The sequence below is a fragment of the Neovison vison genome, chromosome 7 (genome assembly GCF_020171115.1).
Source record: "Neovison vison isolate M4711 chromosome 7, ASM_NN_V1, whole genome shotgun sequence".
Lineage (NCBI taxonomy): Eukaryota > Metazoa > Chordata > Mammalia > Carnivora > Mustelidae > Neogale > Neogale vison.
The window spans coordinates 150,559,682-150,846,444 of NC_058097.1; the positions used below are offsets into that span (position 1 = coordinate 150,559,682).

The window sequence follows — 286,763 nt, forward strand, 5'->3', positions numbered from 1 at the left end:
GTGTTGTGGGGTGGGGGGAGGGGGGCCACCTGCCTTACCTATTCTGAGTTGCCTTTAGAGAGATGCGTTTTTCTAGGATTCTGTGCAACTGTTGTATATGGTCCCGTGGGCTGACCGCTTTGTACATGAGAATAAATCTATTTCTTTCTACCAACCCTGTCCCATGGGGCTATTTCCAGATACTGTGCACGGGGATGGGGGAGACAGAATTGGGGCCAGCTAAAGCTCTTTAGAACTCCGCAGCTACTGGAGCCCCCACCATTCGTGCATAGCTCCTCTTCTAGGAGAGTCACAGACCTGTTTGGGCACCCCCTGGACCAGTCCTCTACCAGACCATGGGGCTTAGAGGCAGACGGTGGATAAGGAGGCCTGGGCATGGAGCAGTGAGGGACATGCTGGCTGGCAGAGACTGTGAGCTGGGAAGAAAGAATTGGGCTGAAGCTGGCTGCCTGGGAAGAAAGAACTAGGCTGAAGCAGGCCGCCTAGAGCTTGTCCTAAACCCTCTGTCTGCTGACCTCCTGGTCACGAGTGCCCACCCAGCCAGAGCCTAGACCTCTGAAATCCCTCCGGGCCTTCCCCAGCTGGGTACCCCTAAGTCCTGCTGAGAAAGTGCCCCTGAGTCTGACTCTACACCAGATACAGCCCCCAAGTTGTGTCTGTGGATTTGCTTCCCTGCTTTTTTGGCCGTGAGCATGTTTCCGTCTGCAGGGAGAGAGGCAGAGCCCACACTGGAACAGCAGCAGGCTCAGATGGGTAAAATGTCTACACCCTGCCCTCTCTTGCCTATACCCCCTCTCCTCCCCATTTCCTCTCCTGTTTATCTCGTCCAGATCAGTAAAGCTTGATACGTTCAGTGCTCAACGCTGGGATTTCCTTTCCTAGGACGGGGAGGAAAGGAGGGCTGGGAGAAGATGGTTAGGGCCATCCTGTGACCACTGGCGGTGCTCCGGGTGCCAGCCTTTGGGACCACAGAGCCTATTTCTCATGGTTTGGTACCTGCTCTTCTGGGCTGGATGGTTTGCAGGGCACCTCGCTTTCCCTTAGGAGCTTGGGTCCAGTCCCCTTCCCTGCCCAGCCCCCGCTTTGGGCTCTCCCAGTCTGTCCCTGTCTTCTCTCAGCACAGGACCCAGGCTGACCAGTGGTCCCCCAGGTAGGGGCAGGTCAGTGCCCAGCAGGCCCCTTGCTCATAGGGGCTGGCTGTTCTAACAATGTGCAGCTGACCCCAGCATCAGTGTGTGTTGGCACAGGTGCTTCTCTGCCTGTGATTCCCCTCCCCTTCCCCCAACCCTGAATGTGTGTCCCTCTTCTACCAAGCACAGCCTGTGTGCACACTGCAGGGATCCCGCTCCCCGTCCCTGCATCTGTCGTCTGTCCCCAGCTCAACCCTCCCTTGAGGACATCTAATCCCATTTGAGGCCCATGCTGTGACAGATCCTTCCTCGCCACCCAGTTGAGCGAACAGCTCACAAATATTTCTTCATGCCTTTGCTGAGGCCCAGAGCTAACTCTCTTTGTCACTACTCTGGAAGGTCTAACAGCCTGGCCAGGAAGATATGGTCACAGGACATGACAATCGTATGGGACTCTTGACCATGGGGCCCCGGGCAGGGTCACAGCCCTGAGGAAAGGCAGGGAGGTCTGGAAGATGAGCAGGTATTGTTTTCCTGTGGGCACAAAGGGACAGGCGCTTTGGTAGAAGGACTGCTCATATAAAGGCACACAAGGAATGAAGAGACAGAGGGAAGATCAGGAAGGGCCTTGAATACTAGGCTGGGAAGTTCGGTTTTACCTCAGGGGCAGTGGGGAAGCCAGGGAAAGTTTGCAGTAGAGGAGTGACTTGGACCTGCATTTTATTTTTTTTAAAGATTTTATTTATTTATTTGACAGAGATCACAAGTAGGCAGAGAGACAGAGAGGCAGAGATGGGTAAAATGTCTACACCCTGCCCTCTCTTGCCTATACCCCCTCTCCTCCCCATTTCCTCTCCTGTTTATCTCGTCCAGATCAGTAAAGGCAGAGGAAGGGAAGCAGGCTCCCGGCCAAGCAGAGAACCAGATGCGCGTCTCGATCCCAGGACCCCGGGATCATGACCTGAGCTGAAGGCAGAGACTTTAACCCACTGAGCCACCCAGGTGCCCCTGGACCTGCATTTTAGGAAGATCCTGCTGGAAAGCAGAAAAAGTTGATGAGGCAGGGATCTCTATAGAGCTGATTCTCGGTGCTCCGGGCTGGCCATGGGAGGGAGGAAGGAATTTAAGACCTGTAGGATTGGCAGAACCTGGTGACCAGTTGGGTGGAGGTGAGGGCCAAGGGAAGCCTGGGAGGTGGCCTGGAAGGTGGGTCCACGCGGCCCTATGAACCACTCCGGGTGGCGGCTCCGGGTCTCTCACCCGCAACGACCACCGGTTGTGGCGCCCTCCGCAGGAGGTGAGCTGTAGGGAAGATGGGCGGGGCAGCTATTTGGGGCAGCTGGGGGAGGGGCGTCAGGAGAAACGGGAAGCCGGCTGGGATGAGGAGTCTCTGCGGGGCTCTCACCAGGCTGCTCTCACCGGATCGGAGAACACTAGGCTGGGCCCGGTGGCTTCTTGTAGCTGCTCAGCCCTCCCAACTTAATGGTTTCATTTTACATAAAACCTTACTTTGATTCTGGGGAGTAGATACCATTATCTCATTCTGCAGCCAAGCAGCTTGAGGTTCAGGGAGGTTAACTAATCTGCCAAGCTTGAGATGTGAGCCATGCCTGCCTGACTTCCCCTCCGATGGCTCTTTCTCTGGGATAGGGAAGGGAGATTCAGTAGGTCAGAGTCAGTAGGTTAGAGTCGTTGTCTCTGCAGGACTGTGGTGGAAGGTAGGGGTGGTGAGCAAGTGGGGTTGGAACCCAAGAGAAGGATCTGGGATCAGTTTTGCTTCTGTGTTGCAGAGACCGAGAAGAGGTGAAGGTGTGGGTGGTCTGTAGTGCAGCTCCTGACCACTAGATGGCACTCAACCCTTGCCTCGCCTCCTCAGGTCGAAGACAGGTGGCGGTGGGGAGGGGGGAGCGGCCAACCTCACTCCCATCCACTCACATACTCTCCTCTCGTACTCACACAGAGAGATGCATGTTCTCTTTCTCTCTTTCTCTCTCAGACAGACACACAGACCCACACGCTCATTCTACTGGCACACTCTTGAGCTGACTTTACACAGTCTACACAGCGTACACTGTGCAGACTCCATAGGGAAAATGGGAAATGTTTCTTGAGGGCCTATAGCCCCTTTAGCTTCTCTTTGAACAGGACTGAGGTCCACCTGTCTTACCCGAGTGAGACCTTGTGTCTGGGTGGACTTCTACGGAAGGATCCCTGGGGAGACAGGACCAGCCTTGAGATCCAGCATGGGTGGAACCCCTCCTCTGGGCATAAAATAACTAGGAAACAGCACTGTGGGGCCTGGTCCTGTGCTGATGAAGCTGGAGAGTCAGGACGGGAGCTAGCTGGAACGTGCAGGATCCTCGGGAGGAGGCTGGGCTCAGGGGTCTTGATGTTTGGATGGGAGGATTGGGACAGGAGGATTGGGACTGCAGATACACCAGGACAGCAGGCTGGGTGGTGGGGAGGTATATGGTCTGTGTGCAGGGCCTTAGCCTTTTCTCACTGCTCAGTCCCCCAGGGCTGCCTCCTTGAGATGAGTCGGGGGTGCTGGAGGTGGGGAGTGCAAGCCAACCACAGATGCTACGAGGTGGCTGGACAGGGTAGGGGCAGGGGAATGGCAGGGAGATGCTATTTTCTTAGCCTCAGCTGCAGTGTCATGGAAGGGAGCAGGGAGGTGAAGGGGTTAGAGGCCTGCTCTGAGCAGGAGCTGGGCTCCACAGCTGCAGAGATGGTGTGTGAGAAGAGAAGAGAAAGTGGATTGACAGGGGAATGAGAGGAGCGGGGAGGAGGAGGCCACATGGCTTGTTTGGGGAGGATTTAGAATGTCAGGAGAGGCCTCTATCTGACTGAAATTTGCACTGCTGGGTTCTCTCTCCTGAAACACAAAGCAAGAATTATCTCCAGACACCCAGTCCCTCCAGGACTTTCTTTTCTCTCCTGGTAAGGATGAGCCTCGGATTCTTCCTTGGGGTCTCAGTTTCCTGTCCACAAACTGGGATGATGAGGCCCCTCTGGAGGCCGTCAGGAGACAGGAGGGTGTGCTGGGAAGGAAGCCACTCTACTTCTAAGGAGTTGTGTGTGAATGCAATCTGCACACAGACGCCATGGCCACATTGTTCTCTGAGGGCTAACTAGCATGGGTCTGTACAGGAAGCAGAGCACACATGCCGTTTGAAGACTGGCGGGTCAGGTCTGAGAATGGGAAGTGTTGCCTTTCCTGCCAAGATGGCGGCCATTCTCCATTCCTCAGTCATCCCTGCAGAAACCACAGAACTGGGCAAGGAACATGGAATTCTGGGAACTAACAATTCTGGATGAGTTGGGGAAAGATTAAAGTGAGAAGCTGGGTTGGAGGAAAGCACTTGCCTCTCCTCATGTTGCCTTGGAAAGCCCACCACTGCCCATCCTCTCACGTCTGCACAAAGTCCTGGTGCTTCTTTACCCCCTTTGGGCAGTGGCTGAAGGAATAGAACAACTTCTTAATTGGGAGACTCTTCCAAAGATGGGTGGGAATTACTGTCCCCTTTAGTGACAAGGGAAACTGAGGCCCAGAAGCTCAGCTGGCAGCAACCTCCCTCACAGCAAAAATTGCTTATAGAGCATCCCCCAGGGTCAGATGAGGAAATCGAGCCTCAGAAGGACAGGGACCTCCAAGATCATACAAAATACAGAGGCAGAGCAGAGCTGAGTACCGGCTGCCATTCCCTGGCCAGAGGTTCTTGCCCCTGTTCCAGGGAGGGCAGTCTTTGCTTCCCTGAGTCACTAACGTCAAACCTTATGTCAGCCTTGTCCCTCTGCAGCCCCAGCCCTGGTGTGCGGGTTTGTTCCTCCCACATCCCAGTGCTCCTGCATCTGCCTAGTGCTGGGGTCATGGAAGGGGGAGGCTGGTTAGAGCAGTAGGTGCCCTTTTCTCTCCATATTTGCCTCTGAACATTCATCTGGCTCTCAGCTCAGACTCTCCAGGCCGTGTGTGCCGGTCAGGTGCATGTGCTTGCTTTCCTCCCACAGACCAGGAGCCTCTCGAGGGCAGGAAAAGATCTGCCTTGGCTCAGGCTTTCCATGTCCCTACTCCAGAGTTGAGTATGCTGTAGGGGCTCAAAAGAGCTCTCAAAAGAGGCAAGTAAGGGCTCCAGAGCACATGCGCTGATCATGACTCAGCTGAACCCTTCAGAAAGACCCTCTGAAAATCTCCAGAATTCTCTCTCTGTGCAGCTCTTTCATCTGTGGTACTCTGCCCTGTAAACGCTAGCCAACTGGATCTCTTCAGACTCCCAAGTCCATCCTTTCAACTCAGGGAAATTTCCAGGCTTCCCTGAGGATCCCCTTCCCTACTGCACTGTGACCTGGAGACTCTCTCAAGGCTATAATTTAGGCAATTGTAGAGGTTACCACAATTTTCCTTTCTCTTATGATCCCATTCCTTGTCTGGTACCTGGCCCTTTGAAAACCTTTATTTCAGGGACGCCTGGGTGGCGCAGTTGGTTAAACGACTGCCTCCGGCTCAGGGCTTGATCCTGGAGTCCCGGGATCGATTCCCACATCAGGCTCCCAGCTCCATGGGGAGTCTGCTTCTCCCTCTGACCTTCTCCTCGCTCATGCTCTCTCTCACTGTCTCTCTCTCTCAAATAAATAAAATAAAATCTTAAAAGAAAAAAAAAGAAAACCTTTATTTCATATATTTTGTCCATGATGTTGTTATTTCAAGGAGGCGGGTAAATCTAGCCTTTATTACTCTGCCTTGGATGGGAGTGTGAGTCTGTTTTACTAACTTTGATTGAAGAATAGTACTCCAAGTATGAATGTTGACAGCCTTTTGGATATTAATATGTTGGCTGTTAGGAGCAATGTTCCCAAGGGTGTTCTTGTGTATGTGTATATTTTGAATACTCTGTTGTATGAATATCTATTTCTCTATTCTACTGTGGACCTGTATCTTCAGGCTTCCATCCAGAGCCATTCCTTCCTACCTAAAAACACCCTTTTAGTGTTTCCTTTCATGCAGGTCTGCTGCTGCTGAATCCTTCTGGGTTGGACTAGTTTGCAAATATCTGTTTCTCCTTCATTCTTTTTTTTTTTTTTAAGATTTTATTTATTTATTTGACAGATAGAGATCACAAGGAGGCAGAGAGGCAGGCAGAGAGAGTTGAGGGAGGCAGGCTGCCTGCTGAGCAGAGAGCCTGATGCGATGCGGGGCTCGGGGCTCGCTCCCAGGACCCTGAGATCATGACCTGAGCCAAAGGCAGAGGCTTCAACCCACTGAGCCACCCAGGCGTGTTGTTGCCACTGTTGAAGTATAGGCTGGGAAGTCTTTCCTCCAAGAACTTTGGAGATCACATTCGATTCTCTTTTGAGTGTCATTGGTTCTGATGAGAAGTCAGCCAGCAGTCTTGTTCTTATTCCTTTGAAAGTCCCCTAATGGATCTCTTTCTCTGGCTGCTAAGATTTTCTCTTTGTTTTTGGTTTTCAGCAGTTTTATCACAATGTGCTTATGTGTGGTTTTCTCTGTATTTCTCCTGTTTGAGATTCATAAGGCATCTTGAATCCATGGTGATTTTCCCTCCCCTCAATCCAGTCTTCATCAGCTATGGATAAGTACATTTCCGATAATTCCCAAAGCATGCTAAGAAAGTATTCTACAAAATTTTGCTGAAATCCTGTGATAACAAGAGAAAAATAGTAATGCTGATATGGGAGAAATTATTTTATATTTATATTGACCACTAGATTCTTATCCTTGGGGCTCACACTCACAACCCCCCGCAGGGGAGGAGAGGGTCACCAGTGGCAGTCTCCGTCTTAGCTCTTGATCTATAACCAAGGATCTGTCCCTGACCAGATATCTCTACCTAGAAAAAAGGCTTTCTACCCTCTGCCTCGTGGCTGGTGAGAAGGAAAAGCTACTTTGTCTCTGTCTCTCTGGCTTAAGTTTGCTTCTCATCAACACTTACATTGTAATTAATCCATAACACTTCAGTATTTCATGGTTTAGAACTGCTCCTTATCAGAATAGGATTTTGGAATTCCCTATGTGACAGTAAGTAGATCCCTGAGTGTTGAGTTCAAGCTCAGTGAAATAAAGGGTAGTCAGCGGGCAGCCAGGGCTCACCCTCCCTGGTGGATTTCTCCCTCTTGGCTTTGACCATTAGGCTTCGAGCACACCTGTACGACAAGTTAGGGAGGCATCAGTGCATCACACTGTACCACTATCTCTGCCAGCTCATTTGCTGTTTCAGTGGTGAATTTCAGTGGTGAATCAAAGTGGAAGTAATCTTTTTACCTGGTCTGAGTCACTGTCCTCACCAATCTTTGCACCCAGGCAAAACCCATGACCCCGCCCAGCTCACTTGTTCATGTATCTTTCCTGAATCCCAGATACAAGCATCCAATTGCCTGATCCCTTCTAGATTGCCTTCCTGTGGTATAGAGGCTGGAAAACCTTTCCCGTATTCCACACCAGCTTGGGTTTCATGTAGGACCTGGGTTCTACCAGGAAGGTGTCCAGAGGTCTCTGAGCAACATAGCATTGGCGTGTTGGGCTGTCAGGAGGTGAGACATGGGAAGCCAGACAAGGGAAAGACCACGTCGTCTTTCCGACCCCCACAGAGGCCTCCACTCCACCACCCAGTTCCCCATGTGGTGGCCAGAGGGCACTGACCATATTGTTCTTCCACCATATTGTTCTTCACCGCCTCCGGTGGTGGCTACCTGGAATACAACCCACCCTCTGAACTTGGTCTTGACCATGTACATTTCCCCCAAATGCCCCAGATGCTGTTTGGCCTGCAGCTGCCTAAAGACCTATACCTGGGCCTGCTCTTCCTCTCCTTTGGGTCTTCCTCGCTTTCACCCTGGCTTCCCACCTGCAGGGAGCCTGCTGCCACCCATCTGTCACTGGCATCACAGCCCCCGACGTCTCTGTCCCTTGACCAGTACCGTGTGTGCTCCCACCTCTTCTAGTCAGTTGGCTCACAGGATGAGGGCTAGAGCTGCCCTGAGGATTATTATATTCTCAGCTTGGTCCTCTCCCATGGTATGCAGTAGGCACCTAATGTATGAGAAGGAAAAAGGAGGAGGAGGAGGGGAAGGAGAAGGAGAAGAAGAAGAAGAAGAAAAGAGGAAGAAGGAGATCTCCGTGCCAAGACATGGAGGTGGAAGTTCATACTGGACATTGATGACTGCCTGTGGGTAGATTCCCCTGAAAAGCGTTGTGATGAGACACCCACGGAGGGCTTTCTAAATGGCAACTCTTCACATAGGTGCCAAGTGACTGGTGGCTGCGTGGTGATGTTTCCCCTTGAAAACCAGTTGGGCATTTTGGCTGGCCCTGACCTTTAGCTGTGTAGCACTGAACTTGATTCTCTTCTCCCTCTACTTAACCCTATGTAGGTTATGCTGTGTACAGCTTGGATAGAGTCCTCTCAAAAGCCCAGATCCTATTGGTTGTAATTGCCTGTCTCCCCCAATAAAACATGAGCTCCTTGAAGGGAGAGACCCGGTCTGGCTTATTTCTAGATCCTTAGTATCTAGCACAGAGCCTACAACAGAGCAGCACTCAGCAAAAATGCACCGACTGCTTAAATGAAATGTGAGTCATTGTAAATCCAATCCGAGTGGCTGCACCCATTGTGGGATCTGGGGCTGGCCTGCATATCTTGAGGAGTATCTTGGTCATGATCATGGATGTGCAAGAGTTAGCTCATTCAACTGAGGAAAATAGTTTGCTCAGAAAAACCATGCTTGCGTGACGAGCAGTCAGGCGTCCCTTCGGAGGAAATCATGTTCACAGTGGAGTCATGCTTGCATGACCAGCGCTGAATATCATTCGAAACCAACTGGCTTCCAGAACACCAACTGGCTTGCCGGCTCCAGGATGCAAAGTGATATTCACCATTAGTGGGGCATGTAAAAGGACAGAGAATAGTCATTGCATTTATACTATACCCTCATCAAATAAATTCTAAAATGTCACCAATGGAAAATTCCTCCCTAAGGAAATATCCCCCCCAATTCCCCTAAGCATCTATTTTCATCTCTTAATACAGTCTGTGACTCCTTATTCCTGGGTCCTCCTAGGGACCAAACACAGGGCCCCAGTTTTGTGTTCTTATTCTCTTAGCAGTTTTTTCATGACACTCTTCTAAGTTGCTAGATGGGTTTCTGTGGCCCCTGTCGGCAGCTGGTGAGTATCCCACTGAGGGAATGGGTTGGGCAAGGTGGTTAAGGGCATGGCATCTGCCACGTGGCAGACCAGATCAGATCTTGTCCTGTCGTTCCTTGTTGTGTGACTTTGTGTAAGTACTTAGCCTTTCCTGAGTCTCAGTGTCCTCCCCTGTACAGTGGGGATAATAATAAGCCTTCTCAAGGCTGTGGCAAGGATTAAATGAGAAGAGACATGAAAGCCTTTGTCCTTTGTCAAAGCTGCCAGTGGTGTGAATTACAGGAAATACAGGGACCGAGGAGGTAACTTCATCTTTGGCAAAGGCTGAGGGGTGGGAAGAGAGCTCCTGGGAAGAGGGCTTTGGCCTTAGAGACAGAAAGGGCAGGTTCAAAAGAGTTTGGAAGAGGTCACCATGGCATCATTCTGGGTTAGTGTATTGAATGTGTCCCTCCCCAAAAGGTATGTTCAAGTCCTAATCCCTGATTCCTGTGAATGTGACCTTCTCTGGAAATAGGGTCTTTGCAGATGTGATTCAGTTGAGGTCATTATAAGAAGGAGATGTGGACACGGAGACACACAGAAAGGTCATTTGATGATGGAGGCAGGGATGGGGTGATGCCAGCATAAGTCAAGTGACACCAAGGAGTGCCACCACCACTGGAATCTGTGAGGAAGTCGAGGCAAGGTCCCCCTCTAGGTCCTTCAGAGACAGCATGGCCCGGCAGCACTCATTTAGGACTTCTAGGCTCCAGAACTATGAGACAACACATTTCTGTCATTTGAAGCCACTCATTTTGCAGAGATTTATCATCTCAGCCCAAGGAGATCACCACAGGGGGTGTGGCCGGGCAATGGTGCCTCAGGGCACAGGGCACAGGTGGATTGGAGGGAAGGGGACACAGCTGACACCGGAAGACTTTGGTGTCTTGAGTCCGCTTGGTAGGACAGTCCAATCACTGAAGATGATCTGGGAGGCACACACAAACGTCTGGCTTCCTTGCCCTGACATGAAACAATTCCTCAATGCAGTCGTTGATTGATGCTCCATATTTCCTTCTCCCACCAGATGGAGACTAGGGTCTTAGACCCAATCCATGTTCAACTATTCCCCTTTCCTGTCCTGCTTTCCTCACTCCCTTGTTTCTGACAAGCACGCCCATCTCTGTCAACCACATAGTCACCATCCCTCAGAGTGGTTCCTGACAAACTTGCCCAGCCCAGCCTTGTGCTAGCTGCTGGGGGTGGCGGGGTGGGGGGCGGGGGCATAGCAGAAGCACTAAGGCAGGGCCCTGCCCGGAGCTCAGGGTTACCTAGTGCAACATTAATTGATTCATCAACTAGTTCATAGAGAAACACACGTTTACTGAAAACATACTATGTGCTGTCTCCAACTGGTCATCGGAAAGGCAACAGAACCAGACGCCGGGCATGCCGGGATGGCGCTGTCTGTTAAAGGACCGACTCTTCAGACTCTGAGATTGAGACCGGTGTGGGGCTCCGCGCTCAGGGTGGAGTCCGCTTGAGGTTCTCCTGCTCCCTCTGCCGCTTCCTGCGCTTGTGCTGGCTTGCTCTCTAAACAAACAAACAAACAAACAAATCTTAAAAAAAAAAAAAAAAAACCCAGACACCAAACTCAGGCTAATGGAGCGATAGACATTATTTAATAGACTTGTAGGCAGGGGTGCCTGACTGGCTTAGTCCATAGAGCAAGCAACTCCCGATCTCCCGGTTGTGAGTTCAGGACCCGTATGGGGATTTACTTTAAAAAAAAAAAAAAAGGTGGGGGGGAGGCGCCTGGGTGGCTCAGCAGGTTAAAGCCTCTGCCTTTGGCTCAGGTCATGATCCCCCGGTACTGGGATGGAGCCCCACATCGGGCTCCCTGCTTGGTGGGAATCCTGCTTCTCCCTCTCCCACTCCCCTTGCTTGTACTCCCTCTCTTGCTGTGTCTCCTTCTGTCAAATAATAAAATCTTAAAAAAAAAAAAAAAAAAAAGGCAGACTCACAAGCAAATGTAAAATGGCAGTTGTGCCAACGGGGCCATTAAGAAAAAGGAGATGCTTTAAGAGTCTCTGACAGGTGGATTTGACCTGGTCATGGTGGTCAGAGGGTCTTAGCAGAAGGAGAGGAACCCAGGAGAGGAACTCACCCTGAGGTGAGTAAGAGCAGAGGAAACAGCAAAGGAGCAGAGGGAACGAAGATCCTAAGGCAGGAGGCAGCACAAGGAGGGTCTTAAGGAAGGTCAACGGAGGGGGGTGGCTGGGAGACTATGAACTATGAGAGGGAGCTTGGAAGATAAGGCAAGAGAGTTGGGCTGTGTTAGGAGTTGAGCTTTATTCAAAAAAGAATGAATATCAAGGATTTGCAGTAGGTGGGTGACCGGGTCAGAAACCGAGAAACTCTGGCGGCAGCAGAGGCTTGGGAAGCAGCTGCGTGCCTGCGCAGGTAGAGAGCTCCCGCAGCAGCTCAAGTGAGCATGTGACAGTAACATGGGCCCAGGTCACAGAGGATGGAGAGAGGTGCACGGATTGGAGAGACAGCCTGACCGATGGGTTGGAGGTGATGTCTGGAAGGGAGAAAGGAGGTTCGTGATGACTCTTAGTCTCTTGGTTTGTGCAACTAGATAGATGTTGTGCCATTTGCTGGGAGAAGGCACCCTGGAAGAGGACCAGATTTGGAGGAGAAAACCCTCAATTCAGGAAAAGTTCTTTGTAAACCCTATGGTTGCAGGAATATCAGCTGTTACCACCCACTCATTAAAAAAAATATTGAATAAATGCTTGCTATATGCTGAGCCCTGTGCCAAGTGCTGGAGATGGAAGGGAAGGAAATTAGCATTCGATGCACAACTCTGCAAGTCAGCAGGCTAGCGAGATGAAGGTAGGCATCAGGGTGTGACAGACTTGGTTTTGAAACCTGGCTCTACAGCTTCCTAGCTGTGTGAACTTGGGCAAATAACTTAACCTCTGGGTGCCTCAAGAACATCTGTAGAATGGGATTTACATTCCTGTCCCCTAGAATGTTCTGTGGCTCTAGGGACAACACAACCCAGTGCCTTTAGCACAGTGCTTTGCGCAGAGTAAGTGCTTAATATAACGATGCTGTTGTTCGTTCTTTCTGTGTGGCCTGGTCCTACGTCATTTTATCTAATCTCTACCCCAGCCTCCTGAGGACAGAATGATCATTGTATCTCATTTTACAGATAAGGCAGCTGTGCAGATTGCCTACCCAATGGCATTTCCCCTCTTCCTCACTGTGAGAAAGCAGGATTGGTTTGGGTGTTCATTATTCCATATTCAGGAAAGCTGGCCCCCTCTCTTGTCTCAGGGCATAAATCCTGATTAGTCTAAACTAATCATGGTAATTCCATTCCCCTACCCAAAGATTGATTTACCAGTCATGTGGTCCATTCCTACCCGGTTAGGAACTTCAAAGTTACCCAGAAACGTCCCTGTTTTAGTTCTGGTAGTGCTGAGTGCCTGGAAATCTGTCATTTCCAGGCAGACTAGGATGGCTGGTCACCCCAATGGCCAGTGAGACCTGAGGAGACAACTTCTGTGGGGATGGGGGGCATCTGGAAAACTTTTTCTTTGCTAAGAATAAATGGTAAAGATCCACATATGGGAGGACATGCCCTTCTTTGCTGGAAGGCTTTGTTTCTCTCTACTGTGTTTGGAGATGCTGGTGCCATTCTAACACAAGAGGAGATAAGCAGCAAGCTGAAGATGGTGGGGTAGAAAAGTGGAAAGCACTTGGGTCCTTGAGGACCATGACTGGCCTGTAAGCACTTAGCTCAGGGTCCTTGCTAGGACAGAAACAAACTACAATACCCACTAATATCTATCCCCTACAGCCCAAAGCATACTGAGGAAAAATGGCACCCGGCTGGAAAGGGGCAGAGCTGGGTCTAAAACCATCTCCATCGTGGTGTTGATATCTTAATACTAAACTCTAGAACAGAGAGAAGTGTAAGTTCTGCAAACCACTACATTTGCCTAGGATAGCGTTTCTCCAAGTATATTTCGTCCATGGAGTGTTCTCTGCACAAGGATTCCATCATCAAATGGGTTTGGGGGACATGACGTGCCGTACGCTTCCTGCCACGTATTCATTTTGGGAAGTCCTGCAGGAAGGAAATCTGTTTATCTTGGATTCACTCGGTGTTTTCTCAAAATTATTTCAGTGTGGAGTTTTTCATTTCTTTTTGTTTTTGTGAAGCCCCATTGATGTCCCCCAGGTGTTCCACAGAACACAGTTTGGGAAATGGTGAGGTAACAGACGCAGAGACTGTCGGGAGGGGTGCCTAGGTGGCTCAGTGGGTTAAAACCTTTGCCTTCAGCTCAGGTCATGATCTCAGCGTCTTAGGATGGAGCCCCGCATGGGGGGTGGGGGTGGTCTCTGCTCAGCAGGGAGCCTGCTTCCCCACCTGTCTCTCTGCCTGCTTCTCTGCCTACTTGTGTTCTCTATCAAATAAATAAATAAAATCTTAAAAAAAAAAAAAAAAGAGGCTATCTGGAGAATGGGACCACAGTGAGGGGCTCTGGGTAGGAGCCTCGCTTTGCTTGCGGTTGGATATAATTACAATAGTGCCCCCTTCCCCTCTTCAGAGTATCCTAGTTTGAGATGATCAGCTGTGTCATCACTCGTCTCTGGGCAAGGAGGAGGGCTTCCTGGGAGAGGGGGAAGTGAGGGGCTCTTCAGGATCAGGGATTGGGGTCTCCCCCACCTCCCAGCAGAGAGGTGTGGCCAGAGCGAGCCAGCTGGGGCTGGGGCCAGGGCACCAAGCGGCAGGAAGACTGAGGGGTATGGAGTTCAGCTGTGACGCACTGTACGTGTGACTCGGGAAGGGAGGTGTGGGTGGCAGGACGGGGCCATGAGCCTGGGTGGGCAGAGAGGAAAGACAGGCTCACAGGTTGCAGCGACACAGGGATGGCCTGGGCCCAGAGGCCACACACAGCACCCACAGAAGGTGTGCTCTGGGCTAGTTTTCTCCGTACTTCAGCAAGCAGGGCTGTCTAATGAGTGGCTTGGGCAATGGAAACCGGATGCTGGATGTAGCACCCATCCGGGCAGGCGGAGGCCTAAAGGAAGGTAAGAAGCAGCCCAGGCCTGAGTTTTTACTCCTGTCCCTCCAGTCCCAAGCTGTTCTTTTGTTTGCTGTCTGTGTCCCTCATTGGACCTGAAGCTCTATGAGGTCAGGCTCCATGTGTGTTCTGCCCCACCGTTGTGTCCACAGTGCCTGGAGCATTTCCCCATCCATAGCAAAGGCTCAATAAATACATGTTGAATAAATGCATGAGAGGGAGAGAAACATCTTTCTAAACCAGAAGGGCATTAAGACTTAATGAGCCTCTACAGTGCGCTGGGGACTTGCCAGCAGGCATCTCCTTTAGCTTACCTCGGAGGCAGAGATCATGGATGGGCTAATGACGAGCCAGCAGATCCCATTCCTTGGCTGAGGCCCCGTTCAAGCCCCTCCACCTGCAGGAAGTCTTCCCTGTCTGAGCCACTTCCCCTTCACCAGGCTTCCCCTCCTCTGAGCTTGATAAATTCCTTAAATGCAGCTCTTAACTGCATGCTGTCCAGTGTGGCATTTCATCAGACGTCCTCCCACTTGACTGTGAACCCTTCAAGAACAGAGGCTACATCTCTGTTTGTACAGTCTCCTCCACAGCACCCAGAGCTGAAAAGAACAAAAAACAAAAAGCAACTGCATGTGTTTGTTAATTGGTAGGTTTACTTTTAAAACCAGTTCCAGCATGACCTTGACCCCAGGCACTCTTCTGGCCATTAGTGCTGCCGCTCTGTGTAGTCTGTCTCAGTTAGGAGTGCTTTCCACTCCGTGACAGAACACCTAACAAGCAGCGTCTTAAACAATCAGGTCACTTAATTATCTCACACAGGAGAGGGCTGGAGGCAGACTGGAGGCAGGCTGGGGCAGTGCTCCCAAGATGCCAGCAGACTCAGACTTTTTGCTCGGCCCCCTTGAGCGTGCTGGCTTGTCGCCTCACAGAACAGGGTGAAGTTTGAGGCTTCACATCTAAATTCCAGGCAGGAAGATGGGAGAAAGGGAGGAGGCTAGCCCAAGTGTCCTTTTGCTCAGAAAAGCAGAAGCTTTCCCAGAGGCCTCTAGCAGACTTCTGCTTCATTTTATTGGCCACACTCAATAAAAGAGCCTGAGAAAACAGCTAGGTTTTTCAGATTCTGTAGTTAAGGGGACAAAGGAAAAGTGATTTGCAAGTGGGTGTTGCATGAGCCCACCAACAGTTATTGCTGTAGGCGCTAGAGAAGGAAGAGAGAATAAAGGTAATCAGCCTTGTCATTCACTCCAGCGGGCCATTCTGAAATCTCCCCAGCCCAAGCAGGACCCTGTTTAGATTTATTTGTTCCTGGGGAGACACTCTACGTTCTTGGGTATACATAAACACGGATGCCTACAGACATAAAAGGCATGGTCCATGCCTTCCAGAGCCACACAGTCAGGTGGAGAGGACGTGCTGGGCTGGCAGAGATAGAGCCATCATCTCCATAAGGTGTGCTATGGCTTGTGCATAGAAAGATACAAGAAAAGGAGAATCTAACTCTGCTTGGGGGCAGTCAGGGAAGGCTGCCCAGAGGAAGTGACACATGGGGTTTCAATGGCAGCTAAGGCTATGAAGAAGGGGCCGGGGTGGGTGGTGTTCCAGATACCGGAAAGTGCAGGGCCAGGGGACAGTGGTGGGAAGAGAACGCAATGTAAATGACGAGTATCCCAAAGTTCTGTTTTGCTGGTGTGTGGGATGCCTGATGGAGAGAGATGAGGCTGGCAGGGCCAGATCATGAAAAAGGCATGATGTCTGCTGCTAGAGGCTCAGGTCTCCAGCATGGGTGCTTCGGTAGAGGGTGGTGCCATTTTCTGAGACAGGAATCACTGAACTCAGTTTGGTAATGTTGACTTTGGGGGCTTCAAGCTGTTCCTATGACCCATGAATTTCTTTCTTTTTTCTTTTTTTTTTTAAGATTTTATTTATTTATTTGACAGACAGATCTGACAGAGGCAGGCAGAGGTGGGGGTGGGGGGTGGGGAAGCAGGCTCCCCACTGAGCAGAGAGCCTGATGCAGGGCTTGATCCCAGGACCCTGGGATCATGACCTGAGCCAAAGGCAGAAGTTTTAACCCATTGAGCCACCCAGGGGCCCCACCCCATGAATTTCTAAGACAGCCTCATCCACTTCAGTTACCGTTTATGACTCTTAAATTTATAGGCGCTGTTCGAATCTCTGTTCTATATTTCCTGCCTGGGTATCCAATGGCGCTTTGGCTACATGATAACCATGCCCAAAATTTAGTAGCTTAACACTAGAACATTAAGCCCCTGAATCTGTAGGTTGGCAGTTTGTTTGGGCTCAGATATTGTCCCCCTTAAAGACTAAAAAGATATAGGGTGGTGGTTCCCATTGTATCCGCCCCATTTAATCTACCTGTATTAGTGTCTGCAAAAACCATTTGGCTTATGTTGGATCATGTGATAACCACAAGTGATAACCTCAAATGCAGCTCTTATGCTGGATGTAGTATCTTTATTGGGCTAGATGAGCACGATCTCTGGCCCTTGCTGTTAATTCTGTCAGGGTATTCTTTCCAATCCCCATTAGCAAAGAGAACCAAAAGTTGTTCACAAATAAATGAGCAATAGTACTCATTTATAGTCTTGCCCCCAAGACTATAACTTTCCTTCTCTGTCAAACAAGGTCTGCCACAAAGACCTTGGTTACCTTGACTTTCTGCAGACCATTACTCTGGTCCACCATATTGGTGAGGTCATGCTCATTGGACCTGGTAAACAGGAATATGGGGTTACTCTGAATGTCCAAATAAGACATATGTGCCAGGGTGTGTGAGAAAAAACCTGCAAGATTCATTAGTCTGCTACATAGGTGAAGGATTTAGGGAGTCTGAGACATCCCTTTTGAGGCAAAGAACAAATTATTACATCTTATGTGCCTTATTGCCAAGTGAGATATACATGTTTGATGGATCCTTTGGAATCTAAAGGCAGTAGACGCCATGTTGAGGATAGTACCCCAATCCATTTATCGGATGGTTGGAAATCTAACAATTTCAAGTGAGGCCCTGAGGAAGAGAGGGCTGTGCATTAGGACAAAGTCACAGTACAAATAGCTCTGCCCCTCGGCTATAGCATTGGAGTTGTCCATGGAAATAGGATGCAGGTTGGGTATCTGGTGAGCCCCACAGGAGACGCACATGGCGCGGAACCTCTTGCTGGCCATGCCTTCTGCATCAGAAAACTGTATATATGTGAGAAGCAGCTCCTCATGGACTACAGGCCCCTGGTAGAGGCTGAACATGGTGCGCTCAGAAGTGCACTACGTAATTAGCAGACAGCAGCTATCATGAGCTAGTATTCCATCCAGTCATAGAGCAAGGAGACAGGCATAGTAGCAATCCACTGACTGATGGAAAGGGTACATTCAGGCCTGAGGAGGTCTCTAAGACACAAATGAGTCATTGAGCAGGTGGCTCAGAGCCCCATATCAGAAGTCTGTTGCAGTGCTGTCTCTCCTGCACTCAAGCCCATGGCCCCATGGGGGCTTCTCTGTGACCAGACCACGGAGAAAGGAAACATCCAGGCGTGGTCCACATATGGGGGAGGCCCGCCTGTAAGTTGACGTGAGCCAAAAATGGACTGTTGCCACACTGTAGCCCCAAGCAGTGGTGGCCCTAGAAGGTAGTATAGAAGGCAAACTCTCCTAGTGGGCAGAGCTCCAAGCAGTGCTTTCAGCCATAAGTGTTATGGGGGTAAGATTTGGCAAAGATGAAGACACATACTTCTGAGCAGTGGTAAATCACTGGCTGGCTGGTCAGGAGCCAGGAAGAAGCATCATCAGAAGACACGGGAGAAGAACGTGGACGACCTACGGGGTGGGGGAGGCAGGGATGTGAAGATGTTTGTGTCTCAAATCTATGTTCACTAGAAAGCACCCACCTCTGAGGAAGCACGCAACAGCCCAGTGGACAGGATGATTCCTCTGGCCCATGGCAGCCAGCCACTAACCTTAGCCAGCCCAGGCTGGGGCTGGGACCCATAAATGGGGGAGTCACAGGGACAGGGATGGGGGCTGTGCAGAGGCCCAGCAGGAGGCCCTCACACCCACCAATGCCTATCTAGCTGCGCCTCTTGATTATCTGATTATCTAACTTGCCACCAATATTCTCCAGCACTGCTCCATCCCTAGCCCTCAAGCAAGCGGGTTATGCCATGCTCCTTCTACCTGGAAGGGGAGTTAATTCTTTCTTATAGGAACTTAAACTAGCTCTGGGGTGTGGGTGTGCCTTCCTGGCCTAAAGGGCCTCTGCCACAAATTCAGAGTTACAGTGTCCCTGATTTCCCAACAAAGCACTCTGCCTTGCCCTGCCTTAGCCTAATGGCCATATTTTATGATGAAGACGGGACAAGGGGCACAGTTCCACACTACTCACTGGTCCCCTGACACCCTGAGTCACCTGGAAGGCTGAGTGAGGCCGCTAGCCTAGGGATGCCCCCTCGAAGTATTGCAGGGGCTGTCCCGGAAGGTATGCAACCTGTATTGAACTGAGGGCTGGTATGCGGTACTCCGGTACTCCGTCCCGATTAGCGGGAATACAGAGGTCCGGGAGCTAAAGGGTGAAAGGAGGAGTGGCCCCTCCTACCACCATTTCCAGTGACCTACTTGCAGACGTTGGGCTTTGTGTTCTTACAACTTTAGGCTACACGGGAAAGAAGTCCCGGTTTCCAGGGAGGGGCTCTTCCACCAAGGGACACCGGAAAGTTCCCTTGAATCTGAAGCTACAACCGCCTCCTGGTCACTTTCAGATTCCGTGCCCGTGGTTCAGAAGGCCAAAAGGATTTGCCATGGTGGCAGGGTATAATCACCTCTGATTTTCATAAAGAGGCAGCGTTGCAGACACTAAGTGGGACAGAAAGGAGCATGTCTGGAGCTCAGGGCATTCCCTAGGGTGCCTCTTGTTGCTTCTGTGCCCAGCAGTAGCACTGCGTGGGTGACTGAAACATCCATGGTCTGATAAAGCCAAGGCCACCAAGGGCTCAGAGCCCTCAGGGACAAAGGTCTAGGTCGTCCCCTTGGCCAGCAGCTAGACCAGCTGAAGGGCTAGTGGAGGTCGAGCAAAATTTAGGATGGGCAGTGGCAGGGGGAAATGACAAGCATCAGTTAGATATGCAAATTCAAACTACACTGAGAGATCATTTCTCACCCAGCAGATGAATATAAATCCCACAGTTGGACAACAGTTTCTCTTGGGAGGCTTCGAGAGAAAGGCGCACTCACACATTCCTGGGTAGGGTGCAAAATGGTATGACCTCTGTACGGGGAACATGGCAACATCTAGCAAAATGACATATGCGTTTACCCATTTCTAGGAAACTATCCCAAATATACACTGGCAAAAACCTGAATTGACGTTGGCACAAGACTGCTCACTGTAGCAGTATTTGTATTAGCAAAAGACCCAAAGGAAGATTATCAAGAGAGCTGCACTTCTTCTTTGTGGCAGCTGTTGGGAAGGAGTTGGAACCCAGACAAAACACTGGGTGATTTACTTGTTCCTAACTGATGTGTACTGAGGGCCTGCTATGTGCTTGGTAGCTTACATATATTACTCTGTTTAAACTCTTCAGCACCCCTGCATACTTTCTGGAAACAAATTTGTATCTGTGACCTTTAACTCAGAAATTCTAAGAATACACCATGCAAACATAACCAAAAATGGCAACCATTCTTTACGCACAAGGATGCTTCCTGCAGTATTATTTTTCAGAATTATTTGTTTTATCAAATTTATGTAGGCATGCGATTCAAAAAAAAAAAAAAAGAGGGCAAGCAATACACAAGAGCTTATAATGGTATCAACCATCTCCAGCTCTGCACCTTTCCATCCCAGTCTGGTCTCTAGAGGCGACCCCTTTGAAGCATTTCTGGTTTTCTATCTTTGAGGTGTAGCTTCTGTATCTTTAAATAATGTGTTTGTGTGACTCTGCATTTGCTAAGTTTAGATATTGTGTATTGGCTTCCTGCTACAGATTAAAGGAAGATCTTTTCGAGATCAAACACTACATTTTAATTCTCTTCAGGACCCCAGGACCTGGCCATGGGACTAGCAGGATGAGAGTATTAAGTAAATATTTGTTTAAAAAAAAAAAAAAAAAAGGAATAACCTGGGTGGTCAAGGAAGGGAAGGCGTTGGAAGCAGAGAGAAAATCACTGGCAAAATGGCTGAGGCCTCTCCTTCCTGACTAACAGGACCCTGATCTAATTCAGGGTGGCTGTGTACCCAGCTCAAATTGCTTACCTCCCACACTCTCTCGTAGCAAGTAGAGACCATGTGACCCATCCCAGCCAAAGGCATGTAAGTAAAAATTACTTATATAAGTAACTTCTGGGAGCTTCTGGGAAAGGTTTCTAAAGGAACCCTGAGGCAGTTGGCATATCCTTGGGTCCTTTTCACTCTTCCTCATTCTTCTTTCTTGCAACAAGGATGTGATTTCTGGAGGCTTAGCAGTCCTCCTGCCACCACACTCTAAAGATGGAAGACCAAAGCAATAGAAGGAGCTCAATTTTTTGAAGACATCGTTTAATTTTACAGCTTGGACTGACTATCTCTAGACGTTATGTTTCCCGAGACAAATAGTGCTTTTATTTGTTTAGGATCACATAATTAGTTTTTCTGTGGCTAGCCGCTTCATGTGTTCTTAACAGAGGGACATGGAAAAAGAACAGCTAAAATCGGATGGTTGTTCATAGTACAAGGAGATTCTGAGAATTTTCTATAATAAAGAATTTAAAAGAACTATGAAAATTATACACACACACACACACACACACATATATATATATAGCTCATCCTTGCAAATACGATTTCCAAAAAATTTTGCAAGACATCTGGGCTTCAGAGATTGTTGCTATGTCTTGTGACAGTGTGTCTTAACCTCTAAAGTCTGTAATTTTGATTGTTTGTTGATGAAAAAAGCAACTTTTGTTTTTTCTGAGTTGTTGGCTAGGTATTTTAGCATATGATAACCTTATTCACACTCAGGTCTGGACATTTATTTATTTTTAAGATTTTATTTATTTATTTGAGACAACCAGAGAGAAAACACAAGCAGCGGGGAGCAGCAGGCAGAGGGAGAGGGAGAAGCAGACCCCTGCCAAGCAGGGAGCTGGATTCAGGGCTCTATCCTGGGTCCTGGGATCATAACCTGAGCAGAAGGCAGGCGCTTAACCGACTGAGCCACCCAGGTGCCCCAAGTCTGGACATTTAAATAAGGACTGAAGTTTAGAATTCCCACTGTAAGTTCCTGCTTTTCTTTTCCCAGACCACCTTCTAAAATAATCATGCAGAGGTAAGCCCACAAAAAGTGACCTCTGCCTCAGCCACCTTAAAGGCAATAGGTGCTTGCTACTCTGCTCTCTCCCCCTGCCTCTTGACCTGGGACAGAGGATGGTCCCTTGTAGGGTGTATTGAAACTGCACCTTGGAGCAAAATGACCGTGTGGGTTTCATTTCCCCAAAGTGGGAGCTTGATGGGAGCCCCGTGCTCCTGACCTTGTGGGTGCCTTGTGGCAGAGTCTGCATATTCTTTTTTTTTTTTTTTTAAAGATTTTATTTATTTATTTGACAGAGAGCTCACAAGTAGGCAGAGAGGCAGAGAGAGAGGAGGAAGCAGGCTCCCTGCTGAGCAGAGAGCCCGGTGCGGGGCTTGATCCCAGGACCCTGGGACCACGACCTGAGCTGAAGGCAGAGGCTTTAACCCACTGAGCCACCCAGGCGCCCCACAGAGTCTGCATATTCTTAATTCAATACACCAACCCTAGCTTCTCAATACAGTTGTCTTGATAACGTTTTAGACCGTTGATGACACTTGAATTCCCTCAGCTTTTTGGGGAGGTACAAATTCCTGTGAATTTTCTCTCTCTCTCTCTCTCTCTCTCTTTTTTTTTTTTTTTTGCTAAGACAGGATCCTTGGCATGGCACCATCCTCAATATACATGAGGGAAAATAAAACCACTCTGTACTTACTTATTTTAAAGATTTTATTTATTTGAGAGAGTGCGCATGCTCACACAGGTGCACAGGACAGGGGATGGGGGAGGGAGGGAGGAGTGGAGGCTGGCTGAGCACAGAGCCCAACATAGGACTGGATCCCACGACCCTCAGACAATGAGCTGAGCCAAAACCAAGAGTTGGTCGAGTTGGTCGCCCAACTGACTGAGCCACCCAGGTGCCCCCAGAATTACTTTTTTTTTTTTAAAGATTTTAATTTACTTATTTGACAGACAGAGATCACAAGTAGGTAGAGAGAGAGGAGGAAGGAAGACTCCCTGTCGAGCAGAGAGTTCGATGCGGGGCTCGATCCCAGGACCCTGGGATCATGACCTGAGCCGAAGGCAGAGGCTTTAACCCACTGAGCCACCCAGACACCTGACAGAATTACTTATTTAAACAAGAATTTGAGAGTTTTTTTTTTTAAATATTAAAATTGATAAACTGATACGAAGCTAAGAACAGAGACTTGCAACTCCGGGTGGAGCTCAAACAAGAGCCAACCAAAGGGAAGTTTTTTCACTTTCATGGAATGGTCACTTCCTGTCCCACCTCACACCCTGTCAGTCCAGTTTTGACCCCCGCCATTGCTGCCCCAACCGGATCTGTGGAGGCATGACCCCACACCTCAGCTGATGGCCGTCAGCTGCATCGTGTTTCTCTCACTTTCTGCCCACGGCTTCTCTGAAGCCACAGTGAGAAATGCCTGTGGGAGCTCACAAGTATTCATTCAGCATGTGAGCCCTGGACGCAGGACAAGTGAACACCCCAAGGGGCATGCTTGTCTACTAGGGGATGAGAACCCATGGATAAATGCTCCCTAATTCTGAGATGTACCCGTTCAATCCTATGACAGCCAACGAATGCCTTGTACTGGATTTCCAGTACAGTACAGTATAGCTCAGCCTTGTACTGGATTTCCCTCCTTCCCTGGAGCTAGCTCTCCAGTTCCTGTAATGACCAACTTGTTTCCCCAATTTTAGCTCTGAAAGTCTCACAGCTTGCGGTCGGACCGCCTCCGTCCCCAACAAACAGAGATGACAACAAACAGTCAGCCTACTGGTTCCTCATACCTGCACCGTGGCTGTAGCCCTTCCAGGTAAGTCTTTGTCCCAGGCTGTTTACAGAGGGAAGCCAGGCAATAAAAATCCATTTGGGTCTTGTTGGGGGTACCTGCCTGTCTCTGAGATCTGTTTCTAACAAGGATATCAAGTTGCGACAGGCTAAGAACATCTATAGAGCACTGGGAAGTGAAAAACTGCGGTTTCTGTTTCCTGTTGTTGTGGATTATTGTCTTGTGCCTTTTGCCAGATGTTCATGGGTATGAATCCAGACAATATAGGTAAAGTCTTATTTACGAGCCTGCCTGCAGTCAGAGCAGATGGAAGAGCTCTTGTGCTTCTGTCTCCTGGAATGAATGTTTCTAGTTTCTGGGTTAGAATTTTATCTGATTCGAAGCTGGAGTGTTTTCTTTCTGTTCAAATTATGGCCTAGCTAAGTGAATTTTCCCTAGAGGCTCAGAGCTGCAAAACTCTGGTCCACAGAGGGTTGTTTTCCCCCAGAAACAGGGAGCTACCGCCGCCTAGAGGATAAATATGTGTATGAGGGTTCAGGGAAACTCAGGGCCGTTGTTTTAATCAATGTATGCATGGTTTCTTCTCCTTGGGGCGGGTGTGTGTGTGTGTGTGTGTGTGTGTGGAATGTTACTGCTTAATCTTTAGATTACCTAATAATTTTTTAAAAGATTCATTCATTCATTCACTCACTCATTCATTCATTCATTCGGAAGGGAGGGGCAGCGAGAGAGGATCTCTAGTAGACACCTCGCTGAAAGTGCAGCCCCAGGCAGGGCTCAGTCCCACCATCCAGAGGTCAGGACCCCAGATCACCATCCCAGCTGAATAGTCTGGCGCTCAACTGGCTGAGCCACCCAGGTGTCCCTAGATTGCCTAATAATTTGAAAATTTCTTCGGTTGTTTGAGATTTTCTACCCCATGTTAAAGCCCAGCTGAATTGCGTTTGAATTGGTATGGAGTTAATAAAGATCAGGAGTGGGGGATCCAAGGGACTGGAAGCCCAATAGATATTTCAGTGTGCTGATTTCTGGAAGATTGGTCTGAATACACGACGGGTGACATGAAATGAGTTTGATATCAAAAAGACTTTTGAATTAATTAGTCCTGCTCTGTAGAAAATATTTTGCAGAAAATACTTCCGTAATGTCTCTCAACCTCAGTGAATTTCTTATTTGTGTTGGTTGCAAGAGATCAGTGAGCACTTATATAAATCCCAGATAAAGGGATTTAGAGTCTCCCAGGGGGAAAAATTAAGAAATCAAGCCATACTTCCAATACTTTAAATGTGCTAGCCTTTTGTGAAAAGCCCCCCAGGCTGGGAGAAAAATAAAAGAAAACCTTCCAAATCGCAGAACACCGTGTTTACAAGAAGACTTGAGCTGTAAATTGCACTCTGTAATTTATGTTAATACATTTAAATAGATTAAAGAAATTATCTTCGAAAGGATGAATCTTTTAACAGTTTTTTCACTTAGAAAAAAATGACTTCCAGTGGAAAAAAAATGAAACTACTCAATTGAGTATTAAAACCTTTGGGTAAAAGGTAAATTTTACATTCTTAGAAGGATGAAACAAAATATGTGTAAATAACCTACAAGATAAACAAATACAGATTTAAACACTATTGTTGTTTTCAAATCTAAGCCCTTTCTTCAAAACGTTTTGGATGTGAAACGGGAAAATCTAACTTTGGCTTAATAGCTTCATGGTCCCTGCTGAGTTACAAAATAAATATGCAGATCAGGCCCAATGATATGCAAATTCACACCAGGCCAAAAATTAGCACTCGCGAAGATTTTAAGAAACCCTTCAGTACTAAGACTCCCAATCAAGGTTCAGAGAATTTCGTTACTCTATAAAATAAATATAAGGAAGCCCTTGATCTTCTCTGCCAAGTGGCCTGCGTGCAAGCACGGCCCAGGTGCTTCCTTCCAAGGTCTGTGAATTACGGGACTTCCTTTCACTGTTCTTGCACAGGGCACTACCACCCAGCTTATATTTTCCCCGAAAACAAACTCAGGTTAGTCTTCATTTGAAGTCTCCAGTTGGGAAACCCCTCAAGCTCCCCCTTTTCTCCCCAGAGTTCCCTTTTTCTTTCTTTTTTTTTTTTTAATTTTTTTTATAAGTTTTTTTTTTGTTTTTAAAGATTTTGTGTATTTATTGACAGAGAAATCACAAGTAGATGGAGAGGCAGGCAGAGAGAGAGAGGGGGAAGCAGGCTCCCTGCTGAGCAGAGAGCCCGATGCGGGACTCGATCCCAGGATCCTGAGATCATGACCTGAGCTGAAGGCAGCGGCTTAACCCACTGAGCCACCCAGGCACCCGAGTTCCCTTTTTCTAAAATAATTTGTCCCTTATTCAATTGTCTGGAGACTCTTACCAGTCAATGACAATGGGTATAGCCATCACTAACACTGCTCTTCAGCGTCTTAATTTTGGGCCCTTCAAGGGTGTTTTTCCTCTTACTTTATGTTGATGACCCACGTCTTTCCCAAGTCAAGGGAAACAAGCTACTGGCCTGCCTGAGAGTTCCTGATCCACCCCAAAAGACTTGTGACGCTTTGGGCTCTGGGAAACGCCTGGGTTAACGTGCACACCACACCCCCTGGTGGCCGATTCAGTGCTAGTAAGCATCAATCCCTGTAGCCCTCTGGGTGACAGCTGGAGCCCTCCCTCCTCTGATTCAAACACCTGAGCATTTTCTAACCTGTGCACAAAGGGGCCCTGTGGGTGGGAAGTCTTCCACCTTCTCCTGCATACGGACACCTTAGCCAGTGTATCTCCTGAATGTTTCTCATTGTATGACTTTCTAAGGAAATATCTGAAACAACTCAATTTGAATTCTAAGAGGAAAATGTTGCTTTCTGCTGAGTCAGTATCTGGTGTTTGAATTAGTCCAGCTTTCCATGCAGCAGAGGCCAGGCGTATGTCTTCCAAGGACAGAAGGACCTTCCTGCCCAGCTCAGTGGTGTGGACCAACTACTGATTCAGTTCCCACAACTCTTAACCTCACCCTTGGGGAGTGTCTTCCGATTGTTGGTTTTGTTTGACCAAGAATTTCGCCAGAATCCTAAATCACCGACTCTAGATCTGTGCGGGTCCCTGAGAATCCTTGTGTTAAGGAGGAAGAACGTGTTCTGGATATGAATGTGCATTTTGTAAAATCCTTCTCAGTTTCAGAATTAATCTTAAACAAGTGTAACAGAAACCCTCAAGGCCAGAGCAGGGCTGGGTGGAGCAGATGAGGCTTTTGAAATCAGCTGCTATTGTGATTTGGAATTGGGGGAGGAAAGAGAAAAGAAGAAAGCAATGGCCATCTAATCTTGCCTGTGTACATTCTTTATCAGATGGAGTTCTGTCTTATTCGTCTCCGAGGTTTATTGCAACAATGTGCCTTTATCAAGGAGGAGTTTTATAGGCAAAGCTCTCAGATAAACAGGTATAAAATGGAAAAAATAAATAAATGCAAGGAAATTAAATGCTAATGTATGTGCCTTTAATACTCTCAGTCAAGGTAAACCCTTTGATAAAATAAATGATGTTGTGAATTTTAGCTAAAAGATGATGTAGGTCTTCTTGATTTTACCACTGTAGGAAATGAAAATGCAAATGTAGTAGTCCTGTAAGACTTTTAACTTAATTTTTTAATTCCCCCCCCAAAAGCCGAATTAAGTGGAAAGTTCAAATTTCCTGATTATTATTACTTACACTGATATTTAAGAGTATGTAAGTGTAAACACAAGTATTCAGTGAAATTTAATTCTTTTCAATAACTAGTATTTTAGGGACAGCTGGCTGGCTCAGTTGGAGGAGTGTACAACTCTTGATCTTTTGAGGTGTAGGTATTACTTAAATAGATAAAACTTAAAAAAAATAAAGAATCGGTATTTTATAAATTGTTTCTTGTCCTACTGGAACTTACATAATATTTACCCAATATGACAAAAATTATGTGAATCTACAGTTTTCACTTAAGTGTATGTTTTGTTACCATATTTCTCTTACAAATCCTTATAATCTGCAAGATTGATTAATGTTAACTTAGCATATTTTCTAAAACCTATAAATGATTTTGAATCACAGGTGATAAAAGATTAAGCTAGATTGGGACGCCTGGGTGGCTCAGTTGGTTAAGCAGCTGCCTTCGGCTCAGGTCATGATCCCAGCGTCGGGCTCCTTGCTTGGCAGGGAGCCCGCTTCTCCCTCTGCCTCTGCCTGCCATTCCGTCTGCCTGTGCCCGCTCTCTCTCCCTCTCTCTCTCTCTGATAAATAAATAAAATCTTAAAAAAAAAATATTAAGCTAGATTAATACGTTACCATTGTTCATCTGGAGATTTGTAAAGAAGTTAAAATCCAGAGACAGAGAAAATAAAGCACATGGTTTATATAATCCCCAGGTGGATTTATAACCTGTGGATTATTTTCTATGTATAAATACATTTGGTCTTTAAAATATTCAAATAAAGAAGACAAATTAATCAATGTATTATAAACATTGCTTTGTAATATGATTGATAATATTCATTATGATTAAAAACTAGATATTGTCACTTATGCATATTGTTTAATATGATTATATGTTCTTATCTGTTTAACCTGAGAGATGGATTTACATTTGTAGGGGATCAGGGTATACCACCCCAAAACATACCACTTTCGCATAGGAATTATTCTGAACTGAAGGCATTTGAGTTCCTGGAATCCCTTATCTGCCTAAAAGCAGAGCCTCCCAGAAGAACTCAATTGTCATAAATCCCGTCTTGGGAACAACTCTCTGTATAATCTCAGAGACTAGAAATTGGCACTGCGCCCAAACAGACATTGTCATGAGACTATCGTGTCTCTCATCTATTCTCCAAAGTCTCGTTTATCTTTCCAAAAAGTCATTTGTTTTCCCATAAGTGTCCTTTTCTCTTTTTCCTCTTCATACACTAAGTTAGGTACATAAGCCCCAAATTCTAACCACCTGTTTGAGTTACTCATGGTTAAGTAACACACTGTGTGTATGTGTTGTGTGTGTGTGTGTGTTACGTGCATAAGTAGTATACTCTGTTTTTTTCTCTCATGAATCCGTCTGCTTTTGGTTTAATTCACATGCCTCACACACTGACCGTAATAGGGTAGAAGAAAAAGATTTTTTGGCCTTGCCTACACATTCAGGAGACTTATTTAGGAAGTGATCCTAGAACAGAAGGGCAGGACCTAGAGGGTAGAAAGGAAAGGCGCAAAGCCAATATAAGGATGCATAATGGAGTGGGCAACTGGACCTTCACCCTGCTGGGGCCTTCTGAGGAGCTTTATGACATGAGTCTCAGAATCATGTAGCTAGGGGGACGAAGGGAGACATTTTTATCATCTGGTTTAGGTCCTCCACTGGTTGAGAGTTGCCCCACGGAATTCCGACCAGCCCACACTGCTGAGCTGCATAGGTATGAACGCAAAGTAGGTTCTCCCAGGCATTTTGTGTGTCTGCATCAGAGAAGCCAGAAAGCAGCAAGGGAGAGGCAGTGCGTCCCTGAGGAGGGGTGTGACAGCAGGAGTCAGCGAGGAACCAAGGAACCAGTGGCTGCCAATGGGGCCGGGAGCTGTAAGCGAGGCTGGGAGAGTGTGAAGTGGTGCAGGAAAGGCGTTCCCTGTAATAGAGATGCATACGTATCAAGGCATATTAAAGTTAATGGTTATAAAACCCTCCATGAAGAGTGACTGATTGCTGAGAGAAAAGATGGTCTTGGATTATGCAGTCAGCTCTCAACACAAGGTAGAAAAATTTCTTCTTTCTTTTCTGCTCTTGTAACCTCCCTGCACCTGTACTCTCACTTCTCAGGAGTCTGTTGGCATTTGTACCAGTTCTCACCATGCTTTCAAGGACTTCGTGACTGTTGGCAACTGTGGAAAAAACCCAACAGGCCCTCACTCATACAGGAACCTTGCTTTGGTTACCTTCTCCAGCGATCAAAAAATCCTGTTCCTCTGGTGGCCAAAAGTAGACTGTAGCCATTCCTGTTCTCAGGCAGTTTTGCTCTCATTTGTAATCGACTGACATCTTCAGCTTCTCCTTCAGATGTTGCCTTGCTCTAAGGCCCCACGGTCGTAACCTGTGGAGACTGACTACGGCGTCCTTCTGCCCAGACCATCTGCAGTGCTCCCTGAACCGCTGACTGGCAGCACCAAGTGTTTTCTCTTTCACTTTGTACACATCACCCAAGGTGTAGCACCCACAAACAAAGGGGATTCCAGGAACACTTAGCATGTTTGGGATGTACCCGTTTTCTGAATCTGTCAATAGTATTGGAAGAACTAAGTGTGTTTTAAGACTGCAGTGTGGGAAAATCTGTCAAGACAAGAATGACTCAACCTCGTATATATAAAAATATATGTATTTAAAAATACATTTTATTCCAGTTGCTTTCATTCAAGTGCAGTGTTGACCCCACGAATAGATTTTAGTAAATTTATGCACTTTTAAAGCAAGCCCAAATACAAGAATTGATATTATTTCTGTTGGTGAAAGAGTTCTTTCTTTCTTTCTTTTTTTTTTTGAGGAGGGCAGGGGCACAGGGAGAGGAAGATAATTTTCTTTAAATTTATCTATTTATCTGAGAGAGTGAGAAAGAGAACATACAAACAGGGAGAAGGACAGAGGGAGAGAGAGAAGCAGACTCCCCACTGAACAGGAAGCCCGATTCGGGGCTTGATCCCAGGACCCAGGGATCAAGGCCTGAGCCAAACCCCAACCCACTGAGCCACCCAGGCACCCTGGGGAGAGAGAATCTTAAGCAGGCTCCACACCCAGTGCAGAGTCCAACATGGGGTTGAACCCATCTCACCACCCTGAGATCATGACCTGAGCTGAAATCAAAAGTCGATGCTTAATCCACTGAGCCACCCAGGTGCCCCTCTAAAGGTTTATTTTTAAGCTTGGATTACCCTTGCCTATAAATAGATGCAAAGACTATTGATTCATGAATGCCTTTATGGCTCACGGTATCTGGAGTCAGGGAAAGTGATGAAACTTCAAAACGGGATTCTAAAATAGATAAAACTGGTCAGGGTTTAAGCAGAAACTGGACTCTAGTGGCCACATGGCCTTTCCATAGCTCTTATGAGCATGTACTGCAAGGTGAAAACCAGGACTCTTCGCACACAATCCATCATCGGTGGGAGACCTGTACAATTTCTGGTTATTCTCCCAAGGCCAGAGCATTTGTGGGCCAGACGATGTTGGGTCGATTATTTTAAAGCACTAATGATGTGTATCTAAGTAGCCTATTCCAAGTGCAACATACCAGCTGACCTCTGTGCAGTAATGGCAAAGCTGCTGACTGAGATCATATAAGGTTTCTCAAAGGAAGATGTCACTGGATCTTCTTTGGAGATGACCTTACCAAGCCATGATAAGTACCCAGATGGCTGACAGGCGCTGAGGCTTTCAGTCTTATTAGATCCTGTGTTCACTGTAAGTAAATGGACCCCACCCATTTAACGCTTTCTTGCTATGACCTCTGTTTTTCTCTTAAACACAGGGACTAATGCCTTGTCACTCAGGATCCAGGGAGGGTATGACTGCTTCCTGGAAATTCCTTGCCTGAAAAGAAAAATAGTTTAGAAGGAAACCGACATGCCCAGAGGGAACTCCAAAGCCCTCACCCTCCTTGTCAATTACAGACCCAACAGGTGGATTCTTTACTTAACTTCCAGCAAGAGCAGGAAAGTGTTCCTCCTCCCCCACTAGGATGCAGCCAATGAGAGACAGTCACAACTCAGCCAATGAAGAGTCACCAGACTTCAGACTCCTAGTTTTCACCAATGGAATTTTGGTTTATAATAGTCAGAGTATACCCAAAATGACCTTTGAGGTCAAAATGCTGAAGGAAAGGGCCTACAGGTCCAGCTTAACAGGAAATAGTTTATTAAAGGGACTTATCATGGACAGGAAGTGTGTCTTGCCCGGTGGTGAGATGTGTAGATCTGTGCAGCCCTATTTCCGGTAATACTCGCTTTTACAGCTTTAGAGATTGGAAAGTATGTGCTAGTAGACCACCCAGGAGGAAATGTTTGAGAATAGTTGTGCCATAGGCATATCTCCAGAGCAGATCAAGGACCTTAAGCCCTAAAAGTGAGCTTAAGGGTGTGGCTGAATTAAACAAGCAAACAAAAAGAAACATGCGTGAGTGTGTGTGTGTGGGGGGGTGCTTTACTTAGGGCTTGGGTCACAGTGTGGTCACCGAGGCGGAGTTGTCCATGATGGCATTAGCCTGGTTCACACAGTGTTCCTCTCCTTTGTTCTGCAGACTTTCCTATGGTTTTGCTTGTCCCTGCTTGCAGTTCTCTGCTAGTCCTGAATAAACCCATTTTTGCTTGCCACATAACTGGCATCTTTATTTATTTATTTTTAAAGATTTTTATTTATTTATTTGACAGACAGAAATCACAAGTAGGCAGAGAAGCAGGTAGAGAGAGAGAGAGAGGAGGAAGCAGGCTCCCTGCTGAGCAAAGAGCCTGATGTGAGGCTCGATCCCAGGACCCTGAGATCATGACCTGAGCCGAAGACAGAGGCTTAACCCACTGAGCCACCCGGGTGCCCTATCATCTTTATTTTTAAGGTTAACACAGAGCAGCAGGCTCCTTTTCTACTCCAACCCTGACCTAATTTGGATGTCTATGTGGAAAACGATAAAATCTGACTCCTTCCGCCTTACTCCAGAATCAATTTCAAGTGGGTTGCTGATCTGTATGTGACAAAATAACAAGCCTCCTAGAAGATAAAGGAGGGAAGGAAAAATTCTTCTCTTTCAGGGTCTTCCAGCTGGACTAAGAATTAAACTTACCTGAGACATTAACAGGACAAAGAAAAACCAGTATTCATTTTATTTACAATTGAGACCTAAAGAAATGAGGCAGGCAGTTTTTATACTTTTTTAGATGAAGACACAATAAATTTGTGAGGAATTGACAGGATAAAGAAAACAGATGTTTGGAAGCATGAATTAATAAGGAGTTCTCAGTGGAATTTAGACTGAAGTTGTCGATTAGAAAAAGTCATTTGGTTTGCTTCTACAGCTGTCTGGGCTTTCAAGTTCCTTCCTCTGGTGATAAGGATGTCTTTTTATTTTGTACAGAGAAGGTACATTTCCTATGGGAGATTAGTTCCCGCTTTCAGGGACACAGAGGAGGGTCGGAGTGTCTTTGTATCAGCTCTTTCTTAAGTAACTTTTATTTAAAATAATCTCTATGCAGGGGACCTGGGTGGCTCGGTCGGTTATGCATCTGACTCTTGAATTCAGCTCAGGTCATGATCTCAGGGTGGTGAGATCAAGCCCCACGTCTGGCTCCAAGGTCAGTGCAATCTGCTTGAGCTTCTCTCTCTCTCTCTCCCCCTTTGGCCCTCCCCTTGTGCTCTCTCTCTAAAATAAATAAATCTTAAATAATAATAATAATCACTGTACCAAATTGGTACATTTTGGGACAGCCTGGCCTTGGTCCCTACAATAACATTGGAAAAATTCTTGATCTTGGGGTAGAGAAAATTTTCTTAAACTAGACACGATAAACACCAATCATAAAAGACTGAATAAATTGAACTACATTAAAATGATTTCTTTTTTATCTTTTTTTCCTAAAGATTTTATTTGAGAGAGAGCATGTGCACACAAGTAGTGGGGAGGGACCGAGGAAGAGGGAGAAGCAAACTCCCCACTGAGCAGGGAGGATGTGGGGCTCCATCCCAGGACCCTGGGATCATGAGCCAAAGGCAGACAATTAACCAACTGACCCTCCCAAGCACCCCTCTTTTTTCTATTCTAAAAAATACCATTAAGAGCGTGGAAAAGTAAGCCACAGCATGGGTAATATTTGCAACACATTATAGTCAACAAAGGGCTTGCTTCAAGAATATATACAAAGTTAATTAACATAGCCCCTTCTAACTGTTAACTACCACCGCCCCCCCTTGTCTGATATGTTCTCTTTACTCATTGACAGCCATTTACATAACCTCAGTGCCTCCATTATAAAAGTGGAAAATGGCAGAATTTCCCTCAAGGGTTATCCTGAGGGCCAAAGTGAGGAAGCACAGACAGTACTTAGAACAGTGCATACCTGACTCTCAGTAAGCACACAGTACCTTGTAGCTTATTGTTATTACTACAATTTACGTGTGTGTGTGTGTGTGTGTGTGTGTCTTATTTAAGAAATATTTCCCCAATTAGTATTTTCTTCTCTGGGCACCTTATAAGGCCCCCTTTGAAGTTAGATGTGGTGTGTGGCTTCACTGGCTGTGTGAACCCGACCGGAAGGACTGAGCGGTAGGGTCACAGCCAGCCACTTAGTGTGCTCCCTTTTCCTGCCATGGTCATGGTCACGGTCACCTGAGAGCATGTTCTGTGATGGGGCCTTAGCATCCTGCTTCCCTGAGTGACGAGGAGCAGTGCCCCGTTGTGGCCTGAATTAGGTATGAGCAAGAAATAAACTCTTGGCCTGTTTTATTTTTTTGGTAAGAAAGAACTTCCTGCTGTGGGTTTAAAGAAATATATTCTCCCATATTTTTTGTAATAGTCTTAGAGGTTTATGTTTCACATTTAGGCGGCTAAGTGTGATTTGAGATTTGAGATTGTTTTTGTGTATGGTGCTATGCAGGAATCAAATTCAGTTTTTGTTTTCTGTTTTTTGTTTTCAAAGCCAGTTGTCCCAGCACCATTCGCTGAGTCATCCTTTTCCCTGACTTGTGGCCTCCCCTCCCATATTTAGAGTGCCCATGCTTTCGTGGGGCTTCTTCTTGACTCTGTTCTCTCCCATGATCTTTTTGTCTATTTTTCTACCATTTTACTGTATGGTTTTACTTACTTCTTTGTCGTATGTCTTGCTAGTGGGTAGACAGAGGGCAGTGTAAAGTCTTCCAGCATGGAAAGTGGGGAATGAAGAATGAATGAAGAGTTAGCCAAACCCGCCCTTGATAAGGAGGCACCAGACTCTGGGCCTCGGCATCCTGGCTGTCTGCACATCAGAACGTGCAAGTCCATTTTCACGGCAATAATCAGAGTGAGAAGCAAGCACTAGATTTGGGAGCTATTATTAAAGTTAATGGACAGGGCTGGGTAACTGCTTGGATTTCTGGTGGGATAGTGTAGGGACCGCTCTAATATTTTGGCTCAATCAATCAGGGCTTCAGGGATATCTGTGGGAAGTACAAGTCATGAACCTTCTGAACTTCTAAATTGCAGGCATCAAATCTGATGCCTGCAGAGAATTTCTTGAGCAAATAATACAACCTATAGAAATCACTGGCTGCAGAAAAGCAAGGTGTGATTATAAATGGTTTATTTCTTTAGATGATAACATTCATCACAATTAAATTGCATTTTTAAGACTGTTACTGCTGACAGTACCTAAAAATACTGCTTTGTAGTCACAGTGAAGTGTCAAGAGACTAGGGACTTATCTCAGGTGGTAAATGTGAAAACAATTTTGCAGTCAGTTTTGCAGTTAGAACCGGGAGATGCGTTAGATGACTTGGGGGATGTGAGCATTAATACAGGCCACAGAAATAATCCTGTGTTACCACCCTTCCCTTTCCTGATGCTGGCCCACTGGCCAGTCAGCTCCCTACCCCTTTACCTCCCTCCCACACACTTCTTTACAAACCCCAAGCCTGAGCCAGGTGCCGGGCAGGGGAGGGTTCTCTAGCTCAGCAGGGAGAAGCGGCAGGATAAGGAGGCTAGACGTTAGCAAGATGGGGCTTTCTTTCATTCCTGCAGATGGGAGGAGGAGAAGGAAAGGTTTCTCTGTGGTGTTTCTCAAGATAGGGGCCCCTCAAACTTTTTAGCTTTCACCCTAGGGTCAAAAAACCAAGAAAGTAGGCACTCAGGTCTCCCCATCCTTGCTGACAGGACTCCTCTTGCCTTTCAGGGATTCCTGAAGCCTCAGGAATGCCAGACTGTGAGAACAGTTCCTTTCGTTCTCTGAATTTAAGGTCACCTATGTTGTTGACTGGGCTCTCAGGTCTAATGGGACCCTCCCTCCCATCGTCACTTCCCAGGCTCCTATGCTCCAAGCTAAGGGTCTTTGATAAGAAAGGCCTTTCCTACCTGGGGCTTAAAGGTCCTTGGCCACGGTGGGCATTCCTTCATGCTTGTCTTCCTCCCCCCCAGGAATATGTTTCTAGGTCTGGACCTCATGGACGTTCATCTTTCACAGCAATATATATATTCCTTTTCCAGTAACCCATGTTAACTGGAGTTCTGACTCTTGGTGGGATCTTGCTTCCTCTCCTGGGGTTCTCAGCCTGCCTGAATCAGAATGGAAACCCACCACTGGACCCAAGATGGCAGGCTGCAGCTTCCCTCTGCTGGACTGTTTACCTGCCTGTCCGGTTTTCATTAGGCTTGATCCAAATTCAAAATCCCTCTGTGTAAAAGCTCAGAGTTTCCTGGTAATCACTCTCTGTGATCCCATCTCAACCCCAAACATTTCTCTTGTTTCTAGCACCCTTTTGGAGCATGATTTGGTTGAAACTTGCTGGATACTCAGTCCCTCTTCGGCACAGATCCACTGCTGGCTGGACCCTGTCACCTTATTAACCTTACTTCAGCAACACACGCTAGAGCCTTGAGTCAAACCAGACCTCAACAGATGGAACAGGGAGGCAAGGGCTCTGTCATTAAAGAGATCACCAGACTATAAACAAATGATTATCAATGAGATGGCGGGTGTACGGCAAAGATGCATTCAAAATTCTCCAGGGAGGAAAAGATGGTATTTATTGAGCAATGTCTATATGCTTTAGGCAGCAAATTATGGACTTTGCTCCTTTGATTCTCACAGAAATACTCCTGACCTATTTATTATTTGTATCCTCATTTTACAAATGAGGCATTTGAGACAGACATTACTCAGGTAAGTCACCCCAAATCACAGAACTGGTAGTGGTTGACCACTGAGGTCATCTGACCCCAAACCTGGGGCTGAAGCATGGTATGAAGTTTAATTTTGCTTGAAAGTATTGAGGAAGCCTTAACATTAGAGATGATACTTGAGGGAGGAGGTCTTGGAAGATAATTACTGTATTGAACGAATAGTGTCTTAGAGTGGGTGAAATAGGACATGAAGTCAGAGACTTCAGGCCAGAAGGAACAATGGGTAGAAATGCACAGAAACCTGAGAGCCAGGATACCTTGGGAAGAGTCGGGTAGAGGGGAGGCTGCCTCTGGTGGCACTTCTCTTACAGAGCTGGAGAGGGAAACCCTTCTCTCTGCTCTGCATTGCTATTTCCAGCCATTATGAACTGGCCGTCACTGAGGTTTGTGTCCTCTGGTTTAACCACCTCTAACCTTCGATACTCCAGGTATCATCCTGTGCGCGTGGTCTGCTAGGCAGCCCACTCACGGGAAACCTTTCAGATTTTTTATCTCGTCAGCTCTAACACCATTCATCTACTCTTCAGTCTAGTCAGCGACTTCTAGGAAATGCCCTCCAACCTGCTCAGGATCTGTACACTCTCCACACTGGAAATCTCAGGGTCCACCATCTTTTTTTCTGACCCCTCAGTCCACCAGCTTTCACTCTCTTCCTGCTACAACAGAGAACAACAGTCCCCTGACCTTCCTTGTTACCACAGCCACCCTCTCAGTCCAGGCACCTGGATGTTGGCCAAGATTCCTGCCGCCACTGCACCAGTCTGCCTGGAACCACACCTCCTGGTACCCCCGACTCTTTCCATGGCCACACATTCTGGTATTTTCCATGACTTGTGTTCCCTGGTGCTCAGCAGATCTCTGAACTTTCTGCACAGGTGGGGGGCTAGGAGCTTGGCTAGACCAGAAACTGTCTGAGATGCTTTCTATTCCAGGATATCAACCCTGTCTTTTTAGGAACCTCATAGTCTTCAGCAGCTGGTTGGAGGCCCTGTGGTTCTCTGTCCTGGTGGTTTCTGGCAGCAGAGCACTGCCCTTTTCTCTTTTGTGATGGCCTCACAGCTCCCACCTAGAACACCATCCCAGACTCACCTGAGCTACCAGAGAAGCAGCTGAAATTGTTATTTATTTACTAAGTTATTTTTATTTTTATTTATTTTTTAAAAGATTTTATTTATTTATTTATCAAGCAGACAGAGAGGCAGGCAGAGGGGGAAGGGGAAGCAGGCCCCCCATTGAGCAGAGAGCCCAATGAGGGGCTCCATCCCAGGATCCTGAGCCGAAGGCAGAGGCTTGACCCACTGGGCCACCCAGGTGCCCCTTTATTTTTATTTTTAAAGATTTTTATTTTTAAATAATCTCTGTACCCAACGTGGGGCTTGAACTACCAGCCCTGGGATCAAGAGTCACACTCTCTTCTTACTGAGCCAGGCAGGTGCCCCTGAAATTATTGTCTTTTTAGAAAAATTGCCCAAAGTTAAGATTTAATATTATTCCTATTTTTCTTCTTTTAATGTTGACAATTTTAGAATACCTCATAATCTGGAACCAGCACTTTACCTTCACATGGATTAAAAAAATATATTCTTTCTAGAAATTCCTAAGAAGATTCTGATGTCAAAGAAGAAGTCCTCTCCACTAAAATAAGGTGGATGAGTAGCTATTGGTTGAGAAAAAGATGTAAGCTAAATTGCCCAAAGTGCAGGTTTCCTCTTCCACTGTAATTAAACTTGAAACTTAGTGGTAACATTTTCCCCTAGATTGAAAAGCTGAAGAGCTCCTGTCAAATAATAATGAATGCAATGCTTTGAACTGAAAGTTCTGTGAATTTTGATGGAATTTTACAGCTGCTAAATTCTGTTGCAATGTGCCCAGTGTAGGTCACTAGGGCTGCTCTGGGGAGAATGCTGTGTTGCTTATTCTGGTTTTGGGTGTTTTTTTTTTTTTCGTTTTTGGTTTTTTTTTTTGTCTTTCATTTTCGCCTCTGCCCTTTTACTTTTGGTTTTATTTTATTTTATTATTTTTTTAAGATTTTATTTTTAAGTAATCTCTATACCCTACATGGGGCTTGGACTCCCAACCCTGAGATCAAGAGTCACATGCTTTACCAACTGAGCCAGCCAGAGGCCCCTTACTTTTGGTTTTAAAATTTTCATTCGCTTCTAGTTCTTGTAACAGCTGGAGGGACTTTTGTCCATTTCTTTAGTATAGCCTACATACCAGTCATCAACCATCTTGTCAACCGTGTCCATACAGAGCCCATACCATGGACTTCTTGCTTAAGCATGAAATTTCATGCATTTTTACCACAGAGCTCATGGATGCAACATGTGTATCAAATCCATATTAACTTCTCTATGGAGAATTAAATTGCATGGCTTTTATTTAGCTTTATCGTTAAAAACTTCTTCCCGGGGCACTTGGCTGGCTCAGTCCGTTTAGCATCCGCCTTTGGCTCAGGTCATGATCCCAAGCTCCTGGGATCCAACTGCACATGGGGCTTCTCCCTCTCCCTCTGCTGCTCCCCTACTTGTGTTCTCTCATACTCTCTCTGTCAAATAAATAAATAAAATATTTATTTAAATGAATAAAATAAAAACTTCTCCCTATTTAAGATCTACAATCTCCTATAGACCCTAGTCTATGCCTCCACTCTGGGGGCCATCTTGTCCCATAAAATAAGAAGGGAAAGTAGTTGTCTGGAGGATGTGGGCCCAGGACTGGAAAACATTACCTGTACTATTCAGCACCAAGCTGGGATCAAAAGGTGAACTGTTGCTAACACTCATATTACCTACAAGTTGAACAAGGACTACAAAGAAGTGTAAGACTGCGAGAATGAAGAGTCAGCATTAAACGCACTTTTGTGCGAATGAGTCAACTTCCAGCCCAGGATGCAGAACTCTAGGCTTGAATTTACACCTGAGTCCTGGACACTTTCAGTCTTAAGGAAGTTCCATGGAAGATTTCTCAAGGGCATGATCATTTGCTTAGTGCAATTGGCCTCATGATTTAGTGCATCTAAAGAAAATCCTTTACCTTTTATTTTCTGCTTGAAAGATGATAGAAGCCACAGACCTCTAGCAAGGCAAGTCAAGGAACTGCTTCATTCTGATGTTTTCCATTTTTCCTTGCGTGGAACTTGTATTTAATAACACAATCTTACTACTATCTTTGAATCTGTGGTCAGATTCTCCACCGTGACTGGACACATCTGGGATGAATCTGGAGCCCCACAGAGCCTGGGAATGGTGGAGGAGCCTTGTCAGACCAGGACTGAGTATTCATAGTAGGCCTCTTTGTGGTCTTTGAGTTGTCCCTGCTCTCTCTTTCTGAACTGCTTTTGTGTCAGAAGACTATGTCATTTCAGTCAGTGATCATAAACCGGGCTTTTCCACCTCTGCTATCTTTCCTATGTGACTTCAAAAGATTGAGTTTTCTGTTTTTATCTGTAGGCTAGATTGGCCTTTCCTAGGCTTTCCCCAGATCAAAGTTTAAGAGGGAATTCCCACCTCTGTGCATTTCATGTTAGACCACATGTCCCTGATGGTTGATTTAAAATAAAATAATTGGGATGGGGGGTGCCTGGGTGGTGCAGTCAGTTAAGCATCCAACTCTTGGTTTAGCCTCAGGTCATGATCTTGGGTCATGAGATCAAGCCCCATGTTGGGGTTCTGCACTCAGCATGGAGTCTGCTTCAAATTCTCCCTACCTCTCCCTGTGCCCCTCCCACTCATGCTTGCTTGCTCTCAAATAAATCTTTAAAAAAAAATAATTGGTATATCAGAGATAACTCAGAATTTCTCCATGGTACTTCCTTAGACTATGATGTCCTGAAACATCCAGTAACTCACTCACCCCTTAACAATTAGGAATAGCTATCCCAGACAATAGAAAGCCCACGTCTGCCTGTTGGCTCAGTGTCATGAGGAGACCAAAATGTCAGTTGAGCCGACTCAGCTTCTAATTGTGTGAGACCGTGACTGTATTCCTTGTTGGAAGTATCGTCTTGCTTAGGAATTAAGACTTATAAACCTGCCAACACCAAGATTGTGAGAACAAGAAGCAGATATTCTTTAACTGGATTATTAAATATACTCATGAGAGGAATCATTCCTACCTCCACCCTCTTTCTTCCTATACATGTGTGTCCCAGTTGTGGAGGAAACAACATCAAATATCGATTGCTGGTTTCAAACATGTGCCGCTCCTGGAGGATAGCTCCCCAACTTGAAAGGGTGCTCTCTTCCTATTGCCACCATAACTGAGCCTTTGGGAAGTTCATTCCAATTCTTCTTTAAGGCCATTTGTTTCTGGGTCATAACGTGTATCCAATACCAATAAATTGCATGGTATGAGCCCACTACCACATACCTTTCACTATAAAAATAGTTTCTTGGTCAGAAATGATGTTGTATGGGGATGTCATGGTGGTATTTCATAAGATATTCTTTGTAGGTCTTTGATGATTCTGGTGAAAGCATTGGGAGCATGGAAAGAAAATCTGGAAATATATTTGCTCCCATGAGGACACTTTTTAGTCCTCAGTGAAGGAAAGGTTTCTATGAAATAAATGTAATGTCAGTTGGCTGGTTGGTCTCTCCAGGGAATGGTGCTATATTGGGCACCATTGTTGGCTTCTGCTATTAACACTCACCAGTGGTGGTAGCCAAAGTAACTCTGATGGGGGGAATTTATGTTGTTCCTTCACCACTATGCCACTTTGTACCTGATCCCTTGGGCAGTCAGTGAGACAGATGGGGTAAGAGACAAACTGATATCTGCATGACCAGTCATCTTGTCCACATGACTATTACTGAGTGACTGAACTATAGTGCATGCCTCCTGTTGGGCATTTTTGTGGGACATGATTGCCTTCATACTCTATGCCCATTGCAGGAAGACCATCTACATATCTCCTTTCCAGTTCATCCCTGTCACGAGGCCATAGGGATGGATTGAATAAAAGACAATAAAGGAAAGTTTCAGTAACCGATGGAGGGATTCAGCCAATTACCAATTACCAAGACATACCAATTACCAAGTATGTCTACTTTATTCTAGTTTGTGTGTGTACATGTACATGTATGGCATGTGTACATATGTACATATATGGGATATGTACATATTTGTCATATGTACATGTACATATATATGTGTATACACACACACACACACACACCCTCAATCTAACCAGGGTGGTATTTTTCCTCCCAGTGATCAACATCAACTAAAACAGTATCTACTAGCTCCGGACAGGTTTTTCCCTCCCAGTGCAGTCATTTTAATAATTGGATGTAGGTCTTTCTCAGGGAGGCTTGGGGGAAAGTTTATAATACAGCCACATTGTTGGGTCCTTCCTTAAAGGGACCCAGCTTTCCCCTTAATTAAGGGGCTCAAGGCCTGTGATCTGGCTTGGTTTAATAATTGGATATAAGGCAGTATATTCCCACCTTGACAACTTAAGTCAGGTTTCTATTTTCCAAATACACAGCTAAAACCACGCCTTAGCGGACGGCCCATCTGTTCATTCCTGAGAACCCCTTGATCCGTTAGCGGCCAGCCATCACAGGTCTCCGAAAGACAAAACACTCTAAGGACCTTTCTGTCCCTGCAGCCGATTGTGGCAATTCCCCCAACCTCACCCTGAAGGTAAGAGCCATCATGTTCCCACGGAAATCAGCAACTCCAATTATGAGGTGGTGTCTCCCGCTACTATCTTTGGCATTGTTTTTCAGGGTCCTTCTCTCACCTGTGCATAGCTTATACTGTGGTGAGGGAGCAGCCTCAGGAACTTGCTAGGGTTTCCATTGAGGGTGGCCAAGGAGATTCCACACTTATGTACACTCCAAGATTCCCATCTCCCTGTGCTTTTTAGGCCTTTGACACCTTAACCTCATGGACTCTAGGCCACTAATGCATCCAGGTTTCAATAAATGAAACAAACAAGCTGTTAAAGCCACTTGTGAGTACTCAAATTGAATATTATAGCCTACATCCACATCTGTAATCTGCAACTTTATGCCTATTCAAACTCACATTTCACTTCCTTGGTCTGATGCACTTAGAATCAGTGCACTTCTATACACGCTTTCCAGCTTTTCCAGATTTAAAGCAACCATCCCTACTTATTCTGACCTACATAAGGCTAACCACTTTTAGAATTTTCAAAATAACAGAGGGTAAATTGAGATTTTTTTTTTTTAAAACCCAGCTAAAATCCTGTTGGACAGGACACTTTTGGCTCATGTTGATCCCTCCTTGTAGAAAACCTCCCATTTCTTTCTATCAAATCTTTCATGGTTATATGGAGGTACCTTCTCTTTCCCTTAAATATAGAAATAAGAGTGGTACAGAAGAGTTAACACTTTAAAAACAGCACATAATGAGTCAGAGTAGAAATACAGAAAATAATTCTCACAAGTGTGTACCCAGGGGCGCCTGGGTGGCTCAGTCATTAAGCATCTGCCTTCAGCTCAGGTCATGGTCCCAGTTGCCTGGGATCGAGACCTGCCTCGGGCTCCCTGCTGGGTGGGAAGTGTGCTTCTCTCTCTCCCACTCTCCATGCTTGTGTTCTCTCTCACACTGTCTCTCTCTATCAAATAAATAAATAATCTTTAAACAAACAAAAAAAAGAAGCATGTACCCAGGCCAGCAGAGCTTCACTTTTTTGTGTCTCTGGTTCTTTTTCTTTTTTTTTTAAGATTTTATTCATTTATTTGAGAGAGAGAGAGAGCATGAGTGGAGAATGGTCCGCAGGAGAAGCAGACTCCCTGCCGAGCAGGGAGCCCGACGTGGGACTTGATGCTGGGACTCTAGGATCATGACCTGAGCCAAAGGCAGTCGGTTAGCCAACTAAGCCGCCCACATGCCCCATGTCTCTGGTTCTTAACCAGTTTTGATAACATCGCTTTGATAATCTGGTAAAAACTATGAATCTTCTCTAGAGATAATGTCCATAGACAGAAAATACGCCTTCACTTTTCAGGTATTCAAAAATATCCAGTTATTCATAAACCCATAGCTAAGAACCTATGCCTTTGGGACTGGGCCAATGTATTTAAAATATCTAAAGAAAGTGTTCATCAGAAGGGAATTTATTGGTTAGGCATGAATATAGCAGAAAAGAGAATCACAAAGACAAACCCTATAGTGTCCATTCAAACACTCTCCATGGGAGAGAGGACTCTGAACCAAAATAATCCACCAAATATTCTGGTCCTGAGAGCAAGATGAGAGTATCATCCTAATTTAATCTGATGCCAACCGCTTAAATGATCAAATTCCCTTAATTTTTATTCAATGCACACCAAACAAACTTCTTTTAAAAAAAGATTTTATTTGGGCGCCTGGGTGACTCAGTGGGTTAAAGCCTCTGCCTTTGGCTCAGGTCATGATCTCAGGGTCCTGGGATCGAGTCCCACATGGGGCTCTCTGCTCTGCAGGGAACCTGCTTCCTCCTTTCTCTCTGCCTGCCTCTCTGCCTACTTGCGATCTCTGTCTGTCAAATAAATAAACAAAATCTTTAAAAAAAAAAAAAGATTTTATTTATTTACTTGACAGAGCACAAGCAGGGAGAGGGGCAGGCAGAGGGAGAAGGAGAAGCATATTCCCTGCTGAGCAGGGAACCCGGTGTGGGGACCCTGTAATCATGATCAAAGCCAAAGGCAGACGTTTAACCAACTGAGCCACACAGGCACCCCCCCAAACAAACTTTTGATGATAATTTGACTCCTTGAGTAGATTGCCTTGCAGGGCAAAAATGCTCTAAGCAGAGAATGTGACTCTCTAGTCCCCTCTGCAGAAAGAATTCTGGGGTAAATTAACAAGCTAGTGTTTTTTGTTTTGTTTTGTTTAGCATGGCATTCTCTAGGAGATTGGTTGATAGGAGTCCACACACATAAGATGATACTAGGTTGCTGAACTTGGCTGGCGGGGGGATATACCTCTAAGAAAGATTAATCCAGGTTTCTAAGCCTGCAAGGCAGAGAGGATGTGAGAGATTTGCCAACTTTCTAATTTAAATTTCTCAAATGCATTGTCTTAGGACAGAATCTGCCAGAGTCACTGACTTTATTAATTTTTTTCTGGGCTTAGGTGAGAAGAGTCAGATATGGAATTTTGAGACTGTTCTGCAGAACAAAGGGATTTAGGTTATTTATATACCTTTAGGAGTTACAGACATCAGTTACAATCATGTGGTTTCCCATGACAACCAATTATTATGCAATACTTTGAGACTTGAGTTTTCCTACCATAGGAAATAATGTTAAATTTTTGAAGTCTCATTGTTTTTAAAGAGACTTCAGATAACCTTAAGTCACTTCTTAAAAAGGCTATAAAATATTGAATAGGATGGCTACAAATAAAAATCCTCTCATGGGTAGTCTTATAACCTGTAGTCTTGTGACTAGGCTCAGCCTTCATCTTTCTCTAACAGGCTCTTGAGAATGGCTTCATGGCTCTGAATTTCATTTCTGTCTGATATCATAAGACTTCTCCCTAGAGTTTCTTTTTACACACAACTAATAGATAGGAAGGCTGCAGTCTTTGACTTCAGGCAAGATTTGAATAGCCAGAACTCACTGGAAAATGCAAGATTGATAGAAATCTAGGAATTAACACATCAAATGTGAAAATAATAAATTGTAAGAAAAATACTCCTATTTCTCCCAATACATGAATGGTCTCCTAAATCAAGTGTAAAGTCTCAATTTAAGAGACTTTAATTGGTCTCTTAATTCCTTAAGAGAATTAAGGAATTCTGGTCTTAATTCCAGACTGGTCTCTTAAGTCTCTTAAGCAAAGGGCCTCCCGCCTCACTCATGTACTCACTCTCAGCCCCAAACCAGTCTGTTCGAACCTGCAAGGCAGTCACTACCTCAGCGGAGAGGCCCTCAGAAGCTCACGAGGAGATTTCAGTGCAAGTAGTTTATTTGGGAGGTACAGGCGCCACCTGCAGTACAGTTAGGGAAGGGACACAGGGAAAGGAGGCCGCCAGAAAAGGGGTGTTACTGAGCCAGCTGCCACAGGGCCACAGGAAAATTATGGAAAAGGGTGAAAAGCATACCTCAGGGTTACCTCACTACAGAAATAGGGAATTTGGGGTATTTCACACCAAGTCTCATCAGTCATTGGCTGTTGGATGATCCTGGGAGTGTTAATTCCCCAGTCCTTCCAGAATGAGTCTGGGTGAACAAGACAGCTTTCCAGAGTTCTGGGACAGCCTTCAGGTACAGAAATGCATCCGATGCAGAGAAGGCAGTCTGAGGAGGCTGCAGGCAGGACACTGAGAGTGTCTGCAGTATATCCTCCTGCTTGAAATAAGTCTGGGCCCTGCCAGTTTTTCTCTTAAAAAAAAAAAGCCATCTTTTTTTCTTTCAGAATTGTCTCGAAACCCTTCCTCCCAAGATTTCTCTGAGTAGCCCTAACCCAATCTCAAGATGTCTGCTTAGAGTATGTGCCTTGAATGAATGGAAGAAAGCTCCTTCTCTGTGGACAGAGTGCCTCCTCTGAGCAGACATGGCCCTTGGGGGCCAGAGTTTTGGAACATGGACAACATCTCTGTAAGAAGAAAATGGCGCCCCTTCTGAAGTGGCTTCTAGAAGTAAGTGCGCACAGCTTGGGGGGTGAAGTAGTGACTGTGCTGGCTCACATACTCAACCAGACATCTTTAGGCAGTGCACAAACTGGACAACAGAACAGTGGCAGTCCTGTTTACTTTGATCACTCCTTTCCTCTAGAGCCATCCAGAACTTACATGCACTACAGCTTTCTGATGGAGCTTGATCAGATATTGAGTGTGTGAACTTGGCAGCAACTCCTCAAAAATCTATTTGCATTAACTGGTGTGTTTTGTGACTAAAAGAAAGGAGAATGTAGGTGGTCCAGAACCAACTGGGAGAAGACAGGGGAAAACAGGAAACTGAAATTGATGTATTGTCTATGTTCCAACTGTCCCTAGATACTTCTCCTTGGGGTCCTACAAAATATTCTTCACCTAACTTCCAAGGCAACGGAATGACATCCCCGTCTAAACTCTATATGCCAAATACCCATTTTATTTCTCTTCAAAATGATGTAAGAGAGATGAGGTGAAAAATTGAGAGGGAAATATTCTGCCCACTGTTCCAAGCATGGGGTAAATGAGTAGCAGTCCTGAATGTGGGTTCCCATGTGCTTTTTTCAAGTTAGTATCTATTCACTGACTAGGTACAAGGTGAAAAGTTCAATGAATTCCTTTTCTTTTAAACTTTTTAAAAGAAACTTTAAAATGACAATTTAAAGTTTAAAATGACAATTTGCAACATTATAAAAGTAAGTCAAATTTCACCTAAAATCCCTTCACTCTGTCACAAACTATTTTAATGTCAGTGCTTTCTTTTTAATTTCTCTGGAACGTTCCAATACCTCTTCATACTTGTTTCTGGTTTTTCACTATCCTAAGTAATTTTCTGTAAACATCTTATTTATATGTACAACCAATTGGGAAGTTAGTAATCGTTGGCCATCGTCCCCATTCTGAGACTGGCAAAATTTCCTGGTTTTGAGTTTTTGTAGCCCCTCTTCCCAACCAACTTCATGTCACTTGTATTTTTAGCCCTAATCCAAGCAGGGTGCATCCTGACTTAGGCATGAGGCAGTTAAGCATTCTGGCTCAATTCTCCCTGATACTTCAGTCACTGCCTTGGTACTTTACATGTGCTAAATGCCCGACTAGGCTCAGGAACTGACAAAGACGAGTGAGATAGATTCCTGTTCTCAATTATTTTCTCATCTTGAAGTCTCAAGTGCAGTTTCAGATCCATACCCGTCATGCTGGACTCAGTACAACTTAATCACTAGAGGTGTATCAGAATGTTCCATCAGCGCCTAAGTAGACGTGGGAAGTCCAAGAACCATGACTTTCCTCTATAAATTACCCCTCGCTGAGAGCATTTATTGTAATGTCCTGACTGCAGTTTTCATTTCTAATAAAGATCTGACTAAAGGAGTAAAGAGGTGGTTGACACAGGGAACTTGAATTAGAGGATGAGAGAAAAGTGGGGAAATAGAATATACTTAACCACTGTCCTGAGGATCTATGTCCCACCAATTTGACAAGGGGCCATCTGAGGTTCAGGTAACCAGCAGAGCTGCTTCAGGGTTTGGAGGGAAATTACGGGATATGGTTAAATTTTAGAGTTTTTAAAAGAATACTACTTCCTCCCTTGGAATACTTCTTGCCAAGTATAGAATTTGGGTCTTCAACTCCCACATCCCCTCCCACTATCACCACCCTCCACCCCTGTCCTCAATTCTTCCCTTCCCCTTCCCCTAAATTCTCATTTCCGCAAGAGGACGTCGTTTCCTCCAGACTCCATCTTCTTATTCATAGATCCCAGAGATTCTCCAATTCAGAGCTGCCAGGGACCTGATTCCTTTTGAAGGTTGACCCTTTATAATCCTGAGGAAATACATACTTTCACTTTCAGCATGCATATGACGGTCATTTTTTTGGTCCCCTTGATTACTCGTATCTTGCTTGTTGCTGTCTCTCCTTAACCCCCAGTCCTTCTCCGTGTAAACTGGCTCTGCTAACAAGTAAGCCCGTTTTGGAAACACGTTGTCCATTCCTTTCATTCAGCCATGAAATTTGGGTCCTGTTCCCACCATACTTTCTGCCTTTCTTCTCTGTCTCGACCTAGTAACTGTTAATGTGCTCCTCACCCGAGCTCATGGCCATTCACGTGGTCAACCACATCTTGATATGCACGGCTTCTCTGCCTGCCTTTCTTCCACATGTTCTTCTTTGGGTCAAAGCATACTTTCCAAGGAGGAGTGCCGCTCGAGGAGTTCCTCAAATGTTAGTGATATTTGTGGGATATTTACCTCCTTCGTGGAAGTCTCTTCTCACCTCACGTCAGAGGGTTGAGTCCTTAGTTCGTGGCACTCTGTCCTTACTGGTCTGCTTGAAGCTTCTCTCTTTCATTTACTGATTTATTCTTTTATTCTCATTCCTCCCATTCTTTTCTCAAAATAGGCAATACTCTAATACATGTGATGTGTATCCTCTTATTTATTATGTTTCTTACAAAATGCATTTTGTTAGGTACATTTTTTAATTCACGTAAATAGCCAATTTATGTAAAAGGCTATAGCTTACTATTTTTTTTAAGACTTTGCTTTTAAATAATCTTTACACCCAACATGGGGCTCAAACTCACAACCACAAGATCAAGAGTTGTATGCTCCCCTGACTGAGCCAGCCAGGTGCTGGCTCACTCACGCTTTTTTTTTTTTTTTTTTACGATTTTATTTATTTATTTGACAGACAGAGAGATCGCAAGTAGGCAGAGAGGCAGGCAGAGAGAGAGAGAGGGAAGCAGGCTCCCTGCTAAACAGAGACCCCGATGCAGGGCTCTATCCCAGGACCCCAAGATCATGACCTGAGCCGAAGGCAGAGGCTCAACCCGGCGCCCCTCACTCACTCTTTTTTATCAAGTATTGTGGCTCTGAGATCTAGCTGTGGTGCTGAGATAAAGCTAGTTTGTTGCTTCTAGTTGATGCAGAACACTCCATTGGGTGCTTCCCCCACATTTTACCTATTCGACCCACCAAGTGACAGGTTAGTAGATTGCCTCCAACTCACTACTTAAAGAAAACGCTTGCAATGAACACCCTTGTACATCTCCCCTTTTGATATGTGTGAGAACATCCCTTGGATATAGGCACATCTTAGTTTCACTTAGTACTGCCAGATTGGGATCCAGAAAGACTGCACCAGCCTGTTCTGCCAGTGGCAGAATATCTGAGTCCCTATATTCCTTTATCCCCAACACCGTTTAGCATTAATTAGCTTTCTAATTTTTGCCAATATGAAGGGTAAAAGGTAATAGAATGCAATTTTAATTAAATGAACACAATGGAAATGCTGCAGATGGAGCCTTGGGTTCTCATTGACTCAGACCTCCCTTTGTATCTCACACCTACTCAGTTGTTAAATCCCATCTGTGCATCTCCTGAACCCATTCCCTCTTTTACTTACTTTGCCATGATTTGGGGGGAAATTTTTCCCTTTTGCTATTGCAGTCGCTTCCTTGTTTGTTTCTTCCTTTTTTTTTTTTTTAAGATTTTATTTATTTATTTGACAGAGAGAGATCACAAGTAGGCATAGAGGCAGGCAGAGAGAGAGAGAGAGAGGAGGAAGCAGGCTCCCTGCTGAGCAGAGAGCCCGATGCGGGACTCGACACCAGGACCCTGAGATCATGACCTGAGCCGAAGGCAGCGGCTTAACCCACTGAGCCACCCAGGCGCCCTCCTCGTTTGTTTCTTAGTGTCCAGATGTCACCCTGTCGATAGACATTCTATATCTGCTACCAAGGTAATATTTCAAAAGCACAGCCCTTTGAGGCAAGAACGAGGAGGTTATGAGTGAATGATGGTGAGGATTTTAAACCTAGAACTCTGATTCAGGAGTTAGCAAAGATTTTCTTTCTAGCAGGGACCTCTAAACTTAATGAACATTCAATTAATTAAAGATATTACTCCCCCATAAATCTCCACAGGGGAATTTCTAAGAGGTGATTATCATACCCTCATAGAAAAGAAAACTGGGACTCATTAAAGAATTTGCAATGTTTGGGGCACCTGGGTGGCTCAGAGGATTAAGCTTCTGCCTTCAGCTCAAGCCATGGTCTCAGGGTCCTGATATCGAGTCCCATATCGGACTCTGCTCAGCAGGGAGCCTGCTTACCCCTCTCTTCCTACCTCTCTCCCTACTTGTGTTCTCTGTATGTCAAATAAATAAATAAAATCTTTTAAAAAAAAAGAATTTACAATGTCTTGGTTTGGAATCCACTCTTTTGAGGGGAAGAAGTAAATAAAACCTAGCCATCATTAGCAGATGCCTCCTTCCTTTGACTTTTCTAAACATTGCTTCATCATGTTCATGAGGATTCTTTAGTGACAAGCTCTGAAAACCAATTCCAAATTAATTAAGCCAAAAAAGAATTGGGAGGCAGAAAGGGAGGATTAATTATTATAAAAATACAAACATGTTTCAGAGAACCCAAGAGGGAAGAGTGGGTGGATGGGGGCGGAGGGGGGCAGTTTGCGGGATTTGAAAGCTGTCCGAGTAAATTCTGCAGGAGCGAGGCCTCTCCATTTCTCTCCAGAATCAGCCTTCTCCCGTCCTCCAACCTCAGCCCACCGTCACTGCCCCACAGATGCCGAATCTAAATGCTATAGATGCCACATCCTGCAGAGACCTAGTTAATTCTCTTTTGGCTTCAGGTTCATCTCACTTTGCCAAACACCTTGGATTTCTGTCACCCGAGAGGCCTGATAATACAGAAATGAAGTGTTGCTAGTGACAGACTTGAAATTTTCAACACCGCTGGGTGAAAGCGGGGAGCCTTCATCACTTCACTCAAGAGATGATGGATTGTGAGAAACAGTATCCAGACCCAATACAGGTTGTAGCCAGAGATCCTGGCCTCGGATCTGGAGGCAGAAGCTGCATGTGACTAGTGATTTGGAGGCGGTCTGTGGGTTATGTTCATGGGGCGTTTGGGATTGTCTGTCTGAGAAGACAGGTGTGTATGCTGAGCAGCTATAGGGTTGGCTGGGTGAACATGATCATTTCTGTTTCACCAACATTCCTCACTTGAGAAGACCTTATATTTACAGGCCAGGCCTTGAGGTGGCATACACCACTTCTGCCCCAGTTCTGCGGCTTGAACTCAGGCCTGGGACCACGCCCACCCGGGTGGGAGGCAGGACAGTGGACTCCAGTTGTGTTCCCAGGAAGAAGAGGAAAGAAGCTGGTGAGTTTCTGACCACTCTGTTCCCCCCAAGATCCTCCACTTATGCAAAATGGTTTCAAAGCGCTTTAAGTTCCAAAAAGTCTGCTCTGCTCTTCTCAATACTCCGCGTCTTTTCTGCACTTCTGCGTGGCGGTCTCCCAGCAGAGTGTAAGCAGAGTCTGGACATATGAGGTGCATGAGTTAGTTCTACATGGCAGGGAGTAGTGCTTTGTTGCTGAAGAAAGAGGAAAAGGAAGGTGCCTGGGGGAGAGAAAAAAGAAAAAATAGAGAAAAAAAACTCCACATGGTGTTTATTCCCTAACCGGAGTAAGGAATCTGTCCTTTCAATGTATTAAAGAATTAGACATCTAGCCTCAGAAACTGAGAAGCTTTCCTAAGCGTGAGGTTCAAATACCTACTTTATCTCAGTCTCAAAGTGATGGGGGGAGGAAGAGATGAAGATTTCAGAAGAAATGTCATTCTGCTCACAGTTCAGGGCATCTAGTCTAACCTCAAGGGAGACTCGGGGACCTGTTCGTGTGTCCCCATCAGCCGACTGAAGCTGATGTCTGTAGGCTATTTACCTGTGAGTCAAAAACTGTAAAAATGTGATGGGTAGAGGTAAAGGTGAGGAGTTGAGAATTTATAATTGAACCGTTAACTAGAACTTGATTTTAAAAAGAAAATAATATGAATATGTACATTTCGACCATGACCTTGACCCCTCAACCCAGTATTTTTGTTTCCTTGTGTTTCTTTTTGGTATCTATTCCCTTATGTAAATGCATTCACATTTTTTTTTTTGTAAATTCATCATTTTAAAACCCTACATCATAGCTGCTGTTACAGTCGAAGGAAGGCTAAAGAAACACGACAACTAAACATGATGTATTGTGGATGGGATTTGGGAACAGAAGGAGGACATCAGGCAAAAGCCTAAGGAAAACTAAATAAAGCATGGACTTTGGTTAATGGTAAGGTATCCATATCGATTTGCTAATTGTAACAAATAGACCACACTGCTGTAAGATCGCAATCATATGGGAAACTGGGTGTGGGGTATGTGGGAATTCCTTATACTATCTTCTCGATTCTTCTGAAAATCTAAAACTGTTCTAAAAAATAGAGCCTATTTTTAAAAAGACAACATTATTATTCTATCCAGTAACTGTGTTCTTTTAGTGTCAGACATTCATTCTGTTTCTGGTTTTCCACTGTTAAAAATAATGTTCTCTAAACATCCTGTACCTTTTAAATGAATTCAGAACCAGAATCCGCTTCAGCTGGAACTGAAAAGTAGTTAAACGCTAATGATTGCTCCTTCCCCTTTTCCAAACATTCAACTACAAGTTTCCCTTAATCTTGAGCCTCTTCAGTGCCTGTCTCCCCACAGCTTACTGTAGCTAATGCTGCCTACGTAATGAGTGCCGTTCTGGTCTCTAGAATGGATCATGACCCAGTCAAAAGGTACTTAAACAGTTCTGGCCCAATACTCATTGACCCAGCAAACGTCTATGAAGCACCCACAATGTGACAGGTAATGTAGTAGATAGGTGGCACTCTCTGTGGCAAATATCCACTTTGCGAGGGTAAGAATATTTTATAAGGTTATGTTTGTAGTCATCCAAACTTGAGGGTTTGCATTTTAAAAGATGAAGCCAGTTTTGTCTTATATGTGACAATCTTATCTTCAGATAGTTTTCCTCTTCCTTAACCTAGAGGCAATGTCCAGAATATAAATAACAAGGACATCTTGGCTCAGAATGTATCAGGACTCCAGAGCTATTTTGTATTGGTCCAACATGATACAGTCAGAAGTATGTAACAGTTTATTAAACTTAAGTCCCTATGTGAAATTAAATCATGGAGGTAAATGAGTATTAGGTCATAACTAAATCTTAAGAAAAATAAAGGTAATTAATGACACATTCACCTCTTCTGCTGGGAAATCTTTGGGGGAAAAAAGCCCAGTGAGAGGCAGAGTCAGCTGGACTGTTGAGGAGTGGTGGGAATGGAATGGAAGGGTAGCCATGGAATGGTACAGAGAGGGTCCCATAAGATATCAGACCCCCGTCACGTTCTCGGGCCAGTGTGATTGATGACGCATCCATCCCATCAGGAAGATCCTTTCATCTCAACCATTCCCAATGGTTTTCCCCACAACAGGGAAGATGGAGACCCACAGAGCTGAGCCATGCCCAGAGTAGCCATTACAGCTTGTCCACGGGGAGCTTTCTCTGTCTTGAAGGGGAGCATGTCTGCAGTTTCCTTCCAAGGAGACAGGCAGTACTGAATGTTGGATTCCTTTTGTTGTTGTTGTTGTTTGGTTTTTTGCTTTTAGTGCTCTTACCCAATCATCTATTAACTTCTGATTCAAGAGGGAAAACACAAGTTTGTCTTTTCCCACCTGAAAACCCATTATATGACTGAAGAAAGATATAAAGGCACAGCTAAGGGAAAACAAGAGGCGGGGGATATCAGTGTAACAGAAATGTCAACGTATTTCTAAGAGAAAGGAAGTGGATGGAGCCGTAGTTCCTAGTGATGCAAGGTGCAGGAAACGGCAGCCTGCACTGTGTTAGAGAGGTGGGAGTCAGAGTTGGGTAGAATCAGGCCCCAGGAGAACCAGGAGACCTGGAAACCCAGGAATGGCCACAGAAAGAAAGAAGACTTGGCCATGAAAGCTGGGAAATATAATTGAAGTTCTAGAGATAGAACATTGTACCCTCTCTCACCCTATCCTCACCCAGAAACCCCAGCAGGCAGGCGTCAGTCTCTCAAGCAGCTGTTGAGAACGTGTATTTCCAATTCTGCCCTCTGGCCAGCCGATGAGTAGATCAGCCTGGAGTCAAGCTCTCCAGTAAAGAAGCCCAGCACATATTCAGAGTCCCAGTCAGGTCTTTGTGGCTCTTTCCTAAAAATAAATTAGTATCAGGGTGCCCAGGTGGCTCAATCGGTTAAGTATCTACCTTCAGCTCAGGACATGATCCCCAGGTCCTGGGATTGATTGTCATATCAGGCTCCATGCTTGGTGGGAAGCCTGCTTGTCCCTCTGCTCCTCCCCCTGCTTGTGCTCTCTCTCTGTCAGATAAATAAAAAATATCTTGAAAAAATAAATTAGTATTACCAGATATTTGAAAGCTTACAAGGTGAAAGAAAGTAACCAAAATAAAACAAGCAGCAGCAGCTATGAAACCAGGAAGCAAGAATGAGCTTGGGAATTAAATATATAGTTGATAAGCAAGTCAACGAAGAATTGTAAGATAAAGACAGAAATATGAGAAAAAAGACTTACATTAAAGTAATAGAAAGTCCAAATGGATAAAAGAGGGTGGACAAGCATGAAAGAGCTAAGAGGAGAATTGACCTGAGCCGAAGGACACAAGTCATCAGATGAAAAGGATCCACCAAAGTCCAAGCACATGAGTGAAAAAAAGACTCACATTTTGATAAATCACTGTGAAATTTTAAAACTCCATGAAAAAAGGGAAGATTCTAAAAGATTTCAAAGATGGATGAAAATTAGAGGTGACTTCCAAATTAGACTTGAAAATTAAGCTCACCGGGGCCTGGTCACCTGTAATCCGAGGTACTCAAAGACAACAGAATAGTGTCCTTAAAGTTCTGATGGAAAATATTTTTGGTCTTTTAATTTTATATCCTGACAAGTTTTCTGTCAAGTGTAAGGATAGACTAGGAACATTTTCAGACAAATAAGAAAAAAGGACCTTTCATCTCCCAACATATTCCTAATGAGAAAGTTCCTGAGGATAAACTCAAATAAGACTAGGCAGTAAACCCACAAAGAGGCAGACTTGCAACTCAAGCCAGGAGGGTCATGAAAGGAGCCCAAGGGTGGGAGCCCTGTAGCCGTGACAGGCTGGAGCGGGAGCACGGGGGATCCAGGAAGTTGAAGCTACAGAAAATACGGATTCAAGAGATTTGCTGTGCTTGAAAATCTGGAGACACTCAAGGAGGTGATGAAAACCATGTTTATTTCTAGAAAACTATTTTCTTCCTTCTCTAAAAAAAAAAAATTGCTTCAAAATCTTTCCCTGGTAAAACTATCCTATAATTCTCTCCTCAGGGTCCTTCTTCAGAGGTTCTCAGGAGCTGGCTGTTCTGGCAAAGCTTACTCAGAATTTGGGGTTGGGCAGCCTGAAACTCCCTCCCAGACTTATGTTTATAAGAGTTTATATTTGTGAGGGGAAGGGTGATAGACTTTGGGGCTGAGGAAAGTTGTTGCCTGGAGGAGAGGAAGGAAAACTACAAATCAATAAAGAATTACATGATATTTATCTCCTACCTAGCTCAGGATCCTTCTCCAATCAGCCATTTGGTCCGGGTAGGACTTTGGCTTTAAGTCCAAGAAGGGACCATATAAGCCAGGCTAAACCCAAATAATATTAAGCACTCACTAGTGACAATATTGGTTAAAAGGCAGTACATAGGGGCACCTGGGTGGCTCAGTTGGTTAGGCATCTGCCTTCTGCTCAAGTCGTGATCCCAGAGTCCTGGGATAGAGTCCCACATTGGGCTCCCTACTCAGCAGGCAGTCTGCTTCTCCCTCTGCCCCTCACTCTACTCTCCTGCTTGCTCTCTTTCTAAAATAAATAAGTTCTTTTAAAAAAAGGCAGCACATTCCCTAAGATGTCCAGTCACAGGGAAACTTAGGATGGTAGCTAGAAATGTTGAGACAAAGATTTTCACTTTCTTGCTGGTTGTAAATCTGGACTGATGTAGTCTTCGAAGTTGCTGGCTGCCATATGAAAATCACAGGACAGAGGGAGCCTCTCTGAGGTTGAAACTGACACACAGCGGGAAGCAGAGCCAAAAGATGGAAAGGACTTATGATCTGATGATATTTTATGAGTTCCTGCTTCAGGCCACACCCATAGCCAACCCCATTCTGGGACTTTTAAGTGAGTCCATAAACTCACTTTTTACATAATGAATCTGGGTCAAGTTTCTTTCTGCATAAAACAGAAATATTCTTACCTGATATGGACTTTATACGTTTGCTTATTGATTTTCAACTCTTTGAACAGAATGCTTTATGGCAACAGGAGAGAATATAAATACGTTTTAAAAAGATTTTATGTATTTATTTGTCAGAGAGAGAGAGAGCTCTCGCAGAAGCAGGGGGAGGGGCAGAGGCAGAATGAGAAGTAGGCTCCCCACTGAGCAAGTCCTCAATGCAGGACTTGATCCCAGAACCCTGGATCATGGTCTGTGCCAAAGGCAGATGATTAACGAGCTGAGCCACCCAGGCATTCCAAGAATATACTTTTAAAAATACAAAAATGGAAGTGCAGATGATAGAAACAGATGGAAGGTAGAAGCAAAGGTAAATGAGGAACATAGACATTATTTCTATAAGAGTTGGGGTCAAGAGATATGGTCTATAGGTGATGAAACAAGACATAAAGATATAAGTTAGCATTTGAAGTTACAAATGCCATAAATATAGGAACCAAAAATGATGCTATAAGCACCTTGGGAAGATTGGAAAGGTTTGTAATAGATATGTATTCTAGGATCTATGAGGAAATGGAGATCAGTTCTAAAACTACCAATGACCAAAAACACCAAAGAAAAAGCAAAGTATAAGGGGAAGTAAATAGATTTAAATTGTAAGACTCAGAAGGCATAAACTAGAGAAGTTGAAGTGGAGCCTTGGGAAGCCTTGGGAAGCCTTGGGAAGCCTTGGGAAACCTTGGTTCTGTGTATCCATGCACCTTTGTGAAGTGTGTGTTCCTCTCTGGGTGGGGAAAGTTACTCTAGGAATGGGTATTGGATGATGGGATGCGATGATGCTTATGAGTCTGGTAGTAGGGACATGCACACTTTGGAGCTCAGGAATGCTTGAGCTGAGGGTTGAGACCGTGGGGTGGAGACTCAGAAAAAAGGTGGGACAGAGCCCTAACTAACTCCTGTGGTTGCTTTGACAATTTTGTACATCAATGTTGGTGGGAAGTGGAAAAATTTTCAGCTGGAAAGAAGGGGGGAAGTTGATAATATCTCACTTTAGAGAAAACTAACAACGGGGGCACCTGGATGGCTCAGTTGGTTAAGCATCTGACTCTTGATTTCGGCTCATGTCAAGATCTCAGGGTGGTGAGATCAAGCCTTGCATCCACGCTCAGTGGGAGTCTGCTTGAGATTCTCCCTCTCCCCCTCTCTCTCTCCCCTCTCCCTTCCCAGCTCACTCTGTATTTCTCAAAAAGAAAAAAGAAATTGAGAAAAGTAACAAGAACTTTGGTTAAGGTAACTTGGAGACATGATATACTCAAAAATCCTTAAAAAATAGAGAGGTAAAAAGCCAAAAGGAAAAGGAGACTCTTGCTGTGGCAATAAAGTGGCCTGAGAATACTCCAGCATCAAGAAGCCTTCCTCTGGCTGATGAGGGACACTAGCTAGATTTTGACTCAAATACTTTTCTCCTGGAAGAAAGGCTAAGATTTGGGGAAAGAAACTGTTTCCATCTCTTGAAGTAGGAGGCATTTCAAAGAGCCTGTGGGATCCTGTCATTTATTCAAGAAAACAAGGATGTGTTTAGAGATAACTTGGGCAGACCAGCTTAAAAACAGAGCTGTGAGGGGCGCCTGGCAGGTTCAGTGAGAAGAGCACATGACTACATGAATGAACCCCAAGGAGGGAAACACTGACCCCGGTGAGTCCGAGCTGGTAAGTCTGTTAAAAGAACCGTTGAGTTCCCCAAAATCCTAAATAATGGAAGCTTTCACAAAAGGAACTAAAAGGTGGTAATAATGGGCAAGTCGTTGACAATATTACTGATTTAAGATTTTGTATTGACCATCCCAAACTATTCGAGTCATGCAGTGGTATTTTGGTCAGACTCCAGAATATAAATGATAGGAGTAGGTTTGAGGAGGAGAGAAATCCTGAAAAGACACAAGGTAAACAGGGGAAATAGCTATACACGTGGAGGAGGGTGTTTGTAGGGGGAGGGGCAGATTTTGTAGAAGGTGAGGGAAGTGCTGTGGAAGATGGAAAAGTGTAAGTAAAAGGTAGGGAAATACTGGATGAGACCTTGTTGAGCAGAGAGGAAATCTGTATTAGAAGAAGGGAAGTAGCAAGGTTAAGGGAACTCTAATGCACCGTCTGTAAATTCAGATTATTGCCTACGGGTCACCAAGTCCTTCCGAAGAGTTGGCCGGAAGGAGGAGGGAAGTTTGTACATTGCTGAGCACATGAGAAACAGTTTGGGCTGGCCTTGTCAGGCTAAGCACCCTCAAAATGTACAAAGTCAGTTAAGGTGAGAGAAGGAGTCAGTTACAGGAAAAGAATGGTAGGTTATGAGAGAAATGTCAAGAAATAAAAATAGACTCTTTTTCATAAGAAGATAAAGATTAAAGAATTATGTAAACTAGGGGAAGGAGTGAAAAGGATAGGAAGGTGTTTTAGGAATAGGCAGGCATCCAGCAAACACCAGCAAAGGGAATCAGTCCCTTGTCGGAATGCAAAACAGAAGGACAGAAAACAGACCAGTGGGCCCACAGTCAGCCCTTGTGATCCCTTGCAGCCAGTGCCTAGCTCACTGTGACAGGCAGGGGGCTAGGAGGCCCATTCATCCAGGGAGGGAGGACACTGTGTTCTCCTAGAGGCCTCCCCACCCACAGAAGTCCCAGGGGAGGAACTCTAGCTTTCAGAGCAGGACCCATCCCCCATGCCTGTGGTGCTGCCCATTTCCTGCAGCAGGGGCCAGAGAAGCATACAGTTCACAGGAGCTGCTCCCTTCCTCCTCCCGGCTCCTCTAGCACTCTCTGCCTTGGGCTTATTAGGATGGCTCTCACCAGTCCCCTTTCCCTGGGCATGCAGCCTCCAAATCATCCTCATTCCCCCAGTCCCATCCCTGAGTGGCCTGTACATCACCTTTCCTGACCCCACCTGCCATAACTCATCTCCTGAAAATTCTCACTGTGCCCTTGGAGCTCAAGTTCATTCAGCAGCAGACTATTCTGCATCCTTGCCCTCTTTTATGAATGTTCTCTTCATCTTCTTGTTCTGCAACATAATTTTGGTCTGAAGATCCTGCTTTCTTTGAAATCCCCTCTAAAGGTAGTTGCTTGCAGGCCTCTGGCCCTCATATCCCTGGGCCAGGAGGTGAGTTACATGTTCTCCCTGTTCCTCGTTGCCAATCCCAAATGCCCTTTCTGCCACAATATGAAGAGACTAGACTATCCACAACCCTTCTGTCTGCGGGCATCTCCGCCTTCCTCCCCATGCTTAGAAGATTTTAGCCCCTGGATCATTCTCTCCAACACTCCAACACCATTCTTGAGGATTTCCACATCCACATTGATGATGATTCCAGTGCCCTGGACTCAAGTTCCCTCAATATTCTCTTCTCCGTGAACTTGCCTTCCATTCTGTCTAAGCCATTCTCTTCCATGGTTGTATTCTAGACCTTATCCTTACAAGGACTTCAGTCTCACCACAATTTCAATTTTAGATATTCCATTCTCTGACTACACCTCTTTCCTAACCCAGATATTCTAGAACACAGAGCCAGTTTGAGGCAAAACATGTGTTGATTCTTTTCTTGGAAAGACGCAAGAGCGAGGAAAAAGGAATATCAGGTAGAGAAGTCAAGAGAACACCTACAAGGTGGTGCTATACTGAGGTAGTCCATCTTTACAAGCATGCCAAACAGGATTGCTTACAGGAGCCTTCCAGAGAAGCCATATGGAACCACAGGAACTAAAAACAATCTATCGGGGGAGGAAAAGGAAGCCATTTATCTGTGGGTACCTTCCCTCATGGGCCAAAATCCTCCCCATGGGACAATAATTCCTTGCAATCTGCAGGTTGTGTATTTGACCCCTCTGGGAAGTCAGTGAGGAAGCCAGAGCACCCAAGGGTCCAATCGGGTCAGTGTGGGAGCTGCTGTGACTCCCATGGCAGTGGATGGGACAGATGTCGTGCTGACCCCTGGTCCTGAACCCCAAGGGGAGCCTGAGGCAAGCAGAGCTGGGAGATAGGGTGGGCAGGGCTATGACCAGTGGAATGAAATCAGGCATCCCTGGGGCCAGTATGGTCAGAAAATATGGCAAGTGGCTTAGATCCTGGGGAGAGCACTGGGCAGGTCAGGCTGAGCACCTCTGGTGTGAAATAAGCTGGGTCTTTTACCACCCATCTGTTATGCCACTTAGGTCTGTTCTTACCCGTTTAGATCTGGAGCTTGTTTGAGGAAAAATGATGCTGTCACTTTTTCCCCAAGAGAACAGTGTAAATCCAATTCTTCAAGCTGATGGCCAGTTGCATCTCTTTAAAAAGGGACTATAAGACCAACTTAAATCCCTTTGCTGTAGTTGTGGTCCCGGGGCCATAACTGATACTCCTCCTCCTCCTGCTCTAACAACTATTCTAGGTTTCCCTCACTCTCAGCCAGCACTTTGGCTGGTCTGGATTACTTGCCCTGTAACCTTGCTCTTGCCAGGCAGTTGTGGCAATTACCCATTCAGAGTAATCACTGGGCAGAGAAACAGCCAGACTTGCCCCATTGAATCCCCTGGATTGCAGACATTCTCCTTTATCCATTATGAAATGACAACCCATGCTATTCATGTGAATCAAGGTCGATGACCCCTGCCGCTAATAGAAACGTCTTTCTTTGTCTGTTGGTCTATTGGCATGAGAAGCCCCGAGTGAGCAAACCATGGTCACAGCTTCCAGTTACCTGGTAGAAGCACGTGCGCACACACACACACACACACACACGTGCGTGTGTGCACAGCAATAGGAATTTGTCAGGACCTAAAATAAGGCAAAAGGAAACGTGAATTCTACAAGTGGGTCACTGGAAATAATGGTGTTCAGGGACAATCCTACTTCACCTTGTAGTTGCCCAGACCTATGTAGTCTGCTGTTGAGGAGACAAAATCACCTTCCTTCCTGGCATCATTCTAGTAACACATTCCCCAGGAAATTGCAAGGATTACTGCCCCCAACCAGGCTTGAAAGATACAGAGTAGCTATTCCCACCCCAACCCCATCTAATGTGTCCTCCTTTTGGCAGATGCCAAAGCTAGGTTCTGGAGAGTGACTGTGGATTATTATGAACATAATCATCTAGTGAATCCAATTACAGCTGCAACCCGGACATGGTATCTTTGCTGAAGCAAATCCAGAGAGCTCTTTTCAGCCCCAAAGCAATCTGGCCCCATGTGGCATGACAGCTGTATTATGTCACTATTTTTTCTCATGGCTATGTCCACCTCTGGCTTTCTGGAATAATCTAGCCAGAGGAGGCCTTGATCATCTTGATAACCTACAGATCATCACTCTGGCCCATTACATTGATGATACTATGCTACTAAGAGCTGTTGAGCAGGAAGTAGTAAGCACTCCAAAGACTTTGGTAGAACATGGGCATTCCAGAGGACAGGAGATCAACTCTATGGAATTTCAGGGACCTGACCTATGGATGAAGTTTCTGGGGTGCAGTTGCCTGGGGCATGTTGAGATACAGCTATTAAACGAGAGGCAGGTTGTTTAATCTTTTTTTTTTTTTTAAAGATTTTATTTATTTGACAGAGAGAGATCACAAGTAGGCAGAGAGGCAGGCAGAGAGAGAGGAAGGGAAGCAGGCCCCCTGCTGAGCAGAGCGCCGATGTGGGACTCGATCCCAGGACCCTGAGATCATGACCTGAGCCAAAGGCAGAGGCTTAACCCACTGAGCCACCCAGGCGCCCAGGTTGTTTCATCTGGACTTGACCACCCTCACTAGAGAAGCACAGAGCTTGGTGATAACCTGCTTGGATCTTGGAGGCAACATAGATACTACATTGACGTGTGTTACGCCAATCCATTTACCAAGTAATCCACAAGATCGGCAGCTCTGAGTAGGCCCTGGGGCCAGAATAGGCTCCGCTGCCGGGGGAAGTGGTTCAAGCTGCTCCGCTGCTTGGATCTCGAGACCCGGCAGACCCAGTGGTGTGGGAAATATACCAAAAGGGAGACCTTCTGCCAAAATCCTGATAAGATAATCATGGTGCAGACGCTTAGGGGACTGAAATAAAACTACACCCTTTTCTGCTGGCTGTCCTCCATCTGAAAAGTAAATCTTAACTTGCCCCTGGATCCTGGCATGATGCAAACAGACTCCCGCTTGAGGGGGGAGGCTGTCAGCACTAGATGAATTTGCAACCTCTAAGAACTGTCAGTCACAGTAGTGGCTAAACATCAGAGCTGAGCTAAGTGATGTGACACAGGACGCCGTGGGCTCTGATCCAGTTACTCTTTGCACCACTGAGACCCCCTTGTATTCCACATTAAATCCATTCTGGTAAAGATGGGAGCTGGCTGCATCCTCTGTAAGAGATTTAAAATATAAGTACGACCGGAACTAGCTACAATCCCACTAGCTGCAACCAGATGTAAGGAGCCAAAGGTGTAAGAGGGCAGATGGAGGGAGAATTTGGAACAGAGAAGTGGGAAGGCAGGTAAGAGGGGTCTTGGAGCTCTGGAGAATGAGGCAGTGTAGTATTGTAAAATCTGTCTTCCCAAATGCAGCTTGTTCTTCAGGGCCCCAGGACCTCTTTTACCTAGGTTCCTTCTTCCCTGCCCCCAAATCCCTCTCCATCTGCCCCCTTACACCTCTGGCTCTTTATAGCTAGTTCAAGAGAGAGAAACCACATCATGCCTTCTGACTCAGGGAGGTAATAGAATCCAGTAAAACCACCACAACACTCAGATACAAAGACTACACTGCTGCCGGGGAGAGAGATGGATGGGAAGGTATTCTCACAAAGAGCGATTTCAGTGGAACAGAAGAGTAGGACACAAATGGCATCAGTGTGGTGAGAGAGCTGGATGTAGACGTCTTGGAAAGGTCGACTGAGTAGGACCCCTAGCAGAGGTCACCCCAGCTAGGGCAGTGGCGCTTTTCTAGATGTTCTCACTGCTCTCTGGATCTCCCATCCTGCTCCGTAAGTATCTAATTCCTCCACTAAACTCAGGACAGGATTCACTTCTGCTCTATCCCTTATCCCCTCCTGCCCTCCAGCAGGCAGCTGATGTGCACGGAATGATTCATACGTGAATGAATAATGTTATGCATGTTGGTAGTCTTGGAGATATCCGGTCCCCCTTCAAGGAAGGACTTGCTGCCCAGATGCAGAGAACATAGCGAGGAGGCAGATGTAGCAGTCCCCCCTTTCAGGATCTGCCTAATCAGCCCTTCCCCGTGACTGACTGAGCTGTTCCAGCCACACACGAGATACTGACAGGCAATATTCCAGAGTAACTCCAAGTTGGCCAAGACTTGGGCAGGTCTGGAGAGCAGTTCAGTTTCTTCGTCTGCCTAACCCAGCTCCTTCCTCCCACCTCCCTCACCCCATCTTTACAAATGTGGATCTTGTAAAACAGCAAATAGCAAAATTCAGACTAAGTTTTTAAGATTTTGTTAGCTTTATTCAACAAGTCATGCACCAGGCAGATCCAATCTAGCATGTCGGAAGGAGCCCTGAGAAACTGTACAAAATGGGAGACTTTTAGAGGCAGAAGGGAGCAGGAACGAGGAAGTGACACTAGGCAAGAAAACAGGTTGGTTACTGCGAGGTTACTTTCCATAGGGGATGGCAGGGGTTCATCTGGCAACTTCCTCAGGTGATTTCCAGATTGGCTGGCTTAAGACTCTATTTCTGGGGAAGACAAAAGTGTAATTAAGTTAACTCTCAGTTTGGTGACGTGGGCTTAGCATAAACAACTTTGTTTTGGGTGGGCCTGTTGTCTTGTTTTTCACATCACAGAAACCATCTGGTACCCAAACTCCATCTTCAGCTTCTGCTTCCAAAGAAGCCATTGTGTGACAGAAGATAAAGGAGCTTGTCCACCACTGGAACAAGACAAATAGGAGATTGGGGCAAAGGGCAGCCAAGTAGATGTGTGGTCAGAGTTCACCTTCCTTACTATCAAAAATATGTGCCCTAGAATTTCATCTGTTCCTTTGTCTTTTTTTAAAATTAATTAATTAATTAATTAATTTTTAAAATTTTTTTATTTTTTATAAACATATATTTTTATCCCCAGGGGTACAGGTCTGTGAATCGCCAGGTTTACACATTTCACTGTTCCTTTGTCTTTTTAAGATTCTGTTCTTCTGTCAACTTTCTAGTTAAGTTATGTATCAAATAATGTCAGATAAATGAGAAGGGGTTTGCATTATGCTGGTCAGTCAGAAAGATCAGAGCCCCCTCGAGCTTGAAGAAAGGGTGGTGGTCATTCCACCAGCTCTCAAGGAAGACAGAGAGTGACTCTGATGCCCAGTCCTTCTCATCTATTAACTTTATCAACAAAATCAACAAAAACCAGAGTGGAGAGTTCTTCTGAGACCTGAATGATCACTTTATGATCCCCAAAGCCTTCCTTTCTCCTCTCTAGTAGCCAGGCTGCAGGAACAAGCATTATGGAAGGAAGGAAGGGGAGAAGGAAGGGAGGGATGGAAAAGAGGGAGGGACTGAGCAAGGGAGGGAGGAAGGAAGGGAGGAGCAGAGCATGAGGCCTGGTGCTCAGGAAAGGCTCACAGAGCAAAATCTTGATGGTGGAAAAGAGGAAAAGAAGTGGAGTCATTTAGTTCTGGGTGTAAATTCTTGGTGTAGTACGTACTTGCTGAGAGAGAACCTAGTGAGTTGCTTTAACCTCTCTGGTTATTAAATGAAGCCTTATTTGTTCACCTCTTAGACTCTCCTAGTCTACGCTTCAGTCTCTGTGAATTTCCAGAGTGTTCCCTTTGCAGTGACCCTTTCTCCAAGTGCCCCGCCAGCCAGCTACTATATTCCCCTTTATCTTGTCAACTGTGGCTCTTCCTGCAGAACTTAGCTCAGATGTCTCTGCCTTTAGGAAGCCTTCCCTGGCCTCTCAGCCTGCTGTGGGCTCCCAGGGAAACCTGAGTTGTCTCAGTTGCAGCACTTACCTCTCTGCTGTGATGTCAGTGGACTGCCTGCCGTTTGAGGCTCTGAGCCTTGGACTGGGACTATGGTTTTAGGGTCTGGCACTTCACAGATGTACTATAAATGAGGTTCTATATTACTGAAACTATGTCCACTTTAACGGCTTGGACAAATGCACAGGGTAGGCATCAACAAATACGTGTCGGGAGGAAGGTACAGGAGGGGAGCGGAATGGTAAAAATTCTTCCTGATTTTAATGCTATTTCATGCACTGTCTTAAAGGTCCACAAGATGTCAGTGTTTCCACATGAGAAATAATGCAGCAGTCTGAAACTAAATGTACTCCCACTAGCTGATGCTGGGAGTTAATTTAAAGTGAATATTGATATAGAAATAAGAGCAATTAGTTGATTGGTTGATTTAATTGACTAGGCAGTATACGCACATGGTACAAAATTCAAAAGTGTGTACAATGGAAAGTAAGCCCTCCGTCCCCCTCTATCTCTCCCTTATCCCCCAGCTCCATTTCACCCACCCTAAGGGCAACTGTTTTTATTACCCTTCCATAGATATCTTAAGTATTTAAGTACATAAATGTATATATCAAGTTTTTAAATAACACTAAGGGCTGTATATAACTGTTCAGTGCCTTAATTTTTTTTTCTATTTAACAACACCTCAGAGTGTTCCATATTAAAAGCGACAGGCTTTACTCCATTAAAAAAATAATATTCCATAGTTTAGATTTAACTTAATGTATTTAATCCAGTTCCTATTGAAGGATATTCAGCCTATTTCCAATGAGAAATGTTTGGGGGGTATTTCTCCTGCTTCTTGCTATTGCAAATAGCGCAAAACTTTCCTCATTTTACCCATGACAAGTCTATCTATATTTTAAAATTCCGATGTTTGATATTGTCAGGCAGCTAGCCCTTTGTTGAGGTTGTACCCATTTACATTCCTACCAACAACGTGTCTTTTTCTTTATAAACTTGCCACAGATGTTATATATTTAATATAATTAGGTATACAGGTATACTTAATATATATGCTTAAAATATATTTAAAATGTATGTTTGCCAATCTGATAGGTGAACCGTATCTTATAGTTTTTCTTTTTTTTTTAATTTTAAGTAATCTCTACACCCAATGTGGGGCTCGAACTCATAACCCTGAGATCAAGAGTTGCACACTCCACTCACTGAACCAGCCAGGCACCCCTTATGTTATAGTTTTTACTTTATTTTGTTATTTACTTATTAGAGAGGCTATGAGTGAGAGCGCTGGGGGTGGGGGCGATGTAGAGAGAGACTCCTTAGGCAGTCTCATGCTCTGAGTGTGGAGCTCGATCCCACCACCCAGAGATCATGACCTAAGCCAAAATCAAGAGTCAGACACTTAACTGACTGAACCACGTAGGCACCCCTTATCTTACTGTTTTTGAAAATACTTTGTTGAAGTGAAATTGACATGCAATAAAGTGTACAGGTTTAAAGTATAAATTTGATCAATTTTGACATTTGTGCCCTTGTGAACCATCACCACAACCAATATAATGAACATAACCATCATTCCCAAAGGTTTCTTTGTATCCTTTTGTAATTGCCTCCCCCCATACCTCCTTTCCCACCCATCCCCACACAACCACTGGTTTACTTTGTGTTACTATAAATTAGATTTTATTTTCTGGAATCTTATATAAATGGGATAATACAGCATGCAGTATTTTTTCTTTCTTTCTTTCTAAGATTTTATTTATTTATTTGACAGAGCAAGTACACAAGCAGGGGGAGCTGCAAAGGAAGAGGGAGAAGCTGACTCCCCATTAAGCAGGGAGCCTGACTCAGGACTGATCCCAAGATCCTGGGATCACGACCCGAGCCAAAGGCAGACGCTTAATGACTGAGCTACCCAGGTGGACCCTCATTTAAAAAATCGAATCATGTTCTTATTACTGTATTGAGTTTTGTGAATCCTTTTTATATTCTGATACAAGTCTTTTATTAAATATATAATTTGCAAATATTTTCTCCCCTTTGTGGTTTCTCTGTTCATTCTTTCTCTCTTTTTAAGATTCACTTATTTTAGAGAGAGAGAGTACAAGCAAAGGGAGGGGCAGAGGGAGAGAGAATCCTAAAGCAGATCCCCACTGAACATGGAGACTGAGCCCCTGAGACCATGACCTGAGCTGAAATCCAGAGTCAGCCACATAACCGACTGAGCCACCCAGACACCCTTCTATTCATTTTCTTAACAAAGTGGCTTTTGAGGAGCCAAAGTTCTTAATTTTGACAAAGTCAGATTTTATCTTTTTTTTTTTTTAATGGCTCATGGCTCTGGGATTGTATCTAAGAAATCTTTGCCTCGCTGAATTTCAGAAAGATATTCTTCATGTTTTCTTCTAGAAGTTTTAGAGTTTAGGATTTACATTTAGATCTATAATCCATTTTGAGATTGTTTTTGTTTATGGTGTAAGATACAGATCAATAAAGTTTTCATTTGTACATTTTGGGGTGCCTGGTGACTCAGTGGGTTAAGCCTCTGCCTTCAGCTCAGGTCATGATCCCAGGTCCTGGAATCAAGCCCCGCATCGGGCTCTCTGCTCAGCAGGGAGCCTGCTTCCCCTTCTCTCTCTCTGTCTGCCTCTTTGCCTACTTGTGATCTCTGTCTGTCAAATAAATTAAAAAAAAAAAAAGCTTTCATTTGTACATTTTTAAAAAAGATTTTATTTGTTTTTTTTTTTTTTTAAAGATTTTATTTATTTATTTGAGAGAGAGAGAGAGTGTGAGAGAGAGCATGAGCGAGGAGAAGGTCAGAGAGCAAAGCAGACTCCCCATGGAGCTGGGAGCCTGATGTGGGACTCGATCCCGGGACTCCAGGATCACGCCCTGAGCCAAAGGCAGTCGTCCAACCAACTGAGCCACCCAGGCGTCCCAGATTTTATTTGTTTTTTTGACAGAGATCACAAGTAGGCAGAGAGGCAAGCAGAGAGAGAGGGGGAAGCAGGCTCCCTGCTGAGCAGAAAGCCTGATAGGGGCTCGATCCCAGGACCCTGGGATCATGACCTGAGAGGAAGGCAGAGGCTTAACCCACTGAGCCACCCAGGCACCCCATTGTACATTTCTTATCATGGGCGTAGTTGAGCATATTTTCATATGTTTAAATACAACTTGTATTTTTTTTCTCATAAGCTCTTTGGTCAAGTCCTTTTGATGAGGGAGCAGGAGGCTGGCTGAGGACAAAGCAAAAGCTGGCACCTTGCACCCCCTCTCCACCCACTCCCCTCGGTATTATGTGTCACATTCCTCAGGCACCCCTGACTGCCCTAAAAGAAAAACAAATAGTTAACTTGCAGAGATCACAATCCTGCAAGGCAGGAGTCTCCCTTGGTTTACAAATGTTCTTGAGATTTACAACAAAGAAGTTACCTTATCAATAGCCCAATTTGCAGAGGCACATAACTCAGTTCCTCAAGCCCTAATGTTGCCCTCCCCTCCATTAAAAACTGAAGGAGGCTGAGGTAGAAGGAAAAGTAAATAAAGTTAAATTTCTTCTAAACCCAAATCTCACTAACAAGGACGCTTGATAGCAGGAATGTAACATTCCACCAGGAGACTCCCAATTGTCTTTATGTTAGTGCCTCATTAGAGGGAAAGCGACCTTGGCTTGATAGTAACCAGGCCTTCAATATCCTGACAGTCTTCTTTACCCCAATAGCGCTTCTGAACACCCCTTTGTCCTCACCTACCCAACTCCTATGTATATAACCAGCCACTCCTCACATCCCCCGGGCAGCAGCTCTTTCTGCCCACGGGTCCTGTCCCCGTGCTTTAATAAACCACCATTTTGCACCAAAGATGTCTCAAGAATTCTTTCTTGGTCATCAGCTCTGGACCTCACCCCACCGAACCTCACCTAGGTTCAAGAACTTCATCACTTTGTTTGAGGCTAAGTTTGGGTATGTAGTTCATGGAAGCAGAATGTGGAATCTGGCAGCGCCCTGCACACCTAATCACTCGCACTGTGCAGGCCTCTTTTTCTAATTCATCCTCAGGGAGACCCATTCTTTACTTTGCACAAAGGCGCAGTATAAGCTAGCAAAGGCCTTGCCCTTGTTCATTGGTCTCTTGTGTGGTAGGCCTTTTGCTTATTATATAGGAGTTTTCTATATTACTTAGCCATTTCATCACTGTGGCGCGAATATATATTTTCCCATATTGTCATTTTTTCACTGTGTATATTTTTCACTGTATTTATTTCAGTATCAGAATTATTTTTTTATAGAGTCAAAAAATCTATCTTTTCTATATGATTTCCATGATCTCACTAGTATGTGGAATTTAAGAAAAAAAAGGAACAAAGGGCAAAAAAAAAAGAGAGAGGGAGGCAAACCAAGAACAGACTCTTAACTGTAGAGAACAAAAGATGGTTCCCAGAGGAGAGATGGGTGGGTGGGGGATGGTGAGACAGGTGATGGGTATTAAGGAGGGCACTTGCTGAGAGACTGCTAGTGTTGCGTGAAGTGCTGAATCACTGTATTGTACACCTGAAACTAATATTATATTGTATGTTAACTAACTGGAATTTAAATAAAAGCGTAAAAAGAAGTTTAGAGTAGGGAATCCAATACACTCCTAGAGCAGGGAAAACACTGCTGGCTGCCATTTCTGGAAGACCTAATGTGAGCCAGGGACGGTGGTGGTCTCCATATTACCTCATTTAAAACAAGCAATCCTCTTGAAGGTAAGTAATATTATTTTTGATAATAATGAGGAAATTAACAATGAGAAAGGGTAAGGATAAGGAAGTTTGTCCAAGGTCATACATCTAGTAAATTCAAGAGTCAAAATTGAAATCAAGGTCTGCCTGCACTCCAAAGTTTATATTCATTTCCCCACGATAATAAAGCAGGGGTAATCCTTTTACCAAAGAAATATTTATTTAGCAGCTTTTTTTGTTCTAGACATTGGTCTGAGTGCTAGTAATGTAAGAGAGAAAAAACAAAGTCCCTATTTTGTGGGGCTCATGTTCTATTGGAGTGAGACAATAAACAACTAATTTCCAGTATATCACGTGGTAAGTGCTGTGAAGAAAAATTAGGCAGGATAGGAAGCATGTGGGAAAGAGAATTGCTATTTTAAATAAAATCGTCAGAGAAGGCTCTGATGACATGAAGTTGGAGGAGAGAAGGAAGGGCAGAAGAGATGGGACTGGCATAAAATAGCTTCTTCCTTTGCTTGTGGGCTGGAAAAGAGAGGAAGAAATGGGGGTGCCGGTACTGAGCTCTGAGTTAGAAGACCTGAGCTTTTTTAATTGATGGATTAACAATTTTTTCCACCTCTGAGCTGAAATTCCCTTTCCTGTAGACAGGAATAACATTTCTTGCCCAGCTTCCCCATGCAGCTGTCATGAGATACGATGCGACAACCCACGTGAAACCCCTCCGAAAATAACACAAGTGAGAAACAAGACTGAGAAGTAGCTCTTCAACCGAAAGGAAGTCTATGTAAAAATATAAAGAGAATTGTTATTACAGGTGTACTAGTTCCCCTAAACTTCTTTTTTGAAAAGCTGTCGCAGGCTAAAAAGAGACACAGGCTAAAAGAAATAAGCATACATTTCATAAAAGTTTTCTACTGCAGATCTCTATTTAACTTGCAGTAGTCAGAACCTGTGTCGCATTAAAAAAATTTTTTTAATGATTTTTATTTATTTGAGAGAGAGGGCACGAGAGAGGGGTGGGTCAAAGGGAGAGGCAGACTCCCCGCTGAGCAGGGAGCCCAATTCCAGACTGGATTCTGGGACTCCAGGATCACGACCCCAGCTGAAGGGAGTGGCGTAACCAAACCGAGCCACCCAGGCGTCCGCCTGCGTCGTGTATTTTGACTAAACTTGGCAGAAGGCTCTGGGAATCGAACTTCAATTCTAATCTCCACGTTCTACCCAGGCATTTCCCCTCTTACCACGCCCCCTCAGTCAAACTCCACTTCCCAACATGCACTAGGCTCCTCTAAGTCGGCAGTCATTGTGACGCAAGTTCCACAGCTTTCTGGGAAATGTAGTTTATTTGTTCTCCAGCTACGGAAAAGTCTAAGGCTATGGACTACCACTCCCGTGAAGTAGTGCGGTATTCCCCCGCGTTCGCGGCGTCTTCGAACGCGCCGCGGCAGCCATGTTGGACGCGGCCAGCACGGGGGCCGGCACCAGGGGGTTATCTAAGTAGCTGTCACGATGCTGGGGTCCCTGGTGTTGAGGAGAACAGCGCCGGCGCCGCGGCTCCTCTTCCAGCTGCTTAGGTCCTCTTCTCTCCGGAGTCATGGAAGTGCCTCCAGCCCGAGTGTGACCACCGCGGGCCACGGGCAGCCGCAATGGTTGAGGGCGGCCGTCGGGGGGCGCCCTGAAACATCGCCAGCCTTCCTCCCCCATGAAGGGGCAGCCACCTGGGGGCGCCAGGGAGGACTCACCGAGACCTCGTGCCTCGTAGCCGCAACATCTGGACGCCTTCCTAGCCCAGAAGAAACACTCCCGGGACAGGACAGCTGGAACGGGGTCCCCAGCAGGGCCGGACTGAGCATATGGGCCCTGGCCACGGCGCTTGTCGTTCACTGTTACAGCAAGAACCCGTCTAACAAGGGTGATTATCGGGGCAGTCTGGGTTCGAGGAAGACAGAGGCGGGAGGAGTGACCCGACTCCGTATCTTTGGAGGGCGGGAGTTGCTTATAGATTGAGGTCAGCAGAGCTTCAGGACTGTAGGGACTCAGACATCGTCTGGTTACTGGGGCAGGCTGGTGAACTGGAGGACTCAGTGCCTCTGAGTTGGATAACTTCCTATCATAGGTCAGCTCCCTCGTTTGGGCATTATTTTGTCCATCTGTGCAATGGAAACATTGAGACATTCTAAAATTAGAGTGTGGGCCTTTTATGCACTAATATTCTGCCTGGTCGAATTCCTCTCTTAAGTGGTCTCCCAAGAAACTGCTGTGTGTTCTAAGGGCAACTATTAGATAGTTTAGGAAGAGTTTTCCCGAGAAAGATGGCCCAAGAAAGGAGTACAGACTTGGTTTCAGTGCCACCTTTGCCACTGCTCACCCCTTGCTCCTCTCTGGTTTCAGGTTCCCCCCTTACACAGTAAAGAATGATTTCTCAGTACTCTTACAGTGCTGTTATTTTGAGTCTTGAATTCAGCAGTCTGGGTCTGCCCATCAGCCTCCTAGGGATTTTGTTGTCCCTGGTCTCAGGTGTGAGGTGATCTTACCCAGCCATGCAGTTGGCAGGAGAAGAAAAACAAAGAAGTTGGATCCTTAGAGACCCAAAGCAGCCATGGGGGCTGGTTGACCCAGGTTGGCATCTCACCTGGGAGCAAGGGAGTTGAGCAGGAACTGGGAGAGCAGGCAGCCAGGCTTCTGGCTTATGTGAGTCCAACCTCGCAGGTTCTCAGTAGTTCCTCAGGGGGGAAGGCAGGAAGCATGGTGTTCATAGGTCTCATGCATCCCAAGCTCTGAGACTTGGGAGCAAAAGTGGGGATTATCTTAAACTAAGTTTATCGAGCGGATGTGGCCAGCTGTAAAGGAAGGGTCCTGAACTGGGGTAAGGACGTCTGGGATCTTGTTCTGGTTCTACCTCTAAGTCCCATTGTGACTTTGGATTCTTGCTTCTCATCCTCACTGGCCCTGTTTCCTCATCTACAAAATGAGGATGTTGAAATAGAGACTCTAAGGGCTCTTCTAACTTAGACATGCTATAATTCTATAACTTTGGACATTTTTTGAATACCCTCTGTGAGCCCAGTTTTGGGAGGTGTGGAACTCCCAACAGCACAAAGTCATTTAAGGAGACAGTGCAGACAGTTAGGCATGTGGGTCTGGTGAGTGGTCCGACAATGTTTTGTTGGGTGATTGGAGGGCCAGCAGGGTCAGGAAAGCATTCCTGGAAGATAGGAGACCTCTGGAGGGTGGGAATTTGAACTTGAGTTCTGTAGGATGAGGCAAGAGATGAAAGGGAGAGTGACATTGTGAGCTCCATGAGAGCAAGGAATGCAGCTTATCTTTTTTTTTTCAGGTTGATACAAGTTCCTGTCCCTAATACTTTCACATTGTTTGCCCACCATAGCATCTGGAACTTAGTAGGTACTCCATAAATGTGTCTTGAGTTGGATTGTCTTGCATGCAAAGGCTTCATGGATATGGGAGTCATAGGTGTTTGCAGGGGCTCAAAGGGTAGCCGGCCTCGTTGGAGGACAGGGGATCTTTGGAATGAGGTGAGAGCAGATGGAGTGGGGCCTGGATGTCAGGAGGGTTATTGGAGGGTTTGGAATTTGTCCTGTAGGCAGCGAAGAGCCATGGCAAGTTCATGAGCGGGGAATGTCCCGATGCTAGTATGCTTAGATGTATTGGGGGAGGTGTCCAGGGTCTTGTCTTAGAGGTTCCTGGGGGCTCCAGTGTGGACTTTGTCTACTTTCTAAAGTAATGACGAAAAACCATGTTCACTTACAACCCTTCAGACTTCGCTAGCTATGCTGTACCCTGATTTGGAGTTATAAGCTCAGGCCCTCCATACAGTGTGGTAGAAACTGTACCCTGTAGGAGCCAGGCGGCCCTGATTCTCAAGCTCCTTCTCATTCCCTCTGTGACCTTGCAGAAGCCGCTTCTTTCTTCATAGTGAGGGAGGAGTGGATACAGTGATCTGTGAGGAAGCTTTGTTCCCCTTCCAACCGAGGGCTGCCTGAGCATCCCCTGGATGTGTGCTTAGAGAGCCATGGGGGAAGATAACCAGGAAAGACCTCTGACTCTGGAGTCTAGGCTGGCACGTGGGTTGGAGACACTAATGTTTGAACCACTGATCTGCTTTGCATATGCATGACAAGATGGCTCTCTTATCCCTGCTCTGCTGATAAGGAAGGTGAGGCTTAGGAGGTTAGTTGAGTTGGCCTGGGCATACAGCAAGTCAGTGGTGGAATTGGGGTGGGAGCCCAGGTCTGTCTCCATATTCTGCTCTTTCTACCTTACTGCAATGCCTCCTCTCATGTTTTGCTGGGTGAGTCTCTGGCTGGACTGAGAAATCCCTGAGGCGGGGCTCAGTATGAGTCTCTCCAGTGTTCAGAACCCTGCTTGGCACATAGGGCTCCATGACTGAAAAAAAATCTTGCCTCTGCTAGTTTTCCAGTCATGCAGTTTTTCCTTATGGCCACAAGGTGGTGCCAACAGCCTGCAGGCTGCTCAGGAGAGGCCGGGCTTAGCATTGCTTTTCTTTTTTTCCTTTTTTTTTTTTTTTTTTAAAGATTTTATTTATTTATTTGACAGAGAGAAATCACAAGTAGATGGAGAGGCAGGCAGAGAGAGAGAGCGGGAAGCAGGCTCCCTGCCGAGCAGAGAGCCCAATGCGGGACTCGATCCCAGGACCCTGAGATCATGACCTGAGCCGAAGGCAGCGGCTCAACCCACTGAGCCACCCAGGCGCCCCAGCATTGCTTTTCTGATCTAAGGAATTGCAACCCTCTATTTTGGGTCTCCCTTTGCTGAGCTTGGCACCAAGAAGTTGGGAAATTTTTCAACCATCATTTCACCTCCTTGGCATCCTTGTGAGTTTTGCCAGGACAAGGATTATTGCATCTACTTTATAGTCATGGAAGCTGGAGTTGAGAGGAAAGGAGCTGCCACAGTCCCCGGAGCTGGGGTCAGACAGTTGGGCCTCTTGGCTCTTGGTCAGGGCTCTTAACTGAGGAACCCACACCCTTGCCTGTTCCTCTGTGCTGGGTTGGTGACTTGTGACATGAGATTCAAACCTAGCCTAAGAAATCAGAGTTGGGGAGAAAGTGGGACAAGCTAGGGGGATGATTAATAACAATGACAACCACATGAAACATACTAGTCTGAGCTTTCTAGCTAATGAAGAGCGAAGGGGTTCACATCATATCAGGTTGCATAGGCCATGCATAGCTGCTAGCACTTTACCTGGATCACCTCCACTATAAGAGTTATGGTTTGAGGGCACCAGGGTGGCTCAGTGGGTTGAGGCCTCTGCCTTGGGCTCAGGTCATGATCTCAGGGTCATGGGATTGAGGCCTGCATCAGGCTCTCTGTCCAGTAGGGAGCCTGCTTCCCCCTCCCCCTCTACCTGCCTCTCTGCCTACTTGTGATCTCTCTTTCAAATGGATAAGTAAAATCTTTAAAAAAAAAAAAAAAGTTACGGGTTTGGGCTCTAATGGATGTGGAAGACGGGTTTACAGTGGCTACCGCCTAGGCAGCGGATGATCAGCTTTCTCTTTTTTTTTTTTTTTTTAAAGGTTTTATTTATTTATTTGACAGAGATTACAAGTAGGCAGAGAAGCAGGCAGAGAGAGAGAGGAGGAAGCAGGCTCCCTGCTGAGCAGAGAGCCCGATGCAGGACTCGATCCCAGGACCCTGAGATCATGACCTGAGCCGAAGGCAGCGGCTTAACCCACTGAGCCACCCAGGCGCCCCAGATCAGCTTTCTCTTTATATATCTAGGCATCATTTCCCTTGTTAAAGCCATGTTTTTTCCTTTTCTTTCTTTCTTGAGAAAAACCCAAGCAGATTCTGTGCTCAGCCTGGAGTCTAATGTGGGGCCCGATCTCAGGATCCTGAAATCATGACTCTAGCTGAAACCAAGAGTCTATTAACTGCACCACCCAGGCATCCCAAAGCCCTTGTTTCCAAAGTGCTTCCATTTCCATTGTTTTAATGGGGCCTCCATGCAGCTAGCTCTGAGGGTAGGTCCTGGCCAGGGGTCTGACCAGTGTCCCCTTTCCTTTCAGATGCAGCCCTGATGGAAGCTGCTCGTGCCAACAATGTCCAAGAAGTCAGCAGGTGAGTGTTGATCCCCAGGACTTGCTGTCTCCCACAAGAGGGCCTGAGCTGGGCAAACGCCTTCCTCAGTCCTGCCTAGGAGAATATCCTCACACTCATCTGGGAAGTGAACCCTGTAACTTCCTTATAGTCACAATCACCTGGACTCTCTTGACTTAGGTTTTTTAAAGTAGAGAGTCAGCCCTGTATCTCCTTTGCTGGATCCTTGCTGGATCCTCCCCCGTCTTATTTTTAGCAGGGCATGATTTAGAGTCCCTTCCACATCCTGTGGGTTCTTTTTTTTTTTTTTTTTAAGATTTTATTTATTTATTTGACAGACAGAGATCACAAGTAGGCAGTGAGGCAGGCAGAGAGAGAGGGAAGCAGGCTCCCTGCTGAGCAGAGAGCCAGATGTGGGGCTCCATCCCAGGACCCTGGGATCATGACCTGAGCCGAAGGCAGAGGCTTTAACCCACTGAGCCACCCAGGCGTCCCATCATCCTGTGGGTTCTTTACTGAATCTTCCTATTTGTTCTTATATGTTTGTGGAACTGGCCCCATGTGTTATTGTTTGTTGCTGGATGGGGTACAGGTTGGCACCCGTGGAAAGGTTTGGGGATTTGGTGGGGAGCTGGAAGAAGCCTTTCTGCCAGGTCTTCTGGGGTTAGAAAGGTCTTTCTGAAGGGCTGGGGTGCACATGCTGGGCTCCTGCTTGGGGGCTGAATGCGTTCTTCCAGCCTGCCTGGCTCAGCTGGGCCCCTTAGGACCACTGGCAGATTAGATGTGAGGTTTGTTCTTGGGCAGGGGACAGGACTCAGGTTGGGGCTCAGCCTGGTGCCAGGGCTGGGCAGTCTGTGTCCAGGATAGATGCTCAGACCAGAACCAGCTCAGAGCATCAGTGTAGGGCTGTTTGTTGGTTAGGGGAAGAGGTTTTATTCTTGGTGAAACTAGTGGCCTGCACTGGGCCTCATCTTGGCCTTTCTTGGCCCTTTGTATAAAGTGAGGTGGTCACAGGATGCCCCCTTTCTCTGCTACCATGTCCACATTTTAGACAGGAAGTCCTGTGTTTGGGGTGGCTACCCCGGCATCCAGTGCCACACTCTTGTTGCTCCTCCTCACTCCAGCTGCCTGAACATACAAGAAAGTGTTGAAAGTCATCTGCAACCCCCACTAAGACTTACTGCTTTGATTCCCTTTCATTTTATCTGCAGCATTATTATTGATTCTCAAGGGTGCTTTTGAGTATTAATGTTCAAGGCTTAGTTTTTAATAAACTACTTTTGGAAGTATGGGCTGGGAGTTGTTTCGTAGCCAAATAAATATGATGGAGCAATAGTTTAATAAACATGCAATGATGCATCTTAAAAACCAAGCACAGATGTCAGCTTGTTGTTATAAGAGCCATTCATAACTGCCAGCTGTGCATGGCGTCTTCATTTCCCCAGAAACAGCTGAGCCGCGCTTCCTTCTGCTGCAGTACAAGGGCGTGAGGGGCAAAACTGGCTCTGCCCCCTCCTCTCAGGCCTTTGCTGACCCTCAAATCACCTGTCAGTGATTGGTCAGCCCTCCTGCAGAGGATCGCCAGGCTGCTGCTTTCCTCTGGCAAAGTTTAGACAGTGTATTGCTAAAGCAGCAATGCCGCGAATCACTTTGCCGTCACCCAGGGGAGGCTGAGTTTACCCTAGTCCATTAAGCCCTTGAGTGTTAATTATTTTAGCTCTTTGAAATACACGTTTTTCTGATAGCAGTTAAACACTTGTCAAAAGAATGCAGAAAGTGATTGAATATCTGATCCGTGTGATGCGGAACATTCCTTCTTGCTGTGTGGATAGCATTTGTAAGAGCCTTTCATGCATATCTTGAGTCTCTAGCTGCTTTTCTCCTGCCTCTAGTCGAGGCATCTCTTTTGGCCATGATGACTCAGTCTCCCTTCACCCCTTGTAAGGGAGTCAGAGATGAGCAAGGCACAGAGCCTAACTTTTAGCACACCAATCTTACCCCTACTCTTCTTACCTCCTGTGCCCCCCTAAGTCCCCCCAATTCTGAGTCAAAAAGTTGGGAACAAACGGAGCAAAGGCAGGGAATGGGAGATGCTGGCTGGCTGCTGGGCCCAGGGTCATGCTGGTGCTGGTGAGGTGGTACTTGTGCAGCGTTGCAGGGTATGGGGCAAGAGGGCAAGTGGTTTGAGAGAAGCCATGTGCAAAGCTTGGAATGTCCATGGTAAGGAGTCTCGTATTCTTATCCTATAAGCAGTGGGGAGACATGGAAGGTCTTTGAGCAGGGGAATGACCTAATTAGGATCATTCACAAGGGTAAAGGATAAACAAGTGGGGAGAGGCTGTTTCAATAAGACAAATTCTAGAAGATAAAGGCCTGAATTAGGACATTCCTCCCTTTTCCTCACCCCAAACAGTTTCCTGCTTATGAATGAATGCGTAGTCCTCTGCTGGAGGGCCCTGGAGATAGGGGGTGACCCAGGCTCTGGTCTCAAGGAAGCAGACCTGTAACCTATCAATTACAGTTTTTCCTGCTACCAGAGATAGGTCTAGAGGTGGAGGTGGGGAGAGCCTGACCACCCTTGCTAGAAGAAAGTTCTGTTGAATTCTCCAGCCCATCTTTGTTCAGCTTTTCTATGCCCTAGACTCTGCATGGGCACTTCATGCTGCTCTTAGGTTCTTCCTGTGTATCCTGCCTTTAGATCCTCCCAAGAGACCTTCCTATATAGCAGGATAGAGTCCCATTCTCAATTTTTAAAAACTACTTAAACATAGTTTATGCATGGTTAGGTCATCAAGTGTATAATCAGTATTGTTTATCATATCAGTTTTTGGAATAAAATTTAGATCTGTCCTTTACCGTTCTTTTCCTATTGCCCACTCTGAGGCTTTGAGCTCTGTGTGTCTGCCTTGGTGTCCCCCAATCTTCCTTAGCCCTAGAGCCTTAGGAAGGCTCTGGATAGTGAAGGGCAGCAGCCTGAGGTTCTTCTGATTAAAGGGGAAGGGCTTCATCCTCCTTTTTAAGGACATTCTGGAATCTGAAGTTCCTAGGTCTTGGATATGAGCCCTCTACACAAACCACCCATCTGTACTCTGTGCTCATTACCCTCTGCTTAAATCCTTCCAGACTGAGCTCAAGTGCTATAGCCCTTATGAAGCCTTCTTGGACTCCTCCCATGGTGATCTCCCCTTCCTTTGCCTCATCTCCTTTCTGGTCTGGGAGGGTATGAAAGTCCTCTGAAAAGGGCCAGGCCAGTCTGCGACAGGAGAATGATCCTTGTCTAGGAGAGAAGCTGGAGGTTGGGTGAGAGAACTAGGGCTGACTGTCAGGACTGAGGAGGCACTCAGTCCATGAACAGGAAAAGCAGCAAGGTTCACTGCTCCCCAAATCAGGACTCTTACAGACAACCTTATGAGATGATTAAGCCAGCAGCTCTGGACAGTCACCCTGATGTGGGGGCACTGTTGATCTGTTTTACGTGGTGCTTGCTGACTGTGTGTGGTGTGAGCCTGCCTGGCTAGAGGGGCAGGGAAAGATCTGCCACTGGCCACATTCTGTTCTTGATATTAAGAAGGATGTGAACTAGACTTCACCTTAAACCACTGGATTGTATGCCTCCCCAGGGCAGGGACAGGTCTGTTTCCCCACATTTCATACTCTGTTCCCCAGCATGACAGAACTTGGGGAAAGTTGCTTTTTTACTGACTTTTCAGTAAACTTGAAGCAGGCAGTCCGGAGTCTTATTTCCATACTTCCATTGGCTATATTAGAAGAAAGCTGGATGCCTTCCTCTTCCCTTCTTTCTCTTTTCCTTTCTCCCTGTGTGGCAACCATTTCCCTCCTCCTCCAAGGCACTTAAACCTTGTTAGTATGTTTAGCTCTGACTCCTCAGGAGTGGAAGCCCTGTCCTGGGCCCCTGTCCCACCTGTCAGCATCATGAACAGGTGGCCTGACTCCTGGGCTCAGCCCGTACCCAGGCCTGGCTTCTGGATGCAGGAACCACTCACCCGAAACCTAGGGCATAGGGCAGACTGAAGACACATCTGTCCAGGCTTGGGCTGAGCCATGTGAGGAGCTCTCAGGGCTGGGAAAAGTGAGGCCTCCTATTCTCCCAATGGGTATCACATTTCCTTCAGAACAAACTTGAGTGAAAGATAACACCCCTACCCATTTCCCTTCTCCCAGCAGGGAGTTGGACCTCTCTGCTGAGTGCATAACTCTGTTGTTCATCAGCCTGAACATTGTCTAACGAAGGAGGCCTGTGATATCAGTCTTGAACCTCAGACTGCCTGCCCTTTCCAGAATTATTTGATCATTTGACAAAATTTACTGAGCATATGCCAGGTCCTGTGCTTGGCACAGGGGATACCTGACCAGGCATGATTCTTGCCCTTATTGCAGGAGACTGGGGGAGACTGTGGCAACATAGCGTGATCAGTGCTGTGAGACAGGAGCCCAGAAGATGCCTCTAACCAACCTGTGAGACCAGAGAAAGCATCCTAGAGGAAATGGCTTTAAATATCTGCAGGGCTTCGGGTATAGAAGGGGCAGGTATTCCAGGCGAACGGGGCCACGTGAGTGGTAGCACGGGGGCAAGAGACAGCCTAGGATGTATGGTGGGGAGGGGGAATTATATATTGTTTGGTGTTGCTTGATCACAGTTTGTGAGGTCAGGAGGAACTGGAGAGAGGGAGGGACCTGGCCATGGAGGGCATTGTCCATTTGTCTCTCAGTCATCATCTCTCCAGCCGTCTTTTGTGCCTAGTCCTGAGCTAAATTTGTGTTGGTGGCAACAGCATGAGGAAGGAGAAGCAATTCCTGTCCTGGAGGAGCTCACTAACTCCCTTCCTAGGGGAGGATGGGGCACATGAGTCAAAATTGAGACCCAACAAAACAAGGCACATGTTGCCTAACTACTATGAGCTTAGGTAACATGGAGATAATACCTATAACCCATAGATTTGTAGAGTATTTCTTAATAATAGGGATAGTACATCACTTGACCAAGGTTTGTGAGTTCTTATTAGGAGCTAGGCATTGGGCTGAATGCTGGAAATGGAGTGGTGAAAAGATTAACACAGACCCTGCCCTCTTGGTACTTAACAGTCTAACTGGGAGCCAGTGACTAATTATACAGACAAAATTTTGTACTTAAAAATGAAGTGCAGTTTGTCTTTTCAACAAATGCTGCTGGGAAAACTGGATATCCGCATACAAAAAAATGCAGTTAGAGCCCTACCTCACCCATACACCAAAATTATCTCAAAATGGATCATAGGCCTAAATGTAAGAGCTAAAACTATAAAACTCTTAAAACACGTAAATCTTTGTGACCTCGGGTTAGGGCAAAGCCATCTTAGATATAGCATCAAAAGCACAAGAAGACAGAGAAAAAGGTTGATAAATTGGACTTCATCAAAATTGAAAACTTTGTGTTCAAAGGACACCTTCAGGAAAGTGAAAAAGACTCCCACAGAATAGGAGAACATATTTGCAAATCATATCTCTGATAAGAGATTTGTACCCAGAATATATGAAGAACTCTTTGACTCATCAGTAAAGATAACTGAATTTAAAAATGGACAAAGAAAGGATGCCTGGGTTGCTTAGTCGGTTAAGTGGCTATCTTCAGCTCAGGTCATGATCCTGGGGTCCTGGGATCGAGTCCTGTATCGGGCTTCTCGCTTGGCAGGGAGCCTGCTTCTCCCTCTGCCTGCTCTGCCTGCTCTGCCTGCTCTTCCCCCTGCTTGTGTGCTCTCTCTCTCGCTATTAAATAAATAAGTAAAATCTTTTTAAAAAAATGAACAAAGAACCTGAACAGATATTTCTCTAAAAAAGATACTCAAATGAGCACACATGATACTCAATACCCACACATAAAGATGCTTAACGTCATTAGACATTAGGGAAATACTAATCAAAACCACAATGAGATACCACTTCACACTTATTAGGATAGTTGTAAGCAGAAAGATAATAGCAAGTGTTTGTTGGATGTGGAGGAATTGGAACCCTCCCGTATTGCCGCTGGGTATCTGAAATGGTGGAACTACTTTGGAAAAGGTTGGCATTTCCTCAGTATGTTAAACATAGAGGTACTTTATGACCCAGCAAGTCTTCTCCTAGGTACATAACCCAGAGAAATGAAGTCATGAACATGAATGTTCATAGCATTTTTTTTTTTTTTTTTTAGTGGTTGAATGGATAAATAAAAATACGACATAGCTACAGAGTAGAATATTATGCATCAGTGCAAAACAATGAAGTACTGCTGTATCCTACAACGTCAATGAACCTTGAAAGCATTACGCTAACTGGAAGTCAGACAAAAGATTTTAACATACCGTATGATTCAATTCATATAGTGTCCAGAATGGACAAATCCATAGGGACAGAAAATAAATTAGTTAGTTATTGCTAAGGACTGGAGAGGTTGGTGTTGGGAGGAAATAGGGATTGACTGCTAATGGGTCCAGAATTTCTTTTGGGGATGATGAAACTGTTCTGGGTTAGTAGTTGAGATTGTACAGCTCTGAATATACTAAAAATGATAGAGTTGTACACTTTTAATGGGTGGATTACATGGTATGTTAATTATATCTTCAAACTTGTTTAAAAAGGGAAAGACAAGGCACTTGGGAATCTAACCTTGGATCTAGGAGGAGTGGAGGAGAGGGTATGTATCAGTAAGGGAAAGCATTGGAGTACATGAGATAGAAGTGAGCTCTGAAGGATGAAGACATGCGGAATTACATTTGGTTGGAGGGAGCAGTAGGGTGGAAGGTCCTAAGTCAAGAACAGATGTGAAGACATCAAGAATTGAGAAAAGGCCAATCTGACTGGACTCTAGAGTGCAAGGGCTCAGAGACATAAACTGAAGCTGGAGAGTTAAGCAAGGACCAAACACTGGGTTTTAGGCCATGGTGAGGATTTTTATTTTTACTAAGATCACTGGGCAACCACTAAAGAATTTTAACCCTGTACACTTGTGTGTGTGAGAGAGAAAGAGAGAGAGTGCACACACAAACGAGAGAAAGACCTGGTGACATGATCTAGATCTGTAATTGTAAAAGATCTCCCTAGTTGCTCCATGGAGAATAGATTGGATGGAGAGCCATGGTGGATGCAGGAAGACTGGTTGAAAGCGTCTGAAATAGTCTAGAAGAGATTGATGGCAGCTGATGACTTGGACTAAGATGTCAGCAGAGATGGAGGAAGTAAGCTAGACAGGACTGGGTAGTGGTTAGAGCACTATCAGTGCCTGATATGTCATATGTACTAATAAATGTTGAATGAATGAATAGAATTGGATATCACTGATTAGGGAGAAGAAGGTATTAAGAATGAATTTCAGCTCTGTAGATGCTGTTCACTCAGATGAAAGTGTTACTGAGTTGGTAGGAAAAGATAATGAACTCAGTTTTAAACATGCTAAACTTGATATGCTAGTGAGATACTCAAGTGAAGATTTCAACTAGGCAGTAGAATGTGTGCGTCATTCTGACTCTTCCCGCTGTATATACCATGTTGCCTCTCAACAAAAAAAAATCTCAGTGATCACTTTGGAGATTTTTAAAAAAGATTTATTTATGTATTTATTAGAGAGAGAGAGAGCACCTGCACGCTAGCACAGAAGCAGGGGGAATGGCAGGCAGAGGAAGAGGAAGGAATAGGCTCCCTGCAGAGGGGCAAGACCCTGGGATCATGACCTGAGCCGAAGGCAGATGCTTAACTGACTAAGCCATCCAGGCAATTGTTTTGTTATCTCATTTTGATTCTGGTTTCATGGTTTTAGAAAATCAAGGAATTAATAACAGCTCAGACTTGTTTACTAGATGCCTTTGGAAAAAAGTCTGATTTGGCTTACAGTTCAGGAAAGAGGAAAGAGTTAGATTTTGTTGAGAGTTAAACACATTTGTTCTAGCTTTACATCGATTGCTTGGTTTGGTTCTTGTCCCTGGATGCCCCAGCTTGGGGCTTGAGGCAGTTGCTGTCCCTATGCCAGGACTAAGGTGTCCAGAATGTGCTCAGCTACAGCATAGGTAAATGTTCTGCACATTGATCCAGGGATTTTATCTAATTAACAAAAACCCTGGCTGGTAAATACATTTGGCTGTCTCAGGTCCTCAGAGAGGCTGTCTGTTTATTGATTGTTGTATCATTTGGGCTGGATGGGAAGATATTAATGATGGCATCAGAGCAACCAAACATCCAGCTCCCTCAACCAGTAAATATTTAAGTGTCCTTGTGGTTTACAGTTGATTGAAACAAGTTTTATTGTAGACCAAAGGTCAAGGCCTAACTGGCATCACACTTCTAATTTGATGCTTATGAGAATTCCTTAAGATCATCACACTGGTTTTTGAGTGCTGGGGCGTAACACCCATGGACTTATTGAATGCTGGGATGTCAGAGTGCAGTGGAATATTACAGAAAGAATACAAGATTTTTAGAATGAGCAGAGATTTTTAGAATGAGCTCTGGGTTCCACTTCAGACCGGCTCTGGGACCCATAATAAGTCACAGAACTTCCCTCTTTGAGTCTGTTTCCAAATCATATTAATGTTAGTCTCCAAATCATGTTAATGGGGGCCCCACTAAGAACTTTGAAATACAGTTCCCAGTGTTTAGCTCTGCAGAGAAAACCAAGTCCCTTTGGAAAGGCCCAGGTCACATGCTGAAGCACCAGGTAAGCAGTTCTGCAGAGGTGTGTGACTGGGTCTCTGCTTACTTGCTCCCTGGTGATAGAAGGTAGTTGGGGAAGACTAGATTGGCAGCTTTTTCTGAACTTCATAGTTAGGTGAGTTGTGGAAGCAGATAGTCAGCTGCACAGAAGCCCATCAGAGTCAGGTGGTTGGCCAGGTGCAGAAGCAGAGAACAGCTAAGGCCTATGGGGGTGGCATGTAGGGAGGAGGGATGTCCCTGAAAGGGAGCCCAACCCTGGGATGGAGCCTTTAGTGTTGCCCTACTGCTTCTTGTCTGTGTGGCCTTGGTCCCTTCACTGTGAGTTATATAGATGGCAGAGCATTGCAGTTGTTCATCACCATTCATGTGCTGGCTAGCAAGTACTTTATGAAAAATAAAAGCACTTATTGAATATCGCATAAAAGTGTTTTGTAAATGGTAAAGAGTTAGGCAAATGTTAATAGTTGATTGCAGTTATAATAAACCTATAAACAGAGAACTGACATTCTTTTGAAAAAAAAAACCAATATAAAAATGGAATTACCTCCTTTATTCATTCAACAAATAGTGTCTGCTATGTGCTGACACTTTGCTAGGCCCTGATGGATTGGTGGTAAGCCAAAAATACTTACACAGAGCTTAAAGCCTACTCAGATGTTGATTGTGCAAATATAAAATTACAGAAAGAGAGAGAGAGAAAGAAAAATTACAGCTGTGACAGGTGCAGCAAGGGAAGGTAAAGAGAATCCTCGAGCCCCTAGTGAATTTCTTCTGGTGAAGGAAAGCTTCCCAGAGGAAGCTTGAACTCTGGTGAGGAGTTAATCTAGGTGAAGGAGGGCAGGAGAACTTTCCTGGCAGAAGGAACTTTCATTTACAAAGACCCAGTGGAAGGAGAAGTGATGACAAGTGTGAAGGACTAAAAAGGGCAGGGACCTGCAGCTGGAGGAGTGGGGGCTGCTAGAGTAAGCGTTAGAGGACATAGTGAGAAGCTTTGCCTTCATTCTAACAGCAATGGTAACCGATTGGTGGTGCCAGCGGGGTAGTTGGGTTGACGTGATTGACAACCTTTCTGATGGCTGAGAAACATAAGGAGCCAGTCTGTTACCAGCCTGTGTGTGCCAGGATCTTCTTTGGCACTGATCCAGCCACCGAGGCAGGGCAGGTCATAAAACTGCAGTGCCCGAGGGTCCCGCAGCAGGGGCTGTCAGGCTCTGTCTCCCCAGCATTATTGCTGTGGCCCGAGCGCTGCTTCTTGAAAATCCCAGGTCAGTCATGACCATAACACAAATCCTATCAGCATGGCTAGAACCAGTTGGATTTTTTCCCAAGGGATTTTCCTGGAAACTGAGGGAGAGAAATCCAAGAATACTGAAAGTAGTCAAGCTAAATATGTCGCTGGGCTTACGATATTCACTTTTGCCTCTTGCCTCACAGTTCCTGCTATGTCCCTGCCCTGTTTGAAAGCTTTCTCAGAAAAACTCACTTTTTTTTTTTTTAATATCACTTGATTTTTGAGGCTCTTTTACTCCTAGTTCCTTCTGTTTCCTCCTTTTGATCAGAAGTCCCAGGTCCAGACTCCTACGGCAATAAGTGGTTCTCTCCTCTGACTCAGTCAGTGGGTCTGTCAGAGGCTCTCGTATCTCTGGAAGGAATCCCAGTGGTAAGGACTTTGGAGTCTGAGAAAGCAAGATTTGATTCCCAGCTGTGAGTCTGAGAAAACAAGGGTTGAATTCCAACTGTGTCATTTGTCAGTTCTGTGGCCTTGGAAAAGGTGCCTAACCTCTTCTGGCCTTGGTGTCTTCCTCTGCAAAGTGAGATAATGATTGACCTACCTGACACCTTTACTGTAAGTAGCAAATGAGAAAATTATATGCACAAATGAGAGAAGCTGCTTAGTGCTATGCCTACACATACTGAATGCTCTGTATATAGTAAGTTTTGTTACCAAGTGTTGTTAATTACACTGCCCGGTAAATAAGGTAATGGATAGAATTTTCTGAATATTCAGTTGTTACCCTGTACATGTTTCTTAAGCTTTTAGTGTGAGCATTCAGAAACCTTCCAGACTAACAAAGCCGGGTAAATAAATAGTAAGTGGGGCAAAAAACTACACAGGCTAACATGCTTAGTTTTACTCCTTTTTTTTTTTTTAAAGAACTTAACATATATTGAGAATTTTATTTACTTTTTATGGGATATTACTTTTTAATAACATAGTTTTTGTGCATATAATTTTTATATATATTGGTTTGTACTATAAAATATTACAAAATAATACTTTAATAATACTGTTAAATATTACTGATAGTAGCTGATGTTTATTGAATACCTTTTTTGAGGCAGGAATTATGTGAGTCTCTAATTACTAAATCCTCACAACTGTGCAACTAATAATAGCCCCATTTCACAGATGATGAAACAGGAATGAGGATTACTTGAGTAATTTCCAAAGTCGTCCACTTGGAAGTGGCATACCACTTCATTCTACAGATGAGGAGCCTGAGGCAGAGAGAGGCTTGCTGTGGTCACAGTTTCCTCAGCACTCTTCCAGGGTCCCTTTTTCTGTTCAGGAAGTGTTTTTTAGCTAGATGGAGAACCACTTGTATCTGCCTTTTTGAGACTCTACAAGGTTTCTGAAGAACTTTCTGTCCTTCCCTCTGCTCTTTATCGACACCCTTCCCCCTGCCCCTCACTGCCCTGCACTCCCACCAGGCAAGTCTGGCCTTGCCCTCCATCCCGAGAACCCCATTCCATTCAGACACGGGTTTCTCACTGTCCCGAACATGCAGTTTACTCCTTCTACCTGGAAGCCTTTGTGGTGCTTTCAGCTCCACCAGTCCTTCTCTCTAGGATCTCTAATTTGTGCTTCATCGCCCACCTCAACCCCTTCCTCTTCTAGAAAGCTCTCCCTCACTGGTAATAATAGCTGTCGTTTATTAAATATCCACTCTGTCTGAGGCAGAGTACTAGATACTGTATATGTATTGTTTTCCTTTCTTGCTACAGTACTGCAGAACAGACGGTGTTAGATCCATTTTCCAAATGAGAAAACTTGAGGCTTAAATTTCACACTCACTACCTCACAGCTAGTAAATAGTGGAGCTGGGATTTAAGCTGAGACCCAAAGCGTGTGCTTTTCTCAGTGCAGTTCACTACTTGTTCTAGCCCGCGGTGAGCTTTCATAACACATTCCCATGGCCTTAAAGTCTGCGCCATACAGTATCTTGTAGGGTTTTAGCCTCCTTGCCTCTCATGCCCATGTCTCCTCACCTAGGCTGTGCTGTCACATGTCACAGCAAGGTGGATGGTACCTCCTCCTGGCTCCACATAAGGCTGGCTGGGCACTGCAAGGTACACAGTACAGGTAGAGTCCAGCTGGCTGATTGATGGGTCGAATGAAACCCTGTTTATTCTCCAGAGGCTGCCCGGCAGGAGGGTACAGCAGCTGGGCAGGCTGGCTGGGCTCCGGGCCCTCATTCATGTGGATGGGAGGCCCAGGAAGGCTGCCTAAGAATCCTCTCTGAGGTTGAACTGAGGCTTCCATCTCAATGCCCTTTTGTTTGGGGGGATAGCACGAAGGCCTCCCATGAAGTCTGTGTGTTTGACCAGCTTTTACAGTTGGATAGTGAGCAGGGACAGGGTGTAAAGCACAAACAATTGGGGGAGGCCTCTGAATTCCCAGGGGTTCATAGTCCAGCAGGCAGGCCAGGATCCTTTCCAGGGCAGGTGACACTTAGTTACAGCCCCTGCACGGGTAGACAGGATCCAAGGCACTTTGGTCTCTGGCCTCACTTACTCTTCAGTATTCAGGTCCCTGTTTAGCTTTTCTTACCACCCCCCTACCGCCCACCCCCCCCCACCCCCAAAAAAGGTTTTTGCTGGGAAACATCCAGCCCTCAGTTGAACTTCTCTAGGTATGAAGCCCTCTCTGCCTCCTGAACAATAAGCAGACTCTGATTGAATAGCCATTCATTCATTCATTCATTCTTTTCTTTCTTTTTTTTTTTTTTTTTGAGATAGAATTCATATACCATAAAATTCACCCCTTTAAAGAGTACAGTCGTTTTTGGTATATTTACAAAATTATGTGACAATAACCACTATCTCCTAACAGAACATTTTCATCAATCCCTCACCCCAAAAAAGACCCTAGTCTCCTTAGCAGTCAATCCCTGTTCTACCTTCCCACCAGACCTTGGAAACTACTAGTCTACATTCTGTCTCCATGGATTTGCCTATCTGGACATTTCATATAAATGAAATCAGACAGTGTGGTCTTTTGTGGCCGGCCTCTTTCACTTAGCATTATGTTTTCTTGATTCATCCATGTTGTAGCATGTATCAGTACTTCATTCCCTTTTATGGCTGAATAATATTCCATGTATAGATATATCACATTTTATTTATCCTTTCATCAGTTAACGGACATTTATGTTTTTACTTTTTTGACTAATGTGAGTAGTTTTGCTCTGAACATTCATGTATAAATTTTTATGTGAATGTTTGTTTTCATATCTATTGGGAAGATTTCTAGGAATAGAACTGCTGGGTCATATGGTAACTCTATGTTTAACATTTTAAGGAGCTACCAGACTCTTTTCCGAAGTGGCTGTACCATTTTACATTCTTACCAGCAATAAATGAGCATTCTGATTTCTCCAGTCTTTGCCAATACTTGTTATTATCTGTCTTTTTTATTATCGCTATCCTAGTATGTGTGAAGTGATATCCTACTGTAGTTTTGATTTGCATTTCCCTGATGGCTAATGATCCATCCACTGAGCATCTTTTCATGTACTTACTGGCCATTTTGTATATATTCTTTGGCATTTATTTATTCTTTTTTTTCTTGGCATTTATTCTTAAGGTCCATTATAAGCTTTATGCCCTACATTATAAGCTTTATGCCCTATTTGTCATTGAGGAGGAGCATAAACATGTATCATGATGACCTTTGCCTTTCAAGAACTTGCAATCTGGCAAGAGAATTATAATTAGTACGTAAGACAAGTTAAGGCTTCATAGACAAGGTGGTGTTTATTCTGGGCCTAGAGATAGGTCGTATTTGGATACAAGACTTTCTGGACATTTGGAGTAATGTAAGCAATGGCACTTTGTAATTAGAAAAACATTTTATCTTATAGTGCTTTCTGAAGTGGTATGTGTAAAAGTGCTGGCCTTGCACTTGACATGTAGTAGGCTCTCATTATGCATTAGCTTCCTCTGCAGCTGCCCCTTTTAGCCCCTGCTCTGTCCTCTATGACTACATAGCTTCCTTTTCCTGTTTCAGACATTTAAATATTAGGAGACAGAACCCCAAGCTAAATAAGCCTTGGTTCCTTAAACTGTGCTTTCAAGTCTTCTCCCCATCCTAGTCATTTCCTAATGAAATGGCCCTTAGATTTTGGTGCCATTTCTGAATTGTGGCATGACCACAGTTGTGAGGAGCAGGGCAGTCATCCCCTTTGTTACAGATTTTACGCTTCTATTAATATGACCTGAATTTGCACTAGGTTTTTTGGCAGCTGCATGGCACTCCTAGATTCTGTTAAGCTTGCAGTCAGCCCAGTCTGCTTAGAACCAGGCCTTCCTGTGTTTCTTCTTTTGATTGGTTTTGTTTACCAAGTTTGTTTTAACCTAAAGGCAAGAGCACTTTAATGTATCGTATTGGTGTTTGAGTATAAAAGTTGTGGAGCTAGTGCAGAGACTACCATGAGGAAGAAGAGGGATTGATGGGCCTGTCTCATCTTGAGTCTAAGAGAAGAGGATTTCTTCTAGGAGAGAAGGTTTTAGAAAGCAGAACTAATCAGAGTATCTTCATCCCTCAGATCCTTCCTTTCTACTTAAGTCTCTTCCTTCTTTATCATTTTTTGTCATTGATTAGTCCCATCAGATTCCTGTGGTGTGCTGGCCCCAGCTTAAATGTAGGAAAGAAGGGTGAAAAAAATGGGATATGTGCCCTGAAGACAGTGTGGTTCAGCAGAGAGCGCATGGGTTCCAGTCCCAAGCTGCCACTTACTGGCCAGTCACCGTTTTTTTTTTTTTAAGATTTTTTAATTTTATTTATTTGACAGACAGAGATCACAAGTAGGCAGAGAGGCAGGCAGAGAGAGAGGGGGAAGCAGGCTCCCTGCTGAGCAGAGAGCCCGATTCGGGGCTTGATCCCAGGACCCTGAGATCATGACCTGAGCTGAAGGCAGAGGCTTAACCCACTGAGCCACCCAGGCGTCCCCCCCTTTTTTTCCCTTTTTTTATTCTTTTAAAATTTCATTTATTTATTTGAGAGAGAGAGAGTACGAGAGGGGAGGAGTTCAGAAGAAGTAGACTCCCCACAGAGCCAGGAAGGACCCTGATGCAGGACGCTATCCCTGGACTCCGGGACCATGACCTGAGCCAAAGGTAGTTGCTTAATCAACTGAGCCACCCAGGTACCCCTGGCCAGTCACCTTAAGCAAGTTTTTAACTAGTCACAAGATCAGATGAGATCATAAATGTCAGGTGCCTGGTACATAGTAGGCCGCTCAAGAAGTGTGAGTTCTTTTGACTCCACCATTCAAGAGCTCACCACCACTGACAGAGCCAAGTATGCTGTGTGCTCACTGGCCCTTACAAAGAGTTCTCAGAGCACCATGATACTTAGAGCACTTATTTGTGGGTTTGTCCTGTTTCCCCAACCCCAGTTCAGACTGGGAGCTCCTTGTAGGCAAGGTCCATGTCTGTTTGATCTCTGGACCCTTAGTGCCCATTGCAGAGCCTGGCTTGAAGAAAATGCTACTTAAGTTTTGTTACTGGAATGAACCTGATCTTTGCCCCCACTTGTCTAGGAGTCCAGTTGTTTTTTTTTTTTTTTAAGATTTTATTTATTTATTTGACAGACAGAGATCACAAGTAGGCAGGGAGGCAGGCAGAGAGAGAGAGAGGAGGAAGCAGGCTCCCCGATGAGCAGAGAGCCCGATGCGGGGCTCGATCCCAGGACCCTGGGATCATGACCTGAGCCGAAGGCAGAGGCTTTAATCCACTGAGCCACCCAGGCGCCCCTAGGAGGCCAGGTATTTTGCACAGTCGTCTTTAACTGAAAAGCTCATGCGGTTCTGGACCTTGGCAATGGTGGTTCAAGTGCCAACCCTGTTTGGGAAGTCTGAGACACTTCTGTGTCTCACTGCCATAGCACACATGACAAGCTTTCTGGAAACCCAGCCAGCTGCCCAGCTGCCCAGCTGCCCTCCATAGCACCTAGAGTCCTGCTGCGGTGCCAGTAGGTGGCGCCCATGGCCCTTCCCCACACTTAAGCTGCCTAGACAGGGCTTTCCTTGTCACCAAGTTGCCAGGGCAGCTGGGGACAGAGCATATAGCCCTGGGCAGTGGTACCCAGACAAGGGTGCCCTGGGCCGCTCCCTCCCCTTTCTAGCCTTGTATTGTTGCTTTTCATGTTTTATTGCATCCCAGCCCCGGGACACACTGCTTGGGGAAACAGAGATTTCCTCAGGAGGACCGTAGGAGGTCCTTAGGGGAATTGGGTTTCTGCCTGTCCTTTCTGGCCCAACTCATGCCTCTGCCTCCAGAAAGTTGTCCCTGTGGTTCTGTTGCTCTGACCTACACTTGCATAGTACCCTCTCCAGGGTCCTCCCTTATATTTTAGCTGTTTGTCAGATGTGGAGCTGAACAGTGAGTGCCTTGAAGGCAAGGACACTGGAACTTACCCTGCTCAGAATCCTATAATAACTACAATCTCATGAAAAGTTTGTGGAATGAATGGGTGAATACTAGGAGATGGGCTCCTCAAAAAATTGTTATCCAAACTGAAGGACATTCTACAAACAAACTAGCCTTACTCTACAGCGGTGTTAGAATTATGGAAATCAAAGAAAGCCTGAGCAACTATTCTAGGTGAAAGGAAACTGAAGACACATGCAGTGTCTGATTCTAACATTGATCCTGGCTTATATCTGTTTTACAGGGAAAATTGTTATAAAGGATATTATTGGGGGAGTTGGCAAAATTTGAATATTAAATAAAAATATTTTATCAATGTTAAGTATCCCAAATTTTATCATTGTTGGTTAGTGGTTATGTAAGAGATTAGCCTCATCCTAGGAAATATGTGCTGAAGTATTTAGGAGTAAAGGGTCATAATGTTTGAAACTAACTCTCACATGGTCCAGGAAAAAAAAAAAGAAAAGGAGTGGTTAAGCACAAGAGGCAAATGTAACAAGAATCTGAATGAAGGACAGAGGCCGAGGTTTTTTGTGCTGTTTTTTTAACTGCACTGTATGCTTGACATCATTTTAAAATAAAGTTTAAAAAAATAATCTCTGCACTTTCATGTGTGTCAAGTTCCTGCTAGAAACTATGAGAGATGGGATGAAGAATGGTCACCCAGTATTGGACTTTATTCTATTTAATCCAGCAATATTCAGTGAGGGTCTGATAGAGCTCCTCTGCTGTGTACTTATGAACAAGTAGATCACGTGGTAATGACAGTTAACTTTTGGAAAATACAAGTGCTTGACATATGCTATTTCTTTTGGTCAAGCACAGCACCCTTGTTAGGTAGGTCTAGTAAGCTGATAAGGTTAGGTGACTGAGGTTCAGAGAGGTCAACCTAACCTGCCACAGTCACACAGCCTGGAAGAGACAGATACAGGCTCATATCCAAATTAGTGTAGTTGAAGGCTGATGTTCTGTGAACCTCTATGTTTGCATGTATATAGAAGAAAGGATTGGACTGATTGATCTTTGCAGATCATTCTTTACATCTAGGAATTTCAAACCTATATGATAGGAAATAACTAGTTATGAAGCTTGCAGGCTGCATAAATGCCTGTCTTTCTCCTCCCTCACTGCTCACCGGCTTCCCTTTGGAGCAGTTCTGGTATGGCGTTGCTGGAGTGGGCCATCTCCCTAGTAAGAAGAGCATCTCGAGAGCTTCCTAGAAGACGGGTCCCAAGAGGGGCCTTGAAGGAGAATGCTTAGGTCAAGTAGCAAATGCAGAAGATGCTAGAGATGCCTTGTGTTTGTGGGGTTAGAGCACTAGGAGCCTCCCTGAAGTCTGCTGGCCCAAGCTGGGCTGAGAGCAGCCTCCTTTCTGCCTTGCCCTGCCCCTCTCAGCCCTGGTTGACTGGGTAGATAAGGCGCAGATGGAGGCTGTGTGTGTGTGGATTCTAGCCCCAGGCGCCTTGCTTCTGCTCAGACAGCCTGGCCTGGTGCTGTTATTACTGTAAACAGGACCTTCTGCGAGGCTCCAGCCAGAGCCCTGTTGCCCAGATAGTGATCATGATTGAGTCTGCATGGCTCACTGCTTCCAGGCCTCTGATGCAGGTGGGCCAGGGCTCCCTACCCTGCAGCCCCCTCCCCAGCTGCAGCTGAGAGCCAGTTAATGCAAAGGATCCGGAAATCAGTTGGAACAATGCACGATTGAAGTTCAGTGGCCGCTTTGTATTGATTGGTCATAAAGAAAGAGGAAGAAAAATCAAGTGGTACCTCCCTCCCCTGAGTGGAATAGCTGGTTAGCCAGAATAACTCAAAACTGCCCATATCCCGGACTGGGACTCTCCCTCCTACAGCCGGGGGACTTGTCTTTTCTTTGGAAGTCTTGCTAATGCCTGTATCTATTAGGAATCCACTTCTCAAATTTTGATGTTATATGTATTTAGAATCCCGAGATTTCAGGACTGGGAGGGACTTAAGAAATCATTTGTTCTGTTATTTTACCACAGAGAAAGGGGAGGCACAGAGAGACAGATCTGGATCATACAGCTAGTTACCGAGAGAGCTGTGACTAGAATTCATGGCCTCCAGCTCCAGGCCTGCATCTTAAGTGTCCCCAGCCCTGAGCCTGAGAAGCTAACCCACACTTTCCCACATATACACAGGAGCCCAAGTTCTTTGAAAAAGACAGGCCCACCAGTACAGAACAGGTAACTTCCAACATAAGACTGAGGTGTTGGTGAGTGTGTAAGGACGTGGTCATTCAGCCCACGTGTGGCGGTGGTGCCAGCTCAGGGAGTGAAGAGTCTGGAGGACCACACTCACTGGGTGGGTGGGGGACACAAGGAAACTGCTAAGTGTTGATACAGGTTAGCACAGGCTTCTTCCAGAAAGAAAGGGGAAGGGTTTTTTCCCCCCTAAGAAAGTTTTGCTTAAAAAAGCAATAGTGTAAGGGGGGTGGGGTTATGGACATTGGGGAGGATATGTGCTTTGGTGAGTGCTGTGAAGTGTGTAAACCTGGCGATTCACAGACCTATACTCCTGGGGATAAAAATATATGTTTATAAAAAATAAAAAATTTTTAAAAAAAGCAATAGTATATTCATTGCTACAAATAAATAAATAATAAAATTTAAAAGAATGTAGAAGCACTCACAGCAGGAAGGGAAAGTTTGACCCTCTCATCCTCTTTTCCATTAATTGTTTTGTGTTTGGTCCCTAGCCTTCAGAATCCTCCTGGATCCCTGATCACAGCAGCTTTGTCGTCCACCCCCCCACCGTCCGCTGTGATGTTTTAGTCTCCTATGGAAATCTCAGGTTTTGGGCTACGGTACCCTTATTCTTCCACTGCCCTTGCCTGGGGATTTGAGACTGTTTATTTATCAATCCACAGCAAATTTTGAGCACATATGGTCCAAGTTCTGTGTACACCTTTCACACATATCCTCCTTTACTGTTCCTTCCTTAAAATGGGGTAGGTACTAATTGGAAATAATAATAGCACAGGCTCTTCTGTTTGTCCAGTGCTTTATTGCATGGCTAGTATTTTTCTATATTTTGTCTCATTGTTTCTTCATGGTACCCCCGTGTGACCTATAGATAGGGCTACTGGGGTCCTCTCCATTTTTAACAGATGTGGAAACAGGCTCAGAGAGCATGAGCTGTTACTCAGATGAAGGGACCAAGTGAAGTTCAGAGAGGCTAGGTCATTGATTCATCCATTCCTGCCCACCCAGTAAGTGCCGGAGCCTGCATGTGGACCACATTCATCCTCCTTCTTCCCCTAGCTCCCACTACTGCCTGAGATCTGTGCAAGAGCTGGGCTTCTACTCCTGACTGCTAGTGTGACCTCCTTGTCCACTGCCCTGGACTACCTCCAGTGGGTGTCACCCACTACTGCCCTGCCAGGCAGAAGACCTAGTTCATTAGGGAAGGGTCTTCTACAAGTCTGCAGAGAGCCCAGAAAGGCCTGCAGTGCCCAGCCCCCGGACACAGGCTGCTCTGCCCTGAGTGGCAACCCACATTAAGCATTCCACTCATCATCTCAGGGATGATGGAATCCTAACCTTTTCGGAGACACCATGCTCTGTCACAAGCATTGCTCTTTTTAAAAGAGATTAATTCACTTGCCGCATTTTGTCTGTTGGTGAAAATCACAGGGGAGAGCAGGGGTGGCTTTCTCAGGCCTCAGAGGCCCTTTCAGCCACTCTCAGCAGGCAGCCACCCGCAAGCCCAGCTGGCCCCTACTTTGAAATGACTGCCCACTGGGCATTCACTTGCAAAGCAACAAAATGAAATGGAGGAGACCTGTGTGTGTGAAATGCTAACTTTGAAGGCTGATCTGTACGGAAGGGAGGTGGGGGAGGGGCCCCACCCAGCTCTGAAGGAGGCAAAGTTGTAGTTGGCTTTGCTTGTGGTGCTTTGTTATGTTGGTTCTGCTCCTCCCTCCTCCCTTGATTTGACTAGTGCCGCCACTCTATGGAGTGCTACTATGTGGTGTCACTTTTAATCCTTACAACACCTTGCACAGTAGAGATTAATATCCCCCATGTCCCAGCTAGTAAGCGACAGAGCCAGAATCTGAACCCCAGCCCTTGGACTCCAGGGTCATTGCTTTTTCCATTACGCTGGAGGCCCAGGAGGCTGCAAAGAACAATGCTCAGTCAGGATGCTGGGCTGGGCTCAAACCCTGCAGTGTCCCCGAAGAGCACTGAGATTTGCCTCCCAGAAGTGACGCTTCAGGTTGGTGGTACCCTTTCCCTCAGGTTTCTGTGCCTCCCTCTTGAAGCCCGCATGGACCCATGGGGAGGCTGAAGCTCAGGATGAGATACCTTTCCCAGAGTGTTAGAGGAGGCAGTGGCAGCCCTAACTAGAGCCCCTGGAGCCTGCCTGCTCTGTGCTCCTTCAGCTCTGGTCATTGGCAGGATCGCAAGTTTGGAGAAGCCCTTTTTCCCAGCAGTCCTCCTGTTAAAATAAAATCCTGCATTGTATGGAAAAGGAAAATCCCAAAGTGCTAATGGGCCTGTAACAAGTAGCTCAAAATTGTTGCTAATCAGAGAGGCAAGCTAAGACAATAACGTGAGATTCCTTTAGACCTATGGGGCTTGCAGTCATTAGGAAGCTGGCAACTGCCCAGTGTTGGTAGGGAGAGCAGTACACAGGAACATCCCTGTCCTGCTGGTGGGAAGGTAGATGGAGCAGCTGTCCCTGAGAGGACCCTGGCAGAGTGGCATCAAACCAAGTAACTGAAACCCAGGGATCCCACTGCAAATGCATGCCCCAGAGAAACCCGTCCAAGAGGGCACATGTAAGACATTCTTTGAGCATCAATTTAGTGGCTGGGACATGGAGGCTTCCTGAGTGGGTATCAGCAGAGAGGGAAAAATCTGGTGGATGTGCCATGGAGAACTATATAGCAATTCCTAAAAATTGAATTATTGTATACCTAGCAGTATGGGTTTATCTTAAAATGCAATTTCATGTGAAAAGAGGTAATAAACAGAAATGCTTATGTGTATATGTGTATAAAAAGAAAAAACCCTGCTTGGTTCAGGTTCTGGAAAGCAAGAACCTCTGTCTTGTGTCCTCCTCAGGAGCCAGCATGCAGCTGGGCACAAAGTAGGTGTGTACACATGATTGTTGAATAAATGAATAGAGGAGTGCCTGGAGCCAGGCTGGCTGAATTATCTAGGTCATCCTGTGTGACCCTGTCTCAGAATCCCTGGGTATTGGCCAACCTGCTGCTGCCAGCTTCAGACTAGAACATGTTGGTCCATCGAGGCAGAGGGGAAGTAGGGTAAGCTGGCAGGCAGAAGTCACCCTGTACTGAACTCCAGCTATACTCCAGGTACGGGGCTGAGATCCCAGCAAAGTAGAGATTAGTGTCCCTATTCGATAGGTAAGAAAACTGAGACTCAGAGAATTGATTTGTTCAGGATTATCTAGCTGGATGAGAATTTGAATCCAGGTCTAGTTAATTCCAAAGTCCTTTATTCATCCTTTTCATTACACTATACTTGGCCCTCAGGGGACATCTTCACCCCTTCTTCCATCCTGTTTCCAGAGCAGAGCTGCTTCCAGAACTCTCAGGACCCAGGCAGGGGAACATGGGTCCCTGACCCACTGGAGACAGGAGGGATTCTTACTGCACTGAGTTTCTCCTGGCTGTGTCCTGCTTTCTCATTTCCCTTCTCTGGCTCATCTCCTTTGGTCTCCTATTACAGCAGCCCCCAAACTGTCTTCTTGTCCCCGCTTTCTACTCTCTTCCCTTTCAGACTCAGCTTGCTTAAGCTATCAGGTTAATTTTATAGTTTCTTTTGCCCAAAACCTTCAGTGACAACCCCTCTGCCTGTGGTGAGAGTCTAAGGAACACTGAAGAGGTTTCCTCTCTGTTGCCAGCTTTAGTTGATTAATGATGGCTGATTCAAATGAGTGTTGAGGAGTAGAATTCTGAGGCTTTTTCAAAGGCTCCACAGGACAGAGCTGCCAGGAGGGAGTCATGATTCTGACTTCAGTGCAGGAGTGCAGGAGAGTAGCATGTATGCCAGGCATTTGTCAACCCTTTAGACTGGGTTTTTAACCTAAGATCTCTGTTACTGATTTCTTGAAGAGCTGTGAACTTGTGGACGTTGTAAAAAGAAAGGAGGAAGGAAAGAAGGAAGAAAAAAATAAGGAAAAATTCTTCTATGGGTGTGTGTGTTCCTATGAACTTTTCTGGAGAGAGTCATCAGCTTAAAGCCTGTGGCTTAAAAAGGTTTATGCCCACCACCTTGGTAGCTTGGCTTTAGAGGTCCTGTTGTAGCCCCTGCAAACCTTTGCAGCTGCCTCTTTCTCTGCTGTGAGCTGACACCTGGATGGATCTGCCTGAATCTATTTGTATCACTGAATCTGCCTTCCCATTGCTTCCCTGCTTCTGTCTTGTTACTTTTTTTTTTTTTTTTAAGATTTTTATTGATTTATTTGACAGAGAGAGATCACAAGCAGGCAGAGAGGCAGGCAGAGAGAGAGAGGAGGAAGCAGGCTCCCTGCTGAGCAGAGAGCCCGATGCGGGACTCGATCCCAGGATCCTGAGATCATGACCTGAGCCGAAGGCAGCGGCTTAAACCACTGAGCCACCCAGGCGCCCTGTCTTGTTACTTTTGTCTGGACCGGCATGCACTTCCTCCCTTGCCTCTAAATTGTTCTTGTTCTTCAAGGCACACTGTGTCTTTTCCTTCAGAAACCTCTTTGTTTTGCCTTAGCTGGTCCTGATTTTCTAGCCTCCCGGACTGAGGACCAGAGAAATGAGGCCATCTGATCAGAATCACAGGATCAGAAGTCCAGGCTCTAAGCTTTCCAACCCATGTGCTTTGCACAGCACCTGCTAAACCAGGGAAGGTTTTGTAAATTAAGGAGGTTTTGTACAAAAAGAGTTGGGTTTTTTGTTTGTTTGTTTGTTTTTGTCTCATAGGGCTCTTAGTCACTCTAATATTCTTGTGCGTAGAAAATTGTTTCTGGGGGCGCCTGGGTGGCTCAGTCATTTAGCATCTGCCTTTGGCTTGGGTCATGATCCCAGGGTCCTGGGATCGAGCCATGCAGCAGGCTCCCTGCTTGGCAGGAAGCCTGCTTCTCCCTCTCTCCCTCCCCCTACATGTGTTCCGTCTCTCACTGTGTCTCTGTCAAATAAATAAATAAAATCTTAAAAAAAAGAAAAAAAGTTGTTTCTGCAAAAAGAAGCATACCTGTGTGTGGCAAAGAAGCCTAGGAGTTTCTCTAGAAGAAATCCTCCAAATTAGAGGGGAGAGATGAGGGTTTCCTGACCTCCTCTCTGGACAACCCTCCCTCACATTTTGGGCCCAGTCATGCTGCCTTCTTCTCTGGGCGAGAGGCTTTACTTCTGCCTGATATACTCCTACCCCTCCCTTGACCCCATTTGACTGGCTAGCTCTCTGGCATGACCTCCTCAGGGAGAACTTCCTGCTCACTGAGCCTGAGTTAGGTTCCCTGGGTATGCACCTGGACCCTGCGCTCCCCCATTCACAGAGCTCCTCCCATGCATGCTTATGGCTTGCTGGCCAGTCTCCCTACACTCTGACAGTGCCTGTTCCCTCCTTGCGTTAGCACAGGCCAGGTGAATCCTACATGCTCTGGCTCTTCCTCCCAAGCCATCATCACCTGCTGCTTCAACCCGCACCAAGCTTTTATTTGGCTTGGTCCAGATGAGCAGTTACTGCACATTGTGACACAAGAATGGAGCTAGGACTCAACCCCACCCCCGGACTCTCTGCTGGTGCCTTTCATTTGGAACCCACTGAAGAGTCAGTGGCCTCCCAGTTCCCCAAACACTCTCCACTATTCCTGCCTTGTTGGTGAATCGCTCTTGGCTTTTGGTCTTACACTCTCCTGGCCTTCTGTGGCACTTCTGGTGGGAAACCACACACTCCAGGCTTTGATTTCCTGCTATCCTTAGTCTTCTCCCATTCACCCCTCCCGACTTCAGCTAAATCATTTGCTCACTAGGGCAGACACCCTGTCTTCTCACCCCCACCCAGAATCTAGCACAGGACCAAGCACATACCATGACTGGCTAAAGTCAGTTGAGTCTCTTGTCTTCCACAATCCATGGAGCGAGGCTGAGTCTGGGGGAAGGGCGGTGATGACAGGAATTCTGGCTATAGAGGCATTATCAACCTGAACTTCAATCACTGATTGCCCCTTAGCTGGCTTTGTGACCTTCAGCGAGACATTTCACCTCATCCATGAAAAGAGGTTAACATCAATTCCTTAAGCTTGTGTGAAGAGTAAATGAGAGCATGTGTGTCAAGTTCTGAAGGCACTTCCTGCTTACAGTAGATGTTCAATAAGAGTTGGTTCTGTTTATTCCCCTTCTCTATGTCCACCCCCACATTGCAGGGCCCTCTGTTCCCAGAACCCAGAATTTAGGATTTTAGTGATATATTTAAAGCCTTGTTTTTGTTAGTTTATCGAACAACGCTTGAATTCCTTCCATGTACTAGGCACTGACCTAGAGAATCAAATAGGCTCACGTGAACTTTCCTAGAAACCTAATCCAGCATTTCTAATACTCTTCCCATCTGTCCTTGGGTTCAAGATTTTCAGTTTCCAAACAGCCACCATACAGAGAAACCTGAGGATGTGATCCTTTTGTAAACTGGGAACTACCTAGATAACCAGTGTCATTGGGCATTCAATGCTGAACATAGGGAAATTCTAAGGATGGAAAAGAGATCTGTGGACTGGATGAGCCAAGAAAGCCTTCACAGGAGGGAGTTCTCAAGCAGGATTGAACCCCATAGCGTGCTAGTAGGATTTGAATGGGCGAAGAATCAGGGAAAGAACATTCTGGACCAAGGGAGTGGGAGTGTCGGGGTATTAAAGTAGGGAAGGCACATTATTTCCCCAGAAGGCTGAGAAGATAACAGCAGGGGGTCAGACTCATTCAAGCCAGAGGAACTGGGGTGGGTTTTTATTTTTTATTTTTTATTTTTTTTAAAGATTTTATTTATTTATTTGAGAGAGAGTGTGAGAGAGAGCATGAGCGAGGAGAAGGTCAGAGAGCGAAGCAGACTCCCCATGGAGCTGGGAGCCTGATGTGGGACTCGATCCCGGGACTCCAGGATCACGCCCTGAGCTGAAGGCAGTCGTCCAACCAACTGCGCCACCCAGGCGTCCCTGGGGTGGGTTTTTAATACTGTAACTATTTCCAGATTCACCCAGCCTCCCTGTTTTTTGGTGATTTCACTTCTTCCACTCCTACTACCACGATAAGCCATTTACTAAAAATATTCCTCTGTCTCTTTCTAGGCTCTTGTCGGAAGGTGCAGATGTTAATGCAAGGCACAGACTCGGCTGGACGGCACTCATGGTGGCAGCCATCAGCCGAAACGACAGGTGAGAAATTTTCTTCCACACAGGGCTCCCTTAGCCTGATCCTTGCAGACCACATTCCAGAACCCTTTCCCACCCTTGCTTGTCTCCTTGCTGTCTTCCCCAGAGTCAAGGTGAGCTGAAGGTCAGGTCTACACCTGGTGTAATGAAAGTATAGGAGATGGGGAAAAGGCAGAGATAGCTTTGGATCCTGGCTTCATCTTTCCTTTGCTTTGTGACCTTAGGTGAGTCGTTTGCATTATTGAAGCCATGAAATGTTTGCAAGGCTGTGTTAAGTGGTTGAAGGTACACATGTGAGTTCTGTTTATGTTTTCATTATCTACCATCTGTCCGTGTGGAGGAATCTAGTCACTGTCCCCAGCGAGGGCTCCACTGGGCTATTTCTTTGGAGATTCTGATGGAAATTAGGGAAGGGGGTACCCCCTTCCTCCCATTAGAAGCCCTGCTCTTTTCCTGCGCACTTCCCCATTCCCACTGAGAAGCTATTTTGTAAAGATTGAAATAGTCCCCTATGTATAGAGTGTTATATCCAGTTCTCACAACTGCCACAATTTGCCAGAATTCTCATTTTGCAGCTGAGAGAACTGAACCCCAGTAAGGTAAGATGATTTGTCTGAGGTCACACAGACAAGAATTAGAATTTGGTCTGGCTGCCAGCAAAATTGGTGTTTCACTTTACCTCACTGCTGCCTCCCACTGCCAGATCCAGGATCCTACTTCTCCTTCCCAGTTTTTAGCTGTAGTTATGCAAAGAGTTGATTAAATAAGAGCTAAAAGAAATGCTTTCAAAGAAAGCAGACTGGGCACTTTAGTAGCAGCCATGGAAATTGATAGTTTGAAGTGCCCAGTTTTAATTTTTCCTTTAAGCTGATCATTAAGGCTTTTGTCTGCCACTACTGGCCTCCTTTGGAAGGATCATAAATGTCGAAACCAACGAAACAGGGACTTTTTAATATAGAGGTAGCACTGCCTTAGACAGGCTGAGAGACTTAGCTGTATAGGACTCTCTTCTCTGTTTCTCTGTCCTGAACCTGTTCTCAGCATTCCATTTCCTTATTTGCCTCATAAGCTTCAAGCACTTGAAAGGAAACTTGGTGTAAATAGGCTTTGCAGTTGAGAGGCTTGGAATCCGTCTTGGTTCTGACCCTTAGTTGAATTTCAGAATTCTGTGGGCCCCCTCTTTCTTCACCTGAAATCAGTTATTTTCACAAGCATTTGGTAAATATCCTCTGAGCCAGACTCTGTGCTAATCACTGGAGAATCAGAGACCTTGGGAACTCAGGGTCCAATGTGGAAAGGAAAGGCAGGTAGAGACACAGAGTCTGGCATGACCCATGATGTCAGAGCCATGTGGACAGGATATTATCAGAGCAGAAGGTGTGAGGGGACTGCCTCTGGTAGCAGAGTAGATTCCCGCTGTATTTTTGTGAGAGCCCAGTGAGGTAGTATATGTGTCACCTGTTGCAAATGTCAAGTTGTTATTCTCTTTTGCCCACATTAGTCCTGTCTACACACAAGCATGTGTTTATTCTGCCACTGATACTCCACCCACCACCATCTCCACCCCACCCACCAGTTTTCTTTTCCAGCTCGGGGGGTGGGGGGTCTCCATCCACAAGAGATAGCAAGCAGGTGGCGGAGAAAAGGGAAGGGAGTGTGTGGCCCTTCTAGGTTAGTATTTCCACCACTGAGACAGATGAGGAAATAACACTATACTTAAAAAAGAGTATTGTCAGTCAGTGTACAGATAGCTGGTAGATGTGCTCTGGGGACACTTTTCTCTAATTCTAATGACTTGTTACCTTAACTGAATGCCCTGTCTTTATCCAGTTCCATTAGCAATTCAGTGATGCTTGTTGAGCAAAGTGAGAGTGTTGGCTGGTATTTACTTGTTTGGGTTCTTAGGACTAATTATTGGTGTTTTGTTTTTTTTTTTTTTTTTAAAGATTTTATTTTTTGGTTGAGAGAGAGCACAAACAGAGGGAGCAGCAGAGGGAGAGAGAGAAGCAGGCTTCCCACCGGGCAGGGAACCTGATGCGGGGCTCGATCTTAGGACCCTAGGATCATGACCCCAGCCTAAGGCAGTTGCTCAGCCGACTGAGCCACCCAGGCGCCCCAATTATTGGTGTTTTAAACATGCATTTTGTGTCTTCCTCTTCCTTCCAGTGATTTTTATTAAAAGTGGCATACCTTTTAGTTTAATTTATTCATATCACAATATTTTGGGGGGACCTACTGTTTTCTAGGCACTATTCTTTTTTTTTTTTTTTTTCCCAATTTATTTATTTTCAGAAAAACAGTATTCATTATTTTTTCACCACACCCAGTGCTCCATGCAAGCTGTGCCCTCTATAATACCCACCACCTGGTACCCCAACCTCCCACCCCCCCGCCACTTCAGACCCCTCAGACTATTCTTGACAGACAAAGATGCCTACCCTCATAGACCTTATGTCTATACTAGTGGTGGTGCCTAGATAAGAACAGATAGTAAATGATAGCAGAATACATAAATAAAATATATACCGTATTAGAAGGTAAGAAGTGCTATAGAAAGAGGAAAAATAGAACCTGATAAAAAGGAATGCCAGGAGTACCTTGGTCAGGGTGAGTAGGCCTCATTGTAAAGGTGCCATGGGAATGGTCTTAAAAGATGATCATGTCCATACCGGTACAGTCTGCCAATAAGTTTTTCCTTATTAGAAGTGTACTGATCCTCATTTCATCAGTTACCAAGACCTTCTGGAATCATATCGGCCAGGCCTGAAATGCCACCATTTCATTTGGACTTGGGTGAAGGGGGGATAGAGGGGCACAGCACCCCTTGCTTCAAGGCTGAAAGCAGAGAACCTTCACCTCTGTTAGATGTCAACCCACAGCCTCAAGGAAGAGGTGTTAAGAGGATCCAGTCATTTCACCCTCAACTGCCTTTAGTGAGTGCCTGCTTCATGCCTATGTCCTGAGGGATATAGCACAATAATCTCTATCCTTAAGAAGACAAACATCTTGTGAATTGTTATTTATATATGTATTTTTTAACTTAATTTTGAATAGTAAAGACAGTACTATTTTATTTAATTTTTTAAAAAATATAGTACTGTAGAACAAAATTTTAAAAGTATGTATGGGAACTTAATTTATAATTTATTCTCTCCTTTTATTTCCAAAAAGGGCTTGCAGTGACTCAAATTAAAATACAAATATAAATGTACACAGGAGAGTTAAAACTGGATCAGGATCAGAAATCACATTGGTAAAAGGAAAGATAATTGTATCAGGATTGAACCAGAGATTTTCTTTTCTGAAAATAGCTTTATTGTTTTTGTAAAAATAATATAGAGAAGAAAGTAGCAGTCAACTGAATTCCCTCTATCTAGAAATTAAGCAGTGTGTGTGTGTGATTTCACATAAATGGGACCATGCTATACTCACTGTAAGTTAGGTAATTAGTGGAATTTTCGCTTTAGATTGAAGTTTCCTAATGAGCAGGGCAAAAATAGGGATACAGAGGATCTGGTTCTTCAGGGAAAAAAAACTCTGTTCTGACACCCCTATGTATTATCATTTTATGTATCCAGCAAACATTTTTTAAAACTATACTGTGTCTGGTGCTGATGTGCTAGGCTCTGAGGGGATTCAGATAATAAGCAGCACAACCTTTGCCTTAAGAAGCTTCCTTGGGGGGCGCCTGGGTGGCTCAGTGGGTGAAAGCCTTTGCCTTCAGCTCAGGTCATGATCCCCGGGTCCTGGGATCGAGCCCCACATCGGGCTCTCTGTTCCGAGGGAAGCCTGCTTTCTCCTCTCTCTCTGCCTGCTTGTGATCTCTGTCTGTCAAATAAATAAATAAAATCTTAAAAAAAAAAAAAGAAAGCTTCCTTGGACTGCCGACATCAAGGACTTGAGTAATGTGATGGCCATTGTCTTCAGTAGCCATTCTGCCAAAGATTTACCAACATTCTACTAGGATGATCCTTTTGCCAGCCCTAGTAACAGCTTGGGTGTAGTAGTGACTTCAGGGGCAGTTGCTTGGGGCTGACCCCTTTTCCATAGTGAGGCCTCCGTAAGCCTTATGCCATAGGCACTTGTTTCGCTGGAGTCTGGGGGCCTCGTTCTGTGTTGCACTTTGACCCCGCCTAGCTAAAGGCTGAGCCACAGGGTCCCAGGATGATCACTGTGACTTAGCATAGCCTTCACCAGCTCGTGCAAATATACCCAGCCTGCAGCTAAATTCAATTAGTTTTCTTTAAGAAGGGAAAGAAATCCAATTTTACCAAACACGGACAGACGGTGGAAGGCACTTTGATGTTACAACCTCTCAGTGATGCTTTACTTAGTCACAAGTTCATAAGCAAGAAGGCTTAATTACTTGGGAAAACACAGGATTAAAACTGGACACAATGGCTGAGTATCCGCTCTTAGGCGACTTGATTCGAACCCATGTACCCAGTTCGTGTGTGGTGCAAACTTTGATGTGTGCTATGACAAGCTGAAAGTCATGACCCCCTTAGGGAAGCTCCTTCACATGGCATTTGCAGGATGTGTAGGCGGAGAGGCAGGGCCTGGCAGGCCTGTTTGCTCAACTTTGATGTCCAAGCAGCCACAGGCCCCTCTGTTTGCTCTTTCACTGAAGGATGGATTGGGAGCCTCCTACCTTTCCCAGTGGACAATGGCCAGCAATGGAGTGTGACGACTGTTGACCATTCCAGGAGCCTGGCGGACCAGAACAGGGCTTTTGGGAGCCCAGAGCCTGGGGGGCCAAAAGCTGTTTATAAGACAGCCATTTCTCCAGATGTAGCTTTCCTTAAAGTCTAATGCTGGTTGGGTGCTTATAGCGGGGGTAAAAATAGCCTCATGAGTTTTAACAGGTATCAGCTATTGCTTGACTGTCCATCCAGTGGCACTAAGGTATTTGTAATCTGAAGGTTGAAGTCTGTCCTGTTCCTTTCATCAGTGTGTATATGCAGGGGATAGCAGTTTGGCAGAAAAATGGTATGATTTAGATCCTTATAATTTTTAATTCTTCAAAAAAGAAACTCAAAACAGACATCTGATAAAGGAATGTTACTGGAAGATATAAAGAACTCTTATAAATCAACAGTAAAAAGACAATCCAGTTCTTAAAAAATGGGCAAAAGTTTGAGCAGACATTAACCAGAGAAGAGATGGATGGCAAATAAGCATGTGAAAAGATAACTCAGCATTAGTCATTTAGAATGGCTAAAATTTAGAAAATCTGACAATACCAAGTGCTGACAGGGTTGCAGAACAATTGCCATCGTTGCTAATTAGGAATGCATTATGCTGTGGCCACTTTGGAAAACACTTTGGCAGTTTCTCATGAAGGTAAAACATATATTTACCATGCAACCCAGCAATACTAGCTCCTGTATTAACTTTGTCCATGAGACATAACAACATACATCTTCAAAAAAGACCTGTATTGGGGGTGCCTGGGTGGCTCAGTGGGTTAAGCCGCTGCCTTCGGCTCAGGTCATGATCTCAGGTCCTGGGATCGAGTCCCGCAGCAGGCTCTGCTCAGCAGGGAGCCTGCTTCCTCCTCTCTCTCTCTGCCTGCCTCTCTGCCTACTTGTGCTCTCTCTCTGTCAAATAAATAAATAAAATCTTAAAAAAAAAAAAAAAAAAAGACCTGTATTGGCACACCTGGGTGGCTTAGTGGGTTAAAGCCTCTGCCTTTGGCTCAGGTCATGATCCCAGGGTCCTGGGATCGAGCCCAGCATCAGACTCTCTGCTCAGCAGGAGCCTGCTTCCTCCTCTCTCTCTGACTGCTTTTCTGCCTGCTTGTGATCTCTGTCTGTCAAATAAATAAATAAAGTCTTAAAAAAAAAAAAAAAAAAGACCTGTGTGCAGACATTTATAGTAGCTTTGTTCATAATCACCAAAAACTGGAAATCATCCAGGGATACTGGAGATATCCCTCAGCTGGTAAATGGACAAATTGTGGTACATCCATACAGTGGACCACTACTCAGCAATTAAAACTATTCAGAGGCGTCTGGGTGGCTCACTTGGTTAAGCGACTGCCTTCACTCAGGTCATGATCTCAGGGTCCTGGGATCAAACCCCACATCAGGCTCCCTGCTCCAGGGAAGCTTGCTTCTCCCTCTCCCTCTGCCTGCTGTTCCTCCTGCTTGTGCTCTCTCTGTTACATAAATATAAAATCTTTAAAAAGAAACCCAAACCATTTACACATGCGGCAAAAGGGATGAATCTTTTTTTTTTTTTTAAAGAGAGAGTGCATGCACGTGACTGGGGGAGAGGGGAAGAGAGAGAGAATCATAAGCAGACTCCACGCTCAGTGCAAAGCCCAACACAGGGCTCAATCTCACAACCCTGAGATCATGACTGAAATCAAGAGTTGTACACTTAACTGACGGAGCCACCTAGCTTAAAAGCCTTATGCTAAGCTAAAGCCAGTCACAAAAAACTACCTATGGTATAACTCCATTTATATGACAGTCTGGAAAAGGCAGTACTATAGGGACAGAAATCAGCTTACTGGCTGCTAGGATTTAGGAGTAGGAGGAAGGGCCCAGAAGAACTTTTGGAGGGATGAAAATATTCAAAGTCGTGACTGGTGGTGATAGACAATGAAAACTCATCAAATTGTACGTCTTAAAGGGATGAATTTTACTATGAGTAGATGATACCTCAGTAAACTGACTTAAAAAAAAATTTTAAAAGGCTATCATCCGTGTCTCATTTTCATTATTAATTGTCACTTACGGCATACTAAAAATTCACATTTGTAGTGTCAGAATGAATTTGTATGGTTCATTGTCAGCTGGAATGTTTAGACTTCCTCTGGTTGATGGTATTTCATATTAGAGTACTGTATACTAGGTTGGTAGAGAATAAAGATTTGTGATCTCTCATGATTTGTGATGTCATGAAACATAATTACTGACGAATAATGATAAATTCACTTACAAGTGATACACAGTGAGCTTTTATAAATTCATAGCATATCGTACGATCCTTAATATTAAGGAAAAAGAGTATAGGACTGAGAGGTTGCCTCCCATCCCACATCCTCCGACTCCTTGTCCCTGCATTGCCATGCAGGGAGACCATCTAAACAGTGTGGTCATTGTGGTGCTTCAGGAGCCACAGATCCTGAAAGAGTGGAGTGGTGGGGGCAGATTTGGATTTGAGTCCACTTGGGTTTTCTGGTTGCTTTGGAAGCCCCTGCCTCAGAGAAGGTGAGGCCATGAGGCAGAGCTCCAGCAAAACTGTTTGAAATTCCCCAAGAGTCTCCCTCCCTCCTCTGCCTTTTCTCCTGGAGTGCATTTCATCAGCATCGGAAGGACTGCTTCCCGGCACTGCCTTCCCTGCTTGGCTGGGGTCCCTGAGGAGCTGATCTAATGAGCGGCTAACACGCATTTGCCAAGGCCTTCCTGGATGTGGTACCTGGGCTTTGTTAATTTTAAAATGCCGCCATCCTTGGCTGAAGACCATTTAATTTCCTCTCGTAGCACTCATTTATTTTTAGCATTTGCTTATTTTCCCTCCACCTTACTAAGGGGATGGCTGGGTGGGCATTAAACCCTGTGTTTGACAAACCAGCAGCCTCAACCAGACTTCTGTCCTGTAGAAGAGGCTGTGCAGGCCTTTCTTTGTGGGCCAGCAGCTGCATAGTTGTTCTTACAGTGATATTGCTCTTGCAGCTGGGCCTGGGGCAGCTTCCCTGCAAGGTCCTCATTCCTTGCTGGCTGGCTGGAGGTAGAGCTAGTACAGCACCCCTGCACCCCTGCTTCAATGCAGGTCCTTAAGGGACCTAACCACGTAGAACTCTACCCTGACTTAAAGGCCTACAGCCTCTTCCTAGGGTCCCCAGCCAACAAGCCTGGCTGCTTGTTGCAGAGGGGTGCTTCCTTTGGCCCAAAGAGGCTGGGCTTTGCACTGGCCAATCCTCTGACTATATTGGTATCACAGCTGTGGTTGTGACTGGGGGCTTCTGTGTGCAGGCCCATGTCCATCACTTCCAGTGTTGGCTCTGATCCTCACTGCAGTCCCAATAGGGAAGGATCATTATCCCTGTTTTTCAGCTAGGAAAAATGAAGTTCAGATATGCCAATGGTTGTCTAATAAGTGAAAGAGGGAGATAGGATTTGAAGCCAGATCTCTTTGAACCACAAATTCTCATTCTTTCCACTGGATATACTGCCTGTAGAGGGAAGGGGTGGGGAACAAGGCCATGGGATGGACTAAGAGGTACCAGGACCAGAGTCAAATCAGCTCAGTCAGGGTTTCTTGATGACCCACTGGTGTCAAGATATGCTGGATTTTTGAGAAGTCTAAAAACAGAGCACTCTTTGTCTCAAAAAGCTGATAGGGAGTACTTGGCTGGCTCAATTGGTAGGGCATATAACTCTTGACTTTGGGATTGCAAGTTTGAGCCCTACGTTGGGTGTAGAGATTACTTAAACTAAAAAAAAAAAAAAAAAAAAAAAAAAAAGATGGGACGCCTGGGTGGCTCAGTGGGTTAAGCTGCTGCCTTCAGCTCAGGTCATGATCTCGGGGTCCTGAGATCGAGTCCCACATCGGGCTCTCTGCTCAGCAGGGAGCCTGCTTCCCTCTCTCTCTCTCTCTCTGCCTGCCTCTCTGCCTACTTGTGATCTCTCTCTGTCAAATAAATAAATAAAATTAAAAAAAAAAAAAAGAAAAGAAATCTTAAAAAAAAAAAAAAAAGCTGACAGCAGTAAAGGGATAAACAAGCCCCCCCCCTTCTTTTTTAACCTATAGAATGAGACAGAATGTGGTCAGTGTCCCAGAGAAGATCACCTCGAGTGACAGGCAGAGATCATGCCGTGTAGAGATGAAATAATGAAAGGAGGCCTTTCACATGAGGTGGACCTTGAAAGATGGGACAGGATTTTGATTGGTAGAGGGATAGCATTTCTGGAATATCATTAGTACCAAAGGAGTGGTGTGAACATTGGTTCACAAAGGTGAGAAAGCAAGAATGTGCCAGATCCAGTTGGAGGAGCTGGCAGTCTAGAGATGAGAGGGTGTGCCGGAAAGGCCTTATCTAACATGGGCCACGATCGTCTCAGTCTGTGGTAGTCTAGCATCGATGCATCTGTAGGTTCTAGAGCAGATTGGGTTCAACTCTTCTTCTTCCTCTTACCAGTTATGTACCTTGGCAGGTTCTTTCACTTATCTGTGATTGTTTCTTCAACCATAAAATGGGCCTAATGAGCAAATCTACCCTAAAAGGCTATTTTGAGGTTTAAATGTGTAAATATTGTATTGTTTAGAATAATGGCCTGCCGTACAGTAAGCACTTGATAAGGTTTGGGTACTTTAGTTAATAGCATAGTAGTAGTGGTGGTGATGCTTAATTATTATTATCACTGTGGGTCACTCCAAGAGGAAACTGTTAACAGTCTGCAGGTGTACCTGTCTTCGAATGTGGGGTATTACTTGTCTCTAACCAACACCTTTAGGTGGCTCAGAAGCAGAAGGGATTTGGAGACTTTTTCCACTCCTTTTCATCTAAGAAACTGGGCCTAGAACATGCCACCCCAGAGCAGGGCACTTTGATGTGGGACTGGCTCTTGTCCCAGGTGGCCACATGCCCAATGCTGGACAGTGCCCAGTATTTCCCAGCAAGGAAGGGTGGGTGAGAGTGCTGGCCAGGTGCCCGGAATGCCAGCATCATGCCCCCAGAAAAGTGTGCCAGGCTTGATGTTTCTCCCACTGCTGCTGTGGCCGATTATGTCTGAGTAACAGTCATTTCTAATCCCATTTGGAATCGTTGCTCAAGATAATCCTGTTTCGTAGTAATGATATTCCAATTCCAGCATGCACCGATTCTAGTTTGGCAGATGCATGCCTTGACCTCAGGCAACCCAAGACAGTGCTCCCTGGAAAGCAGTGCCAGCTCATTTGCCTAACATACGATCTCAGGGTAACTCCCTTTCTCCAACACTGTATCTCATCCTGGGGTTCTGTGTTTGGTGCTTTCACAGAGAGTATCAGTTGGGATCAGGGGAGCATCCACTGCTCATCCAATTCAGCTACTTGGGGAAGGATGTTCCTGTTCTAGGGACTGTGATTTGGTTCACTCCCATACCTCTTTTTAAAGACATCAGACCCATGTTGTGCCATGAGCTGCTTGCTTGCTTATTTATTATGTATTTATTTTTATAAGAGAACAAATCTACACCTTTATAAATCCTTGAGAGGTATAGCATCACATGGATTCTGTGGCCAGTGGCTTTAGCAGGTTCCTTCAGAATCTGGCATCAACACTAGTTACTTTTCCCTAGATTACTGTGGTTTTGTTCAGTTTGCCACCAGGAGTCACTGTGTTGTTCTTTACTTTGTACACCTAAGCACATCCCTTACCTAAATAGAATTCAGTTTCACCTCGGGCATAAACAGCTTCAATTTTAAGAAGAGCTTTGTGCTCCCTCTGGTTCCAGAGTCCTCACTTACAGCCAGCAAAAATGGCCATGGACCACAGCCTTCCAAACATATTTGTCGTTTTAGGAGTCCTATTCCTAGCAGGCCTCCATAGACCAAGAAAGAGGTGGAAAGATGTGAACTGTTTATTTAAATAGGGCTGCAGGCTAGTGGATCAGGAGTATATGGTAATATAGTAGGTGTGTCTGGGTTTCAGCAGGGTATTTGTTTCTCATGATACCCATATGAATAAAGTATGATGTGGAGAATAGTTCAGTCAGATAGTGAATGGCCTGTTTCATATGTTGTGTATATATGACTGGAGACCAGAGAGCAAACTCAGTGGTGAGCCACGGGGCCCTGTCCTATTCAGTCATTACATCACTGATTCCATTGAGACCATGGATAAATGCCAACCCAACTGGCTAATTAAATGAAGCTTAAAGAGGGGCACCTGGGTGGCTCAGTGGGTTAAGCCTCTGCCTTTTTGGCTCAGGTCATGGTCTCAGGGTCCTGGAATTGAGCCCCACATTGGGCTGTCTGCTCTGCAGGGAGCTTGCTTCCCCCCTCTCTCTGCCTGCCTCTCTGCCTACTTGTGATCTCTCTCTCTGTCAAATAAATAAATAAATTTTTTTTAAAAATGAGGCCTAAAGACAGAGATAATATGTTGGGTGAAAGAATAGGAGATACTGAAAAAAGAACTCAGTGGGCTCGAACAATGGTTAAATCTGTGGTGAAAAACCTTAATAGGGATTGAGTGTTTAAGTCTACAACTAAAACCAAAGGCCAACTGTAAAATCCAGGGTGAGGAAGACCCAACTTAGCAGTAGTAGTGAATAAAGCCCAGAAGCTGACCAAAACTCAGTGTGTGCATCAGCAAGTACAATGTTAAGGCCCCAGAAGTGAACTGATTCAACAAATATTTACTGGCCTATAGTGGGCCTTATGTATGAGGAACAGGTCAGGGCACAGTCCCTGTTTGGGGGAGCATGTAGTCTAGCTGTGTGTGACGTAGTGGTAAGGAACAAGGGCTCTGGAAAGAGATTGCCTTACTTTAAAACCTTCCTAACCTCTTACTAGCTCTGGTTCCTTATCTGCAGAATGCAAATAATAATAGCCCCTACCTCAGCATAGGGAGATTGCAAAGATTAAAATGCATATAAAACCGTTCAGTGGGATGCCTTAATGCCTTAGGTATTAAGTACCTAAGTTAGGTACTTAATAGGTATCTGCTGGTGTTACTAATATTTTTTGTTTTCTTGTTATTTTCATCCAGAGTCTAAGGAATATACCAGCCCCAGCATGCTCTTATAGAGCATTTGCCTAGAGAGAACCTAGTCCAGGCCCATGTTGTAATGAAATCCCTAACAACCAGGGCTTGACCGTTTTGGCCTATAGGTTCAGCAACCGTGTATTCTAGAGCACAGATCGAAAGACATGGAAGATAGGGAATTATATTTAGAACTAAGCTGAGAATGTGAGATCCAGGTTGTCTGGGAAACCCTGTGATGGGTGATCTTGGTTCCATGGCCCTCTCCTTAATGTGCCATGTCTTCTTTGGGCCTTAACCCAAATGATCTCATGTTGCCTGGGCCCACCGTTGATTTTGACCCTTGTCCATCTGAAGGAGACTCCCTATTTATTTATTTATTTACTTATTTGACAGAGAGAGCGAGAGCGAGTACATGTGATCTCACGTCTGGGCCCACCGTTGATTTTGACCCTTGTCCATCTGAAGGAGACTCCCTATTTATTTATTTATTTATTTGACAGAAAGGGAGAGCGTATGTGCACAAGCAGGCAGAGCAGCAGGGAAAGGGAGAAGCAGGCTCTCTACCAAACAGGGAACCCGAGGCTGGGCTCAATCCCAGGACCCTGGGATGATGACCCAAGCTGAAAGCAGCCGCCCAACCAACTGAGCCACCCAGGCACCCCAGAAGACTCCCTCTTAACTCAGCTAGCTGCTATGACCTGCTTTACCTTACCATCTGAAAATGTCACTATCCCTGGTACGTAATAGAGGCTCAGTAATTACGGGATAGTAAAACAGACTAACGGATGGATGGTTGGATGAGTGAGAACCAGTGTGGTTTAGGGAAATGTGTACCAGCTTTGGCCCCACATTGGTTCCTATGCTTAATTTAATTCATGTGTATACTTGGGCAGCTCATGTTACCTTGCTGGGCCTCAGTTTATTCATTTATAAAATGGGACTAGTACCTCATTGTAAGTGGTTATATGGACCTGGAACAGTGAATGTGAAGTGTGGCTGTTATGTTATGATTACTGATCTGTACCTTTTGAAGGAAGAAAACAAAAGATTATTATCCTCTTTTGAGAAAATTGTGGCACATTTTCTACACAGATTCTTTGCCTCCTACCAAATCTTAGTTTTTTTCCTAAGGAAGCTGGCTTTAAAAAGAAAACTGTTCTCCCCACCCTCTCCACTCAGGGTTCATGCCCCCATGCCACAGGACCTTTAGATTTAACACATGTCGCTGCCTTTGGTCAGGCCACCCTGCTTTCCTGACCAGTGCATAGACCAGCCAGTGGACTGAATGAGCCACAGCTCATTTGACTTTCCAGCAGACCTCCTGAACTGTGACCTCTTTGCTTCTTCCCTTCATCGAGGTGTGCACTGGATTGAGAATAGGTCACCTCTTTGTCTTCTCCTTGGGACCCGTGACACTCACCACAGTGACCCTCTGCTTTGGATGTGGGGGGTAAAGGGGAGGAGGAGTTGGAGGAGCTTCTCCTGAAGCTCAACATTGTGTGGGGACGACCTGGAGCTGGGATCACTGCCCTTCTTGCTTCACCAGCCCCAGCTGCTCGCCAGCCGTCTTTGACACGCGCCTGGCCCAGCATAGGCCTCGGCCCACACCACAGGTTTCCTCGCTTTTTCTTAAACAATGTGGCAACCCCAAGCCCCTCCGGCCACTGAGAGCAGAAAGCCTTAGCATCGATCGATGTAACTGTCCTCCCATGCATTGTGACGCCCCACTGTCCTGAAAGCAGGAGCTCATCAAGGTCAGTGTGAGCCAACCTTCCTACATATGCTCCCACCTCTAATCTAATTACAACCTGATCAGCAAATTAAAATGCGCCTCATGGGGGCTGTGGCTCCAAAGGGAGTTCCATGAGTCTCAGGAGCTGCCACTTTGGGACCACCCTCCTATTTATTTCCTCAGCTTTGTCTAGGAACAGCCTGCTGGAAGGCAGGAAAGGCCTGGAACTCAAGAGAGGAAGGTGAAGGTTTTCCACTCTTAAACTGCCTATGACCTAGTTTGCATCCTCAGGTGGGAGATGTTTAGGCAGGGCTGATAGAGTTGCATCTACCATTTCCCACCAAATAAAATAATTATTTTATTTATTCTTCTTTTGTTTATTCATGCACTCATTCAGAAAGCATCTACTGACTACTTTGGCTTAGGCACTGGGCAAGGAGCTGGGAATGAAGGTCAAGACATGGCCCTTCCCTCATAGTCTAGCAGAGAAGGCAAATAAAAGTAAACAGGCAATCATGGTACAACATGATGAGGGTCACTTACCCATGGGGGTAAGTACTGCATTGTGGGTAGACAAATAGGAAAGACATGGACCCACGCTGGGGGTTAGAGAAGACTCAGTCAAGTTGGTGACCTAGTTCCTGAAGTGCCCTGAAAGTGATGGGCACTAACCAGTTGAAGCAGCAGGAAACATTCCCAGCAGAAGGAGTGGCACATTTGATGGCCTTTGGTGTACTTCAGAGAATTCATTGTTTTTGCTGGGTCCATAATCCTTCAGTCCCCAAGATCCACTAGAGATAATCCCCAAGGTCATCATAGGAATTAGAAGTTCTGCAGTTGAAAGACATCCTGAAGGAATAAACTTTTGGAACAAATGGTCAAATTCAGCTATGATTAATAGAAGGGGGTAGGGAATCAGCCGTTTTTGAAAAATCATGTCAGTGTTGTTGCATGTATATCCAGTCCGTTGATTCTAACTGCTAAATCGTATTTCATAGTGTGTCTCTACCATGTTTAACTTACTCATCCCCAGAGGGGGACACTTGATTGTCTGCAACTCCCCACTGTCACAGAATGCTGGGATGAACGTCTCCCATGTTGCCTCCTATGGATCTGCGAAAGAATTGCTGTGGGAGGTATATATTCAGAAGTACGGGGTCATAGGGTAAGGTACTTTAATTTGATAAAGTATTACAAGATCGCCTTCTAAAGGCCGCACCAGTCTGTCAGAGGGTCCCAGAATCCCGTGTCCTTTCCCAAAACGTGGCATTTTTCAGCTTTCTAACTTTTTCCAATTTGTGGAATTTAAAGTGATATCTCATTGTTTTAATTTGCTTTTTTCTAATAACAGATGAGCTTGAAGATCTCTTCATATACTTAATAGTAATCTTTTTTGTTAGTTTCTTCCTCTGTTGGGCTTTCTGATCCTAGCCTTGAGGCATGGCTCCCACGGTTTGTTAGCTGCCTCGGAGTCAGTATAGGGAAGTGAGGGGCAGTATAGCCGAGGGATGAGGATATAGACTTTGTAGCCACACTGCCCTGGCTTGAATCCCACCTCAGTACTTTACAGCTGAATGATACCTTAGGCAAGTTACTTAACTCCTCGGGGCCTCAGTTTTCTTAATGCTTAAACTGCCTCATTGGGTTGTTGCAAAGATTAAATGTGTTAGTATATATGAAATGTTTAAAACAGCATGTGGCATGGGGGAAGTATACACAAATGTTAGCTCTTATTAGACTACTGTCTTTCTCATACTTAGCCACACTCTGTACCCTTGAGAAAATAGATACTTGTACTAACAGGTAGTAGAAACAAGACAGAATAAAACAGTTCTCAGCCTAGGATCAAAGCTCACTCTCACATCCTTCACCTTCAGTGTTCACAAGGCCCAGCCTCTTCAGTGAGTCAGCTCACTTGGGCGAAGATAGATACAGAACAGATTCTGACTGGTGTCGGGAAGGCAAGTACTGCTGCTAGAGGCAAGTCATTAAAAGACAAACCCCCATCCTCTTGGGCTGTACATAGCCTCTGAATCTCCAAATTAGGGCAATAGAGTCTGGAGATTATCTCTAGTCTTTGAGGCTAATAATGGCATTGGTTTTCTTTCCACAGACCATCAGAGATCAAATCCTGAGCTAGCTCAGAGAATTGCTGGTATTCTTAAGTCTTTGCCCAGAGGGAACCTGTTGAGTAGTCAGCATAGATCCTTTGAGTAGAAATGTTTCCTGTTGTAGAAAAACAAAAGTTCATGGGGTGATATACTCTGTCCCCTTTAATCCAGCTGTTAAGACCATAAAGACCTAGCCCATACACCACAGCCTGTATGGTACCAGCTACCCAAGTTTAAGGCAGTAATACCTAAACCCAGACCTACTAAAGATCAACAGCCAGTATGCCAGCACCAGAACAGAGGGGAGGCTGCAGTTGTCCTTTTTTTTTTTTTTTAAGATTTTATTTATTTATTTGACAGACAGAGATCACAAGTAGGCAGAGAGGCAGGCAGAGAGAGAGAGGAAGGGAAACAGGCTCCCTGCTGAGCAGAGAGCCCGACTCGGGGCTCGATCCCAGGACCCTGAGATCATGACCTGAGCCGAAGGCAGAGGCTTAACCCACTGAGCCACCCAGGCGCCCCTGCAGTTGTCCTTTGATAGATCACCTCGAATAGCGACATCTGCTTCCATTTGTGCCATCAAATTCTCTTTTTACTTCTGACCTTGTACTCCCCATGTTAGCCAGACAACAGGCCTACTTACCATCTTCCCATGTAAGTCACCTTTTCCCAAATACAGTTCTGAACCTGGGAATTTGTTTCTGCTTCAGTAAAAGGCATCAAAGAGAAAGAAATCACTTCATTCCAAAGTCTCAGTGCTGCTCCCGGTTTCTGCTTTTGCCTTTCCTTGACTTCTAATACCTGTATATTCCTTGGTTTCTGGCTACCTACTTGGTTTGTTAACCTACTGTTCTTCTTTAGCTTCTGCTCTTTAACATCTGACCTGGCTTTTGACTCTGCCTCATATGTGTGCTGCCCGGTCTCTGGCCCTTGGTTCTGTTTTACTCTGAACTTCTTGACACTTGCTGGGCATGGCCAACTGCTAAGCCTGTTCTTACCAGCTTTGCCTTAGCTTTCTCTAACCTGGCTAGCCTCCTACCCTGTTTTTGCCCCACTGTATTTCTGTTGGTCATCAAAGCTAGCTAACCAGAGTCATGTAGCCCTCTAGCCTGATCTGGGCTGGCTTCCCCAAGAAGGGCCTTATCCGCCTGGAGGTCTGGATTAGATGCATTGTAAGTAAGTAATGGCTGTTGGACAGAAAGCCTCCTAGGCATCTGACAAGGTGTTTGGTGCCACTCTTGGCCACTAAGCAGCCACAGTTCCTTTAGTCCTAGCTATACCCCCGCAGTGGGGCTCCTGCCTTTGAGTTTTATTAAAAATGAAGGGAATCTTCTCTGAGGTTACAGAATGAGTCACTAGCTTGGTTGCTTACCCTCTTTGGCCTCCAAGTTTGTGAAGTGAATTGCCCATTCCCTTTGATTGAGTTAGCAGTCTGAGGGCTGAGCCTAGTCACTGTCTTCTCTCCATCCTGTCAGACCACCATCTGCCCTCCAGGGCCAAGGGTAGCATACTTGGTTGCTTGGACACGTCTTGCAGCCTGCAAATTGGACAGATGGAATCAATATTCACGAACCTGAAGAGGCCCAGGTAGCACAGTTAGTGACACTAGCTGCCTGGAGGGACAGCCTGCCATGGGAGGGGTTGTGATTGAATGGTGATTGGACACAGCAGCTGAGGATTAACCAAATTATGTCCCTTTGAGTTTAGGTCAACAAACCTTTCTCTTGGATTTTAAAACAAGCCACCTTGTGCAGAATATAGAAAGAAGTGCTGCCTTCTTAACACAGGGCTTGTGCCACCATGAGTCCTGGGGCGGAGGGGGTGGGCTTGGTCAGGTGTACATCTGGTGCCTGCTTCAACCCAGAATCATGTTATCATTAAGATTATATGGACAAAGAGGGGCGCCTGGGTGACTCAGTAGGTTAAAGCCTCTCCCTTCGGCTCAGGTCAGGATCGAGCCCTGCATCGGACTCTCTGTTCGGCAGGGAGCCTGTTACCTCCTCTCTCTCTGCCTGCCTCTCTGCCTACTTGTGATCTCTGTCTGTCAAATAAATAAAATCTTTAAAAAAAAAGATTATATGGACAAAGGGAAGAGAGCTCATATTTGTGGACTCCTTCTATGTGTCATGTACTACTGAGTTTTACATACTTATAACCTGTGGGGGGGGCGTTATTATCTCCATTTTCCTGGTAAGGGAATGGGCGTCCGAGGTATGGTAACTTGTCCTGAATCATAGACAGTGAATGATAGAGCTTTGATTTGAACCCAGATCTCTCTGGGTTCCCAATTTAAATGTCTCAGTTCACATTTCTCTGACTTCCCCACAGCCCAACCACAGGTCAGGGACTTAGTAAAAATAATAACCAGCGTTTTGTTGAGCACTTACTATATGTCAGGTGTGTTTTAAGCACTTTATGTGTGTTTACACAGCCATGTGAGCCAGATGCTCTTATCATCTGTGATAATTATGAGATTGCAAAATGATGTTCTAATTTCATTGTACCTTCTACATTTATTAGTTGTCATTCTATAATAAGAAAGAACTTTCTTTTCATTCCATTAACATACTTATTTTCAGTATGGAATTATGAAATCTTTTTACTCAGTGGGTTATAATCCATTATTGTCATTCACGTTGATGCTCAGATTGTCCCAGATTTTTTTTCTTTTTTTTTTTTTGAGAGAGAGACAGTTTTTTTTTTTTTGAGAGAGAGAGCATGAGCGAGGAGAAGGTCAAAGGGAGACGCAGACTCTCCCCATGGAGCTGGGAGCCCAATGCGGTACTTGATCCTGGGACTCCGGGATCATGACCTGAGCCAAAGGCAGTCATCCAACCAACTGAACCACCCAGGCGTCCCTCAGATTGTCCCAGATTTTAAAACCAGTGTTCTTAGCCTCTATACCGTACTGTCTCTCTAGCAGATATTTTTTTCTCACTGCCTTCTGTGTTGGTTTTCATGTCTATAAGAGTCTTTTTGTACCCTCTTGGCTTTTCATCTTCTGGGGAAACAAGGAAGACCAATGCCAGTTTTATCCCAATTATGTGTAAACGAAGAGCAAATACACCTCCAAGTGAGAACCTGAGAGACTCTGCTGCAAATTCAATATCTGAGTTTTAGACATGGATTTTAACTGCTTAGAGAGCCTTCTCATTTCTTCTTAGGATTGTAATCGATATACTGGATAGATTACCTATGAAAGGTAATTCTTTTTTTTTTTTATTAACATATAATGTATTATTTGCCCCAGGTTGCAGGTCTGTAAATCATCAGGCTTACACATTTCACAGCACTCACTATAGCACATACCCTCCCCAATGTCCATCACCCAGCCACCCTATCCCTCCCCCCTCACCCCACAGCAACCCTCAGTTTGTTTCATGAAATTAAGAGTCTCTTATGGTTTGTCTCCCTCCCAATGAAAGGTAATTCTTAAGATCCTTTTAGGTAAGGTGATAGACACCTGAGACTTGGCCTGACTGAGTTAGATCAGTTGTAGGAGAACCTCAGCTACTTGGGAGGTGGATTTTGGTTTTCTGACTTACCTGTGAGGACTGTGTGTCTGTGTACATGGGAGTTATTAAAATTCATCCATCCAGGGCACCTGGCTGGCTCGGATGGTTGAGCATCTGCTTTCAGCTCCGGTCATGGTCCGAGGGTCCTGGGATCAAGTCCCACATTGGACTCCCTACTCAGTGGGGAGCCTGCTTTTCCCTCTTCCTCTCTCTCTCTCTGTGTCTCTCATTAATAAGTTTAAGAAATCATTTTAAAAATTCATCCATCCATGCAGCAAATAATTGAACCAGGTTCTATGCCTATTTGAATGAAATTCAAGCCAATTGGCACAGGGAAAACTATCAACACTGCTGCTTACAGATATTGAAAAACTAACAAAGAGATAAGCCAAAACTATAATTTGACTTATTTAAAGATTTTATTTATTTATTTGTTAGAGAGAGACAGAGAATACAAGCACAGGGAAAGGCAAGAAGAAAGGGAAGCAGGCTCCCTGCTGAGCAAGGACCCTGATGTGGGACTCGATCCCAGGAACCTGGGATCATGACCTGAGCCGAAGGCAGATGCTTAACCAATTGAACCACCCAGGCATTATGATAGAGTGATTTTTAGAAATGCTCACCATTACATGCTCAAAAGTATTAACAGTTCTTTTTTTTTTTTTTAAAGATTTTATTTATTTATTTGACAGAGATCACAAGTAGGCAGAGAGGCAGGCAGAGAGAGAGAGGAAGGGAAGCAGGCTCCCCGCTGAGCAAAGAACCCGGTGTGGGGCTCGATCCCAGGACCCTGGGATCATGACCTGAGCTGAAGGCAGAGGCTTTAACCCACTGAGCCAGCCAGGTGCCCCAAAAGCATTAACAGTTCTGAAGGCCAGTAAGCAAAAGATTAACATGCTAAGAGAAAAATGGTCAAAGGACATTATGAAAATAGTCAACTATCGTGATTCATGAAAAAAGAAACACAACTGACTACTAAACATATATATTTTTAAGTCCAATCTTATTAGTAATCCAAGAAGTGCAAGTGGAGATGGTAGTATGCTTCCATTTCTGCTTACCAGATTGACACGTGATAATAAATACCCTATTTTGGTGAAAGGAAAGCACAAGTTACTCTCATCCTTCTTCCTTTGCTAGTTAAAAAAAAAAATTGGTACACTCTTTGTGAAATTCAGTTCAATATTTATCAAAACACTTAAAAAGGCTTATGCTTTTAGGGTGCCTGGGTGGCTCAGTTGGTTAAGCATCTGCCTTTGGCTCAGATCATTATCTCATCTAACTCCCTGCTCAGCAAGGAGTCTGCTTCTCCCTCTCCCTCTGCTCCTCCCCTTAGCTCATTCTCTCTCTTTCAAATAAATTTAGAAAGCTTAAAAACAAAACAAAACACAAAAAACTTACACTTTTGATCCAGAACTTCATCTCCTAGGAATTTAGCTAAAGGAAATAATCAGACTGTGTTATTGAAATATTTAAAATAATCTAATGTTTTAGAATAGGAGATTGGTTAAATGAAGTATACTATAGTAGAACTCTGTGCAGCTATTGAAAACAGCGTGGTAGACAAATACTTAAAACATTAAAATATTGGGGCTCCTGGGTGGTTCATTCAGTTAAGCATCTGACTCTTGGTTTTGGCTCAGGTCATGATCTCAGGGTTGTGAGATCCAGCCCTGCATTGTGCTTAGTTTGGTGTCTGTTTAAGATTCTCTCGCTTTCCCTCTTCCTCACCCTTTGCCCCTTTCCCCATTCACATGTTTGCATTAGTGTGCTCTTTCTCATAAATAAAATCTTTATTAAAAAGTGGAAATGTGGGGTGCCTGGGTGGCTCAGTTGGTTAAGCGTCTGCCTTTGGCTCAGGTTATCATTGCAGGGTCCTGGGATCGAGCCCCACATTGAGCTCCCTTGGTTCAGCAGAGAGCCTGCTTCTCTCTCTCCCCAGGCCTGCCACTCTGCTTACTTGTGCTCTCTCTCTATCTCTCTGTCAAATAAATTAAAAAAAAAAAAAAGTGGAGGTGTGTATGTTTGTGTGTGTTTTGAGAGAATTTATTATGGTCTTATTTTTGTAAATAAAAATATACATACATTGAAAAAACCGGAAGGTTGTTTATATATTCTAAAAACATTTTCTTTTTAATTATTTATAGTTTCTGAATTTTTTATGGTGAACAGAGCTTTTTTTTTTTTTTCTCCTTAAGGAGAAAAAGCATTAGCAGAAACATGCCACAATAGGAGGGAAGTGAACATATATATGTAGCCCTTCCTGGGTCAAGCGCACTAGGCTCAGTACTCTGTAAATTTACCTAATTTAACCTTATAACAAGTCTGTAGAGGCTTCTACCTCTGGTCCCACTCCCTTTGATCCATTCTCACAGCCACTAGAGTGACTGTTCGAATAGCAAAGCTTTGGCAGGAAATCCACCAAACTATAAATAGTGATTACTCTTGGAATTTAGATTGAGGAGGTAGATATAAGGGAAGACTTTCATTCTTTAATTTAATATTGCAATGTAGTATGCATTTTTCTAAGTCTGTATATTTTGAAGTGGGGAGGAAAAGCATATGTTGTCAAGTCACTTCCCCTTTAAGCCCTTCAGTGGCCTACCTTCTCTCCCACAGTTCTTCCCCTTAACTCTCAGCTCCAATGCTACTTTCTTCAGGTGAAGCTCTGTGCCCCTTTGCCTCTAGGATTTGTGAATGCATTGAGTCCTCCCACTTCACCACCCAGATCTGGCTATGCATCCTTCCAAGTCTTAGGATCCTTAAATACCACATCCTCCGGGAGGCCTTTCCTGATCACCTCCCTTGGTTTCCCACTGTACATGGTTGTTATTTTTTCTTCTTCTCTTTAAGGGTTGATTTATTTATTTGACAAAGCATGTGTGTACAAGCAGGGGGAGTGGCAGGAAGAGGGAGAAGCAGGCTCCCCACTGAGCAGGGAGCCTGATGCGGGGCTCCATCCCAGGACCCTGGGTTCATGACCTGAGCTGAAGGCAGATGCTTAACCAACCGAGCCACCCAGCCGCCCCAGTACTTCCTCCATCATAGCCTTTACCACACATTACTATAATTTCATGCTTATTCTTGATATTCCCAGAAGACCATAAGTTCCATGAGGTTGCAGACCATTGCACCTAGAACAGTGATGACAACACTGTTGTAAGCATTTAATAAGTAATTGTTGAATAAGTAGTCTGTATTTTGTGGTTGTGGAAATCTAGCTTTAGAGAGGTGTTAGATAACTTGATCAGAGTCACTCAGCTAGTCAGTTTTAGAGCTTTCCTTATCTTTTACACTGGCAGAGTTTACCTTCTTTCCCCTGTACCACTCACATGAGCAGAAGCAGCTCCAATCCCCAAACATGCTTCAGAATCTGAGTCTCGACTTCCTTTGCCTTTCCAGCTTTTGACACTTTCTGTCTTTCTGATTTCTTCCAGTGTGGTGCAGATCCTGCTTGCTGCTGGTGCTGACCCAAACCTTGGGGATGATTTCAGCAGTGTTTATAAGACTGCCAAGGAGCAGGGAATCCATTCTTTGGAAGGTAAGCACAGAATCCCCTGCTGTTCTGAGCACTCTATTCCCTTTGGCTTCTAGGTAGCCTTGCTCTTGTGCCCGCTCTCCCAGAAGCTCAGAGTGAGAGCCTGCAAGTCCCTCATCCTCTGGGAACTCATGGATAACGCAGAAAGCTTAGAACACATGCCCTTCATAGTCCCCTCTGGCTCTATCATTTATGTCCCTTCTGGAGTCTTAGGGAATAAGATAGAGGCCTGACTTCATGACCAGAGCAGGGAGTGGGGGATACCTTTCACTTGGTGTTCTCCTGATAGCACAGAGTCTCAGGTGAGTGGATATTGGAGCAGGTTTCCATAAAATAATTAAGGCAACTGCATGGAATGTGGCTTTGTTCCTCTTCTACTTCCTGCAGACTTAACCTATCCCATCCCTGTCCCAGAACTAGAAAGCAGCCTCACTGGTTTCCTCTGCCTCAGAGGTCCCTCAATACCACTCTGAATACTGCTTTTTCCCCCTTCTATATGCAGAATGCAATCCTATCTCTGGGACCGGCCCCTCGATTTACCATTATGACCCAGGACAAAAAGTGGACCTTCTCTGTGCCTTGATGTTTATGCTTATAAAATGGGGTGGGCATCTGTGCCTCCTGAGGGTGTTAATGTGGGTTGTTTGGACTTGAGAAGAAAGAGGCGGTGTGCACCTGTATCAGGGTTCAGTCACGTGTCTGTCGGAGCATACTCAGGCAATCAGTCTTTGTTACTTCTGGTGAGTAGTTCTTCAGAAGTGAGGTGTAGAAGAGGATAGGTTGCTTTGGCTATAAACAGCAATGAATATTTATTTTACTTTTGAGCTTTTGCTGATTCATGCTGACCCCTCTGCCTGTCCATTATCCTGTGTCACTCACAGATGCTGAGATACCCCTGTTTCCATCAATAGGGTAGCTGAGAAGTACTGCTCTAGGGTTGGCAGTGATGCCCAGAGGACAGACAGTCATGCCGACTGCCTAACGGTCAGAACACTAACTGAAGGGAGGTTTGGTGAGGCGAGCAGTGCGCTTGGTCCCCATAGCGGTCAGTGAGGCTGCCAGACTGACGTAGCTGTGGTAGCCCAGGGCAAAGCTGTCGTTGCTGCCCCAGTGAGGTTTCTCAGATCAGCAGCACGAAGACGGTGTCAAGAGCGTCAGAGCGTTGCTTCCCCGGGGGAAGTGTGGAGTAGCCCTCCCCCTACCTCTCTACTTCTCTAAAACTGCTCCTTCTGTCAAGCTCCACTTCTGTGGCTGGATCCTCCACGAAGCCTTTCCTGTCCTTGGCAATAATTGCAACCTGCCCTCAGCTGCTCTTTTGAATGTTCTCTAAATCTTGGCCTTTTATATGGTTATTTGAGCTTTCATCTGCCCATATGTCTTTCCTTTCCTCCTCAGCTGACAGCTCCACGTGCAGGCCATGACCTATGCTTCCTTGGATTCCCCACTGAGCTGGAGGAATTATGTTCACTTTATGTTTCAGAGGAAAATTTTATGAGTGAAACTTGCCCTGTGTGGAGACATCTCTTGGCTGTTCTCTCCTCACTCGAACACAGCATTACTGTCCTCAGCTTGGTCTTGTGTCCAGGTGCTCTCACAAAAAAGCAAAGAGGAGTGTTTTCTGAGGGGGCAGAGCCAGGTGGAAGGGAAGGGATTATTTGAGTGCCTTATCATCTGCTCTCAGGATCCCAGCAGGGCTCAGACACTATTTTTGATTTCATAGAATCCCAGGGCTGTGAAGCCATGGAGGCCAACCTTTGCTGTCACACCAGTTCCTACCCCTGCACCTAAGTTTTATATCTTTTTTCTCTTCAGATTGATACTCATATTCAACATTCTAGATCAGTAGTCAGCAAACTTTTTCTGGAAAAAGCTGCTTAGTGGCTTTTAAGCTTGGTGGGCCACCTGGTCTGAATTGTCTCTGCTTGGCCGCTGTAGTGCCAATGCAGCTATAGACACACAACACATGTACGTGGGTATGAACCAGTAAAACTTTTTAATTTGCAAAAACAGGCAGCAGGCTGGATTTGGCCCGTAGGCTGTATTTGCTGACCCTGTTGTAGGTATTTTCTTTTTTCTTTCTTCCTTCTTTCCTTCCTTTTTTTTTTTTCCTTCTTTTCTTTTCTGTCAGCCTCCTCTTAACTTTATTTTAACTCTTAAACTAGCTAGCCTATATTCTAGATAGATAGGTAGGTAGACAACAAAAATATTGGAAAAGGCTATTATATTCCTTATGAAATAAGATAAAAATATTAAGTATCTCTTCTTATTTTGTATGATCTACGAATTTAGTGAGTAAGCTTTCTGTGGATTCGTATATTTACTGATGACATTCCTACCTAGTAGACACTGTTCTAGGCATTGGTGAGTTAGACAGGCAAGATCCCTGCCATCTTGTGCTTTATGTGTTAGTCTTTAGTTTATGAGACTGAGGACCTTCAGATGTAGTCTTTGGTTTAAATGTTTGTAAGGACTCAGTTCAGTATGGAGCCTTGGAGCATGTAATCATGACAGTTTGGAAGCATTATTCAACATTCACAACTGTGTCCACCAAACTTCATTTTTTTCTATCCTCCATTTCTCATGTTGTCCACAGAATTTTAAGAGATTTTCTTAGATTTCTTGCTAAAATAAAAATGTGTTTAGCATTTGTTGTAATTTTTTTTGCCCAATAACCCTTTTACCAAAAGACACTTAAGTTATTCTGACATGGTCTTGTCTTGTCCTTAGCGAGCCCATACTGATACCCAGTAATTACCTAAGGGTTTAAGAACCATTAAAAAAAAAAACACATTCTAGAATTTTATCAGAATCATTGATGAACTCACTCTAGCTTGCAGGATATGCCTGTCTCTGCATCTTTTTGTTGTTGTTGTTCTAAGGGTTTTTTGTTTTTGTTTTTGTTTTGTTAAATTCCAGACTGCACTGCCTGCCACAGTTTCCGGCAGCTTATCTAATTTTCCCTGGCATATCAGTTTGGATTTTCTCTGCCCTCCCAACTTTATATGCTCTAGGCCCTGAAAAGTAACAGTTCTTTAGAATCATCCCAGGGATCTCTTCTCTCCTTACTAAGCCTTTAGTTCCTTCTTAACCAGATAGATCGATTGATTGATCTTTCTTCCTTTTTTCCTTTCTTTCTTTTCTTTCTTTTATTTAAAGATACCTCGTTCTTTTATCCATTCAACCTGTATCTGTTACCTACTCTATCTATTTCTGGGTCATTCTCATTGGTGAAGTAGACAGGAACAAAAGAACCTTGTGATTCTTTGGATGGGACAGACTTTCTCACAGGAGGTTACCTGACTTACAGGATGTGCGAGGAGAGTAGAAAAGAGCAAGAGTGCTAGCCTTTTGCCCAGAGTGTGTCTAGGCAAATTCAAAGGAAAGTCACAGGCTTAGTTGGACAGTCCTTCACTATTGCAGCAGAGTCCATCAAATTTACTAAATTTCTAGTAGATATTTCTGTGGCCCTTTGTACTGTGCTAAGTACTGAAAGGAAGTGGTAAGTTGTCGTTTGTGACCTTGCCAGGACCTCTAAACCCCAGTAATACATCCTTTTCTACCTTATCAGTATTGTGAACATCAAGAGATAAAGCATATGATGTGTGAGTTGTAAAGGGCTCTGCAGTTGTAATTGCTTATTAGTTTTATTTCTTTATAATTCAGCATGCATTTACTGAGTGTCAGGCACACTGCCAGATGCTGGGAATGTAGAAATGAATATACATGGTCTAGGCCCTCAACAGTGTTCCCAGTCAGGTGAGAAGACAGACCTATGAACAAGGCATCACAGTACAGAGTGATAATGCGAAGGTAGATGTACAATGAATGGAGATAGCACTGGCATAGGCAATGATAAGCGCTACCTGAGGGCAGACTGCTGTCTGGGAAGGGGCATAGTGTGAATGACTTTGAATAGGGTCTTAAGGAAGAGTGGGAGATTGCCTGGCAGACTAAGAGGTATGGATCTTCTGGGTAGAAGGGACAACACATGAAGAGACGTGGGATGGGTGGGTGACAGCAAGTGGACTCATCTGCCTCAGTGTTGAGAATAGCAAGAAGCAAGACTAGAGAGGGAAGCAGGGTTCTGCATGAGAAGGACATTGTAGGACAGTTGTAGGGTGCTCACATTGTTTTCGGAAGGTCCTTGAAGGATTTTAAGAAAGGAGATGCTTGGTTTACATTTGCATATTATATGAATCATTTGGATGGGGTGAGGGATGAAATTGGAGGAGAGAGATTAGCAGTGGCTCTTTGACCTTTAGGGGATGATGGCCTCCTTTGAGAATTGGATGAGAAGCTATGCTCCTCTCCCCCAAAATGTACTTAAAATTTCTGGGGATTCCTAAAAGTGATCTTTGGAAACAGAGAAAGTAGATGTTTAAAAAAAATATTAAGAGGTTGAATTCTTAGCTGAATGTAGGAATTGATGGAAAAGGAGGCATCCGTGATGACATCCCGATTTCTGATTTGGGTGAACAGTTGGATGTATGGGTCTGGAGTTCAAAGGAGAAGTCTGGCAGGAGATAGGGATCTAGGAGTCACCAGCATTTGCTTGGTAGTGACTACAGTGGATGTGACTAAAATTGTCCAAGGAAAAGAGTGAAGGTAAGAGGTGAGGGGACAATCTCCTCACTCAGGGTACAGCATCTAAGGTGTGAAGAAGCAAGAGGATCCAAACAGGAGTGCAAAAAGCATTGGAGAAGTTGCCTTGTTTTCTTTCAGAGAGGTTCTTTCTGTTTTACCTGCTTAGAACAGGCACAGTCTAGAAAAGAAAGAAACTTCTGCAACCCCCTTTATGAGACTTTGTCACCGGTTGCCCCGTTCCTAGCAAAACCCTTCTGTTTTATATATGGCCATTGCTCCTTAGCAAGAAGACTGCTCTACTAGGCATATTACAGTATTCCCCACCCTCATCAAGGTGGGTGTTTCTGGGCAGAGGGCAGGTCTGCTAATGCAAGTGATGCGGGAGTGCCCAGCATAGAAACCAGGTTGGCCTGACTGTTCCGTCCATTCTCTTCAGCCATTAAGAGTGGCATCTTCAGAGGTATGATGGTGTCCTGGAGAGAGGTCAGGCTTTAGTGCTAGGCAGTTATCTAAGCTCTGTCTAAGTTCTGTAACTTACTAGCTATGTGTTCTTGAGCCAGTAGTTAAGGTTCTAGAATTTCCGTTTTCTCCTCTATAACATAGGGATAACAATACCCATCTTACAGGGTTGTTAGGATGACTAGAGGTAAGTAAAGCATCATGTGAAGGATGATATTTGATGAAGAACTTCTCTATGGAGGTGGGTTTGACTCCGTGTAAAGCTGCCTTGGAGGTACTGAGCAACTCTTTACTCCAGGGGCATTGACAGAGGCTTGCTGTCTGCCCATCAGGGATTGTGTACAGGGGATTCTTGCCCTGGGTCTTTGGGTAATATGGCTTCTAAAGGACCCTATCAGCCGTGTGATTTCTAAGGTCTAGAAGTTCTAGGTTCACCATCAGAACAAGTGATGTACTTATAAGTGGGATTTGAGCTGAGCTTTGGAGAGCAGAAAGAAAGTGAGAAAAGAAAAGCTGTTCTAAGCAGGGAACACAGCTTGAGCAAAGGCACATAGAGGGGACACATGTGGAACGGGGAGCATGGAGATCACTGCTGCTTCTCTACCAACTCACTCCCTGATATTCACCACTTTCCATTCAGTGCCTTGATCCCCATCCATGCCCACTCCAGGAGAGTTCCACTTGTGGCTGGCAGATGGGTGGTGGGTCCCAATCCTCAGGTGGAGGAGACAGTAAATTAATGGTAACAGTAAACAAGTCATCCAGCCAGAGATGCCGCAGGGTGCTTGTAAGTAACTGTTATAAACATTGGGTGTCTCAGGCTGTCAGAAATGCAAGCGAGCACTCTGAGCGCCTCTTATATGTACAATTAAAACAATAAAACACGGCAGAAACATGGTCAGAACAGGATATAAATCAGCTTCTCTTCTCAGCTCCAAATGGTGGCTGAATAAAGATGAGTCGTGTAGAAGCTGGGTTGGCGTAGGACCCTTCTGGGGCTAGAGGGTCTGACTTGCCAGGCTCTACCTCCCAAGGCCAACCCCAACAGTCTGGGTGGTCTCCTGCCCACAGCTCCGTGGGCTGCAGGTTCTGGCCTGCTGTAGCTGACCTCCCCATCTCTGTGTCTTCAGATGGGGGACAGGACGGTGCAAGCTGGCGCATCACAAACCAGTGGACAAGTGCCCTGGAGTTCAGGAGATGGCTAGGAGTCCCCACTGGCGGTAATGCAACGGCTCTCTAATATTTCTCTCCTTCCCCAGGACATGCCAGGGAGTCATCCTGGTTCATCTCTTTAGTAGAAGTTAACCACCCAGCACCCACCGTGTGCCCAGCCCTACCTAGGGAGAGCAGAGAAAATGTATGCCCTCAGAGAGCATAAATTTAAGTGGAAGTAATTATGCACCCAATGACATAAGAATCACCTAGAGAGCTTGTTAAAACACGGAGTCCTTGGCCCCACCCCCAGAGATTCTGATTCAGTGACTCTGGAGTGGGAACTGAGATTTTGCATTTCTCAACAGCTCTCCATTCTTTGAGTAGCATGATCTAGACCACGGATGTTAGTTCTGGCTTTGGGCTTGAACTGCTTTTTAAGAACTCATCTGGGCCTTTTCCCTGGTAGAGACCTTATTTTGCCACTTTAAATTTCACTCCTAGTGAGGCTGAGTGCTTATGCCACGGTATTATGGGTGTTACAGGACACATAATAGCTATAACACCTGCAACAATTTTCTGCACCTTTCAGGGGTCCTGTCTCCTTATTTATAAAATAAAGGTTACCAGTTTGTTTCCTGGAACTAACTGAACATAATAATAAAAATAAATAAATAAATAAAGGTTATCAGAAGAGTTAGAGATAGCATATTTGTCCCTAACCTAAAACCTAGAACACAGAAGGAATCCCACTAATGTAAATTTCTGGTTTTCTGTACTCTTATAGAACTTTACCCAAACTCTTCAACATAACCTTCCAAATGCTTTTCAGGGGTAGCAAACTGTTGTCTCTAGAGAGCCAAACATTATTAAGAGTCTGAGGAGTGGCTTAGCCGTCACCGAACCGTGTGACTTCGAGCATTTCTCTTTATTTCTCTGAGACTTGATTTTCTCATCTGTAGGGAAGAATATTTCCTCCACCATTGGCTTATTAGAAAGATCAGATTGAAGTACTTATGAAAACACTTGAGAAAATATAAGCCATCACGAAATGTGTAAGGTACTAGCAAGAAAAGTTATTAATAGTAATAACAAAGATTGAAGACTTGACCAAGACAGTACTTGACAAGTGTTCAGTCAGAGGTACAGATAACAGAGGACTATCAAGAGCTCAGAGAAGAGAAACTCTGGTTGAAGCAGTCAAGGAAATAAAATGGTATCTGAGCCCCAGAATAAAAATTTTATGGAGGGCCTGAAAGTGGGTACAGTTGGGCATAAAGGGGTGTGTTATATCCCAAACACTGGGAAACAGAAATGTGTGTCAGGCTGCAAAGTGAACTTGTTAAAATGAAGCTTCTACAGAGCAGATTTATTTTGAGAAATAGTGAACAGTAAAGATGCTGAGTTCGTGCACTAGGGCCAGATCAAAATGCTGGGACTTTTTCCTTTAGACAGAGAGGGCCTTTGAAGGTTCTAGAGGAGAGGGCACCACAGGAACGGATCCTTTCCAGGGTGGAGAAGCAGGAGAGGTGGTCACAGAATGGCGATGATAAGACCACTGCAGCAGCAGGTAACATGGACTGATAACGGTGTGCCACAGCACCCTGTGATGCAGGAACTCAAGGAAACTGAGGCAGGGAGATGTAGCCAAATGCCAGCAGAGCTATCCTCTGCTCTTATGCAGAACCCAGCAACCGTGACACTGTATGTACCAGGACCTCTGCTTGTCCAGAGTCTTAGAAGGCTTGGGAATCTGCCAAGCCAAAAGTTGTTGGGGCAAGTTATTACTTTTAATGTCCCTGCGTCTTCCTCATCATTGTCACAGCCTTGTTGCACCTCCAGGGCCAGTGGTTCTATGTCTCATTTCTCAGCAGTGCCAGCTGCTGTAGTCACCAAGATGGACAGTGCACTGTCAATCCATCATGCCTGTTAACCAACTTCAAGGTGAAGTGTATCAGCCAGTTAGGTTAATTGTTTCTCTCCTTTTAGCTTTCTAAGCCCATATATATATATTTATATATGTTTGACTAGGAGAAGGAGATAGACTAGTTGACATGTTTTATTAAAAAGAATAAATTTGATACATTTATAAAAATAAAGAAAAGTAGGATGGGGTGGTGAAGAACTAGTCCTGTGATTTTTAACTGATTTACATATTTTGTGTATAAATATTTTTTCATCAAAAGTTCCAAATCAGGGATGGGTCCCACACACCACACAAAATATATTAGAGACATTTATATGGATAGCAGGAAGGGAGACAGAGGGCTGAAATTTTCCAGGCACCCAGTGATTGATGGGGGCTGAGGCTCCCCCTGACGCTTTATTGAGTTTCCGATGATTATCTCTCGCTGAGACATTTTTTACAGATGACGGTCGAGCTGTCACAATGGACCATGGGGGAAAAAAAAACAACAATAATAACACTTTAATCTTTTTACTGCACTGCTCCCTAGTATCTCAGATTCATCTTCCCTGACGCACGCAGTTCATTATTCTGCCCCTCCCTGGATGGGAAATAAAGGAAAATAAATATATATGTAGACACACTTACCCACATACATACACACACACGGACTGGATATAAAAGAGACCACCTCAGAACAGAGAGAGGCAGAATTTATTGTTCTTTTTGCAAGTGTTGAGGTTTATTAGTAGAGATGCTGGGTTGGCTTGGAATTGGCTATTAATTACAGCATTTTGTATTTGTTTTTTATTGCAAGTTTTTAACATTTTGAAGAAAAGGCAGAGGAGAGGCAAGCAGGTGTAGAGATAGGGAGCACAGAGGGACTGAGTTTGGCCAACCAGGAAGCATACTGGCTGAAAGGCAGAGAGGGCAGGCTCCTCTTGTCACCAGCCCTACCTGGAGGATCCCTGGCGCTGAAAGATGGGATGTTTTGGTTGGGACGGGGGCACAACAGGGGCAGTGGGGAGAAGTTAAGCTCAGAGTAACAATAGGTCACCTCAGAGGGACTCTAAATAGCTATGACATGTTACTGCTGTGAGAGTTAGAAGAGATGGGAAGAAGCGGACAAACAGTGTTGCTGGGCCTGCAGACAGCAGAGTAACACTTTCTTAAGAGGTTGTCCCACTCTTTGAATTTGATGGTGTGAAGGTGACACGTGGGCTTTGGAAACCTCCACCTGAGTCTGTGGTCCATGAAGGGGCACCTGCCTGCCTCAGTTGGTGGAGCATGTAACTCTTAATCTCAGGGTTGTAGTTTGAGGCCCACTTTAGGTGTAGAGATTACCTAAAATAAAACATTTTTTAAAAAGGGGTTGGGGGAGGGTCCTGGGCCAGAAAGGATGCCACACTGTCTAGCATCACAGGCAGGGTCAACAACCTGTCTTCTTAAAGCTCCAACCTTCCCACTCTCCCCCTTCCCTTTCATGGGGATGAGAGAAGATGAGTTTGGGGTCCTTAGGGGAAGGCTGCCTTTTATGTGACTTCAGTAGAGTAAGTGCTGACCCAGTCTTCCCTTTTAATTCTTCATACCTTTTCTGAGCTCCTACTAGAAGCTAATAAAGAGATAAACAGAGTTCTGTTCTTAAGGAGAAATTTTCTGGTCCATGGGCAAAGAACGTGGTGTCTGTGAGAACCATCTGCAAGTGGGGTCTTGTCTTCCCTCCATAGGCCAGCCTAGATGGCCATGAGTGCCTTCCCTGTAGGAAGGATAAAAAGATTTCTAAGACACAGGATCTATCCTTCAGGAACCCATCTTCTTCTTGGGGAGACAAGCTTACCATCTACTCACTAAGAAGTATTTATTGAGCACTTGCCATGTTCAGGAACATACACATGAGGCAATCTGCAAACCCATAAGACTTAAGAGAATGTTAACTAATTTGATGTTAACTAGATATTACTTGAATGCATAGAGGAAAGGGAGATCAGTGAAAATCAAACTGCTTGAGTTATAAAGAATGGGTAATTTGTAGATAAAAGGAATAATGAAGTCATATAATCACATAAAGAAATGAGTACAGTCCTTGGAGTTAAACCGAGCAGCTCGGTCATTGAGTATCAGTGTCCTGAAACAAGCTACATACTTCTGTAGGTCATGGTTTCCTCATTAATTAAGTAGGAATAGTAATAACAATAAAAATAATAACCTAGTATGATTCTTGGGAGGAAAACAGTTGTAAAGTTCCTAGCACAGAACCTGGCACATAGTAAGTGCTCAATAAATGGAGGCTGTTATTTTCTTACTTCTCCAAGAGTTATATGCTTATTACTCCAAGTATTGGAGAAAGACTCTTAGTCCTAGGATATTAGGCATCAAGACTCCCCTATTACCTTCTACTGAGGATGAAATGGGCTCCCTGCAATGAGCCTGACATAGTCTCTAGGTTAGTGTGAGCAGATCCTGGCCAGAGTGTGAGTGTCGCCTCAGGAAGAAGAAAGGGCACAATAATAAATGTTTTACCATTATTGAGTACCTACTGCATGCCAGGCAGTGTGCTCACCTCCTTATGTACATTTTTTTTTAAATATAATAGCTTTGTTGAGATTTAATTCACATACTGTATAGTTCAGTCATTTAAAGTGTGTAAGTTGGGGCTGGGTGGCTCAGTTGCTTGAGTATCTGACTCTTGATTTTGGCTCAGGTCATGATCTCAGGATCCTGAGTTCGAGCCCTGTATCTGGCTCCATGCTCAGCTGGGAGTTTTTTTGATTCTCTCTCTCCCTCTCCCCCTCCCCCCACTCATACTCATGTGTGCATGCACACATGTGTGCTCTCTTTCTCAAATAAATAAATCTGTTTTTTAAAAAGTGTATGTCACTGGTTTATAGTATATTCACAAGGGTTATGCATCCATCACCACAGTCAATTTTAGAACATTTTTATCACTCCCTAAAGAAACCCCATTCCCCATTTCCTCTCAACTCCCCCTAACTTTAGATAGCCACTGATCTTTGTTTCTTTAAATTTGCATATTCTGGGCATTTCATATAAATGGAATCATACAATAGATGATCTTTTGGACTGACTGCTTTCACTTAGCATGTTTTCAAGGTTCATTCATGTTGTAACACATACTAGTACTTCATTCCTTTTTCATAGCTGAATAATAGTTCATTAATGGATCTACCAAATTTCACGTCTCCATTAGTTGAGGGATATTTGAGTTGTTTCTGTTCTATTCTATTATGAATAATACTGCTGTGAATGTTTGTGTACAAGTTTTAGTGTGGATATAATGATTTCAGTTTTCTTGACTTTATACCTAGCAGTGGAATTGTTTGGCCATAGGATAACTCTATTAACCTTTCGAGGAACTGCTAGACTGTTTTCCAAAGAAGCTGTACCATTATTTTACATTCCCACTAGCCATGTGTAAGGGGTCCAGTTTTTCTGCATCCTTAACCAGCTCTTGCTACTGCCTGTCTTTTTTACTTTGGCCATCGTGGTGGTTATGAAGTCGTTTCTTGCTATGGTTTAAATTTGTATTTCCCTGATGGCTAATGATTTTGACCATCTTTTCATGTGCCTTTTGGCCATTTGTACATCCATCTACTCAGATCCCTGGTCTATATTTTTTTAAAGATGTTATTTATTTGACAGACAGAGATCAGAAGTAGGCAGAGAGGCAGGCAGAGAGAGAGAGAGAGAAGAGGAAGCAGGCTCCCCGCCGAGCAGAGAGTCCGACGCAGGGCTCAATCCCAGGACTCTGGGATCATGACCTGAGCCGAAAGCAGCGGCTTTAACCCGCTGAGCCACCCAGGTGCCCCAGCCTGGTCTATTTTTTAATTGGGTTTGCCATTGAGTCTTGCGAGGTAGGTGAGATTTGCAGATGAGGAAACAGATTCTCAGGGATGTTAAGTGTTTTGATCAATGTTGCACAGAGACTTTTGCTTCCCAGTCTGATTGACTCCAAACTCTCTTCTTTCTAAATCACAGTGCTGCCTCCTGAGGACTCATGGTAGGATCACCAGGGTCCTCTTATGGGGGTTTTGACAGCAGGAAGAGAGGAGTTGAAAGTCTATTTGGAGACATTAACTAGGACTAGGTAGGAAAAGCCTCTGAAACTCAAGCTGAGGAATATGGATGTATTATAGCTCCAGGACTGGAAAAATGGCCATTTCCTAGGAGGCTGGCCATTTCCTGTGCCCCTGACTATACCACATCATCTTTGATTTTCACAGTAAACCAGTTCATAGATATTAATGTTTCCATTTTACCAATGATGAATTTGAGGCCTGGAGGGATGAAGTAATTTTCCAGAGTCATCAGGATTAGAATTTGGTTCTCTCCAACTCAAAATTCTGAACTGTTTCCTGCCAGAGATATTTTATAAAAGATATATTTTTTTCAGCATTATTTGAAGCATTTATAAGCTCTTGAGGCCATGGCCCAGCCCATGGAAAGTACTTAATTAATGGTTGGTGGATGAATGAGGAGATAGACCTTGAGTGTATGGTGAAAAAGGACCTAATTCCAACTGGGATTCTGTGGGACAGAAGGATGTTTAAGTGAGATATTGGAGATCTCATCCCAAGGCTTAGTGTCCTGGGGGCTTTGCTCTAAGCTTCTAAACATGAGGCTTGGGAAGAGTGTTCTGATGCCCAGACATCCTTGGCTTCCCGGGAGCAAGACAAGGCAGGTAGAGGTGGAATGGTTTAATCAGCCTTGCATCTTTCTTGTTTTTAGCACAAGAACATTAGAGGAAGGACACTCAGAGACCATCCAGTTTGGTGCATTCTGGTACATTCCCAGGCACTGCCTACTGAACATTGCTGAGATGGGGACCCAAGAATCAACAGTTTTTACAAGTTACCCAGGTGATTTTGTTCCCACTAAAGTTTGAGAACCATTGGTGTAGAAAAACTCTTCAACTTGAAAAATAGGGAGTCTGGGGCACAGAGGGCTTGAAATGCATTCCAAGGTAGTTGAATGAGTTATTTTTTAGTCCAGGTCTCTCATCTCCTGATCTGTTGTTTTTGCTGTTCACCATGTTGCTTAATTCCTTAACAAAAAAACTATTGTGTGCCCATAGCTTTCAGGATAGAATCCAAACCCCTCTGAGAGTCGGCCCTCTGCCTCCATGGGCAACCTCCTCTCTGCTCACAGCATCCTAGGTTCACTGAGAGACTCAGTTTCTTGAATGGACAGGTAGTGCAGTCTTTACCCCTGGCCTTTGCAAACACCACTTTCTTTCCTAGAATGTCCTTCTTCCCCTCTCTACCTGGCAAGATCCCCTTCATCCTCAAGACAGTTTATATCTTGAGGTAATGTGTGTGCCCTGTCTCTGCTGCCATCAGACTGTGTGAATGTGTGACTCTCATAGCGCCTGCTGTTCTGAGCTGCTCACTGGTGGTATGTTCATGAGCAGGCAGGTGGGTAAAGGCTCTCGTATGTTCATCGCTGAAGCTGCGTAAAATACGTGATACTGTATGAAATACATATAGAAAATGTTATCAACTAGTTACTGTCATCCACGAAGAGCCTAGGATCTAATTGGGGAGTCAGAGGGAAATTTTAATGCAAGAAACTATTATAAGAGATGTTGTTAGTAAAGAATTAACTGGTAAATGGGTACACATAATCAACACAGCAGGCATCCAGGGCAGAGCTGGGAGGAAAGGACTTCCTGGAAGAGGAGCCTTGGACAGGGCTTTAAAGAACAGGTAGGATTTGAAAAGAGAAAGAGGGGTTTCCAGGCTGTGGAAGGAAATGAAGAGCCTTGTCTTCCCTGGGATTGGTCTCATGTGACTCCTCACAGGGAGTGTCCCTCTCACTCCATCCTCTGCCCAAAGACAAACACAAGAGGCAGAGCTGACAGCGCCCAGAGAGGCTGAGGTGGCGGTGTTCCCATCCGTGCTGGCAGGAGGGGGCTGTCTCAGGTAGTGAGGATTTAAAGAGGTAGTAGATACAGAATAGCCTGGAGGAAGCAGAGCCCAGAGGCTTCTTCTCTAAGACTCTTGATAAAAATTTAACCCAGATCCTGAGCTTCAAGCAAGGTCAGCCAACCCTGGTTTATGTGAGGCTTGAGCCTACAGGCTCTGATAGAAGCTGGGCATGGAGAAGCATAGAAGCATGAGCCAGGCGGGCTTTGGATCTGGTTCTCTCCACTACCAATTAGCAGTGCAGGTTGGGCAGGCCACCCAACCTTTTTACCTCTGTCTTCTAATCTGTTGAACAGAGAGAATGGTATCTGTCCTAAGTTGTCACAGGGTGAGGAAACAATCGCACTGATACTGCACAGATGGAGGGGGCTGTTCTTGCCCTTGTCAGAGTAGTTGTAGAGGTTCTCTCTCATGGGGACATGCTCACATCTTTAAAGGCAAAAGGCGCTGCTGGACCCTCCGTGACATTAGATGGCACAAGTTCCTGGGAGTGGCACTCGTAATTAGGGTTGTCTTTCTTCTGCCTTATGCAGCAGTAATAAAGCTGCATAAGGCAGCAGTAATAAAGCTTTTGTTACCCAGAGATCACCCATCTTGCCTCCTATACCTTTTTTCAAAGTCTCCCCCAATAGACTTTGTATATGTGGAAAGTGCCATGTCTGATTCATGTCCGTGCCCCCAGTGCTTAACCCAAGAGAGAGAGCAGCATTAGTCAATGTGGTGATGTTTAAAAAATACCTCTTATCAAAAAAAAAACCCTATTATCAGATTTGATTCTCATAATATTTAAATATTTAGTATTGCTCAAATTATTTCTTATCATACCCATTTTACAGATAGAAGAACTTAGTGGCAAAGCTTAGATTCAGGACTGTAAGACCCCTTTACCTTAAATTAGTCTTTCTCACTGGGGAAGACAGTTGCTTTTTTTTGCAGTTTCAGCAGTGCAGGCAAGTGGCCAGGGCTGTGTGACAGGGTTCAGAGACTACTTTCACCTCTGCTGACTCCTTGGCCCTGCTGAGTCCAAGGGAATCCTGCAAAGAGCACATCGGGCACATGTGTTTGCGACAGCACCCAAGGCATAGACTTTGCAACGTCGAAAGGCAAAGGTGGAAGCAGGAGGATGACAGTGAATGTGTTGGCCTTCTCCCTGTGGTCAGAGGGGTAGAGACGTGAATAGCTGGCTTAGAGGAGAAACAGGAACCTGAGCTCATCTTACCCTGTGCTGGAGACAGGCTGGTAAAAGGCTTAGTTGGGAAGGGGTCAGTTCACTGGCTGAGGATCAGCCGTAAACACGGGGCCTCAAAAGACCACCTTGGTGGACAGCTGGTGAACCAGTCTTGGGTGAGTCATTTTAGCTTCCATGGATTTATTTCCTTTTGCTCAGTGAGAGTGGGTGATGGTGCGTGCTGCACCTCTCCCCACACCTCCTTTCCGCCTTTAGCTACTTTTTTTGGATAGAGAATGATATGACCTCGAATGATCTGGGGGCTTCAGCAAGATCTAAGGGACAGGCTTCTCAAACTGGGTGATGTGAGGAAAAGAGCTTATTGCTAAGAGCACCGAATGGGCCTAGCTGACCTTGACTAGGTCGTAGCTCCCATGCTAACTGATTACAGTACCTTTCTCAACTTCAGTTTTCTCATCTGTAACATGACAATAACTTCTACATCACAGGGTTAACCTAAAATAAATAAGGAAAGCAAAATGCTCTTTTACAGGTGATTGTAATGCACTACTCAGTCCCAAAGAATGTTCTGGGGAACACTAATACTGCAGGTTTTTAACAAGGACAAGGTAGAAAGAGGCTGCCAAACAGGAAGCTGCTGACTAACACCAAATTAAACAGCTGGTTCTTGCTCAGCACTGTGCCTTTCAGCAAGAAAAGTATATGCAGGATTCCCCAAATGCAGCCACTTTTCACAGAGAGAATGCACTTTTGGAAGCACAAGACTAGACAGGAAGGGTAATAGCTGACATTTACTGAGAGGTATTGTATGCCAGGCACTGTTCCAAGCCCCTTTACTCACAGTGTCTTGTCTAATCCTTACAACATCCCATAAGAGGCTACTGTTATCTCCATTTACCAATAAAGAAACTTGGCATAGAGAGGTTAGGTGATTTACCCAAGATTACAGTGAGTAAATTCAGAACTGGGATCCAAACACCAGGGTCTGGCTCCTGAGATCACTTATATAACAGCCACACTCTAAAACAGGTAATCCTAGGAACTTATTTATGTATTATGTATCTATTAGCTAATTCAACAAGTATTTATGAAGCCCATATTTATGTCTAGACACCTACTGGCCACTGGGGATACGACTCTAAAGGCAGTCACACTTTCCGCCCTCAGTGAGCATTTGGTCTGGTAGGGAACATAGTTAAGTAAACAGATGATTGCAAAAGAATAGAGTCAGTACCGTAATTGGGAAATGTCTAAGGTGCTAGGGGAGCTCTTGGTAGGAACAACTGCCTCAGACTGAGGGAGAATCACTGCAGGAAGGGACTAAAGTGAATTGGAGTTAGTCAACCAAAGGCATGGGAGAGGGGAAAACGTTCCAGGTAGTAGAATAGTATTTGCAAAACCTCAGAGGCAAGAAAGCACATTAGGAAGGGAATAGTGAGAGATGAGACCTCAGAGGTGTGCAGGAACCCTCTTCAGATGCATTCCTTATTAGCTGGGCTATGACGTTGGCACTCTGCTGACATTTGTCCCTGAACCGAATAAGTCTAGCCGTATTCCTTAAGTTCATGTGCTTTTTATGGTAAGCACCCAGTGTACAGCTCTGTCATTGTGTTTACGAAACAGTCTTTTATAATTTGTCTGTTCCCGATTGTTGCATTAGACTGTTAACTTCTTAAAGTCAAGAACCCTGTCTTCTTCATTAGTATGTCTCCAGAAGCTATCACTATGCAGTGATGCTCAGTAAATGTTGTTTGTTGAATGAATGATGTGTTATCTTTGTAAAATGGATTATATCCTTCCTGCTTTCGTGAGCCAACTATCACTTTTTCTCAAGTGCATCATTATATCCAGCAGTTAATGTCCTATGTGGAGTTCAGTGGTGCCCTTAGGGGATTTGGGGGTGCTGTATTCTTGACTTCCTCTTTCAGCTTTTTGTGGTGCTGTTCTTTTCCCTTCTTGCCTAGCCAGGACTTGATTATAATCAATATGCTGGATTCTGAAGCCTCCTCCCCAGCCTTGTTTGTTTCTCCTAATCTGCAGTGGGCTGGAAATAAGATCACTTACCATGATTTGATAAGACTGTTTGTGCCTAAGAGTTAGTAATCTCTTAAGTTAGATCCTGAAGAGCCCTTGTACTGCAGAAATGCAGATGCACATGGGGCTTGTATGTTAGCTACTCAGAGCTTCTTCCTGTTCTCCCTGCTCAGGAGAGGTCAAACACTCAGGGTTTGGAGGAGGTGCTCAGTCTTGAGAGCCTCTGCATAATGGAGAAGAGCTGATCTACCTTTGTGTGGCTAAACTACAGCAGTGTCTATTCTTCAGCTACACATTCCACCAACTTCATTTTGGCTAAACATTTGAAATGGTTCCACCTAAGCTAGCTTATCCAGAGGCTAGCTACAAAGCTCAGGCCGATCTCTATAAAGGCAAGTTCCACCAAGAGTGTGTTGTATCTTCCTTTGAGCAGAGAAAGAAGAGTGAGTAGGAACCAAGGCTGAGACCAGAATATCTGGGCTCTGGGCTCTGATTCCCTCATTTGCAAAAGTAGAGTGACAACATGATATGATGTAAACAAAAAGCATTCAGATTAGATCTGGGTTCTAATCCTCACTCAACCACTCACTCACTAGGTGACCTCTGTACCTCAATTTCCTCATCTGTACAATGGGAATTATAATACCTACTATATCAGGTGGTTAGAAGAATTAAATAGATTGTGTGGAGTGACCATGCCAGGCATAGAGTAGAAAAGGTCATTAGGTGACATCTGTTAGTATTAGGAAGAGACGTTGTAGTCGTCTTGTTTGGGGAAACTTTTAAATAGGAAGTCCAGTTTCTCAGGAGGGAAATGCATAGACTCCATTCTATTATCACTTAGAAAAGAATGATTTAGAACTGGTATGGTGTGGGGCACGTGGGTGCCTCAGTCAGTTAAGTGTCTGCTTTAGGCTCAGGTCACAGTCCCAGGGTCCTAGGATTGAGCCCTGCATCAGGCTGCCTGAGCCTGCTTCTCCCTCTCCCTCTCCCTGTTGCTCCCCCTGCTTGTGCTCTTTCTCTGTAAAACGAATAAATAAAATCTTTAAAAAAAAAAAAAGAAAGAAAGAAATAGTATGGAACTTTTAACTACCTAGGCAAGGTTACCTCTTGACTAAATTTTACCCTTTATCCAGTGGGAGGTAAGAGAAATCTGCCTTTTCAAACTCTGCCATGGGCTAGTGGGAGAGGAGTACAGGTATGTAGGACCCAAATTTTGCCCTCAACAAATTCAGCTCAGGAGGGAATATAAGACAATAATTTCAATAATTTCTACATGAGGCAGAAAGAAACCCTATCTGTACAGGATAAATATTGTTCTATGGGTTCTCATCTCCAAGGTAGGGCCCCAGAGGTAGGGTAACCACCCAATTTATTGTCCAAACTGGGACTGTCCAGTGTAGTAGGCATAAACCAGACCCATCCAGGGTAAACTGGGACATATGTGGTCACCCAGCCCAGAGGGTCCTATAAAATTGATGGAACTAGTTTTAGGTTCTTCTGTATTAAATTGGAGAGTCATGAATATTAGCACTAGAGTGAACTGGGGGGTTTTGGCTCTTTGACCACATGAAATGCCTATTCTCTTTTTTTCCCATTTAATCTATATAACTCTATTTTTTTTTACTTAAAGTCAATTAGCCAACATATAGAGTACATCATTAGTTTCATCTGTAGTGTTCAATAATTTGTCAGTTGCATATAACAATACCGTGCTCATCACATCACATGCACTCCTTAATACAACTCTTTTTAAGTGGTGGGTTTATTGTCCATATTTTTTCAGTTGAGAAAACTGAGATTCAAGAGCAAGTACAACCACCTGTGCCTTTGAACCCCTCTTTTCTTCCATAGCCTTGAGGTCATCAATCAATGAAAGTCTTTGTCTTTGTACTTATCCCTTCCTTTTAGAATCTTTCCCTAATACTATAAACATGCTCAGGTCTCATATAGCCTTTAGAAAATCATCTCACCTACAGTTACTCTCTACTAATCATTTGGTGTCTGTCTTTCCTTTATCAACCAATCTCTGGGAGGACCAGCAGACACTTGCTACATTCATGGCCTCCTCCTTACATCTTGAACTCACTCTCCAGTGGCTCTGTAAAAGGGAGACAGTATAGAGATTGCCTAAAGTCCTATATTCTTGAGTCAGACAAACCTGCATTTCTGCCACTGACTAGCTTTGCACTCTTGAATCAAAAACTCTTCTTTAACCCTTAGTTCCTGTCTGTAAGTAGAATTATAGCACCACTGTCTGAGGACAGTTGCAAGGATTTCATCTGGGATGAAATGCTTGTTGTTCTTACCTTCAAAAAAAAAAAATGTTCACAGCAGATTACTAAAGGTTAAAAAAATACAAAATTGCAATATAGTAAGCTCTAATTTTGAAGAACAGGTATGCATAAGAGATATATATGTGCTTTGTAGGATTATGTGTAGGATATACATACATGCTAGTATGTATATATGTTTAAGGAGAGAGAGAGACATATAACAATATTAAATGTAGTTTCCTGAGTTGTTGAGCTGATGATACCTTTTCTACTTTGTACTATTTTGTGATTTCAAATGTGTAATAACTTTTAAAAATTAAAAAAGTTCTTTACAAAATAGTACTAAATACTCACTAGTTTATAAACATCTTCAAAATAGAGAGGTATGTTATTGTTCTGCTAGGAACGCCTTTTTATCTCACCTGCTTACCATCCCCTAGCGAAACCCCAGCCTCCTTTCTTCATCTGGATAACTTCTCTTCCCCCTTCAAGACTCTCATCTTTTGGGATGCTCTCTTCATGCCCAAACTGAGCTAAGCTCCCCTCTGCCTTCTGTATCACCCTGTTATAACTCTAACATAGCATTTATCTCAGATAGCACTTTATATGTCTATTTTTGTCGCTTTCTTCATCAGATTGAGTCAGGGACCATATCTGATTCATTTCTGTGTCTCCAAATGAATCCTAACACATAACAGATGTCAGTAAACATTTGTGAACTAACTGGCCTTGTTGTACCTCCTCTCACCCCTCACCGATGGCCCAGCACATTGTAGGTGCATTATATGTTTAGTAAGCCTTGTAGATGATTGAGGGAGGGAAAGAAAACACCAAGGTGATATTGGTGACTCCTGGCATTTGTTGCTAATGGGAGGGTTTGCGTTGCTGTCCCCCCAGTCCTGGTAACCCGAGAGGATGACTTCAACAACCGACTGAACAACCGTGCCAGCTTCAAGGGCTGCACAGCCCTGCACTACGCTGTCCTTGCTGATGACTACCGCACTGTCAAGGAGCTGCTTGATGGAGGTGAGCGCATGGGGGAATGCGGTTGGGGGTTGGCAGAGAAAGAGTATTTGGCAACCTCTCCACTCTGGAAAATCTATGCTTCTGCAGAGCTCTCTTCCCCTCGCAGAGCGGGAAATGCCCAGAGGGTGGCTCCACCTCATGAGAGTGCCTCTGAGATGTGTGATTTGCCTTCATGTGGCTGGAATGTGTTCTTTGCCTGTGTATGTGTCACACACCACACCATGCTGCCTGTCTGCATATGCTCTGAGTTTTTTTTATTGTGCCTCTCTCCAGAAATATCCTCTTTTCTCCCCTGTGACCTCCAGAGCAGGGCTAGTGGAACAAGGAGGGAAGCCCTTCAACTCTCTACCAGTGCAGGTCTCAAAGACATTCTCCTTGATCCCATGCCCCAACCAGTCTAAATTGTTTCATTACTCTGGATCATGGCACGCTATTCTTTCCCATCATCACTCTTGTCACAATCTGGAATTATTTTCATGTGTTCAGTAGCCTTCTCCCTAACTTGACTCACTCCCTAAAGGCCACTGATTTGTCCCCAGCACCTAGTTTAGTACTTGGCATAAAGTAAGCACTCAATAAATCTTTCATTGATTGAATACCCTCCCTTTGGAGAGTGTTGGTTTAATTGGAGGGACAGTATGTGCCATCCCCCAGTTTGGGCTGGGCTCATCCTATATTGGTCTGGTACAGAGTTACCTCCCACCCTGTCAGATACTTCCCAAGCTCTCACTTTCCCTCCCACTTCCCCTTATCCCATTCTGGCCTTTCTTGGGGTAAGATGCTTGAGAAGCATCTTACGTAGGTGTAAGGCCCAGGCCTCTGAGATGGCACATGACTATCTCTTTATGCCCTTGCTGCCACTTCTTGAAGGCCTAGGGACCTTCTCTTGGGCCTGGATACCAAGGGCCTCCTTGTTGGTGGTCATTCTTCATAGAGCCTGGGAGCTGGAAGTGGCCTCAGAAGTCCTCTTAGTAACCCTGATTATGCTCCCCCTCCTCCTGGCAGGAACCTTCAACAGCTGCCAAGCTGGCATTTCCTTGGACCCTAGCAATGACTGAGGGAACCGTGTTTCTTCCCCAGGAGTCCATTCCATTTTAATTCTTCTCTAACTGGTTAAAACATCTTTTTTAAATACATGGGATTTTCTTCTCTGTCATTTCTGCCAACTGTCCTCTGCAACCTAATCACTTTTTCAAAATCCAATATTCAAAGAAAGTTCTTTCAGTCCCAGAGCCCTTCCTTCACAGCCTAACATTCCCAGATAATGTTCTAGTCCTTGTCATGTGATTAGGCTGGAGGGGTTTCTCAGTAATCCCCAAGTCCCGCCACCTTCTTTCAGCCACAGGCACACTGGCTTAAAACTTAGGCCTGGCCCATACCCCTGCCTAGGCGATCTGCCTCAGAGCAGCAGAATGTGGCTGGCTCTGGGGTATGAACGCTGTGAGGTGTAGGACTTCTCATGGATGTGGTGACATTGCCTGGGGTGACTGATGCTTTCAGAGCAAGAGCTCACTGCTTTCAGAAATGGAGACTTCGAAAACTTGTCTCCAAGCAAGGTGCTGCTGACTTTGTCCTTTGGAAAGATTTCAGGCAAGACATTTGCAGCTAAGAATTGGAGCATTCGCCATAGGGCTTGTTTCTGCTGAGCCTTAAAATCAGTCAGTACTCCAAGCCATTGTCCAGTGGTTTACATTCCCTGCTTCCCGCCAGCCCCCCAAACAGGGAATTCACTCTAAAGAGAGACCCTCACCCAGCCTTCCAGATCGAACACCTTTGAAATGAAGATGCACAGGCCTTTTATGAACCATCCCCCACCCTCACCCGCCCAAGCCAAGGCTGGTCCTTTGAGCCATTCCAGGGGCATGGTTCCTGCCTGTTGGCTTGGAACAGATGCCCTTAGCCCCCAACTTTACAGTTGGCCCACCTGCCTTTTTACCCAGCATCAATTTACACCCCCTGCCTTAATCTCCCAGCCTCAAGGGCCAAAACCATTAACCCACTTATTTCTCCTTTCCCAACCTGAACAAGTGGCCGTCACTCAGGGCCTGCAGGCCTGCCAACTTCTATCCCCCCTCACCCCCCTTGACCTCTCTTGGTCTGCCTGTGTGTGTGACCAGCCAACCGAGAGGCAAGATCCTGCTCTCTTGTCCCAGGGGCTATTGCCAGTCACATTTCCAAGGTCTTGTGACCTCAGCTGACCTCCTCCCGAGGGTTTCAGGGAAGGCAGAAGGGCTGCCTTCCTGCCCAATGAGTTTTCTCAACCTATATTTGCCACTGGCTTTGCTGCAGCAACTTTAGAGGGATACTCTCTGGGAGATCCAAGGCAGGCCTAGGCACAGGGGCAGCCTGTGCTCACGAGGTCCACACAGAACCCTTGTCTTTGAAATTGCTGAGTGTCCACAGGGCTTTAGTTACCCCGTATGAGAGCTGGGAGGAGGTCCAGGCAGCTGCATCAGTCTATTAACGTGGGCAGTTCTCCAATCCCTTCAGAGGCAGCGTGGAGTAATAGAAGGGACACTGCGGACCTCAAAGTCAGGCCAACCTGTGTTTAAATCCTACCTCCCCCACCTACTAGCTGTTTTGCCTTGGATATGTTGCCTTAACTTTCTAGGCCTCAGTTTCTTATCTGTCCGATAACACCTGGGAAGTATCACAGGGGGACTAGTGATAATGCCTGTATATGCTCAGATATGTGGTAAGTGCACCATGATTGTGTAAAGATGTCAAGCTCTCCTCCTGACAGGTATAAGCCGCCTATTTCCTCCTTATGTAAAACCTGTGCTCCTGCCTAAAGACTTCTTCATTCTCTTTCAGCCACAACTTCTCCATCCTGCCTAAAACAACCATCGTGTTCCCTCTCTTCTCTTCTAGATCCTTCTCTCAGGAAGCTTCTCTTGGTGCTCTGGTCCAGTCTCATAGCACCACCTCTGAGCTCTTGCATTGTTAGGCTGGATGCTTAGCACAGGTCATTTCTTCATCTTTAGGAGGTCCTGTAACATAGTGGAAAGAACACAAGCTTGGGAGTCTGACCGACCTGGGTTTACTTTAGTTCTGCATTGTCACTGTGGGCTAGGTAGTTGTCATTTCTGAACCCGTAGACTTCAGAGCATCCTAAGATGATCAGGCAAATTGACCCTGACCCTGAGAGATTCTCAGACTGGTAGAGGAGATAGATATGGAAACAGGCAGTGACAGGTGGGTGGGTTTCTGGTGGGGGACTGGACAGGAGCTCTGGGAACATAAAGGAGAAAATACCCTAGTGAGTAAAGATGTGGAGTCAGTTACAGAAAGCCTGGGGCTAGGGGGCAGGGGTGTGGGTGTGAGTGTGTGCGCGCGCACACTTAAACCTTACTAGGAAGAGTAATGGGAGGCATAAAGAATAGCATGGAGGACTTTATTTTTTTTTTTTCCCCCAATTTATTTATTTTCAGAAAAACAGTATTCATTATTTTTTCACCACACCCAGTGCTCCATGCAAGCCGTGCCCTCTATAATACCCACCACCTGGTACCCCAACCTCCCACCCCCCCGCCACTTCAAACCCCTCAGACTGTTTTTCAGAGTCCATAGTCTCTCATGGTTCACCTCCCCTTCCAATTTACCCAAATTCCCTACTACTCTCTAACGCCCCTTGTCCTCCATGCTATTGGTTATGCTCCACAAATGAGTGAAACCATATGATAATTGACTCTCTCTGCTTGACTGATTTCACTCAGCATAATCTCTTCCAGTCCCGTCCATGTTGCTACAAAAGTTGGATATTCGTCCTTTCTGATGGAGGCATAATACTCCATAGTGTATATGGACCACATCTTCCTTATCCATTCATCCGTTGAAGGGCATCTTGGTTCTTTCCATAGTTTGGCGACTGTGGCCATTGCTGCTATAAACATTGGGGTACAGATGGCCCTTCTTTTCACGACATCTGTATCTTTGGGGTAAATACCCAGGAGTGCAATTGCAGGGTCGTAGGGAAGCTCTATTTTTAATTTCTTGAGGAATCTCCACACTGTTCTCCAAAGAGGCTGCACCAACTTGCATTCCCACCAACAGTGTAAGAGGGTTCCCCTTTCTCCACATCCTCTCCAACACATGTTGTTTCCTGTTTTGTTAATTTTGGCCATTCTAACTGGTGTAAGGTGATATCTCAATGTGGTTTTAATTTGAATCTCCCTGAGGGCTAATGATGATGAGCATTTTTTCATGTGTCTGATAGCCATTTGTATTTCTTGATTGGAGAAGTGTCTGTTCATATCTTCTGCCCATTTTTTGATGTGTTTGTCTGTTTCGTGTGGGTTGAGTTTGAGGAGTTCATTATAGATCCTGGATATCAACCTTTTGTCTGTACTGTCATTTGCAAATATCTTCTCCCATTCCGTGGGTTGCCTCTTTGTTTTTTTGACTGTTTCCTTTGCTGTGCAGAAGCTTTTGATTTTGATGAAGTCCCAGAAGTCTATTTTCGCTTTTGTTTCCTTTGCCTTTGGAGACGGATCTTGAAAGAAGTTGCTGTGGCTGATATCGAAGAGATTACTGCCTATGTTCTCCTCTAAGATTCTGATAGATTCCTGTCTCACGTTGAGGTCTTTTATCCATTTTGAGTTGATCTTTGTGTACGGTGTAAGAGAATGGTCGAGTTTCATTCTTCTACATATAGCTGTCCAGCTTTCCCAGCACCATTTATTGAAGAGACTGTCTTTTTTCCACTGTATATTTTTTCCTGTTTTGTCGAAGATTAATTGACCATAGAGTTGAGGGTCCATATCAGGGCTCTCTACTCTGTTCCACTGGTCTATGTGTCTGTTTTTATGCCAGTACCATGCTGTCTTGGTGATCACAGCTTTGTAATAAAGCTTGAAATCAGGTAAGGTGATGCCGCCAGCTTTATTTTTGTTTTTCAACGTTTCCTTAGCGATTCGGGGTCTCTTCTGATTCCATACAAATTTTTGGATTATTTGCTCCAGCTCTTTGAAGAATGCCGGTGGAATTTTGATCGGAATGGCATTAAAAGTATAGATTGCTCTAGGCAGTATAGACATTTTAACGATGTTTATTCTTCCGATCCAAGAGCATGGAATGGTCTTCCATCTTTTTGTGTCTTCTTCAATTTCTTTCATGAGTGTTCTATAGTTCCTCAAGTATAGATCCTTTACCTCTTTAGTTAGGTTTATTCCCAGGTATCTTATGGTTCTTGGTGCTATAGTAAATGGAATCGATTCTCTAATTTCCCTTTCTGTATTTTCCTTGTTAGTGTATAAGAAAGCCACTGATTTCTGCACATTGACTTTGTATCCTGCCACGCTGCTGAATTGTTGTATGAGTTCTAGTAGTTTGGGGTTGGAGTCTTTTGGGTTTTCCATATAAAGAATCATGTCATCTGCGAAGAGAGAGAGTTTGACTTCTTCATTACCAATTTGGATACCTTTTATTTCTCTCTGTTGTCTGATTGCTGTTGCTAGGACTTCTAATACTATGTTGAACAAGAGTGGTGAAAGTGGGCATCCTTGTCTTGTTCCTGATCTCAACGGGAAGGCTGCAAGCTTTTTCCCATTGAGGATGATATTTGCTGTGGGTCTTTCATAGATAGATTTGATGAGGTTCAGGAATGTTCCCTCTATCCCTATACTTTGAAGCGTTTTAATCAGGAACGGATGTTGGATTTTGTCAAATGCTTTTTCTGCATCAATTGAGAGGACCATGTGGTTCTTCTCTCTTCTCATATTAATTTGTTGTATCACATTGATTGATTTACGAATGTTGAACCATCCTTGTAGCCCAGGGATGAATCCCACCTGATCATGGTGGATAATCTTTTTAATGTGTTGTTGGATCCTGTTGGCTAGGATCTTGTTGAGAATCTTAGCATCCATATTCATCAGTGATATTGGTCTGAAATTCTCCTTTTTGGTATGGTCCTTGCCTGGTTTGGGGATCAGGGTAATGCTGGCTTCATAGAAAGAGTCTGGAAGTTTTCCTTCTGCTTCAATTTTTTGAAACAGCTTCAGGAGAATAGGTGTTATTTCTTCTTGGAAGGTTTGGTAGAATTCCCCAGGGAATCCGTCAGGTCCTGGGCTCTTGTTTTTTGGGAGATTTTTGATCACTGCTTCAATCTCGTTATTAGATATCGGTCTATTCAGGTTGTCGATTTCTTCCTGGTTCAATTTTGGTAGTTTATATTTTTCCAGGAATGCATCCATTTCATCTAGGTTGCTAAGCTTATTGGCATATAACTGTTCGTAGTAACTTCTGATGATTGTTTCTACTTCCTTGGTGTTAGTTGTGATCTCTCCCCTTTCATTCATAATTTTATGAATTTGGGATTTCTCTCTTTTCTTTTGGATTAGTGTAGCCAGTGGCTTATCGATCTTATTGATTCTTTCAAAAAACCAGCTTCTAGTTTCATTGATACGTTCTACTGTATCTCTGGTTTCTCCCTCATTGATCTCAGCTCTAATCTTGATGATTTCCCTTCTTATGTGTGGAGTTGGTTTGATTTGTTGTTGATCCTCCAGTTCTTTAAGGTGTAAAGACAGCTGGTGTGTTCTGGATTTTTCAATTTTTTTGAGCAAGGCTTGGATGGCTATATATTTTCCCCTTAGGACCGCCTTTACTGTATCCCATAGGTTTTGGACCGAAGTGTCTTCATTCTCATTGGTTTCCATGAATTGTTTCAGTTCTTCTTTGATCTCCTGGTTGATCCAAGCATTCTTAAGCAAGGTGGTCTTTAGAGCATGGAGGACTTTAGAAGAAGGCAGGGGAAAATGAAGGGGGAGAAAAGGGAGTGGGAGATGAACCATGAGAGACTATGGACTCTGGGAAGAAAACTGAGGGTTTTACAAGGGGGGGAGAATGGGTGAGCCCAGTGATGGGTATTAAGGAGATGTGGATTGCATGGAGCACTGGGTGTTATATGCAGACAGTGAATCGTGGAACACTACATCAAAAACTGATGTCCTGTATGGTGACTAACATAACACAATTAAAAAAAAAAAAAAAAAAGAAGGTTAATGGGAGTTTGCCACAGTTTTATGTGGTTGGGTTCTGAGTTCTGAATTCACGAGGACCAGTTTTCTACTCCTGAGCTCCACAAAGAAGTGGACATTTTTGTGGTTCTCATTCTGTGACATTCTACCTGTGTTGTTGGCTAATGAACTAAAAAGCTCTGCCTCAGCACTTAACTGCCAAGTACAAGAGAAGGTTGGAGGGAGGTAGGGTAGGAGAGACAGGATGACTAGGAAGAGGAAGAGGAATAATCAGGGAGGGTGGGGAGTTGCCTCCCTTAAGCCCCTAGAGTTGTCTACCTGTATTTCTAGGGCTCTTCAGGGGCTTTCGCAGCTGTTTCCTCCCAAGGATGTGATCCCCTGCCTGAGACATACCTCCAATCTTGGCAGCCTTTCTCAACCACGGGTCCTCCAGAGCATTGAGCCCTAATGCTGTAAGGCAGCCACTGTACACATGGAATAACTCCTCTCCCAGGCATCTAAAATGGTACAAGTTATGCACCATTCTTGGGAGAATTGAAAAAATCGTTACTCAGATAGTTTCCTGTGTGTGGTTCAGAGGAGAAGCCCAGTTGAGGAAAGCTGCAAGTCAAGAGCATGAACTATGGAGTCAGGATCTGAATGCCAGCCCTGCCACCAAATAGCCTGTGGTCTTGGGCCAACTATAGACTGCTCTGAGGTTCTCTTTCCTCATCTGGAAATGGGAGTGTGCCACCTACTCTGTCATGTCAGGAGTAGGGCATGTATATGTTCTACAGGGGAGGCACTTTATGGATAATACTTGTTGTTATTAACTTCAAAAACACTCAGTGCTTACTTGTTAAAAAAATAAATACGAAATAGGGGCTCCTCGGGACGCCTGGGTGGCTCAGAGGGTTAAGCCTCTGCCTTTGGCTCAGGTCATGATCTCTGCTCAGCAGGGAGCCTGCTTCCTCCTCTCTCTCTGCCTGCCTCTCTGCCTACTTGTAATCTCTGTCTGTCAAATAAATAAATAAAATCTTAAAAAAAAAAATAGGGGCTCCTGGCTGGCTGAGTCTGTAGAGCATGCGACTCTTGATCTTGGGGTTGGAGCCACGTGTTGGGTGTATAGATTACTTAAAGAAAATAAAAGTCTAAAATAAATACATACATATATACATACACACATGCACACACACATATATATACAATATAAAAAGAATCCTACTAATCCTAACTTTTTAACCTGATTTTGGAGACATTCTAGTCTGACCCTCACCTAACTTTTTTCCCACTGCTACCCTAATATCCAGCTGTACAGTAATGTCTCCCCAGAGTTCCTACCTTGGTGCCTTTACTCATGCAGGTTTTTCTGCCAGTCAGTCCACATCTTCAGTGCCACTTCCCTTCTGAACTCTTCCCTGCTCCTGGACCCTGGGATTTGGGTCCAGTCCCCGTTACTAGACTGAGGTAGATTGAGGGTGAAGACAGTGTCTGATTTGCCCCTGCCTCCTTTGTCATGGTGCTCTGCACACAGTTTAGTATGTGATGGGGTGCACTGATAAATCTCTAAGGCACTGTAGATTTTCCATTTGGAGATGTGGCACCTTTGTTTCCTGGCCCACTCGATCTTCATGTCAGATTGTATCTGGTGTCTTAGAGCTCTACACACAAGCCACCTCTTTACAACTATCCTTGTAGTTACAGTACCACTGCCTTTTTAGTGCTTATCACCTCCAAAACACTTGGCCTTTGTGAAACCTACAGCACTTTCCCCAGGGCTTCCCTTAGCCACTTTCCTTCTACTTACTTTCTTGGCTCTTCCTTGCCCTTCTCTCCCAAGGGCATGACTGAGTCCTCAGTGTTAACCAGCCGTCATCAAATGAGTCAGATTCCCCACCATCTCTGCCTAAGGCTAAAAGCCTTCCCAGTGCTGACATCTTCCCTTGAACAGCCTGTTAGTTTGTTTTGGGGGCTGGAAACTTAAAGCTCCTTTCATTGTTCCACTGCACTGTCTGTCCATCTGGCTGTACTGCCAGATGCTGAGGGAGTTGGCTTGCCTCTGGCTGTCCTTTGGAAACTTCACCCTCTGATTCTTGCCAGCCGAGCAAAGAAGGGGAATGAGCACTGGCTGAAGATCAGCTGTTCTGGCCCCGCTACCAGCAAATCCTTTCTCCTTTAGGCAAATCCTTTCTTCTGTAGGCAAATCCTTTCTTCTCAGTAAAATAGGTAAGTTAGAGTAGCTGATCCCATGGACCCCTTCCAGCTCTAGCATCCTATGTAACCCCTAGGCAAGTCTTTTCATTCATTTTTCAAACACTTACTACCTCTCCTGTCATAGGTCCTACCCTTGGCACCTGGGAAATAAAGATGATCCAGACATGGTCTTTGCCCTTAAGGAACTCATAGTTCAGAGAGGAAATCAGACATTTTAACAAAGACTTGCTATCAGGTATATTAATGGAGATGTATAGGAGATGCTGAGGGATCATAGAGAAAAGAACTTTCAGTCCCAGGGGAGAGCAGGGAAAGCATGGTGTAGGGGATGGTGTCTGCACTAAGTCTTACAGGATGAATACAAGTTTACCAGGCGGATGAGGGAGAAAGGCAGAGGGACCAGCATCTCCAGAGGCATGGAGTATGAAGCAGCATACTTCAATGCATTCAATACATTGCAGGTGGTTCAGAAGAACTGGGTTTATAGAGTATGGATGCAAGGCTCAGAAGGTAAGAATGGAAAGCAGGAGCCAATAATGGAGGCCTCTACCAAGCCCTGCTCAGGAAATTGGACTTTATTGTGCAGGGGGAGAGGGTTAAAATTTAGAGGAGGGAAAGATTGGATTTATGTTAATGTGGAAAATGGTTTAGGAGTTTCAAAAATGTTTATCAGTAATTGAATGGGTAAATTATGGAATGTTCACACAGTGGAGTAATCAATTGAATGAATGACACGAATGAATCTCTGGACACAAGCATTCTGGACACAAGCCAGACATGTAAGAGTACTTACTGTATGACTACATTTACATACAGAGTTCAGAATAGACAAAACTAACCAGTGCTGTAAGAAGTCAGCTTAGTGGTTACCCTCAAGTAGGCAGGTAGTGACTGGGAGAGGACACCAAGGGGCTTCTGGGATGAGTAGTAGTCTATTTATTTATCTAGATCCTGGTTGTGCAGCTGTATCTACCTTGATGAGAAATCTTTGAGCTATGCCCATCTGTATTCTTTGTACTTTTCTGTATATGCTATACTTGAAACAAAGGTTAAGAAAATGGAAAAAAATAAAAAGAAAATGGAAAAACATGGATAGGAAGGGGCGTGGTTGGAGAAAGGGAAAATATTTCATTTAAAAGCTTTGCAATTGTCTAAGTGAGGCATAAGCCAAGGCTGTTGCAGTGGGAAGGGAGAGAAGACTGATCCCACAAAGAGTCAGGAGTAGAATCCATAGGATCAGACCATGAGAGAGAAGGAGTCAGGATTAGGTCCAGGTTCCAGGTTGGATGACTGAGTAGAAGGCATGTACTTGGGCAGAGATAGGAAATACAGGATTGGAGGTACAGGGGTATGACCAGGACTATTTTGAACATTTCCTCCTCTCCCACTTTTCAGATTCCATGGCCCAGTGTTCTGATGATTCCCTTGCTGCTTTTTCCCTTCTTTGCACTCATCTGATGAAACACTGACTAACCCTGGTTAAACCTAGTTTCTTTTTACTTCATGTCTGTATCAGGAGAACTGAATATTGCTGGTGAAAAAAATCACACAACCATGCTAAGTGGACTCACTTCACATTTACAACCGTAAATCTTACTGTCATCCACCCCACCGTACTTGTGAGTACAGTCACCATCTTATTCTAGAGCCTTTTTTACACCTTCATTTTCCTCAGACCTCCAATCCTCTCCTCCAGCTACCAAGCCAATGACCCCACCTCACGCTTCCTACAGAAAATATATTATAGTCAGAAGGGAACTACCTCATCTTCCCACTGCTTCCATTGGCCTACCCCCATCTGTACTTGAATGCCACCCTCCTTCCTCTGCAATTCCTAAGACCAAACCTGCATTTAAGCTCAGGCTCCTGTTTCCTCTGCTTCTCAAGGACTTTGCCCTTCCAGTTATCCCTGATATCTCTTTCATTATCTTTGTTACCCTCTCCGCTGGCTGATTCCAGTCAGCATAAAAATATGCTCTACAATCACCCATCTTAAACAAGAAAGCTAACAAAATTTTCTGAGCCTTGTATCTCCGTGCAACTGCCACCTCATTTCTGTCCATCCCTTCATGGCAAAAGTCCTGAAAAAGAATGATCGCTATTCACTTAATCCACTCCCCCAGCTCCTGTTTTTCCCTCCATCTCAGTGTCAACTTGGCCAAAATATGCATGTGTGTGCCTTTCTCCCAAAATTGGCATCTGCCAGATCTTTCACATCTCAATAAATGATATCATCATCTACATAGTTTTCAGGCCCCAAATCTTGACATCATCCTTGAATTCTCTTTTTTCCTTACATTCCCTGTCAAGTCCTTCAGTAAGTCCTGTCAATTGTATCTCTAAAGCACATCTTGAACCCATCCCTACTTTCCCATTTCCATTAGTGCAGCTCTAGTCCCAAGGTGATGACCAGCACAGCTTCTTGGCTAGTCCCACATTTCCATTTTTGTCTTCCTAGATCCATCCTCCAAATTATAGCCAAGGAGATCTTTTTAAAACATAAATCTTAATCAGTCAGTCAATCAATCAGTCTTGTCATTTTTCTACTTAAAACCTTCCATTGGTATCAACCCACACCAAAATGAAATCCAAACTCCTTACCAGAGCCTGTAAGGCGCCAAAGAACCCAGACCCTGCCTGCCTATGTGACCTCATCTCTAGCCACTCCCCACCCTTGTTCATAGTTCTTCAGTTACATACTGGCCTACTCTTACCCCTCACGTGCACTGAACTCCTTCCCTTGGCAGGGCCTCTGTACCTACCTCTCCCAGTTATTGGGATCATATCCCCCTTGGGAATTCATTTCTCAACTCACATGTCCCCTCCTCAGAGAGACCTTCCCTGGGCACTCTAGTAAAATAGTTCCCCCAGTCACTTTCTCTCATATTATCCCGTTTTTCCTTCTTTCTGCCATTTATCAGTCCCTCAAATGATCATGTTTATTGGTTCATCATCTCTCTCTTCCCCACTAAAATGTAAGCCATGTCTCTTTATTTTGCTGCTATATTCATATCTCCTAGGAAATTAAAAAAACACAGCTGGCTTATGGCAGGTGATTAATAAATAGCTGTTGACCAATCAAGGAACCTGGGGGACACTCTCGGAGAGGTGTGTAGCAGACAGTTGGGTAAATGGGTCTGAGGCTCAAGAAGAAAAGACTGCTAAGTTGGGCATGAAAATTTCAGAGCTGTTCATTTCTCGGGGGCGGTGGAAGTCTGTGAGTTGCCCATGGAGAGCTGTAGAGCTAAAGATACCCGAGGACGCAACTGAAAGAACCTACATTTCAGATGTGAGCATGGGAAGAGCAAGTGCAAGAGATATAAGGAAACTGAGGGGGAAAAGGGGAACAGGAATGGAGAATGGGTTGCTTTAAGGCAGCACTTTGTTCAAACAATCTATGAAAGATCTGTTTCTTTTTGTTGTTGTTTGAATTGTCAATCTGTCATGAACCAATACTTCTGTAAAAAACAATAAAAATAAATTACTGGAAAAATTATATTTTAATAAGGCATACAAAATAGAGGCTTGAATTTGTCATTAGGTTCATCAGATATAAAACTATCCTAAGTTGCTATAAAAGTTTCCAGACATTCCACTGTAGTTACCTCATCAAGAACTGGTATCAGGGCTCACAGACCTATGCCAGTACATGGACCACACCTGAGATATCACCGCCCTGTTGGTACACCTGGCCAAGAAGGGAAGACAGATGAGCAGAATATAGCCTCTGCCCTCAAGTAGCTTGAAGTCCATTGGGCTAAAACATTTGGGACACACAGTCAGACTATGTAGCAGAGAGATCAGAGCACTGCCATTATGATGCAGGCACCCACCTTGCCACCGTCTCACCTCTGTAGGACTTGTGGTATCTCTGCCATCACTTTTTTTCATCTGTATGATGAAGAGATCATGTCAGATCATTGGAAGCTGAAGGTTCCACATGTTGTTTGGTTATAGAGCTAAAAACTCTGCATGCCAATAAGTGTCTGTGGGAGGGATGGGGAGTGATTGTTTATGGGTACTAGGTTTCTTTGGGGCCTGGTAAAAATATTTTCAATCAGCAATAATTGCACCTCGGATAAACCTCATTGGCTACGATACTGCCACTACACAAAGCTGGTAAAAATATTTTAAAATTATATTATGATAATGGTTGTACAACTCTGTAAATATACTAAAAAACATTAAATATATATTTTAATGGGTGAGCTTTATAGTATATAAGTTATATCTCAATAGAGCTGTTAGAAAGATTGAAAATCCTCCATGCCACTCAAAGTCAGGAATGGTTGGGGATGCCCGGCTGGCTCAGTTGGTTAAGCGTCTGCCTTCAGCTCAGGTCATGATCCCAGAGTCCTGGGATCAAGCCTGCGTTGGGCTCCCTGCTCTACCCCCACCCCCCACCCCATCGCCCACCTCACCCCTACCCGCAAATGCTCCTGCTCTCTTTCTCTCTCTCTGTAATTAAAAAAAAAAACAAAGAACCAGAAACGATTGGCTTGTGTGCGTGAGTGGTTGCAGGCCAGAAAGCCAGGAGGACCCAACAGGCCCCATAGCTAAGGTGGTGGTTAAGAGGAGCTCCTCTGTTGTATATGAAAGTTTTCTTTTAAAGAGTACTATTCAAGGGCGCCTGGGTTAAGCATCTGCCATCGGCTCAGGTCATGATCCCAGGGTCCTGGAATCAAGCCCCACATTGGGCTCTCTGCCCTCGGGGGGCTTCCTTCTCCCTCTCCCACTCTCTCTGCTGTGTTCCCTCTCTCATGTGTTCCCTCTCTCACTGTGTCTCTCTCTGTCAAATAAATAAATAAAATATTTTAAAAAGAGTGCTATTCAAAACTTATCTGTAAAATTTTTTGTTGTAAAACTCGTCTTTTCACTTATTTCCTTTTATTTAACAACATTTATGGCATCTCCCTATCCTTGTAAAGCTTAGACTCTGGCAGAATATAGACATTAGGCAAATTATTACAGAATTATTAGCTAATTGTCACTGAGATAAGTATTATTAAGGAAGAATAGAGGGTTCTATGAGAGCCTAACAGGGACCTGATCTGTCTGAAGCGAGAGAAGTCTTCCCTGAGTAAATGTTTTGAGACCTGAAGTGTAGATCTCAGTTCATCACTTAACTTGAGAAAGTCCTATGGAGAATCATCCAGAGGGACCCAGTACTTCCGTCAGGGGCATGTGGGAATGGAGGGGTTCTGTGGTGGTATAATTTCAGTCCACGTGGTAAGTAAAGGTCAATAGGGGTCCTCAGTGACCCTGAGTTCTTCCTCTGTCCTTGGCCTAGTCAGCCCCTCACCCAGTGCAGAGTAAAGAACCCCCAGGGAAAGATATTTCTGTATCTCAGATCCTGTGGATGTAGAGGAGTCACCGCATGGTTGAGTTACAAATCAGTGCCTGGCCACCAGAGCCCAAGCTCTTCAGAGCCGCCTGCCATCCAGGCACCCTCATTTCATCAAGACTGTAATCGGCTCCAAGCAGTCCTTGCATGAGCCTGGCTGGTATCCGGCATGACCTCATCACCGCCAACAGAGGCAGCTGGAGGCCAAGTCTCCCCTGGGTGAAGGAGAGGTCAGCCTTAGCTGGGGCAGGTCTGTTCTCTGTCCAGTATTCTCCTCCACCTGCACTGGGCCTGGAAACAGCTGAGTAGAATTCAGATTTCCTGAAGCAAGGCCATCTGCCCTTTGCTGGCCCAGTCTTGCTCCTTCAGTGAATATGCTTGTGGACAGAGTGCACAGAGAAAGGGCAGCACTGCAGCTTTAAGAAGGGATGTCAATCTGAAGGTCAAGGGCTGCAGAATAGTAGCAAAGTTCCCATCCTAGAGTCAGACAGGGGATTTGCCCAGGACCAAGTTTCGCTACCCAAAAGGAGTTGTGCTTCTAGCATTCATGCTTTCTCTTCCTCTAAACAGAGGCCTGGCAGTGTCCCAGAAGGAGCACAGCAGAGATGCTCTCTGTAGGCTTAAACCATAGACTCCTTCCCAAACATGGTTTTAGAAATGAATTCTTTTAAATGTGGCAGAAGGAGCTTGCCACTTCAGGAATCCTTCAGAATCTCCCTTTTTTTTAAAAAAAAAAAAAAGATTTTTATTTATTTATTTGAGAGAGAGAGACAGTGAGAGAGAGCATGAGCGAGGAGAAGGTCAGAGGGAGAAGCAGACTCCCTGTGGGGCCGGGAGCCCGATGCGGGACTCGATCCCAGGACTCCAGGATCATGACCTGAGCTGAAGGCAGTCGTCCAACCAACTGAGCCATCCAGGCGTCCCCAGAAACTCCCTTTGAAGTAATGAATGCCGTTTGGTTGGAAGTGCTATGTCAGGTTTAGGTGATCTGGCACTAATTCAGCCTTGCTGTGCAACCTTGAGGAGACCCTCCGCCTCAATGAGCCTCTAATGATCTAAAACTAGATCATTGGCTTTCAATCTCAAAGCTTCCTTCTGTTTTCATATTTTGTGACTTTCAATGAATGCCTTCTGATTTATCTAATTGCAAATCTAAGAATTAATCTAATACTTAATTCAGCAACTGTTAAATATTTTCCTGCAGCTGACTGCCAGTATCCCTTTTCTAGGTTCCTCTGAACCTATGCTCTTAAAGCGTCCTGAATAATTTCTTTCTTAAACTTACCACAACATGTAGTCATACAGTTATTTGATCACTAGATCTCTCCTTTGTTATATTAATGTGTTTCCTGAAGGTAGAAGGTCTGGATCTGCAGTGTTTATATTCCCAGCATCCTGCAGTATCCTTAGCACATGACGGGTACTCAGTAAACATTTGTTGAATAAATGTATTTATAATGGGCACTGGACGTTACAGGAAATAAAAAAGAGAAAGAGGCAGGCCCTTCCTTCAGGCTGCACCCCAGTTTGGTGCAGAGGCTCATCAGCAAATCTCACTGAGAACAGTGCACGACAGTTCAGGACTCTAAAATAAACTTACATCAAGGACAGAATAAACGCATGTAATGAATGAGGAGGGAAAGATCAGTGTTGGTGTTGTAGAAGCTTCGTGGAGGAGGGGGACTGGAGGCCATTCCCGTAGGACAGGTAGAGTTCAAACAAGTAGAGGGAAGGAGGAAAGCTTTTCAGGTGCGTCAGTAACAGAAATAAGATTTGCATGTTAGAGAGGAGGAAGAAGCGGGCCCCCTGCTGGATTATGGGTAGGGAGTGTGAAGAGCCTTGGGGATGAGCAGAGGACTTAAACTCCGCTTTGAAATTAATAGTGCTCCTGAGGTGACTGTCGTTTGTTTAGTGACTAGTGATTTTTACTTTCAAAATTTTATTTTTTTAAATGTATTTTAGAGAGTGCAAGCACGCGCGCTTGAGGGTGGAGGGAGGAGCGGAGGGAGAAGGAGAGGGGGAAGCAGACTTCTGCTGAACACAGAACCTGACAGACTCAGGGCTCAGTCTTACACCCTGAGATCATGACCCGAGCTGGAACCGAGTCAGACACTCAACTGACTGAACCACCCAGGTACCCCAACAGTGATTTTTACTTTAAAAAATGTACAAGGTAAAAATTTCAAGTGGTACCAGAATATATATAGTGAAAAAGAAGTCTCCCTTCCACGTCCCTGGTCGTCGTCCTCAGAAGCAACCATTGTAACTTTTCTTACATATCCTTCCTATTGCTGCTGTGAACAAATGAGCAAAAACTTAGTGACTTAAAACAACTCAAGTTTATTATCTTAAAATTCTGGAAATGAGTCTAGAATGGATCTCAGTGGACTAAGAGCAAGATGTCAGGAGTACATTACTTTTTGGAGACACAGAGAGAATCTGTTTTCTTGCCTTTTCTAGTTTCTAGAGCCCGCCCACATTCCTTGTCTCATAGTCCCCTTATGTCTTCAAACTGGCAGTGGTCAGTTGGTCTTTCTCCTTTATCATTCTGACATTGAGTCTTCTGCCTCCCTTTTTCACTTTTAAGGACCCTTACGATTACATTGTGCCCACCTGAATAATCCAGGGTAATCTTCCATTCTCAGAGTCAGCTGATTAACAACCTTAATTCTTTTTTTTTTTTTAAGATTTTATTTATTTGACAGAGAGAGATCACAAGTAGAGGGGGGGGAGGGGAGGAGGAAGCAGGCTCCCCGCCTAGCAGAGAGCCCGATGCGGGACTCGATCCCAGGACCCTGAGATCATGACCTGAGCTGAAGGCAGAGGCTTAACCCACTGAGCCACCCAGGCAGCCCAACAACCTTAATTCTATCTACAACCTTAATTCCCCTTTGCCAGGTGATTTAGCACAATCACAGGTTCTAAGGATTAGAATGTGGATATCATGGGGGAGGCCATTATTCTGCCTACTAGACTTTCAGAGATATTTTATGTTTTATTTTTCTTCCTGTTTTGAATAGTTAATACTAGTACACAGTACAAAATTCAAAAGTTTTCAGTTAACAGTCTCAATCCCACCTCGTCACAAACCCAAGTGGTTTCTCCACTGTATTTTTATGACTTCTTTTTTAAAAGATTTTATTTATTTATTTGTCAGAGGCGGAGGGTGCGTACACGTAAGCACAAGCAGGGGGACTGGCAGGCAGAGGGAGAAGCAGTCTCCCCGCTGAGCAAGGAACCCGATGTGGGACTCAGTGCCAAGACCCTGGGATCATGACCTGAGCTGAAGGCAGACATTTAACCCACTGAGGCACCTAGGTGTCCCTCTTTATTACTTTTTCCCTTGAAATTAATAAGCAGTCTGTGGGGAGACAGTTTTAAGACTAGGCAGCTATCCTGCTCCTCATCAAAATTTCCCTCTGGACTTAGCTTCCATTGATTATTCTTTTTTTTTTCCCATTGATGAGTCTTTCCTGAACCAGTCGTTTATACAGTGGTTGCAAAATGAATATTTTACAACTTTCCCAACTCCAGCACTCACTCCACATTGACCACTCAGCACCTGAGGCCAGTGTGGCATACCCCAATTTTTTTTTTTTTTAAGCATTTCCGTATTTCCTGGGAGAACAAGATGTTCCCCTCTTGTGTCCACCTTGCTGCTGCCCTGGAATCAGCCATTTCTCTCAGGAGCCCTAAGACTTTTTTTTTTTAATTTTATTTATTTATTTGTCACAGAGAGAGAGAGAGATCACAAGCAGGCAGAGAGGCAGGGGGGTGGGAAGCAGGCTCCCCGCTGAGCAGAGAACCCAATGTGGGGCTCGATCCCAGGACCCTGAGACCATGACCCAAGTGGAAGGCAGAGGCTTAACCCACTGAACCACCCAGGTGCCCCGCCCTAAGACTTTTTAATGAGCAATTGTATTATATGCTGAAACCCGAGTACCATGTTTGCTTATTACCCCTTCTGTTGACAGGACCAGGAAATATATATGGTTATATACACATGTGCATACACGTATGTGCATATACATATTTATACACATATGCATATTGCATGTACATATTTTTGAAATCCTGAATACCACTACCTCCCATTCCAGTCCATCCCCACTGGGTTCTTCTTTGTCTTCACACATTTCTTCTTTATATGCCCCTTCTTCTGTAGGGAGAATGCTGGCTCCAAACAGCACTGATACATTTGCTCATTTTCTTACTCCTGTAATATATCTAAGAAGGCTTCATCCTTGCCTCACCTGTTCCACTCTAGAAAACAGGCCTACTAAATGAAGTTCAGATCAGGGTTTGTTTGCAGTTCTCATGCCTACTCCATCCAAGGCTAAGAGTATAGAGTCAGATGCTAGCTTCATAAGTTACTTGGGTGGTATTTTTTCCCCTTCATTGTGAGTCTTAATCATTTGAAATACAGTTGGGTTAATTTTTCAATTCACTTGTAGTTTTCAGGCTTTTCTCTCTTACCTGTTTTTGTTTTAATTTTGTTGTTTGAACTATATAGGAAGATATATTCAGAAAAGTAAAACTCTCTCCTGTATCCCTTTCTACCCTTTTTCTGCTCCCCTCAGTGAGCCTGACCCCATGTTTCTTTGTATAGGTAAATTATATGTATTTTTAAATATACCCTTTTTTCCTACACAAGAGGTAGCGCACGATATATGCTCTTCTGCAGTCTGGTTTTTTAACATAACCATATTTCCTGGAAATCACATGATAGCAGTTCACAGAGGTCTTCCTTGTTCTTTTTTATAGCTGCATAGTATTCCCCTGTGTGTTTGTATTGTATTTCCTATGCTTAGACATTGAGTTTTCCAGTATTCTTTTAGTTACCAATAATGGTACAGTGAATAACCTCTACACGTATATTTGGGATTGTTGGAGGTGTGTCTTTATAGTTAAGTCCTAGAAGTGGTATTGCTGGGTCAAGGGGTAGATGTATATGTCCTTTAGTTAGATATTATGAATTTCTCCTCCACAGAAGTTGTACCATTTTTGCATTCCCACTAACAATGTTATATGAAAGTGCCTGTTTTTCTCACCTCTCCCAACAGAGTGTATTGTCAAGCTTTTACATTTTTGCCAGTCTGGTAGGTGAGACATAGTGTCTTAGCTTAGTTTTAGTTTGATTCTCCTGTTATGATTAAAGTTAAGAGCCATTTCGTATCTTCTGTGAATTGTCTTTTCATGTCTTTTGCCTGTTTTTCTATAGGACTTTTGGTCTTTTTCTTTTTCTTAATTTTTGAAATTTCTTTGTATGTTAAGGATGCAGCCTTTTATCTGTGATCTATATTGAAATATTTTCTCCCACCTTGGACTGATATGTTTTTAATATTTCCCATATAATTTTGATACACAGCCAGGATTGCAAACCACTGGAATAGTTTAAACTGTGCCAACTGGAACAGTTTCTTTTTTTTTTTTTAAGATTTTATTTATTTATTTGACAGAGATCACAAGTAGGCAGAGAGGCAGGCAGAGAGAGAGGAAGGGGAAGCAGGCCCCCTGCTGAGCAGAGAACCCGATTCAGGACTGGATCCCAGGACCCTGAGATCATGACCTGAGCCGCAGGCAGCAGCTTAACCCACTGAGCCACCCAGGCGCCCAACTGGAACAGTTTCTTTTTTTTTTTTTTTTTAATATTTTATTTATTTATTTGACAGGTAGAGATCACAAGTAGGCAGAGAGGCAGGCAGAGATAGAGAGAGAGGTAAACAGGCTTCCCGCCGAGCAGAGAACCCGATGCAGAACTCGATCTCAGGACCCCGAGATCATGACCTGAGCCAAAGGCAGCGGCTCAACCCACTGAGCCACTCAGGCACCCCCGCTCTTATCACTCTTTTTTTTTTTTTTTAATAATTTTTTAAAAATTTTATTTATTTATTTGACAGACAGAGATCACAAGTAGGCAGAGAGGCAGGCAGAGAGAGAGGAGGAAACAGGCTCCCTGCTGAGCAGAGAGCCCGATGCGGGGCTCGATCCCAGGACCCTGAGATCATGACTGAGCCAAAGGCAGAGGCTTTAACCCACTGAGCCACCCAGGCACCCAACTGGAACAGTTTCTTAAAGGAGATTACATACAGAGAAAGGATCATGAGCTGAGGACTCAGCCTTGGATGTTACCCATAACCTGAGACAGAAGAATGAACAGGAACCTGCGTAGGAGATAAAGTCATGGATGTTAGGTATCATAAAAATCAAAGTGGAAAAGAAAAGAAAGGAGGAAGGATTGGTCAGCAGCACTGATTACTATAGCCATGAGGAAGAAGAAAGAGTTGTTGGGTATGCTAATGAGGTCCATACCTCTGCCTTCCAACACTGCTTCATCCCCGCTTGTTCAGGCTGAGAAAATACTCTCCTGATCTCTTTGATTTCATCTAGCAGTATTTCCAGGGACTGGGCTATAGGAGGTCTCACCTAACAAATAGAAATTGAAGGAACATAGCCCAACTGCATCATAACTGAAGCATAATTACTCAGTTAGTAAATATTTATTAAGCTCCTACTGTGTGCCAGCTACTATTCTAGCCACAGACTGTCACAAGACCTCACTTTAAATGTGTGATTCTCTTTCTGAAAAGTTTCTTTTTCCAAGTCCATCCATCTGGTTTGTCATGCAGCCTCAACTGAGGCAAACTTGGTAAAGTCCTTAGAATTAATTAGAGAAAAATCCTTTTGAGGGGAATGGAATCATTAGCACCAGTTAGAAGCTCTGAATCAAAAATGGCCCTCTTGGTGTAGCCTGCAAGTCTATTCCCTGCCCTCTCCTTCCTCCTAATCTTCCCACTGCCCTTCCACTTTTATTTTTGGTGACTGTTGCCTAGTGACCAGAGTTGGCCAGAAAGGAAGGAGCATAAACTGAGAGTCCTTGTTAGCAGTGGCTTCTGTTTTTTTTTAAAAAGCCACAATTTTATGAGGGAGATGAGTAATTCCTTCAGCCTTGATGGGGGGTTGAAAAGCAGACATCAGCAGATGAATGGTTCCTGCACCCGGGACTGGAGCCTGTAGCATATAATATCATAAAGATACCCACCTCCACACTCCTGATTCTCTCCCTACTAGGAAGTGTAGTTAGCAAAAATTAGTTAGCAAAAATATTTCATTGGTTTCTGTTTTTCCAAGTGTTCTCGAAGCTGCCTCTAAAGAAGGCCTCCTGCTTTCCTGAAGGTCAGAGCGAAAGTTTGTATATTTTAGTATACAGTTGGCTCTTGAACAATGCAGTGGTTAGGGGCGCTATGCAGGCAAAAATCTGCTTGTAACTTTCAACTCCCCCGAGAGTCAATGATTAATGGCCTATTGTAGATCAAAAAAGTCTGACCAATAATATAAATGGTTGATTAACATACATTTTGTATATTATAGGTATTATATACCATATTCTTGCAGTAATGTAAGCTAGAGCAAAGGTGTCATTTAAAAAAATCATAAGGAGGAGAAAATAGATGTATAGTACTATCTATCAAAATAAATCCATGTGTAAGTGACCCGCACAGCTCAAATCTGTGTTGTCACCTGGGCTTCATTGCAGTAAGCCTGGCTCAACCACCACTTTAATGTACCAGTTGCTCTCATGCAAGCAGAAGGCTTTACTTAGCTTTGGGAATAAACATGTAAGTGGCAGTGTAAGCCATCTCTTGGTAAACCCTCTTCTCTGCTGTGGACATTAGGCTGGGAATGGTCAGCAGAAGCTTAAACATCTGGTCAGGTCAGTCCTTTGGGGTGGTTGATGTTTTATAGACAACCCATCAAGATTGATTGGCCTCATAACTGAATTAGCCAGATGTGTGGGCATTGTGTGCCCTCTCCTCAGCCTCCCTTCAATGTTGTTAGACAGAAGCAGACATGCGATTAGCATGTTTGAAGATTATGTGTTTTCAGTGCATGAACAAAAGCTGCTGCCTTCTGCAGAGACTGTGGCTCTGCCCCAGACGTCAACAGTATAATTGTTGACTGCTAAATTCAGCCCAGACCCCAGGCTTGGCTGCCTTGGTCTCAGCTGTCATTTGTGGGCGGGGGTGGGGGAATGCAGAAGCCCAGGGACCCAGGCTCTTATTATGTGCACTTTGAACTCTGCTTTATCCCGAGTCATTCACTTCCATGACAGTTGCTCCCAGCTGCTTTCTGGACACAGAACCTGATGCCACTTCTGAGGGTAGTCTGTGCTGGATTGTGGGGAGAGAGAGAAGTGGGCTGGTCTCCTGAGAGTCCACAACGCCAGGAAACTTGCCCAAAATGAAAATGAGCTGAGGATCCCTGTACTCCTAGTGCTTATTCCGCATGCTATTCGGAAACATCTCTCATCTAGAAAACCCCTACCTTAGGTTGCATTGAACAGAAATCCTTGGCAGGAATAAGGCAAACCCTATTTCCCACCTAACACTATATATGAATTATGTTTGAACACTTATTTCCATGCTATTGTACTACCTCTTTTCTAACCAGACTAGCCCACATATTTGCCTTACAACAGGCCAAGCATTTTCATGTCTCCAATACCTCTGCTGATGCTTAATATTCTGTAGACTCTCATATTCAGTGTATCTAAACCCAACCTTCCACAGACTCCCCCATATTCATTATTTGGTGACTGGAAGCAACAATTATTGGTCACCAAACAAGAAAGTATTGTTAAGTCTGATGACTTCACTCTCACTTTTTATCAAGCATGTCTGTCTTAAATTTTCTCTCCCTTTTGTCGGCTAAAGAGATGGGGTGGGGGGCTTCGCATTCAGTATGCGGTCTCTGCAATAGACCATTGGTGAGATGCATTGTAGGAAGGAATGCCTAATAATGGTAATTGTACTAAAAATAGCAATAGCTATCATTTATTGAGTCCTTACTGTGTACTAAGCTCTATACTATGGCTTTTTTCCCCTCTCTTAATAATTAAAATAATTGAATTTGATACTCTTATTATCTACATATTCCATATATATAAACAATGGCACTGTTAAGTAACTTGGCCAAGTTCCACCACTCACTAGCAAGTAGCACAGCCATTGTGGTCTATCTCTGCTTATGATCTCATGAGCAGAATTACCAGTCTATATCCCCAGAGCCTCTACAGGGTCTGGCATAAAATAGGTGCTCTGGAATGTTGGTTGGTTGAATGAATGAATGAATCCATGTTCTTCCCATTGAACTTGCTTTCAGGCTTAAAGGGGGACTGGCTGAGCATTTGTAGCTTATGCCAAGAAGTATGGATTTTGTCTCCTCTCCTAATACCCAGCTGTACACAGACATGTTCCTTCCCACTCAGTAACAAACTGCCTGGAACTCTTTCCTGGCTCATATTTACAAGAGAATGTGATAAATTCTGTATTGATCCCTCCTGTTCCACTGTAAATTTTGCAAAAGATGATTAAATAGAGCAATAGAGTCTGCAGGCATTGTGGCTCAATATGTTGTGGAGTGGCGTATCGACCTCCTCCATCCAAAGGCAGCCAGCGCCTATCCCTGCTGCCCCAGACCAGTAATTAAAATCCTGTGAGACTGGGATTTAAAATCCAATCATATCCCTGAATCAAGGCTTCTAGCCTCCCCATGTGACGAGTGCAATAAGGTAACGGCAGGAGCATGTTTATGTCTGTGCTGAAGCAGTCCCCATAGGGTGGGTAAGAAATGGAGAGTTGGGTAGCCCTGCTGGCTAAATCACTTCACCCTGACATCACAGCCACTTGTAAGACAATCTGTAGGTACATAAACAAGTCCCCGCCAAAGATCAGATCTCAGGCTCTAAGAGCAAAATATCATGCACGGAATTCATGAATTGTGTTTTCAGTGTACACGTCTGTTCCCACAACCAGTAGTTGGTTTAAGCAAGTGATTTGGCTTGATTAAGCTATGGCCTTTAGTAATCAAATATGTGTTTGCATTTCTACAGCATCTCTTTGGTTTAATCTAAGCTGAAGCCAACCTTCTCTGTGCTGAGGCCTGTAATCGAGGCACAAGATATTCTTGAAATAAACTTATCCATCTTCTCCCAGCAGGACCAGAAACTCTTTAAGAGCTGGGACAGTGTTTTCTTTTTTTCTTTCTTTTTTATTTTTTATTTTTTGAAGATTTTATTTATTTATTTGACGGTTGGGGGGATAGTCACAATGAGGCAAAGAGGCAGGCAAAGAGAGAGGGGGAAGCAGGCCCCCTGCAGAGGAGAGAGCCTGATGCGGGGCTCAATCCCAGGCCCCTGAGATCATGACCTGAGCTGAAGGCAGAGGCTTAAGCCACTGAGCCACCCAGGTGCCCTGGGACGGTGTTTTCTTATTTACTTTTGAATTCCTAGCACGTAGCTTGATGCCAGACACATAAAAGGTTCTCAGAAATGAATGAACAGACATAAATTAACAATTAGTCTTGGGGAAAAGAAACTCCATAAACTGAGGTATAAGTAGTAGATCTACTAGATGGTCATCCGCTCAGTGCTTGAACAGTTCTAGTGCTGGGGAACTCATTTGTTCCTGAGGCTGCTCAGAATCTATCTTTGGATAATGATTAGGAATTTCTTATATTCAACCAGAATCTGCTTCCAAGGGCCTTAACTTTACTGCGGGGCTTATGTAGAATGAATCTAATCCTTGTTCCACTGCTGGCCCTTCCAATACCTGAAGATGCAGTCATGTTCTTCTGAGCTATCTTTTCTCCAGCCTGCACCTCCAGTTCCTTAACCCATTATTCTCATGTGGCTTCCCAAACTTTTTCTACTTTTTAAAAAGTATTTTACTTATTTTTTTAGTAATTTCTACACCCATCATAAGGCTTGAACTCACAACCCAGAGATCAAGAGTCACGTGCTCTCCCAGTTGAGCCAGCCAGGCACCCAACCCTTTCCTATTTTGATCACACTTCCCAAACCATCTCTACTTTGCCTCTCTTCTAAAACCCGTGACTTCCCATTTATTTCCATTACTTTTCATATCATTTGTTTCAGCTCTTAATGTCAGCCTTCCACCAGGTGTATCTGGCTCTTCTCACCATAATCTGATGCCTACAGGTTTGATGAACAGACCGTCCTGTGATATTTTTGTCAAGGATAAACATACTAAACAGGACCAGCCCTATTTGCTACCACTCAGAACTTCCTTCCAGGTCATCTATGATCATTCCCCTTGGGTCTGGTTAGTCCACCAGTCACTACTAACCTTCCATACTGTACTGGCACCCAGCCCACAATTCTCCATCATGTCCTCAGGTTATCCTGAGACACCCCATCAAATGTCTGATGAAGTCCACATTTGCCCTGACTACATCTATTGAGCACAGATAATCCCGATGAAGAAAGGAACTGAGGTTAGTCTGGCATGACTTGGGTTTCTGTGACCCCATCCTCATTGCCTGGTAACCATCACCATTTCCTTTTCTAGGCAGTCACAGGGCATCCCTTTAGTGATACATCTGATTTTGGAGATGAGGCGTGTGTGTATAAAAAGTATGTGATCGGGGCGCCTGGGTGGCTCAGTGGGTTAGGCTACTGCCTTCGGCTTAGGTCATGATCTCAGGGTTCTGGGATCGAGTCCCGCATCGGGCTCTCTGCTTGGCAGGGATCCTGCTTCCTCCTCTCTGCCTGCCACTCTGCCTGCTTGTGATCTCTCTCTGTCAAATAAATAAATAAAATCTTTAAAAAAAAAAAAAAAGTTATGTGATCAGTTAGGTACTTTAGGGGTTCAAAGGAGGACTCTGGGTGGTGAGCAAAGGGGAGTTTGCCACCACTGAAGAGAATAGTGACACCTCTGTGTGGTCTAGTCCTCCTGGTCACTTGGAATTGAAAGTCTGGGGTAGAGCCTAGGACTGTGGGCAGGTGGAAAGAACCCTAGACTGTAAGGCTCCAATCTTCCTTTTTCCAGACTTCTCCAGTGTTTTTTTCCTTAGTGCTGACTCAGTGTAACACCTCTGCTCTTCCCCAGCTGGTGCTGTGCTTTCCTGTCTCTCCAACTACACAGTATGTAGCTCTCTTGTAATGGGGGGAGGGGAGTTGTCATCCTCATCCCCTTGTCTGCCCTCACCACACTGCATTGTCACTGTTTCCGTTCCTGTCTGTCTCCCATCAGTCTGGGTTCTGCCCAAAGGCAAGAACCAGTCTGACCCTACTGTGTACCCAGCACTTAGCCTAGTGTCAGTTTTCAGTGGGTTTTAATAGAATGGCTGGGTCCAGTCATGAGGCAGTAGCTCTCTATTCCATGAACTTTAGATATCCCCCTCTCTGCAGGCAAGGGGTCTCAACTGACTGTGTCTGTTGGAGAGTTAGGAGTTACAGATAATCTTCTAGGATGTCAGTTAATGTGGGTCACTATTCACCTGGTCCCCAGTTGGGGAAGCCCCAAATGAAAGGAAAAGGAAACGGCATCTCGTACCCTATAAAGCTGTCAATCTCAAAGCTACCTCTAGAAATCTCCTGTATCCTGGTTTTGGAGCATCTCAGCACACTGGAAAGGAAGAAGAGAGATGATTTTTTTTTTTTTCCTGTTTTTGAGTCATCAGGTCTTTGGAAGATAGCACTATGTGGTGGAAAAGCAGACCTGGCTTCTTTAAAAAACAACAAAAAAACTGATTATGTAAAATTGTGTACAAAAGAAAGAATAGTGTAATAAATCTGTGCTTTAAATTCCAGCTCTACTGTTTGTCTGCCGAGTGACCATGGGCAAATTATTTCAGCTCTCTGAGCCTGTTTTCTCTGAGTCTTTGTATGATGAATAATTCAGACACTATGTACAAAGGCCTTATACCCAACAAATGTTAGCTTACCTCTTTTCATCTTGCTCTTCTGCCAGACTCCATTAAATCGCCTGGAAAATGGGGAAAATAATACCTCTTCTGCTTTCTTCAGATTGTTAAGAATGAAATACATGGAAGGAGTCAGCACAGGGTATGGCATGTAGTGAGTGCTGGTAAAGCTTGTTGGTCACAAGGGAGGCGGATCTAGAGGTGCACAGGTATGTGTGTGTATATATCTTGAGAGTGCTTACTGCTGTGATTTATGGAAATAGCTCAGGACAAGACGTCAGGGAATTGGGGCTCTTCATGGTTCCACTCATTCTGGCAGCATTCTGGACAGATCTCTTCTTTCTCTGACCTGAGGAGCTACAGGCATACTAACTGTGAGGACTAAATGGGGATGGGCCCCCAGGAAAGGGAGGGTGTTGGAAAGACAACAGGATCCCATGGACAGACAAGAGAGCACTGAGAGCTGGAGGGAGGTAGAGGCTACCCATAGGGAGGGACCTTGAAGAAGGGGTAGTCAGGGAAATAAGGAGCAGGTTCCAAGTGTGAAGAGTGGTTCAAACAACAGGGTGGAGACAGGGAAGACTTGTGGTTTTTCTGACATGGTCATTCTGTCTTTCTAGGAATGCTTCCTTGGTGGGGAACTCACATCCAGAAAGAGCAGATCCTTCCACACTGACATCTCTAATTATAGGGGAATTTTCCCTTATATTCAACAAAAAAACCTCTAATTGGGGGTAAACAAACTGTTGAAATAGTGAAAATCAAGATGAAGATGGTAAAGGAGCTAGCAGTAAAAATGGAAGGAAGAGTGAATATAAACATTATTACAAAGAACATTGTACCGTCTTTTTCCCCCCAATCATTTCCAAGCTTTTTGTTTTACTTGGTCCAAACAAAACCCCTAGAGGTAGGCAAGGGAGCAGTTGTTACCACCAGAGAAGTGAAGAAAGTGTCCTGGATCACACAGCAGGGAAGTGGTAGCCCCCACCCATGCAAACTCCGCCAACCCTCCTCCCACCCCCACCCACCACCACCCTGCTTCTTGCTCTTTTAGAGAGCTGGGAGCTACATGCAGGGGAAGGGGTTAGTCAGGGAAACTCATTGGTGGTAGACCTGGATCACTAGAAGGTCAAAATGGCTGATAGAACCACAGGGGTCGGGGTCAGTGGGGAGTGTATGAGCATGTCAATGTTATTAATAATACAGCTTAACACATTTGTACACTGTTGTGTTTTTTTAAAGCCTTCTTATCCTAACATTATCTTCGTTGATATTCACAGAAGCAGGCAGAGGGCCAGAACAAGTAGTGACAGGGGTAGAGGGAGTAACAAGCCCCCTCCCCCACCCTAATTTTAGCCCTTTCCCAAGGAAGGGCAGGTGAGCCAGTCTGTCCTACCTCTTCCTGCCCACTTCCCCCCACAGGGCCTAGAGAGTGTTGGGCCTGACCTGACCTAATTTTCCAGAGAGCTGTCTTGGGACCAGGAAAGAGACTAGGAGCTTTGGCCTACAGGAGTCAGTAACAGTCATACACTTGCTGTCAGAGGGCTCTTCTGAGGCAGGAAGAGCAGCCATGTTTTGTGTGACCTCAGAAGATAGTCCCTGGAAAGAAATCCATTCATTTGGTTAATCTTAGTGAAACCTGTTCTTTGCCAGGCCCTGTGCTGCGTAGCAAGGATACAGCAGTGGATCAGACATGATCCCTGACTTCAAAGAGCTCTCAGTGACAGACTGTTTCCATGCAGAATGATCAGTAAGGTAGAAGCAGAAGGGCCCGTGGGAACACAAATGGTGATACCAAACCTGGGATGGGAGGGAAACCAGGAAGGTTTCTTGGAGAAGCCTGAACAAAGTCTTTAAATATGAACAAGTGTTTTCTGGAAGACTAAGGTGGGAGTGGGTTTGGAGGGAGAAGTTGGGGCTCATATGAAACTGAGTTCTGTCCTTGGTTTAGTGGGGGACCCCTTAGAACCATGAGCTCAAGGCTAGGCTCTGGGCGTAGTCAGGCAAGCCAGGGTGAGACCACCTGTTTCTGATGTAGTGGAGGGGAATCTTTTCTTAGGGACTTGGAAGAGCTCACCATTAAGGTGTTTTTCCACTCAGAAAATCTATGATTGTGTCAAACCAAAGACAGGCACTATGCCAGAGAAGAGCAGGGGGTTCCCTGGGTCCCAGTTGGCCAGACTTCTGTCCTACCAACACCATTTCTACTGCTTTACATGATAAGACCCAAGCCAGCACTAGTACCAGCCAGGACCAGCCCATACCACCCCCACACACATACACCTTACTTTGCTGACCCAAGCCCTATTGACAGATCCCCCAGAATCTGAAGGAATTCAAGACAAATGGTTAAGAGGATGGAGTTAATAAAATTTGAAAAATTGAGGCCTGTCACTCCACTAAACTTTTTTCAATACCACTGACAGAAACATATTTCCCCAATGAGTGACCTTCCACAGCTGTAGCGGGCAGGCACAGCCGCAGCAGTGCTGCCAGGAAGCCATTCTGCTATTTATCAAATATTATAAGCTGGGACACACTAATCTGGCGCAGGGAGAGGAGAGGAGGGGTCCTGCTCTATACTGCCTGGGGTGCGCCAGGTGTTGGCCCCAGCCCCAGACAGCCAGTGGGAGGTGACGGATGGCCTGCGATTAGCACTCCCCACCTCCCTTCGGCCCTCTCACTTGCTCCCAGAGGCCTGACCCTCTAGACCAGCTGCTCGGCCCGGAGGGGCCCTGGGTAGGAGACAAGGGGAGGTCAGGCCAGGGCACGGGCCATCCTGATGCCCCCGGAGAGGGCAGACGGGTGACACCCAGTGTGGTTATTTATTGGAGTATAATGGTTTGTGGCCGTTGGTCGTGGAGGTGAAATCGATCAGTTGTAAAAGTCAGGTTCTATCAATTATTACAGCAATTAGTCAAGTCAGAGCAAGGGTGTGGGGGGCTGGGGGACTAATATTAGATGGACATTTTCCATGGTGCCCCCACTTCAGCCTTCCTAAAGTGGGAGCAGAAGTGCTGCCCTGAGGCTCCAGAACCTTGGAGAAACCGGCTGGCTTCCCCCCTCAGGAGTGGCTGGGTGGGGATTGACTGAGAGCCTCCTGAGCTAGAGATTGGCCCAGTACTGTTTTAAAAGCCATCCCTGTGCTCGCTGGCCCAGGTGCAGAGATGTCCTACCTGTCCCCCATCCTGTCGTTTATGAGAAGTGACATGACTCCTACTAGAAATTACTCAGTGGCCAGTGTTTATGGCACACATTTTTCATTCTGTAAGCAAATATAGATCACTGACAACACTTGTTTGACGCAGCTAATCTCATCCTCTGTTCTTTCTCCCACTGTCTTCCTCTCCCACTTTTCCTTCCTTGCCTCCCTCTCCTTCTCTTTCATTTCTCTTCTCCCCTTTGCTCCGCTTGTCTTTCCCTTCTATAGGTCTCTCCTTATAGATTCCTCTTTTCTCCAGCCCATATCTAGTGACTGAGTTCCCCTCAAGGCTACCTAAAATGGAGGCCTTTCCCCTGCTGAATTGTAGCTCCCTTTTGGCCCTAGCCATGATCTAGGAACTTGGGGGGAAGGGAGGATGCCATCTGCCAGTGGCCCTCAGCCTTGTGGACCCCTCAGTGTTGAGCACCAGGGGGATGCTGGGTTGGGCTGTTAAGGCCAGACTAGGTAAACAAGCACCTTAGTACTCCATTCCTTTCCGCACCCCACCCCACCCCCCGCCGCCCAGCACTGTCTGTCTTTCCTTCAGCGCACACGGACATTCAGCCTGAGTTGTGGTTGTTCGGTCATCTCTCATCCCCATTAGCTTCTGGAAAGCTGAGATTGTGCCTTCATGCACACTGTAGGTAGCGTCTAATCGTAAAGACAGGAAGAGGAGTCTGCACAAGAGATAGCCACAGGGGTGTGAGGAAAATCTAAAAAAAAAAAAAAAAAAAAAGGTTTTATAGAAATCAAAGGAAAATGGCCAAGATATCACTTGCTTCAAAGTGGTCAGGAAATAACAAAAGAGAAGACTATTCCTTGGCTTTGCCAGTCTCCCATCATCCTGCATCCAGAGCCCTGCAAATACAAAGCCCCCAGTCACCACCAATAGAACTGAAAGAAGGAGGCTCCAATGGAGCCCCTAAGGACTTGGCTACTAGTTAGGAAGAGCACAGACACCCTCCTTACAGGGAGGTACCACTTGGTCCTGTAAGTGGTGAAAAGCTGGGGAAGGGTATTTCCGCAGGGCTGTGTCAGAGCCGCCCCATGGGAGCGTGGAGAATTGGAATTGAGAACACCTGGCAATGAGTTGGACTCCTGATCCAAGCAGATAATTAGCTTTGTGACCTTGGCCTAGTTGGTTCAATTTTCTGGGCCCCAGTTCTCATGTCTGTGGCATGGGGATTTAAATTTCTTTCTCTCAGCTGTGGTTGCAAGGGTTAAGTGATACAGTGTACATGAAGTGCAGAGCTCAGTGTCCAGCACATAGTTAGTGCTCAGCAAATACCCGTAGCCCCCGTGACCACCACTCCTACTAGATTTATAGCCAAGAGAGACTCAAAGACTTGTACGCATACGTTCATAGCAGCCTTGTTCACAATAGCCTAAGGGAGAAACAACCCAAGTGTCCATCAACTGATGCATGGTTAAGCAAAATGTGGCCTATCCAGAGAATGGAGCTTTACGCATCCATGAAAAGGAATGCTGCATTCCTGCTTTCATGTTGCAGCATGAATGACAGCTACTACAACATCAGTGAACCTTGAGAACATGCTGACTGAAAGAAGCCAGACGGAAAAGGCCATATATTGTATGTTTCCTTTTATATGAAATGTCAAGTATAGACAGATCTATAGAAACAGAAAGTAGACTAACGGTTGTTGGGTTTAGGGGGAATAGAGGTATCTGATAATGGTTATGGGGTTTCTTGTCAAGATTATGAAAATGATCTAGAATCAGTGGTATCTATGTATAATCAGTTGTATATATCTAGAGTGGTTGTACAACCCTGTAAGTATATTTAAAACCAGTGAATTTTATACTTTAAAAGGTTGAATTTTATGGTATGTGAATTATATCTCAATAAAAAAGAACATAAATATTTCAAATTGCTGTTAGAAAATAGGATTATGTATAAAAGTATTAATTTTTCTCATTGATAAGTGTCCTTGGCCTGGATCGTACTACTTGCTCTCTGCCCCACCCCCTCTTCCTCCCACATCTGTTCCTCTGTAGTCCAGGCAGACAGCCACATGTAAATGCTTAATAAATGCTTATAATTGTTGAAAATGTATAGACCTTTAAGAAGTAGAGAGCTTCAGTAGGAATAGTTTTATATCCTGGAAGATGTTTCCATAGCATAGGACTGAGAAATGCTGGGTTTTGTAGTCCATCAGCAAACCGTAGCTAGATACCTACCTTGAGCCAGGCCGTATGCTGATGTGCATTTGCCTGCATATACAGTGCTCCCAACCAGCTCACTATATCCTTATGACAGGGGTGGAGTCTTAACCCTTATTTACTTCTAGATAGTAATTCCTTAGCAAGAAAGAAGATCAAGGAAATGTTCCATTTAATACATAGTTCTTGAGCATCTGCTCTTTTCAAGGCACAGCTTTCTGTGGTTTGAGAGAAGTGTTTTGGGGGCCAGTCCAGATCCGATTCTTCTGTGTCTCAAGTCCCACACATTCAAGGTTTGCCAAACTGAATGGTATGGACAGTTTTTGAAGAGGAGAGTGAGGTGTTCAGACCTGGCCTTGGGAAGGAGATTCTAGCAGTGTGGAGGTCAGGGGAGCCCTTCCTCCATATCTTCCAAGACATTGCACCAAGTAATCCCAGTTTAAACAGGCTTGTCAGTTGCCTGTTTAAAAGAGAAAGAAGGTAGATAGATGGCCTGGGCAAGCCCCTTCTTTTTATCATACTTAAAGTTCTTTGTCCTCAAATCACAGCAACTAATGATTGGAAGAAACGCCTGCCTACACACACACATTCACCAACAGTTAGGCACTGACAAGGGCATCAAACCTCGAGGCTGCCATAACCAGCTTCCTAGTGATGCCTCCTCCCTTCCAGAAGACTCTACTAACTCTGGTAGACAGGAAATACCAAGGTAAAGGGGCATTAAAGGAGAGAGAGAGAGAGAGAGAGGAGCAGAGAGCAGGGGGAAAGGGGGCTGTTTTACTTTTTTTTTATATTCTGTACTTTAGAAAGGAACCTCTTTTATATGATTTTATTAATGAATATTCATCTATATGCAAATGACCTTAATCATACGGGCATTTTAATGACTGATGCATTGGTGGTAGGATATATTAATCTATGTGTTTGGTATATTAGCATGTTCAGCTGTGTGTATTTGGGAGGGTAACTGTGTGTGTATTTGTGTACAACAACCTATGTGTACATATAACACATCTTTGTGTACATGGTAGTATGAGTAATGTTTTTGCACATGAGTACGTATATGTTTATGAACCCTGATACCCTGTCCTCGGTGTTAGAGAGAACTAAGGACTGTCCTCTCAGAGTACCTTGACATGTTTTTCTCACCATTCTACAATCTCTTAGGGTTTGTTGCTCCCTACTTCAAAGGAAATTCCTTCTCTGAAGTCAGGGCCCAGGTTACCTCTGAGAGAAGGCTGAGACCTCACTGTGATCACTCATAGAGCCTTTGACTACTTCTCTTCCTGCCAGGAGCCAACCCTCTGCAGAGGAATGAAATGGGACACACACCCTTGGATTATGCCCGAGAAGGGGAGGTGATGAAGCTTCTGAGGACTTCCGAGGTGAAGGTAAGTCTCAAAAAAAGGAGAAGGCCTCTGGGCACTCCCTGCTGCATTTAATCTTTCACTCATTAAATTATGTCTGGCTCCATACCAAGCCACTTCTCCTTAGGGATTATTGTCTGTTTAAATACAAGTCCAGCCCCCAGTTTCATCAAGAATAAGTAGCTGCCCCTGTCATGACCAGGCAGAGGCCTGAGCCACTTCTGACTTCTGAGGACTAAGCTTCAGATTCAGTTTTTGGGGTAATGGGCCTTCTAGCTCCTTTTCATAGGGCCAGGGATAGTTAGACAAAATCTTTAGCCCAAGTACTATTACCTCGCCTCACATATTCTATAACCTCAGCAGGCAATCCTTTCCCATCATCACTCCTTCCAGAACCATTCTCTGACCCTTCCCCTCCACACATACTCCAGAGAGCCTGGGACAGTCTGGGCCAAAAAAATTGCTATCATAATTTGCTCTTCTCAACCAAACTTTTGAACTCCCTAAATGCCGGTTGCCTTCTGCTCTTCCAGCCACCAAGCTATCTCTCAGAAACTACTGGGGCAGAATCCAAGAACTAGAATCACAAATCTCGGAGCTGCCAGGGACCCTCCCATGTTCCCAGAAGGGGGAGAACTGGAAATATTTGGCAACCAGCATGAGACATACAGTTTGTCTCCCTGGAATCCTGAGTAACTGTCTTGCAGTAGTTCCCTCCAGAGAAGGGGTGGGAGGGTAGGAAGGGAGATGGGCTTTCACAGCACATCCTGAGGAGTGCTTGGGACCAGCAAGAGTGAAAGTTCCTAGAGAGCAAGCACTTCTTCCTTTCTGTTCAAATTTTCCACCCCAAGCAGCAGCCCTAGAGGCCAGGTCAGTTTCCTCAGGTGTCTTAAGGAAATCCCTGAAAATGTTTCAGATAACCTCAGGGACTGCAGTCCTGTCCTCCCTCTCAGGCTCTTTCCATCCTCATGGGTTGTCCCTGGACTTGGCCAAGAGAGTCTGTGGTGTATTCAGTGGTATGACACAGAGCAGGCCTCTTAGTGCCGGCATAGGTGGAGGGGTTAGGGCTGCTAAGGGACCCTTAACTAAATTTGGCTGCCTTAGAAGTGGCTTAATATTGGTCATGTTAGTTCAAGGCTAGTGCCTTAGTGAATAATAGGTACTGTGCCAGGTACTCTCCTGTATTTTTTCTAATACTATAACAAATCCTTGAAGCAGCTCTTACTGCCTCCATTTTACAGATGGGAAAACTGAAGTTGAGAGAAAGAAAGCGGATGACTTACAGGAAGCTATTGGATGTGAATGAGAGGATTTCCTTCTATGACATTATATTTGCCTGTTCTGGACCTTATCTATCTATATATAAATGACCTCTTTTTTTCACCTGATTAATATATACAGCCTCCTGTATATACAGGAGTCTCAAATGGCAACCATATTTTATTTTGCTAAACCAAGAATTTATAAAAAATGTGACCCCTTAGGGTTTGGGAATGTAGATTGTCCAGGCATAGGCGGCTCAACTCCCTATTATATTATGTGCCGGCCTATCAGACATTTGTATTTCCTACCTGACCCTGAAAGTGAATTATGATCCTAGTTCCATGGGAGGAGGGGGTTTCCACTTAATTTTCTTTCTTTCTTTCTTCCTTCCTCCCTTCCTTCTTTCCTTCCTTCTTTCTTCCTTCCTTCCTTCCTTTCTTTTTAGTTACTTTTATTTTTAGTAATCTCTGCACTCAGTGTGGGGGCTTGAACTCATGACTCTGAGATCAAGAGTTGCACACTCTTCCAACTGATCCAGGCAGGTGCTCAACTTAATACTATTTTTGGGGTGCCTGGATGGCTCAGTGGGTTAAGCCTCTGCCTTTGGCTCAGGTCATGTTCTCAAGGTCCTGGGATCAAGCCCTGCATTGGGCTCTCTGCTCAGCGGGGAGCCTGCTTCCCCCTCTTTCTGGCTGCCTCTCTGCGTATTTGTGACCTCTCTCTTGTCAAATAAATAAATAAATAAAATCTTTTAAAAATATATTATTTTTTGATAATTTTCCCATTTTCAAGTTATCCATAAGCCTAACTTTTAATTTCATTCTGCCTTTTAAAATGTGTCACTTATCTAAGAATCTCTGTCACCTTAAGGGGCCTGAATGATTTTCTCCTTACTGCCAGGTTGCTTAGTTTCTCAGCATTCTCTGTGCAGAAGCTTCCTTGGGCCTCCTAAGAAGATTCAGAGGTAGATGAAGCCTAGCCCCTGACCTCTGAGCTGGCCGTCTAGAAAAGGAGTATGGGGGAGAGGCAGGCTCTCTTATCTCTGATACCCACGGACTGACTTGTACATTAGAAGGGGCCTGCAGAGAGTTTGTGATCAAAGAAAGCATGGATCACATCCAGGCAGAATGAGCAGGGCAGGCTTCATAGAGAAGGTAGCTTGTGATCTCAGTTTGAAGGATTTTACTACATGGAGAGTTTAATACTTAGAGCTTAGACCATTTTCATGTTTTAACTAAGAGATGAAAGAGAGAGGTAGAAATATATCTCTGTGCACACGATGGCAGATAAAACAAAAATATGGGGAGCTATTCCATGATGAATATTCAGCTGAGGGGGATGTGCTGGTGCCAGCCTGCATCTCCACTCCCAGATCCTCATTCCACCGAGACTCACGAGGAATTTATTGCTCATTTTAATCACACCCAGAGAATGAATTGGCAGGAATATTAGGCAGATAGGCCTATCATATATATTTTATTTGCATATCCCAGTGACAGAATCACAAGCACATTTCCTATATCTGCATTTTTTTCATTTGCTTCAGGGGTAGCTGGGGATGCAGCGCTCCCCTGGGCCTGCATTCTGGGCTATAAGGCTGGGTGCTCCCATCAGAGCTGCGGAAAGCCCTCTAGGAGAGAAGGGGTGAAGTACACAGGAGGGTAAGGGGGTTCTCTTACTCCTGTCTTAGGGAGAAGTGATGCCCCTTCCCCATTTTGCCCAGCCTGCTCCCTGCCGCGTCTCAGTTGCCAACAGGTGCACACCTAGCCCTGTGCTTGGCGCTACGGGGGTGGCGATACCATTTGACCTTCACTGTAGGCTTACTGTGGGCCAGGCACAGACTTAGGTGCTTTATGGAGACAAGCTTTTGCTCTCTCTTTTGTTTTTAACTTTTTGAAAACTTATTGTTGAAATGTACTCTTATAAGGTGTACAAGTATAGAGCTCACTGAATTTTCACAAACTAAATACATCTGATCAAGAAATAGACCATTCGGGGCACCTGGGGTGGCTCAGTGGGTTGAGCCTCTGCCTTCGGCCCAGGTCATGATCCCCGGGTCCTGGGATCGAGCCCCAAGTCGGGCTCTCTGCTCAGCGGGGAGCCTGCTTCCCTTCCTCTCTCTCTACCTGCCTCTCTGCCTACTTGTGATCTCTGTCTGTCAAATAAATAAATATAAAAGAAATAGACCATTCACTCAGAAACCCACCTTATACTTCTTCCAGTCACTACCCACCAAGGAGAAGCATTATCTTGGTATATTTTATTTTTACATAATTTCACAAATAGTGCAGTGAATTCTGTAAACCCTTCACCCATATTACCTGTTAACATTTATCACATTTGTTTTATGACGTATATAAATATTATAGAGATATGCATAATTTTTTCTGAACTATTTAAAAGTAAGTTATATACATGATGCTCCTCTACCCCTAAATATTTGTGTTTCCTAAAAAAACAAGGACATTTTCTTACCTTGGTACAGTCGTCAGAAGCAGAACATTAATATTGATATTAACTAATTTGTAGATGTTATTCACATTTCACCAGTTGTCCCAATGATTATCTTTACAAGAAAAGAGAATTCTGGGTCCCAATTGGATTTAGTTTCATGTCTCTTTAGTAGTCTCCTTTAATCTAGAATGGTTCCTCAGTTTTTTCTTGTCTTTCATGACCTTGACATTTAATGAGTACAAGCAGGTTATTTTGTAAAGTGTCCCTCAATTTGGATTTGTCTAATGTTTCCTTATGATTAAATTCAGGTTATGCATTTCTGGTGTTTATTTTTAGTAAAATCATTAGGTAGCCCCATGCTAAAAGTAGGAAGAAGAGATTTGTGTTTTAACTCTGATCTTCCTAAACAGACCCTAAACTCCCTGAGGCAGGGAACAGGTCTTTTCTTACCTGCAAGGTGGCAAGTACAAAGTTCTGAAGCCAGACTGCAAGGGTTAGCATTCTGTCTCTGTTACTTGGTACTAGAGGAACTGTGTTTTAATTTATCTCATCTCTGTACAGAGGAGATACTCTAAACTTCTTAGGGCCATGAGGATTAGAACAGCTAGTCCCCATCAGGTGAGACTTCACAGTGGATGCTAAAACTAGTGAGTGGGAGTTTGAGGAGTAACGAGATTATTTACATAGGCTCAGCTCTTCATCCCTCAGGATACTTATTAATTACAAAGTGGGGGAAACCTGGCACAGACCACCTTAACCAAGTGTTCAAAGTTAATGTCACCAGTTGTAGGATTATAAACATCCCATTCCACTGAGAACACAACCCATTTTCTCACTTGAGCCAGTCCTTGCCCCCTTTAAGCCTTCTCTCACCGGTCTTTGGATCAGCCTGGCTATTTGCATAGTGACACGATCTGATTTGCGTATTAAAACATCACTCTGGTAGCAAGGAGGATGGGGCTGCAAGAGAGGAGAGGAGAATGGAATCTGGGGTGCCGACATAACAGTCACCAAGTGTGATAGAACTGACACCTGCCCTGTTCCTGACTTCCTCTCCAGGGATGTGTGCTTTATGAGCTAGTTCAGGAGATTTTCAAGTCCCCTGGGTGCCACTCTCATCCACAGGCTTTTTTATTGGACCTCCTGGGCTGCTCTTACCATCATCCCCCCCACTCAGGGTTTCTTCCCATCACCCCCTGACCCCAGTCTCATCTATTGCCCCCTGTCCCTTTGGTGATTTCCCTACCCAGTCCTCTCTGTCATTCTAGCTTCAGCGCATGACAGAAGCCTGGTGATGTGAGTTGAGGTTAGAGTCAGGAGGATGTGGCATATCTGAGTGTATCTGAGAGCAGCCAGTAGGCTCTGTGGCCCTGACCTCCCATGAGAGGCAAATTGTAGCTTGGCCTTTCTTCTCTTCCCTCCTCCATTCCTACCACATTCCTACCCAGGGTCTTATTCTGCCTACTCACCACTCCCATCACTGCCTCAGCTGCCCTTTTGGTGAGCACACTGCCAGGTTCATTGTCAGACCTGTTCCCTGAGGAATACTCAATAATAGGATTGCCTGACATACCCCTTCCCTCTCTAACCCTCCCCAAAGAACCACTCATCCCAGCCACCCACTTCTGAGAGAGCCTAGCTAGGCTTCACCCCAGCCTCCCAGCCCTTTCCTGTAAATGCACTCACAGCCAGGAGGGGTGCCATATTAAATCAAGAATGATGGAAACCAGTGGCCACGATTATCCAGCCAAGATGCAGTATGGGGAGCTGGTTGCTGCTGGCTCCAGGTGAGGGCTTCTGAAGCTAATTGCATGTGGCTTTTATTAAGATGATCACTCCCCCACTCCTGTTCTCCTGGGTGGCTTCTTCCTAGTGCTTCTCAGCCCAGTACCCTCTGCTTCTACAGGTTGGGTCACCTGCCCTATCTTTTTCTCCTTGGAACCCTGTCAAAATAGGGCCTTGACTTAGTCTCTGTAGGCTTCCTCAAAAAGCCTCAAAAAGCCAGGAACAGTAGTAGCCTACATTTATGGAACCCTTACCAAGTGCCTTCTCCCATCTTTCTCTCCTCCCCCACATAGAATATATATACACCAAGAGTTTTTCTTTCCTTGGTTCTTCCACTAGCTGGTTTTTCACAAACTAATTTTTCACAAGCCTGGGCTCCTAGTTAATGCCTTAAGAAGTAGTTCATTCAACACGTTTTTTAATAAAGATTTTTATTTATTTATTTGACAGACAGAGATCACAAGTAGGCAGAGAGGCAGGTAGAAAGAGAGGGGGAAGCAAGCCCCCTGCTGAGCAGAGAGCTGGATGTGGGGCTTGATCCCAGGACCCTGAGATCATGACCTGAGCTGAAGGCAGAGGCTTAACCCACTGAGCCACCCAGGTGCCCCTCAACACATTTTTTTAAAATACAGACTCTGTGCTGAGCACTAGGAAAAGACCATAAAGCAGGAAACTTTAACCTGGTTTAATTCCAGCATCCTATTCATTTTTAATCAAAAAGTCTGATCCATTTTCAGAAGTTTTTCTTAATAGATATTTAGGGTTCCAGGTTGGAAAGAATTAGGATGTGCCTAGATGTAGGCCACAGGTTGGATCTTTCCCAGGACCATCTAGAAACCTCCTAAGAAACAAGCTAGGGAAGCCTGGGTAGTTTGTTGGGCATCCGACTCTTGATTTCAGTTCAGGTCAGGATCTCGAGGCCTCAGGATGGGGCTGGTTCATGCTCCATGCTCAGCAGGGAGTCTGCTTCCCCTCTTCCTCTGCCCCTCTCCCTGCGCATGGCTCCCCACCCCCACCTAGAATAAGAAAATAATCTTTAAATTTAAAAAAAAAAAAAGAAAGAAAGAAAAGATGGCACCTGGGTGACTCAGTCAGTTAAGTGTCTGCCTTGAGCTCAGGTCATGATCCCATGGTCTTGGGATCAAGTCCGGAATCGGGCTCCCTGATCAACAAGAGAGTCTGCTTTTCCCTCTACCCTTACCCCCTGCTCATGACACTTCTCTCTCTCTCTCAAATAAATAAATAAAATCTTAAAAAAGAAAAGAAAAGAAGGAAAAAGAAAGAACAAAAGAAACCAGCCAGTTCACAGTATAACCTTTCCCCCATACTCACCCCCATAGAAGTCAAGGACCATTTCTCCTTGGCCAAGAAAATAACAAGAATATTAAAACCACCTAAAATCATGACACCGAAGAGTTATAGAAGATAAAAATGTTTCCCTGGAGAAGACTTAGGGAGACTACAATATCTATACCCAAACCAACAGAGTGGCAAGAAGTCAGGTTTGCCTGTGACAAAGGAAAAAGATATATTCTAAGAGGCCCTACAGATGAATGCATGGAAAGCACCCAGAGGCAGAATTCTCTACCACAGTAAGGAAAACTGACAGGCAGAGATGAGCTGCCTTGTGCAGTTGAGGTATCCCCAGAACCCAGTTTGTATGGAGATGGTACCCTCAGACCTAGGCTTCTTGAGGAAGGAGCCATTTCTGGGGCAATGGGGGCATCTAAGTGGACTAGGCTCCTAGATTCTACTTGAGCCAGAGCAGTTCTTCATTTCTGGAGCCCACACAGCATAAGTTAGTTAAAAGGATTCCAGTGCCCCTACCTCATCCCCTTGAAAAGCACTGGGTTAGGTAGTTACCAACATGCAGTGAAGGAGAAGAGAAGTAACATTTACCAGAAGCCTGCCCAGGGCCAGTTACTGTGCTCTGCACTTGTGTCCCTCCACCAACACTCCTGCCTGTACATTTGCTCTATGCCAGAGTCTCTGCCACGTTCTTTGTGTAGATTATCTCACCCGATCCTCACCAGCATCCCACCAGGACCCTGCAAGGTGGTGTGAGTTACTGTCTCCGTTTTAGACATGAGGAAACAAAAATTCCGGGAGGCCAGTTAACTTCCCCAAGGTCAGCTTGCTGGTGAGTGAAGAGGTGAGGTTTGAATTCCGATCTCTCCGGAGCAAAGCCGCCTATTTCTCCCATACAGCGTGTCCCGCTGTGAGCCAAAAGAGGAGCCAAGCTTCCGATAGGGACAGCTGTGAGGACTGAAGGAGACACTGTACGTGAAGTGCAGTGCCTGGCTCAGCAAGCTGTTCCACAGCCAGGACTTAACCTCATTCACTTGGCAGCGCACACTGATGCCTTCTGGGAGCCAAGCCCTGTGCTATGTGACAGAGCCATGGAGCTGAGTAAGACGTGGCCGTTGTCACCGAGGATCTCATGGCTGATTAGGGAGAGACAAACAGGCAGTTAAACATGTACTCTGGAGGTGCCAGGCATGAAGCCTTACGCCAGGCTATTTAGACAATGCAGTATTCAAGTTGAGATCACCAGGCCACTTAGAGGTTGATGGGAACAGAGGAGACTTCTGTGGTGAGGGAGCAGTATGAGCAAAGGCACAGAGGCAGGAAGACTCTGAGACTGTCACTGAGGGCAGGTAAGGAAGCAGACCCAGTAAGCCCTTGGCAGCCAGCTCCCATTGCTTCAAGCTGCCTCCAAGCCAGCCAGGCCGCTAGCCAGTGTGGGACCAGGCGGTGTGTGTGTGCATCTCTCCATCAGAGCCTCCCAGCCCAGTGGACCCAAGTGCTGAGAGAGGCTGGGTGGGCAGGGAGGAGGAGGAGGCAGATATATGGCAGAGTCGTCAGAGCCAGGTGATGTATGTGGTGCCTGAGGGAGCTGCGCAGTGACACTCCGGATTCCAACCGGCAAGCGTTGCTCCACTGGGATTGGCGCCGAATTATTGCTCCATATGAAACCCAGGACTGATGGGAGCTTTCAGTTACAGACTGATAGCAACAGCCAAAATTGGATTGTTTGCTATTTATTTTTTTTAACTTCTGTCAAGGTCACTACCGTAACAGGAAAACACTGCCCAAGCAGCAGGTATTTTTCATCCACTCTGCCTGCAAGAGCGATCTGCAGCCACAACTTTTGTGACAGGGCCTTACCTTGGCAGCTCTCTTTCTAGAAAGCTGTCAGTGTTATGGGGTCTTAGGGGAAAGGAGTCTCTTCAAGATCCAGATCTTTCTGTCCCACTCCAAGGCCTGCTTCCTTCCCCCATCTGCCTGGTTCCATGAGCACTTTCTGATCTGACCTGCATACTCACTCACCCTGCCTGGAGACAGTCCCGCATCTCCAGCCTAACCCAGTAGTCCAACAACTTCAAGCCTCCAGTCACCCAGAAGCCTCCCCACAGTGTTCTAGGCTGTGCATATCTTTCCCTTCTCTGGACTCCTGTGTCACCCAGGTTAGCTGTTAATTCTCTCCTCTTCTTACCTGTAACCAAATTTATTTTGCAGACACTCACCAGCTGCCTTTTACTGTGCCAGGACTTGAGCAGTGAGTAAAAGACAGTGCCTGCCCTCAGGCAACTCATAATCAACTTAAAGGACAGATGCACAAACATGGAACAAATTTGGTTTTTGTTTTTAAGCAAGCTCCACACTAACATGGAGTCCAGTGTGGGGCTTGAACTCAGGACTCTGAGATTAGACCTGAGCTGAAGTTAAGAGTCAAACACTTAACCAACTGAGCCACTTAGGCGCCCCAACAAATTTGTTTTCAATAGTGGGAGGTTTTTATTTGTTTGTTTGTTTTTTAGTGATAGGTACAAGCTAGAAATTGGCATACATACTTTGGAGGAAAATGGCTGATCCTGCCTAAGAAGTATTTGTGTACCAGCCCCGCCTCACCTCCCTGTCCAACTTAGAGCTCCCTGAGGGCAGACCTAGCTCTCCTCTTTTTCTTACAGTGTGATCACGCCCAGGCCTCCTTCCTTCTGCCTTTTCTAAAGTGGACCAACAAGCCAAGGGCGAGACACACACCAGACACTCAGCAGCAGCTAGAGCGCCCTAGGTCCCAGTCCTCCTCCTCCTCCTCCCCATCCTACCATTTCCATCATGGCATAAACAGGGCCACACACATGGCAATTGCCAACTAATTGTGTTTAATTGAAATGCAATATCATTGAAGTGGAGGGTGTTCATAGCTCTGGTTTAAAAGCCAAAAAGATTTTTGGGGCACCTGGCTGGCTTAGTCGGCAGAGTGTGTGATTCTTGATCACGGGGTCATGAGTTCAAGCCCCACATTGGGCATATAATTTAATGTTTAAAGAGAGAAAGAGAGGGAGTAAAAACCAAAAAGATTTTCAAGAGGGTAAGTGAAAGGGAAGAACCTCCGTTAAGCATTTACACTGCATGCCGGCTCATTGTGCCTATCATCATATTTAATCCCTAGTTTACAAATGAGAAAACTGAGGGGCAGTAACTTGCTCCAAATAATTAGCACATCTTGTAAGTGATAAAGCTGGGATTCAAACCCAGGCCTTTTGTCAGACTCCAGAGTCAAGGGTTAATCTACTTGCAGTACTTTATTTTATTAGCAGGGTGAGCCAGGACTCTTGAGCCATGTCCACCTGAGGTGAGGACTCAGACAAGGGGACAGTGGGAAGGACTGGGGCAGCCTCCAGTGGCCAGGAGCCTGAGTGTGCATCCAGACCCCTGGAGCCCCAGACCTGTGTTCTTTGCCCCTGGGTTATAGCGTGGAATGAAACGATCCTGCCAGGCCCAGCACCCCTGAGTCAGCTTCCCTTTCTCCCCACAGTATCAGGAGAAGCAACGGAAGCGTGAGGCTGAGGAGCGGCGCCGCTTTCCCCTAGAGCAGCGGCTGAAGGAGCATATCATTGGCCAGGAGAGTGCCATCGCCACAGTGGGTGCTGGTGAGTAGCAGGGGGGCCAGCCAGCACCACAAAAGGGTGGGTGGCTTGTGGTCTGCAGTGAGGTGTATACTGTCACCATACCGTGCGGAGGGGGCTGTTACAACTTAACATTCATTGTACTTCCTGTGTGCCAGGCATTGGGTTAAGCTTGGCACATACATTTTCATTTAATCCTTACAGCAACCGCATGAGGTTGATACCATTAAAAACCCCCCGCTTTTTTTAAAGTTATTTGTTTATTTACTTATTTATTTGGGAGAGAGAGCACGAGTTGGGGGCAGAGGGAGAGGGAGAAGCAGACTCCCCACTGAGCAGGGAGCCCAACATGGGGCTCGAGCCCAAGACTCTGAGATCTGAGCCGAAGGCAGACCAGCTGATCCACCCAGATGCCCCAAATCCCCACATTGCAGAGGAGGAGGCTGAGATATAGAGCACTTATAATAATTGCGCGAGGCTGCTTTCTTGTGCTCTAACTCTGATCTTCATCTGGTCCACTGTCCCCAACCCCTACTTTTCAGGTGGGCAGACTGAGACCCAGAGAACAGGAGCTTATCCATCACTTGTAATGTTGCAACTCAACCAGAACTAGAACTTCTGTCTTTTGTCTCCCAGGCTGGAATTGTGCCTCTCTTCAGTATAGTTTGTCAGCAGCTGACTTGATCTTAGGAAAAACACCCTGAACAAGTCTTAAGTGTCTTCTTCTTAACCCTAGAAGCTCTTATGTCCCACACTAGGAGCCAGATTGCTCTCTGGTATAACCCCTACTCTAATTGTCTTCCTGCCCATGCAGACCCCATTAGAAAGAATATAAAACTAGGGTGCTGCTCAAGGTGGTGGCCTCACCTCTAGTCTGTGACTCAGGTGCATGACTTTCTGAAGGTGACCTCACATGAGGCAAGGGCAGAGTAACCTGTGTCCAGCTTAAACAAGATATCCCCAAGGCATTGTTTCTCAAATAATGGTCTCAGCAACATCAGTATCCTCTGGGACCTTATTGGAATTACAGATCTCAGGTCTCCTCCAAACCTGTGGAATCAGAAACTGTGGGGTAGGGCCCAGCAGTCTGTGTTATAACAGGCCCTGCAGGTGATTGTGATGCTCAGCTCAAGTTTAAAAATCTCTGCCCTACAGTGTCTTGGTACCATTTGTGTTGCTTACCCCTTCTCTCCCAAGTTATTTGGTCCCACCAGATGCGGTCCGGTACTGCCAAAAACAGCACCTAATAGAGGCTCACTGATAAAAGAAGACATCAGGCTGTACTGTGGTGCTCCTCTGGGACATCCTGGAGCGGCATTTCAGCCCTAGGACACCAATTAGAGTAGTAATTGAAAAATGAAGGCAGCCACCCCTGCGACACAGCGAGCCCAGCCTGATCTCCATCCTCCTCAAACATCAGTGAGACTCATGCAGTGGTCATGAACCCTTCATCAGGGGCCTGACCTCAGCAGCAGATAAAAGGAGCCCACAGACTAGAGCTGCCTCACCAGCTAGAGGTCAGAAGGCTGTCTGCAGCCACACATAGGAGCTGAGGAAAGCTTTTCTGAACACACAGGTGCCAGTACACTACCCAAACCACACCAGGCTACCCTTTTGTGTCTGAATCCATCCACTCTTAGCTTCTACCTTGCAGGTGGCAACCCCCTACTTCTTTGCCAAGGCTGTGGCTAAGGTGGAGGGAGAAGAGACTCTGGGAGCCCTTGGGGGTTGAAGAGAGGAGTTGCTCATGGGAGAGAGATTACCTGGGCAGAGAGCTCAGAAAGCATCTCCTGTTGGAGTTTCCTGTCCACAGGGGCCAGCACTGCCACTGCTATCGTAGTGTCTTCCCTCTGCTGCTTACACGGTCCTTTACCAGCAGGCTGTGTCTGTGACCTCCTGCCTCTCCCTGGCTCCTCAAGCCCATAAGATGTAAAGCTCCCAGAAGTTGGAGGGAGCGGAGAGGAGGACGTTGAATGGAGAGCATTAGACCAAACTGGGTCCGATAGCAGCCCTGCCACTTATCAACCATGCAACTCGGGCTACTCACTCGTCCTGAGCGTCAGTTTCCTCAACTGTGAGCTGGGGAACCAAGTACACGACTGTCTCACAATACAGCACGTGCTCTTTCTCGTTTCTGTCCTCAGGATGTCTATCATCCAGGGTTGGGCATGTTCTTTAGATCAGGCCCACAGTTGTTTCCTTCACGCCAGGACTGATCCGTAGTCCCAGCCCCAGGCTGGCCTCTTCCTCTGATCCTACACTGACCTCTAAAGTACCACCCACCTTGTCTCTCCTTGTCGTTGGCCCAGAGCAGGAGTGAATGATCCAGCTGCCCACCTCAGAGGAGCTGTCAGAATGTCTGCCCTGAGAGCTTCCCTCTACTCAGAGCTCCATTTTGTTACCCCAGCTCTGCCTCATATCAGGAAGGCCCTATGCCTTGTCCTGTATTAGGTAGGTTGACCCTGCTCTCTCAGGGACCCTAGAAAAGACAAACAGGTATTGGGGCCTGAGCTGTGCGGTTGGCAGCTCTCCTCCATTTGTATGGTAGTAACTGTATGCCCACCAACTGAGAGGCCTGTGGCTGGTGATCACACTGATGGTGATCAGGTAATATTCCCGTACCAGGTGAAGCATGAGGTACTCTCTGGGTCAGAATCTGTGGTGGGCAAGCAGCAGCCAGTGGCCCAAGGTCTCCAGACTAAAGCAGGTGCAGGAGAGAGAGGCGGATCCACAGGGGTAGGCCGGGTCTCTATAGATCCTCTAGGCAGAATCAGCTATGTGCTAGGGACTGGCTGGGTGGAGTCTGGCACCCCAGGGGTACCACGAGGATGGGCAGCCAGAGAAGTGCCGCAGAATGAATTGATTTGATAAATGGCCATTTATTACCCACACGAATTGGCTGAAACCAATTTCGGTCACATCAACCCCTGGTAAGTGCTGGGATATTGATTTGTGCAAAGTAATACAGTGAATTTATCAGTGTGATCCCCAGCTGCAGGGCTTCTAGCAAGGCTGGCGCGCAGTTACCGCCTTACAAATGGAGGAGATAAAGTACCAACCCCTTAACTTAGGACCCCATGGCCTCTCTGGTCTTCTAGGGTCACTGGAGCCAAAGCAAGGCTAGCCTACATACCACAGGCCAGAGCCTTGGCACTGAAAGTGAGTCTCTCCTTTCAGAATCCAGAGTTACTCCTAGTCATGGGAAGGGGAGGATGCCTAGCCCATTGGGCCAACCTCCTGGGAGCTCAGAGCCTCTGTGCCCACCATTCTCCTCAGAAAAGCAACCAGCTGTCTCATTAGCACATGCAGGGCTAGACTCTACCCCCTTCTCTGACGGGCCCACCTCTCCTCTGTCTCATTAAAGGCATTGCCATTCACTGGTCTCCTGAATAAAAACTTAGACAATTCCTTAGCTTCTCCCTCTCCCTCACCCCTTATAGCCCATCATATATTAGGTCCTAGCATTCCGCTTCTTAAATGGGTCTCAAATTTGGCCTCTCCCCTCCTTTCCTAATACCACTGCCCTTGCTCGGGACCTCAGAATCTCCCATTTGAACCATGCAGTGGCCTCCTCCCTGGTCTCCCTACCTCCTTTCCTTCCCCTGTAATCATACCTCCTCCCCAACTGGAGTGAGCTTTGTAAAATAAGAAAATTGCCCCATTCAAAATCTTTGAGTGGCTCTTGGTGCCATGGCTCGTTATACAAGGCCCACCCCTGCTGCTGCCACCCCATCCCCCTTCCCTGAGCGAGTGTACACCCGGCCGCTACCACTGTGGACATGCTGCATTGATTTGCTTGTGTTTGACGCTGCCTGCTACCCTCTGCTTGGAATTCCATTTTTTCTGGTCCTTTCCCAACTGTACCCCTGCCCTGCCCATCTCCCACACTCTGGCTGGTTTTTACTTAACCTAACTCAGTCCAGGAGCAATAGATTGTAGACTCCTGAGAGCAGAGACCATGACCGAATCATTTTGTTTTTCCAGTTCCTGGCACAACACTCTGCTTGAAGTAGATGTGTAGTGCAGTTCGCTGAAGCAGTTTGGTTGGGCCTCTTGTCCATCTCTTTGCTCTGAGGAAAGAGGAGCAGCTGTAAGCCTGCCCTCTAGTAGCTCTCAAGCATACTAGGAACACGAGTGTATTGAAATAGTTAATAACAACTCGCACACTACTTGACGTTTGACCCTTGTGGATAGGCCTTTCCCCAGTCCTGCTCTGGGTTAGGCTGCCCACCTGGAAGCTTCCCTGATGCTCCCTCTAACCAGGGGCTTATCACCAACACCCATTGCACCTGCTCCCACTTGACTCTGAAGCCCATGAATTCCTTCAGGAAGCTCTGCCATCACAACTGATCTTCGTACCCAGCTCTGGCCTGAATTCAGAATCTCAGCATCAGCCATGTGGCACACAGTGGGCTATCTTGTGCTTTGCTTCCCTTTTTGACCATCTAAAACTGTAATTGCCCAAGCCCTGCACCTTTCTGGGCCACCCCCCTTAGAGTCCTATTTCTGAGCTGAGAAATAAGTCCAGGCCATTCCTGAGTCATGGTGTGGTTGTGATTAATTTCGAAAACTGCGTGCAGTCCCATTCCACCTCATTCCACTTCAGATGTTCTCGTTGTCCAGACCACCCTGGCGCTTCCCTGGCCTGTTGAGAAACTCAGGACCCAGGCCTTTTCCAGAAAGCCTTTCTTAGCCCTCCTCCAGGACACAGGGCCCATTCTTGGGGCTTTCTGTGGACACCTTTTATCACTGTACCTACCACAGGACATCTTTTTGAATGTCTCTCTCCAAAGGTCAGGAACTACCTTCTTTCAGCATTTCCCTGGGGTTAGGCACACAGGTCTGTAAAATATTGCTGAACTCAAGTGCATGAAGCCTGAGCCCATCTTGACATTCAGCCTCTCTTCGACAGATTCTCATCCCAGCCTCTTTCTGTAAGCGTGGAACTCTTCCTTCCAGTGATTCCTACGAAGTACACACACACACACACACCCCTGGGGTGGGGGTGTTCAGCAAAAGCTATTTGCATTTTTTATGTTAATCATGTTAACCACTCAGTAGCAATAGTAAGCCTTCAGAAACACTAATCCTTAGAGACTAAGAAGAGAACTCTTCTCTCATCCTCCCAACCTAAGGCCCCAGTCAGTACCCATTTTGCCAGCAAGCACTTCTTGAGCTATGCTCCCCGAACCTACAAGCTATAGACAGGAGATTGCTAAAGATGTTCAGGTGACTCAGCCACAAGAATTCCTCTGAAGGACTGGTTCCCCTGAGGTGCCACAAGTATGGTACAGACATGTTCCAGGTTAGGTTAAAAAACACCTCCCACACTAGATCACTAGAACTTTTTTTTTTTTTTTTTTTTTTTTAGATTTTATTTATTTGTCAGAGAGGGAAGGAGAGAGAGCGAGCACAGGCAGACAGAATGGCAGGCAGAGGGAGAAGCAGGCTCCCTGCTGAGCAAGGAGCCCGATGTGGAACTCAATCCCAGGACGCTGGGATCATGACCTGAGCCAAAGGCAGCTGCTTAACCAACTGAGCTACCCAGGCGTCCCAGATCACTAGAACTTTTCAAGAAGGAGGAGTTGGCCCTCGCAGATAGCCTCAGAACATGGAGCTGGATGGAGGTAGCGGCCTGGGATGGGAGAAGGAAGAGGCAGGTGTCTCCTCTTGCTTTGGATTTGCATATGGTGGGTCTTTCTGTCTGGAGTGTCCCATCATGCCCACACTGCCTGGCAGTACCCCCCCATCGTCCTGGCGAGGATGTCAGTCAGACACGAATGGCTCTTCCCACACCTCTCCCAGGGCTCCCATCCCATTTGGAAGCCACAGTTTGCACAGCAGCGCTCACTTAAATGGCACAGACCTTACATTAGCACAGCACCTGGCTCAGAAGAAGGCTCCCTGGAGAGGGGTTAAGAAGAGAGAGGAAGCCTTCTTCACCATGGGTCATAGTGACCACTGGAAGCATTAAGAGACTCAGATCCAGGCCTCCCTTTACTTCTCTGTAAAATGGAAATCGAAGTATTTGTTGTTTCCTCCTTGTGATCCCAGAAAAACCAACAATTAATTGATTCAGTCAGCGAGCATTATACCACCTCTGGGCTAGTCCCAAGGGTTCCTCAGGAAATGGAGCTCCTAGCACCTGCTGCCATAGATTACACACTATGGGCATGCCTGGGCACACCCTCCAGAACACAAAGGCACAGGTGGATGTAACCCCTTGCACTGCCCCTCACTGAGCCCTAGTCTTCTATGTAAAATGGAGCTAGTACCTACTGCTCAGGACTAGCACGAGGATGAAAGAGATATCTGTCCCATACCACTACAGCTGCCACTGCTACTGGGACTACTGTGGTTTGTACTTTTCTGATTATCCTGCTTATTCAGAGTGCCTTCATAACCCTGGACTCATTTCATCTACATGTGTGTGGCTTGGTGTGTGTCTGACTATTCCTATTTTAAAACTGAAGAAACCAAGGCTCTACAGGAATCCATATTTTATTCAAAGCCACTCAGCTGGAAAGTGGCAGAGCCAGGACTCTACACTTGATCCTGTAACTCCTACCCTGTCTACTGTAACACCCTGTAGGTGACATGGGCCAGAGAATAAAGACCCCAGGAGGTTTGGTTTTTGTTTTTGTTTTAAGATTTTATTCATTCAATTTGAGAGAGAGAGAACACAAGCCAGGGCGAGGGACAGACCCCCACTGAGCAGGGAATCCGACATGGGGCTCCATCCCAGGACCCTGAGATCAAGACCCAAGCCGAAGGCAGATGCTCAACCTACTGAGCAGATGCTCAACTCCCAGACCCCGGGAGTTAATGCATTAGAGGTGCGGTCATGGAGTTAATCAAGAAGTTCGCTGCCTGTGAGTTTGAAGGTGGTGCAGTAGTGGTAGGCACAGCCAGGAGAAGGCATTCTCCTAAGGGGAAGAACATAGAAAGGAGGCACTGGTGCTGGCCCAGTCTGTGGAGGGACAGCCAGGCCAGTGCAAGCTTGCAGAGATGGGACGGGCCAAGGAAGGGTCTGAGCTGCCTGCCCAGGGGACCCTGATACCATCTCAAACCCAGAGAGCTGTGGTCAGGAGACAGTTGGAGTACAGGGGCTCCTGAGGCCATGTATCAAAGGCTCAATGAGCCAGACTGGAAGGCTACAGAAAGACAAGTTTTCTGGCTGAGGCTCGGGTATGAGGAGGTGCTGTGGCCAGGAAGGCTGACTCCTTTCTTGAAACTCCTGAAGCATGAGTTCAGGCTCGAGAGTTAGCCAGAACTGTGGGTAAAGCCCAGGGCCTTCATTTATTTACCTATATAACCCTGAGCAGGTTATCTAACTTCTCTGCACATATTTCCTCATCTATCAGAAGGGAATCAAGGAACACATGGCTGGGGGCGCCTCGGTGGCTCAGTGGGTTAAGCTTCTGCCTTCGGCTCGGGTCGTGATCTCGGGGTCCTGGGATCGAGTCCCGCATCGGGCTCTCTGCTCAGCGGGGAGCCTGCTTCCCTCTCTCTCTCTCTCTCTCTCTCTCTCTCTCTGCCAGCCTCTCTGCTTACCTGTGATCTCTCTCTGTCAAATAAATAAATAAAATATTAAAAAAAAAAAAAAGGAACACATGGCTGGCTCAATCCGAAGAGCACACAGCATCGTGAGTTCAAGACCCACGTTGGGTGTTGAGATTACTAAAAAATAAACTTAATAAAAGGGGGGGATAAAATTCTCTGCCCTGCCTGCTTTGTAGATTCATAATGAGGCTCAAATGAAGTTATGTCTATGGAAGTTTTTGATAGACTGAAAAGTGCTAGCAGAAGAAGTTGTTGCATTTGCTGGTCCACGGTAAGAACATCAGCACCTATGGCCATGTCTCCAGGAGCCCTTCAGAGTCTCTGCCCCAGCCTGACAGAACCCTCAGGGCTCCCAGCCGTGGTCATCAGCCGCCCTGCCAGCCACACACCCTGGGGGCCCGCCTTCCTCAGCCTTTCCTAGCTGCTTCCATTTTTCATTCTGTCGGACTCCATCTGCTTGGTCGTTTTTCTCTTCAGATATTATTAGAAATATCCAGAGTTGTAATTGTTTAATGGTTGGCATTTCGCCTGTTTCACAGGGGGCCAGATCAAACCCACCCCAGACTCGTGCCCCGGGTCTGGCAGAATTGGCCAGGGACAGCTGTGCAGTGGAGTCTGCCTGGCATTATAAAGGGCTCTCTCCCAGGTGCATTATTAGAAAAGAAGGGGGAAAGATGGCCGCAGGCATAATCCAATTCCTCCTTCTCCATGGTGTTTTTGAACTGCATAGCCCAGCAGTGTGTAGCTCACAGTAGCTGGGAAGCTTTTCTGAAAGAGAGATCAGGATCAGAACCTCAGGTACCTGACACCTGGGGAAATACACTTCCCCCAGGCCACCTGTCTGGGTGATGCCTGGCCACTTCTGCCTCCCCCAGATACCCTATGAAGCCTGAACCCAGTTCATGCTCAGCTTCTTTCCAACCTACATTCTCAGTTCACCCAACTTTTGGAAGAATATGACTCCTTTCAGATGTCCCTCTCTCACCCCTGCCCCAATACACACCTACACATTGTGTCCACAGAAGTCTAGCCTTTGCCATTTATATCTCTGCCTTCCCAAAAACGCCATGCACAGGTTCTTGTTTCTCTCAGGGGCACTGGGGACCCCTATCTCAGCCAGGGTTGGAGTACCCCTCATCATCCCCAGCCTTCAGGTACCTGTGAAGCTGGTGGGTTCCTCTGAGAGCCAAGCCTTCCATAGGACTGGGTCAGCCAGTGTAGAGATGGTGTGGAACTTTGCCCAAGGGAGAGGATGGACTTGAGTGTTTTCTTAAGCCCCTCTCGGGATTCTCAGGGGATGTCTCCCAAGAGGTTGCACTTCCATCTGTTTCTGCTGAGGCCAGAACTGGAAAGATCTTCAGGTAGCAGCATATGAGTTTGAGGTAAGAAAGGCCACAAAGGCAGGTATTTGAGACCATAATCTGACCCCACCCACAAATACTCATGTTCATTCCTGTCTCCCCATTTGTGTCATGCTGGCCACTTTTGGCTTTCCAGATCCTTCCCAGCCTCCACAATCCCTCATCAGTCCCACTTCTTCCAAAAAGCCTTTCCTGACCTCCGCAGCTACTTCTCTGGAACCCAGCCATATAGATCATAGCACACAGTATAGCATTTATGATCTTTGTACCTTAGGACTGGCCAATACTTTCCCCCAAGACCATCAGCTCTTTCTCAGTTGACTTGTTTTCCAGGTCTTGTCTTCTGGCATATATCCCTTTGTTAATCTCCCCCTGACATTTGAGAACCAGACCAGCCTGACATTACACAGTGCTCTATCCCCTTCCTGCCTCTGACTGCCATGTTCCCATTCATGTTTAAAGCAACCCTATATGAGCAAAAAGAAGAAATGTTTAGAGAGAGAAGAGACTCTACTCTCAACTAGTAACCTACTAGTTGTATGACTGGGGCAAGTCTCTTTATCTCTTGCCTCAGTTTCCTGTTTAGTAGAATAGAATTGAAAATAAGACTTTTGCTCTCAGGGTGTTTGTGTGGGTCTCAGGTAATAAAAACTGTTGACAGTTTTTCCAGTTGTGTGCAGCAGATAGCATGTTCAATAAATGGCTTTTCTTCTAGTGGTTCTGCCTCATTCCTCCCCCTGCTTTTCCACTTGAGTGATGCCTCGGAGCCCGATTCTCCCACTCTGTCGTTAGACACTTAATTTCCTCACCTTGAATGCACAGCCCTTGGTTATATACTTCCTCCTGAAGAGGAGCGGTCAGGTCTATCTCGAGCAGAGCTGAACTCTTTAGGGAACCTAGTACATGTCTGTCTCACTCCCCAGCCACTGCTCCTCACTGGAGGCCATGATTAATGGCAGTGCTAACCGAGTGGCTCACCTGTCTGTGTCCTGAGCTCTACACTACCCTTGACTGGATTCCAGAAAGAACATTTGGCTATATTCTTAAACAGCAGACTAGATCTTGGTTTCCCCAAATGGGGAAGAGTCCAGAGCTCACACCCCGGATCCCTCAGGGCCTGCCATGGGCTTCTGTCTCTTCCATTTGCATAGGAGGCAGGCTCAGTCTCTCACCAGTGGTGAGTAGACGGGTAACCAGCCATCTAAGAGCTAAAGTTCCTCTCGAATTCTCCTTCACCAGCCCCCTACCCCTCCATTCACCGTCCACCCGCCTTTCAGTTTCCCTGGCAACGCTGAGTGCTCATCCTGGAAAACTTTATCCGAAATCTGCTCTGGGCAGCTTTCCAAATCCATGCTAACCTGATTAGGTGTCTCTAGGGGCCTTGCCAGCTAATCAGATTAGGCAGCACTAATGGTAGTGAGGACTTTGAGTGGGCGCAGAGCAGTAAAACATATTGTATACTTAGTGATAATTATCCTGCCTTTTGTGTCATTGATTTATCTGCCTCTCTCCCTCCCCCCCCCAAATCTTGTGTGTTTGGCCCTAGCAATCCGGAGGAAGGAGAATGGCTGGTACGACGAAGAACACCCTCTGGTCTTCCTCTTTTTGGGATCATCTGGAATAGGTAACTGAGAGCAGATTGGAAAGTGGGGGAGGAAAGCTGGGGGAACCCTAGCTGCTATGGGCCAGAGTCACACAGTCCACTTCTGTACAACTCCAGCTCTGAAAACACCACCTCCAAATTACAGAGTCAGCAAGAGGATCATCTGTCACATTAGGTTAGGAACAGCTGGAATTATGTCCCTCTCACTCGAAGCTGTGGTGTAGGGCCTAAGTCACCTGGCCCTTTGGGGTCTGATAGCCCTGGTCCTGCCACTCTGCATCCCCAACACTGCCCTTTGGGAACAGTTAAACCACCTCCACTGCCCAGCACACCAACCTTATTTAGTACAGCTTGGGGCATGACCTTCTAGGAAGCTAAAGAAAACCCTTGATGTGGCCAACACAGTGTGGGGTGCATCGCAAAATTGGTTTTAGTCAAATGGGTTGGGTATTTTTCTGGCCAGTTGGGCTGGATTATCTGAGGTATTCTCACATCTTCACTCTCCACCCTCACAGAGCACCCCCCACCTGTACCACCTCCTCCCATCATTGTCCTGATGGCAAGTTTTCATGCATTTGTTGTCTCTTCTTTCCCTCTTAGCATCTTCAAGGACCTAGCACTCCCCCACCTCACCATGATACTGTAGAACTTGATTTCCTTTGCTAGGCAGTGAGTTCTGAAGATTTGGCCATCATACCAAAAGGCCCTTTAGAGCCACCACTTGGTATTGTCATTTCTTCTTTATGTTACAAAGAAAGACTATGAGGCCAAGAAGAAGTAGTCTTTATCCTCCCCACCCTTCACTGTCCCCCAGCCTCAGTTCAGCCTTCGGCTCTGGGGCCTGGCTGAATGGCAAGACTGTGAGTGTCTAAAGAGATTTAGTACAGTGACCAGGAATCAGAATGCTCCTGTCAGAGGCAAGGTTTGCACTGGGCTTCAAAGGACATATTGGCTCTAGATTATAAAAGTCCACCCCCCATTCTTAGGATGCTGCTGTAGAAAAAAAGTCTCAATCTCTATCCACAGAAAAATCAAAATGCAGTGTATACTTTGATTCTGATTCCAACTCCACCTTTAATTCTCCCTCCAGTGACTGGGAGAGTCACCAACCCTCCATGAGCCCATCCGTAAAACATTATTTCCAATGTCCATCCATTTCTAATATTCTTTCATTCCAAAAGACAAGTCATTTAGTCCTAACCCAACACCTCTCCCTTCCTTCTTATTAGGAAAGACAGAGCTGGCCAAGCAGACAGCCAAATACATGCACAAAGATGCCAAAAAGGTAAGGGCTGGGATGTTGGCCTGATGTGCAGGCCATGGAGACCTCACCACTACTGCTAGCCCCCAAAATTCTAAGCTCCCTGAATCTGGCAATAGTGAATCAAAAAGATAGACCCTGGCCCAGAAAGCAGGCCTCAGTCTGACCCCAACTTGGCCACCGGTTGTTCCAGGAATTTGGGCAAGTTATCCAACCTCCTTGTATCTCAGTTTATTCATCTGTGAAACAGTAAAAATAATCTTTGCCTTACCTGACTGCTAGGACATTTAGGAGAACCCAATGAGATTCATCAATGCATTTTCAGGCAACTGCTCTGGCCAGGTATTGTATAGATCCTGATAACTCAGCATTTAGGACATACTCCCTGCCCTGAGGAACTTGGGCTAGAGAGGGAAACAGGTTTAGAAAGATATTATTACTATCTAGTACATCAAGGCCATGCTAGAGAGAGTCTTGGGGCCTATAGAAGAAAACAAGTTGGAATGAGAAGATAACCATATTGCTTCTCTCCATTGTATATGAACTTTTAAACATTTCTTTGGCCCTAAGCTGTGGGGTGGTCATAGACCCTTTTCCCCATGACTTCAGAGCCTTTGGACCTCGCTGAAAGAGAAGACTGTCCCTATATTTATTCAGACTTGGGCCCTCAAGGCCTTCTTAGTTTGACTTTCTAGGCTGAATGGAAACGTTTTCCTGCAGAGAGAGATGTCAGAGCCATCCTTGGAGATTGCAGAAACATTTCAACTAAAGCCAGACATTCTTCCACCAGCCTTCCGGTGTGGAGGCTAAGGTACCCCTGCTTACCACCTGAGGTTGCCTGTGACCCCAGATGCCCTTGCGTAATTTCTGTGGAAGGCCTCCCCAGCTGAGGCATTGAGAAATTACTCAGGCCGCTGTCAGCCAAAATTGCACTAACAGCAGAGTCCTAGCCACCTTCCGTCCTGCTTCCGGCCTCACTGCCCCTTTGCCTCCTCCCTGAGGGCCTGGCAGCCATGGCAACATCCCCGGCCCCTTCTGCCTAATAACTGGCTAAAGGCTCCGAAGCCTCCCTGGCTCTGCCCGTAGCTGTGCTCTGCCTCAACCAAGCCCAGAGCAGACCTTCCTGACAGGCAGTAAGCAAGAACAGCATATTAGCATGCTGCAACTGAAATAGCATTTTTAAGACAATTCATCAGGTTGGCAGCGATTGAAACAATTAGCACTCTGGAAAGAGCCATAAACTAGCAAGACTATTAGGGAAGATACAGTTACGGGCAGGAACCACCTGATTAGGGATGAAGAATTCTGAGTGGTTTAATTTTAATACTGTCAGAAAGGTTAATATTTAATTACAAATTATAATCTCCTTATCCAAGCTGTCTTAATATGTCTTCATACACAGTGGAAGAAGAAGGGAAGCATCGGCTGACTTGCTGGTGTAGAAAGGAGATGGGCTTGCTAAGAGACTGATGATGCAGGTTGTTTTCAGTCAGCGCATCTGAACGAGGGGCCGACTGACACCAGGGCAGGGGCTCCTGAAAGCATGGGGATGGTGTCCTACAGTATACCATCACCCCTCAGAGGCGGTGGGCTGGGCACTCAAGGAGTGTCCCTGGTGCCGCCCATGCCTCAGCACAGGCTCCAGTTCTTCTTTCTACTGGCCTTAGGCAGGTTGCTTGACCCCTCCCCAAAGCGAGATACTGAGTCACAGTGAGCTCAGGCTCTAGCACACTAATCAGTGCCTGAGCCCTGATCTCATGTTTATTCATCACCTCATATTTTCCACGGTACCACCCCCATCGACCTCTTGTTCAACCCCATGAGGAAGATAACATAGATGCTGAATTAGAGCCACTTTTCAGATGGGAACGCCCAGACCCTATAGCATGTAGGGGCCCGTCCAGGGTCAGTTGCAAGGGGAAGAGATAAAATCAGAATCCAAGTCTCTCAACTCTCCTTTCAGTGCCATTGTTCCTAGCTGTAGTAGGCAGCTAGATTGTAAACTTGTCAGTCTTGTGTCAAATAGGGAGATGTGGGGCATGAGAAACCCAGTACAACCGTCTGTGTATTTAATATTTAAATCCTAGGTGGTGCCTCTATAAAACCCTCTTGTACCAACTCCATTCAGAGTCTGTGTTTAGCATAGGCATTTTCTGGCCATGTAACAGGCAGGCCTGAAACCTGCCTTCAAAACCTGAGAGTCCTGGACTGTACCTGATGCCAGCAGGACCCAAGGAAAGGCCATGTCACAGGAGCTGGAGAGGACCTGGGCAGTAGGGCCGGCTCAGTGACATGTACACTAGCTGGACACTTGACTTGGTTTTAAGTTCTGGCTTTCTGATCCTTAGAGGCCTCATTTGTAAAAAGTTACGAATGCGTCTAGACCTGGCTGCCTCACAAGGTCTTGTTTGGACATTTGACATTTGTATAATTTCTTTTTCAGATCTTTGGCTTATTTTTTTCTCTCATTAACTTCTGCTCTTTGTCCCAAATTTGAGCACGTTAGCTTCCATTATTAGGGTTAAAAATCCTTGCAAAAGCACCCTAGTGCTTAGGGGCTCTGTGGTCTTCTGAAGTAGGATAGTAGTGCCCAAAAGATGGCAGTTAGCATGGCACTGTGACAAGGGTCTGAGTCCTCTGCCTGGCTTCAAATACCAACTCTCAACTGTTCCGGAGTTGGCTGGGATCTGTGTTCCCATCTTTTTTCTCATCTGTAAAATGGGTTCAGTTATGGCGCCTATCTCATTGGATTATTATGAAGGTTAAATGAGACCATGTAAACAGCTAAACACCATTAGCACATAGTAAGTGATTGGTACATATTGGATATTACTATCATAATTGTTGCCTCACTTATAGATAACCCTAAGCTAAGACCATGTGAAACCAAAAATATTTCAGGCAAGCAAATCAAGCCCGGAAACTTGTTCGGAGTTACTCAGCAAATCAGTAGAAGTAGGACAAGAACCCATAACACTTGACCTAAGTGATCATTAGAGTGTTTACTTCTGGTATCCTGGGACATTTGACATCCGGGCACAAAGCTCAGAACTTAGAAATGAAGACTGCCAAGCGCTGATTGACAGAGCAGGAGATATGAGGCAGTAGAGTTTAGTGGCTAAGAGCACAGACTTGGAGCTAAATTGTCATACCTGATTGACCTTGGGCATGTTACTTTAATCTGTGACTCCGTTTTCTCATCTGGAGGGTAGAAATGATAATAATACTTGGCTCATAGACTTGTACATGTTCTGAGCCCTGAGTTTGTTTAGAACATTGCCAGGCACTTAAGAAGCATCCAGAACTGTCAACTGTTACCATTAGGAACCCATCTCATGGCTTTCAGTGCATTGTTCCCTCTGGGAAGCACTTGAGCTTCCTCATGTCCATCCTCCCATTCTTCCACAAGCCTTGGCTGAGCTACCTAAGACCCTCTGGAAATGCTTGCTGGCTGATGTCCCATGTTCTCTGAGAGCAGTGATCACCTCCATGTAGCCAATAGTTCTCCAAACCCTTATCTATCTCTTGGATTAGGTGCTCTCAGGCCCTTGGTGAGGGAGGGAGAGGAAACAGGATCCTGTGTTCCACAGAAAGGAACTGCAGCTCCAAAAGAAGAGGCAGCATGCCCAGTGCCACAGAGACAGTGGCCTACCTAGGACTGGAAGCCATGTCCCTGCCAGAGCACTTCTGCTGCCCTGTACTGCGGGTACAGAGTGACAGGATGCGAGAAAAACTACAGTTCTGATCAGCAGCATGTGGCCTAGATACAGACGTAGATAGCTACCTCCCTCTAGGGTCTTGGTGCCCTGTCATCCCCAGCTGTTGGACGAAGTGTATTCAGTGAGTGCTCTTTCTGAGGTGGAAACGTGTGCCAGTGGGAAAGGAGCCTGGGGAACCGTGGTTCGGGTGGAGGGACAGGGCACGTGTAACTATAAGTCCCTAAATTCATCATGAAAAAGAGTGAACACTGCCTGCGTTAACTCGCGAACTTCCCACCACATACACATACACATACCCTTTCCCTGGGGCTAATCGTGGTTGAACCTCACCCCAGAGGGCCAGTTCCCAGCAGATCACTCCTAGGCCCAGTGGTGGAGAGGGATGGGCTACAAGCTACCTTATATATAGCTTTTAAGTGAAATGAAGAAATGTAAATAAATTAAAAGATTTCTTAGCACAAAAGAGAAGTAATATAAAACAAAGAGGCTTGTGCCCACAAAAGCTGCAAAGCTGAGGGCACCATGGAGCTGGCTGGGTGCTTGCTGACCCCTTCCTTCTCCACATGGCCCACACAGACTGTAGCTGACTCTACCCATGTCTGCCTGCCCCACTTGACGGCTTCTTCTCCAAGGACGGAGACCAAGACTTGTTCGCTGCTGTAGCTTCAGCACACACAGGATGCCCTTGGGAAATATGGGGTGGCTGATGTGGTAATAAGACCAGTAGAAGCCTAAAAAGAGACATTCTGAGCCAGAGTTAGAAAGGCCGGGACATGATTTAGGTTTATTAAGGTAGAGAATGAGGGAATCATGTGGGAGAGGAGTGGACAGAAAAGGAGGCAAGGAGCCAAAAAAATCGAATGGGTTAGAAGATCTTGCACTGGTGTGGTCTGAAAGCCTCGGGGATATTTGAGATGCTCTCCTCCTTAACCCTCTCCCTCTACCTTCCTGACTCCAAATGGACTCCTGCTTGTTTCCACACAGGGCTTCATCAGGCTGGACATGTCTGAGTTCCAAGAGCGGCATGAGGTAAGTGAGAGTCCTCGCTGAAGTATGGTATGGAGGGCCTGTGAATCAACATCACTCTGCGTGGGTATTTTGTTGGGACTTGTCATTTGGACCTGAGATAACTCCAGCAGCCTTGGGATTCATCCTTTGGGGGCATACATGTGCAAGAGGGTCACCGATCTGTTTTGCATAGGACTTGCTCTGAAAAAGAAACCTAGAGAAGATCTGTAGACTCTTCCATTGTGGCAGGATTCCTACCACCCCAGAAGAAAGTCCGACAGTCCTTATTGAGATAGGCAGTGTTAATAATGAATGAAGCCATTTTCCTGTGCATGTCCACATCAGAAACTGAAGGTATAGTAAGACCTTTCCAGTATGTTTCCTTCCTTCCTCCAGGTAGCCAAGTTTATCGGGTCCCCACCAGGCTACATTGGCCACGAGGAGGGCGGCCAGCTGACCAAGAAGCTGAAGCAGTGTCCCAATGCTGTGGTGCTCTTCGATGAGGTGGACAAGGCCCATCCAGACGTGCTCACCATCATGCTGCAGCTGTTTGACGAGGTGAAAGTCACTTTGGGCTGGGATGGAGTAGGGGTCACCTCAGGGCATGGGGACCTGTGAACAATAAGAATCAAGGACCCAGAGGCCTGTCTGACCCTTCCTTCATTTGCCACTTCCACATGTGTACATTCAGTCACCTAGCAGATGTGGCTTTGCCCCCTTTCTGGACCAGGGCCCATGCTGGGCACTTTAGGATAAACCAGCACTACCCAAGAATTGAAATTCTGTGGCTACTCAGGCTGCCTTCTAGAGAGACATAGAGTGGAACTGCCAGGACAGACCTGAATTTTTAGTTTCAACTCTACTCCATCTCTAAGCATCAGGGGCCTCATGTGACAAACAGGCTGAATCCAAGATAATCTCCAAGAACTTTCTGGCTCATGGAGCCCTTTTCTTGTCACAAGCCCTTTTCAGGCTTGTCACAAACTAGACAGCCTCCTACTGGTGGGGTGAGCTCTAAATGAGAAAAACTCTCTTCTCTTTCAGCACATTCTGTGTACTAGGCTAAAGATGTTATTGCTAACCGTCGTAACAGCAGGCAGAGTAGAAACTCTTTTTACAAAAGAAACTAAGGTTCAGAGAGGTTATAAATGTCTTGCCTATGACATGGAGCCACTGTGCAGAGGAACCATGTTTGGCCACAGATACGTTTGATTCTGGAGTCCCAGTTCTCCCTCTCTGTACCACTCCTTAACCTCAAGCAGAGAAGAGAGACTTACGAATATAGGAAGGGTTGACCTCCTTTAGGGGCCCTGTGGAACTGGGCATGAGGCTTCTCTTCTATATTAGCCAACACGTGTCCAGAGGGAGTCCAGCCTGCCTTTCCACTTAGCCCCCTATAGCCCGGGGACAACAGGAAGGTGTTTTGCTTCCCATGTTGCAAGTGTACTCAAAAGGCAGGAAGGGACTTCTGGACCAAATAGCACACCAGGTGCCAAGCCAGGAAGACCCAGATCCAGATATACTCACAGCTGCCCATCACCTTCCCAACCTGGCCCAGCATCCTTGTCTCTGCCCCAGTTTTACTGCTATCTTCCTAGCTCCCGAGGTCTACCCTGTCCCCTGACCAGCCGCTGAGGAATGAAGGCCAGTCCTTCCAAGGTTACATATTCAGTTACTCATACCTGTGCTCTGAGACCTCCCACCTCGTTCCATTCTCTTGATGGGATTCAAGTATACAGCTATGGACCAGGCCCAGTCCTGGTTTCTAGGAGCTCCCTGCATAGTAGATAGTTAGAAAGGAGACATAATAATAGTTGATATTTTTTACTTTATGTGCCAAACACTTTTCTAAAACATTTACTTATATCAATTCATCTAGTCCTCCCACCATCCCTATGAAGGTGGTTATTATTACTGCCTCTGTAATTACTGAAATAGAGTGAGAGAAGTGATTGGCCTATGGGCATACAGCTGGGAAGAGGGAGTCCAGTTGAGAGCCTGCAGCTTCAGTAATAACTACCATGCAGCCAGGGCCAGAAGAGAGAGGTAGATCTGCAGGGAAGCCTTCACGGGAAGGGAGGGCCCAGCTCAGAGAGCATGGGCACTGCAGCTTCTGACATCTCTGTAGAGTTACCTCTGATGGCCTTCTTGGCCCAGAAGAGGGGAGGCAGCTACTGACTGAGATACAATAAGTGCTGCCTCCAAGTTGTTACCACCTCCATATGTAAGCCCTGTACCCCTCCCCTGCTGTTTCTCCACTGACTACTTTCTGGGAGTTGATAATAATTCCTTCCTGTGGCCTCTGGCAGCCTACTACCATCTCTGAAGTTTATGCCCTTGGTTCCATTGACCAAAGCTGCCATTCAAGATTACTTAGATTTATGCTTATAGGCGTCTTGTGGACAGGGATCTTGTCTGTCTTACTCCAGCCACTCCCAGAGCCCACAGGGTCAAGGGAAATGCTCTGCTGAGTAACTTAATTCAATAGTAATTCAGCATACCTTCCAGGATAACTAAGGAGGTTCTAGGTGAACAGTGGAGAAGGGCTGACAGCGGACACCTATTAAGCAGAAGCACAGGGGCACAAGGCATCCTGGTCTGTCCAGGGAACTCTAGCTGCTCAGCACCACTAGACCGCAAAATGAAAGTGAGAGCAGAACAGTAGAGGTGAGTGGATAACGTTGGCAGGGACCAATTATGGTCCCAGGCGAAGGAATGTGGGTTTTAGATTGAAAGGAGCCTTTAAGGTAGTCCGCCCACTTCCCTTTCTGCCTCCACAGCCGCCATGGCGCCCGTGAAAAAGCTCGTGGCGAAGCGGGGGCAAAAAAAAGAAGCAAGTTCTGAAGTTTACCCTTGATTGCACCCACCCTGTGGAAGATAGAATCATGGATGCGGCCAATTTTGAGCAGTTCCTTCAGGAGAGAATCAAAGTGAATGGAAAAGCTGGAAATCTCGGTGGAGGGGTGGTAACCATTGAAAGGAGCAAAAGCAAGATCACTGTAACTTCCGAGGTGCCTTTTTCCAAAAGGTATTTGAAATATCTGACCAAAAAGTACTTGAAGAAGAATAACCTCCGTGACTGGCTGCGTGTGGCGGCCAACAGCAAGGAGAGCTACGAGCTACGCTACTTCCAGATCAACCAGGACGAGGAGGAGGACGAGGATTAGAAGTCCTGTGTCTGGGATATTTTGTATAATTTTTAAATAAAATCTAGGAATCACAAAAAAAAAAAAAAAAAGGAGCCTTTAAAAGCTTTAAGTAAGAACACATTCTCACTTTATAAAGATCCTATTGGTAACCGTGATAGAATGGACTGGAAAGAAGAAGGGGAGCAACGAGGAGGCTGGTGAAGCATCCAGGCTAGATGTGGGGATGCCTGCTCTGAACCAGAGAAGTGGGCTGGCCAGAACTCCCAGAAGGCCGACTGTGCAGGACTCAGGGATTGAATGTGAGGGGAGACAGAGGAGCCAGGGGTGGTCAACTACAGGACTCTGGCCTGGGTGGCTGGACAGCTGCTGCTGCCTTCAGCTGAGGCAGGGAACCCATGAGGACAAGCAGCAGATAGGCGAGGAAGATGAGGAGTTGAGGTTTGAAATTGCTAAAAATGAGTTACCTGAGGGACAACCAGGTGGAGGTGCCCAAGAGGCCGGTCATCAGTTGGAGAAGTCTAGAGCATAGGACAGATCTGGACTGGAAGCAGAGATTGAGGAATGTCAGCACAGGTAGAGTAAGAGAAGCCCCAGGAAAGGATGAACTCTCTCAGCTAGGGAGTTTTTGGTATGCATAGAAGAAGGGAGGGCTAATAACAGAGTCTGTGACCTATCAGGAAAGTCAGAGAGGAAGTGTGGTTCAGTGTAGGGTGGACGGGACACACAATACATGGCCTCTGCCTCGGTGTTCATGAAAGAGTTGGGAAGACTAACAGCAAAAAGCATTTCACCCCACCTTCATATGTGCTGTACTAGGATAAGTGGCAAGTGCTGGGAGTTGTAAGGACTCCTGCTCCAGTCTGGGGGCGTGAAGGAAGCCTCTCATTCCCACCCAGCTCAGTTCTCCCAAGTCTGGTCAGGAGCCCTGATGCTCTCAGCAAAACACCAAGTGGAACTAATGACCCCAGAGCCTGCCATGCAGGGCAGAAGTCTCAGGAAGACACTGCCCCTGCAGAGCCTGCTTCTGCTCCTCCCTCAAGGACAGAAACAGTGGGAAAACAACCCCTATAACCCTGGGGTAGCATTCACACCCAGTCTTTGCTGGGTTGGGACAGTGACAGCACCCTTTTTAGAGAGGACTCTTTGGCAGTCCTTATTGCCAAGGTCTCTGAGGAGGAGGAAGAGACACATACACTGTGAAAGTCACCCTTTGGGTCATCATACACTATGTCTGCTACCCTCACCCACCTGAGACCCATCCCCGTCCCAGTTTAAAAAAAAAAAAAGCAGGACTTTGATCTTGGGATGAAATTGCCACTGGTTACTGTTCTGGTCAGTATAGCAGTGTATGTACTCCGTCCTCAGGGAAGAGCTCTGCCAAGTGCCCTATGCATACATTTGGACACATCGCACAGACATACAAACACACACGCACACACACAAACCATGACCAGGTCCCTAGAACTAGAATTGCCCTTGGTGGATCTGTTGCTCTGTTACTCATGATCAGGGAAGCCAGTGGCAACAGCTCAAGAACATCCACTTGCATTCTCTCTCAAATTGAACAAATAAATCTAAGAAGCCTATGCCAAGGGCCAGTATAAAGCAAGGCTAAAAAGCAGTACCATGCCCAGCATGGATTAGGTACTGAGTTAATGCACATCCTTCCTTTTTTGCTTCTGAGGGCCAGGGCTGGTCTGCCATTGCTTTGGCTTTAGAAGCAAGGACTGAGCCTGTGTGAGGTCCATACCACCAGGGAAAGGGAAATGCTTGGAGGACTACCTACCACCTGAGGCCGGGGCAGGCAAGAGTCGACAGGTTGGGGTCAGTGACGTGTCCCCAGGGCCATGTTCTCTGGCCTGTCAGGTCCTGTGCTTGGTGGGAGAGTGCAGTGGGGTACAGAGAACACAAAGCATAGCACCTATGGTGCAAGAAGTGCCCCGCCGGTGTCCACTGTTATTCCCCCAGAGGTTCCACTCACCGAGGCCCTGACCGCTACTTGCGTCATAAATAACTGTAAAGTACTGTGGTACAGTGATACAGCATTATTTGCTGAGTCGGTGGGAGCTTCTTGCCCTTGAACTCTGTGGCCCCAGATAGCTATACTTCTGTCATTCTGTCTCTTCTCTTTCCTCAGTGCATCTGTCTCTAGTACAGATGGTTTCTTTCATCTGTGTCCTTTCTAGAAAGAGCTAAAGATTCCAAGGCCTCATCCCACATTGGTTAAAGGAGGAGCTTTATTTTCTGTCCCTCTCTGCCAGGCCAAAGGATGGCTTTAAGTTGCAGAGTTTATACCTGTTTCATTCATCTCATTCATTTTGATACAACAAATACCAACAAATAGGTAGTATATTACATGTCTGCTGTCTCATAACAGTTCAGAACATTTGCACAGCTTGGCTAACCAAGGATTTTTCACCAATATGACCATATTAGTCTTAACAATGGCCACACAAAATACCCTCCTCTGAGCTCCTACATGACCCCGTATACTACTTAACTCACTGGGCTTCCCCTTTATAATACTTAACTCACTGAATTGTCATTGCTGGTTTCTTGAGTGTCTTTTTTCTTTTTCTTTTTTTTTTTAACAAGAAACATGTCAAAGGTTCAGTGAGGCCCCAGTGCCTACCATAGAGCCTGGCCCAAATTGGGCCTCTAAAAAAGTGTATTGCATGGATGCATGTTTAATCGAGCTAACTTTTGGGGTGCCAAAGATGAATCAGGGGCCCTGATGGATGACAAAGAGAGCTTCAGTCTTGATTGGAGACAGTATCAGCAGGGGGAATGGTTGTAGCCCAGGACAGTGAGAACCAGCAGGAGTGAGCAGCTTGGGGTTCTGAAGAGACCTCCCGGAAGAGGTGCCCAGGCTTAGCACTTCCTGACTGTGCAGTCACTTTTCTTTCCCAGGGCCGGCTGACAGATGGAAAAGGGAAGACCATTGACTGTAAGGACGCCATCTTCATCATGACCTCCAATGTGGCCAGCGACGAGATCGCACAGCATGCACTGCAGCTCAGACAGGAAGCTTTGGAGATGAGCCGTAACCGTATCGCGGAAAACCTTGGTATGGCACACAGCCTGAGCCATCTGGGCAGGTGGGCTAGTGCCCAGACCACCAGCATATCTCCTAGGGGCAAGGATGAGATCAGCCAGGAGGCCACATCTGTCACCTTTCTATTTGCAAATGAACCTTCCAACCCTTCTTCCAAGTCAGAACTCAAGTCTTGGTCCTGACTCTTGTCCCCCTCCTTCCCTCCCTCACACAACTCCTACAGTAAGGAACCCCATGCTTTGTATTTGTAGCACATAGAACTGGATGGGGCCTCAGGAAGTGCCCAGTCCAATCCTCTCTTTCAAGTGGAGACCAGGCTAAGGCCTAAAGAGCCTGAGACCCTGACCAGGATCACACAGACCCATCAGGGGCAGGACCAGAGCTCTTTTTGTAAATGGGAGCAAGAGCTCCCTAAATCTGGGGAGTAGGCAGGTTTTTTTTTTTTCCCAATTTATTTATTTTCAGAAAAACAGTATTCATTATTTTTTCACCACACCCAGTGCTCCATGCAAGCTGTGCCCTCTATGATACCCACCACCTGGTACCCCAACCTCCCGGGAGTAGGCAGTTTATGATTCTTTTTCCACAGGGGATGTCCAGATTAATGACAAGATAACCATCTCAAAGAACTTCAAGGAGAATGTGATACGCCCTATCCTGAAAGTAAGAGGTCTTTGTCCTTCCTGCTAGAGTCTCCAGTGGGAAGATCCCCTTAGCCGTCCTTAGTCTTCCCCACCAGGGTCCAGTAATTCCCTTTACCCCTTCTGGGTCACAGAGCTCACCTACCCCTAACCTGGCCCTGCAGGCTCACTTTCGGAGGGATGAGTTTCTGGGAAGAATCAACGAGATTGTCTACTTCCTCCCCTTCTGCCACTCGGAGCTCATCCAACTTGTCAACAAGGAACTGAACTTCTGGGCCAAGAGAGTAAGAGCAGGAACTGCCCATGGGTGGGGTTGGGTCATCTGCCCTTCGGAAATCAGGGAACACTGGGTTGGAAGCGACCCCCCTAGAGGCATGGAGCACACTGGTGTGGGCCAGTGGCCCTGGGGGATACAGTCACTCACAGTCCCAGGCCTCAGGCCGGAGTGGTGAGAGATGGAAAGCACTGGGCCACATGCTCTTATCTGACCTATCTCAGGCCAAGCAAAGGCACAACATCACGCTGCTCTGGGACCGTGAGGTGGCAGATGTGTTGGTTGACGGCTACAATGTGCACTATGGTGCCCGCTCCATCAAGCATGAGGTAAGCGCAGGAGCCTGAGAGAAGTAAGGCACCTCCATACCTCCCACCCTGGGTTCTCAGCCTGGAATAGCCCCATACCCAGAGCAGATGCCCCTTCAAAACCCAAACCAGAAGATGATCAAGTAAAACCCCGGTCCTGGAGGATAAGCCATATGAACTCCAGCCAGGAATGAGGAACAAGTTGGGAACTTCCCAAACTGGCCTTGTTGAGTTCTTAGCCCAGTCCTGCAAGCTGTGTGTTGTTAGTCCCACTTTGCAGAGGAGGAAGCTGAAGCTCAGGTTTCTGACTTGCCCTAGTAGTAGTAAGTGAAAGAGCCTGGATTACAGGCCACAGGCATTAGCAGTGCTGACCTCTTTGCCCATCACCTACAGGTCGAACGCCGTGTGGTGAACCAGCTGGCAGCTGCCTATGAGCAGGACCTGCTGCCGGGGGGCTGCACTCTGCGCATCACTGTGGAGGACTCAGACAAACAGCTGCTCAAGAGCCCCGAGCTGCCCTCCTCCCAGGCTGAGAAGCGCCCACCCAAGCTGCGGCTAGAGATCATTGACAAGGACAGCAAGACCCGCAAACTGGACATTCGGGCACCACTACACCCTGAGAAGGTGTGCCACAACCTCTAGCTTCTACCTACCTGCCTTTACATGCCCTCAACATCCAATAAAGGCCCCTCGGCTGTGGCATGGCAACTGACCTATCTTCCCCTCCTCTCCACCCAGCCTGATGCCTGTTTATCCTCAGTAGACCCCTCCTCAACCTCCAAGTCAAAGATAGGGATTTTGCCCTCCCTTGGATCCTTTGTTATGGGCCCAAAAACTTGCTAACAGTTCTCCAAGAGAGGAGCTGCCTTCCCACCCCCTTCAAGGCAGGGAGGAGGAGGAGGCCCCTTATCTTTATCCTTCAGCATGATCCCCATGGCCTATAGTCTCTGGAACTTTATCATGATCACAGAAAGCTCAGAAGTTTGGCAGCTAGGAACAGATCTGCCTGGGCAAAGACAGGTACCAGGCTGTGACCTGCCACCTTCTGCTGGCCTTCATGCAACTGAGTGCCCAGAATGTCTGCACAGATTGTGGAAAAAGAGTGCAGAGGCCCAGGCAGAGATTGTGCAGTGTAGACTGTAGCTACCTCTTTCCCATACCCTAGAATTCCAAGGAGAAGGGACCCATAGAACTCTTACCCACTCCACTGCCTTATGGTAGCTGTTCCTACTCATTGCACATTCTGGTGTCAGGCCAGACCATGTTTCTCCAGCTTTGGAACCAAGCCAGTGTAAGGCACCTCTAGGAGGAAGGCTGAGTGGGTCACTACCCTGCTCTGCTCCGGGACTGGACAACAGTACCAAATGACCAAGCAAGCTCAGTTCTATGGGGCCTCCTTCAGGAGACCAACACAGACATCGGGGAACTGTAGGAAGAGTGATAATGAAATCAGGCTGTGTCCAGGTGGCCAAGGAGTCTGCATCAGCTCTGTCTATACTGCTGTCCTAGCTGAGTTAGCCTGGAATAAACCACTCCCTTGTGCAGTCTGCATGTTAGTCACTAAGCAGAGGGTCTGCACACCCACCCTCATACCATAAACCAGGCACGTGTCAACCCTGGCTTAGGACACAGCGAGGCCTGGTGCATCTTTGGGCACCATCGATACTAGCCATCATTGATGACCACCCCATCACCTGCAGGACCGTTTTGGATCCCTCCCTTGGGGGATATACTCTATTTTCTGCTTCCTGAAAGAGAGTAGCTAACACATTAGTATAAACTAATGGATATTTGTCTTATTCTGTAGGTTATAATCTCATACTTCAGTAGTTTATTTGTTGCTCATACTGGCCCAGTTTTAGCCATTGAGAATTCTTTCAGGTTGGCTTCTGTATTGTTGTGGTATTGCCCCCATCATTTTTTAGCCCTTCTTTCTCTCTAGCACCACAAGATGTTCCAAGCTCACTCATATTTTTCCTGTTCCAGCCCTGCATCAGCTGTTTTCCCAGATAGCTCCTGATTCCTTGCCCTCAAGAACGGACACTAGGTGTATTCATTACTACTGGAGTGTCATTACTTCTAGGCCCTTTTGGCATACAGAGCTAGGAAATAGGTGTATTCATGTTAACACACACATCTGAATTAATTGTTATAGCTGTATGTATGTTATTAAAAATCATGAGTTCGCACTAATACCTACAGTTCCAATCCAATACCATAGGATTTGTGACTGCTGTTGTTATACCTTACTGTTCTTTTTCTCTTCTGCTGCCATCTCCTTTTCTTCCCCTTTCACCCTGTTTGGTGTTCAGATTTTCCTTAAAGATTCTAATGCAGTCAGTCAGTGACCATCATATATGGAACATTCCTATTAGATAAAGTTCTTATGCCTGGTTGTCGGTCTTTCGTTCAGTCAGCTGTGGCTAGCAGCACCCGGCATATAACTCAAGACCAGATAACTTTTGTATTAGAAAACCCAATGGCCACCCTCCAGAGAGGAGAGTAGGAGATAGGGAAAACCCTCAGATTTTGAGGAACTTAAGTATCACTTCTACAGATTCTCAACTACACCTCCTAAGTGATGTTGGCCCCTAGCTTTAGCTTCCATAACATACTGGGCAAAATTCAGCTCCCTTGCATTACCTGTCTGTCTTTGTCACTAGAAAGCACGGTAAGCACCCAGAGGGCAGACACTCAGTTGTCCAGCTCACTGGCTTGTTCACAGGATGTGACACAATGACAGATGTTCCAGGTATTCGGATGGTTGGGTGGGCCCTGCCCCAAGCGCAGATCTTCACAGTGAGTCCCAGGACAGGACAGTATCATTTATCCACTGAGCACGCATTCATTCGTCATGTTCTTGTGGCCAGCCAGTAGGATCTGCCAGCATTGGACCTTGAGCAAACAGGGCAAAGACCCAGAACCCGTATTGAGTATCCTGGAATGCATGAGACAGGGCTTGAAAATGAAAAATGTAACACCTTTGTTATTCAAAAAGAAAAACTCAGAGATGCGTAGTGATTGTTTTAGAAATTTAGGGAAGGGGCACCTGGGTAGTTCAGTTGGTTAAGCATCCAGCTCTTGATTTTGGCTCAGGTCTTGATCTCAGTGTTGTGAGATTGAGCCCCATGTTGGGCTCCATGCTGCGCACGGAGCCTGCTTAAGGTTCTTCTCTGTCCCTCTCCCCCTGTCGCCCCCCCCATCAAAAAAAAAAAAAAAAGATTTAGGGGGAAAAAACACACCTAAGCCATAAGCCTCAGCCTGATAAGTAGAAAAGAGGGGGAAAAGTACAAGATTAGGAATGAGAAATCACATAGATATGGAAATTCTTTAAATAATTTCAGGAGAATTCTATGGCAACAAATTTGGAAACAGCAAATAGTAATTTTCCAGCAGACTCCTAAAACATACTTTGAGTAGACCAATTAATTACCAAAGAAGAAATTGGAAAGCTGATTAAACGTTTATCCTTCTGAAAAATCATGTTCTTTTTTTTTCTAAAGATTTTATTTATTTGACAGAGAAAGCACAAGCAGGGGGAATGGCAGGCAGAGAGGGAGAAGCAGGCCCTGCGCAAAGCAGGGAGCCAGATGCAGGATTCGATCCCAGGACCCTGGGATCATGACCTGAGCCGAAGGCAGAGGCTTAACCAACCGAGCCACCCCGGTGCCCCTGAAAAATCATGTTGTTTTATTTAAACTACTTTTATTAAAATATACATGGAAAAATGTGCAGATCACATGTATACAGTTCCACTGAACGGTCACAAGGTGAACACTACTTATAGCTGTCATATCCAGCCCAACAAATAGATGAGTTATAATTTTTAATTATTGTATAAGCTGCTTCAGACCTTGAGATAAGATGGAAAGATGTTCAGTTGAGTTTTAAAGGCCAGCATAAGATTAATACTCAAACCTGATAGTCCTAGCCTATCTCACCTATGACTGTAGATAAGAAATATCAAATAAAATAAAGTTGAATTATACACTGTGATCACATTAGGTTTATTTCAGTGATACAAGCCTCAGGATCAGGAAATTTATTAATATAATACACTACATCAAGAAATTGAAGAGGGGCACCTGGCTGGCTCAGTCGGTAGAGCATATGACTTTTTTTTTTTTTTTTTAAGATTGATTGACTGATTGATTTGACAGAGAGACAGGGAGAGAGGGAACACAAGCAGGGGGAATGGGAGAGAGAGAAGCAGACCTCCCACTGGGCAGGAAGCCCGACACAGGACTCAATCCCAGAACCCTAGGATCATGACCTGAGCTGAAGGCAGATGCTTACTGATTGAGCCACCCAGGTGCCCCAAGCATAAGACTCTTGATCTTAGGTTGAAGACCCTCACTGGGTGTAGAGCTTACTTTAAAAAAATTTTTTTTGAAAATTATTTAAATGTCTATAAGATTAATATTAATTTTCTTATTTTGATAATATATGATTAAGAGAATGTCCTTGTTTTTATAAAATATACATTGAAGTATTTAGAGGTTAAAGGTAAAGGGAATTTGCAAATGTATCTAGAAACTTTTTTTTAAGATTTCATTTATTTATTTGTCAGAGAGAGCACTGGCAAGCACAAGCAGGGGGAATAGCAGGGAGAGGGAGAAACAGGTTCCCCGCTGAGCAGGGAGCCCAGTATGGGACCATCCCAGGACTCCGGGATCATGACCTGAGCTGAAGGGAGATGCTTAACAGCTTGGAAACTTTATACACACAGGTGCATAGGCCCATATATGTATAGACACAGACACATCCACACACATATACACACACACTCACAGTGGTAAAAGTAAGTATCAACATTTGGGAAATCTGAGTTAAGGGTATACAGGAATTCTTTGTATTGTTTTTGCAACTTATGTCTAAGTCTAAAAATACTTCAAAATAAAATTTTCTAAATTGAAGGTAATAAAACATTTTCTATCAGTATATGCTTTAAAAAAAGCATTGGATAAGATGTTTCAGTTGTAATTATGATTTGATAAAAATAAAGCTCTAGGGGTACCTGGCTGCCTCAGTGGGTAGGGCATATAACTCTTGATCTCAAGGTCATGAGTTTGAGCCCAGACTGGGCAAAGAGATTGCTTTAAAAAAATTATTTTATTTAAAATAAAATACAATAAAGCTCTAAGTAAAAGAAAAAGATTATTTATCAAAAAAATAACAGCAAACATTTCTTTTTTACCTGCTGAGTAGAAAGCCCCACGTGGGGCTCTATCCCAGGATCCTAGAACCATGACCTAAGTCAAAGGCGGGCAGATGCTTAACCGACTGAGCCACCCAGGTACCCCAGTAGCAGACATTCCTAATAGTAAATACTAAAGCTATTTTTATTAAAGTCTGAAATAAGACAGGATTCAACCATGCTTTGAAAATTCAGCTGAAAGTTATGAGGCAAGAAAACTAAATAATTGATATAAATACTGGAAAATAATGTATCTTTTTTGATGAAATATGACTGTGTATTTAAGAAATCCAAGAGAATATACTAAAACATAGTAGTATTAATAAGGAAATTTGGTAAGCGTGTGAATAGAAAATAAATGTATAAAAATGAATAGCTTTTTTCTATTCTAACAACTGTCAGCTAGAAAAAAATAACAAAGGAAAAGCATTTCATTCACAGCTGCAACAAATAAGTATATGTATTTGCTCATATACACACAAAAAAAATACCTCTGAAAAAGGGATTGGGGAGATAAAGGGGATAGCAATGGAAAAGGAAGATTCACTATATTCATTTTCATAACTTTAAATTGAATTTTGAACCATATTAGTATGTTACCTATTTAAAAGTAAATGATATAAAATCTATTCAAGATTATAAAATACTTAAGAATAAACTTAAGAAAAGAAAATCCTATTGAAGAATATAAAATAAGATCTGGCAAATGGAAAGACATACCAAGTTCTTGGAATGGATGACTCAATATATGATTCAAAGCAAACCTAACCAGACTCAACAGCATTTTTAATTTATTAAAGTTAACTAAACTCATGTCACACTACAGTATCCAGAGGTAAAACTACATGGAGTTACTATTTTCTGGATCTAGGCTCTTAGGAGATACAAGCTACTGTTACTGTCAGTAACTACTTAAATAGTATACAAACTAGAGGATAAGTCAGTTTCACTCCCATTAACACACACCCTAAGTACCAGAGAAAGGAAAGAGAAGAGTTGTCATCTGTAACTGTCTGGGTGTGGAGAAGAGAAGAAAGCGATGGAAAATGAAACTAGAAAGGCAAGTTTCCTGCTTTCATAGTACCCTGAATGCCATTCTAAGAGAATGAAATGACCATATTTGTGTTTTCAAAAGATTCTTTGTTTTGGGGTGACTTCTAACCAATATGTAACAGATGGAGTAGTTCCAGGCAAACCCCCTTCCCAACCTCAAACATGGAAATAATATGTAACAACAACAAAATTTCAACTTTTTCAACTGGGCTTGAAACTAAAAATGGGAGATCCCAGGGTGCAGAAATGAATGGGAACCCAAAAGTCAAAGATGTGTGAAGTGGAAGTTAAGGAGTTTTTGTACAGACTTGGGACCAAGATAGAGGCCTAATAGCCGAGTGCTAGGGCTTCAACAAAGACAGGAGTCTCAAAGGACCACTTCCTTGTGAAATAAGAACTAGAAAAACACCATCATTGATCTGGTAATCAGTACAGAAATAAAAGAAAATCTACCATAACTCAGGGATACAAGGAGAAAGAATCACCTAGACAGAAAGTAATAACATTTGCTGTCTGGGCAATTGTGGTCCAAATTCACAATACCCGAATGTTTCTGGGATGTCACAATGAAAAACTGACAAAAAACTGGTCCTGGGCCAGTGAAGCAAACAAAACTGTTCTGTAAGGATAGTTCCGTAATCAACTTTTCACAAAGGAACCTATGGAAAAACAAGTCCAATAATTCTTGGTGGCTTTAACTTCTCATGAATGACTTATCTAACACCCTGCTTTCCTTATATTTAGTGGTCTTTTTCTGCCCTCACCCACTTCAGTCACCTATGTCATGGTCACATGCTAAATATTATCAACAGTAACTGCACTTCCTTCTAAACGCTCATTCTTCTCTGGCCAGTCTAGTATCAAGAGTAAAGAACCTTTACAACTCAACAATAAGACAAATAACCTAATTGTAAAATGGGAAAAGGGTCTGAATAGACATTTCTCTGAAGAGGATGTACAAATGGGCAATAAGCAAAACGTCATTTAACCATCAGGGAAAAATGCAAATCGAAACTGCAATGAGATACCATTACACATCCACCAGAATGGCTATAATCAAACATAGACAGTAACAAGTGTTGATGAAGATGTGAAGAATTGGGAATGGAAAATTATGCAACCACTTTGTAAGTCTAGCAATCCCTCGAAAGATTAAACAGAGTTTCTATAGTCCCAGCAATTACATTCCCAAATATATACCTAAGAGACATAAAACACACCCACACAAAAACTGGTTACTTGAATGTTAAAAAGCAAAGAAGTGGAAACCAAATGACCATCAAACTGATGAATAGATAAGATATGGTATATCTGTACAATGGAATATTCAGCAAAAGAAGAATGAAGTACTGATTTGTGTGACAACCTAGAGATGAACCTTGAAAACGTGTTGAATGTGATGGAATCCAAGGATGCCTGGGTGTCAGTTGGATAAGCATCTGACTTCAGTTCAGGTCATGATCTCGGGGTCCTGGGGTAGAGCCCCATGTTGAGCCCCAGGTAAAGTCCTGTGCTCATTGAGGAGTCTGCTTGTCTCTCTGGCCCTCCCCTGTTCATGTTTTTTCTCTCTCTCTTTCTTTATTGAAAGGCATGTTTTTTTTATTAAAAGATATTTTTAAGAAAATGTAATGGAGGGGCGCCTGGGTGGTTCAGTCATTAAGCATCTGCCTTTGGATCAGGTCATGATCTCAGCGACCTGGGATCAAGTCCCACATCAGGCTCCCTGCTCAGTGGGGAGTCTGCTCTACCTCTCCCACTCCCCCTGCTTGTGTTCCCTCTCTTGCTGTCTCTCTCTGTGTCAAATAAATAAAATCCATTACATTTCTGTACATACATATTCTGATTTCATTTGCATGAAAATGTCAGATAGATAAATCTGTAGAGACAAAGCAGGTTAGTGGTTGCCAAGGAGAGAGAGAGGAATGGGAATGACTGATCATAGCGTTCTCTTTGGAATGATGAAAATTTTTTGTAATTGCATAATGGTGATGGTTGCACAACTTTGTCCAAACCAGTGGATTTATGCTTTAGAGGATGGATTTTATGACATAGGTTATCTTACGTTTTTTCTTTTTTAAAATTTTATTTGAGAGAACACACTAGCAGGGGGAGGGGCAGGGGGAGAATGAGTGAGACTCAAGCAGACTCTGCACTGAGCATAGAGCCCAATGTGGGGCTCGATATCCCAACTGTGAGATCATGACCTGAGCCAAAATCAAGAATCAGGGGTGCCTGGGTGGCTCAGTGGGTGAGGCCTCTGCCTTTGGCCCAGGTCGTGATCTCAGGGTCCTGGGATCAAGCCCTGCATCAGGCTTTCTGCTCAGCGGAGAGCTTGCTTCCCCCTCTCTCTGCCTGCCTCTCTGCCTACTTGTGATGTTTCTCTCTCTGTCAAATAAATAAATAAAATATTTAAAAAAGAAAAGAAATCAAGAACCAAACATTCAACCCAGTCACCTAGGTACCCCTTAGTTTTTTAATATCAAAAAATTATACCTCAACTTAAAGAAAAATTCTTTAGAAAATAACATTTAAAAAAACACATAAAGTTAAATGTCAAGAGAATGAGAGGACAAACCACAGACTGGAAGAAAATATTTGCATATTACATAATCTGATTAAAGACTGGTGTCCAAAACACAAAGAACTCTTAAAACTCAACAGTAAGAAAATGAACAACAAGGGCGCCTGGGTGGCTCAGTGGGTTAAGCCGCTGCCTTTGGCTCAGGTCATGATCTCAGGGTCCTGGGATCGAGTCCCACATCGGGCTCTCTGCTCAGCAGGGAGCCTGCTTCCTCCTCTCTCTCTGCCTGCCTGCCTGTCTGCCTACTTATGATCTCTCTCTGTCAAATAAATAAATAAAATCTTTAAAAAAAAAAAAAAAAAAGAAAGAAAATGAACAACAAGATTACAAAATGGGCAAAGATCTGAGCAGACACCTCTCTAAAAAAACACATGGAGGGCAAATATGCATGTGAAAAGATGTTCAACATTACACATCATTAACGAATTGCATATTAAAACAATAATGAGATACCACTACACGCACATTAGAAAAGCTGAAATCTGTAACTGACAGCACCAACACTGGTGAGGATGTGGAGCAAAGGGACCTCTCATTTATTGCTGGTAAGAATGCAAAATGGTACAGCCACTTTGGAACAGTTTGTTTCTTGCAAAACTAAACATACTTTTACCATGGGATCCTGCAGTCATGCTTCTTGGGTATTTATCCACATGTGCTAAAACTTAAATCCACACAAAACCTACACATAAAATTTATATCAGCTTTATAATTGCCAAAACTTGAAAAAAAAACATGATATCCTTTTTAAAGATTGATTTATTTTTGAGAGAGAGAGTGCACACAGTGTGTGGGGTGGGGCAGAGAGAGAGAGAATCCAGGCTGACTCCATGCTGAGCATGGAACCCAAAACATGGCTCAATCACACAAGCCTGAGATCATGATCTGAGCCAAAACTTAAAGAGGCTTAACCAACTGCACCATCCAGGCATCCCTAACCAAGATATTCTTTAGTAGGCAATTAGATAAACAAGCTATGCTACATTTATAATAGAATATAATTCAGTGCTAAAAAGAAATGAGTTATCAAGCCTCAAAAAGACATGGAGAAACCATAAATTCATGTTACTAGTGAAAGAAGCCAGTGCAAAGAGACTACATACTGTATGATCCCAACTATATGACATTCTGGAAAAGGCAAAGCTATAGAGATGGTAAAAAAACATCAGTGGTTGCCAGTAACTTGAGTGGGGCAGAGAAGTGGAGCACAGAGGTTTTTAAGACAATGAAACTATTTTGTATAATAGATAATGTTGAGTGCATGTCATTAGACATTTGTCAAAACCCATGAAATGGCTCCGTCAGTTAAGCATCTGACTCTTGATTTCAGCTCTGGTCATGATCTCAGGTTGGTGAGACTGAGACTCAGTGCAGAGTCTCCTTGGAATTCAGTCCCTCTCCATCTGCCCTTCCCCCGCTTGCTCTCTCTCAAATCAATCAATCAATCAATCTTTTATTTTTTAAAAGTTTATTTGGGGCACCTGGGTGGCTCAGTGGGTTAAGCCTCTGCCTTCGGCTCAGGTGATGATCCCGGGGACCTGGGATCGAGCCCCACATTGGGCTTTCTGCTCAGCAGGGAGCCTGCTTCCTCCTCTCTCTCTCTGCCTGCCTCTCTGCCTACTTGTGATCTCTCTCTCTGTCAAATAAATAAAATCTTTTTAAAAAAATAAAAGAGTAAATAAATTGGAAAAAAAAAATAAAATAAAAGAGTTTATTTATTTAGAGAGCACCAGCAGGGAGAGCAGCAGAGGGAGGGAGAGAGAGTGAGAGAGAGAGAGAGAGAGAGAGAGAATGAATCAGGCTCCCCACTGAACAGGGAGTCTGATGGAGGGCTCAATCCCAGGATCCCAGGATCATGACCTGAGTCAAAGGCAGATGTTTAACTGACTGAGCCACCCAGGTACCTCAGTAAATAAATCTTTTAAAAAATAATAAAATACCTGGGAGAGCAGGAAGTCTCTAAGTCCATCTCAAACTTAAGAGAATTAAACTCCACTTTTTAAAGCAAAGAATTTGTATACATTTTTTTCAACCACTACACGTGCCTGGACACATCATATATTCAAAATTCCAAAAACTAATGTAAAGAGATCTTGAAAACAGCCAAGGAAAAAAGACACATTATATGGAGGAACAAAGCACACCTCTCACCAGAAACTCTGCAAGCCAGAAGATATTCTTTAGTAGGCAATTGGATAAACAAGCTATGCTACATCTATTTAATGGAATATAATTCAGTGCAAAAAAGAAATGAGTTATCAAGCCTCAAAAAGACATGGAGAAACCATAAATTCATGTTACTAGTGAAAGAAGCCAGTGCAAAAAGGCTACATACTGTATGATCCCAACTATATGACAGTCTGGAAAAGGCAAAGCTATAGAGATGGTAAAAAACATCAGTGGTTGCCAGTAACTTGAGTGGGGCATCTTTAAAGAGTAACATCTTTAAAGTGCTGGAGGAAGAAACTGTCAACTCAGCATTCCATACCCAGTGAACATATTTCAAAATTGAAAGTGAAACACTTTTTCAGACAAAAGCTGAAAGAATTTATTACCATCACACCTGCATTATAAGACATGTTAAAGGAAGTTTTTCAGTAATATGAAATATATCAAAGAGAAACTTTGATCTACATAAAGAAGTGTAGATCTCCATAAATGGTTAAAATGAAGACTCTGAATCAGGCCTTGTTTTAACAATAATGCCTTCTGCTTTCTACTTGAAAGGATCACAGAGCTTTGGAGGCCCAGAAAAGGGTGTGTTGGTGGGCTCCAAACTGATGAAGACATCTTTTGGTAGGGCCTTCTCTGTGACCTAGGAAATCTTTGGAACCTTCACCAAGGGCTTGGATTTTCTTCAAATAAAGGCATCACTGAAATCTTACCCCTTCTAGGGGCAACTGGCTGGCTCAGTTGGTGGCCCTATGTTAGGTGTAGAGTTCCTCTAAATAAATAAAGTCTTTTTTAAAATCCAGGGGACCTGGCTGGCTCAGTTGGTTAAGAATCCGACTCGTGGCACACCTGGGTGGCTCAGTCATTAAGCATCTGCCTTCGGCTCGGTCATGATCCCAGGGTCCTAGGATCGAACCCCCCCCCCCCAATCAGGCTCCCTGCTCAGTGGGAAACCTGCTTCTCCCTCTCCCACTCCCCCTGCTTGTGTTCCCTCTCTCGCTGTCTCTCTCTCTCTCTCTCTCTCTGTCAAATAAATAAAATCTTTAAAAAAAAAAAGACTCTGACTCTTGATTTCAGCTCCAGTCATGGAGTCAGGGGTTGTAAGATTGAGCCCTATGTGTTAGGCTCCATGCTCATTGAGGAGTCTGCTTGAGATTCTCTCTCTCCCTCTGCTCCTCCCCCTACTCATACACACTTGCTCTCTGTCTCTCTCGCAAAATAAATCATTTAAAAAAATCTTGGTGTGCCTGGTGGCTCAGTCATTAAGTATCTGCCTTTGGCTTAGGTTACGATCCCAGGGTCCTGGGATCAAGCCCAACATCGGGCTTCTGCTCAATGGAAAGCCTGCTTCTCCCTCTCCCTTTCCCATTCCCCCCTGCTTGTGTTCCTTCTCTCACTCTTTCTCTCTGTCATATAAGTGAGATCTTTTAAAAAAGAAAAAAAAAAATCTTACCCTTTCAGGAAGTCTCCATCAAAGAATTAGAAGATTCAGTAATGGCAGACCCCTGGGCAACTCAGCATTCCCTTCTGATAGCAACGCTCTCCCCTACCCTTTGTACCATCCAAATGTTTTTCAAGGTTGCTGTCATATTGGTCCATTTACTGCTATCCATTGCTCTCTGGGTACATCTGGATACATTTTACTTGTCCTAAGGTAGGAACCTAATGTGACCCAAGCGGGACCAATCAGATTCCTCTCTCCCCCAGAAATTTTAAAACCAGAAGAGACGACCTAATATGTACAACTCTGAAACTGTCCATTGACAAGTTATTTATTCTGAGGACCAGGATAGTTGAAGAAATGAATTTGCTTAAAAAACAGAGTGCAGAGAAGAGCAGAACTAAGGATCAGAGATAGCTGTGATGGTGTCTGGGTCTCTGGTCCCAGTTTTCCATGAAGCCCACCTGTTTTTAGGTCCTATAAGACTACAGAGTATCCCTGAAACCCACTCCTTTTCCCTTTAGCTGGAGATTCCCCCTTAGCTGGAGATGCAGGTGGAATTTCTGTTTCTTGCAACCGAAAGATTCCCAATAATTTTGCTCTTTGCCTCTCTGAACATTTCACCTGAAACCCTTGTAACTATATATGTACTAATCTGTTGTCACCAGGTGGGATCACTTTAAGAAAGGTTGATGTATTAAAATACAAGTATACAGGGGCTCCTGGCAGCTTAGGGGAGCATGTGTAGAGATTACTTATGTAAATAAATGTAAAAAAAAAATACAATTATACATACCTGATAAACTAATAGACAAGTATTAATTACCCTGAAATAGTTGTTTACTCTACAAAACATCCTTTATAGTTTGTATAGTGCTCTAGAAATATTGTTTCAAAACCAGTGTGGCTGGTGGGAGGGGGCTTGGGAGAAGGGGGGTGGGGTTATAGACATTGGGGAGGGTATGTGCTATGGTGAGTGCTGTGAAGTGTGTAAACCTGGAGATTCATAGACCTCTACCCCTGGGGATAAAAATATATGTTTATAAAAAAATTTTTTTTAATTAAAATAAATAAATAATAAATTTTTAAAAAAACCAGTGTGGCTGTCACAATAAATTATAAAGAACGAAATGAATCTGCATGTGCCAATAGTGAAACATCTCCAGGAATATTATGGGAAAAAAATCTTCATATATTATCTGGTTTTATCCCCTTTGTATATGTACAATTTCACACACACACACACACTTGGTGTTTTTTTTTTTTTAATTTCTAGGAGAAATCAAGACATTCACAATGTTTTGAGAGGACTCGGGAAAGAAATGAGGAAGACATTTTTATATTTTACTTTATTGAATCATCTGGCCTAATACATGTATTTTTATTTTAAGTTAGTGAAATTATAAACTTCTTTCTCTTAATCCATGCCTGTACTCTATTACAAATGAAAACTGAATAGAGAAACCAGAACTGAGAAAAATGAATAGCAGAACTAAGAAAACTAAACACACAGTAGCCACAGAGTGGATGGCAAAAAAAAGAAAGAAAAAGAAAGGAAGGAAGGAAAGAAGCAAGGAAGAAAGGAAGGAGAAGAAAAGAATCAAGTTCCTACCACAGAAGCCCAGAAAAGCTTTGAACTATAAATATAACTTATTTTTAAAATGCAGTAAGACTTCTAGGTCTCTTGCATCCCGGTCAGCCAATTACCCCTTTCCTGAAGATACAAAAGACTGAAGTGTTAGCATGTAAAGAAGCCAACCAGAGAGCCTTCAGGGTGAGGACCACCACGAACAGTAAACACTGAGGAATAAGAGCTTAGCCCAAAACACACCCCAGCCGCTTCTGCCATGTAGCTTCAAGAGCAACAGCAGCCAAGCACATTTCCTTCTTGGGCAGAACCTTGAAAGATTTGTCTCTAGAGGTACTAAATGACCCCAGAGAAAAGAACTGTAGAAGCAACATTTTGCATTTTTAAAAAAAGCAAAAAACCCTGAGTCCTTAACCCAATCACTATGCAGTGAAACCACATTTCACAAGCTCTGGACACAGAGAGAGAGCCCCCAACAAACTTTTTAATACCTCACACCTAAATATGAAAGGAAATAAGAGTCACCAGGCGTGTAAGGAAAGCTTGAGCACAAAAGCCAAAAATATAATCAAGAACAAAACTAGAAGGAAGCAGAAACAATACAGAAAACAGCAGAAGAAAACTCACCCAAAAATCTAGAGAAGAAAAAAAATCAAGAGAGAAAAAAAAAGAGAGAAAATAACCATGAAACAGAAATAAGATTCTTTTTTTAGAGAGGAGTAGGGAATTTGGGTAAATTGGAAGGGGAGGTGAACCATGAGAGACTATGGACTCTGAAAAACAGTCTGAGGGGTTTGAAGTGGCGGGGGGGTGGGAGGTTGGGGTACCAGGTGGTGGGTATTATAGAGGGCACGGCTTGCATGGAGCACTGGGTGTGGTGAAAAAATAATGAATACTGTTTTTCTAAAAATAAATAAATTGGAAAAAAAAAGGTAAAAATAATGGAACAGAGATAACTTTCAGAATTTTGAGATATGTTAACTAAATTTTTAATCCATAAATAATTGGAAGATAAACAAGAAAATCTCAAAGAGTTAGAACAAAAAGATATGGAAAATGTGAGGGGACAAATAAAATTAGAAAAAGCAATTAAGAGTGCCCAACATCCACCTAATAGGAGTTCCAAAAAGAAAGAAGAGATTAAATGAAAGAATATATTATCAGATAAATAGCATTTAAAAAAATTTTTCCTATTAAAAATTTTTTTCCATCACTAAAGGACTTGAGTTTTTAGACTGAAAGGGCCCACAAATACCTAGTGGTTGAAAACAGATTCCCACCCAGGCATATCATCATGAAATATCCCAGAATTCTTAGAACATAAAGATTCTAAAAGCTTCCAAAGGAAAAATAAATACGCCACATATAAAGAATAGGGAATTATAATTACATCCCTCAAAAACAATGTAGGAAGCTGAAAGACAATGGTGAGACGCTTTCAGATTCTGCTAGAAAATTATTTTCAACCTGGAAATCCATACCTGGCCGAATTATTAATGAAATGTGATGGCCCAGGCAATATGAGGGGGTCTCAAGAAATGTGTCTTTTATGCCCCCATTCTCAGGAAGCACTTAGAGATATGTATGTTCCATTAAACCAAGAAAAAGGAGGTCACAGAAGTCAGTAAATGGGGTATGTAGTCTAACAAGTACGCAAAGGAACATTGCAGGACAATAGCTCTGCTGAGCAACAACCAGTCCATATTTGCAGAGCAAGGTGGAAGGCACTTAGTTTTTTTCTATGTAATAAAGGAAAACCTCAAAATCTCAGTGTCTTAACAAAAACAAATATTTTTCATGTGGTGAATGGGGAATTATAAACTAAAACAACAATGGGATACCACTACACATGTCCTAGAATGACTAAAACCAAGAACACTGGGACACCTAGGTGGTTCAGTTGGTTAAGCATCTGCCTTTGACCCAGGTTATGATCCCAGGGTCCTGGCCCAGTGTCGGACTCCTTGCTCAGCAGACTCCTCTGCCCCTGCTCATGTTTTCTCTCTTGCTCACTCTCTCTCTCTCAAATAAATAAATAAAATCTTCTAAAAAACAATTAATGGGGTGCCTGGGTATCTCAGTCATTAAGCGTCTGCCTTAGGCTTAGGTCATGATCCCTGAGTCCCCAGATCGACCCCCACGTTGCTCCCTGCTCAACAGAGAGCCTGCTTCTCCCTCTGCCCCTCACCCTACTCATGCTGTCTCTCTCTCTCTCTCTCTCTCTCTCTCTCAAATAAATAAATAAAATATTTTAAAAATAAATAAATACAAATTAAAAATAAATTTATTTTAAAAATAAAACTGAAAACACCAACTCACTAAGATATCTGGAGTACCTGATACTTCCTGCTACTTAGGTTTTACGAGCATTCTGTCAAAATTAGAGTGGAGTTTTGTGATGCCTTATGTGATGCTAAGATGATCAAAGTCCCTGTGGACTAAATTGTGGCACAAAGGCCGAGAGTTAACATGGTCATGAAGCAAAACGATGAAGGTATATTTCTGCCCTTGCCAGATTAAACAAAACTGCCTTTGGTTTTCTTTGCTCATTGAAATTGAGAAAAAAACATTTGCAAGTTAATAACTTTACTCCATGTGGCAGAGGCTCTGTTGTTTTGCTCTAGTAAAGAAACCGTATCCAGAACACAGGACAATTGGAGTCCTCAGCTGTCTTAACCTGCAATAATCCACTGCCATTCTCCAAGCACCTTCTGATTTCTGCGTGAGCTGGACAGGTGAGTTGAGAGGGTAAATAATACCAATCGCCACCTATGAATTTCGAGGTCTTTGGTGGGTCCCCTCGTCTTATGTTTCTCCCAACAATGCTGTATTGGTTTTTGTTTATAATTTTGATAGGAAGGAGGCTGTAGGGCTTCCACTTAGCCCTTTCAACCATAACAGTAATATTCCATGGATTGGAGAGACCTATTCTGTCTCTTCTTGCTGAATATGACTAACTTTATACTATGTAACTAGAAAAATCATGGGTTTAAAAATGGGCTTCAGAACAGGACTGGCAGTGAGGTAGATTAGAATCAAAAGTTAGTTTTTGGTGTTTTTTTTTTTTTTTTTTTAGATTTTTATTTATCTCCTTGACAGACAGAGATCACAAGTAGGCAGAGAGGCAGGCAGAGAGAGGAAGGGAAGCAGGCTCCCCGCGGAGCAGAGAGCCCGATGCTGGGCTCAATCCCAGGTCCCTGGGATCATGACTGGAGCCGAAGGCAGAGGCTTTAACCCACTGAGCCACCCAGGCACCCCTCAAAAGTTAGTTTTGCACTTGACTCCATAAGCCTCCACTGTGAGTGGTGGATCACTGTGCCAACTACAGCTGCAATTAGCATTAGGCCAGAGTCAGCAATTCCCAAGGGCACAGTTATTCTCTTTGTTTTCTAGGGCTGCCATAACAAGTACCAAAGACTGGGTGACTTAAAACAACAGAAATGTATTCTCTCATGGTTCTGGAAGACAAAAGTCCAAAGTCAAGTTGTTGGCAAAGTTGGTTGTTTCTGGAGGATCTGAGAGAGAATCTGTTCCATGCCTCTCTCCTAGCCTCTAGTGGTTACCAGTAATCCTTGGCATTCCTGGCTTATAGTGTTTCACTCCAACCTCTGCCTCCATCCTCACTTGATGTTCTTGGTATTTGTCTCTATGTCCAAATGTCTTTTTATTACAATATCAGTCATTGGTTTAGGACACATACTAATCCCGTATGGCCTCATTTTAGCTTGGTTACATCTGCAAGGAACCCATTTCCAAATAAGATCACCTGTTCACAGGTACCTGAGGAAAGGGTTTCAACGTATCTTTTTGGAGGACACAATTCAAACACAACAGTTATCCCGGGACATGACTATAGTTCCTATTGGGGAAGCCTATTAGGAATATAGAGACAGATATTTATACATCTTCCTTAAGTGTATCTAACTTCACTTAATTCAAGGAACCAACCCAGGCCTGGAAATTGGGTGAGAGACCATAACTCTTTATCTTGCTTTAAGTTGGCCTTCTGTTCACCCATTCCAGAGGATTCTTGGTTTTATGAATCAGTTAGGAGCTTAATGAAATGCCCACACTCTTTAGTCCCATCTGCAGTGTCTTCCCCCAACATCCCTGACCTACAGAAACCAGTTACTACACACTTTCAAAAGATGTCATTACTCTCTCATAAATATGTTTCTCAATGGCTTAGTGAAGAGAATGTCATCTGGACCCTCTCAAGGAATGAAGATGATTGTGAATGAATCACACCTTCCTAGAAGGAAAGTTTTATAAACCAACATGCCCATCTCCATAAGTGCTTGGATTCTTTCTACTACATTATACCAAAGGATTCCTCATTTAACTGAATCAGTGAATCCAGGTTTCAGTCAATCAGCTGGTAAAAAGCAATTAGATCCACTATATACCCACAAGAGTGGATAAAATTTAAAAGACTGACTATTTGACATTAAAGAGAATGTGGATCAACTGGAATTCACATTCATATTAATGGGAGTGTAAAATGGCACAACAACTTCAGGAAAAATTCTAGCAGTGTCTTAAAAAACTGAATATACATCTCCTCTATGACCCAACAATTCCATTTCAAGAAAAATGAGAACATATATCCACAAAAAAAACCAAAAAGATTTGCACATGGATATTCATAGCAGAACTATTTGTACTAGAACAAAACTAGAAATAGTCCATATGTCTATCAAAAGAGAATGGCTAAACAAACTGTGTATTAAATTAGTTTTACATTACTGTGTGGCAAGTAACCCAAAACTGAGCAGCTTAAAACACCATTCATTCATTAGCTCACAATTTTGTAGCTTACAATTGACTCGTTAGCTCATAGTTCAGAGTAGGGCACAGTTCTCATCTGCTCAGGATCTCGGGATGTCAGCCAGGTTGCTTTTTTTTTTTTTTTTTTTTTTTTTTGAGGCTCTGAGGAAAACTCCACTCCTGAGTTTATTCAGATTTCTAGCAGAATTCAGTTCCTTGTAGTTGTAGGACTGAGGTCCTGTCCTCTTACTGGCTGTCAGCTGGAAGTCACACTCAGCTCCTAGAGGTCACCCACATTCTTTGCCATGTGGCCCCACCATTTGGCTATGAAGAATCTTCCTCCTGTTGAGTGATGCTTCAAATCTCTCTGACTTCACTGTTTTCTGACCTCTCAATCCAAATATAAAGGGTTCAATGTCATTAGGTCCGATCCACCCAGATAATTCCCCTTTTTAATAGTCAATAGTGTCATATGATATAACCTAACTATGGAAGTGCTATCTCATCATATTTATAGTACTGGAAATTACATAGGGCATGTACACCAAGAGGTAGGAATTTGGGGAGACATCTTAGAATTCTGCCTACACAAGTATATTCATTCAATGAAAAACTACTCACCAAAAAAAAAAGTAATAAATTCTTGATACACACAACATAAGTGAATCTCAAAAAATGTTTGCTTTAGAGTAAAAGAAGGCTTTCACAAAATACTCAGAGGAGTTAAAAACGGACAACTTAAATCTATAGTGGAAAAAGAATCAGAAGAGTGGTTACTCCCCGTGAGGGAGTGGGAGTTGGGATTGATTGGGAAGAGGCATGAAGAAACTTCCTGGGGTGGTAGTAAGGGGTTGGGTTACACAAGTGTATGTGTGTGTCAAACTCATTGCATGGTGGGTGGATGCAATTAAGATTTATGCATTTCACTATACGAAATTTTTACCTGAAAAATTAAGAAATAATATTTTTCTCTACTTAATGATACACGGAAGTGTTAGGAACCAAGTGTATGGATGTCTGCAACTTACTGTGAATCTATCAAAAAATAAAACAGATTGAGAGATGGATAGAAGAATGGGTGGACAAAAGGTAAAGTGAATATACTAAGATGTTATAATAAACTCTAGGAAAAAAATGCTTATCTTTTTAAAAAAATGGACAAATTAGAACTCCCAGTTATGGGACACTTGGGTGGCTCTGTCCGTTAAGCATCTGCCTTTGGCTCAGGTCATAATCCCAGGTCCTGGGATTGAGCCCTGCATCGGGCTTTCTGCTCAGAGAGGAGCTTGATTCTCCCTCTCCTCCCTCTGCACTTAACCCGACTCATGCTCTCTCTGTGTCTCAAATAAATAAAATCTTTAAAAAAAAATAAAGTTCCCAAATATTAGAACTAACTCATGGGATCCAGGCTCTCTGGTATGTGCACTCATATAGATCTATTCAGCCTAATTTTAAGTTAAATTAAATTAAATCTTAAAAAATTAAATTAAATCTTCTTCCTCCCTGGTCCAGCACCCTCAAAATCCATTCCCACATGTATTTGCCAGATTTTATTGATATAATTTGAGAAATCTCTTAATTCTTTTAGTGGGAAGACCTTGTGAATTTGACTTCCTATTTGACCATTAGGCATGTTGGGATCTGATTCTGGTTGTACATACGGAGATAGTGAAGTCAGTGTGATTGGGCATAAGGAAACTTAGTTTCCTCTTACCAGATGATTCCCAGGGGGACATCTTTACATGGTCTTCAAACAAGAGAAAAGTTATCCCATTAGACAGGAAGGGATTCCTGTAGTAGCTGGCTACTTTTACTGGGAGGTTGGGATTGTGACAGAGATCATTAGTTGCCTGCTTGTTTAGATAGCTTCTGACATGGCTCTCAGTGATCCTTGTCTTCTGATTCTCATGTCCTTGTATAATCCCCTCTCCTTGAGTGTGGGAAGGACCTAATAACTTCTTCTAAGGAATAGAACACGACAAAAGTGAAGTGATGCCATTTCCAAGGTTAGTTTATGAAAGACTGACTTCTCCCTTGCTGGCATTTTGTCTAGCTCTTCTTATATGCTTTCCTTTTTGGAGAGGCCCATATGGCAAGGAACAGAGGGCAACCTCTGGCCAGCATCTGGTAAGGACTGACCCCTTCAGTCCAGCAGTTCTGGAGGAACTGAGTCCTGGTACCAACCATGTGAGTGAGCCTGGAAGCAATCTCTCCCCGGTCAAGGTTTCATTTGAGACTGAAGATTTGACCTCTTGACTGCAACCTTATGAGAAGCCCTGAAGCAGAATGTTCAGGTAAGTCACATCTAGATTTATGATCCACAGATATTATGAGATAATAAACGTGTGTTGTTTTAAGCGAATAAATTTGGAGGTAGTTTGTTATGTAGCAGTGGATAACAATACAACTGCCTTTTCTCCTCAACAACAAAGACTCTACTAGGGACAGGGGGATACTAATGTGTTCAGTTAAAATCTTGCCCTCCTAGTCCCCCATTAAGTTTGATGTGACTAAATGACTAAGCTCAGGCAAAGAAGTAAGTGGAAGTGTTGTATGGAACTTCCAGAAGCTTCCTTATAGGGAGATGTCTCACTGAGAGATGCACTTTTTCTTTTCCTTTTTCCTCATTCTTGCTGCCTAGAACATGGATGTGATGGCTGGATCTCCAGCAGCTAGCTAGGACATAAGAATCTAAGTTAGAAACCACACTCTAGGAAATTTTTAAAAAAAGGGAAAGAATGAGAGTCCTTAATGCCCGTGGAGCAGCTACACAAGCACTGGATTCCTTACTTACCTTAAGTGAAGAAGAAATAATCAATTATTTTGCTTACGTTGTTGTTATTTTGGATTTTCCCTTATGTGCACCCAACCTAGCCCTAACTTCTAGAGAGCTTAGGCTTCTCTTAACCATCCAAATCCTTTAATCATGATTCCCATCCTAGCATGTCGCTCTCCTAAACCATCTCTAACCCTCACACAGGAGCAAAGGTTGAGTTTGACTTTTACCCTCTTTCATTCTCTCTCTAAGCTTTCCACAACTCACAACTCCTCACAATCCTTGAATTCCTCATTCCCTTTATACCAATCCCTGACAGTCCCCCAAGTCTATGCTTTTTATGGCTACTTAATTCCAGGTGCCCACTGGTAATAAGTTGATGAACTATTTTGCCATTCAATAATACTCCGTCTCCGACTTTTTACTGCCTTTGGTCCCGACCAGGCAGCACAATTATTCGAAGATTCCAACAGTTCTGATAGTCTGATACCCTCAGCCAATCTAATACCAATTTCTATATTAGAGTCATAGTTACAAGCAACAGAGACTAACTCCATCTTATTTAAACAAAAAATACATTTATTAGGTATTACATTTATAAAAGAGATATCTCAGAGAATTACTGGAATGACTGGAAAACCAAATATAGAGCCACAGAACTAGAAATACTGCCCTAAGTTAAGCCGCATTGTTTTCTCCATGTACACAGCCTTGCCACCTCTGCCCCTTGCATAGCTGATGTGGTTGGCACTGAACCCTCACTGCTGCCAAGAACAAGCGATGTAGGGGCCTGCTGTCCTAGAACTAGATCTTGCTGCAAAATTTTGCCCCTGTAGAGAATTCTTGTGGTCCATGAGTCCTCACTACTACAGATTCCTTAGTTTAGTCTGCAATGAGTGCACATGATTGGCTGAGTCTAGGTCAAATGTCTGCATCTTGCTTGTAAGGGAAGTTTAGAAAGCAAGTGTCTGGCATCTGTTATATGGGAATTCCCCTAACTTAGAAAGTGGTTTCAGATGCCAGATGCCAAAAAAGGAATAATGAATTTCAACTCTTTCCTGCTGTCAGGACAGAGTGCCAAGAGTGCCAAGAAGGACTAGGAGAATCACACTTTCCTAATTTCTCTGGATCTCCCCAAATATCTCCATTTGAGCTACAAGACATTCACTGTTTCCTAATCAATACATTCACTTTAGGGGGTGGCAGAAAACTTGACTATAGACAACCTGCCAAGCACATGATTATCCTCTTGCTGCAGCCTCCGATCGCTGGCCACAGGCAGGTGTTTCTTTAACAGAGTTACAAATTATTATGCTGTCCCTCATCTACCCGTTCCCTCTTGACGCACCTTCCTGAGGTGGAAAATGTAGACAGTACACACCAATATTTTACCTTTTTCTACTTAACCCTATGATGTTGCAATCACAGGACAAGGGAAAAAGTTGACATCAAGTTCTAAGAGACACATGCAATAGTTTTTCCAGCTACTTTATATCACCTAACAAGAGCATGTCATTTCCAGGCTCAGGACTGAGGCAGCCTCATTGCATCCCATCCCATCAACAGGGCCAGCTCCATATTTTAAGAACTGCTCTTTGCATCATTCCATACCTTATACCAATTTTTTATTCGAATATCTTTATTTGGAAGTGGCAGAAATCCAATTTGAACCAAATTAAACACAAAGAAGAATGTATTGAATAAAAAAAAATCCGTTGAAGGACTGAACAACTAATTTGCAAAAAGAGTAAGGATGTCTTAGGAATCACTGGAACTAGGCTCCTAAATTCTAACATGAGACTCTTTTGCTTCAGCTTTTTATTTATTCTTTCTTCACTGCAGACCAATGGCTACAAACATTTCCTAAGATTTATCTTTATAGCTTTAACCATTCAAAAGAGAATGATTCATTTCCCAGTTAGGAAGTAATGATGAGGGACGCCTGGATGGCTCAGTCATTAAGTGTCTGCCTTGGGCTCAGGTCACGATCCCAGGACACTGGGATCAAGCCCCGCATTGGGCTTCTGCTCAGCGGGAGGCTTGCTTCTCCCTCTCCCATTCTCTCTCTCTGTCAAATAAATAAGTAAAATCTTTTTTTTTTTAGATTTTATTTATTCATTTGACAGAGATCACGAGAAGGCAGAGAAGCAGGCAGAGAGAGGAGGAAGCAGCCTCCCCGCTGAGCAGAGAGCCCGATGTGGGACTCGATCCCAGGACCCTGGGATCATGACCTGAGCCGAAGGCAGAGGCTTTAACCCACTGAGCCACCCAGGCGCCCTAAATAAGTAAAATCTTAAAAAAGAAAAAAGAAAAAAAAAGAAGTAATGATGAGGAAATGTTTGTTGACCCATCTTTGGACAAGTACCTATACCTGAACCAATTATGGCTGAGGGTAGGATTATGTAAGAGCAATGATTCCCTGGGGAGACAGTTCCCAAGAGAAGAGTTGTGCTGGGCTGACCACACCATAGATATCCACTATGGTGGCCCTTAGGCAGGTCCCTTCCCACACACAAAAACTTGGATAAGTTTGCCAATGTATGCATTGGTTGGATCAAGCCTTTTTTCCTTCTCCACCCTCGTTTTTAAAAATATTTTATTTACTTATTTGACAGAAAGAGAGAGAGAGATCACAAGTAGGCAGAGCAGCAGGCTGAGAGAGAGGGGAAGCAGGCTCCCTACTGAGCAGACAGCCTGACGAGGGGCTCAATCCCAGGACCCTGAGATCATGATCTGAGCTGAAGGCAGAGGCTTAACCCACTGAGCCATCCAGGTGCCCCTTTCTTCTTCCCTTTTTAAAAGAAGAGTCAACTCACCTCACCATCTAAGTGTCATTCTCTTTTCCAGACAACTGAAACATTCCAGGGATTACTTCCCGCATAGACAAGTATCCATGTGCCCATCAGACTAGGAGATTCTTTTGTCTTTGTTTTTGTTTTATAAAGATTTTATTTATATATTTATCAGAGAGAGAGAGAGAGAGAGAGAGAGCACAAGCAGGGAGGAGTAGCAGGCAGAGCTGGCAGAGGGAGAAGCAGGCTCCCCGCTTGAGCAAGGAGCCGGATGTGGGACCCTGGGATCATTGCTTGAGCCAAAGGCATCCCAGACTAAGAGATTATTAAAGAAAGCATCTAGAATTAATTTATTACCATGGGTCTAGTGCCTTATGAAGTTCTACCATAGATCAGACACTCAAAAAATATTTCTAGAACTGGATTAAGATCGTCCTTCATTCTTCAGAGGTCCTTGATGGTTGAGCATTTGGGTACCTGGAAAGCACTAATGCTAAAAGCTAAAAACAAAAATAGAAATTGGTAGTACACTGGGTAGCCCAAGGTACTGGTGGGAAGAAAAGCAAAGAATGGTCCAAAGGGTTGTCCCCACAACAGGGAGATGAACAAGAGATTAGTTCTGATAGACAAGATATACAGTTGATGTGTTTGCCTCTAACTCTCTCTGGAGCACAGAGACATGGCAGGAAAGAAGAGGGATTTGGAAGAAGGATGCTTGTGGAGTTGGTAGATAAATAGGGTGGAGGGGAGTTCAAAAGTCCTCAAGCAGGACCTGACAATGCATTAACTTTCTACTGATAGATAAAGTCCCTTCCTTATTAGAAGTTAGACATGGGGATGCCTGCGTGGCTCAGTCGGTTAAGCCACTGCCTTTGGCTCAGATCATGATCCCAGGGTCCTGGGATCGAGTCCCACATGGGGCTCCTTGCTCAGCAGGGAACCTGCTTCTCTCTCTGCCCCTGTCTGCCATTCTGCCTGCTTGTGCTCTCTCTCTCTCTCTCTCTCTCTCTCTCTCTGACAAATAAATAAAAAAATAAAATCTTTTAAAAAAATAAAGAAGTTAGACATGAATGTCTGATCACAGTTGGCATTCAGTCATGGTTACGTACTATATGACAGAAGGATATCGCTTCAGAGGGTGAGAAGATGAGTTTCCACGGTAAGGAGTAGCCACTGCTCCTGCCACTTCCCCATGCCAGAGAAGGGCTGACAAGGAGGGCACTGGCTTAATAAATTAGCATGTGGACACTTACTGAGCCTAGGTAAGCCTTACTCAGAGTTCTGAGGGGAGGCTAAGGTCAGAGAGTACTTGTAGAAGTTGGAATAAGGTGGTGGTATCTTGGAATTCCCAGGCTACCCTTCTCCAAGTGACCACAGGCAGAAGAAGTTCTCTAAAACATAGGTCCTTCCTCACCCATTCTCATGGCAATTCCACCATCTAGGCTCAGAGTAAGTTAGTGTCAGAGCAGAAGGAAAAATACCCTCCTCAGGTTCCTTTTGGTATGCTGCTCCCTCTGGGGGACTGGGGGTGTGTGGGGGGGGAATCCTCCCTCTTTGACACACTTCCACTGTTTTTAGTTTAACTCTTTCTACAGGACCATTCCTTGGGCCTCAGGCTCTTCCTCTGCAAAAATTAAGAGGTCAGGCTGGGTAATTCAGGTAATTCAGGCTAGGCCCTGATAGCCTCTGAAATCTTGAGGGTAGAGGTGGATGGTGTGGTGCAAAGATAGGGGTTTATGTCCAGAGTCTTTATCCAGGTATCAGGTGTAACAAATCAGAGAAGCCTGACCAGAGCTGGTCTGGGTCTGTGAGTCACACAGGGCTCAGTCAGCTGGTGAGATGGAGAAGGGGGTATGTGGGTGTGACGGTCGTGGTGCACCAGCGGTATAATAAAAAACCATTTATTTAATGCTTACTATGTGCCAGGTACTACTCAAACACTTAGGTACTTTAATTCATCTAATCATTAAAATAAACCCGTTTAAGGTGAGAAAACTGAGGTAGAGAAAGGCTGAAGGACTTACTCTAAATCATAAACCTGTATGTGGCAGAGTTGAAACCCAGCAACCAGGATCCAGAATCTGTCATCCCTTGTGGAAGTGAAGACATCATGCTCAACACAGACATGTCACAGCAAGATTGCTGGACAGTGTTTTATGCTAGAGCATCTTTTGTTCCCCCAGAAGTGCACGCATTTGTGGTAGGGAGTTTCAGTTAGGATGAGCTCCCCACATCAGGTCTCAACCACTGGCCTCTTGAGTGTGAGGTCCTTGCAAAGTGTAGCCCACTCTCCCTGTTTCCTTCTTCTTTTATGGTGAGTTCTCAGGGAGCCCTCTGTCCTGCCCTGATCTCTCTCTCATACACACACACACTAAACACACACACCAACACACACACACACACACTGCAGCGTGCCTTCCAAAGTCCCCCCACTTCCACCATCTGGAAGACCTGAACCCAGTAGTAGACAGGGTTCAAAGCATTTTTCTGGGCGGTGTCTGTTTCTATGCCAATCAGCAGATGCAAATGGCCGCCTGCAGAGAAAGGAACCTCCAGCTCCACAACCCTGAGCTATGGGAAGGTCAGTTCGTGCCCTGCTAACCCTGTAACATGCATGTTAAAGCAACATTTCTAATCACCACTACCATAATTTGACTACCTGCAACTGTGTCGAGCATTCACAGATTATATATTAGTCAGAACTTTTAGTTGCAAGAGTCAGAAGCCCAAACTTAAAGTAGTTTAGACAGACAGGGGAATGTTTTGGTTTAATGACCAAACCGTAGAAATAAGAGGGATGGATCATGGTCTCAGAGACCGCTGGAACCAGGGCCTCTTTGCCTCCCCTCATATCTCTGCTTGGCCCTGACTACAAGCTTCATTTGCTCCTTTCCTTCAGTTTTATCACTGGAGAAGGGATAAGGCCCCCAACAAATTCCTCAGATGAGGGAGGACTTTCTTCCACCCAGAAGGTTGGCTCAGAGGAAGGAAGTTTCCGATCCCTGGGGAATGAGGGAATGAAGATGGGAGGATGATCCCTTTCCAGAGAGTGGAGAGTAGGAATGAGAGGATGAGGATTCCATCCCCAGAAACAAGGGCAGGTATTCCCCAGCACACGGCTTAGCTTTCATTAACTCAACAAGCAAATGTGGGAAGACCTGTGGTGTGCAGAAGGAAGGACTAGACACTGTGGTGGGGCTGGGAAGTAACAAGGCTGTCCTGAAACCTTGCACTTTTTTGCAAATATCGGTGACCAGGGTCACCAGAAGAGAGGGAGGTATTATGGGACCCTCCACAGAGTCTAGGGGCATAAGGGAAGGCTTCCAGGAAGCAATAAAGTCCATGTTGAGACCAGATGGGTAAACAAGAGTCATCCAGGTTTGGGGGTTTGAGGGAGGTAGGAGGCAGTGGGGTGGGGTGGGGAGTAGAATGAACATTCCAGCCAGAAAGGACAAGACTACAAGACCAATCACTGTGTGAGGGCTTCAAAGAAAGCCACAGTGAGGAGGAGGGGGAGGCAGGCCAGAGCACTGGCACAAGAGGACACTGTGACCAGAATGAGGGCTGGGATTTGATCCTGAGGACAATGGAGAGCCATAACAGTTCTGAGGAGAGCACTTCCGAGTTCTCGATTCTGAGATCGCTTTTTGGGCTCCCTGCAGACAATGTGTCAAAGGCGAGAGGTACACTTCACACACCCGTGGGGAGAATTTTTGAAGCAGTTTCGCTGCCAGTTTTAGAAGTCTATACCTAAAAAGTAATGAGAAAAAACACTTCAAAGAACCCCCCTGGCACGGAGTAGTTACAGAAGATGGGGACAGGTGATCCTTGTGTGAAGAAAAGAGCTAGTGGCCCTTGAAGTGGATGACCTGAGGGTGGGCGTGTTCCCTATAGTGGGGAATTGGGGAAAGGTATTCCCAGAGACCTTCTCTCATCCTGCAGAGGCTTTGGTAGTAAGGGGCCACCCTCCCCTGGCTTCTGGGTCTTCACTCTCCCATCTGTAGGACCTACCAAGATTTGGGTGGAGGAGGCTGGGGACTGGATGGGAGAGCGGTCCAATCCACCTCAGGTGAGCTGCAAGGGCAGAAACTTCTCTTTTCTGTTCTAGAAAGGATCCTGTGTTGGTTCTCTCACCATGTGAAGGCCAGAGGCTGAATCTGCTGAGGGTCAGGCCTGTGGCCAGGTCCAGATTGAGGCTAGGTAGTTTTCCTGGTGAAGAAAAAGAGAGGTGCTGGGGTGGGGAGGCTGAAAGAGAGTGTGGAGGTCACTTGGTTCCTCCCGATCTTCTGATCCTGACATTCATCACATACACACACTCTGTGCCAAGGGTGCTGGGGACCAAAGAAAGGGTCACACTGGGGGATGGTGGGCAGTGAGACAAAGCTGGGGAACTGGGGGAGGGGAGAGGCAGGCTGGGCCTTGAAGGTGTGGGCAGTGTTGTGTGGCCAAGTCAGGACAGAAGGATCTGGGCTGCAGAGACCCTCCCCCTCAGCAGCCTGGCCTGGTCTCCACCACAATCCTACCGCCCCCTGGGCACTCCCACTGTGGGGCTCAGCTCTCCAAAGGCTTTTTCTCTCAGCTCTGTTCCTCCTCCGTCTGTCCCTGTCCTTGTCACTCTGAGACCGCCTCCGTGTATGTGTATGTGTATGTGTATGTGTCCGTGTATGTGTCTCCCTGTCCCTGCCCTGTTTTGTCTCACCTCTTTCCTGATCTCCATCTCAATCCTTGTTTCCATCCCTGTCTCACCCCGGGCCTTCTCAGTCTCTACGCTGGCCTCACTCTCTTTCTCCATTCCCTGCTCTGTCTCTCTCTTATCCTTGTTTCCTCTGTCTCTGCCTTGTCCCCATCTCCATCCCTGTTTTTCTCTTGCACGCGCTTCAGCTTTGTCTCCATCTCTGTCCCTGTGGACCCACTTGCCCCTGTCTCCAATCTCTCTCTCCTCCATGTCTCATCCTTGTCTTCATCTGTGTACCTGTATCTTTCTTGTCTCTTTCTCCACCACTGTTTCTGTCCCTTTCTCTCCCTGTGTCCTCGCTTCATCCGCGTCCCCATCCCAGGCTCCGTCTCTTCCTTGTCCGTTCTCCTTCCTCCTCCTGAACCGCCTCCGTGGTCCCCGGCGGGATGGGACCTCGCTGGGGGGCGGGACCGAGGGGCTGGATCAGAATAACTCGGTTATCGGGACGAATTGAATTAACTTCTTCACCGGAGCGCCGCCAGGCCTGTCTCCCCTCCCTTCTGCGGGGCCGCAGGTGGGGAGGCCGAGGGAAGGGGTTGGGACCCTCCAGCCTGGCACTGTGCGCGTACAGAGCGAAGGTCTGGTAGGGATTGGGGCGGGATGGGGACTCTAGGCAAGGGGCCCAACACTGCCCCGCCCTGCACCTCGGGAGCCCAAGGAGGGTGGCGGGGACCTTTGGAGTGGGGGTCTGGGGTAGCTGGGGGTGGGGCCTGGGCCGCTCAGGCCCGCCCCTCGGAGCTTGCCCGCCCCGCCCCCTCCGCGGGGTCCTGAGCGTTAAAAGGCGCGCGGGCCCGGCCGGGCTGCACTTGCTTTGCACCCGGGTGAAGGGCTGCCGCGACGGGGCGGGCGGACTCGCGGGCGCTCAGAGCCGGCCTCGGGTCCTCGGCGCTAGGCGCTCGAACCCTCATCCCGACCCCCATCCGGCCGGGGACCCCGACCCCGACCCGGCCCGGCCCGGACCCCGACCCCGACCCCCGGGCCGATGGACTACTCCTACCTCAATTCGTACGACTCGTGCGTGGCGGCCATGGAGGCGTCCGCCTACGGCGACTTCGGCGCCTGCAGCCAGCCCGGCGGCTTCCAATACAGCCCCCTGCGACCCGCCTTCCCCGCGGCTGGTCCGCCCTGCCCCGCGCTCGGCTCCTCCAACTGCGCGCTCGGCGCTCTACGGGACCACCAGCCCGCGCCTTACTCGGCAGGTGAGCCCAGACCCGGCCCAATCCTCCCTCCAAATCCTGCGGAAACCCCAGCCCCTACCCTATTTGGCAAGTGATTGCGACTCTCCCCCACAGCCGCCACCATCCTTGCCCTCCAACATCCGCGGGATCCTCAGCCTCCCTGTAAGACGGGCTTCCTGTAGGCAGAGTTGAGCCCCACCCTCTCATCCTTCCCCTTCTTGTGCTCTTAGGGTCAGAGAAATAGATCCCTGGCCCAGCCCCAGGCCCCTCACCAGCTCCTCCCCTCCCCACCTGCAAAAACTGACCACCAAACCTCTCCATCCCATATCCCTGGAAGATGCCCCCGGCTCAGTCCAATCAGATCCCATCCTTATACCCACCCCACTTCATTTCTGACCCCCAGCAAGGGCTCCTGCAGCAGCTGAGCTGCCCAGATGGAAGCCTTCCTAGAGCCCCAGCACCATCCAGCCCCTCCTGCCCGGTTTTGGACCCATCCTGCCTGTGCTCAGACCCTCTTGCACCAACAAAAACCCCTCCCTTGCTGGAAGAAAAGGGTGTCCAGGTCACTAAGCCACTTTCATTCTCCCTTTCCCCCTGCAGACTCTCCCAGCTAGAGTCCTGCAGAATCCAGAATGAGCTCCCAACACCTCCAAGCCTCTCGATCCAAGTCCCATTCTGAACCCTCAACCTCATGGACCCTCTCAACCATTCCCATCTCTCCGGTTAGAGTCCCGGCTGCCCCACCCAATCTCCTTATCTCCTTCCTTCCTGGGAAGACCACTGGGATCCAAACAGAATATTGGGGCCTGAGGGGGTGGGAAGGGGTGGTGAGATAAGGACCTGAATTTAGAGAAATGAGAACCAGCAAGATGGAGCAAAAAACTGAAACAAGGATGGGGAGATTGGGTACTCTTGGCCAGATGAGGATGGGGATTGGGGAGGTAGGGTGAGGAAATGAGGATATGGGTCCCCCAGAGATGGAGTTCTGAGATGGGGAGATAGGTGTGAGCAAAGATGGGAAGATTGGGGACCCTAGGAGAAATGGGGACCCAGGGTTGGGGAGATGGAGATAAGAACTAGGTGATGGGGACAGGAAATATGGGAGATGGGGACTAAAGAAGATGAGCAACAGAGATGAGGAAGATGGGGCTAGGAATGGAGTGTTGGAGACAAGGATTAGGGAGAGATAGAGAACTAAGGTTGTAGGACAAAGATGAAGAATACTGGGGACTCCTGAAAAATATGGAGACCTAAGCAGGGGTTGGTGACAGGAATGAGGAGATACTGTCCGAAACACTGTCTCTGGGGCAGGGTGACTTGGATGGGGTAAAAGAGAACACGGATGGGACGAGAATGAGGGAGAGTGGTAGGGCTGGCTGTGGGGGAGTTGCATCACAGAGAGAGGTGCCTGGGAGGAAGAAGAAGGGCAAAGAGAAGGTGAAGGAACCTGGGTGGGGGAAAAATAAGGACCCTTTTCAACGGGCACAAAGAAAAGAATGGTCTGAAAGGGGAAAGCTGAAGAGAGATGTGGATGGAGAAAGATAAGGAAGAGGAGAGGACACATGAAGAAGAATGGGATGAATGGAAGAAGTTCTCCAGAAGAATGGAGGAAATGAGGCCTGGAAGGAGAGAGATGGCAGGGTAGATGGGGCCAAGTCCCTGTATGACAGAAAGTATGAGGCAGGGCTCACAGTGGGCCCAGGCCAGGGAGTTTCAGTCGCCCAGCCTCCGTCCACAGCTGGTTAAGGGGAAGACTCAGGATGCTGATGAGACCTGGCAATCAAGTCTAGGGTGGACAGACCAGGACCTGAAACCAAGTGGGCAGACTGACCAAGGTAGAAGCACACCAAAGGGGAAGTCAGAGGAGCAGGTGGACTGGAGGGAGTGAGGAAACACGGGGAGGAGTCTTGACCTGAGGATCAGATCCTGATTCCCTTGCTGCTGCTCTTGGGCCCCAGGTCTCCCTGCGCCCTGTCCCCCTTCACTCCTGCCGGCTTCACTGAGCAATAGGGAAGATGCTCAATTAGGGGCTGAGGGGAGGAAGCGGGGACTGAGGGGAGGAAGCCGAGGGGCCGGCTCAGGGGCGGGAGACCGCGAGCGATCTCAGGGCAGGACACTGTGGGCTGAGCTCGGGCCCTCACGCCCCCACCCTCCTGCACACACCTCTAGTGCCCTACAAGTTCTTCCCGGAGCCGTCGGGCCTGCACGAGAAGCGCAAGCAGCGGCGCATCCGCACCACGTTCACCAGCGCGCAGCTCAAGGAGCTGGAGCGCGTCTTCGCAGAGACTCACTATCCCGACATTTACACGCGCGAGGAGCTGGCGCTCAAGATCGACCTCACTGAGGCACGCGTGCAGGTGCGTGTTTGCGTGTGTGTGGGAGTGTGCGCGTGGAGGAAGGTGGGAGGCTAGTGCCTGAGACCTGGGGGCCACTGGACAAAGGGGCCTCGCTCAGGTGACAGGCAGGTGCAGCCTGGAGGCGGAGACCTGGGACCAGGGGCCAGCGTGCAGTCTGGGGGTGGCTGGGCAGGAAAGGATGGACAGCTGGGGGAGGGGATGGGGACAAGACTTGGTAGACCTGAGGTCCTCCGGAGACCCTGGAGGAAAACTGAGTTCTTCAGCCCCACGATTTCCCATGGGTCTCCTTAGTAGGGCCAGGCATGTAGGGGGAGGCTTGGGAAGCGTGGAAAGAGGCCGAGTGGGTAGCAGAGTGGGAGCCCCAGGCGGCCTCTGTGCCAAGCGAGGCAGACGAATCCGGGAAAGCCAGTGAGTGCCACCATGTCCCCTCCCCAGCTCTGCAGCTGTGAAATCTCTGAATCAGGAAACACAGGGCTCTGGGCAGGCTCCGGTCTCAGGAGGACCCGCCCAGGTGGACTCTGTTGTCTGTCTTACAAATCCAAGTACAGATTTCAGCTGGTCGCCTTTACTGGAGACCCTGAACAAAAGATTTCCCCTCGTGCCCAAAACCCGTTCTCCACCCTGTGGGACACTCCTGATGCAAACTCCTGGAAGGAAGGAATTGGGGGCAGGGCTTTGAGTGATGAGGGAGCAAAGGCAGAGTCCCCTCTAGGATACCCAAGAACACTGGAAGCAGCAGGGTGCGGGTGCGCGGGTGCGCGGGTGCGCGGGTGAGCAGATCCCAAGGGGAAGACCTGGAGGAAGAGACAGGTGGAGGAGAAAAGATGAGCGGAGAGGTGAGGGGGGCCACGAACCAAGTGGTGGAGGGCCGAGGGGCCGACGCTCGCTGGTAATAATCCTGATCCGGCCCTTTCCGGACTGAGGGTTCACCCGCGTCTTGCGGCCTCGGCCTGACCGGCCCCTGTGCCCGCAGGTCTGGTTCCAGAACCGCCGGGCCAAGTTCCGCAAACAGGAGCGTGCGGCCAGCGCCAAGGGTGCGGCGGGCGCGGCGGGCGCCAAAAAGGGCGAGGCGCGCTGTTCGTCCGAGGACGACGACTCCAAGGAGTCCACGTGCAGCCCCACGCCCGACAGCACCGCGTCGCTGCCGCCGCCGCCCGCCCCCGGCCTGGCCAGCCCGCGTCTGAGCCCCAGCCCGCTGCCTGCTGCCCTGGGCTCCGGGCCCGGCCCTGGCCCCGGGCCACAGCCGCTCAAGGGTCCATTGTGGGCCGGCGTGGCGGGCGGCGGGGGCGGGGGGCCGGGCGCAGGCGCGGCGGAGCTGCTTAAGGCCTGGCAGCCTACGGAGCCCGGGCCCGGGCCCTTCTCCGGGGTTCTGTCCTCATTCCACCGGAAGCCTGGCCCAGCCCTGAAGACCAATCTCTTCTAGCCTCCGGACTCTGGAGGCTCCGGGCCTGCCCCGGAGAGAGCCCCTGCCCCTCCAGGACCTGACAGAGTCCCTCCCCATTTGAGCGCCCGCCTGGAAGTGCCCAGCTGTCCCCACCCCCTACCGTGTCTGACCCCTAGGTGTGTGCCCTCCCCAGCTCTGGAGACCAAGTCAGGGTCTCTCGTCCTCACCTTCCCCACCCAGCAGAACAGGGTGCTTTTCACTGGGATTCCCCCACCCCCACCCCTATCCCTTCCAGCTTGGCTTTCTTTGGAAAGGGGATCAAATAACTGTGCTGGAACCTGAGGGTCCTCAAGTAGAGTAACAGTCTGGCTCCCTCCCCTGGCTCTGCAGCCGGCTGGGTCACTCCTCACCTTAGCGACCAGCCTGCTGCCCCAGCCCCCTGGTCCACCCGCACTAATCGTGGTTGGGATAATAAGCTGCCAGAAGGGTCCCACTGCCAATTCATCCCCTCCCATTCCCAGCCGGTCTGGCGCAGAGGTAGGCCTGTTTAGAGCAGGGGGGCTGGCTGCCGGGCATCAGGACAGAGGGGTTTCCTCCCCCACCCCCTTTTTTTGGTTGTTGTTGTTCTTTTCCTTTGAAAAACTTGTAATTTATTGAGGTGAGTTTGGCTCAATCCAAATAAAACTTAATTTATTGAAGACATCATGCTGGCAACCCTTCTGAGTACCCAGGATGGGGATAGGCTGCGTACAGGAGTCCCACCCTCTTGCAACCAGTAAGGAACCCACTGTAGCCCCACATCCACAACTCAAGGTGGTATAGACCAGGAGACAGTGAGAACTAAGCAAACTAGCACTTTATGGCCCAGATTCTTCTCCCCACCCCCAACCAGCCCCAATAATATTAAAGTGCCCGCCCTCCCAAAACCCACACAGAAAAGCTTAAATAAACCCCAGCCCAGTCCTTGGGCTATTCCTTCATTTCCGGACAGACACCCCCAGAGCGGGGTGGGGGGGGTGGGGGGGTAGGTTTGGGAGATGTTCTGGCTGAGCTCCTCCCCCTGTGGTTCAGGCCAGGTGGAGGGCAGCAGAAACAGCGGTGAAAGTGAGGGCCCAGGCATACCAAAATGGACTGTAACGGGCACCCCTGGGACTGGGAGAAGCAGTCCAGAAAGGGAGCTCAGCACCCGAATAACCCAAGTCCTTGGTAATCAAATAACCCAAGTCCTTGGTAATCGGGGTGACTGACCTCTGGAGACCTGGGGCAGGTGAAGGGCAGAATGTCCTAATTAGGGCATTCCAAATGATTGGGCAGTGGGGAACACAGGTCCCCAATAAATAGGCAGAGAGGTACTGTCCCACCCCTCCTAACTTTTCAACTTCAGGGCTGTGGCTGGGCCTTAGTGGAGGGGTAGGGGTGTCGAGGCTGCTCGCAATGCCACTGCTATCACTTGCTGAGCTGCAGGGTGTCCAAAAGGAGGCGCTTGTGAGCCGGGTCCTGCACCCCAGCCTCCTCCAGGTCCTCCTCGGTGATGTCGCTGTAGGGGTAAGAGAAGCTGGGAGATGGGCGAAGTGCTCTAGAGGGCCCGTAGCTCCGCCTGGGGGCCAGCCCCACCCCATCCACTTCCAGCCCCGCCCCCACCTGAGAAACTCCAGGTCGTCCCAGCCATTGTGCACCAGGCCCTCTTCATAGCGCTCCAAACCGATGGCCCGCAGCCAGGCGCCCATGCCTGCCTCGCCCAGTCCGCCGCCGGCCCGCCCGCCCTGCGGGCATGGAGCCTGAGAGGATAGGACATATCAGGGGGAGCACCGAGGGGACCCACGCAGAGAAGCCCCACAGACAGCCACATTCTACTACATGCTTCAGGGGAAGAGCCAAGGACTGGGGCTGATTTATGTGTTCCCCCCCAGCTGAGGGCAGAAGGGACACCACTAAATGGTGCTGAATGGTGAAGTAAAAGGACACACTGTCCATGGGCAAGCACAAACCTCAGGTACACAAAGACAGCCACCCCTGGTCCACACACCTCCTCCGCCAGGTCTTCCTGGATGCTCTCTCGGATGCGAGGTGGAGGGAAGCTGAGAGGCCGGCCATAGTCTGAGGGCAGTCCCCGGGGCGGCTGCAGCTCCAGGGGGCCTGGCAGAAGCACTGAGCGGCCAGGCCCAGCAGGAGCATAGTCCACCTCACTCAGCGTCTTGGCCATCTGCAGCACGGAGCAGGAGCGATCGTCCCCACTGGCTACTTCCCCCAGGAAAGTGCTGGTAGGTGAGGGGCCTGGGGGCAGTGGGGGTCTTGGATGGGCCTTGGGAGGTGGTGGGCCACGGGCCTCACCCCCGCTGCGGCCCCGGACCACTGGCCCTGGCAAAGGATCCAGGCTGGGGGGCAGGAAGATGGCCGAGTCTGGCAGTGGTGGGGGTGGAAAGTCTGGAGGGGGCAGTGTGCCCCCAGACTCCTCATCTGATGAGCTCCCCTCTCCCACACGGGGGGGCCGGTGGCGCCCAAGCTGTGGAGCAGGCACTGTGATGGCCACTTTGTTCTTGGTGGCAGACGGGACAGGGGCCCTGGCAGGCGAGGGTGGCTCCGGGGGCAGCAGCTGGTGGGGGACCCCTTCAAGGACGTAGTAGGCAGGGTTATTGAAGCTGTTCTTGGGTGGGGGGGCTGCCACCCCTTCCGGCTCTGGAGCCCCCTCTGCCTTCAACCTGGGTTTGGGAGCAGGATAATGAAGTCAGGACCCAGATACCAAAGTGAAGGCAATGTGTGCCGCAGAGAGAGAACTGGACTAGGAGTCAGGACTGTGGGGCCCCGGTTCTTAGAACTGCGTGTGACCTTGAACACATCACTTTCCTGTGCTGGCCCTTGGTGTCTTCACCTCTAAAATCCAGGAGACACGATCTTTCAATAGATAATCCCTGAACTTCCTTGCCTGACTTGCTAAGATTCTCAGATCTTTCATGACTTCGTGAAACCTGAGTTTAAAATCAGGGAAAACAGGTGTGGGAGGCAGGGCAATAAATACTTTAATGCGAATGACCGGCCAGATCTTGAAAGCCTCTGGAGGCACCTGAGGCCAATCTACGGAGGAGTCTGACCCAGGCATTCAGGTTCGTTTTACTCAAGCCTGAAGATAAAACCAAGGTGACTGGTAACAGGTGAAGGTGAGTGAAAAAGCACTGAACTGCAGCTAGGAGCTTTTATTGAAGTTCAAGCGACACTCGGATATAATTGGAAAGTAAGCCTCACTTTCCCCAAGTTTGATCCACAGAACGCTAGTTCCCCAGGGTATTAATAGTTACTGTGTGGAAAAGAAGTTTCCTGGCCCATTAAGTTTGGGAAACTATATTCAACAGAGTTGAAAAAGGGTTTCCTTCCTGTCCACATGCTCAGAGCTTTTGCGAATACTAATGTGCACTGGGACTGTCTAAGAAAAGAATCCAGCCAGAACCATTTCCCAAACTCATTTGACCACAAACGCATTTCCAGTGGGGCACCTTGTAGGACAGCGTTCCATAGAATGCACCGAAGGAAAACCCATGCTGAGGCCAAACAGAAAGTTCAAGCTAAATCTGTTTATGTGGAGGGAACTGTTGCAGAAAACACCTTCTAATTCTATTTTTTAAGGCAGAATCAGGAGGAAAGAATGACTGTGCTCCTATGGGCTCAGAGAGCCACACCTCAGGGAGGCCTGGCTGGCCACAGTGGCTGTAAGTGTAGGGGCACCAGATCACTCGGGCAACAAATGGTCCCCAGCCTGGCCCTGAGAGCCAAGCATAGCAACAGATGAAGTGGGGGGTAACAGGTTCCTTCTCTCACCTGGAGGTCAAGGGCTCCTCCCGGGGGGCAGCTCGAGGTGGGGCTGGGGGCCTCCCAGTTGGTGGGGGTTTCTCTGGTTCTTCAAATAACTTGGAAAGTGGGCAGGAGGCCTCTGCAGGGGCTGGCTTGCGGTTCCCTGACCTGCCAGGGGTGTACAGGGGTGAGATGAGGTCGAGGCTGACCCAAAGGCCCCAGGCACCCCTTCAAGGGACAACCAGCACAGTCCCAGCTCACCTGGGATCCTGGCTGCCTCGAGACACAGAAGGGACTTTGCTCTTTGCTCCTGCCTCATCCTTATCAATGCTGATCCACTCTGGGGGAGGAAGAGAAAGAAGACTCAGAGGGGACCTGGGGTCCTGGACTGTAGGCCGCTTCCAGCTACTCTCAGTGCAGGCCCACCTCCAGCCATGGCTGCGTAACTTCCAGATATTCCAGGGGTTCTAACAAGTCCTGCCCACACCCCTGGTCCACCCCTCCTAGACGTGCCCACCCCATCTTATGCCCCATATCCCTCCCAATGGGGACCCCACCGTAGAGTCGCTCACGGGTGCCCAGGCGCTCTGTGGGCACCCGCACCTTCATGGAACCACGGATGTTGCCTGTCTCCTCGCCGCGGTGGGACAGGAAGGTCAGGAACTGCTGGGCTGTGCTGCCAATCATGGACTTGAGTGCCACCACACACTCCCCTGGAGGGAAGATGGGGCAGACCAGCAGATTGCCAAACCTTCCTGGAGCTCTGCTTGGCTTTCTGTGTCCCTTGGCACCCCTCCCCGCCCTCACCGTAGGATTCGTAGCCATCCATGGACTTGACCGTGAGCAGGAGGTGCTGGTCCTGCAGGTACTCAATATCAGCCAGAATTGGCTTGAGCTGGGGAGCAGAGAGGCCCGGTGAGGAACAAAGCCTCAACCACCCCCTCTTTTCCTGACACCACTCACTCCTACTCTCAGACTGGTCCATGCTTACTCTCACTTAAGATCCCAAATCCTTAATATAGAAGACATGGCCCCACATGGGCCTCTCATAACAATTAACAGCATTGTCATTCATTTTCTACATCCTCAATGGCCAAGAGAGGATCTGACATTTAGCAAAGGCTCAAAAAGTATTTATGAATGGATGAATGAACCTGCAACTTGGTCCCACCCGCCCCCCCCAATAAAGCAAAGGCCTTCTCCCTTTCTCATGCCCAGCCCCACCACATACACACACACACACACACACACACACACACTTGCACACACATGAACCATATGCACTCGGCCCACCTCTCCCCGTGCCCTCACTTGTAGGCTCAGGCCCTGCCAAAAGCCTCACCGTGGGCAGCTGGCGTGAAGACCACTGCACCTTGAGGAAGTTGATGTTGTCACTGCTCTGGGCATCATTCTCAAAGCTCTTCTTGTACTCTGGGGAGAGGGTGGGGGATACCCAACTGAGTGCCACCACCTGGCTTCCTTTCCCCCTATCCAGGCGGCTGACCACTCTGGGCACCTTGGGCTCCCCATCCCTCCTGGCCACACCCGGCCCTGGGCCTGCCTCTGACCCTCCAGGCAGGTGGAGTAGAACTCAATGAAGAACTTGGTGCGGCTAGCTGTCTTCACAATGGCCTCGATGCTCTCAAACTCAATGTAGGCCTGGTCCGAAGTCTTTGAGAGCCCTGAGGACCAAAGGGAGGCAGGCAGTCAGTAGGGCTGAGAGGGTGGCAGGAGGAACAGGACAGACACTGAGCCCTGGAACAGGAAATCAGGGGCCCTGGCAGGGGAGGAGGGACATCCAAGAGGGACCTCCCCAATTCTAAGCAACCAATGCAGAGACCCCAAAGTCCAGGCCCTGGACCAGGCAAACAGACAACCCAAGGATGAGAGACCTTCTAACAAGGGGGTTGGGGGACCAGAATGCCTGCAGGGATTGCCGGCCAACAACCCCTCACACTACCAGGCACACTCAGGGGTACACACTTGGCTCCAACCAAATACCAGTATGTGTGTGTGCTTATATTTCCAGATATACACACACTCACAGGCACACACCTTTCACGGTGCCCCAGGCACACACACAGTCTCACACAGCACTTATTCAGAAATAGTCTTGCACATACATGTACACATCCAAACATATACACACAGATACCGTCAAACCTCGGCACATCCCCAAGCCACCCCCTGTGTCCCCCCCACTCCCACCCCCACCACCACAAGCACATCCAGAACAGTCACCTTTCTTGGAGATGAACTGAGAAGTAACTCCAACCTCAAATGTCCCAAACACGGGGGAGTGGTCACTGGTGACGATGTCATCAGTGCAACCTGGGATAGGAATGGGAGCTCAGGGGCAAGCTCTTTACTCTCTGCTACCACGTCCCAAATCTAGGGCAGAATCAGGACTGTGACCACCCAGGACTGCCCATCACCCTGCCCCGGAGACTCTGACCGTAGGAATTGCAGATGATGTGGGTCTCAGGGTAGGACTTCCAGAGAATCCGGTCACACCACGAAGGCACATTGGTCCGGACCTGGGGCAGGGGATGTCAGCACGGTCAGGGCCAACAGCTGGGGCTGCCTCTCATGAGCCCTGCCACAGAGCTGAATGCTGGGAAGGCCCAGCACTCCCACCACCCCAGGCCCTAGTACCCGCCTCCCTTCCAGGGTCCTCACAACACCCAGGATCACCCACCCTCGAGGCCTTAGAGGGGCCACTGAAGCTGGAGTAGTAACTGCCCAGACCTTGACAAGACACGCACTCTTGATTCACTACAGCCCAGAGGAGTCTCCCAAGGGCCCCGCTGCCCGTTCCCTCTGCTCACCCCAGTTGGCTTCTGCTTGTGCCAGGCATACGTGTCCCGGGAGCCCCGCTCATAGCGGTAGGTGGGTGGGAAGGAGATCTCTTCCTCACCTAGGAAAGGCGGGGAACAAGTGGGGGTCAGGGCCCTGCAGAACCAGGGGTATCATAAAGGTCCCAGCCCTGGAGACCTGCTGGGCCCACACTCACTGAATCGAAGGAAGACCTTGTGCTTCTCGCGTTCCAAGTTAAGCTGGTCCACCCTGAGCAGGGGCTCAAACTCTCTCCTGCTGATGTAGTTCAGGATCTCCTGCGGTGAAGACACAAGGGCGGCTACTTCCTCTTGAGCCTGAACCAGAGCCAGAGGTGGAAGCCCCACAGGCCCCCAGCTCAGCTTCCCTCCCAGCCACCCAGCAACCCCGTTCGCACCTGGATATCCATGTCCAGGCGGTAGTTGAGGTCCCCAAACCAGAAGAGGTGAGTGAAACGCAGAGAGATGTCAAAGGCACTGAGCTGCCGGTCGCCCAGCGAGAGCAGCCGCAGGATGTCCAGGTAGTTCTGGTTCCGCCTATGGGGGTGTGGGGGCAGGGTCAGGAGCCAGAAACAAGGTCAGAAGTCTCTGGTGTCAGGGATGGGGTGTGGATCAGGGTCCCTGGGGACAGAGGAAAGAGCTGGGAACAAGATCGAAGTAGAGGAGTCGAGTCGGGACAAGGGAGATGGTGGTCTCTGGGAACAGGGATGTAGGAGGGTAATGGACTGGGATATGGGAGAGGGTAGAGGGCTCAGGAATAGGAAGTGAGGGTAAAGACTTGGAAAGGCGCCCCCTCACCGGGCGGTTTTCTCATTTCCCGAGGTGAGGTGGCAATTCACAAAGCCAAATGAGGTGCCATTGAACATGAAGGAGACTCCCACAGCTCCCTTGTTTCCTGTCAGGGCAAGCAAGAGAGGAAGGCCTGCGTCACCTTTGGAAAGCTCCCAACTCTCCCCTCTGCCCCTCGAAGGGGTGGTGAGAGGATCCTCCCACTCCCACTTCCCCTGCCCCCCAGGCTATGAGGCAGGCAGGCCTCTCAATGCAACCCCCATCCCCAGGGGGCCACACAGGGCACACGCAGTCCATCTGGACAGCCCGAGTCTCCACATGTGTGATCACAGCCCCTGGAGATCACAGCAGGAGGTGTGGACAGAAAGACCCTGACCACCCTACTCACCCAGGGTGTTGGCAATGCCAGTCTTCACGCTGGACGTACTGACGTGGCTGATTCGGTTCTCGTGCTCTGGCTTGACCAGAACGGCTACCTTGATGTTCCACAGTGACTGCATAGCAATCTGGGTAGAGGGTTCAGGGTCACCCCTGTCCTAGGCAGGGGCACTGTCCACACTCCCCCACCACCCCTGCTTGTACTATAGACTGTACTGTTAGTCACAGGACAGAAAGGTCTGTTACCCTTTTTCCCTGAGGGGCCAGAAAGAAACAGTGCTATGTTCCCATAGCACGAAGGACTTGTTAGATCTCCTAAAGGATTTGCCCAGACACCAGAGGGAAAGCCAGTCAAATAGTGCTCCCCAGGATTGCCCATAAGGTCAAGCAGGATGGTCTGGGGGGGCCTAAGGGGGAACTGGACAAGATGACCCCCCCTCACCGGGCGGTAATCCAGATCTGTGAGCTCCTTGAGGCCCCCGCGTAGCAGGTCCAGCCACTCGCGGTCGCCCACTGAGTTTTCCTGGGTCCCAAAGACATAGATGTCATGGGGTATGGTCACTGTGACCTCATCCAGGGTCTTCCCCAGACCCTTCGATGTGAACCAAGACGTCACATTCTTTGGAGGTGGCACGCTTCCTGGAGGTGATGGCAGGGAGTGGTGGGGGGGGATCAGGCCTCTGCCCTGGGGCTGGTCTTCTCCCCCACCCCCCAGCCCCAACCCGGGCCTGACCCATGTTCCAGGTGCCGATGAAGACAGAGATCATGTCAGGCTCATCTTGCTTGGAGTGTTTGTTCTTCATGAGCTGTAGTAGCTGGCAGAAGGCCTCCCGCTTCTGGGGGGACAACAGCCAGTGAGGAGAGGTCCCTGGTAGGTGGCAGGTCCCACGAGGGGAGGGTCATGCCTGTCTGGCCCACCATTCAAGCCTATCACAGGTGCTCAATCCATATTCACTGAATGGACCATTGACTCCACCCTCAGGCCACCCATTCTCAACAAAGATGCTCTCTGCCCTGTCAGACGCCCCCCACCACCACCCTGCCAGGATGGGTGACCCACCTATATCACATATCTCTTCTCTTCCCATCCCCCAGGACAACTGCAGCCCCTGGGGCCTCACCCAGCTTGCTGCTCACCCGGGCACTGACAAAGATGAAGTCCTTGCGCTGTGTCCGATCCTTCTCCTTCTCAAACACGACACCCAGCTTGTTCTGGACGCGCTGGGACTTAATGAGCTGGCGGACTAGGGAACGGAGGACGGTCTCACTGGCCTGGACACGGAGGCTGGGAGGCCACCCCACCCACCACCCCAGGTCAGGCCCGGGCTCACTGCGGTCATGTGTGAAGGTGGTCCAGTCCTCCTGCGAGTCCCGCTGTCTCCGCAGCAGCACTAGCCGCCCTCCCTCCACATCCACGCTCAGCGTGAACTTCTGCGACTTCCCAATCTTGGTCAGGTCGCCCAGGGTCACGTCCAGCTTCACCTGCAGGTCATGAGGTGGGGGGCTGCTGAAAAGACCTTGGAGGGGGGATGCCCCCTTCACCTCCAACAGCCCTGTGCCCCACGAGGCCCCTCCCGATACCCCTCTGTACCTCGAAGGCCTGCACAGGGATGGTCTTGGCCTTACGTATGGATGGCTGCAGTGGAGCTGGCAGGGCCGTGGAGCTCATGTCCTGCAGGGCCTTCAGGGCCTGGAGCAGAGAAGGGCAGCCAAGGTCAGGGGACATGCGGAGAGCAGGGGCCATGAGGGAAATAGCAGACGGGATCAGAGCGAAAGCACAGATTCAGGGCTGAGATCAGTTAGGCCAGTGCACACAGTCAGGGACTGGTAGTTCAGGTCAGAGGTCAGGAGTCAGGCTACCTTCTTCTGGATGCCTGACAGGAAGTCCTTTAACACTGACAGCTTCAGCACCAGGCTCTCGAGTTCTTGCTCCCCAGTCTGCGGCGGGTTCTGCACAGAGAAAGAATGAGGCTTGTACATGAGGCCAGCAAGCAGGAGGTCCTCCGCCCAGACCCAGATGTGAAGCCCTTCCTCACAGGCCTCCCCATACTCCCACCTGCTGCTGCAAAAGGCGGGTCACCATGGGAGAGCTCTGCTGGTCAAACACCTTGGATAGGATCTCCAGGCCCGACAGGACCTTGTCCACCTCACTAAGGGAGACAACTGGTCAGAAGTCGCCACCCCAACCAAGTATGGGGAAAGGGGGCTGAGTGTGTCGCTCCAGCCTCCACCACGAGGATACAAGGGTTCGGGTGAGGAAAAGTCAGGAAACAACAGCTGGATCCCTGTTCAGGGCCACAGATCAGAGGTCAGGACATTTGTGCAACCAGGGGGAGGGGAGGACAAGTCAGAGGAAAGGCCGTGGGCTTGTTGCAGGAGGGGTACCTGTGCAGCCTCCGGCAGGAGGTGGCAAGGGTGCGGGTAAGGTGGGGCAGGTTGCTGGCTCCGCCTCGCACAGCCTCCAGGTCCAGTCCGTAGCTACCCTTCAGGTACTCGTGCGAAACAGTGCTCAGCCCATTGGGAGCACTTCAGGGAGGGGTTAAGAAGTCAGTGAAGAACCTGCTGACCGCATCCCAGCACTCCAGCCTGATCCCCGGAGGAGATGCTGCTGGTAGTGATCCAAGCCCCATGGATCGGGGTGTCTGCCTCTTGGGCTAAGATGGGCTGAAGATCCCCAGGGGTGGAGTGGGGGCTCAGGTCTCTCCCCCTTTGATGAGGACACCACTCTCAGAGGAGAAAGGGGAGTCCTGCTCCATGTATGAGGCTGTGGTCTTACCTCTCAGCAGCTGCAGTTGTGGGAGTCTCAGAAGCTGCTGGTGGGCTGCCAGGCCCCACAGAGGCAGACATACTGGTGGAGCCAGAACGCGGGGGCAGCGGGGGCTTCTCATCCTCGCCATCTGTGGACAGGAGTCAGTGGGCCTCCCTTCCTCAGGGAAGTATGGGGAGATGCTGCGGCTCTCAGATACTTCCCTGGAAAGTGGGGTAAAGGGCCCTGGCATCATGGTTAGGAGCAGGGGAATTCGGGGGACACAGGTTGAGAAGACAGGAGGGGAAACAGCAGGTGGTGTCCAGGGAAGGGGCAGGGAAGGCATCTGCACACAGCAAAGCGGGCAGCACCTGAAACATCACGGTCGTCAGGTGGGTCTGGTTCTCGCTCCCGCTCCACAGGCAGCAGCAGGGCACACACGAGGCCCTGATTGGGCTGGGCGTACAGGCCGATGAGCTCACCCAGGGTCTGGAAACGGCGCACGGGCACACCCTGCGAGGTCTGAGAACCAGCAAGAGTGGGAGAAGGGTCAGCCAGCTGATCCCAAGTCACAAGAGGGAATCAAGGTCGGGCTCAGGGTCCAGGCTCCTACCTGCACAGCCAGGAAGTCTTCTCCATCAGGTAGAATTCGATATGTATGCACATGCTTCTGATACCTGACGACAAAGCAAGGGTCAGAATCTGTCGCCCCCCCGGGTGGGGTCTGAGCCCCAAGGCATGCCTTCCTCTGGGTACCAGGCTCAGCCCTCAGGTCCCTCAGCTTGGTCTTCCTAAAACCCTTTGCTCAGGCTGCGCAGGGTTAATGAGGAGGCCTGTCCACGTCTATCCTGCTGGTGCTGCCAACAAGAGCAGGAATGACCAGCCTCCCCCCTCTACTCCCCTCTCCGCACCACCCCCAGCCACTCCGCCACCCAGACCTACATAGGCTCCACACCCACCACAGGGCCCGGGAAGCAACAGGCAGCTCCTTTGTGGCCTCCACAGCTGTCTAAACAGCCCCTCTGGGCTGTGGTACCAGCTCTGGACCCCCGCCAGAGTACGAGTCCTCAGAAGCCTGGTTCACCTCTGTTTGCACACACAGGAGATGTGCTCACACACGTGTGTGCCTGCTGTCTGTGTTTACGCTGGTGTCTGGCTCTGCTGGAGCTGGGGGTGGCGGGGGCCTTTTGGCTAGGAAGTATGCAGATATTCCAGCTTTCTCCCCACTGCCCCAGATGCCAGGTAACTGGGGTGCCCCAAGGGGGCTCCCTATGGGAGACCCAGGCCTCTAAGAGCCCCAAACTGAGGAGGGGCAAGAGGGGTGCTGACAGATGGCAGCAACAGCTGAGCAGGTGACAGCTGCCAGGCCTGGGGAGCGTGGGCCACACTCAGTGGGGAACGGAAGACTCCGTCTGCAGCCATACATCAGGTCAGCATGCTCAAGGGTGTCCCCCGGGGCCCATGTGTGTGCTGGGCACCAGAGAGGACCAAATGCCCATTTGAAGGGACCCTACACCTTGGCCACAGTCCATTCCCTCCACTCAACTAAGTCCCCTCCCAGAGCTCTTGTGGATGCTCATGGCCCCCCATTTTCTGCAGGTGTCTGTGTGGGTACTGCTTTATGGACTGTATTTATAAGAATAATAACATCCCATTAACTGAGCCATGCCTATAGGACACCCTACAGATGTGATCTCACTTAATCCTCCCTTTTGATACAGATATTCATGCCCTCCCCACTCTCCAGAGGAGGAAATAGGCTCAGAGAGGAAAAGCAATTTGACTACCGTCACAGAGTAAGTAAAAGGCAGAGCTGGGACTTAAAGCCACTGGCAGAGGCCAGTGCCTGTGAGAGCAGGGGTGTGTCCTGAAATGCCTCCCATGGACGTGTGGGTATGTACACAGGTAAGCAAGTATGTTTCTTATCACCTTCCCCCAGGTTTTTATCCCAATTCTGACTCCCCCTGCCCCGCACCCATCCCCAGGCTCTTGAGATTCAAGGAGTAGCCAAAGTCAGCTGGCAAAGCTGAAGCCCCCGACACAAAAAGACCCACACTCCACCCATCTCCTCCCCTGGCAGTGGAGCCAGGACTCTCCCCTCCTGGGACAATAATGTTCCTCCCCAGACACAGGCCCAGCTGTCCCCATCCTACTCAACAGCTGACCCAGCACCTGCCTCCCCCACCCCATCGGGGGTATGCGGCTGGGACTCTAGGATATAGTCCTTTGCTAGTCTCTCCTAGGTGTCAGACTTGGGGCACAAGCTGAGACTCAGGAGACCCATACCTCTTCAAGCTTCTCGACCCCAGCAGTGCTCACATTCTGGCCTGCATTGTTCTGTGAAGCCTGTCCCATGCACTATGAGATGCTGCGAAGCATGGGTACTGGCTTTCACCTACTTGATGCCAGCAGCAGTACCCCAGTGTGACAACCAAAAATTTCTCCAAACACTGCCCAATGTCCCTGACGGGTAAAATCAACCCCGAATGAGAACTACTGACCTAGACCAATATACCCACAAAGAAGTGAAGAGAACAGAAGCATAAGGGACATAAAGGGATTTGGGAGGGTTCACAGGGCTCAGGGGGAATGTAATCAGAGCCTAAGGCCCACAGGAGTCCACATAGTATCAGACAATGGGGGACAGGAGACAGCTCAGGGAGAGGACTCCAAACCCACCAAACTCACCCAGAACCACTGATGGGTACAGGCACAGGACCAGACTCAGTCAGAGAGCTGCCAAGTCTAGCCCCACAACCAGCACTCAAAGCTCAGGACCAAGGTGGCCAGGATACCCAGGACCAGGACACATGCCCATGCTCATTGATTTATGAAATAATGGCATGGCCCTATATAGCTTCGCTCTCCCCCCCGCTTCTCAACACCACTCTGCCTCCACAGCCCCAGACATCTACTCCCCAGTCCCAACCTCAGTCTTGGGGGCATAGAAAGGACCCCTAAGGAAGCTGTTGGGCATCCTCACACACCCATTGGTTTTTCTGGCCCTGCAACCTCTAATGCCTACTACTCAGACACCCAATCCCTGTATAAACAGAACTACACACAACCCTGGAATGCACATCCACACATCCTCACCCCTCCCGCCCCTTCTGCCTGAAGGGTGCCTGAGAGGGTCTGCCAGGAACTCCTCAGATTTTCCCCCATTACAGCCACCCTGGCTAGCGGGACCCCACATACCCAGCCTTACACGCCCCAGAAAGTGTCCCCAGACACACAGCAGGAAGGAAGTGCCCCCTGCATCCTTCCTCAGCCCCGGCTTAAAGCCAAAGCCCCCACTGTTGCGGGCGCTGGCATCCCACTGTCCCAGGCCCTCCGCACACAGGCAAGGAACCTGGGGCCGCGCCCCCTCCCGCCGGGAGCCCCAGCCCTACTCACAGGACGCAGAGCGCGAAGGCTCCCGCCACGCTCTCGCTGTCTCGGACCAGGAAGCTGCCATCGCGGCCTGCCCGGGCCAGCAGCTCCTCGGCGGCAGCGCGGCTCAGGTCGCGGTGGTACCAGGCGGGGGCCGGGCTGCCCAGCGCGCCCCCCGGCCCCGCACCCCCCGGGCCGGGCGCCCCGCATGCCGAGGCCATAGCGCGCGCAGGGCTCAGCGCCGCCGGCGCCCACCGCCCCGCGCCATCCGCCCCGGGAAGCTCGGGGCCGAGGCTGGGGCCGGGCCCGGGGCCAGAGGCTGACGATCCACGGACCGGACCAGGCCGGGGGTCGGGGTCTCCGCGCTCCGCCGCGCAGGCCGCCTCTTTCGCCGCACCGCCGCCGCCGCTGCCGCCAGCAGCGCCGGCCTCAACTTGAAGAGAAAGAAAAGTTTGTTCAGCGGCGGCGGGGGAGGGGCTGGAGCGCAGCGCAGAGCCGGGCGGCCGGCCCCCTCCCCCTCTGCTCGGCCCACGGCCCCACCGTCCCTACCCCCACTCTCTTCCCAGTGGGGATGATGGGCCCCGCGTTCGCGCCGGACGCGGGACCCCCCAAACCCACAATGATTCTGCCCCGCCATCACAACCTCTAGGAGATCCGCCCCACCACCACCAACGAAGGTCAAGTTCCCCCTGGCCTTCTCCTGGACATTTTGGGACCCCGGACCCCAGTCCAGAGAGTTAGCTCCCTCCAACAATCTCAACGATATGATCCCCAATTCCCATAAACGTCTAATTCCACCGCAGATCTTTCCCATTCACCTCCCTTGCAGCCTCAGAGTCGGTTCGAGTCTCAAAACCCGCGAGGTATCCAAGATGAACCTCTTCCCTATCCTCATTATCCGGCCGGCCCAGACTCTCAACTCCCATGAAACCCAGGCCCCTCTTAGACCCGAACCCCCAGACTCCACTGGGTCCAGCCCCTAACAAATCCCGCGGGGGGGAATCCCCTCCATAGAAACCTGATTTCTCACAAACCCTCAGACAAGGTCCAGTGTCCCCGAATCCCCACACACTGTCCCTGGCAGCCCCTCGCAGCCGGGGCAGAGCCCTTCCCCCATCCCGGCCAAGTTCCCTGGCACCATCCCCCATACCCGCAGGCCCGGGCCTTAAGGGGTTCAACAGCCCGAGATCAGGCGTCCCCCTCCGCCACTGCCCTTCTAGAAGAAAGTTCCCTCAAACCCCCGTGCTCCTGACTTCTCCCCAGAGCCGCAGCCGCCCGCGCGCAGACCCCCACCTCCTGGGCCGCTCCGATGCCCCCTTCCCGGGGGAAGCGGCCCTTGACTCTCAGCGGCCACTTAAGATGGCCATCCTCTGCCGCCGCACCCCCCCTCGCCTTCCGCCCCGCCCGCCGCTCCGCCCCCGCGGCTCTCCGCGGAGCCGAGGGTAGCACCCGCGCCTCGCCTTCCCCGGCCCCGCGTCTTGATCCCGGGGCCGCTGACCCGCCGAGTGACCTCGGGCAAGTCACGGCACCCCCTACGCGCCTCGTCTTCCCGCTCTGCAAAGTGGGAGCAATGTTATGAGGGCCGACTTAATGGGACCGTGCTTGTAAAGCTCTCGGCACAGGGCCTGGCATCCAGTAAACCTCCAGAACAGCGGCTATTTTTATTATTAATTAAGGAGTATCGAAGGTGACAGCTGTGTAAACTGTAAAGCGCGGCGCCAGAACGAACGGGTATTATTAGCACCCGCCCCCGCCCAAGCTACTCCCTCCAAGACGACAAACTTGAGCCTTTGTGGGCGGGACGCCGACCCGGGAGCTCCCCAGAGCCCGTAAGCTCGGACGCCCCCGGGCGCCCAGGGAGGGAGGGGTACCCGGTTGCCGGAAAGGGGGCGGACCCACAGAGGGTCTGGCCCGCCCCTTCCCCCCAAAAAAGACCTAGCCGGTGGCAGCGTCTCCCGGGAGTCCGCTTCCTGCCCCGCCCCTCCGCGCCTTGGCTCCTTAAAGGCGCAGGCTTCCAGCCCGGCTCCCGCCGCGGCCAGCTCCAGGGCCGCGGTCAGCAGATCTCTTTTAACCTGGGAGAGAACTTTCACTTTGCTCGAGTGAACCTGTGTCTGGGTTAGTCCCGACAAGCTCCTTCCTTTATTTCAAATATGCGTTGGCTTAACCCAGCTGGGACAAAGCCTGGAACACAGAATGGGGTCTGTGGGGGCCTTCCAGACTAGGTAAATATAGTAGCTAACAGACAGCCCCGTACATCCCAGTGTCTCCAGACCCATCCAGGAACTCCGTAAACCATCCTGCACAAACGGCCCGACTTCCCCGTCACTCAGCTCTAGATATGAGGGAAGGTGAGTGCCATGAAAGGCGCACCCTCCTGCCACGGGCAGGGGAGAGGCCTGGATTAGGAGTCTTCACTCCAGGGTTCTGGCGCTGCCTGGTGTTCTCTGAGGATAACTGTGAGGGGGGTGTAGAGACAAAACTTTGCCAGGGGAAAAGGGCAAGAGGGAGACCTAGAGATCAACTCAGGCCCAGTTCCTGGGAGCTGGGCAAAGACAGGATAGGCATATCTGGCAATCCCTGGAGGGGACAAAGGTGCCAGAGGAGAGGCCAGGTTCCTGCCCCTAGGATGCCCCTGAGAGTTTCCAACATTTTTCCATCCAAGCTAAACCAATTGAAGGCTCTTGAGCATTTCCTCTTCCAGGAACCTCCCAGATGGTCTTTTGTCTTCCTGCTCTGAGGGTCCAAGCCTCAACTCTGTCCCTTCAATCCACATCATGGGTAAACTTTTTTCACCCCCCACTGGGAATCCAGAGCCTTCCGTGGACTCCCATCCCCAGCTTTCCCATTGCAGAGCTGAGCACAGAGCCAGGCAGACAGGGCCTGGGAGAAAGGGGGGATATTTGGGGACTACTATAAGTAACAAAGTCCTGGACCGGGCTCTTCTTTGTGGCTACAACAGAGTCCCGAGGGCTACTGAAGTGAGACACTGCGCTCACATGCTGTCACCTGCTCTCCAGGCAACAGCTTCTTTGTGTTTCACAACCCAGAGGGCAAGGACGGATATCCCCATTTTATTGAGGAGGAAACTAAGCGTTAACCTAGACAGGCAATTGCTTCACTTTGGCATAGTCAGTAGCAGAGCTGGGATTCACACCCAAGTCTCATTTCTCTGATATGAAGGAATCCAGAAACTGTGGAATCTGTCATCTACCCACTCGAACAAAAATAATTCATCTGACACGGATGTGTCAGTCTTTTTATTTGAGCTGACTGCCAGACAAACCCCAAGGCCCACCTGGAGCAGGAATGGGATGACTGAAGGATGGATAATGGATGGAAGCACACTTAGGGTTCCTCCATTTGTGAGCCCAGCTTGGTCATCGAAACTTGGGACACGCAGACATGATGTCTGGGTAGGGCTAGACTCAGCCCAAGAGCCCAAACTGCAGCATCAGGGCCAGGCTGAGCAGAAGAGGCTCCACCCCTTGGGGCAGGGCCCCAGCACTCATGGCCATGGCATAGAACCTCGCCACCTCCTCATTGGGGTTGCCCTGGGCTGGGTCGAACCACATCTGGATGCAGCGGCCACTTCCTCGGCTGTAGTTGCTGGCCTGGTAGGACTTGCTCCAGAGGCCCTCACACAGGGCTGCGGGTGTGGGAAAGTAGGTCTCAAAGGTACGGCAGGTGGTCCCGGCTGGACACTTGTTAATTCCTGCAGGCAGAGAGGACGGATGCAGACATTCAATGCCTGGGCCTGAAGCTGGTTTCTGGCCACCCCAGATCCTCAAACCCCACCTTTGTCCCCACCCACCACCCGCCTCACCTGAGGTCCAGTTCCAGCCCCGCTGCCAGTTGCTCTTGCAGGTGTAGGAGGTGCGGCAGTCCTCCCACCATTGCTGGCAGTCCTCTTTGCACAGAGGCACATGCAGGAAGCGCTCCTTGCGCCAGCTCTGGTTCACCTGGTGGGAGGTGAGGAGGGAGGGCTCACTGAGTGCTCAGCGGGGTATGGGACATCTCTTGCCACAGCCCTGATGGAGCTGGATGGCAGCTGCAGGGGTGGGGTGGGGAGAGGCAGGGTCCCATACCTCCTGGATCCAGGGCCCCAGGTTGGGGGAGCACTCATAGAGACAGTTGTCCTGGATAAAGTGGCGCTTGCAGGCAGGCTCCATCTTGCCGCAGTGCTCCCAGGTGAAGTTGTACAGGAGGGAGGTGTCCTTGTGCAGCTCCTGGCTGGTGCTGACTGAGCAGCAGGCCTTCTCCTTCCAGGGAGTGCACTGCATGGGGAAGACACCTACTAACTGCTGCCCCACCCCCCCACACACAGACACCATCTTCTGCCACCTCCAGCCTCTCCCCATTTGGTTCTTGCTCTCCTGCCTCAGGTGGGTTGTCTTAGAAAAGTTTACTGTGAGGATCCTTTTGTCCTTGACCTCCGAAACGCTCATCCTGGGGGAGATTCAGTCACAATAGGGCTGATCAGGGGTCATGGGAGCCGGAGAGAAACCCCATGTTGGGGGACAATAGCCATCACTGATGCAGCCCTTCACACTTCATAGAAAGTTCTTTGACATATTCATTAAAAAATAATTACTGAGTACCTATTTCCATTCCAGTCACTGTTCTAGATGCTGAGAATATGATAGAGAACAAAACAGACAGAAATATGTGTTCATGGAACTTACATCTTGATCAGTGGGGACAGACAGTAAGAAACTAAAAGAGAAAAAATATGGTGTCAGGATCTGATCAATTATATGGAGAAGATTACAGCAGGGATTGCGAAAGTAGGGTATGGGATAACTTGAAATTTTAAATAAGGTGATTGTGAAAAGTCTCCCCGGAGGATGACTTTTTTTTTTTTTTTTTTTTTTTTTGGAGGGTGACATTTTGAGCAAAGGAAGAAGGACATGACCTATGTAGTAATTTGTGTTGAATAACTTTCTTCTCAGCAAGTGTTAAGGTCTTTGTCCCCAGCGGTGAGGCTGGTGCAGAAATGTGGCAGCCCCATAAAAAATATTTGCTGAAAAAAGTCAATGAAAGACTTCTCTATGATTTCCTAAATCTAAACCGAACTCCATCTTACATACGGACACACCATATCTGAGCAAGTTTTTAATGTAGACCAGCTTTTTCAGGACTGCAAATATTGTGAAAAGGAGGGCCATGCTCTGTGCTTTGTTTTACCAGAGTTATTCACTGTTTTAGAAAATTATGTCATCAATGTCAACACAGCTTAGAGTACCCTATAGCATTTAAGTTGCCAGCAGAAGGCACCTGTATCGATCTTCATTTGTAGCTACCCCATTCATAGTGATTTGGTGATGAGAAGCAAATATGCTGTTTGACAGTGATTTTCTGATGGAGTCATGCCCAGGAATTGACATACTGAAATATACCTTATTTTATTATAAGTTACTTTCTTCGTGCTTCTCCTTTGTTTTTGTTTTTGTTGTTGTTGTTGTTGTTTTAAGATTTTATTTATTTATTTGACAGACAGAGATCACAAGTAGACAGAGAGGTAGGCAGAGAGAGAGGAAGGGAAGCAGGCTCCCTGCTGAGCAGAGAGCCCGGTGAGGGGCTCAATCCCAGGACCCTGGGATCATGACCTGAGCCAAAGGCAGAGGCTTTAACCCACTGAGCCACCCAGGCACCCCTGTGCTTCTCCTTTGTAGTACAGATAGTCATGTTGATATTTTTTTAACTTAAATGTGCAGATAGGTTCTATTGGCTTTGAATTTTATTCCAGGATAGAAAAATAGTGTAAAGAGTATTTATTGGGGTGCCAGAGTGGCTCAGTCGGTTAAGTGTCTGCCTTTGCTCAGGTCATGATCCCAGGGTCCCAGGATCAAGTCCCGCATGGGGTCCCTGCTAAGCGGTGAGGGGACCTGCTTCTCCCTCTGCCTGCCGCTCCCCCTGCTTGTGCTCTCTCTTAATCTCTCTGGTAAATAAATAAATATTTAAAAAATAAAGAGTTTTTATCATAAAAAGGAGACATGGAGTCTCAGTGGAGTTACAACTGAATGGCATCCATTTTTACAGAATGAGTGAACGTACAGCACCTGTTGTCTGTATCACAGCCAGAAGAGACCATCTTCTCCACCCTTGACACTCCACGGACTGGCATATAGGGAAGGTAGGAAGAACCATCCTCGCTAAAATCCCTCACACTCCAAACTTGTCCCTACACCACCACAAGGGCTGGTTATGTCTGAGTGCTCTGTGTGTCCTTGTGCTTCTCTGGGCCTCATTTTGTCTCATTTGTGTTATGTGGGGAAGAACATTATCTCCTACATCAAAGGACCACTGAGGGTATGAAATCATGGGCAGTCAGCACGACACCGGGTAAGTGCTCAACAAATGATTATATCGTATCTTGCTGACATGGTATTCTCTGAGGAGGCCACCCCTAACATCTTACCATCACCTTACCATCATCTTTCCAGACAGCAATAACCCAAGTTGTGGGGGCATCTGCCAGTTGACCTTTCTCCTCACCCCCTGACTTAGTCTTCCCTGTTAGAACCAGTCCCCTCCCCAACTGGAGCCACACTCCCTCCTCACCTGGCCATGCAGCTTGTCCTCGGGGCCTGGCTTTGCCTTGTGGTGCTTGGCGTCCATGCAGACGTTGAGCAGGTCCACCCTGGCTCGGGCACTGCACATGGACGCTGTCCAGGCTAACAGCAGCAGAAGTGGAATCAGTCTCCAGACCATGTCTTTTTGTCCCTGCAGACACAGCTTTGGTTAGGGAGGCCCATGCCCTAGGGGAGAGACCCTCGTGTAAGGCCCCCTGTGGCCCCCATGTCAGTCTCCCTATCTCCACAGTGAAGGATGGGGTCAGACCCTCTTCCTTCAGCCTGGGGTCCTAGAGGCTCCCTGAAGCTGAAGTAGAGAAGGTTGGCAAAGGGGCTCCCTCATCCCAGGATTGGGGCTCAATGAGGATCTGGGATTAGTGGATCGGCCCTGGGAGAGTCCTCCTCAGTTGGAGACGATGTGTTTGTGCCCACTCTTCTCTCAACTTTACTTAGGAAAAGTAATTAAATAGTTCAGACCCATGCCCTGCTCCCCTGAAAAGGGCCAGGGACACAGAGTGCCCTTATGCCATGTCCAGCAAGCATGTGCTCTCCAGCGTACCCTGGATCACCTGGGTCCCCACACCAGCTCAGAAATCCACTAGCCTGGGGAAGGCAGGGCTCCAGCTCTGCTGAGTCCTCCCTATCAGCACTGAAGTCACAGATGGTAGCACACGGGGTGCTTTTTGGTCAAATAACACAGATATGGAAAGATTGGGAGTTTCTAATTTTTACTTCCTCATACTTTTTCCTTCCCTGTTCTCTGAATGCCGTTTCCTTCCTCCACTCCATAATAACACTGGTCTCCTCAGCAATCTCTAGGCTAATGCACCAGATTCCTACCTTACCCTTCAGAAAACAAGTGCAGAGATCCGTGGACCAGAGGGACAATATAAAATACCCCATGGGGGCACCTAACTAACTCAGTCGGTTAAGCATCTAACTCTTGATTTCGGCTTAGGTCATGATCTCATGGAGCCTGCTTCAAATTCTCACCCTCTCCCTTTGTTCTTCCACACATCTCATCTCCCGTGTCTCTCTCTCTCCCTCTCACCCCAAAATTAATTAATTAATTAGTTAGTTAATTGATCAAAATAAAATTGCTCCATGTTGGAGCAGCCAACTAAACAAGTGCTTAGAGTCCTGGAGGTCACCCAGCACAAGTGCCGCCCACTTCCCTTTTCCTGACTGACCCTCAACCCCCGACTCCCAACTGTTAAAGATCTGTTCCTTTGGGTTGACAACAGAGACTGCTTCCTCTCTCTCACCATCCCACATCCACACAAAGCCCTGGCCAAGGGTCCTTCCAAAAACTTTTCTGGAATTCACTTCCCTTGGCTTGGGGTCAGGTCTTCCCTCCTCCCATTTCTTCCCCTAAAGGCACTTTCCCCACAGGAGCCCAAGGGATCTTTCTTTCTGTCTGTCTTTTTAAGATTTTATTTATTCAGGAGAGGGAGAACCCTGCAAAGGAGCATGAGCAGGCAGGGCGGGAAGGGGAGGGTGATATGTGGGAGGCAGAGGGAGGGAGAGAAGCAGGCTCCCGGCTGAGCAGGGAAATGAAACAACACAGAACTCCGTCTCTTCACCCTGGAATCATGACCTGAGCCAAATGCAGATGCTTAACCCTCCGAGCCACTCAGACACTAAACACCGCCCAACACACACCCACCGCCCAGTGTCCTTGTCTCCCTTTCCTCCTTAGGCCATCTTGCCTGAGCCCTTTTGCTGCTGGGAGTCCACACAGCTGTGTCTTGACTCACCTCTTTTCAGGCTGGGGATGGCTCCAGGTCTCTGGACTTTCCGCAGTAGTCTCTGACCTCAGCCAGGATACACTGACTATAAGAGCTCTCTGGTCACCATGGAACGTGACTTCCCCTTTCCGTTCTCAACTCTTCCTTCCTTCCCTCTCTTCTAGGCCCCACCCATGCAAGGCTCATTATTCACTCCTGTGTATTCACAGTATTCACAGTGTATTCACTCCTGTTTTCATTCATCTCTTTGTTACTTTATTCGTTATAGAATTCACACACTCAACATTCATCAAAACTTAAAGAAGCTCATTTCTAAGTGGGATCTGAATTTTTGAGGTACCCCAAATAGTTGTTAGGATGAAACTAGCTTGAGGGACATGAGGCACAGTAGGGAAGAACTCAGGCTTTAGGGTTAGGCCATGGGTTCCAGGGACAGCTCTGTCCCTCATACAACCTCGGGAAATATCAGTGAGACTTTTGGAGCCTTAGTTTGCTCACCAGAGGATTGTTGAAAATTACATATGAAAAAGCCTGGCACAACATGAGTAGGCTTAAATGATAGCTATTGGGTTAATTTTTGAGTAATGAGATAAACACGGTTAGAGGTTGAAGTACCGAAGTCCAGTTTAACAGAGAAAAATTGTCTCAGATCTGATAAGTGATGTAATATAATAGCTCGCCACCTAGCATTTCTGTAAACATAATTAAGCATTTTTTATAGCCTTTTTAAAAATTGTGGAAAAACATATGTTATATAAAACTCACCATCTTAATTCTTTTTAAGGGTATGATTCAGTAATGTTAAGGGTATTTATGTTGTACAACCGATCTCCAGAACCCCTTTGCATCTTGTAAAACTGAAACCTCATTCTCATTAAGCAACAACACCCCATTTCCTCCTCTCCCCAGTCCCTGGCAACCATCATTCGACTTTCTGTCTCTATGAATGGACTACCCTGGATATTTCATGTAAGTGGGAATCACACAGTATTTGTCTTCTTGTCACTGGCTTATTTCATTTTGCATAATGTCCTCAAGGTTCATCCCTGTGTCAGAATTTCATTTCTTCTTAATAACTGAATAATACTTCCTTGTATGTATCTGCTACATTTTGTTTATCCATTCACCCACTGATCAATTCTGGGTTGCTTCCACCTCTTGGCTATTGTGAAGAAGGCTATTGTGATGGCTGGTGTACAATTATCGTTCGAGGATCCTGCTTTTAATTCTTTTGAGTATATATTCAGATGTGGGATAGTGGGATTACATGGTAATTCCATTGTTGAGGAACTGCCATAAAATTTGCTGTAATAATTGTACAGCTTTACATTCCCACCAATAGTATACAAGGGCTCCGATTTCTCCACATCCCCACCAACACTTGTTATTTCCTGTTGACTTTTTGTGTCTTAATAAAAGCCATCCTAGTGGGTGTGAGGTGATATCTCATTGTGGTTTTGATTTGCATTTCCCTGATGATGAGTGATGTTGAGTATCTGTTCGTAGGCTTGTTGATCATTTGTGCACCTTCTTGGGAGAAATGTCTACCCAAGTTGTTTGCCCATTTTTTAATTGTATTACACATCTTTCTATTTTGTGGGAGCTCTCTAGTTCTGTTTTCTGGATTAACCCCTTATCAGATGTGTAAGTTGCAAATCTTTTCTCCCATTCTGTAAGCTGCCTCTTTACTCTCTTAACTGTCCTTGGGTGCCCAGTTTCCATTTTGATGCAGTCCAGTTTATTGATTTTTTTTCCTTTTGTTGCCTTGGTTTGGCTGTCATATCCAAGAAATCATTGCCTCATACAATGCCATGAAACTCTTCCCCTGTTTTTTAAAGAAATTCTATAGTTTCAGCTCCTACATTTAGGTCTTTGATCCATTGTGAGTTAATTTTTATATAAGGTATAAAACAAGGGTCCAACTTTATTTTTTTGCATGTGAATATCCTGTTGTATCCCAGCACTGTATATTGTAAAGACTATTCTTTCACCCATTGAATTGTCTTGGCACAATTCAATTTGTCAAAATCTGAACTCTCAATTCTATTTCATTGACCTTCATACCTATCTTTATGCTACTACCACACTGTCTTGATCATTGTCACTTTGTAGTATGTTTTGAAACCAAAAGTGTGAGTTGTCTAAATTTTTTTCACGATTGTTTTGGCTGTTATAGGTCTCTTGCATGTCCATATGGATTTTAGGATCAGATTGTCAATTTCTCCGAAAAAGCCAGTAGGGATTTATTTTTTTTTTTTAATGTTCAAAGATTTTTATTTATTTATTTGACAGACAGAGATCACAAGTATACAGAGAGGCAGGCAGGGAGAGAGAGGAGGAAGCAGGCTCCCTGCTGAGCAGAGAGCCCAATGTGGGGCTTGATCCCAGGACCTTGGGATCATGACCTGAACCGAAAGCAGAGGTTTCAACCCACAGAGCCACCCAGGCACCCCGCCAGTAGGGATTTAGATAAGAATTGAGTTGAATCTGTACATCAGTTTTGGGAGTAATAACCTCTTAACAGTATTAAGTCTCCTGGTGATGAACATGGGATATCTTTCCATTTATTTAGGTCTTAAATTTCTTTCAACAGGGGCGCCTGGGTGGCTCAGTCATTAAGCGTCTGCCTTTGGCTCAGGTCATGATCCTGGGGTCCTGGGGTAGCCAGGCCCACATGAGGCTTCCTGCTCAGTGGGAAACCTGCTTCTCCCTCTGCCTGCCTCTCCCCCTGCTTGTGTTTCCTCTCTCGCTGTGTGTCTCTCTCTGTCAAATAAATAAATAAAATCTTTAAAAAAAAGTTCTTTCAACAATGTTCTATATCGTTTTCAGTAGACAAGTATTTTACTTTGTTAAATTCACTTCTATGTCTTTTATTCTATTTTATGCTATTGTGAATAGTTATATTCTTAAATTCATTTTTCTATTATTCACTGCTCGTGTATAGAAAAACAACTGATTTTTTTTAAAAAAAGATTTTATTTATTTATTTGACAGAGATCACAAGTAGGCAGAGAGACGGGGGGGGGGCGGAAGCAGGCTCCCCTCTGAGCAGAGAGCCCCATGTGGGGTTCAGTCCCAGGACCCTGAGATCATGACCCCAGTGAAAGGCAGAGGCCCAACCTACTGAGTCACCCAGGCGGCCCGTTTTTTATGGACTAATAGTCTTAGATGCAACTTTTTTTAAAAGTAATCTCTGTACCCAAAGTGGGGTTTGAACTCAGGACCATGAGATCAAGAGTTGCTAGCTCCACTGACTGACCCAGCCAGGCGCCCCCTAGCTACAACTTTTGTACAAAGTTGAATAGACATGATAAGCATGGACTTGCTTATTATTGGCACTAATGGAAAAGACTTTTGGCATTGACTATGATGTTATCTGTGAGCTTTTCATACCTTTATCAGGTTGTGGGAATTCACTTTTATTCCTAGCTTGTTCCATGTTTGGTTTGGTTTGGTTTTGAATGATAAAAGGATTTTCGATTTTGTCAAATGATGTTTCAGCTGAGGCAATCATGTGGGTTTTGTCCTCTATATTAGTAATATGATATTTCAAATCAATTGATATTTGGATGTTAAACCAACTTGCACTCTAGGATTAATCCTACTTGGTCATGATGTATAATCCTTTTTATATGTGGCTGGATTCAGTTTGCTAATATTTTATTGAGAAGATTTACTTCTTTATCCATAAGGGATATTGGTCTATAGTTTTCCTGTGATGTCTTTGTATGTATTTTGTATCAGAGGACTATTGATCTCATAAAATGGGTTGAAAGTGTTTCCTCTTCTTTTTTGAGAGAGTTTGTGATAAAATGGTATTAATTATTCTTTAAACGGTTGGTAGAATGCACCACTGAGGTAGTGGGAGCTTGAACTTTTGTTTGTGGGAAGTCTCAAGATTATGAATTCAATCTTTTTGCTTGTTACGGTATAGATTTTTTACTTCTTAAGTCATCTTTGGCAGTTTGTGTCTTTCTAGGAATTTGGCCATTTCATTGATGACATCTAATGAATTGGCATGCAATCTTTCAGGTTATTCTCTTACAATGCCTTTTATTTATGTAAGGCCAATAGTGTTGTCTCCTCTTTTATTGCTGATCTTAGTAATTTGATTCTTCTCTCTTTTTTTCTTGATCAATCTAGATAACAGTTTATCAGTTTTGTTGATCTTCTCAAAGAACTAACTTTTGGGGGTGCCTGGCTGGCTCAGTCGGTGGAACATGTGACTCTTGATCTTGGGATCGTGAGTTCAAACCCCATGTTGGGTGTAGAGCCTACTTTTAAATAAATAAATAAAACCAAAGAAACGACTTCTGGTTTCATGGATTTTCTCTATTGTTTTTCTATCCTCTATTCCACTTTTAAAAATTTTTTTAAAGATTTTTAATTTATTTATCTGACAGAAAGAGAGTGACAAGGGAACAGAAGCAGGGGGAGAGGGAGAAGCAGGCTTCCCACTAAGCAGGGAGCCTGACCCGGGACTTGATTCCAGGACCCTTGGATCATGATCTGAGCCGAAGGTAGATGCTCAACCAACTGAGCCATCCAGGCGCCCTCCTCTATTCCATTTATTTTTGTTTTCCTCTTAATTATTAACTCCCTTTTGTTCATTTTAGTTTTATTTTGCTCTTTTTTGTTTTTTAAGGAAGTTGGTAGGTTATTCATTTAAAATCTTTCTTCCTTTTTGATATAGCCCTTGATAGCTCTAAATTTCCTTCAAAACAGTGCTTAGTTGCATCCATAAATTTTACTATTTTCATTTTCAGTTCATTCATCGTATTTTCTAATATCTCTTCTAATTTTCTAATATTTCATTCATTATTTAAGAGTGTGTTTAATTTATACATTATTTGTGAACTTTCTAATACTTTCTTTTATTAATTTTTAATTTCATTCCCTTGTGGTCAGAAAATATACTTTGTATTTCAGTTCTTTTAAATGTATTGGTGCCTTTTTTATGGCCTAACATTGGATATCCCATATGCACTTAAGAAGAATGTATATTCTTGGGTTGTCTGGGTGGCTTAGTTGGTTAAGTGGCTGCCTTTGGCTCAAGTCATGACCCCAGAGTCATGGGATCAAGTCCCACATCGGGCTCCTTGCTCGGCAGGGAGTCTGCTTCTCCCTCTGCCTCTGCCTACCACTCTGCCTGTGCTCGCTCTCTCTCTAACAAATAAATAAGTTTTTTTAAAAAATCTTTAAAAAAAAGAAAAAGAAGAATGTATATTCTCTGTTGTTTGCTGGCATGTTCTATTGATCTCTGCTAGATCCAATGGGGTTGGTAGTGTTGTCCAAGTCCGCTTCCCTGTTGATCTTCTGCCTAATTATTCTATTCATGATTGGTAGGGTTTATTGAAATTTCTAACTGCTGGTTTATTTTTTTTTAAAGATTTTATTTGTTTATTTGACAGACAGAGATCACAAGTAGACAGAGAGGCAGGCAGAGAGAGAGAGAGGGAAGCAGGCTCCCTGCTGAGCAGAAAGCCCGATGCGGGACTCGATCCCAGGACCCTGAGATCATGACCTGAGCCGAAGGCAGCAGCTTAACCCACTGAGCCACCCAGGTGCCCTGGTTTATTTGTTTTTTTAAGTAATCTCTCTGTCCATGGGGCTCAAACTCATGAGCCTTTGCAAGATCGAGAGTTGTATGCTCTACTGACTGAGCCAGCCACGTAGCCCTCTCAACTACTATTTTTGAACTATGTATTTATCTATCCTACTCTGTTAGGTTTTACTTCATGTATTTTGGGATTATGTTATTAGGAACATTTATGTTTATAATTGTTATGCGTTCCTGATGGATTAACCTTTTATAATTACAAAATGCCTATTTTTGCCTCTTAACAAGTTTTGTCTTAAATTCTTTTTGTCTGAGAACATTATATACTTTTGTTTAAGATTATTTATTTGAGAGAGGGAGAGAGAGCAAGGAGCCCAAAGGGGAACTCGATTCTGGGACTCCAGGATTATGACCTGAGCTGAAGGCAGTCGCTTAAACAACTGAGGCACCCAGACACCCCGTCTGATATCATTATAGTCACTCCAGCTATCCTTTACTCATTTTTTGCATGATATATATTTTTCTATCCTTTTTGAGTCATATAGAGAGTGTATAGCTGGGCAATGATTTTTTATCTGCCAATCTCTGTATTTTATTGGGGAATTCAGTCCATTTATATATAATGTAATTACTAATGATGTTTTACAGCTGCAATTTTATTTGTTTTATATATTTTTTTAAAGATTTTATTTTTAAGTAATCTATACCCAACGTTAAACTTGAACTTACAATCCCTAGATCAAGAGTCACATGCTCTACTGACTGAGCCACCCAGCTGCCCCTAATATGTATTTTTCGTTTTTTAGTTCCTCTATTTCTCCGTCACTTTCTTCTTTTGTGTCTAATAGATATTTTCAAGTGTACCATTTTAATTCCTTTGTTGTTTCCTTTACTATATTTTTATAATTTTTTCTGAATAGTTGCTCTGGCATGGGGCACCTGGGTGGCTCAATGGGTTAAGCCTCTGCCTTCGGCTCAGGTCATGATCTTAGGGTCCTGGGATTGAGCCCTGCATCAAGCTTTCTGCTAAGTGGGGAGCCTGCTTCCCCCCACCCACCGCCTGCCTCTCTACCTACTTGTGATCTCTGGTCACCATCTTGGGGTCCTGGGATTGAGCCCTGCATCGGGTGCTCTACTCAGCGGGGAGCCTGCTTCCCCCCCCCCTCTACCTGCCTCTCTACCTGTCAAATACACAAATAAAATCTTTAAAAAAAAAATAGTTGCTCTGGCGTTATAATTAAATCATAATTTTTAATAATTTAGTTCAGATTAATACTGAGTTTCAATAGTGTTCAAACCTTACTCCAATATAGCTACATTCCTTCCCCTACTCCTTTGTACTTTGTACTTTGCAAAAGTATATAATGTTCTCAGACAAAAAGAATTTAAGACAAATTCTTAAAATTCTTTGCATTCTTAAAGATGCAAATTTCATCTTTATACATTATAAACATATCAATACTTTTTATAGTTATTATTTCATGAAGCTGTCTTTTCCCATTAAATAGGATAAGAAAAGAATTACAACATAAAAACATTTATACCATATTTTATATTTCTCTATGTAGTAACTTTTACTGATGCTCTTTATTTCTTCATGTGGGTTCAAGTTACTGCCTGATGTTCTTTCATTTTGACCTGAAGGACAACCTTTAGTATTTCTTTTAGGAAAAGTTTGCTAGTGACAGATTCTTTCAGCTTTGCTTTATTTGGGTATATGTCTTAATTTCTCCTTCAATTTGAAGAATAGATTTTTGGTTACAAAATTCTGGGTTGACAGTCTTTTCCTTTCATTACTTAGAATATGTCATCTGAATTCCTTTTGGACTTCATAGTCATCCTCCCTCCTTCCCTCCTTTCCTTCCTTCCTTCCTGCCTTCTTTCTTTAAAGATTTTATCTATCCATTTGCTAGAGATAGAGTGCAAGTAGGGGGAGCAGCAGGCAGCGGGAGAAGCAGGCTCCTCACCAAGCAAGTAGCCCTACATTGGGACTTGATCATGACCCAAGCCGAAGGCAGACGCCCAACCAACCGAGCCACCCAGGCACCCCTGGACTTCGTAGTTTTTCTAATGAGACATTAACAATTGATCTTACTGAGGATCCTTTGTAAATGATGAGTCACTTTTCTATTACTGTTTTCAAGATTTTCTGTTCATATTTCAATAGTTGACTCAAATGTGTTTAAGTGTGAATTTTTAAAAAGATTTTATTTATTCATTATTCATTTGAGAGAATGGGAATGAGAGAGAGAGCACAAGCAGGGGAAGCAGCAGAGGGAGAGGGAGAAGCAGACTCCCTACTGAGGGAGGACCTGATGTGGGACTCAATCCCAGGACCTGAGCCAGAGGCAGACGCTTAAACAACTGAACTACAAAGGCACCCTAAGTGTGAATTCTTTTGAGTTTCTCTTACTTGGAGGTCATTGAAACTTAGATGTGTAGATTAATTTTTTATATGAAATTTGTCCTTGAAATCAAGTTTTTGGCCTCAATTTATCCAAATATTATTTATGCTTTTATCCTCTCTCTGCTCCTTCTAGGATGCTCATTATTAATATTTTCATAAGCTTAAAGGTATTCCTACAGGTTCCTGTGTTTCCCTTCATTTTTCTTCCTTAAGTTTGTTCTTTTTTCTTTCTTTCTTTCTTTTTTTAAGATTCTATTTTCTTTCTTTTTCTTTTAAGATTTTATTTATTTATTTGACAGACAGAGATCACAAGCAGGCAGAGAGGCAGGCAGAGAGAGAAAGGGAAGCAGGCTCCCTGCTGAGCAGAGAGCCCGATGCGAGGCTCAATCCCAGGACCCTGAGATCATGACCCAACCAAAGGCAGAGGCTTCAACCCACTGAGCCACCCAGGTGCCCCAAGATGCTGTTTTCTTAAGTAATCTCTGTACCCAGTGTGGGTCTCAAACTCACAACCCTGAGATTGAAAGTCTCATGTTCCACTACCTGAGCCAGCCAGATGCCCGTTTATTGTTTGTTCTTAAGAATGGACAATTTCTACTTTCAAGTTTGTAGATTCTTTCTTCTGTCACTTCAGATCTGCTGCTGAGCACCTCTAGTAAAAAATGTTCAAACTCAGACTTTATTTTTTTCTTTAAAAAGCCGCTTATAGTTCCCAGCAAAGTTGGGGGGAAGGTATAGGAATTTCCCATGTACCCTCTGCCCCCAAGCATGCATGGCTTCCTCCATTATAACACCCCAATCCAGAGTAGTACATTTGTTACAATTGATAAACCCAAGCTGACACATCTTAATCACCTGAAGTCCATAGTTTACATTACAGTTCACTCTTTGTTGCACATTCTTTGGGTTTGGACAAATGTATGACACATGATATTGTCATATAGAGTATTTTCATTACCCTAAAAATACTCCCTGCTCTGGGGTACCTAGTTGACTCAGTCAGTAGAGCTTGGGACTCTTGACCTCACAGTTTTAAGTTTGAGACCCTTGTTGAGCATCAAAATTATTTTTAAAAAAATAAAATAAAATCTTGGGTGCCTGGGTGGCTCAGTTGGTTAAGCGACTGTTTTCAGCTCAGGTCATGATCCTGGAGTCCCGGAATCGAGTCCCACATTGGGCTCCCAGCTCCACGGGGAGTCTGCTTCTCTCTCTGACCTTCTCCTTGCTCATACTCTCACTGTCTCTCTCTCAAATAAATAAATAAAATATTTTTAAAAATAATAATAATAAAATAAAATCTTTAGGGGCATCTGGGTGGCTCAGTGGGTTAAAGCCTCTGCCTTTGACTCGGGTCATGGCCTCAGGGTCCTGGGATCAAGCCCTGCATCAGGCTCTCTGCTCGCCAGGGAGCCTTCTTCCTCTCTCTCTCTCTCTCTCTCTCTCTGTCTGCCTCTCTGACTACTTGTGATCTCTATCTGTCAAATAAGTAAATAAAATCTTTAAAAAATAAAATTTAAAAAATCTTAAAAAAAAAAGATACTCTCTGCTATGCATATCTATCCCTCCTTTTCCCCAGCCCCCAGGAACCACTTATCTTTATAATGTCTCCATAGTTTTTATCTTTTCCAGAAATTCCTATACCAGGACTCATATGAGTATATAGTCTTCCCACGTTGGCTTTTTTCACTTAATAACATGCATTTAAGGTTCCTCAATCTCTTGGGGCACCTGGGTGGCTCAATCACTTACTTATGTGGCCAATTCTTGGTTTTGCCTCAGGTCTTGATTTCATGGTTGTGACATGGGACATGGACTAATTCTGTCAAGAGCACAGAGTCTGCTTCAGATTCTCTCTCCCTCACTCTCCAGCTCACGCTCTCTCTCTCTCAAGTCAATAAATAAAATCTTAAAAAAAAAATTTCCTCCATCTCTTTTTATGGTTTAATGGGTCATTTCTTTTTAGTGCTAAATAATATCCCATAGTCTCAATGTACCACAGCTCATTTATCCATTCACTTACTAAAGGACATCTTGATTGCTTCAACATTTGACAATTATGAGTAAAGCTGCTATAAATATCCATTTATAGATTTTTATATTTTTTTAAAGATTTATTTATTTATTTATTTGACAGAGACTGAGAGAGAGAGAGAGATCACAAGCAGGCAGGGAGACAGGCAGAGAGAGGAGGAAGCAGGCTCTCTGCAGAGCAGAGAGCCCAATGCGGGGCTCGATCCCAGGACGCTGGGATCATGACCTGAGCTGAAGGCAGAGGCTTTAACCCACTGAGCCACCCAGGCACCCCCATTTATAGATTTTTTAAAAAGATTTTATTTATTTATTTGACAGAGGTCACAAATCGGCAGAGAGGCAGGCAGAGAGAGAAAGGGGAAAGCAGGCTCCCTGCTGAGCAAAGAACCTGATGTGGGGCTCTATCCCAGGACCCTGGGATCATGACCTGAGCCGAAGGCAGAGGCTTTAACCAACTGAGCCACCCGGGTGCACCCCCATGTATAGATTTTTTATGTGGACATAAGTTTTCAACTCCTTTGGGGAAATATCAGATTGTATGGTGAGAATATGTTCAGTTTTGTTAAGAAACCACCAAATTGTCTTTCAAAATTGCTGTATCATTTTGCGTTTTCACCAGCAATAAATGAAAGTTCTTGCTGCTCCACACCCTCACCAGCATTTGCTATTGTCAGTGTTCCAGATTCTGGCCATTCTAACAGGTGCATAGTGGTATCTCATTGCTGTTTTAATTTGCATTACCCTGATGATGTATGATGTAGAGCATCTTTGCATGTGTTCATTTGCCGTCTTCATGTCCTCTTTGCTGATGTGTCTGCTAATAAGGTCTTTGGCTTATTTTTAAATCAGTTTGTTTATTTTCTTACTGTTGAGTTTTAGGAGCTCTTGCTATATTTTAGAAAACAGTCCTTTATGGATATGTCTTTTTAAAAATATTTTGTTCCAGTATGTGGCTTGTTTTTTCATTCTCGTAGTATCTTTTACGGAGCTGAAAAGTGTAATTTTAATTAAGACTAGCTTGTCAGTTCTTTCTTTCATGGATCTTGCTTGGTTTTATATCTTAAAAGTCATCACCAAACCCAAGATCACCTAGATTTTCTTCTACATTATCTTCTAGGAGTTTTATAGTTTTGCATCTGTGATCTATTCAAGTCTGTGACCCACTTTAAGTTACTTTTTTGTGCCTTCACAAAATGTGTGAAGTGTGTGTGTAGATTTATCATTTTGTGTGTGATGGCCACTTGTTCCAGCTACATTTGTTGAAAAGACTCTGCTCCATCCTATTGCCACTGCCCCTTTGCCAAATATTAGTTGACTATAGTTTTGTGAGAATATGTGTGAACTCTTTTCTGTTCCATTGATCAATTTGTTTATTCTCTTTTTTTTTAAGATTTTTTTTTATTTATTTGACAGAGAGAGAGATCACAAGTAGGCAGAGAGGCAGGCAGAGAGAGAGGAGGAAACAGGCTGTCCTTGGAGCAGGGAGCCCGATGAAGGGCTCAATCCCAGGACCCTGAGACCATGACCTGAGCCGAAGGCAGAAGCTTAACCCACTGAGCCACCCAGAACCCCCCTATTCATTTATCTTTTTGCCCATACCACTTTGTCCTGATTACTGTAGCTTTGTGGTAAGTCTGGAAATCAGGTATTATCATTCATCTAACTCTAATTTTGTGTTGGTTATTCTGGATCTTTTGCCTCTCCATGTAAACTTGAGAACGATTTTGTCAGTATCTACCAAACAACTTTCTGGGGTTTTGATTGGGATGGCATTGGGTCTATAGGTCAAATTTGGAACAACCTGACACCTTGACTATATTGAGACTTCCTATCCATAAACATGGACTATCTCTCTATTTATTTAGTTCTTTGGTTTTGTTTATCAATTTTGTAGTTATCCTTACATAGATGTTATACATAACATTTTTTAGTTTGTTAGACTTATACATAAGTATTTCATTTTTATGAATGCTATTATAAATGCTCTATATTTTTTATTTCAAATTCCACTTTTTCATTGCTAGTATGTAGGAAGGCAGTTGATTTCCATATATTTACCTTTTATCCTTCAACCTTGCTATAATCACTTACTAGTGCCAGGAATTTTTTTTTTTTGTCATTTCTTCAGATTTTCTCTATAGACTAACATGTCATCTATGAACAAAGACACTTTTCTTTCTTTTTTTTTTTTGACACTTTTATTTCTTCCTTCCCAATCTGTATCTTTTATTTCCTTTTCTTGTCCTGATGCATTACTTATAACTTTCAGTACAATATTGAGAAGTGGTGAGAGGAGACATCTTTGCCTTGAACCTGATCTTAGTGAGAAAGCTTTGAGTTTTTCACCATTAAGTATGTTAGCTCTAGGTTTCTTGGTAAATAATCTTTATCAAGTTGAGCAGGTTCTCGTAAATTTTTCATTTCAGTTTATTGTACTGGGCTATCCCTGATTTCTTTTTTAAAAATATTATTCATTTGAGAGAGAGAGAGAGTTGGGGGGAGAGGCAGAGGGAGAAGGAGAGAAAGAATCCTCAAGCAGACTCCCCACGGAGTGCAGAGCCCAACATCCCAGGCCCCTGAAATCATGACCTGAGCTGAAATTGAGTCACATGCTTAACCTACTGAGCCACCCAGGTGCTCCTCTACCCCTGATTTCTATATCATTTTGAAAATAATTTTTATTTCTTTATTGGTATTCTTTATATGGTGAATCATCATTTTCATATTTCCTTGAATTCTTTAGACATAGTTTCCTCTCATTCTTGATGACCCCAAGATCAAGAGTTGTATGCTCTACTGACTGAGCCAGCCAGCTGCCCCTATTTCTTATTTATAATAGCTGATTTAAAGTCTTTGTCTAATAAGTTCAACATCTGGGCTTGCTCAGGGGCTAATTTATTGACTGCTATTTTCCCCCTGTGTATGGCTCACACTTTCCTGTTTCTTTGCATGTCTCATGTTGAAAACTGGGTAATTTTTAAAAAGATTTTATTTTTAAGTAGTCTCTACACCTATTGTGGGGTTCAAACTCACAACCCCAAGATCAAGAGTTGCATGCCCCACTGACTGGAACAGCCAGGTGCCCACAAAACTGGGTATTTTTTTAAAGATTTATTTGTTGGGGTACCTGAGTAGCTCAGTTAGTTAACTGTCTGAATCTTGATTTGGGCTCAGTTCATGATCTCAGGGTCTTGAGGTCAAGCCGTACAGCCTCATGTTGGGCTCCATGCTCAGCATGGAGTCTGCTTGTCCTTCTCCCTCTGTTTCTCCTGCTGCCCTCTCTTTCTCATAAATAAAATCTTTAAAAAAGAGATTTATTTATTTTTGTTGTTTAGGGAGAGAGAGAGTGGAAGCATGAGTGGGGGAAAGGGTGGAGGGAAAGGGAGAGAGAGAATCCCTAAGCAGACTCCCTGCTGAGCATGGAGCCCAACATGAGGCTCAGTCCCAGGACCCTGCGATCATGACCTGAGCTGAAATCAAGAATTGGATGCTCCACCAACTGAGCCACCCAAGTGCCCCCAAAACTGAGTATTTTAAATAATTTAATGTGGCAACTCTGGCAATCTGATCTCTCCAACCATGGCTTCTTGTTATTGCTGCTTATTTGTTTATCGACTTTCATGGACTAATTCTGTTGAGCCTTATTTTCTTTGCCGTATGTGGTCACCAAAGTTTCTGCCCAGTTTGCTTCATGGTCTCTTGCTTTTTGCCAAGGGTTCAGGCAAGCCTTCAGTATTCTGGCAGTTTACTCTGCCTTAACCCTCACTTCCTGCTTGAGCAAGACCTCCAGTTCACCAGAGCTGAGGGATTGGGACCTTCTCAGGTATTTACTGAATGTGCTCACAGTTCTGTAAACACATGTGGATTTCTAGAGCCCCAAGTAACATCAGAGATTTTCATAGTCTTCTGTTGACAGTTCATTCCCCCCTCTTCCTTTGAAGTAGTTTAGTCAGATTCGTTTGCCTCAGCTGGTGTTCCTGCCTCAGGCAGCTGGGATGTCAAATAATTTGCTGCAAAGTGTTCAGACAAATAAGAGTTTCTCACTATGTGAGCTCTGAATCAGGTCAAATAAAGACTAGCTCTATGAATGGGTCCCTTAAGGGGAGCTTCCAGACAGACCAGAGAGGGACAGTTCTCTAGGGAGAGGGCTGTTTGGGAGTTACACACCTATGCTGCCCCCTCTAGTGGCCGCTAGGCCACCGGGTTTGCAAAGCTACTGTAGGTGTGAGGCTGCCGCTTTGAGAAGCTGCCAAAGAATTAGAGAGTGGAAGATGGGGGAAAAGCGGGTCCAACACCACCAAACTCACTGTTCCTGCTGGCATTTGACCATTTTTCTTGAACCAATTCTCCTTTGAGTGTTGAAAGCTTTGGTTTCCGGACTTCTTTTTTTGTTTTGTTTTGTTTTAAGATTTTATTTATTTATTTGACAAACACAGTGAGAAAGGGAACACAAGCAGGGGGAGTGGGAGAGGGAGAAGCAGGCTTCCCAAAGAGTAGGGAGCCCAATGCAGGGCTTGATCCCAGGATCCTGGGATCATGACCTGAGCCGAAGGCAGATGCTTAACGACTGAGCCACCCAGGCGCCCCTGGACTTCTAAACAGTTGATGTTTTACCATTTTTGCCTGTGCTATTGCTTTTATGGAAGAGCAGATTTTCAGATGTCCTTCCTCCTCCATTCCAGAAGTGCTTCTTCAGACTTCTATTTTAAGAAGTACAAAGCTTTAAATACTATGGTCACTCATAAGAAAAATGATCTTTTTGAGCCTACAGTCTACCCTTAACGTGAAGAAATAAAAGTTATTTTGGCTCCCTGGATGTTTTCCCCTTATAGCAGATGTTAGATCCTTACATAACCTGAACATGAACTTTCACTTCCTAGTAAGCCTGTTGATCTGGGCTTTTGTGCTGGCTCATGTCATCCTCTTAGGTCAAGATATAACATAAAACAATAGGGTTCCTCTCTTCTAGAGAAGTTAAAAATTTTAATGACAGAGTTATTATAAAATATAGTTTTCTTATTAATAACATAACCAAGCCTAAGGTGATTTCCAGACAACATTTTTTTTCTGTTTCCCTTCTCCCAAGATCAGGCCCTACATTCAGAGTAACAAAACTATCGAAACATCTTTTTTTTTTTAAGATTTTATTTATTTATTTGACAGAGAGAGATCACAAATAGGCAGAGAGGCAAGCAGAGAGAGAGAGAGGAGGAAGCAGGCTTCCTGCTGAGCAGAGAGCCCGATGCAGGACTCGACCCCAGGACCCTGAGATCATGACCTGAGCCAAAGACAGAGGCTTAACCCACTGAGCCACCCAGGCACCCTATTGAGGCATCTTTTACACCAAAATCATCTTGGCACTTCCCAGACAGCTGTGAGAATACACAAAAACCTTGCTCTCTCACTGCATGTCTCTCATAAGTGGAGAAGTAGACTAGCGATGCTAAAAATAACTGGGTATAGTGGGTATGCTCCATGTTTTTAAAAATTAGCATAACAGTGTTAGAAAGAATGCCCTGTTCATGGCATCCATAATGTAGAAAAAGATGTCAAAGCAAAGAGAGGAGCTCATCCTTTCTAGAGGACTTTTTAAAAATGATTTTATTTATTTATTTGTCAGAGAGAGAGGGAGAGAGCATGAATGGGGTGAGGGGCAGAGGGAAAGGGAGAAAGAGGTTCCCACTGAGCAGGGAGCCCCATGCAGGGCTCAATCCCAAGACCCCAAGATCATGACCTGAGCCGACGGCAGATGCTTAACTGAGACCCAGGTGTCCCTCTAGATGACTTTCATACAGGGTAAAGCATTGTGACTGAAAGTTCCACGGTTACAAACCTTCCAAGATGGGTAAAAGCGTACTCATCTTCACAGGCCATGGCTTGCATGATCACTGTTAACAAATATATTTCTAAGATAATTTTGTGACTTAGTATAAAATAGTTTTTTAGGGGCACCTGGGTGACTCAGTTGGTTAAGTGTCCAACTCTTGATTTTGGCTCAGGTCATGATCTCAGGGTCCTTGAGATGGAGCCCCAGGTCTGGCTCTGTGCTTATCATGAGTCTGTTTGAGACTGTCTCCCTCTTGCTCTACCCCAAACCCCGTGCCCTCTTTATCAAAAATAAATAAATAAATAAATAACTTTAAAAAAATAACTTTTATTATTGACAGTAATTTTGGTGCACATCTTACAAAATAGACTCTAAGGCCTTCATGATTTCTAAATATATCCACTGTCCATATCACCCAGAGCTCAAGATGTTGAGAGAGGACAAATAGAATTACCAAAAATAAGTGGGTTAGGAAGACTAGCTCTCCTTCCCTAGGTTCTAATAATATGTCCTCTTTAAAGTAACCATCAGGGGTGCCTGGGTGGCTCAGTTAGTTAAACATCTGCCTTTTGGCTCAGGTCAAGATCCCAGGGTTCCAATACTGAGCCCCACATGAGGCTGCCTGCTCAGCGGAGTGTCTGCTTCTCTCTTTGCCCCTCTCCCTGCTCATGCTCTCTCCCTCTTTCTGTCTCAAATAAACAAAGTAAAATATTTTTAAAAAATAAAGTATGTTGGGGCGCCTGGGTGGCTCAGGAGCTTAAAGCCTCTGCTTTCAGCTCGGGTCATGATCCCAGGGTCCTGGGATCGAGCCCCATATCGGGTTCTCTGCTCAGTGGGGATCCTGCTTCCCCCCACCCACCGCCTGCCTCTCTGACTGCTTGTAATTTCTGTCTGCCAAATAAATAAATAAAATCTTTAAAAAAAAATAAAGTATGTAAATAGAGTAAACATCAACTGAGACCTCATGAAACGTAGCAGTCACCAGTCGTCGGGTCTGTGCCGTGTTGCATTATACCTCAGTGACACTCTCTCTTTCACTCTGATATTGGACATTAATAGTTTCTAGACCATTTGGTCTGGTCAACAAGGAGTTCCTATTCTCTCCTATTTTGCTAAAATCCTGACATAATTGACAGAACAGACTCATGGGTCTGACATCAACACCATAACTAACCCTTGGGTGATTCAACCTATCAGAGCTCTGAGACTTGAGATTTCCAGAAACATTCCAGCCCTAAAATGGGAGACTTCTATGGCAGGAGATGCTAACCCACAAACAGGTTAATAGGAATAATTTTAAAGGAGTTAGTGAGGGCGCCTGGGTGGCTCAGTAGGTTAAGCCGCTGCCTTCGGCTCAGGTCATGATCTCAGGGTCTTGAGATCGAGCCCCGCATCGGGCTCTCTGCTCAGCAGGGAGCCTGCTTCCCTCTCTCTCTGCCTGCCTCTCCTACTACTTGTGATTTCTTTCTGTCAAAATAAATAAATAAAATCTTTAAAAAAAATAAAAATAAAGGAGTTAGTGAAGTTGAT

General features: G+C 45.9%; 4 protein-coding genes, 1 long non-coding RNA gene and 2 pseudogenes across 6 annotated transcripts; 4 read left to right on the forward strand and 3 right to left on the reverse strand.

Moving 5' to 3' along the window:
• The first annotated feature begins 50,887 nt into the window (after positions 1 to 50,887).
• Positions 50,888 to 66,868, forward strand: LOC122914082. The gene is made up of 4 exons (XR_006385770.1): positions 50,888 to 50,942; positions 51,037 to 51,173; positions 51,990 to 52,126; positions 66,839 to 66,868. It is a non-coding gene; the product is annotated as an uncharacterized LOC122914082 (long non-coding RNA).
• Positions 66,869 to 71,233: 4,365 nt separating this feature from the next.
• On the forward strand, positions 71,234 to 213,877 carry CLPB (caseinolytic mitochondrial matrix peptidase chaperone subunit B). Its single transcript, XM_044258605.1, has 16 exons — positions 71,234 to 71,702; positions 75,844 to 75,895; positions 101,567 to 101,653; positions 124,147 to 124,250; positions 144,687 to 144,815; positions 178,735 to 178,832; positions 189,133 to 189,247; positions 199,694 to 199,771; positions 200,980 to 201,035; positions 205,715 to 205,759; positions 206,135 to 206,296; positions 211,798 to 211,954; positions 212,532 to 212,605; positions 212,748 to 212,867; positions 213,082 to 213,186; positions 213,559 to 213,877. The coding sequence occupies exons 1-16, from the start codon at positions 71,300 to 71,302 to the stop codon at positions 213,805 to 213,807; spliced, it is 2,034 nt and encodes a 677-aa protein (XP_044114540.1). The 5' UTR covers positions 71,234 to 71,299; the 3' UTR covers positions 213,808 to 213,877.
• Positions 157,933 to 158,106, reverse strand: LOC122914730 (annotated as a pseudogene).
• LOC122912619 lies at positions 208,509 to 208,976 on the forward strand (annotated as a pseudogene).
• A 29,372-nt stretch (positions 213,878 to 243,249) lies between the features above and the next one.
• Positions 243,250 to 247,225, forward strand: PHOX2A (paired like homeobox 2A). Its single transcript, XM_044258608.1, has 3 exons — positions 243,250 to 243,466; positions 245,615 to 245,802; positions 246,776 to 247,225. Exons 1-3 carry the CDS (start codon positions 243,250 to 243,252, stop codon positions 247,223 to 247,225), a joined length of 855 nt encoding a protein of 284 aa, XP_044114543.1.
• Positions 247,226 to 247,855: 630 nt separating this feature from the next.
• INPPL1 (inositol polyphosphate phosphatase like 1) lies at positions 247,856 to 261,496 on the reverse strand. Of its 2 annotated transcripts, XM_044258606.1 has the most exons (28): positions 261,113 to 261,496; positions 258,330 to 258,393; positions 258,088 to 258,238; positions 257,747 to 257,867; positions 257,356 to 257,496; positions 257,027 to 257,120; positions 256,831 to 256,920; positions 256,562 to 256,660; positions 256,302 to 256,452; positions 256,108 to 256,214; positions 255,704 to 255,806; positions 255,413 to 255,609; positions 254,981 to 255,098; positions 254,602 to 254,698; positions 254,202 to 254,340; positions 253,983 to 254,082; positions 253,798 to 253,886; positions 253,425 to 253,506; positions 253,211 to 253,300; positions 252,538 to 252,651; positions 252,312 to 252,400; positions 251,777 to 251,864; positions 251,527 to 251,682; positions 251,231 to 251,309; positions 250,997 to 251,137; positions 249,213 to 249,885; positions 248,828 to 248,964; positions 247,856 to 248,723 (listed from the first exon to the last, which is right to left on the reverse strand). In XM_044258606.1, the coding sequence occupies exons 1-28, from the start codon at positions 261,307 to 261,309 to the stop codon at positions 248,633 to 248,635; spliced, it is 3,798 nt and encodes a 1,265-aa protein (XP_044114541.1). In that variant the 5' UTR covers positions 261,310 to 261,496; the 3' UTR covers positions 247,856 to 248,632. The 2 variants fall into 2 exon arrangements, with proteins under 2 accessions (XP_044114541.1, XP_044114542.1); XM_044258607.1 differs by lacking the exons at positions 247,856 to 248,723; positions 248,828 to 248,964 and having other exon boundaries at positions 249,801 to 249,885; positions 251,573 to 251,682.
• Positions 261,497 to 264,312: 2,816 nt separating this feature from the next.
• On the reverse strand, positions 264,313 to 269,554 carry FOLR2 (folate receptor beta). Its single transcript, XM_044258625.1, has 5 exons — positions 269,418 to 269,554; positions 267,650 to 267,811; positions 265,174 to 265,362; positions 264,912 to 265,047; positions 264,313 to 264,800 (listed from the first exon to the last, which is right to left on the reverse strand). Exons 2-5 carry the CDS (start codon positions 267,797 to 267,799, stop codon positions 264,514 to 264,516), a joined length of 762 nt encoding a protein of 253 aa, XP_044114560.1. The 5' UTR covers positions 267,800 to 267,811; positions 269,418 to 269,554; the 3' UTR covers positions 264,313 to 264,513.
• Between the last annotated feature and the right edge of the window lie 17,209 nt (positions 269,555 to 286,763).

What these genes read in the sequence shown, in the direction of transcription:
- CLPB (XM_044258605.1), top strand. Translation starts at nt 71,300, where the DNA reads ATGCTGGGGTCCCTGGTGTTGAGGAGAACAGCGCCGGCGCCGCGGCTC. An exon ending in CAAGAACCCGTCTAACAAGG is followed by an intron (nt 71,703 to 75,843) that starts GTGATTATCGGG and finishes CTTTCCTTTCAG; the next exon opens with ATGCAGCCCTGATGGAAGCT. An exon ending in TGCACAAAGATGCCAAAAAG is followed by an intron (nt 201,036 to 205,714) that starts GTAAGGGCTGGG and finishes GTTTCCACACAG; the next exon opens with GGCTTCATCAGGCTGGACAT.
- PHOX2A (XM_044258608.1), top strand. Translation starts at nt 243,250, where the DNA reads ATGGACTACTCCTACCTCAATTCGTACGACTCGTGCGTGGCGGCCATG. An exon ending in GCCCGCGCCTTACTCGGCAG is followed by an intron (nt 243,467 to 245,614) that starts GTGAGCCCAGAC and finishes ACACACCTCTAG; the next exon opens with TGCCCTACAAGTTCTTCCCG. An exon ending in TCACTGAGGCACGCGTGCAG is followed by an intron (nt 245,803 to 246,775) that starts GTGCGTGTTTGC and finishes CTGTGCCCGCAG; the next exon opens with GTCTGGTTCCAGAACCGCCG.
- INPPL1 (XM_044258606.1), bottom strand. Translation starts at nt 261,309, where the DNA reads ATGGCCTCGGCATGCGGGGCGCCCGGCCCGGGGGGTGCGGGGCCGGGG. An exon ending in CAGATCTGGATTACCGCCCG is followed by an intron (nt 255,099 to 255,412) that starts GTGAGGGGGGGT and finishes CCCTCTACCCAG; the next exon opens with ATTGCTATGCAGTCACTGTG. An exon ending in CAAGGTCTTCCTTCGATTCA is followed by an intron (nt 253,887 to 253,982) that starts GTGAGTGTGGGC and finishes CGCCTTTCCTAG; the next exon opens with GTGAGGAAGAGATCTCCTTC.
- FOLR2 (XM_044258625.1), bottom strand. Translation starts at nt 267,799, where the DNA reads ATGGTCTGGAGACTGATTCCACTTCTGCTGCTGTTAGCCTGGACAGCG. An exon ending in AGGACAAGCTGCATGGCCAG is followed by an intron (nt 265,363 to 267,649) that starts GTGAGGAGGGAG and finishes TTCCCCATGCAG; the next exon opens with TGCACTCCCTGGAAGGAGAA. An exon ending in GGGCTGGAACTGGACCTCAG is followed by an intron (nt 264,801 to 264,911) that starts GTGAGGCGGGTG and finishes CTCTGCCTGCAG; the next exon opens with GAATTAACAAGTGTCCAGCC.